At 42.1% G+C, this 288358-nt stretch overlaps 2 protein-coding genes across 13 annotated transcripts; both read right to left on the bottom strand.

Moving 5' to 3' along the window:
- Positions 1-67560: 67560 nt before the first annotated feature.
- Positions 67561-203549, bottom strand: MSRB3 (methionine sulfoxide reductase B3). Of its 7 annotated transcripts, none has more exons than XM_065558379.1 (9): positions 203392-203514; positions 181000-181047; positions 173681-173824; positions 172244-172370; positions 151392-151500; positions 149446-149523; positions 129833-129861; positions 77966-78063; positions 67561-68130 (listed from the first exon to the last, which is right to left on the bottom strand). In XM_065558379.1, the coding sequence occupies exons 4-9, from the start codon at positions 172317-172319 to the stop codon at positions 67966-67968; spliced, it is 555 nt and encodes a 184-aa protein (XP_065414451.1). In that variant the 5' UTR covers positions 172320-172370; positions 173681-173824; positions 181000-181047; positions 203392-203514; the 3' UTR covers positions 67561-67965. The 7 variants fall into 7 exon arrangements, with proteins under 7 accessions (XP_065414451.1, XP_065414468.1, XP_042708994.1 ...); XM_065558396.1 differs by lacking the exon at positions 181000-181047 and adding an exon at positions 172951-173284 and having other exon boundaries at positions 203392-203421; XM_042853060.2 differs by lacking the exon at positions 172244-172370 and having other exon boundaries at positions 203392-203517.
- A 2395-nt stretch (positions 203550-205944) lies between these two features.
- On the bottom strand, positions 205945-284824 carry LEMD3 (LEM domain containing 3). Of its 6 annotated transcripts, XM_008171470.4 has the most exons (14): positions 282679-284824; positions 247699-247736; positions 240983-241049; positions 228256-228323; positions 225960-226039; positions 225735-225880; positions 222464-222565; positions 220712-220814; positions 215112-215186; positions 214824-215002; positions 212755-212836; positions 208579-208684; positions 208422-208500; positions 207138-208178 (listed from the first exon to the last, which is right to left on the bottom strand). In XM_008171470.4, the coding sequence occupies exons 1-14, from the start codon at positions 284690-284692 to the stop codon at positions 208015-208017; spliced, it is 3303 nt and encodes a 1100-aa protein (XP_008169692.2). In that variant the 5' UTR covers positions 284693-284824; the 3' UTR covers positions 207138-208014. The 6 variants fall into 6 exon arrangements, 5 of the variants coding, with proteins under 5 accessions (XP_042709185.2, XP_065414424.1, XP_008169692.2 ...); XM_042853251.2 differs by lacking the exon at positions 208422-208500 and having other exon boundaries at positions 205945-208178; XM_005303201.4 differs by lacking the exon at positions 215112-215186.
- Between the last annotated feature and the right edge of the window lie 3534 nt (positions 284825-288358).

Raw genomic sequence — 288358 nt, 5'->3', positions numbered from 1 at the left:
GGTGGGGAGGTGATGTCTCTTCCATGAGTGTGCGGATGCATATGGCTGAGGTTAGCTTTTATACAGATGTTGCTAAGGCAGGGAGACCTATGTACTTGCTCAAGTCTCTCACACACCAAAAGGAATCCCATGTTTGAAAATATAGACTCTGTTACCTGATCCTGGGTAATACCAAATTCCCTTGATTACTGCAACGTTAATCGATGACAATCTCGTCACACTGGCACTTGAAAGAGGACAGGTTTTATTTGTATCAGATAGTTTGAAAGTGAATTGTGAGTGGTTCCAGACACATACAGCAATCAGATAATCCTTTATTTTTGTTTTGTTACTTCAGAGAAGTCAGATACATTTTATTCTGGATAACCAGCAGCTTCTCATAATCGTGGCTGTACGTTGTTCTGAGAACACAGAATACAGAGTAGGGAACCTGATAGTACAGCAGAGCTACTTCACTTTGACATTTAGGTCCTGAGACAGCTCAAACAATCCAAATTACTTACATTATTAAAACTCAGCCCAACTTATAGACTGCTTCCGGATTTTCTCCAGAAACAATAAAAGAGACAGGAATGTTAATGTTTTGATGGGCCATTAGAAGGCACTTTCTACCTCTATAATTTTATTATTGTGGTGTATTAAGACCTACAGCAGCTTCTTCGATGTTGCATGCTAGACATTCTTGAGTATATTTGACTGTAACAAGTTTCAGCACTCAGAACATACTCTGTAGCTATAAATCTCCAGATATAATTTTCAGCATTAAAGGTCTAAACTCATTCATCAAATAGTGCTTTTCAGTTAGTTTAAAATGATCCAGATCTTCTACTTTATAAAGAAACCTCCAACAGAGATGTTTCTCCTCCTTCAAATCTCTCAAAGCTCACTTCTTTTAGGTAGCTTTCTATTTCTGATGTCTACCCCAACCCTCATTAGGCCACCAAGGGCAAAAAACTCTCCCATGTCTAGCCTCTATGGAGCTCAGTCTGTGGGAATGGGGAGCAGGCAGGGTGGGGGTCAAGAAGTGAGTTATGTCTGTTTGATTCTCTGCCCAACCCCTGACCTGGACACAGGTTAGATCAGCATGGGGACTGTTCTACCTTATACCAGCTGTCAATGGTCCCCAAAGGGTTATCTGGCTTTCCAGGGCTGCCAGAATGAACCACCATCTCCTACCAGTAGTATACCCACATATGGGTTTGCATTCAGTCTCCACCCCCTTTCCACCGTCTCAATGAAAAAACTATTATATGAATGTTAATATAGTACATTAATTTTTAAACTCCAAAGAGGAATTAATAAACTGCTTCCACAAGCTTTCGTTGTTGGTTTGATATCCACAGTGTCATAAACCTACTGTAATGAAGAATGATTTCTCAATTGACAATGGCATATCTGAATAGATAATAAAGGCTCAACTTACCTTTCAAATAGCTAATGCAGATCAGTGGCTAGCTAGGTCTAAACTTTTACCCTGCGGACTTGGGGCCAAATTCACTGGTCCAACCCACTGAAGTCAACTGAGTTTTGTCCCTTTACACCAATAGCAAATTTGGCTTAAGTCAAAAGTGAACATAAGTTTTCAAGTCTAATCTACATCTTCTCCTCCTCAACACAAACCTTTACACAATTCAGTACTGATAGCATACCTTGCCCAAGAAGTGGCAAGAATGATAGTAGGGGTTTTCTAGTCAGAATGGAGATGCATTAGCAAAGGCTGTGTGAGGCATGTCCCTCAGCACCTGCCCACACCATTTCTGGCATGAATCCGAGCTTTTCATCCCTCCCCTTTCATAAGTATAAAACACAGGCAACATTTAAATACATAGTTAAGTTAACTTGACATGTTCATGAAATACTTAGTGTTTAGAGAAGAAAAGAGGAATAACTTGCTCTTTAGGTAATATGTTCTTTCTATATGTCAAGTATATAAACCATTATGTTCAACAAAAATTACCTTTTTTTTTTTTTAAAGAAATTGTCTTTCTAACATCAGGAAACAGGAATGTATGTACAATATTACATAATAAGTCATCCAATCAGGGAAGAGCAATTATACTATGTGATGTCTGTAACTGATCTAACAGTGGATTTTGAATTTTACATATTTGCAATGAATTTTTCATGAGTGATCTGAAGACTACAATTACTGAGGAAATTTGGGACTCATTTTGAAGAACAAACAGTTACAAGAAAGTCATGATCTGCTCATGAATAATTCACAAGTAGAAAGATCTCAGCTTCATCCAATAAATTATTCATTGTGAATTGCTCACACAGCTGTACTCTACACCCTAGGGAAGTTCAGGGGTCTAATAATTTTACTTCATGACGATATTTTGTTACATGAGAAAAACAGTAATTCAGGGGATGCTCAATCGTTACATTATTTTGTTAAAAATAAAATAAAAGAAACATTGTTTGCTTTCTAGTTTCTAGCATTCTTGGGAAAGTATACACATTTCCTTTGTACAATGAATTTCCCCAATAGTGAAAATAAAAACAAAACAAAAATACTGCACACATCTTTTAAAAAGTCAGCTTCTACCAACAGTTACACCCCAGCCTTGAGAGAGCACAGTACAGGGAAATGTTCTGTTATCTCAGAGACAACAGTGTATTAACTTTTGGTAAAAATTGCTTTTTTAGAAGCAACCACTGAAACTCCATCTGTTTTAGCTAAAATAACTGTCCAAGTGACCCCAATTTCAACTTTGAGGCTTATATTAATAGGGAATCTGAAGAAAATGAGATGGAGTTTAGCTCATGTCACTACTCACATTTTCAAGCTCTTTATCAAGTATCTCTTAAAAGTGTCCTGTATGCTTGAGATTTGAATGCATGTCTTTAAGTGATGGACTCGTCTGTAAAGGAACAGATCCACTTAATGTGCTCAGCTACAAACATGAGCCTATCGGTGCATATGAACTAACATGTCACTGCGTGATTGATGTTTTCCTATTACTCTGCCAAAGTACATTAAGTTAAGCCTCCTTTTCATCTCCACAAATAGTTGGGACTACAGATGGCCCTCATTTGTAATCCTAAGGAACTGGTGCAACTAAACGTTTGGATAGGGTGCCATTACCTACTGATTGCCTGAAATAGATTAAGAAGGTTTATGCAAGGAATAGAGTTGCATGAATAAAGTAACAAGAGTAATAACCAAAAGGAAGGAGCGCTGATTAGGGCCTACCTGCAATAACAAACAATAAAAGTCCACTTTCTAAGTAGGCTACAATGTTTAGAGATAAATATTTTTCAATAGCATGCATGTCTCAAAGTTCTAGTGTGTTTGTTGAGGTTTATCTTTTATGATATTTGGACAATGTACTCCACATACAGCCATATACATACACTGCATGAAATCTTGGTTCCACTTAAGTGAATGGCAAATCTCCTATTGACTTCAATAGGGTCAGGATTTCATCCCCCCTTGGTAGGAAAGCACACTGAAGACCTGGTTTTCAAAGCACCCAAAGCCTAAGGCTGCATGCAAAACTACCTATGCAACTGCATGACTAACATGTGCATTCAAATATCTGATGTGTATGGACCTCTGTGGTTACTGCATGCTCAAATTATGCACACAACTGCAGATACATTTTTGGTATCCTGTTCTTGGTTTCTGTTTTTTTTATAAGCAGGTAATCAACGAGCCATTTATCTGAAGATACGCTAAGAAGAATTGTTTTCAAGCCTTTTATTGTGTCATGCCCTGATAAGTAATGAATATTTTTTTGCTATATTAGTCTGAATGCACCTGTAATGCAATAGTGCATTTCCAGTGGGCATATAAACTATGTTCAGAAGTAGTAGCTAAGTCATCATCCTTTTTAATATTCTCAGTGAGCTGGTGGCAATTTTGAAGCAAGGACACCAGTACTTTTGACAACTACAGCTTCATGAGGTTACAGCCTAATCCCCACAGGCCTGATTAATACCAGTCTTTTTAGAGCAGTTTTCATCCATTGATCTCAATGTATGTTCACAAAGCATTATTATTCCCATTTCATAGAGAAGGAAACTGAGGCACAGCTGTGAAGTGGCTTACTCGATCTCACACGATAGGTCAAAGTCAGAGCTGAGCACAGAACCCAGTTTGCCTAACTCCCAGCTGTGTTTTACACCTACTGAACAGCCATTTTTAGGGAAACACTATGTGTCGATCTGTGCAGTTATAGCATTCCTATTGCTAGCCACAGTTCTTGAATATGCCAAAGTGCACATGGACCAATTCTGGCCTGTTGAGACTGCCGTGATTCTGGGAGGCACAATGCTCTCTCCCATTGATATTATTGTACCTCTTACCTAAGATTTTTCAACTCTGCAGTTGAAAGGGAACATTCAGTAGCACACTATGGGCTGGTCTACAGTAGAAAGTTAAGTCGGCTTAACGACATTACTCAGAGGTGTGAAAAATCCACAACCCTGAGCAGCATAGTTAACCCGACCTAAATCCTGTGAAGACTGTGTAGACAGTGCTAGGTTGAAAGAAGAATTCTTCTGTTAGCCTCCTCTTAGGCCATGTCTACACCAACACTTATGTCAGCAAAACCTATGTTGCTCAGGGGTGTGAAAAAATGCCCCCAAGCATCATAGTTTCATTGGCATAAGTGGTAGTGTGCACAGCACTATGTCAGCAGGAGCGCTTCTGCTGACATTGCTACCGCTGCTTGTTGAGGTTGTTTTATTATGTTGACGGGAGAGCTCTCTCCCATCAACATAGAGCAGTTACATGAGCAATCTTACAGCAGCGCAGCTGCATCAGTACTCCTCGCTAGTGTAGACATGGCCTTAGGGAGGTGGATTACCTGCGCTGTCAGGAGAACCCCTCCCATCAGCGTAGGTAGTGTCTACACTGAAGCACTACAATGGTGCAGTTGCAGCAGTGCAGTTGTTGCGTTTCAAGTGTAGACAAGCCCATCAACGTGCTCTACCCTTGCGTATTTTAAGTGTGAATTTATTTGACTACATTATCTCCCCCCCCCCCCCACACACACACACACATTTCTGTGGGAGTTCAGCAATGCTGTGTCCTGTAACCACTGTTCAATATCAGTGTTTATTGCTTGATGGATAAGATGGAGGAGAAAATTGCCAGTGGGGTCAAGCTGACCACGATTTTGCTTCAATATCTCAAATACCCCCATGACATTATCCTGTTGGCTCAGTCTGGTGAATCACTGCAGGTGATGAGCGATGTGGTCAGGCAAGAAACAGCACACATTGGTCTGGTTATTAATCTAGACAAAACTAAGTCCTTGGCAATTACCATCAAGCATTCTCCAAGTCTGCATTACAATCCACTTGGTATTAACCTATCCAGATGGGGCACCAAACAGATGGCAACTGTCAAATACTTGGAAAGTGTCATAGATAGTGTTGGAGGATGCTCAAAAGATGTTGATGTTTGTATAGTAGCAGCTGCCACCACATTCTGGGCCCTTCAGTGGCCTCTGTAGACACATGGTGACAACAGGTTTACCCTGAAGCTGAAGATCTGGGCAATGAGGAAGATGAAGAGCAGTGGGATTCATGTTTTCAATTCTTGTCATCTTCATCAGCTGCTCCATATTAAGTGGCAGGACAAGATCAGCTATGAGGATAGTTGTAGCTGAGCCCAGCAGCCACCTTCACCAGTGCTAGTCCTGTTTCAGCAGTTTTCTTGGTACAGTACAGTATTAGAATGGAAGACCAACAAATTATAGAGTGTTTACACCAAGAAATGCTGCTATGCAACCTATGATCACATGGGTACCAAAAGCTTCTGTGGCTTGATAAGATGGACATAGATGAATACCCAGCTAGACCACATTAATGACCTAGGTAGAGATTGATCCAGGTTGTGCTGGATTGGCAAGAAGGTTGCTTCCCACTGGGATTTGCTTGATTCCCCCCCACCCCCCCACCCCCAAGTTATATTGTAATGAAGGCAAGGGTGACTGTAGCTTTGGCAAGAATGCATGTATTTTCTCTTATCAAACGTGCCCTTACCATATGACACAGGGGGTCTTTCCAGACGGTAGTGTGGGGTTTCACATGGATGAGTCGGCCTTCTGTATCCCAATGCCTTAGTCAGCTTCTGGATCATCTGCTATGCTGCAACATATTCAGCTGTTCATTGAGTTTCATAACATTCCACAACCTCAGTGGAGTGAGCGAAGGCTTTTATTTCATTGCTGTTTTCCCCCCAATATCCTGCCAATGAATGACTGCACTCATATTCCCACAAAGAATGAGATGTATTGTATACCATGGACATCCTGGCAGTTAGTGAACTGATGCAGGAAATATTGTCAATCAAGTGTTAGTGATGTATCCCAGCTCTTCTCAAGACTCATATCTGTAAGGTTTTTGATTCAGGCATTTGGTGACCATGTAGTTAACTAGTAAATCAATATATTTTTAGCATGTTTCTAACTAAAGTTGTTGTATTTACTTTTAGGGTAAGGCACAGATAAGCCATTTATTGACTCTTAAATGATGCTTACCTTGAATACCAAAGCTATACCCAGTTGATGCCTCTCCTCCCCCTGCCATGTGATGTTGGGGGAAAACTGCAGGGAGGAGCCAGCCAGAGACTCCAGCTGTTCGGAGTAGAAGCAGCAAAGTCGGAACCTCTGGACATTCAGAGAAGTTCCTACAGTTTGATGGGACTGTCTCTATCCTGTGCTGATTGGCTGTTTGCTCCACCAACCCTCCCACTCCCTCACCTCAGCTTCACACCTTACCCTCTTCTCTCCTGTCCTGTCCCCCTCAGCCTTCTCCCCTTCCCTTTTCTTTCTATTTAGCTGATCTCCTCCTAACCAAACCCATCAAATAAATACATAAAATAAAAGTATAGAACTCACATGACATTCCCTGCCCTCACATTGTTCACTCTGTTTGTGTATTCTACCCCTTCCCTTACCCTCTCTTGACTATTTAGATGGTAAGCTCTTCAGGGCAGGTACTGGCTGCTATTCTGTGTTTGTACAGTGCCTGGAACAATGGAGCTCCGCTCTGGGTTGATCCTTACTGAATATTAGTAAGTTACAGTCGTTTTAATACTTGTGTCTTTGGGAAAACAACTCTTTAGAAACACACTACACAGTAATCCATGAATCAGGACCAATGGAAAGATCAAAAGAGAAAGCAAATAGTAGCAATGTTTCTGGAATATTGTTATAGTGAACTACAATATAGTTATGCCAGCCAAAGATCACCAGATCAGAGCTCAACAGCACTCTGGCCGTGACTCCTCCCTAGCCATCCCAATGTATGTGCATGGGTGTGTTTGTGTATTGTTATTATTTGTATTATTCTAGTGCCAGTGATAGACCAGGACCCTAGTGCTATACAAAGAGAACAATCCCTGCATATGTACACTATTTTTATATACATTCACACATACACCAATATTAAAATCATACACTTTATAGTTCTCTTTGAAGTCTGTCACTTTTTAAAAGTTATTTGATTAAGTTTGGTAATCTTATAATTGTGGAGAGGGGTTTAATAGAAATAAAATACTCTGTTTATCCTTCAGAGAATGAAGCCAATCTATGAATACAAAAACACACTTCACATATTCTGGCACAAACAGAAACCACTTCAGGGTGCCTGGAGAGATCTTTCTTGCTGATTCGTGGTAAAGCCAACCTAAAACCTGTTTCTATGGCTTCCTTTCTTGTGAATTATCAGAACTTTTTTCATCACCAGTAAGAGAAAACAAATGATCAAGAGATGAACCACCCTTAGTTCCTCTGCATATTGTCTTCTTGATATGGCAAGAGACTACAGCAAGGCAAAGTAAGCTAATTATTTTTGTCTAATCAATCAACCATTGTTAATGAAGTGTGACAAGCTTTATCTATCACTGCTGTTAAGATAAGGCCTGAGTTGTTTAACTGCAGCTGGTTTTACTGCCAGTTTACTAGCCAAAGTCACCCCCCCCCCCCCAAAATGCAACTGTTGACCAGTTGGGCATCATTAAGACACTAGAAAGAGAAGCAGGAACACTCTTCATGATAATCCTACTGGTTAGGAAAGCAGGACTGCATGTTCCATGTGGCCAAAAGAACCAGCTGGAGAAAAGCATGAGCATATTTTTTTTCCACTTCACAGACAGAATAAATAAAAAGGAAATAATAAGCACTCTTAAAAGATCTTAGCATTTCTTGCAAGCCAGTTTTGACTCCTTTGATCAGCACATAACATTGTAAGCTCTTATATACTGGAATTGCTCATTGGGCCATTTAGTCTAGTATCCTATCTGCAGGGCCGGCTCCAGGGTTTTTGCCGCCCCAAGCGGAAAGAAAAAAAAAAAAAGCCATGATCGCGATCTGCAGCGGCAATTCAGCAGGAGGTCCTTCGCTCCGAGCGGGAGTGAAGGACCATCCGCTGAATGGCCGCCGAATAGCTGGACGTGCCGCCCCTCTCTGGAGTGGCCACCCCAAGCACCTGCTTGGCAAGCTGGTGCCTGGAGCCAGCCCTGCCTATCTGCAGCGGTGACCAGTGTCCTATACTTCTGAAGAAAGTTTAGTCCTTTCTTAGTCCTTTCTTAATGTATGTACAGTAACTCCTCACTTAAAGTCGTCCCGGTTAATGTTGTTTCGTTGTTATGTTGCAGATCAATTAGGGAACATGCTCAGTTAAAGTTGTGCAATGCTCCCTTCTAACCGTTTGGCAGCTGCCTGTTTTGTCCACTGCTTGCAGGAAGAGCAGCAGCTGGTGGGGGCTTGTAACTAGGGTGGACCGGCAGCCCCCCCATCAGTTCCCCACTCCCTTAAGTTCCCTATGCTGCAGCCGCCCAGCAGGCTATCAATCGGCAGTTCAGCTGTCCCTCCCCCCACCACCATGTGCTGCTCCTGCCCTCTGCCTTGGAGCTGCTCCCAGAGACTCCTGCTTGCTATGCAGGGGGAGAAAGGGGGGGAGCTAATGTCAGGGTGTCCCCCTCCCCCCTGCTCCTGCACCCCACTTACCCCTTCTCCATAAAGAGCAGGGAGGGGACACAGATGGACACAGAGAGAGCTTGGGGCAGCAGCTGCTGTCTCAACTTCCTGATCCACTTAAAAAGACAATGCATTTAAGAGTGGGGTCAGCTTACTTAAAGAGGTAGTGTGCATCTCTCTCTCTCTCTCCCACACACAAGGTGTGTGTCTGTCTGCTATGCTGTCTCCCCTCCCTCGTGTTCATGCTGCCTTGTGTGAGTGGCTACATTAACAACAATGTGTTAACCCTTGAGGGCTCAGCCGAGTGCTAGTTCATCATTTAGCAGCAAGGCTTTCCTTGGGAAATATCCCACCCTCTGACTTCACCACCTCAACCAAGCTTCACAATCATCATAGCTGTGAACAGTAGTAAATTGTTTGTTTAAAACGTATACTGTGTGTATATCTATATAATATATAGTTTTTTGTCTGGTGAAAAATATTTCCCTGGAACCTAACCCCCCACCCCCATTTACATTAATTCTTATGGGGAAATTGGATTAGCTTAACATCGTTTGGCTTAAAGTCACATTTTTCAGGAACATAACTACAATGTTAAGCGAGGAGTTACTGTAATTTTCTGACCCCAACTGATGTCCCGAAGTATAAAACTGATAATCATTGAAAGCCAAATCCTTAAAAGCCATCTCTAAATTGGCAGCCACAATCTTGCATGCCCTAAACCCTGCATTTTCATAAGCAAAAGGTATTTGCATGTACATACCAAGAGCCTGAGTCATCACTGTGTTACTCCAATTTTACACCCGTGTAACCCAATCTATTTCAAAGGAGTTACGTATGTAAAGCTGGAGTAATGTATGGATGCATCAAGCCCTGTTCGGATGTCAAACTACCAATTTGTATATGCAAATACTGTATACACAAATACAAATTTTTAATCTGCAAAATAAAATCATGGGTGCAAATTTAAGGGCTGAGTTGAGACTCTATTGAAAATTTGGCCCAAACATTTTATCCTAGCTAATGTAGCTGCTCCTGTTCGCTTAAAAGTAGGGGAAGAAAGACCTGGATAGCGTAGGGATTGGTAATGGGATAAAATATCTAGACACAAATGTTAGGCTTGTGATCAAGGTACTGGACCGGAACTCAGTCAGTCTGGGTTCAGTTCCTAGCTTTGCCACAGATTTCCTGTGTGACTTTTGGCAAGTTACTTAATATCTCAGTCATTCTGTTCCCCATCTGTAAAATGGGGATAAGTAATAGATCCATTCTTCCACACTTTGTCTGTCTTGTCTATGTAGATTGTAAACTTTTTGGGGCAGAGAGTATTTTACTGGTTTAAATCCCAGCAAGCAGTGACTGACAGTTACTAAAAATCTAATGGCTCTTTGGTTGTTTAAGTCCAGTTTCTAGTGAGCTGGCATCCACATCTCTCTCACACACACACACACACACACACACACACACACACACACACACACACACACACACCAAACTGCATCTTTGATTGCAGCCTCAAACAAAGGGGGGGGAAGATCAATGGGCATTTGGAATGAGCTACCCTCTCCCTCTGGATGTGATGTCTGCAGTTCAGGGTAGAGGCACATCGGCAGGTCTAAATGAGGAAGTTTGCACTGCCATTAACTAATACTATAATCTAGTCTATGGAGAGATTGAAGGCAGCCCAATTCCAGGAGAACTAAAGTCACATGTTTTTAAAGAGGCAGTATATACGAGCTCTGGTGTGACTTGTTCACCAGAATTCCAACAGGCAAGTACTATGGGTAGCTATTACTTTCTATTTACACATACAGTACCTAGATCTGAGAAAATTCACAAATTGCAGAGCAGTGGTTAAAGGTAGGAGAACTGCTAGAGTCCTATATTTCCTAGCAGTAAGGAAATTGGACAATAATTCATGTATGGAAAGAATTATGCCTTACTACCGTCCATTGTTCTGCATTATTACCTGGAAACAGGGTTAATACCAGACCAGGTTTTTTTTTATTTTCACCCTGGAAAAAGAAAGATACATTTTTAAAACAAAGCGTATTTAAGAAAAAAAGGAAAATCCAGAGCTGAGGCTAACTTGCTACTATATGTATTCACAAACAAAGAAAAAATGTTTTCAGTAACATGATTGTTATGACACAAGCCAACCAAAGCCAAGAAAAACCAAAGTGAGGGCAGATAGTGTGTTCTTAACTCACACTATGCTAATATATTAAATTCTTTTAAAAACAACTCTGCTTTGTTCGTTTGTTGATAAGAGATTTACAGTAGGTAACACTAAGCACTAACATTCTTTCTCACTGTTATGATCCTCATCTAGCCATATTATCCACCCCACGTTTTGTTTATGGTCTATATTGGGTCCAATTCTGCCACTCTTACAACATTGGCTCACATGAGTAAGAACTGTAGGATTGGGCTCTAGCCTCTATTGAACATTTACTTGCCAATGTTTTTTGTCTGTAGAATACCATCTACATACCCTAGAATAGTGATTCTCAACTAGGGGTACATGTACCCCTGGGGGTATGTAGAGGTCTTCCAAGAGGTACATCAACTCATCTAGATATTTGCCTAGTTTTACAACAGGCTACATAAAAAGCACTAGTGAAGTCAGTACAAACTAAAATTTCATATAGACAATGACTTGTTTATACTGCTCTATATACTATACACTGAAATGTAAGTCAATATTTATATTCCAGTTGATTTATTTTATGATGATATGGTAAAAATGAGAAAGTGAGTAATTTTTCAGTAATAGTGTGCTGTGACACTTTTGTATTTTTATATCTGATTCTGTAAGCAAGTAGTTTTTAAGTGAGGTGAAATTTGAGGTACGCAAGACAAATCGCTCTTGAAAGGTTGAGAGCCACTACTCTAGAAATAATACACTGACACTGAGAATGGGAGTGGGTGGGTAGCACAGTGCTGTGAGTTGGAGACAGTCTCTCTGCCCTTACTCTGAAAGGAATCAGAACTTGAGCTGATCAGGAACAGAAATTTTCATTCTGCAGGAAACACCAACATTTTAAAATAATTCATTCTGAATCAGAACACAAGTCTACAATTGTCCATGACATGAAATTTCCAAAAAAATTGTGTTTGGGATCCTCAAAATGTGTCATTTCAATCAAGTCAAAATGAAACATTTTTACCTTATTTGTATTTATTTTGTTTAGACTTTTCTATTAAAAATATACATATATTAAAATTAATTTGAATAGAAAAGCCTAAAATCAAAATGATAGAGTCTAAATGAAATCTTTTTACCTTACCAAACGATACATTTCAATTTTATTGAAACAAGAGTCAAAACAATTCACTTATAAATTTTCCTGTCAAAAAGGTAATCTAAATTGACAGGCTTGGGAAATGTTTTGTTTTTGACAAAACTGCAGTTTTTGACACAAAACTCTTGTGTTGAAAAATGTTCAGTGACCTCTCATCGGGACCTTCATTTTGTGGGCGGGTTTTGTTTTTGTTTTTTTTAAAAACACGGGTTACAGAGAGAGACTCCTGCTGTTCACTGAAAAGATAGAAAGCATGGACAAAACTTTGCCCTCCTGGAGGTGGTGGTGCTAAGTGCAGGAGCAGTAGATGGAGCAGAAGGAACCGAAATCATCCAGCCCGTGCACAGAGAAGGGTAGATTTGTGGGGTGTGATAACAAGCTCAGCTGCACTTCTTACTGCTGCTCCAAAAAGGAGCAATATGAACTCTGCCTTATATCCCACAGGGCTTCCCTCCTACTGTCTTTGACCAATCCCCTCCCATAAGCGCACGTACCCAGAGCTTGGCAACATGCCCCAAGCTGGCTAGCCAAACTGATTAGAATAAAGAAACACTTCCAGGTTTGTTAATCTGGTTCCCAGTATCACAGTTCAGGGTGACTGCACCAGTATTTCCCCTCAGTGCTCCAGCCAGGGCACCTACTCTCAGACTTCCAGCTCTCCAACTGTTGCCTTTCTTGGGGGTGGGGGTGGGGAGACCCACATCTCACTCCTTTCTGACTGGGGAATTTCCAGGCTGCACAGTCCCCTGCCTTCACTGTGTTATCCCAGTAGAGACAGGCTGTTCAAGCATACTTGCCTTCTCTTCAGAGACTGCCTATGCTTATAGATGCAACACAGCTCTTTTTTATGCAAGTCTATTTTATTCTTAAGGTAAAAACACTACAGAGAAAACATATTAACAATAAAACCTTACACCATGGTAATAAGCTTACCAGACCCCACCCCAACTCTAATATGAGCTCTGGCAGGAGCAATCCTTCCAAGCCCCAACCTCTTTGGGTCACAAGTTCATCACAACTTCAGCTCAGAAGAAGCATCCAGTGTTATGGGCCTCAGTAGGCCCAGTCCTTCCAACCCTTCTCTAAAGATTGGGGCCCTCCATGGACCAGGTTCCTGTCCATTTGCTGGGAGAAATTACATTAGCATCCCCAACCACCACCACCAGAGAAGGCACATACAATGCATGTACAGTTGCATTTTTAATATAATCAACCCCAAAGGTATAAACAGGGCCGGCTCCAGGCACCAGCTGAGCAAGCAGGTGCTTGGGGTGGCCAAGGGGAAGGGGTGGCATGTTGGGCTCTTCGGCAGCAATTCAGCGGAGGGTCCCTCGGTCCCTCTCGGAGGGAAGGACCTGCCGCCAAATTGCCGCCGAAGAAGAAAGTGGCGCGGTGGAGCTGCCGCGGATCGCGGCTTTTTTTTCTTTTTTTCGCCGCTTGGGGCGGCAAAAACCCTGGAGCTGGCCCTGGGTATAAACCTAATCCAATAAGGTTTAATTTAATTCAATTCAGTTTATCTTAATTCCATAAGGTTTGTCCAGGATATTGTCAGCCTATCATATCCAGTCTTGTGCACAAGGAAGTGCTAGGTCCATATCCTTCCCTGTGGGGAGACACTCCTTCCCACCTAGCACACTTAGGAACAGGAGTAGAAGGGACTTCATGGGTCATTGAGACCAGTCCCCAGCTACAGCAGGCAACCGCATAACTTGCACAAGACAGTCAAATTCCCGCCCCCGCACGCACACTTTTTTCTGGTAGTTATTTTCTCTTGCTACCCCTGCTGCCGCCCAATTCTCCATGACACTGAATAGCTATTTTTTGTGTTGAATTAGATACATTTAAATATGCTCTTTGATCCCACTGTAGAAGTGATAGCCCAACACATTAGGCTGTTGGCAGGCTGTGGGGCCTAACTGTATTGGCCTGTACTGTAAATATCTTTTGTTTGTGTATGGGAACCCAGCTGTGCTAGCTCATTGTGCCATAGCGCATGCTGTATCTGAGTGGTGACAATAACAACCAAAAACACAAGACCGTTTGAAGGCCCTGTAATTGAAATCAAAGAGGAAAAGACTGGGCTTTGAGCCCATACAAATCATTGCCAAGCAGTGCAGTCTGCAAAAAACTTCCTTGTAACTGGTGGCATTTACAGACTTTCTAATTGGTTTGCAGAGCTGACAGCTGTTACTCATGCAGAATTTGAAATCAGAGCCGTGCTGTGCTGACTGAATGGTTTTGAACTGACTTTGCCTTGATCCAGGTGGCAGAAGAGATATGCCCTTCAAGTGGTGCTAAGGGAGACAGCCAATGATTCACAGGCTATTCAGCAAAATGCCATTCCAAATTCATATTCTGCCCTGGTTTTTGTTTTGAAGTAAATTGGATCAATGTTTCTCTGGGTGTAATAGTGGTCTCATTATACACATATGCACCGCAGGGTAAGGAAGTTTACATACATGCCTTTCCCCCCCCCCCCCTTTAGAAAAGAGTTTAGTATTGATTAAAGGTGCCAGGCAAATAGCCTTGGAAATTAACATCTTCTGGGACATTCTTGATTAGATCTCCTTTGAGCAGAATTATTTGTTAATGGAACTTGGAGGTGTTTAAAATGCTGGCAGCAGCAAGACTGTCATTTACATTGTGGCTCCCACCGTTGCCAACATGGACCAGTGGGAAATCTCTGAATAACTTCCCTAGTGTAGACAATGCCTTTATACCCACACAAGATGGTGTAAAAACAAACCAACTAACAAACCTGTGGCACTGCATCAGTTTGCCTTAATCCTGACTTCGAATGACCACCTTGAGGAGTGAGAGGATAATTCAGGCTGTATATCCACTCAGTTTTTTGCCTAGCTGTCAAGACAGCCAGTGAAGTGAATCAGTTTGCACTAACTCAGCACAGCATAGTTAAAGAAAAAAAAAAATCAAATGTGGGCCCTGGATTTAGTATCATAATGTACACAAGACACTATTTGGCTTACTTTTCTTTGTTAAAAAGCTGTAAGTAAGCCATATATATTCATTGGAACCTCTTTCTCACTGTCTTATACCCCTTCCAAACCACATTTTCCTTACATGATTTTAGCGATGATTTAACATGATTTCCTTACATGATTTAACAATGAGTTTCTTTATACAGACGTACTCTGATGTCTGACCCGTCAGACAAGCCTGGCTCCATAGGTGAAATTTGAGCAGGGATCATCTTTTCGTCATACATTTGTATTGTACCAAGTATAATGGGGCCAGGCCTCTACATGCTACCAAAACACAAGTACATGAGATAATGAATAACAACTAATAAAATAGTTGGCTATGCTTGGAAGGCATAACACTCAACTCAATGGCAATTCTCTGATGGGATGTAGTGCAGTGTCATTTGAACCCCACATCCAATCAGCTCCAAAATTTTTAGGGAATGACACTCCCAAAGGAAACCAAAGAGAAAGAAAGAAGGAGAATAAAAATGCTTGGGAGGAATGGAGAGAAAGGGGAATGGAAGCACACTGCCCTTTTCGTAAGGGGCAGGGTAGACACCAGAGTCCCTGGCATGGGGGCAGCGTCATAGGGCAGAGTTCCCTCACCATGAACTCCTCTCTGCAAACAGTCCTAACACACCAATGGCAAGTTCAACACCAAGTGCTTTAGTTCCAATGTGTTGTACAAGTCCTTGTCCCCGCACAACGCAAAGCTTTTATCTTCTCCCTAGGCAGGGGTAGGGAAACTCACCTTCCTGAGATCTTGGGCTTCTCTAACCCTTCTTCCTAACCTTCCCCTCATTCTTCCTGCTGTCTCTCTTATCTGTCCTCAGCTAATGAGCTGAATCACCTTGTTAACTGGTTAAACATCCAGTCCTTAACCAATTAGCTCCTCAATTTGTTCCATGCCAAAATCTTGCCAAGTGCACAGACTGGTGAGTCATCCTTAGGTGACTAACACTCTGTCACAGGGAAAAGTGAGGCATGGGGGAAGCAGAGCATTGGGGCACACACAGCCCCAGGCAGGGAGAACGGGGGTACTGGCATAGTGGGAGGAGAAATGGGAGGGCACAAAGAGATCCTGGCATGGGAGGAGAGTGTGTGAGGAGAGAATGGGGGACCACAGTATGGTGGGAGCAGGGGCACACAGAGCCCCTGGTATGGAGGGGAAAATGGGGGACCCTGGCGTGAAGGAGGGGGGAAAATGAGGAGTACACAGAATCCATGGCATGAGGGAGGGGTGTAAGAGGGGATGTAGTGAGTCCCTGAAATAGAGGAGGATGGGAGGGTGGCACACAGGAAGTGTGTGGGAGGGAGAGTGCAGGAATGCAAGGAGCCCATGGTGCGGGCAATGAGCTCAGCATGCAGAAGCAACAAGTGTGCAACCATCTAGGATATAATAACCATAATAATAAAACATAATGGAGAGGACACACACAAGGGCCTATGTATCTTTTAAACCCACTTTATGCTCTAAGGCCATGTCTACACTACAGACCTATAGCGGTATAACTATATGTCGCTCACAAAATCCACACCTCCGAATGACGTAATTATACCGACTTAATCTCCCCCCCCCCATTTGGGCAGCGATATGTCGAAGGGAGAAGCTCTCAAAAATTGTGTAGAAGCATCTTCACGAAAGCACTACAGCAGTGCAGTTGCACTATGAAGCTGCACTGCTCTAGCACTGTATATGAAGACAAGCCCTTTGTTAAGGGTTTCCGTGCTGCATAGGGCCTTGTGTGACCTCTCTGCACTAGAGTGAATTTCACTTCAAAGTTGTAGTGAGTGTTTTCCTCAGGGATTAAAATTATGGGGAAGGGGTGAGACCATTAGGGTGAAGGTGGGCTGTATGGCACCATAGTAAAAACTGAAAAATGTTTAACTCATGTTTTAAAATCATCACACAAATACTCAAGCCTACTATGAAGCATTACATCTACATCCTTCTTGGTTTCTTGTAATTTTGCACAACTCTGTTAATGAACTTCTCGAATGCAGTGCGTTCATCTTTGGTGGCTTCTTGTGTGTCCAGTACTTCCAGTCCTTCATGATAGGCTCATGATCATGCAGAAGGTGACTTCTTTCAGAACACAAAATTCTGTGGCCCTGGGGAGGGGGTCTCCATGCGCTGCCCCCGGCCCGAGCACCAACTCCGACTCTGCAGCTCCCATTGGCCAGGAACTGCGGCCAATGGGAGCTGCGGGGATGGTGCCTGCGGGCAGTAGCACACGGAGACCCCCCTGGGCCTCCTGCCTAGGAGCCACTGCCAGAGGGATGTGCCAGTCGCCTTTGGGAGCTGCCTGAAGTAAGCGCTGACACACTGATCCACTCCTGCACCCCAACCCCCTGCCCCAGCCTAGAGCCCGCACCCAAACTCCCTCCCAGAGCCCCCACCCCACACCCCCTCCCTCACCCAACTCCCCTGCCCCAGCCTAGTGAAAGTGAGTGAGGGTGGGGGAGAGCGAGCGATGGAGGGAGGGAGTCTTCCAGAGAAGTTCGTAGTTCCATCAAATGCACAAGCAGCCATCTCTTTGGGGTTCAATTTACAAGCCTTTAACTTTTCAAAACTGTGGGTTGTCACAGATGAAGCCAATGTGTCTTCTGTAACGGGAATATCTAGAAATGCATCTATTGGCCTATCACTGACATCAAGATAATGTACACAGTGACTTAAGACTTGATGCCCATTTGGATCAGTGCATTCATCAGCCATGTATGCAAATTTTCTGAATGTGGTGAGAGAGTTCTTCACTTTTTCAACTTCTGAATCTTTCACTGTTGCACTGCATGCTTCTAGCCAGTCAGTTGAGTTTCTTGCAGAAAGATAGTGAGCATTTGCCGGTCTTGCTCAGAACCAGTATCCCCGGCTTCCTCTCACCCCGGCTCATCACTAGCTGTCACGGGAGAGCTCATTCAGACCTTGTTTACAGATCATAATTTGAAATTATAAGGTTGGCCAACATCACCGAAACGAATGTGCCAACATTGTCATAAAAAACAACAGCTGTGTGAGAACACAGTCTTTGTCAATACTTTTCAAACCTATTATGCTTTTTCAGATACAAGTATTTTATCATATACTGTATATGCTTTTAAAATATTTATTAATGTTTCCATTTCATTCAAATTTCCAACCAACAACTAAATTGGCAACACTGCATGTAACTAGTTGACTACTAGGGGTGATAGACAAATTCGGGGGGAGGGGTGTACACCCCACAGTGGAAGTGTAGAGAAATCCCTGCATATCTCCATAAGTTCCATAGTCAAATGTAGCTTAGCAAGAGGTTTTACCCGATCTTGTCTTCTGCCTCCCCCGCAAATACTCTACCCTGTCATTCAGGGCCTCTCCCCTGCTTGTGCTACCTAGAAATTTGAAAGCAATTCACCAAGAAGGAGCTCCACTAAGACAGGTCTTTCCAAGCAACTCCATTAGCAAAGACCTTACAGCTACAAAAATCCTCTTACTGTCCCTTTAGTCACATGAAAAATAACACAGAACCAAATGTTCCTGATGAATTTTCCACGCCCTTTTCACATTAGTTTGGGGTCAATGAACTTGTCCGATTCTATTGTTTCCTTTTTAAATGTGTGCTCTATAGTAACAATCTCTGTCCTGACTTGTTTCCTTTCTCATGGAGCCTTTTCTATAATTAACAACAGCATTAAATCAAGAGAACGAGCACTTGTTTAACATTTCAACACATTTTTTACTGAAATGATTCACTCAGCCAGCTTTCCTGGAAAAGGTGCTTTCTGGATCTGTAATCCCCTAGGTATGTGTTTCATCTTCCAATATTGAGCTGGCATCAACACATGCAGAGAAAAATCTTATCTTATAATAAAACCCCTTTTCAGAGAAAACAATGCCTATTTGGCAACCATCTATTAAAGCTTTATGAGTAACTCCTCAATAGATAACAAGAAAAAAAAAATCCCAGGCACAAGAGGTAGGAATCTAAGAACTTGCTTGCCAACACTTTATAACAAGTGCCAAATCTTTATTACTTTCTTGGGTAGTCATTGTAATAACATGAATCATGATGCATTCTTGTGCTATTCATATGGATAATTCGTGTAATCTCACGGGATCCTCTGTTGATCCTACATATTTTGGCTTTTCCCTTCCACTTACAGGTGAGAACCCTGTGAGCAACATGTGGAACATGTATATACAACAATTCCTCATTCACATTTAAGTAGATCCTATAAAAAAATCACTTCTTCATAGATCTATAATCCAGTCATGATGTATTCTCCTTGAGAATTGGTATATGTGGGAGTAATAGCATGGATTCTTAAACAGAGAATGAGTAAACATAGAAGTAAATTTTGGAGGGAAACTATTTAGCGTAGACAAAATTTTCGAATGCACCTAGGGGACTTAGGAACATAAAACTCATTTTCAAAAGGGACTTAGGAGCCTGTGACAGGGTGTACTGGGCTCTGGAGGCTATGTAGTCCTACCACACCCCACTGCAGAAAAGGAGCAGTAAAGGTGGGTCCTCCAAGCCTTCCTAAACAGGCTGCAGAGAAGCAGCCAACCACAGCCCAGCAGGTTCAGTTAAAAGCAGCTGCAGGAGTTAAGTGTGTCAGTTCCTGGCTGGGACCAGAAGGGAAAAGACAGAGAGAGACTTTCCAGGCAAGGAGGTCTGGGGGGACCCTGAGCAAACAGGGAATAAGACAAATAGAACCCATGGACCTGTAACCTCAGGTAATGGATAAAGGTGAAGGGACCGAGTGGGAAGTGGCCCAGGGAATAATAGCAGCAGCGTTTACTACAGGAAGCAGCATGTGACTGCTGTTTATAGGGTCCCACTCTGTGGGTTGGGTCCCCTCACTGGCAGGGTGACCTAAGCCCTGAGAAGGGGATAAGGCTTGTTTAAAGGCCCAAGTGGAGGGAAGGACTTAAAGAGTCTCCAAAAGAGAAAGCCCTGGGGGCACTGCTCTATACCAGGGCAGACACAGACTTAAAGCTAGCCTAGATAGGGCTGAGGACTGAGCCCAGAGAAACGGGGCTAAAGATGGTAACAAGGGCACAGGGACAGGCCCTGTTGAACTTCTAACCCTGAAAGGGGTTCCTTCATGTATTTAGATCAGGGGTTGTCAATCAGCAAACTGCCAAATCTGGACTGCCAGACACTTTTAAGTGGACCACAAAGGTCAAACAGCCTGTAGCTATGTGGAGCCATCCCTGCTCCACAGTGCAGGGCCCCCCCTCAGCAGTGGGTGGATGGCTGGGCCAGGCTGTGGGGTGCAGTTTGTCCCCAGGTGGCTGCACAACCACCAGCTCTGTCCTCAGCTGGCAGCAGCACAGGGATGAGGCAAGTGGGCCATGTGAGCAAATGAGCACATGCTGGTGTCCGGGGTCAGTGAATGGGGCAGCGGGAGCCTCTCTGGGTGGGGAGCTGGTGGGTGATTGGGGGGCTTGGGGAAGCTGGACTGCCTGGCCCCCCCAGGTAAGTGGAGCTGCCAATCACCTCTTGGCCGGGCCACCTGCCCTGCTGTGGGGCTTCAGAGCCCGGCCAGGAAGGGTGACAGGGTCAGGCCTTGGCTCCCCACCCTGGGATGGGAGCCGGGGGGGGGGGGGGGGGGGGGAGAGAAGAGGCCTGCAGGGAGGTGCTAACTGACAGGGTGGCACTGTGTCCCAGGCCTGTGCCAGCTGCCCTGCCACTGTGACAGGGAACAGCACTGCCCTACCTCAAGAGTGAGGCTATAGGTACCCCTCCAGCACCCATCAACTGTACCCTCCCCCAGTACTCCCCTCCTCTGCCCCAGTGGCAGTCTCCTCTTTTGAAATATCCCCCCCAGCTTAGGGTTGCAAGATGACTACAATTTTATTTGACAAAACCAAAGTTAATACTCTTTGTAAAAGCAAATGAAAAACATTTAAGAGTTATCTGAAAGTGTTTTGATGCTAATATTTGCATCTATTTGACATTTTATCTATGTACTTCCTCAAAGTCTCAGATGAAACTTATTACCACTTTCTTGGAGGTTATTTTTAGGTTATACAGTGGTTTGATTATTTTTCATTGAATGCACTAAAAAGAAAAGCATCAGGCCCTAGGTTTATTATACAGAATGGTATGTGTTTGAACAGGGGTATTTGCAGTGTGAAAAATGTTTCTCTGGAGTCTGGACCTTGTCTATACCTTGACCAAGAAATTTGGATCTTGACAAAAAATAAACTACCCTTGGTTTAGACCAGTGGTGGGTAGCCTGCGGGCTGCACATGGCCCATCAGAATAATCTGCTAGCAGGCCACGAGACAGTTTGTTTATATTGACCGTCCACAGGCATGACTGCCTGTAGCTTCGGGTGGCTGCAGAAAGCAGCGTGGGCCACAGGGATGTGCTGGCTGCCACTTCCCGCAGCTCCCATTGGCTGGGAACAGCAAACTGCGGCCACTGGGAGCTGCAGATCGCTGTGCCTGTGGAAGGTCAATGTAAACAAACTGTCTCGCGGCCCACCAGCGGATTACACTGGCTGCAGGTTGCCCACCACTGGTTTAGACAGTGTGACTTAGCTGAAAGTGTAGGTCACTGAAGACCCACCTGAGAAGGTTAACAGCTGATGGGGTGCCGTGAGCAGAGAGAGTGCAGGTTTGCACCCAACCGACAGGAAGTGCTCAAGAGAGATGAAAGGCTCTGTGATGGTGCACCAAGTCTCATTGAAGGTCAAGTGAATAGCATTTAGGCTCCTAAGGGCTAGAGCCGCAAAGGGACTTAGGCATTGCAATGCCCTGCTGCCTAAGCAAATCCATAGTCTCAATAGTCAATGGGATTTATACTCAAAGTGCCTAAATCACTTCAGAAAATGAGGGTTTATTTGTTTTGTTTTTTGACTGTTAAATCAGTTTGGCATTGCAATGCTGAGCGCAGCAATGCCTAAATATCTTTAAAAATCTGGGCCTTAGGCACTTGACTGAAGGTGCCTCCCTCCAGCCCTATCTCTGGGCAGGATTCCTGCCTTTAATCAATCCTTCTCCAGGAGTTAGGCATCTTAGCCAGGTCAGCCCTTTCTCTTGTGTTTAAAATAAAAAAAGGCCCAATTCACCTGGGGTGCAGGAGATCGTGTTCTGTCCCGTCCCTCTTCCCCCCCCCCCCCCGAGGTGGAGCATGGCCTTGAACCTAGCACTCCCATCTCTTGAGTGCCCTAACTGCTGGGCTAGAGAGTCGCTCTCTCTGGCCCACTGAATATTTAATTGGTTATACTAAGTGACACTGCTTCACCAGGAAAGATTAAGAAAGACAGAAGCTAAAATTTTCAGTACGCTATGTTATTTTTAGCTATTCAAACAGTACATTCAATTGGTAGGCCTTGTGAAATTAGGAGTAAAATCCTGGCCCTGTTGAAATCAATGGGAATTTTCTCAGTAAGTTAGAGGCCAAAATTTCACCCTAGATCTTTTGAAGTGCATCCTCCACTGACTGCCTGAGCCACTCTCTTCTATAGTGCTTCACTATCCTGCTGACCAGAGGAATCAGAGCAGGCTTGCTCCTGAGCATGGTCTCCTGCATAACTTAATACTCCCAGGTTTTTATAGTACTCATTGTTAACCACCAAGCCAGCATGTAAGTCCTATTGCACTGTTTTCTCATTCAGTTCTGTTCCAGGCAGGTATCATTCTGCAGGGGTTATTGAATTTTTGTGAAACTTGAACTTTCAAAGCCTTTGTTCTATGTCTGGTGTGTTTTAGAGGGTCAGGCATTATTTTTCTGCACTCACACCCTTTACCTGGAAGGCTTTTCCTAGTTAGTGGGAGTTACACTGCTGTGCTGTCTGGTATTTCTAGCCAGCTGTGGAATTTTCACAGGAAATAAAATGTAAGTATATCTGTTTAAAACAGAATGAAATGTAAATTGTAATAAGCAACATGTGACAAATGTGCAAACAGCAAGAGAAAAGGCCACAAGGGGTGGTTCTTTTTTTTTTTTTTTTTTCCAGAGCAATTCAAGGCTGTGAGCTATACCTCTTCCAATAATATTTGATGGAAGAGATGAGTCAAAATCTGTCTTGCCCATTCTGAAAGAAGTAGGGTTACCCTAGCCCTTGTTGTTCAACCTGGGGACAGACCTGGCAGGGATGGCCTAGGCCTCTTGGTCCTGCCTCAGTGTGACGGGAGGGACTAGGTGATCTCACCAAGGTCCCTTCCAGCTCTACAGTGACTTACACTGGTGTAAAGTGGGAGCAAAATGCTAACTAACCAGAGTGGCAGCATTTTGTACCCACTGGGCGCAGATGTAAATGGCTGCACAAGGTGCAGAGCAGTGAAGAATTGGGCTTTTTGGTCTCTCTGGAGGAGGAATGGAAAAGAATTAGGGATGACTGGGGGTTGTGTGGCTTTTGTGTGTATGACACAGACTTATTTGAGGAGTTAAGATTTCTTGGTATTATTGAAAACCACCACATAGCACAGTGAAGAGGATAAAAAGGCGTATTGTAAAAGCCGTAACGGATTACACGATCTTGTTTTATTCACACACTAAATCCTTTCTCCTTGAATACTTCTCAGGCATCTTAGTGCCCTGTCTATCAAGATGTGAAGAGCCCTCAATTTGTGTTGACTTCAGGGGAAGATGAGGATGTCCCGCACTTCACAGGATCAGGCTCTTGAATAATTAAGGGCTCAATCCTACACCCTTTGAAGTCCATGAGAGTGTTGCCATTTGTCATAGATGGAGGGCCTGATCCTGCACCCTCTTTCTTCAAAATGATGTAGTAGTTCCTTTTCTGAGGCGATAATATTTTTGGTGGACTGTTACCACAACTAGAGACTGCGACAATCATGTATATGAACCCAAATAAATCAAATATACTGGATAGCCACTGAGGTGTCAACATATTTATTTCTTCTTGACTCAGCAAATAAGGTATTAAAATGAAAGAGGTTCATTTTGCTTACTAGTCAGTGGTTGAAAAATAGTAGCACATCTATAAGAACTCATTCAACGGGCCTGAATTCCCAGCCTCCCAATACTTGCAACTGAGCAATTCTGCTTGCACTAAAAGTAATCTCCCACGAGGACTAAGAACTTAAAATAAATGCTGTTTTATTTGCACTCATTAGGGCTGTATCTGGATTCCTTTATTGAGCATTTAGGATTTCAAATCTTTTGAACAGCATTCCTTTACAATTAAATAGGGAAAGGATTTGAGCAGCAGTCTGGCAGACAGACTGGAAGAACACACTGATTTTTAACATACCATGCAACCTAATAGAAATATACAACATTTTGGATGTATTTGGCCCAGACTAGGATGTACACATTTTCAGACCGGGACTCCAGAGACTTTTGTAGTAGATATGGCCTTAGCACTTCATTAAACTAAACAATGTAGTTGTCCCAGAATATGCAAATGCAGAAATATGTAACCACATACGATAGATCAGAAACTGCAGCATCTTCTGGTCTAAAGGAAACCAACCTTCTTAGTAGCTACCAGTGAGGGGTATGTTAAATAAACATTTGTTTGTTGGACTATAGTTTAGTGACTTGGCTCCAGAATGCTAGATTTGTGACTGGGAAAGGAAACTTATACATGTTTCCTAGTAGGCCAAGATTTTTAAAATGCATTATTTGCCAAGGTTGTTATCTCACATCGTTGCTATCTTGAGAGGTCATTATGGTGGGGGAGTTTCTGTACTAAACATTATTATTAGAATTAATTTTTACATAAGAATGGCCATACTGGGTCAGACCAATTGTCCATATAGCCCAGTATCCTGTCTTCTGACAGTGGTCAAGGGCAGGTGCTTCAGAGGGAATGAACAGAACAGGCAATCAAGTGATCCATCCCCTGTCGCCCATTCCCAGCTTCTGGTAAACAGGCTAGGGCAACTCAGAGCATGGTGTTGCATCCCTCCCCATCCTGGCTAATAGCCACCGATGGACCTATTCTCCAGAAACTTATCTAGTTCTTTTTTTAATCCTGTTATAGTTTTGGTCTTCACAGCATCCCTTGGCAAAGAGTTCCATGGGTTGACTTTGTGTTGTGTGAAGTACTTCCTTTTGTTTGTTCTTTGTTTTTTAAACCTGATGCCTATTAATTTCATTAGGTGACTACTAGTTCTTGTGTTATGTGAAGGATTAAATAACATTTTATTCACTTTCTTCACACCCATCAAGATTTTATAGACCTTTATCATATTCCCCCCTTAGTTGTCTCTTTTCTAAGCTGAAAAGTCCCAGTCATTTTAATCTCTCCTCCTGTTTAATACCCCTAATCATTTTAGTTGCCCATCTCTGTATCTCTTCCAATTCCAATATATCTTTTTTGGGATGGGGTGACCAGAACTGCTCACAGTATTCAAGGTGTGCGCATACCATGGATTTATATAGAGGCACTATGATATTTTCTGTCTTATTATCTATCCCTTTCTTAATGATTCCCAACATTCTGTTTGCTTTTTTTGACTGACGCTGCACATTGAGTGGATATTTTCAGAGAACCATCCACAATGATTCCAAGATCTCTTTCTTGAGTGTTAACAGATAATTTAGACCCCATCATTTTATATGTATAGTGAGATTTTCTAATGTGCATTACTTTGCATTTATCAACATTGAATTTCATCTGCCATTTTGTTGCCCAGTCACCCAGTTTTGTGAGATCCTTTTGTAACTTTTCACAGTCTGCTTTGGACTTAACTATCTTGAATAGTTTTGTATCATCTGCAAATTTTGCCACCTCACTGTTTACCTGTTTTTCCAGATCATTTATGAATATGTTGAACAATAATGGTCCCAGTACCGACCCCTCACTATTTATCTCTCTCCATTCTGAAAACTGATAATTTAGTCCTATCCTCTGTTTCCCATCTTTTAACCAGTTACTGATCCATGAGAGGACTTCCCTCGTATCCCATGATGGCTTTGACTTTTAAAAAGTCAATTTAATTTTTTTTAAAAACAAATTATTTGTTTTAGAAATCTAGAACTGTTATGTGTTTTGGTGTAATTTGCATTATCCTTGTGCAAAATTTGCATTATCCTAACACAACATTTAATTTATTCATATCTTTTATGTGTTGTAGGTCAAAGTGAAAATGAAAAGACAAAACAATGCAACAATTTTTCCACTCAGAAACAGCCAAGGTGAAGAACACATCAAGAACCAAGAATATATCAATATGCATCTGAAGGTTCAAGTGGTGTACCTACATCCGACCATCCCAAAGCACAAATACAGCTACCTACTGAAGAAACAGTGTCTCCAAAACCTAAAGGCAGTTCCCGATGTTTTTCGGTTAAAGTGTTCCCATTTATTGAAGTGACAAAAGATGGCTACTGGTGCACTTCTCACAAAAAAACTTAAGGAAAGCTTCCCAGTGCTATAATTGGTAAAAGTGGAGGAGTTTGGTTTGTCAGACCGATCAGCAAAGCCAAAGCCACACTGTGAAAAGGCTGCAAAACACCATGCCTCTGGAGTGCATCAAGATGCAGAAAGCCTTATAAACCCACTTTCAAAGCCAATTTTAGAAGTACTTAATGAGGCTGTTAAGAATGCTGGAGACACAACACAGTCCATGCAAACAAACATGGCTGTGGCATCATACTTTCTGTTTAAGCAAGAGATACCACACAGTAAAAACTGGAGGCCAATGTTAAGTGCACTGTCACTTGTTCATCCTGAAGTTGAACACTGGTTCCGAACAAGACCAGCAAATGCTCACTATCTTTCTGCAAGAAACTCAACTGACTGGCTAGAAGCATGTGGTACAACAGTGAAAGACTCAACAGTTGAAAAGTGAAGAACTCTCTCACCATATTCAAAAAATTTGCATATATGGCTGAATGCACCGATGCAAAGGGGCATCAAGTATTAAGTCATTGTGTACGTTATCTTGATGTCAGTAGAAGGCTTGTAGATGCATTTCTAGATCTTCAAGTTATAGAAGACACATTGGCTGCATCTGTGACAACCCACATCTTAGAGTTAAATCCTTGTCAATTGGACCCCAAACAGATGGCTGCTTGTGCATTTGATGGAGCTGCAAACTTCTCTGGAAGACATGGCGGAGTACAGGCTTTGCTCAGAGAAAAGTGTAACCCTAATCTCTCCTATACACACTGCAGAGGCTATCTACTCCAACTAGCGCTAGTACAAGCTGCAGACTCTTCAAAAGACATTTAAAAAAAAGCTATAAATTTAATGTCTTCATTATATTCTTTTTTCAGCAAGAGTCCAAAAAGACTATCTTGGAAAATATAGAAGATACACTGGGACTGAAATTCAAATTAATCCAACATGGGAAAACCCACTGGCTTTCTTATGAGCAATCCTTGGCTGTTGTCTTATAATTACTCCTGCCGTTATTACTGGCTTTGGAAAGCATCTACCAAGATGGGATGGATCTAAGTAGTGAGCAGGGCCGGCTCCAGGCACCAGCGCAGCAAGCAGGTGCTTGGGGCGGCCAATGGAAAGGGGTGGCACGTCCGGCTCTTTGGCGGCAATTCAGCAGCGGGTCCCTCAGTCCCTCTCGGAGGGAAGGACCTGCCACCAAATTGCCGCCGATCACAAATGCGGGTTGTTGTTTTTTTTGCCTTTTTTTTTTTTTCCACCGCTTGGGGTGGCAAAAATGCTGGAGCCGGCCCTGGTAGTGAGGCTAGTGGATTACTTTTGCTACTATGTCTGGAGAAGACTATTGCTATTCTCTCTTGTAAGTCTCCTGTTGAAACCACTTGGGTCATTAAACAATGCCATCCAGGCATCTGCTTCAACAGTAGTAGATCTATGTCCAGCAATAGAAGCTACATTTGGATCAGAGAGCTATCCATTGAAAAAGTACTGGAAGAAGCAAAGACTTCAGTCCAGAAGTTGACTAATGAAGGCATTTATATTGATTGTTAAGTGAAGAGGACAAGCAGTGTTTGTTAACACAATTGAAAATGTACACAGACTTGATTCTTAAAAGTCTACAACAGCAACTTCTAGATTCTACTCAACCTCTACATAGCTTTTACAGATCCCTGTCCTATAAAACACCAACAGTTGAGTGGAGTGAGGCACTACCAGCAATGGGGCTGCCATGTGCTCAGGACAGAACAGAAAATTTGAACACAGAGTGGAATATCATACGACGAATGAATTAAGATTTGACTTCAACTTCTTTATCACTAGTAGCTCGACCCGATATTCGTGCTATGTTTCCTGGGATGAAAGAACTCTGAATTCATCTCTTGCTACTCCCAGTCACAACAGCTACAGTTGAGCATTCTTTTTCATCATTGAATAGAATTGTGTTCTGAAAGAAGACACCTTCTGCCTGATCATGTGAATGAACTAATGAGCATGTCAATTGAAGGAAGGGAAGTACTGGACACATAAGAAGCCACCAAAGATGAACGCACTGCATTCAAGAAGTTCATTAACAGAGTTGTGCAAAATTATAACAAGAAACCAAGAACGATGTAGTGCTTCATAGAAGGCTTGAGTAGCCAACTTTAATTTGTGTGATGATTTTAAAACAGGAGTTAAATCTAATAAAATGGTCATGAAACATTTTTCAGTTTTTACTGTGGTGCTATACAGCCCACCTTCACCCTCTCAGTCTCACCCCTCATCAACCCTGACCCACGCCCCTGTAAATTCAAACACCCCCGCCCCCTAATTTTAATTCCAGGGGAAAACACTGGTAGCTACACAACACTGCATAGCAGCAAAAACTAATACATACCCTACAGAAGCTGTTCCTACTGGCAGCTTGATATGCAATAATTAGAAAAATGCCCTTTACACCTTTTATAAACGAGTGCCACAACAACTATGCTGTCTCAATGAGAGAAGTGAACTCTCTTGCTGGTTGTACCAATTTTATTAAGAGATTTGGCCTCCCTTTGTTGAACATGTAACATCTTCACTACCCTGTTTGGCTAGCAAAGATCTATAGTCATACCGTTGTGACTCCTTTCTCTTCTGTGTGCACTAGGCATTTTAAACTGTTAGATTAATATATTAAACTGCTGTTAAGTGTTTTAACCTTCACCTTTTTGGTTGCTCTGATTTCCTTCTGAATGTGAACTGAAGGAGTGCTGCCTTCCTGAGTTTGCAGACAGGCAGGTAAAAGAAACTAGGGAGTGTTCCACACCAAAAGAGAATGGTGTACTGATTGGGGGAGTCAAAGGTGGCAAATAAGCAGGAGGGGTGTGATTGAATGAGGTAGGAGAAGAAGTACTTGTGCAGAAAGATGGGCGATTAAAAGGAGGGGAGTGACTAATGCATGTAGTCACTGGATCTTTCCCAGAGACAAACTCTAGCCTTGACTTTGCCATCAGCTAGATTTACATGTTTTTATAGGCTGTGCAGAATCTTCCAGCAAGAAGAGTATTATGGTGTTTTTTCATTTTCTCCCTCTCCAATGGTTCCTGCTGCTCATACCCCAAACCTACCTACCTTTCTGTTTTTATTTATTTATTTAAAGCTCCAAGCATAAAGCACCAAAAGACAAATTAAGTCTAATCCGCTGGAAGCATTTTCGCATCCATGAGCTCATGAATAATTCTTAGATTTCCACATTTAAAAAATAAAGGTCTACAAAACACCAAAAGCTAAGTGACAGTTCACATGGGAAATAAATAGTCTCTTTCCTCTTGCCCTCATTGATGGCTACATTGTCCATGTGTGTGTGACATCATACTTATCGTCACAGATGGTTGGAACATCTGAATTACCACCATTCCAACCAGATCCCAGGCATAGTATGAGTAACGTGCTTCTAACAGCCGCTCTCTGCCACCTTGATGTGCTCCAGAGGTAGTGGGGTTGACAGGTCAGCTGCTCCCTGTTTGTTCATCCTCTAATATTGATAGACAATTTTTATAGGGTTCATATGGATACACCCCTATGAATGAATCTTAAGCATGTTTCTTTTTGCATTGAACATCCCCTTCCTTAGACATGTGCCTTTTGAAATGTGCTACCTCTGAGAATATTTCTGTATCTCTGCTAACAGGAGTCAGGAAGAGGAAGGCTGATACAGTGACTAACCTTGAGCAATGTGCTAAAGGGTACATTTAGTTACCTTATAAGTTTGGGGTATGGAATGAAGCAAATATGCCTTCACTTAGTTTGATGGGCCCAATTCTGCCCCACTGAACTTGATGGGAAATTTGTCATTAAGCAAGGAGTGTAATATAAGGCCACTTATACTACACAAGTGTAGTATGGGACACTTCAGAGCATGGTTTTGCATCCCTTCCCATCCTAGCTAATAGCCATTGATGGACCTATCCTTCACGAATTTATCTAGTTGTTTTGTTCTTACTGGGCCAACTTCAACTGAAGTGAATGAAGACTCTCACTGGCTTCCGTGGACGAGGGATTGGGCCTACTATTTGTGTAAAGTAATTTGAAAGGGTTAGAAAAGAAACAACTGCATTAAGAAGCTTAATTCAAAGTACACAGCTAGAAGAGAAGCGGTGTTCTCTTAGCTGATGAGAGCAGTTCAACCCAGTTCTCACAAACTCTCCACCTATACAAACTAGCAAGGATAATAAAGTGTGGCTTTATGCTGAAGAGTGACTGAATAGGACATTGTGGGGTTCCATATGTCTCAGTGATTTCCATCTACTCATTTTAGAAGTAAAAAAAAGTGGAATCTAATTCTGATCTCACTGAAATCAGTTTTCCCTGAGGTAACTGCACTGACTTCAGTGGCTTTATTGCTGATTTACACCAGTGTAATAGATCAGAGTCAGGTGCTCTGTTTTTAACTGCCAGAGCTGCAAATTCCACTTGGAATCTGAAGGCTTTGCTGGGCTTTTTTCTACAGTAGCTCACATATCACCAGCAGTAAAGATTCTGCAACTAGCTTTTGGAAATTAGCTATTGAATGCAAGAAACCAGAACAGAATCTCTCTCATTCTCCCATAGCTCTGTTGGCTCTAATGGGCTAACAGGAATACAAAGGACTAAATTTAAGGGCCTGATTTTTAGATGTGCTGCAGCTTCTAGTAAATTTAACTGGAGCTTTGGGTGCATATAATCTCTGAAAAGCAGGCCATGATTTGAGTCACTAACAGCAGCAGATAACATTGAATGTAACCCTGCTGTGCTGTTGAGTAAGAAGGTGCCATTTTTTACAATGTCACCTTTTCAGAGCGTAACATCATTGTAAATTACAACCATTATCTCATTGGTTGGTGGTCTTGAGAGCAGGACACTATTGCCAATCAACTTTGCAAAGATTCTGTTTACAGATTAACTCCATTCATAGGATATGTATGTCACAGCTGTAGGCCTCAAAGAGCATAAGGCTCCAACATTTCTATGGGAGGTTAGCATTTGGGTTGGCTTTTTTGGTATTGTCGTTGGTAGCTTTCTGTATGGTGAGCACAGAGCCCCTTCCTGATACCTACAGTAGCAGTAGGGAAGCTAAAATTTATTTTGTTCCTAAACTTAGAGAACATAATTTTATATACAATATTTAAAAAATAAAAATCAGTATCAAGCTGAGATAAATCCATCTTTCCAGATGATGGATAAAACTACACAGAGGATGGCTTTTCTGGCATAATTCAAGGATGGGAAAAAGCCTTCTAAGCCTTTCACTTCCCAGGCAGGTTAACAGGCCTTAGCCCAGCAGGCTCTGACCATCAGTGAACTAACTTTTTCCTCAGACCTAGTCTCCCTGCTGGGCAGGAATTCAATACACAATCAGAGGTCAATGTGAATGTCATCGTGCTAAAGGCAGCCAGCACTCATTCACAAAACAAGCCACTTAAACAGCTGCAGCAAGAAAAGGAAGTAGCACAGAAGAAAAATGTGTGAAGATTTCTTATTAGGTCAGAGCTGATCTACAGCATAAAAATAGTTGCAAAAGGGCTGGATTGAATATTGGCATAATATAGTCTTAAAGCAGTTACTTAAGTGTGAACCAAGAAATGAAGGAAGATATTTTTGCCTGTTTCTAAGCTTAATGACAAACTTACACAAATAAGATGAGAAACTACAGCTGCAAAGAACACCGGTGCTGCTGCAATGGTTGCCTATTGCAGTTTAAAGAATAAACATTTGGGATCTATCTGGCTAATCATGATATACTTTTCATGTAATCATCTGTTTATGCTTCTTTGGTTTATGTTTCTAATAACTGGGCTTTATGCCAAGGGGCTGGGGTGTGGAATCCACAAACACACACCCAACCCCATGGGATTGCAGGGGAGAGCCTCTCTGCAGCTGCTGCTCAACTGGAGTAGAGGCTACAGTTCTTCATGTCCCCTACACCAAGTTCTTTGTATTCAGCAGCACATCCCCGCTCACCCAAATGTTGTATATTTCTGTCAGGTTACATGGTATGTTAAAATGTTTTGCATGTATCTGGCCCAGACTAGAATGTACACATTTTCAGGTGACTTTTGTAGTAGATATGGCCATCTTTCCTAAAATGTGATGCCCAAAACTGGACACAACATTCTAGCTGAGTTCTCATCATAGCTCAGTAGAGTGGAAAAAGTATGTCCTATGTCTTACATACACCACTTCTTTTAATACACCCCAGAATGACACGAGTCTTTTTTGCAAAATTTATAAGTATACGCTCCATTCCATTATTCAAGTCACTAGTGAAAATACTGAATAGTATCAGCCCAACAACAAACCGCTGTGGGATCCCATCTAGATATGTTCCCCCAGTTTGACAGTGAACTATTGATAACTACTCTTTGAGCACCGTTTTTCAACCAGTTGTGCACTCACTTTATAGTAATTTTGTCTAGACCACATTTCCTAGTTTTCTTATGAGACTGTCACGTGGGACTGTATCAAAAGTCTTAGTAAAATCAAGATAAATCACAGATACCACTTTCCTCCTATCCACTAGGCCAGTAATCCTGTCAAAGGAGGAAATTAGGTGGGTTTGACATGATTTGTTCTTGACAAAACCAATGTTGGCTATTACTTATCACCTTATTAGCTTACAAATAGATTGTTTAATAATTTGTTCCAGTATCTTTCCAAGTATGGAAGTTAGGCTGACTGGTCTACAATTCCCTGAATCCTCTTTGTTCCCCTTTTTAAAGGTAGGTACTTTGTTTGCCCTTTTCCAGTCTTCTGGGACCTCGCCTGTCCTCCATGAGTTCTCAAAGATAATCACTAAAAGGCAGCTAGTTCCTTAAGTATCCAATTTAGGGTGAATTTTTTAAGGCCTTGCTGATCCGAATACATCTAATTTTACCTAAATATGCTTTAACCTGTTTTTTCCCCTATTTGGGCTTATGTTCTTTTCCCATTGCTATTAATATATATTGTGTTAAGCATCCAGTCACAATTAATTTTTTTTTTTAAAAGGATGAAGCACAATAGACATTAAACCTCAGCCTTCTTGGTGTCATCTGTTAGCCCTTCTTCCCCTCTAAGTAGCGGACCTACACTTTCCTTCCTCTTTCTCTTGCTCCTAATTATTTATTGAACTTTTATTGCCTTTTATGTCCCTTACTATGTCTAAATCATTCTGTGCCTTAGCCTCTCTGATTTTATCCCTACATGCTCGTACTATTCTTTTGTACTCATCCTTAGCAATTTGTCCGTGTTTCCACTTTTAGTAGCTTTCTTTTTTGATTTTTTGGGTCATTAAAGAGCTCCTGAAGCAACCATATCGGCCTCTTCCTATTCTTCCTGTCTTTCCTTGCATCAGAAGAATTTGATGTTGTGCCTTCAACACTGTTTCTTTGTGAAACTGCCAGCTCTTCTGAACTCCTTTCTGTTAGATTTTCTTCACATGGGACCCTGACTTACCAGGTCTCTGAGTTTGTTAAAGTCTAGTGTTTTAAAGTTCATTGTCCTTATTCTGTTGCTCTCATTTCTCTCTTTCCTTAGAATCATGACATCATTTCATGATCACCCAAGTTGCCTTCCACTTTTAGATTTACAGCTACGCTAACTCCTCTCTGTTAGCCAGAATCAAGTCTAAAATGGCTGCCACTTTGGTTACTTCCTCTACCATCTAAAACAAGAAGTTCTCCCCAACACATTCCAACAACTTATTGGACTTTTTGTGTTTTGCCATATTTTTCCAACAGATATCTAGGCAGTTAAAGTCCCCCCATTCTACCAGGTCTTGTGGTTTGGATATTTGTTATTCTAGAAATGCCTCATCCACCTCTGCCTCCTGATTTGGTGGTCTGTAGTAGACCCCATTCTATGGCATCACCCCTTTTTATCTTCACCAGAAGACTTTCAACTGGTCTCTCACCTCCTTCTGGACCTCAGAATAAGTGTATACAACCTTGATGTTCTGTGCGACACCTACTATTTTTTTCCTTGCCTGTGCTTCCAGAACAAGCTATACCTCTCTCTAGCAATATTCCAGTCATGAAATTTATCCCACCAAGTCTCTGTGATTGCAGTTGCATTATAATTTTGCTTGTGTACTAAGACTTCCATTTCTTCCAGTTTAATCCCCATACTCCTTGCATTTGTGCACAGATCCCCCCGCTGTTTTCCTTCTTGTTGTTCCTATCAACTTAAATATTGTAATTTTCCATTCCCTCCCTCATCGGCTTTCTGCTCTCTCTCAAGTTCACCTGTTTTTATATTTGGGTGACAAAAGCCTACAGGTATCTCCTTTGAACCTAATTTAAAGTCCTTCTCACTATGTTGGTGAGTTGGGTCTGAAGAAGCTCTTCCCTATCTTCATCATCTGGACCCCATCTCTTCCTGGGAGTTATCATTCATGAAGCAGCATCCCATGGTTGAGGAAGCCAAAGCCCTCCTGTTGACACCATCTGCACAGTCATGCTTCTGTCCCTGCGTGGGCCCTTACCTTCAAATGGCAGGATGGATGAGACCACCACCTGTGTCCCTGGCCCCTTCACCCTCACTCTCGAGCTCTGCAGTCAAAGTATCTTTGCTTACCTTGAATTTTGGTACCTTAGCAAGGTCTTGAGCACAGTATGCTGCTTAGTTCTCTGTTCTATTAAGGGGGGTCACTAGTAACTGTCACAGGTGAAATTCACTCAAATTCTGAAGGCTCATGCAAGGCCTTCCTCATCACTTAAACCTCACATTGTTCCTCTAAAAGAGGGTAAGTGTAGATGACTGTGTGACGTAGGGGGCATCCGGATGCCTCCTCTTTTTTGAGCCCATACTAGTTGTTCTTGGGCATATGGAACCGCAAATGCCCTTTTATTTGGGAGACGAAGGGAAAAACAAACAAAGAAGCACAATCAACAATGTATATTTACATATGATAAAGTAAGCAAAACCCAATCAGTGCATTGGGAGTATGGCCAACAACACAGAGCCAAGTATTAATTGCCTGGTTTGTTGAGGTTCAGAGCTCTTAGTCACAAACCAATCCTCACCCACATGTACAATTATACTCTGGAATGTCGGGGTTGGCTCTCCTCTGCCTGTTTGCTGCAGTTCTGTGAAGGCCAGAGCCACAGGTGTGACGGGTTGGATCACAGAAACCCGCTTGGGAGCTGCCACCCGATGTGCAAAGACTACCCTTGCTTCTGTTTTCCCTGCCAGCTCAGGACTCCAGCACCCTGTCTTGCTGAGCCAGACACTCCCATCTGGCTCCAGACACAGACCCAGGGTCTGAATCACTTGTCGCAAAGCTGCAAGTTTACCTGAAAACAGCTCACAGTAGTGTGCTTGTCTTTAGCACTCAGATGCCCAACTCCCAATGGGGTCTAAACCCAGATAAATCCATTTTACCCTACATAAAGCTTATGCAGGGCAAACTCATAAATTGTTCGCCCTCTATAACACTGATAGAGAGATATGCACAGTTGTTTGCTCCCCCAGGTATTAATACATACTCTGAGTAAATTACTAAATAAAAAGTGATTTTATTAAATACAGACAGTAGGATTTAAGTGGTTCCAAGTAGTAACAGACAGAACAAAGTAAGTCACGAAGCAAAATAAAATAAAATGCGCAAATCTATGCCTAATCAAACTGAATACAGATAATCTCACCCTCAGAGATGCTTTGGTAAGTTTTCTCTCAGACTGGACACCTTCCAGGCCTGGGCACAATTATTTCCCCTGGTACAGCTCTTGTTGTAGCTCAGGTGATAGCTAGGGGATTCTTCATGATGGCTCCTCTCTCCCCTTGTTCTCTTCCACCCCTTTATATATCTTTTGCATAAGGCGGGAACCCTTTGTCCCTCTGGGTTTCCACCCCCCTCACTGGAAAAGCACCAGGTTAAAGATGGATTCCAGTTCAGATGACATGATCACATGTCACTGCAAGACTTCATTACTCACTTGCCAGCACACACATACAGGAAGACTTACAGGTAAATACAGCCATCTGCAGACAATGGGAGTCATCAAGATTCCAAATGATCCTTAATGGCCCACACTTTACATAATTACAATAGGCCCTCAGAGTTATGTTTTATATTTAGATACAAGAGCGGTACATTTCTACAAATAGGATGATCACACTCAGATTATGAGCTTTGTAATGATACCTTACAAGAGACCTTTTGCATGAAGCATATCCCAGTTACGTTATGTTCACTTTTTACCATATTTTTCTAAAACTATCCCAGTTACATTATATTCAATTATCATGTTTTTATAAAACCAGATAGACGGCACAACATCACAACAGGTTCTACTCTAATTTGCAGCTACCTATTCCAGTTACATGGCTGGTTCAACTGGCCCTCACTGTGAGTTCAGCTCTGCTCCACCATTGTCACTGATCTGGTCCATTCCAGTCCTGCAAAATCACTCCATATAGCATTCAGAATCTAAAAGCGGGGCACCCAGAGCAAGTTAGGAGCCTTGGACAGAGGTCCTGTTCCCTGGGATAGCACAGCTGGTCTCTAGAACAGGGACCTCTTTTGTTGAGCCTGAATCCCATTCCCAAACCAGAGTCCATTGCTTGTAAACTCAGGGTGACCCACTTTCTCCAGGGTATATCTTGCATAACTCCTATGCCCTCTCATGAGTACAGTCACAGTAGCAATCCCTTTATACAATCACAACACAGACAAACACCAAATAAAGCAGCAAAACAGCTGTGGAACTGTAAGTAAGCAATATTATAATTCATGCAAAGAGGCTGGCCAGAGCTGGCCTGCCTCCATTTCCCCTATAGCAGAAGCAGAGTTCCTCTAAGCCTTCTAGCTCTGGGATTTACAAGTGAAGAGAAGTAGACTTATTTCCCAAAGTACGTAATAAAAGTTAGAAAAACAAGGTTATGTATAAGTCATCAATGCACTAAAGAGCATGTTATGGTAGAAGATTTATATAGTTTGTTAAGCTAGGCACTAGTAAGCATTTTAGCTTTATTTTTCTTGTAACCATTTCTGACTTTTATGCCTCATTATTTATACTTATTTAAAATCTCTCTTTGTAGTTAATAAACTTGTTTGATCTAATCTAGTGTGTTTAAATTGAAGTGTCTGGGTAACTATTTAAGAAAATAAGCTGCTATATTATTCCCTTAAGGAATCACAGACTTGAAATATTTGTACTGTCCAGGAGAGGGCTGGGTAGTACAGGACATACATTTCTGGGGGAAGATCCAGGACTCGGAGTGTGTTAGGGGTTATGCTGCAGTATAACCAAGGCTGATGAGAGACAGGGTGTAGCTGGCAGGCTGCAGTTACACACAGACACTCAGGATGTGGCTTGCAAGCTGAAAGGCTGTTTGAGAGTGGCTCAGGTGGGAGCTACTACAGCAAGGTATTGTAAAGGGCACCCAAGGTTGCAGGGCGCGGGTGACACAGTCTCCAACTACTCTGCCTTGTGCCCCAGTATGTCACATTAGTAGTAGACGAGTATGAAGTAGTGCCTTCTTACTTTTTTCTTTACATAAATTTCAGTTTTAAGATACACATTTTTGTCAGCAAGTTGCTGTAATAGTAACCTTCCCTAATGACAATGTTGCTTTGCTATCTACCTTGAAAGATCAGCTTGTAAAATTACTTTGAAACAATCATGGGTGAGAAGTCACAGTAATGAATCTGAATTCATCTAAGAATGGTAAAAAAGGTGTATTCCAGGAGACTAGAAACCAAGAAAGAGTGGGATGGGAAGCCTGTGTATCTAATAAGGGAGGGAGTAGCTAAATATCCGGGGGATGACAGTAATTCACCACTAAAATGACTTAATTTATGGTAAATCATTGGTACTTCAGGAATCTTGGAATCGGACATTTCCATCAGCTAAAGCTCTTGGCTTGAAAATTAATGCAGCAAGTTCCGTTTCAGAAAGAACATCATACAAAAGTGAATCACAAACTAAGAGCCTGATCCAAGGTCGCTGAAGCCAATGAAAAGACTCCTAATTACTTCAATGGGCATTTGGAGCAGGCCTAAGATAGGCAGTAGCATTAAACAGGGATAAAATTCCCTTAACTAGTTAGATGGATTAGATAGACTATGAAGGCACAGCACATGGTGCACCCTCCTTTTTAATAGTTTCAGTTTGCAGCCAGACCATCTCAAGGCATTATCTCATTAGACCTAATCTTCTTCTTACTGGAGCCAATTCGATCTAATAAAAGTGCTTCTCTTATTAGAGCACATTGGGTTCGCTACTTGGGTAAGTGATCTCTAGGGAAAACATAGGTGCTGCATGACATCGTGATGACGATTCAGTAGATATCAAGGTCCTCTCTGAGTGACCACTGATCCAGTGCCCCAGGCTGGTGTTAGGGGTCAGTGTGCTGCTGGAGGTTCCATCTCTCAAATGAAACTTAAAATTAAGATCCTGCTGACTTGTAGTCATTTAAAATACCCTGGCACTTTTTATAACAGTAGGTGTGTGACCCTCAGTGTCCTTGCACATTCTAACTTGGGCAGTTGCATTCCACCTATTTGCAAAGCACTTTGAGATCCATTTAGATGAAAGTTACATGTAGATTGAAGCCAGAAGGGACCACTATGATCATCTAGTCTGACCTGCAGCATGTAGGCCATAGACTTTCACCAAATGGTTCCTGCATCAAGACCATCACTTTTGGTTGAGCTAAAAACCTATCTTTTAGAAAGGCATCCTATCTTGCTATGTAAGATCATGATAGTCTAGTGAGCAATGTGCTCTTATTTTTAATGCACAGAAGTTAACAAGCTAATTCCTCAAAAATGAATATGAGGTAAGTGCAGAAAAACTTTGCAAAGCTGTCAGCCAAACTGCTTGTGGAGCTCAACAAGGTGCTAAAGAACAATGGTGGAAGCAGGGCTGTCATACAAAAAGAAGCTATGGTAAGGCTGGTTCAAAAGGGCAAGTGAGTCCTCCTCCATGCTCTCTCTGCTGTTCTCTTATCCTTATGCTCCATCTCTATTCCCTTCCCCTCCATTTCCTGCATTTCACACCACTAATGCACTATGTATGAATTAGCAGGTAAGCTAAAGTGTCTAGAATCTCAGTCTCTGAAGCAGTCTGGGCCAGTACTTCCACAATCCTACAATTTAATAAAATGTTGCTTTGCTGCTAGGGGGAGAGCAGAGAATAACATGGGAAGTAGACAGACGAGTGGAGTATAGAGTGTTTGTCTGGTTGCTAGGTCAAGGAAGGAATTTCAGGGTGGAACAAGCTCTCCATTCCTTAAGTCCCAATGGCATAATCTTTTGGTCTGGAAGAATATTGTGCATACCTAGTATCTGTACATTGTGGTAGCATTAGCAATGCAAACTCAACCATACTGCAACCATCTGTGACCATAATTACTGGTATGTGTGACCCCATTACTACACATTGTGGCCAAGAAGTACGATGAGGACATAAGCTGACAAGTTGAATATTGACAGCCTCACAGGATGGGCTTTCCCAGCTCATAAGCCATTGTAAGAACATTGTTTTAATTATGTTTACAGCTGGTTACACAGTATGAACACTCTCCCTTTAGTGACGCTAATGCACAAGCCCTTCCCTAAAAGTACAGAGCCCTGGTCTCCATTTTGGAACTTCTGAGTCCAGTGAATGGTGAGTTATGGTCGAATGCAAGTAAATCAGACTGCTGGAGATCAACCTGCTCGCTAGAGCTGGTGATCAACAATAATTTCCAACAACCCCAGCAGAGGTACCCACCATTGTTAGGTACTTTGCTATGACCTGCCTGTGGTGGGGCTTACTCACCCTTACAGTGCCCCCTTGCATTGGTGCAGCATGTTGCCACTATCTTCAGATCCAGCAGCTGCTGTAGGCCACCTACCTCTGGTGCCAGACCATGTGGGGCTCTGCCCTTCAGCCAAGTCACTTAAGTTCAGACCCCAGCCAGGGCATCATAAATAAGTCCAAATGAAATTGAACAATTCTTCTGCTCCCTTAGGCTACAAAGGCTTCTCTTACAAACTATCTCAGGGCTTCCCTTGCAGGTGCTGACATTGTCCTGCAGTGCACTATCCCCATTGTCTCTTTTACTCTAGGCCTAGGCTTCTCTCAGTCACAGAGACCTAGTTCCTCTCCAGTCTACTTATTATGGCTTAGCTCCATCCCCTGGCCAAGAGCCAATTAGCTACTCACCTCCCCAGATGCAAAGCATGACTAATTAGATGCATTCACTAGCTTTGCAGGTGATGGAGGTTAAAGCCCAGCAGTGCTCTTAGCATGAGGAAGCCTTATCTGTACCTTTCAGGGGCAACATAAGCTTCCTCCCACATGGGGCTCTGCTGTCCCTCATACATGCTAGTGACAGGACTCTAACCTCCAAGCAGCGACCTGGAGAGTTCAGCTCCGTATCCATTGGATACTCACAGAATTACCAGACCTGCTGTTCCTAAAGGAATTGTACACCACAGCTTGCTAGTTACACCTTAGCCCCCCAGCTCCGCTTAACATACAGCACTTAGATGTGTTTGTAATAAAAATGAAAATAAGTTTGTTAACCAAAGAAGAGAGATTAAAATGCTAGCAAACAGAAATGTTGGGAACAAAGGGCTCAATATAAAATAAAACCATAACACACATGCTAGAGCTTAAACTTGACTAACAAGATGCCCTCTTGTATAATATGGTTCTATTTACCCACAGTCCTTCTCACAGCATTTTTCAGCCACGATGGCTGGGAGTAGGACCCGCCTTTTATGAGAGCAAGCCCACAGGCAGCTTGTCTGCCTCAGAAGAAGGATGCCAGGGCATCCTTCTGCACCCCTAGCTATATTAAAGCAGTCCTTTTTTCTTTACCTGTAAACAGGGCTCCCTCCCCCCGCTGTTCACCTCTTCCTGTTAATTTCTTCTCTGGAAGCACCCTGCAATCTCTTCATTAGCATTTGACTCAGTATGCAAATTGACTTCCAGTGTATGACATACAATACACAATAGTCAGCTAGGAAGGTAAGTGTCTCCTGCCTCCTGCCTAGTGGGACCTGCCTTAAGGCACACTACCACTGGGTGACCTATCTTTAACAAAATGGCCTTAGGCACGTAATTTCCAATATATATCCAAATCTCTTCCCATATTATCCACACACTTTTCTCAAAGATTATGATGACAAGTGTGACACAGGCGTTCAGTAGAAACCTTCCATGACACACTTTGGTGAACTAGACCACATGCAGGGGACCCCAATAGCCCTTACACAGCCCAGTGCCCTCTGCCAGTTGGCATCAAGAAGTCCTTGGGTCACATAGATCAAACAACTCCCAGAGGCTGGTGGTCCATCAATATTTCCCAACAGTCATTAATTATAGGGCCAAGACATTTCTGCTCTTTTAAAACCCAGTTGTAGTGCACAAATACAGGCATACTGTTGCTTCATATTTGGGCTGTACAAGGCAATTCAGGGACCTAAAGTGGAAAATATTTCTAAAAATCCTCTTTATCTCTCCTGTGGAGGTTCATTTCTTTCTCGCCCATTTAAATAACACTGTGGAATATAGTGCAGCCCTTGCATGTCTGAAGGATGCACAGGAGGGTTGGGATACATGGGGATTTTTTCCCCCGAGAACGATTTTTCCTCAATCAATAGCTACTTTTTCTTCTTTTTTTTATTCCCTTTGTTTTCAGATTCAGGAAGCTCTACATTCTTCAGCTCAGGATCTGTCTAAACCAGCATTGAAAGTAGAGACTGTGGCCCTTGTGATTAGAACAACATCAGTCTTTCACTTGAAAGAAACAGTTACTGGGAAAATCCAAGCAACAGTTGGGAGCAGGCTTTGGTGGATTTGTCTTTAATGTGTGGGGAAAGGCATGGTCTCATTTATAGAATGGTAACTGGTATTAGCTGATGTCTGGAAATGTCAAACCTATTAACATGAAATACTAAACTCATGTGAAATCAGCACTATAATGGCCCATCTAGTTAACTTCTTGAATATGTTTTGGACCATATTTGCATGCAAGGATTTAAACAAAACAAAACAAAAAGTGCTTGGTACTCAACAATAGTGCCCGCTTTACAGCTGACCCTTGTGCGTTTTCCAAAGTCCTTAAGCCTGCAGTTTTCAGAGTCACTGTCTCCATGGATTTATGAGGTGTTTCCAATATTACTACTTTCCCACCACCCCCTCCTTTTCCGTACCCCTTTCCCCTATATCAGAGGTACTTTAAAGGCACATATTTACACATCTGGGTAATGGAAACAAGACCCACATGACTTCTGGACTCAAAGAATGTATCGTAACAATCTCCCTATGTATCGTGACAATCTCCCTATGGACTTAGTACTCAAGTGGCCTCCTAATGTGCCCTGGAGACAGTTGATGTCAAATGGGTAAGGCAGGCAGGCAATGCAAAGGGAGGGAAACAGTCCAAGGAAAGGTTACAGACAACAAGGTGTAAAGACATCCCTCACCATGTTTTGGTTATGACTGAGTGCTGAGCTTTCAATACATTTTGATAAGAAACAGGGCCTTTTCGTTCCAAGAGGGACTGGCTGGGAGCTGCAGTAGACAAAGCAGGAATTTAAACGCTGTTAACCCACAGCCTGTGATATACTGGTAGCAATGATACTTGATAGCCCCCTCCCTGCAGCCCTTGTTAATTTAAGCCACCCACAGTGAATGCATTCACATAAAAAAAAAAAACCCAAACCCTATAGATTTCTTGTCACTAAATACCTTTGTTAATTGTAAAAGCTGTCTGGCGATGATGGTGCCCTTCAGGAAACATTCCATCTAGCCCTTCACAGAAAGGGCAGCTGCACAACGTACCCTTTGGATTGTTCTCATTTGCTTGGTTTCTGAAACACCACTAAACAGGCAGGCAAAACAAACCAGCCAGCCAAAAAGCACAGGAGAGATGATGACTAAGGACACAGTGCCGCAGACATTTAAGGCCTTAACTTTATTCCCATGAATAATCCCACGGAATGTAGGGGTAACATTACTTCTTATGTGTTTGCAGGACCGGGCCCAAAGAGATCACATTTTATTCATTTATGATCTAGCATATGTAACATTTTTATAAATAGCCTTTATGATGTCACAGAGTGACTGAAATCCTGAAGGGTGATTATTATATGGCACACCTGAATAGGCATGTTGTGGAGCTACTCTGGTGATCAGAGCAAAGAGCGGGGAGTCAGGGATTCTGGATTCTTTTTTCATTGATTGACTGTTTAACTGACCTTGGGGATATAAAATTGTATCTGTGCAGGGCTCTAACCTCAAGTTAAGTAATAAAGACTGTGATCTTACTCCCATTGAAAATAATGGCAAAACTCCCACTGACTTCATTGAGTCATAGATTCCACGGCCAGAAGGGAGCATTGTGATCATCTAGTCTGACCTCCTGCATAACACAGGCTATAAAACTTCCCCACATAATTCCGAGAGCATAAGTCCCAAAATTTGGGGGGTGGAGGAAGAGGGCACAGAGGAACATTCAGGGGAGCGCAATGGGCCAGGCCAGGTCCCCAGTGGCGTGGGGAGAGAGCGCCACCCAGCCCTGCTCCACTCTCAGCTCTGCTCCAGCCCTGGCTCCCAGCTCCATGCCTGACCCTGTCCCCAGCCTTGGCACGGCTCCGCACCTGGCTGGGGGGCCAGCGGTAGCCCCTGCTGTGGCTTGGCTGCGACTCCACCCCCGGCTGCACCCCAGCCTCAGCCCCTGGCCACAGCTCCAGACCCAGACCCAAACCCCACCCCGAGATGAGGCCCCCTTACCTCGTCCGTGCCTCCTCCCCAGGAGCTGCAGCCCCACTCTTTGCTCTGGCTCTGGGAGAGCAGGGTGCAGACAAGGGGAAGGGGAGATGTGACCCCTCAAAAGTTTGGGGACCACTGTCCTAGAGCATCTCTTTTAGAACATCCAATCTTGATCTTAAATGGTCAGTGCTGGAAAATCTACCACACCTGTTGGTAAATAGTTCCAACAGTTAATTACCCTCACTGTTAAAAATTTACACCTTATTTCCAGTCTGAATTTGTCTAACTTCAGCTTCCAGCCATTGGATTGTGTTATACCTTTCTCTCCTAGACTGAAGAGCCCACTATCAAATATTTGTTCTCCACGTAGATATTTTTAGACTGTAATCAAGTCTCACCTTACACTTCTCTTTATTAAGCTAAATACGTAGAGCACCTTGAGTCTATCATTATAAGACTAAACAGTCTCATGGCTCTTCTCTCAATCCGCTCCAATTTATCAACATCCTTCTTGAATTGTGGGCACCAGAACCGGACTCAGTATTCCAGGAGTGGTCATCCCAGTGCCAAATACAGATGTAAAATAACCTTTCTACTCCTAATCAAGATTCCCCTTTATGCATCCAAGGATTCCTTTCGCCCTGTTCGCCACAGCACCACATTAGGAGCTCATATTCAGCTGATTATCCAGGGAAGCAGTGTCCCAGAAAAAGATTTGGAGGTCATGGCAGATAGAGTCCTCCACCATGTAAGCATGGCCTACACTCGTTGTTCATAGATATATCCTTTACATTTAGCTGTATTAAAATGCATATTGTTTGCTTGTGCCCAGTTTACCAAGATATCCAGCTGGCTCCCTGAAAGTGACCTGTCTTGTTCATTATTTACCACTCCCTCAATTTTTGTGTCATTTGCAAATGTTATCCGTGGTGGTTTTATGTTTTCTTCCAGGTCATTTGTAAAAATGTTTAATAGTGTAGGGCTAAGAATTGATCCCTGCAAGACCCCAGTAGAAACACACCCACTCAATGATGATTCCTTGTCTACAGTTACAGTTGGAGACTTATTAGTTAATAAGCTTTTAATTCATTTAATGTGTACCATGTTAATTTTATAGCGTTCTAGTTTTTTCAATGAAAATGTCATGTTAAATGCCTTATGGAAGTCTAAGCATCTTGCATCAACACCATTACCTTTATCAACCAAAGTTGTAATCTCATCAAAAAAGTTATCAAGGTCGTGTGACAGGATCAATTTCCAAAAACTCATGTTGATTGATATTAATTATATTACCATCCTTTAATTCTTTATTTAATTGAGTCCCATATTATCCTCTCCATTATTTGGCCCATGATTGATGTCAGGCCTATAATTATCTGGGTCATCCCATTTACCCTTTTAAAATATTGGCACAACATTAGCTTTCTTCCAGTCTTCTGGAACCAGTATTCTAAGACTTATTGAAAATAAACATTACTGGTCCAGCCGGCTCCTCAGCCAGCTCTTTTAAAACTCTTGGATGCAAGTTATCTGAATCTGCTGATTTAAAAATGTCTAATTTTAGTTGCTGCTGTTTATCATCTTCCTGAGACACTAATGGCATGGAAAGAGTGCTGTCACCATATGAGACTATAGCGTCTGTTTTTTCCCCCAAATACAGAAGTATTTATTGAACATGTCTGCCTTTTCTGCATTATTATTGATAGCTCTACTTCAGTGCTGCTGGCTAGGGCCCTCATACACCTTTGCAAGGTATTGTACAGTTGGATTAGCTTAAACATCTGCCATCTGGAATAAATATATTAACTGATAAAAACAGTTCCAACACAGTGCAATGTGTTTTGGTTCTTTGATTCTCAAGCACAAGCCAGCTATTACTTAAAAAAAAAAAAATGAAGCCCAGATTCCAGAGCTGTAAAGTGACTACAGTGCTGGCATTGGTATGACATTTGGTGATTAATAGTCTTGCTTAGAAAAGTTTACAAAAGTATAGTAGAGTTCTATGCAGCTAGGCCTGCATAAATCTGATCTCAAAACGAGCTTAACAGGAGTCAGAGGGAGCCAAGGGTGCACAGCATCCCAAAAGTGGTTCTCAGCGTCTTGCAGGATCAGGCGCAGAAAAAACCTATGCCACCATACTTCTCAGGTCCCACCCCAGAACCGTGAAAGAACATCTGCATCTATATAATCTCTTGAAATCCTTGGGCCCAATTCACCATTGCCCTGCTGCATTTTGTATAGTCATTTACAAAGTGAATGTAAAAAGATGTCTGTGCTGAGTTTGTACCATTCCTATTTGGTAACATTTTCCACTCACTTTGCACTGCATAAGGTGAAAGGCAATGGTGAATCAGGCTCTTTAGCTGTTTCTTAGGGTATGTCTCCACTACGAAATTAGGTCGAATTTATAGAAGCCAGTTTTATAGATATCGGTTTTATACAGTCGGTTGTGTGTGACCCCACATAAAATGCTCTAAGTGCATGAAGTCGGCGGACCGCATCCACAGTACCGAGGCTAGCATTGACTTCCAAAGCGTTGCACTGTGGGTAGCTATCCCACAGTTCCCGCAGTCTCTGCCGCCCATTGGAATTCTGGGTTGAGATCCCAATGCCTGACGATGCAAAATAGTGTCGTGGGGGGTTCTGGGTACATGTCATCAGGCCCCTCCCCCTCTGTCAGAGCAACGGCAGACAATCAATTTGCACCTTTTTACCTGGGCTACCTGAGCAGACAACATACCACGGCAAGCATGGAGCCCGCTCAGCTCAGCTCAGCTCACCATCACCATATGTCATCTGGGTGCCGGCAGACATGGTACTGCATTGCTACACAGCAGCAGCTAATTGCCTTTTGGCAGTAGATGGTGTATTACGACTGGTATCCGTCATCGTCGTATTCCAGTTCAATCAGAGGCACCTGGGCAGACTTGCTTTGTCTCCTGGAGACTCAGTCCTGCCGGCAGTCCTATTGAACCGTCTTGACGATGATGGCTAGCAGTCGTAGTACAGCATCTTCTGCCAAGCACCCAGAAGATGCCGAGGGCTATCAGTCATGCTGCACCGTCTGCTGACAGCTTAAGATGTAAAAAATAGATGTATTCATTTGCTTCCCCCTCCCTCTGTGAAATCAACGGCCTGCTAAACTCAGGGTTTTGAGTTCAATCTTTGGGGGGGCCATTCTGTGTGACAGTTGTTTGTGTTTCTCCCTGATGCACAGCCACATCTGTTGATTTTAATTCCTTGTACCTGTACGCCATGTCATCAGTCGCCCCTCCCTCCCTCCGTCAGTTTCGCGCCTTTTTTCAGACCAGACGCCATAGCACCGGGATCATGGAGCCCGCTCAGATCACCGCGGCAATTATGAGCACTATGAACACCACGCGCATTGTCCTGGAGTATATGCAGAGCCAGGACATGCCAAAGCAAAACCAGGACCAGCCGAGGAGGCGATTGCAGCGCGGCGACGAGAGTGATGAGGAAATTGACATGGACATAAACCTCTCACAAAGTACGGGCCCCAGCAATGTGCAAATCATGGTGTTACTGGCGCAGGTTCATGGCGTGGAACACCAATTCTGGGCCCGGGAAACAAGCACAGACTGGTGGGACCGCATTGTGTTGCAGGTGTGGGACGATTCCCAGTGGCTGCGAAACTTTCGCATGCGTAAGGGCACTTTCATGGAACTTTGTGACTTGCTTTCCCCTGCCCTGAAGCGCCAGAATACCAGGATGAGCGCAGCCCTCACAGTTGAGAAGCGAGTGGCGATAGCCCTGTGGAAGCTTGCAACGCCAGACAGCTACCGGTCAGTCGGAATCAATTTGGAGTGGGCAACTTTATTTCTCGTCTGACTTCTAAAGTTGTAGTATTGTGATCCATTAACTCTGATTAGCTTAAAAAATGGGTGTAAATTCAGTGGGACAAATTTTCAAAGACCTTTGCTCAGACACGAAGCAGAATAGAACAGGAGTACTTGTGGCACCTTAGAGACTAACAAATTTCTTTGAGCATAAGCTTTCCTGGGCTACAGCCCACTTCTTCGGATGCATGCATCCAAAGAAGTGGGCTGTAGCCCACGAAAGCTTATGCTCAAACAAATTTGTTAGTCGCTAAGGTGCCACAAGTAGTCCTGTTCTTTTTGCGGATACAGACTAACACGGCTGCTACTCTGAAACCCATCATGAAGCAGAATGTTACTTTCCTACAAGTACAAGATTGATTGGGAGCGAGGTGAGGGGAGTCCTATATTCAAAGAGTTATGTGTGCATCTAGGCTGGAAGAAAGTTAGGCCAGCAGAGGAGTCAGCAATGGTATGGCTGACAATACAGCTGTTGATTTGCATGCAGTTGCACACCAATGGGATTTTGAAAGACGACTTTTTGCATCATTCAGCTCTACCGCGGTCTCCAGCTTTCAGGGTGGTGCCCCTCATCCCCTCCTTTTGTTGCTAATGTACTTAGAGCTGCAATGTTTGTTGGACACACACTTTACCATTTGGGTACAAGCGGTTGAAGCTAGATAAATATCAAAAACAGTTTCTACCCCTGTTGATTATTACAAATTTGGGGCAGACCCCGCTTGGCTGAGCATATATCCAGCAGGCACATATCTTTTCTGCCAGATCGTGAAAGGGAAACTGTATCTTGGACTCGACACCATATGTTGGAAGAAAGACAGGACGAAAGATGCCAAAAAGCTCTGCCTTCTACAAGCTGGACAGGAACGCATCCTTGCTATCCGTATTGGTGGCTGGGTCATACAAAATGCATTTCTGATGTAAATTAGCCTCAATCCTTTGGCTACTCTTTAAGTTTCACTGTCCCTTCGCAATTTAGGGCCAAATCCTACTACTAAACATAGGCCTTTTTGCCATGAGTAACCAGTGACTTCAGTGGTGCTCTTCTCTGGAGTAGGTGTTATACTCTGTAGTAAAGCGCCCTCTCTGCGAACCTTAGGCAATAAAAAGGGATCCTTCTTCCAAATGAAGTTGCCCACTTAGCAACACATGTGCTATTCAGTATTATTAATACAAATGGATAAGACTTCAGCTAAGAACCTATTCCTATAAATCATCAGCTGGTGGGAACCTTTACAGTGAAGTATCTCCACAGAAGCTCCCAGCTGCCCTAAGATAAGGAAATCAAACGTAGGGCTAGTCCACACTACCACTTAAGTCAATGTAGTGGAGTGACACAAGTTACATCCACCTAAGCACTTTCCAGACCAGCGCTATGTTGCCGGGCGACACTCTCTTGCTGACATAGCTGCTGCCTCTCACGGAGGTTAAGTAATTTAGCTGACAGGAGAGTGCTTTCACCTCAGCATAGCGCATCTTCATCAGACGTGCTACAGCTGCATCGGTGCAGCTGCCCCGATGTAGTGCGGTCGTGTAGACTTGCCCTTAGATACTACATAGCGGACACTGTTTAATTGTCCACATGCAGGGTAGTCTGAATGGAACTCTTTGAATCACAAACTTTCATATCTTTGGCAAATGGAAAAGCAGGCATTCAGGATATGACGAACGTAGTGTGAATTGTATTATAACTGGAAATAAGTTGTCTATTGCCCTGTACTGGGTGAAATAACAGGATTAGAATAGCTGTGCTGAAAAAGCTCACACCCCGCTTGCATAATTTTCCTAACATTTTAAACTCATGCCACAGAATCAGCAATATTCTGCTAATAGAAGTTTGCCTATAATAAATTCAAAGAGCCATTAATAAGAATATAAAAGAACAAAACCAAAACTTTTTTTTTTGAGTAGCACTTTGTTAAGAACTAAACAATAAATAAAAAAGAAATGCATGACAAACACCAGCTGTACTATTTCAATTACCTAGGCCTATATGGGTATGTCTACACAGCAGTTAAACACCTGTTGACTTGGGCTCAGGCTGTGGGACTGTAAAATTGCTGTGTAGATGTTCGGGATCAGACTGGAGCCCAGGCTTTGGGACCCTCCTCAGGCCACCAGTTCCAGTACCATCCTGAATGTCTACACAGCAATTGTACAGCCCCGCAGCCCAAGTCAGCTGATCCAGGCTGGCCACAGATGTTTAATTGCTGTGTAGAAAGAATCCCAAGAAATCATGGCAGTGAAGCCAACATTCATATGAAGATGGGCCTCAGAAGTCCCTATTTACCTTTCAGCCTCTCAAATATAGAGTAGATGTGTAGTGGTAGGCTACAGAGAGAATTTAGCACTAAAGACAAATTAGCAAATAGCAGCATGCTGCAATTAGATAATTAGAGTAACATTTACAAAGCTGGTGATTTGGAGAAAAAAATATTGATGTGGCCCAGGCTAGATCCATCTGAAGGGATAATTTTCCAAATCTGGGTGTTAGTAAGCAGATCCTTTACTAATGGGCCTGTTTGTCCTGAGTCCCCTCCAAAGCAAGAGTTTGTAATTATATGCACAATCAAAGCCTCTGTATCATATTACGAGTAGTATTACTGTCAGACTATGGCCTCTTTTAAAAAACACTATTTTTCCAGAAATGTTTATTTTAAATTTAGAGTTGTTATTGTTATTTCTGCTTGGTGGGTTAAGAAGGATTTTCTTTCCTCTGCACTGAGGTTGAAAATTCCTGGAAAGCCATGACAATATTCGGCATTCATGATTACGCAGACAGACATATTTCATGAAAATTGCATAGGCTTTTAATACAGAATTATGAATGAGCTCTAATGTTGAAATTAGATTGCTTTTCAGAACATATTTAACATATTTCCATATGGCAACCTTGGGGTGTCTTTTCAATAACAGCGATTACAAAGGATAGGCTATTTTTTTTTTTATGAAAACATTTGTTCAGAGTGGACAAGACTTTCTGAAAAATGTTGTACATCTTTATGGCTGACATTGCAGTTGTTTTGAATTAGCTTCCCAACCCCACCATGTTTCACCATATAAGTTGTCATGTGTATCTTCAAACAAACCTAGAGATTTTCCTCAGAAGTTTCTGCACTGTAACGTAAACTCAGATGTGAAAATAATTTGTGAGTTGGGAAGTAAATATATAGCCCAAGTTATCCCGTTACTCAGAAAGTATAAATATTCTTAGCTAATGTCAAGCATTTTTTAAGACAGCGATTTTCTTAGCTGATTCCAAGGGGCTCTGTAAGTATTACCTTGTGAACAATCCCAAATTTACTCTTTTCCCGGCCTCATACAGCTGACTGCTTGGTCCACTGACCCTGATAAGAACAAGCTGTTTGATTCCTGGATTGAGTGGAATAGAGTTCAGATTTACCTTTGCATAATGCTAAACACATTGTGATTATACATTACCCAGTATACACAGGGCACTATGTGCATTTGGTAAGCAAATGTCTGAGACTTACCTTTGGGCTTTGCCTGAAACAGCAGCTTGGGGGGGGGAAGGGGGAGGGGAGGAGTACATTTACGTGAGATTCCCTCAGATGGACGGTTTAGTTCTACCACTCCATGGTTTATCCCTTATTTCTGGGGTCCTATTCTCAAACAAGAGGCCAGGTTTTATATTTCTTTTTCAGAAATGGCTATGTAAAGTTTTTGTTAATTCATTTAGAAATGTATCCAGTATGCTAGCGATCAAGATGGCTGAGCAGCAGTTTTGCAGACTATATGGTGCTTTCAGTTGCTGACATTGCCTTTTGTTCATGTTGACGGGAAGCCACTTGCACCACTTGGAATGATGCACTTTGTTGAAGGTGGGCTTCTACTCTCACTCACATGGGTGCAAATCAGAAGTAAGGCCATAGAAATCAAGTGGGTTATGTCAGTATAAAAGTAATGTAAATGAGAAATGGATGAGTCCCTTAACTGCATAGTAAGAAAGTTTGATAGTTTTAACATAATTTCATCACCTGGACAAAAAAAATATATTTATTTGATGCACTGTTGATATAAATATATATTTTCAAATATAAACCAATAGTCCACTAGTAGTGTGTATCACTTACCCCTACTGAATAGTAACAGAACTGCTCACCCTATGAGTCACAGGCCAAGCTGATTAGCTAAGAAAGGATTGGGTCACCTAAAACCATTTTGCATGACTGCACTGGTCATAAACATTTATCAGCTGATTCTTCTTTTTCTTTCATATGACAAGAGAGGTGATGAGCATTGTGGATCTCCTTGCCTGAGGAGGTTGTGAAGGCGAGGACTATAACAGGGTTTAAAAGAGAATTGGATAAATTCATGGCGGTTAAGTCCATTAATGGCTATTAGCCAGGATGGGTAAGGAATGGTGTCCCTCGCCTCTGTTTGTCATAGGGTGCTGATGGACAGCAGGAGAGAGATCACTTGATCATTACCTGTTAGGTTCACTCCCTCTGGGGCGCCTGGCATTGGCCACTGTCAGTAGACAGGATACTGGGCTGGATGGACCTTTGGTCTGACCCAGTGTGGCCGTTCTTATGAGCAATGTTCAAATATCCAGGCTCCGTTTAGTGAGGCGTAATCTGCTAATTAAATAGCAATAGAGGACAAATACTTTTATTGTCGTCATCTATGGCTATTTTGGCTTCTGGACTGAAGACATGGAGGAATAAAAACACAGAAAGTCACACACAGCTTTTTACTGCATTAATACTCACACCTGCGGATGGAATTAGCTAGAGATGTATGCTCGGCAACTCTGCATCAAGAAGTGGCATAGGCATCGGTACCGGAGCCTGTCCTTCCTACTCTAGCAGTGTTCCATTATGGCAATTCCTGACTCAGCCAGTTGGTAACCCAGAACCAATGCCATGTGACTCACCTGACTAACCTCAATCTGGCAACCTGGCTCGAAACATGAAATAAGAATGAAAACCTTTGTGTGAAAGTGCCCCGGTCATCTAATAGTGATGGTCATGATATAGCAACATTTTAACAATTTGCTTCTTCAGCGGCACAACAAAATTCACAACCGAGAAAGAAAGCCATTTTGAAAAAAATCTTTGCATTTTATTTCACCCATGTCTAGGGTGTAACAAAACCTACTGGTTAGTTTTGAGTTTTAGGTGGAGGGAAAAAGATGGCCCCTTTGTGACCAATATGCTTTCAGACACAGGCATTGTATCCCACTACTGGGCACGGCTTCACCCTTTGGAATCTCTTTCCACTGAAATGTCAGCTGTAGTCAATACATAATATTTACCCAACTCACTTGAGGATAACTCCTGCAGGACCCTGCATGGATTGAAGTATTTGATGTTCATGGAGGGAGAATACCAAATATTATTCCCCTTGGACGGACGTCATTCAGCTGTTGGACTCGCTCCCTTCATGTCACGGTGTCACTAGGGATGAATGAAGCCGCCCTTTGGCCAGGTCAGTGTTCGGTTTAGAATGTTAGGTTTGGTGTAGCAATTCAGGCACCTCCCACCACCTTTGCCCCCATTTTTCAATGCAAACAGGCGCCGGCGTCTTGTGACCTAAACAGCCACAAGAGTCTGCCCTTGAAAAACACAAACACTGTTATTTTAAACGAAAGGGCTCTCTGCTTCGACCTGCATCTTCTGGGGAATGACTGCCCTCCCCCTGCAGGACGCAAGCATTGTCCACCCACTTCAGTGGAAGCTACTCAGACCCTGGGGCTCTAAAGGGGAGAATAGGACCTTTGGTGCCTTCCCACCACCCACTAATCTTAGCTATCTTGGGGGGGCAATTGTGCTCCCACTGGGGTCAATGGCAAAACTCCCACTGATTTCAAACTGCAGCAGGATGAGTCTCTCAGTCAGTAAATTCTCAGCTATCCTTTGTGACTCATTCTGTTGGGTGATATTTACTATGTATGGACAGACCTGTTCTTGCACATACACTCCAAGTAACAATTTATTGAACAATGGCTTTGAACTGGCAAAACCCCAAAAGGACACAATGGCAGAGAAAAACTAGCTGATGAACAGAGAGGACACTGAATTCATTCTGCAACTTGTGACCACTCAGGTCACTGCTAGCCCACAAAACTATATTCAATGACCTGGAGACAGATGAGTAGAAATTCCTTAGATTTGAGTCCTGTGCAACATTTGAGTCTGCAAAACATGTGGGAACCTACTGTAACTGTGAAAGCCTGTACTGACATACAAAGGGGCACGCGTGTGCAAATGGGGTAACAGTACCTGCAAAAAGACTGCTCAGGCAGTTTTTTGCTTAGAAAAATTCAGGATTTCATGAATAAAGAGGGATGCATGCATTTTGTATGGCACAAGAATTTGTTAAGAACTTGGTCCACTATTTTTAGAATGGCTATGCCCCATAGCTCATACACTGGCTAGATCTCTGAGGTGCTGGGCACATATGCTATGGGTGGGATTTTCAAAAGCAATTAAGGCAGCCAACTCCCATTGAAAGTTTTCAATGAACATTCAAAAGATTTTCTCTTAGGTGCTTTTGAAAATCTCAATCAATGGGCCTGACTCTCCATTCTATTGTACCAGGTTTACAGGAGCTTAACTTCCTGGCATAAAACTGATGCAATGGAGTGGAAAAACCAAGACTTGTATTTTTGTAAATTATTTCAGAGGCTTATATTGTTTTATGTTTGAGTGATTTTAGAGCTCATAGTAGCAGCCAGGTTGGAAATCCTTTTAGAGTGTAAGGCCTTTCTTTAGCCACAAAACAGGTACAGGTTGAACAGTGCGAATGCAAATTTCCCCTCTCTGCTACACCTGCCCCTGAACACAAAAGAACCACTGCTAGAGCAAAGGAGGTTGTTCCGTCTCTGTGCTCATTCAGTTCTTGGATTATTGGCTGAGGCTGCCAATAAGCGGGGTTATTGGGGTGGTGGATTTGTAAAGTGGTGCCAAGACCAACTCATTTCACAAAGGCCAATGAACAGCTATGAAATCATTGTGGATTTTGGCTATTACAGACACAGGCCAAAATTGAAGTGGTGTTCTAGAGGCGAAAGTGTCTCTATCCAATACATACCTTCTCAATTATCCAGCCCCCAGGGGCATACTTTCATGGAAAGCAAAACTTGTTTCAGATAATTACAGATATTTTCCACACTGCCCAAGAGTTACACCTGACGATGTTCTCCAGATGTTCATGTATGTACAAAATGTACAATAATGAAGTTGTTAACTGGATGAGAATGCCCAGACTACAAGAAGAGGGCTACATGAAAAACAGCCTGGAAAAAACATTCTAAAAATGTACTAGCCCAGGCACAAAATCTACTTGTCCACTTTTACAGTAATAATGAAAGACATCTCTCACTTGTTTGTCATGACAGCTACTTGCTCTAGGCAAGTGGGTCTGTAAAATCTGGAATTGCTCTTTTAGGAACATTTAAGACAGACAGGGTACAATATTTTGATCACTTATATTTTTGGGAACAGGTATTTTTCCTCACCTGGGCAGGCAGGATGTGTGTAGTTCTGTCCGTGGGATGTAACATGAAACCACAGTTTTCAAAGGATTGCCAATTTCGGTTGGATGTATACCTGGAGGTATCATCGCATGACATAATCTTTAATTAAAGATTAATCTTTAATGCCTTGAGACTCCAGTACAATCCTGGAGGGTTGGCAACTCTAGTTTTCATACTTAAGTGAGAGAGAAAAATCCTTCACATTGGAGCTGCATTGACTTAAATGCTATCAGTCCAAAACCAACCAAACAAACAAAAAAAAAGGAAAGAAAGAAAAAAAAAACCATGCCAGTAGCTGAAAATGGAAGTAGAAGAAAACAGATCTGTTGTATTACCCAAGCAATTCTTTTTGGCTGAAGACAAGAGATTAGATTGCTAGTGTCATTCTCAGTGAAGCATTAAAAAAAACACCAAATCCAAAAGCCATGTCTGAGATATCTTCAGACTGAAATTTTTCCAAGTGTTTGAAAGCTGTCCAAGAAGAATAGAAACAAGGACTTTTGAAACTAGAAGGCTTTTTTTTTTTTTCATTTGTGGAACAACTTTTCTTTTACTATTGGCCTGTGTTGGTTAAGCAAAAGAAAGTCTGAAAAGTTTGAACCAGAAATGCTAGAAATTCTGTGGATTTTCCACAGAAAAATTCAGGTTTGCAATTAGCCACACCCGAATATATTATTTCTGCTCAATTTGAACGGTTGGGTCCTGAGCCTGAAAACACATACACAAGTGTAAGCCTTCACATGATGGGGGCCTTATTGCTTAGGGAGTTCAATACTTTTTACTGGATTGGTTGCCGCTATAAGGACTACAGAAAGACTTAAGTCTGCACTGTCTGTAAGTTTTCTGTCTTTCACAATTTCATTGACAGTGAAACATCTTGGGTAGAAATATTACTTTCATTTATTTTAAAAATGTATTATGAAAATAATACCATAGTCACTTATTACCAGATACTTGATCGGACAAGACTTACTGAACATGCCTATAGATCTATTTTATTATAACAGGGGAAAACAAGGTCAAAATGTAACACACATCATTCCCACTCAGCGACACAAAATGCTGAGTCAGATATTTTGCAGGTTTATTGTGAGCTCTGTAGAAGACATCATTTTAATAGTAAATAAACTTAACAAATATTAATTCAACTTCCCCACTGACCTAAGCAGCATTTCAACCTTGTTGTAGTGCATTGGGAAGCCTGTGCATTCGCTCATGGTGCCAATCTTATCACACAATGATCTGGATCATATTGACGTTGTTTTTGAAGAAACGGATACTAGCTTTATTTTCATTCTTATGTTTATGGAAAACATTGCTTTAGAATGGGATGTGAGAGGGCACTATTTCATTATCTTTATTAGCTAAAGGAGACTAGAATTGATTTTTAACTTTTATTGCAGGCATTTTATTACAAATTGGAAAAATAAAATGAATGTAAAGAACATTTATGTTACACAAGGAAAGGGCAGCTGGGACCTGAGCTCATGGCTGCTCTGCATGCCAAAGTCTTGTTGAAGCCAATGGGTGCACCAAGAGTGGAAGCTCTATAGAACTAGATCCAGTGAATTAAGAAAGAGGCTCTATCATACAGTAAGTAAATAACTATTAAGCAGTGTGAAGGGGTGTACTGAACTCTGGTGAATGCCTCCTATTGGCTGGGAGTGGTGCTGCAATTTTCTTTTTCTCCTGGCACCCCCTGTAGGGTGTTGACCTCATCAGGTGGGTCTTCAATGGCTCACTCCTCCAGCTAAGTCACAGAGGCCACAATGGGTGAACCCCTTCCCGGGTAACATAGGGTTGGCCCTCTTCAAGGTCTTCAGCGCCATCTCCGGGCCTGTTTAAATTCCAGCCCCTTTCTCAGGCTTTTAGTATAGAGTTTTATCCCCTTCTCAGGGCGTAGGTCACTTCCCCAGTGGTTGGTGGGTGGACCTGGGCCCACTCATTAGTCCAGATCCCAATCCATGGACCCTATAAACAGCAGCCACCTGCTCCTTCCCTTTAATAGTTGCTGCTGCTGCTGCATTCCCGGGGTGCTTCCCACTTGGTCCCATCACCTTCAGACGTTACCTAAGGGTTACAGTCCCTGGGTTCTCCCAGTCTGTTCCCTGTTTGAGCAGGATCTCTCCCAAGTCTCCTTGACTGGTGAGTTTCTCTATCCTACCCCTGCTTGACCAGGGTCTCCCCCCAGCCTCTTTGCCTGGAGAGTTTCACCATCTTCCAGCCCTTCCTGGTCCCAGCCAGCAACTGCTCTACTCAGCCCCTGCAGCTCTTTTTATGCTGTGCTCTAACTGGCTGCTTCCTTGCAGCCTTTCTAGGCAAGTCTGGAGGATCCACCTTCACTGCTCCTTTCCTGGGGTGGAGTGTGGTACAACCGCGAGGCCTCCAGCAGTCACAAGGAGATATAGCATCAGCATCCACATTTATGTTTGTACAGCACATGGGCATAGGCTGCCCCCCAAACTGCAAGCTTCAGGCAGCTGCAGAATTTGCTCCCCCTCCCCAATACAGAAGTCAGACTATGTCTATGGTACAGCACTTAGCATAACAGGCGTATCCTTCAGGTGCTACTGCAATATACATGTTAAAAATTTATGCAGCAAAAAACCATCATTTGGTGAAAAGAGAGACAGATGCTTGCTGGTGCCATGGGATAGCAAGCTAGACTTTTAGCTATAGTTTGAGATGGGCATTATATTCCTCACTCCCTGTCCTAAAGCAGCAAGGAATCTTGTTGGACCTTATCAAATAGCTTCCCCAAGTCACCTGACTGGTGGCTGCATTTCAGGTGCAGATAAAGTGAATCTTATTATTATTATCATGGTATTATATTAAGTCAATGGGAGTAGGGCCTTACTTTTATATATTGCCCTTTATCCTGATGGATCACAAAGCTTCTATGAAAACATCACTAACAGATCATTTTACATATGCAGCTGCAAGTTCAGTTTATTCACCCGCATCACCTCACTCTCTCTTTCTTTTAAATATCAGAGGGGTAGCCGTGTTAGTCTGAATCTGTAAAAAGCAACAGAGGGTCCTGTGGCACCTTTGAGACTAACAGAAGTATTGGGAGCATAAGCTTTCTTGGGTAAGAACCTCACTTCTTGCATCTGAAGAAGTGAGGTTCTTACCCACGAAAGCTTATGCTCCCAATACTTCTGTTAGTCTCAAAGGTGCCCCAGGACCCTCTGTTGCTTTCTTTTAAATGACTCTGCTATGGAAATATAGATAACAATGCTACATCTACTGAATAGTTTCTTGAATGCATAGTTTACTTGCTATATTAAGGCCCCCCATTGTAAGTGATTTCTCACACACTTTACGCATCTGATCCTACATTTTAAATAATATATATAAATATAAAATAAAATCAGATTCTCATATTTGAAAAGAGCTTTGGGAGTCATGAAAGTCATAAATGTGAGATCAATGACTCCCTTTCCCCACTACAAAAACGGAGCTAACCTCTATATTGAAACCTGGCAGCTAACAGTTCAGGAATACCATTTTTGAACAGGGAGTAAAGAATACTACATCTCACTGAAACTAGAGATAAAAGTCTAGCTCACTAACCCAGAGCACCACTTAGCCCTTCGTTATGTAATATCTGTTAATAGCATGTGGAGTTTTCTGGGTGGAAGGCACTATTACAACCTCAGGTTAATGGTCAATAGAAAACTCTCGTAGACTGCAGTGGGAACAGAAGCACATCCATTAGCAATATCTCTGGAGATCTGGGTCCAGTTCTAGTAAAAAAATTAATGTGAGTCTCGTTCCCTTCCCTTGTGGATAATTTTTGTTATTACAAAACTATGACACAATTGGGCATAGTTTGATAGCTGACGCATGAGAGGCCAAGGACCAGAACAACAGGAATATTGCAGGTCCTGACTGATGTTTATTGGCAGAGTTACAAGGGGAAGTTTGCGCCAAGCCTGCCCATGTTATCAGTCACAACCTCATCTACAACCAAACTGCAAACAGTGCAACCTTGTGACTGGGGGTGCAAGGGGACTCAAGATCATCTCTACCCTCCATGGGTCCAGCATGTGGGGTCCATCCCTCTGGGTCAAGTTAGAGCAGTCTAATGGCCCCCAAGGAGCCAAAACTGTAGCTAGGGATTGATATGAAATGCTGGTGTACCCTCGTCATTCCCCCTTTCCTCTGCTATGCCATCAGCAGGGAAGGGTGTAAGAGTCTCTACACCAGCTCTAAGCCACTAGACTAGAGGATCTTCCTTGCACTGACTGGGATACACTGGTGTTAGGGTCAGATTATAGCAGCAGTGCAGTACAAAACAATCAGAACATGAGAGAGAAGCTGGCCCCATGTCACATTTTAGTCAGTATTATCAGTCCCAGAAGCATCAAATGATCTCAGTTATGAAAGGAGACAGAATGGGGAGGGGATAGAGTATACTAATGTGGCAAAATGAGTCCTCAGAATGTCACCTGACATTCTAATTGATTGTCACACAGATTGTCCTTAGATGCCCTGCAATACTTGAGAACAATTAACAACTGAATTACTGCACCAATACCACTTAGGTTCCCAGGAATGTAAACATGAAAGCAGGACTGAAAACAACATGAAAGCTTTTCTCTCCCCCCCCCCGCCCATTTTTGTAAAACTTTTTGTAGAGTTGATTTATCAAACTGAGTTAATCTGTGAACAATGAGGCATTCCAAACCTGTTTCCCTAGAGACGAATCCTTAACAAAATGCAAGTTTTCAGCCAAATTGTTCAGCTGCAGTCTATGCACTGGCATGGTATAACTCTTATAATTTGCAAAGTGCTATCCGCATAGAACTCCCCACAGTCCGACACTACACATGAAAACATATGAAAGTGGCTGAAGATTTTTGCTAAGGTGAAGATTGAGCACTTATGTAAATGTTTCTCTCCCCTCAATTATATCTGGATCTCTCAAATACTTTCCCAGGGACTGTTGCATGAAGGGAATCAGAGTACACTATACTGCCTAGGCCCCTACTACAGAAAGCTGCTTGTGATAAAAAGTTGGATATATATAGAATACACAAAATACAGACTGTCAGTAAGGGGACCGGGATAAAGGAAGCACCTTAGGATTGGCTGCAGTTGAGAGCAGATGAACCCATGGTAAAAACAGACACACTTAGGAAAGAAAACAGAACAGTGTTTATTCAGAAAGTAATTTTATTGTATATTCATATATGATAAATATATGAAAAGACATTTTCATTGAAAAATGTATATATGATTTCTTAAAAGTATTGAATTGTTCTGAGAAAAGGTTTTAGTTATTAAAAGGTACCGATGGGTGAAATGATCATTGGATATCTATAATATGTATGCGTACCTTTTACGTAACTTTAAAAAAGTTATTCTATTCAAACATCCAAGTTGCAATATAGAGAGGATATTATAAAAGATAGCTTTCTATTTCAGCATCATTTGCTTTCAGTACATATAAGCATCGAGACAGTGCAAAGCTTAACCAGATAGAAATGCTCACTTGTTACATTAGACATTGTGCTCAACTCCCAAGATCCTTTTGTCATGACCACAGACAGACTGACCTAAATTTGGATTTTTTAATACCAGCCAATGCTGGCATCTTCTAATAGCACTTACGTTGCACTGTGCTGTGGTGCAGAGAGAGAACAATGAATTTCCTATGTTAAACGGTGTAATTCCCACAGATCACATACACCTCACCATATTGATTCAGTTCATTGCATTCCATATCCTGCAAAAATAAATCTACTGTAGGACAGCTGACATTATTGCTCACTGAAGATTTAGTAATATATTTCTCTAACATAAGACAGAAATACACTGAAATTTGATAACAAATCCAACAGCAATCTGAAATTAAACCACATGTATGCACCACATTTTTATAGATGTTGCATTTTTTACGTTTATGTCAGAAAATGTGGTAGGAGAAAACTTACTTCTCTTCAAACGAAGGTAAGGAATAAAAACAGCCCTTCTGTAAGAAATTGTTAAAGAATAATGGGACCCCGGAAAGCTTGACTGCCTTTATACACTAAGGCCTAGCCTGTGTAACCTTTCCCTACTTCAGTGAGTAATTGTTTACACTACATCAGTGGGACTACTCTCGAGTAGCGGCTCGGTAATGTTAGGATTGAACAATCTAACCCTAAATATTTAGCATCTTTATTTGTACACCTCTACCCCGATATAACGCGATCCGATAGAACACGAATTCGGATAGAACGCGGTAAAGCAGTGCTCTCGGGGGGCAGGCCTAGCACTCCAGTGGATCAAAGCAAGTTCAATATAACACGGTTTCACCTATAACGCGGTAAGATTTTTTGGCTCCTGAGGACAGCGTTATATCGAGGTATAGGTGTATTAATTTTACTTTAAAGCATTTTATGCTGCCTCCCTACTTTTGTAGTAGAGCTATCAGGGCAATTCTCATCTTTTCATACGCTTTTACAGAGGCTGCTTTTAAAATAAAGGGCGACTGTGTCTACACTTCAAGCTGGGGGTGTGATTCCCATTGGTATTGAGCTAGCATGCTAAAAATAGAGCGCAGCCACTGCAATGCAAGCCCTGAGTATGAACCCGGACGAGGCGCTAAGTCTCTTTTTAGCAAGCAAACAGAGCTATTGCGTGTACGTCTCATGGAGCTGGGAGCCACCCAAGCTCAAAGTGCAGCCATCCTCTACATTTCAGGTGGTATGTTCGGTTTTACTGATATAATAGGCTCAATCGTGCTTCCACTAAAATCAAGGGGAATTTTGTTCCCAGTGGGAATAGGATTGGACCCAATGTCAATCATAACAGGATACTCACAAAGGGATTACTTGATCTGATTGGTCACTGAACATTTCAAGGCAAAGTGATATTAGATAATACTGTATCACTAAAGCTTAGAAAACCTTATTACTCGCAATTATATCCATATGCTACTAAACTAAATGCTAAGAGCAGTTGTGGAAAACTTCTTGCCAGGTGAAACCAGCAACTTTTCTCAATAAGTGAATAGTCTGGCTTTTTGCCAGGCTTTTTCATGCTCATTTGTTACATCCACCTCCCCACCCACATCCCTCACCATAGCTACTGTGACAAAGTTCCTCCTCTATCTTGGTAGGTCCTGCACTTATTGGCGGATTTTCTTGCCTCAGAGATTCATCATGTGGGTTGGGGAACAGTCCAAATCAATTGGAAGGTTTGGGGGGAACCCGGGCCTGCCCTCTACTCCGGGTTCCAGCCCAGGGCCCTGTGGACTGCAGCTGTCTATAGTGCCTCCTGTAACAGCTGCATGACAGCTACAACTCCCTGGGCTACTTCCCCATGGCCTCCTCCAAACACCTTCCTTATTCTCACCACAGGACCTTCCTCCTGGTGTCTGATAACGCTTGTGCTCTTCAGTCCTCCAGCAGCACACCCTCTCACTCTCAGCTCCTTGCGCCTCTCAGACCACTGACTGGGATTCTTCAATGATCCCCAACTCCAGCATTTTTTTTACTTCTGCTTTTATTTCCTCCCTTTTTGCTGCTGGCACCCAATAGGGCCTCATTGTTACTCTGGCCCCAGGGTTCATGACAATGTGGTGATATGTCTCGGTTGTTCAACCCGGTTTTGTCGAGAACACATCTTGGTTCCGGTCTGGTGTTAAATCAGGAGACACTCTCACCTGTTTGGAAGGCTTGTTTTCCTGGGTTAGGTCTTTTTGGACTGTTGCGCATGCCTCTTGTGCATGCCAGGGTTTCAGAAGGTTAACGTGATAAATCTGTTCTTGTTTTCTGCGTCCTGGCTGCCGCATCTTGTAGGTTACTTCCCCCACGGGTTCAACCACCTCATAGGGCCCCTGCCATTGGGCCAGAAGCTTGCTTTCTGCCGTGTGTACCAACACCATAACCCGATCCCCTGGTTGGAACTGTCGCACTTTTGCCTGGCGATTGTAATGGGTTCGCTGGGCCTCCTGTGCCTTCTCCAAATGTTCCCGTACAATAGGGGTAACCCGGGCTATCCGGTCTCGCATTTGCATTACATGCTCTATTATATTTCTCCCCTCAATGGGTTCCTCTTCCCAGATCTCTTTGGCGATATCTAGTATGCCACAGGGGTGACGCCCATATAATAACTCGAAGGGGGAAAACCCAGTTGAGGCCTGTGGTACCTCTCGGATAGCGAACATAAGGTACGGTAGTAGGGTGTCCCAATCCTTCCCATCCTGACTTACCATCTTCCTTATCATAGCCTTGAGGGTTCAGTTAAACCTTTCTACCAACCCATCAGTGTGCGGAAGTTCTCAGGGTATGTATATGGAGCAGCGTACCGAGGTCCTTCATTAGCTTCAACATAAATGGGGTTCCTTGGTCAGTTAATATCTCCTTCAGTAGCCACATTCGGGCAAAGATCCCCACCAGCTCTTTGACTATAGTTTCAGAGGCCATGTTCCGCAGGGGGGCGGCTTCTGGGTAGCGAGTAGCATAGTCCAAAACAACAAGTATATATTGGTGGCCCCGAGCCATCTTCTCCAGGGGTCCCACTAGGTCCATGGCTATTTGCTCGAAGGGGACCTCTATGATAGGAAGGGGTACTAAAGGTGCCCTCAAGTGGGGGCGGGGACTGTGCAGCTGACACTCCGGGCAGGAAGCACAGTAGCTCCGCAATTCTTCATGTACTCCGGGCCAGAAGCACCGTCGTAGGAATCGTGCCAGGGTCTTCTCTAGCCCCAAATGCCCCCCCAAAAAGATGACTATAAGCAAGACTTAATACAGCGTTCTGGTGTTTTTGAGGTACTAGGATCTACTGTACCTTCTGCCCCTGTTCTGGTGCAACCCGGTATAAGAGATCCTTCTTCATTATGAAGTAGGGTCCTGGTCCCTGGGTTTTTCCTTCCACGGGGACCCCCATCTATTTCAGTCACCGCTTTCCTAATGTTGTCATACCTTGGGTATTCTGCCTGGTCCCGTCCAAAATTTCCTCTCCCGGGGCTAATTTGCCCAAGATCTAGGGGCCCAGTCTCTGTTGCCTCTACTGGTTCAGAAGCATTAGGGTGGGGATCAGACTCAGGTGCTTCTCCCTCCTGCGTGGCCTCCTTTTCAGCTGCGTGGGTCCGGCTACCTACAAGAGCGACCCTCTGGCTTTGGGTCAGTATTCGGGTTCCCAAGGCCTTAGCTGCCCTTCTTTCCCTTTTTATCTTTCTACCCTGTCTGGGAGTGGAGAACAAATCTGGGGATATTTCAGAGACGATTGGGGGTTGACAGTCTGCTGTGGATGCCTCACCAATTTTAGGGTCCCCATCTTTCTCCAATCCCCCTACTGGGAGTAAGTTTCCAAACCCTGGGAAGTCCCTCCCTATGAGCACCGGGTATGGGAGTTTAGGGACTACACCTGCTGCTACCTCAATAGTGTTCCCTTGGATCTCGATTTTTACTGGGATGGTGGGGTAGTAACTAACTGTCCCATGGACACATGTTATCCCCGTACGTTTAGTCTGCAGCAGCTGACTACGCTTCACGAACTTCCCTGAGATAAGCATGATAGCACTCCCCGAATCAAGCAGTGCCGTGGTCCCTACCCCATTTAGTTTCACTGGTCTGGTATACATATGTGGGGATAGTGAGACCCGCACAAGGTGGATTAGGGAGCATGGATCTGCCCAGTTCCCCAGGTTACACTGCATAGGCTCCTCAGCATTGGGACACTGTGCAGCTACGTGTCCCCACTCCCCGCAGTCATAACATCTGTATGGAGCCCTAGGCGTTCCCCGGTCTCTTGGTTTGGGCAGTCTAACATCACAATCCTCTTCTCCCTCAGTGCTCCGACTCTTTGTGGCCTCTGATGGGCCTTCAGCCTCTCTCTTTTTCCACCTGGGCCCTCCTGGTGGCCCAGTCACCCGAACTTTAGGGCTTGGTGTTGCTAGTTTAACCCGGGGTGCCTCTTCCTTAACTGGTTGGGTCAGCTCCCTCGCTGTCCTTCGCCTCTCTACCAGGGCGACAACCTAGTCATAGGTGGAGGGTTTGTTCTGGCTTACCCAGGCACGAAGGTCTGGTGGTAGTCTCCTCATGTATCGGTCGATGACCAGAACCGCTAGTATCTCTTCCGGACTCCGGGACTCTGCAACCACTTTCGTGCGAGATGGATGAGGTCATACAATTGGGACCGCGGGGTTTTGTCTTCCTGGTACCTCCAACCGTGATACTGCTGGGCCCGCACTGCTGTCGTTACCCCAGATCTGGCCAGGATCTCTGCTTTCAGCTGGGGGTAGTCTGCCGCAGCCTCTTCAGGCAGATCATGGTAGGCCTTCTGGGCCTCCCCATACAGGAATGGGGCAAGGATGCCAGATCACTGATCTCGAGGCCAGGCCTCCCGTAGGGCTGTCCTCTTAAAGGCCAGAAGATATGCCTCTACATCATCCTCCCGTGTCATTTTCTGCAGCCAATGGCTGGCCCGTATGAGCCGCGTCCCATCCTGGCCGCGATTCAGCTCTGTAAGGGACTTTACCTGCTTTACCGGTTCCCGCAGCATAGCTCAGTCTTGAGCAGCCTGGTCCATCAGCAGGCGATTAGTCTCTTGCTGCAGCCGCACTGCCTCCTGTTGGGAGGCTGCCTGGACACGGGTAGCCTCCTGCTGGGCCGCCGTAGCTTGTATCAGTGCCCGCACTACGTCATCCATTGTTGGGAAAAAAATAAACCTTTTTATTAGTTTGTTTGTTTTTTAAATCACCTTCTTCCCTCTCCTGACACCAGTGTGACAAAGTTCCTCCTCTATCTTGGTGGGTCCTGCGCTTATTGGCGGATTTTCTTGCCTCAGAGATTCACCATGTGGGTTGGGGAACAGCCCAGAGACCTTCCCCTCTGGAAGAACCCACAGTCCAGGTCAGTTGGGAGGTTTGGGGGGAACCCGGGCCCGCCCTCTACTCCGGGTTCCAGCCCAGGGCCCTGTGGACTGCAGCTGTCTATAGTGCCTTCTGTAACAGTTGCATGACAGCTACAACTCCCTGGGCTACTTCCCCATGGCCTCCTCCAAACACCTTCCTTATTCTCACCACAGGACCTTCCTCCTGGTGTCTGATAACACTTGTGCTCCTCGGTCCTCCAGCAGCACACCCTCTCACTCTCAGCTCCTTGCGCCTCTTGCTCCCAGCTCCTCACACTCGCACGACAAACTGAAGTGAGCTCCTTTTAAAACCCAGGTGCCCTGATTAGCCTGCCTTAATTGATTCTAGCAGCTTCTTCTTAATTGGCTCCAGGTGTCCTAATTAGCCTGCCTGCCTTAACTGGTTCTAGCAGGTTCCTGATTACTCTAGTGCAGCCCCTGCTCTGGTCACTCAGGGAACAGAAAACTACTTATCTAGTGACCAGTATATTTGCCCTCTACCAGACTCCTGTACCCCATTGGTCTGGGTCTGTCACACTACATATAATAAAAGACCTGGCCCTTCAAAGCTATATGGGCCCAGGCCAGCTTAAATTAAAAATGGAGTATTTCAGAAGGGCATTACTTTTCATTATGCAGTGCCACGGTTCCTCAGAGCCTGCTGATGCCTTGTAGTGATTGCTTGCCTTGGGTAGGGCAAACAGCCCACCTATGTCAACCCACATCCACTTCAATTCTCTACAAGTTCTACCTGTTCCTGCCCAAATAAATAATCCCCTTTAATAGTTGTAGCTGCAGAAGACAGGGCCTCACGAAAAAGCAAAGGATATTCAGTGAACCTTGAACAAGTGAAGCTCAATGGTTTTGAGCTTGATTTAATACTCCATTCCAACATCCAACAAGGGGAAAAATTGATTATAATGCAACATATATGTCCCTGCAACTACACCCTTTGTATTTTGGCAATAATTTAGCCAAAGGAAGGGCTTTACATCTCATCCATCACTTTTAGTTGGAAGGGAATTGCCTAAATCCAAGTTTTTGCAGGGTGTGGTTGATACAGTGAGATGGTTGAATACACATGACCAAAGGCCACATGCCTCACAAATCAAAACAACCACAGATGTGCTGGGTCTCAAGAATTTTATTACACTCAAGAGTTTTCTGTTGTCTGAAGATAACCACAATCCCCTTTTCTTCACACACACAAAAAAAGAAAAAGAAAAATATTCAAATCTATAGTAACAAAGCAAGAAGAAGAAATTAATAACTAATGGGGCTAAAGTCTCTTGTTTTAAGGCTTCCCCAAAGCAATCTCCAAAAACAAAACCAGGAGAGTCAGTCCACAAATATTTAGAACCTATTATATAGTAAAATACATTGGCAGGCAAGGCCTCAATTTCAACAAAGAAAAAAAAAAACTAATGGTGCAGAATGCCTTTATACATTTAAAAATATGATATAATATAGCAGGCAAGTTAGAAAAAACATTCTTCATACGCCGTGAGTTTTCTGCAGACCGCCCTTTGTCCTACAGCTCTGTTTTGTCTGTTTGGGCAGGACTGGTGCTACTGCTGCCTTCTCCAGCATTGTTCTTATCTACAGGCTCGAACGATAATGAAGCAGAGTTTATGCAATATCTTTTGCCAGTTGGACGAGGCCCATCGTCAAAGATATGCCCCAGGTGAGCACCACACTGAAATAAAACAACAGAGTATCATTGTATTTCTATACAACTACATGGCACGGCAATGCTATTAATACTAATGTCTTAAGGTTACTCTATAGTGGGACAATGTTTACAACAGGAAACGAGATTGAACAATATCTTAGATACCTTTCATTAGCCTAACCCCTAGTCGATGTCTTTGTGGGCTGTACTGTGCATATGAGGGAACACAGAATAGCAGAACTGTACATATCCGAAATCATTCAGAAACAATCATATTTCAGATATGTTCAGATTTTGGCTAAATAATTGAAGCCAGGAATAATTTATAAATTGGATTGATGCTTACTTGCAAGGAATTTGTTACTTGCAAGGAATGTGAAAGTATATGTGCTGTCACCACAGAGAGAAGTATTGTTTTGGATGAGTGGATTTCAGATATGTATGATTGCATGGTAAAAGCCATGTTGCTGACTATAACAGAGGTAACATTCACTTTCCTTGACATAGAGAACATAACATTTGAAGAAGCTGATCCATTGAGCCATTACTGAAGAACTAGGACTGCTGTAGAGGCGCATGATGGGAGGAGAATTAGGTTAACAAACATCTTGAAACCAACAGCATGCTGTAATTAGCCACTCTGATTCTTTCTTATTTCTCTAGCATGTCATGAGGAATAAAAAATAAAACCCTGAACTGTAGAAATATTCACTTTCAATGGGGAGTCATGCTGCTTTGCTAGGGCCCAATGCATCTCCCATTAAAGTAAATGGTTGATTCCAACATGAGTTGAAATCAGTGGAGTTACAGCGGTGTCACAGTTCAGAATCTATCCCTTAGTGGGCTAGCAGTCTGACAGACAGTCACCTAGCCAGACATCCAGATAACAGAAATTAAGGCAAAGAATTATTCTTTACACTTAATTCATTTCTAGCACAGTATCCAAAGCACATACCAGCAATACTGAGTATTCCTCACTGTGAATATTTATTCATGTTGGCTAAGTTCCTAGCAGCTCAGCATAATGGGGATAATTTTTTTCTCTCTTTGGTCCATTTTATTGCAGTGTCCTCCTCATGTTATAGTCCTTGATTCACCAAAGCACTTAAGCATGCACTTGGGCGTCGGTAAGAGCAGGCAGAGATCACTGCTGCAGGTTATACTCTCTTCATGCTTTCAAGGGGTATTTCACAATCGTGAGAGCTAGAAAAAACTCCCCCTCCCCCCAAAAAAACAAAAACTGAAATTCTTACTAGAGCTGGGCAGGAAACTGCTTTCCCATCCACCCCTTAAATATTTTCCAGATTTTGAAAAAAAAAAAAAATTAGCACCTCAAATTGGGACAAAAAGTCCAAATCTCAAACATATTCACAAACATGTTTGACAAAAAAGTTTTATTGAAAAATTCCCCAGCTGCTCGAATTCTGATCAACACAAGACTATAGGAGCAGGGGTCCTATGCATGTGCATAACCCAGTGCTGGATAAAGACAGTCCTTACCATGAAGAGTTTAAAGTTTAAGACTCCAATCCTGCAATCAGATCTGTGTGGGTGGATCGCTGAGAGTGGCAGGCTCCAGCTGTGGTATTGGGGATGGCACCATTAAGGTCCCAGACAGTTTTGGAAGGGCTCTGTGAAACTCTTGTTGTTATGTACAGCCAGTTGGAATCAACCACAGAAAAATGCAGAGCTCTTGCAAACACGCATTGAGCAATCACTGAAAACCACACCAGGTTCATGAGGGCAGCTACATGATAAAGCCCTTCTGCCCTGGAAAGACAGCGGAAATGGCAGTGGTAGCTCAGTGGAAACACACCATTAGCCAATGAGACTGCTTCCACCCTGTGACATCATCAGGAAGTGCTCTCAGTAGCTGCTATTATGCAAATGAGTGTTGGGAAAGCGCAGGAATGACTTTTGGGTAGGTGGTTAAGGAAGTGGTTAACAGCATTGGTAAGGCTGGGGACAATACAACTACCTACAATTTTTTTTCAGGAGGGGGAAAAACAAAGGAGGTAATGAGGGTTAAATGAAAAAATAAAAGCATAATATAAACAAAGATGATGCTTTAAAATAATACAACTAACAAGTCTGATGTCATTCATGACTGATCACTTGCTTGTATCCCTCTTTCCTAGCCCTGATCCCTTTTGTCCTTTGAGTTTGTAAGTTTTTTGAAGCAGGGATTGTCCTCATCTTATTGTTTATTACAGCATGTGGGCTAGCATAATGAGGATCTTGTTCTGATTGGGGCCATTGGACATTACCATAATACAAAGAATAAATCATCATAATTTAGTTTCCCAAAGTATTTGTACAAATCCAAAATATGGCAATTAATCTTCTTGACTGAGAAAGTTTTCAAACCTCATGGCTCAATAGCAAAGTCTTTTCCACATTAACATTTACCAAAAGATTATTTATAAATCACTCATTCTCCAATGTAAAGGAACAGAGGAAGAGAAATTACACAGAGGAGCAGATTTCAGGAAACACTGGCACACAAATTTATGGACTACCAAGTCAACCGATCACAACAGAACTCCTTGGCAAGGAATTCTAAAGCCTCAACATGGTTAGAGGCGGTTTCATTATATTTTTCTGTGGTAGCAGAGTCACACCAGGATTGGATTACTGAGAAATCTGTTATATTTTGTGACATTGTCTCTCCCTAAAATTTACATATAGATTCCATGTACACATGTGCTAATACTCATGTGCAATGAAAATAACTCAAATTCAATTGTTTGCACCAGAAAGGAATTGTTCTGGTTGTCATTTGAGAGTATGAAAGACGTGCTGTCCCTACACGACATACAACATTTCACCCATCAAGGGTGCGGACTATTTTTCTTTGGTGACTGTTGAAGTTGGTAAAGCCTCTCCATGAAAATCATCCTATGCTGGTTCATATATTGGGCAGAACGTGGCAAGATGATAGAATACCAAGTGTAACTCATGTCTTTGGCAGATTGGGACCATAGCTGACCACAGCCAAGTGTCAGCATGGTTGGGTCTCTCTGGGCTCCTGGTTCTCATTGGTTGCCATGATCTGAAGAAAGCCCTGTGCAATCGGCTGCTAATGATTTATTCAGAGCATATCAATGTGCAACCAATCTTTCTGAGATTAAAGAATTTTATTGGTTTTTACAGGTACAACATAATAGCTAGAGAGACCCTAGGGGGAAGGACCCCCTGCACAGGAAAGGAAAAGAAAGGAGACAGAATGTGCAACCAATTTAATATTATTCCCTAAATGGGCCTGCAATTAACGTTTACCTGTCACAAGTATCTGACATTATACGTATTTCCAGGATGAAGTGTTTCTAACAGAACTGTAAAAATTGTTTCTCAGATAATCCCAGGGATGCTTTTGTTTTATATTAAGCTGACCCTACCCCCCCCCCCCCCCCCGCAGTGTTTGATCTCTAAATTGAAGAACATTTTAAAGAGAGAGGCTTTTACACAGGAGCAAACAGATGGAGGGACATTTACAGAAAAATCAACTTACTTTTTCATCTGCAAGAGATTAATACAGTTTGGAGCATGGGGGATGGGGAGTGTTTACCAAGAACTGCACTGCAGTAAAATTGTGGTCTTTTTTGCTGCTGGAAACATGATTCACATTCTTAGGATCCAGGGGAGGGGAGGAAATGGCTGCGTTATGGGTACACTATATGGGGGTGTTAATTGTCCCTTAGAGCGGCTGCAAATTGTTCCCCACCCCCAGGCTATCATCCTGTGTGATCTGCCCCACCTGCTGGGCCAAGAACACGGGTTCCACTGGTGGGAAGCCACTGATGGGAAGCTGCCGTTGGACTTTGCTGTGGGGTTTAGCCTCATATTTTCCTACACTATTTATTCGGGTTTTGGTGTGTTTTAAATTGGTGTGTGCCTTGCTAATGCCATTCTGTGAAGTCTGCTAGTTCTAGTTTCTCTGAAGCCAGGTAAACAATGTTCTCAGATTCCTCCACCCCAACCACACACTGAATTCATCTGAATGGAGCCCAAAGCAAAAACTTTGGGTTCTCTGGAAGGGAGTTGTCATACTCCAACCCATATGTTGGCCACAGGCTTCATTTGACAGTGCTCACATCCTGCCAGCTGGTACTGAGTAAGCTGCATTTTCAAGTAATCACTGAATAAAGGAGAGATTCCCAAATTCTGGTCCCACAGAGACCTTGCTAGTGGCTCACAGAGAGCTGCCTGCTCAGATGACGCTGGCTTTCCTCCTCATTTTCTGCTAAGAGAAACAGAACAGATGGAACGATGATACAAAGGAAGATTTTTGTAGATCCAGAAGAGGGCAATTAGATCTCTAGGAGGGACACAGGTGAGTTATGCATCACGTGAAAGTATTTTATTTGATCCTGCTTTCAATTTGCAGCCCTGTGTTTGTATTATGAGAGAAGTAGACATTACTCTCTTTACTATTCATTATTTGACATATCTCCACTATGTCACCTCTTATTTTTTCTCTATACTAATACAAGTAAGCTCTGATAAGATGAAGATCTCAGAGGAATGCTTGAAAAAGAACAGTTACTATTTTGATATGAACATTAGATACATGGCCAGATATGAATTTCAGATAACAAAGATATTCAGATATTAGGGGCTGGTAAACACAACCCTAATAATTTTTAGTGTCTCCTCATCTGGAAATTTTTCCATGCCTTTAATTTAATTTCATTGCTTTTCCATGGATTTTTTCTATTTGTACTACATCCTTTTCGAGACAGCATGACCCAACATGAACAGTGTTCTATGTGAGGCCATATCTGTGATTTATAGAATGGCATTATAATGTTTGCAGTATTATTCTTTATACCTGAATACTCTCTAACATCTCGGTTGCTTTTCTAACCACCAAAATCCATTGATCAAATCTTTTCACTGAGCTGTCCACAATAAAGTCCACGTCTTTTTCCTGAGTGGTTTCAGTTAATTTAGAACCCATGAATGTGTATGAGTAGGGACTTGTCTACATGGCGCCAGCAAAGCTCCCTAGAGAGTTGTGATTTGTACAGTGTTCTAACATGTTATGCACTAACTGCCCCTGTAGACCCAGCTGGGACACTCTTTCAGGTACCTGGTTCGCGTTGATATAGTCCTGTTTCAGACTTTTAGAACAAGGTATACACAGGGCAGTTGGAGAGCATGTTATTGCACTTTACAAATTGCAACCCTCTGGCATGCTTTGCTCTGCCGTGTAGACAAGCCTTGTTAAAATCGTTCCTTCCAAAGCACACGTTAATATTCAACTGAAAAAATGTGAGGTATCTGCCATTGTATTATGGAACTGTTAAATCATTGTTAAATAGCACCAGTTACCAGCTGGACAGGGTCCTAAGCACAGATTGTGACACAAAGTATTCTCAATACTTCTAGTACTTCAAAGAGCAGCACTGTCCTAAACTCTGCCAGGGAAGAACTAGTCCTTGTTCCCTCCACACATTGCCCAGCATGCATGGAAGGGGAGATTACTTACCTGTAACTGGAGGTTCTTCAAGATGTGTGGTCCCTATCTATATTCCACTAAGGGTGATGAGCATGTGCCCTGCGCCCAGAGCTGGAACTTTTCAAAGTAGAAATGTCCGGCGGGCCATGCATGCACCCTTGCACTGCCTTATGGTTTTTCCCGAGGCAATGAAGGATGGGGTGGACTGACCACGTCTTCGGATCTTTTCTACCACGAATCTACCAGATCTGCAGCAGAGGGGAAGGAGTGTGGGATTGGAACACAGCCAGGGACCACACATCTCGAAGAACCTCCAGTTACAGGTAAGTAACCTCCCCTTCTTCTTCGAGTGATAGTCCCTATTGTATTCAACTGAAGGTGAGTAACAAGCAGTACCTAGCTAGGTGCGAGGAAGATGCTGGAACTGGGAACGAAGGACCACTGCAACAAACAAGGTGTCCCTTGCAGAACCATGCACTAGAGCATAATGAGAAGAAAAGGCGTGTACCAAACTCCATGTGGCTGCCTTACATATGTCCACAAGTGGTACGTTGTGGAGTGCGGCGGAATTTGATGCTTGCGCTCTCTTGGAATGGGCCCGTATCCCACTTGGTGGGGACCATCTCAATAACTGATAGCAGAGCATAATGCACCCTCAGACCCACTTCGAGATTCTCAGGGTGGAAATGGCCTGCCCTTTTTCTCTGCTAAAACAACAAATAATCTGGGAGACTTCCAGAATGGCTTCATTCTTTGTAGATAAAATGCCAGGGCCCTACGTACATTGAGGGAGTGAAGCTGACATTTCTCAGTTGATATGGTGGTGTGCAGTTTGGGAAAGAAAGTGGGCAAATGTAGGGTTGGAAGAGGTGGAAGCGAGAAACCACTTTTGGTAGAAATTTGGGATGCAGGTGCAGTGAAACTTTGTCCTTATGGAATGCGGTGAAACGAAGGTTTGCCTTCATGGCCCCCAGTTTGCCAACCCTCCTTGCAGATGTAATAGTAACCAGGAAAGCGACCTTCATGGAAAGAAGAGAAAGGGAGCAGAAGGCCAGAGGTTCAAAGGGAGAGTTCATTAATGACATAAGCACTAGATTGAGGTCCCATTGGGGAGAGTTAGGCTGAATGGGCAGGTATTTATTTACAAGGCTCTTCCAGAATTGGGTAGTCAAAGGAGGGGTAAAAACTGAATGCTCCTCAACGGGAGGGTGGAAAGCGCTAATAGCCACTGCGTGCACCCGGATGGAGTTGAGAGCAAGACCTGAGGCCTTCAGATAGAGGAAATAGTCTAAGAGCTTTGGGATGTCCACAGCTTTGGGGGAAAGACCTTGCTCTTGGGCCCAGGAAGCGAAATGCACCCATTTGGCTTGGTAGGATCATCTTGTGGAGTCCTTACTGCTACTGGAAAGGACATCCTCTACTGCCAACAAACACTCCCATGCTAGCGGAGGTGTCCATCCAAAAACCAAGCTCTCAGGTGAAGCATCTGTGGATCAGGGTGCCTGAGTCTGCCATTGTGTTGTGTGAACAGTTCCAGAAACATCAGGAGCAGGAGTGGAGGATGCTTTGATATGCAGAGAAAAATAGGAAACCAGAACTAGCGAGGCCAGAATGGAGCAATCAGGATGACAATCACCATCTCCCATTGGAGTCTGTGAAGGATGCACAGCAAGAGTGGGGAGGAAAGGAGTGGTTGATCTGGTCCAACCAGTCGATGACTCATTCACAGGGAAATGAGTGCTCCCCTTGAGCAGTACTGAATGTACTTGATGTTGGCATGAGATGCAAAGAGGTCCCTGATCAGAATTCCCCAGTGCCCAAAAATGTCCACGATTACCATGTCATGCAACTCCCATTTATGGTCAGCTGCAAAGTTCCTGCTGAGAGCATCGGCAATCACATTCTGGGTTCCTGGCAGGCAGGCTGCCGACAAATGGATACGATGTGCAATGCAACATTTCCGAAAGTATACTGCTTGCGCACGCAGCACTGGGGACTTTGTACCTCCTTGCTTGTGTATGATGTTGTCCGACATGACAAGAATGGATAGCTGGTAAAAACGCGTGGCATGCCTTGCATACTGCCCGAAGTTCCAGGATAGCAATATGAATCCTGACTTCCTGAGAGGTCCAAGTGCCTTGGGTCACATGATCTCCCACGTGGGCACCCCAGCCATTGAGCGATGTGTCTGTTATGATTGTCTTGCACGGCGAGGACAGAAGAAAGGGCATTCTGGAGCAAACTTGGAACAGTTCATGAGGCCAAGGAGCAATTCCGAGTCTCCCCAGAGTCAATAGCCGGCAGTCTATGGATGGAACTGGGGCTCGTAAGGGGAGTTGTCTCATGACCCACGAATCACGAGATGTCAGCTGGGCCAATGCAGGAGGAGCATGTGGTGCTGGAACCGGGACCGGCAGATTCGATGAGCGATCCAACTTCTTGTCGCTCTTGTGGGCCTTGGAAGGCGGCATTCCTCTGTGGCCGGAACTCATGGATGGTGTGACATCTTTCTTGGATCTAAAGGAAGACTTACTGCCATGCTTATGTGCATGCTTCCGAGACTCATGGCTAGGCCCCAGCATGGGGTCTATAGCACTGGTACTGGCAGAGCCGGACTGAGGCTCCGAGGTAGGAGGCACTCTTGGATTGTGGGGGGGGGAATGGGGGTTACCCAGCCAGGATCTGACTGAGGCCCCCTGGCAATGTCCACGAGCTGCTTCTTAAGACAGAGGGCTTGGTCTTCCCATGTATGGGCAAGGAAGTTAGAGGCAGATACTTCACCTGGATGCGGCACAGGCTTCCCCCAAGCAGTACAGACAGCACTGGTGCTTGTCGCTGAGCGAAAACGAGCAAGGGCAGGAAGCCAAATTTTGAATCCTGGCATATTTGGCACAATCCAGTACCCCACATGGGTTTTAAAATACAAATTGTCAACATCACATTTCAAAATATGCAAACTAAATATCCTTAAATCAAACTCTAAGTTCTCATGCACACTTTTTCCCCCCACTTTGGCTATCTGTAAATTTCAATTATTGATGGAAATATTTTTTCATTGCTTTGTGTGTATAGAAGGAAATCAACTTTTACCAACATTTACTGATAAAAAATAAAATCCTTCCAAGTCTATTTATATTTATCATTTAGTTCCACAAAGCAATTCAGTAAAGTGAAGATTATAAGCTCATAAGGTTCCTCAGTTTATTATGAAATAAAAACAACACAGCCCGAGTTCCTTTAATATTGAGCAATATCTTTTTATGCAGTAAATTTTCCTGCAAGGTGTTAAAATTCTTTTGTAATCAGAGGTCATAGTAGAGCTTCTGAGATTCCTAAAACACGTACAGCACAGCTACCAAAAATGTGTTAAATGGTTTTCTTGCAGCATGTTACCTAGATAAGAATAATACCATTTCTCCAATTATATTAGTAGATATTTCCCTTCAGACTGATTCAGGCACTGGCATGTTGGGCCCCATACTGCACACACTGAAGTTAACTGAAATTTTGCCATTGACTTCAGTGGGAGCAGAAATGGCCCCAGAAGAACACAACACCATTTCAGAGAGCCTCTTTCTTAACATGCTCTAAGCATTCCTGTATGAGCACAGAATAATCAGGATATATTTCAGCAATGCTGAAATCGGTTATCCCAGCCTTGGTCCTGTCTGGAAACAAAAAGGCAGATTTATACAGCATGGATGAAGCTGTTGCAGTCTCACCAGAAGGAATTTGAGGATTTAGAACTGGATGGTTGAGAGTTGCTGGGTGTTTTTGTAACATGTCAAGTCAGCAGTTCCCCTCCCTTCTAGATAATGATTATGCCATTCACTTCACAGAAAGCTGGGCATCATAATGGATGAAAGCAAGTAGAACAAGACAGATAATGGAAAGTTGGGAGCATCTGGCATTATTATTGAGTTCATTATTATGGCAGATGGGATTACTTGATTTGGTCATTAAGACTGACCTGGGAATGGGGCTTGGATTTCAGTTAGTGCTGCTCTTCAGTAATGCACAGTGATGGTATCAGCACACAAATAGTCGCTACAACGCTTCCAATCTCTATCAAAACCATTCACACATGGAGGTAGAAAAGCGGGGCTCAGGGATGAGCATTGAAGGGATTCCTTTCAACAAGACAATTTCTGTATACTTGGCACCACTGATTCAAGCCATTTATGTATGCTCTGTTAAACAGTGCTTAAGAACACTCTCATTAGCACTTTGTACTTTCACTCGGACCATTTGTCTGTCACTTGCAATCCACCATGCGATATTAAGATTATTAGTATTTAATGAACGAAAAGCTTTGTAAATCACAGTGAGAGGGTAAGGTGCTGTAACAATATTTGCAGCCTTTACAATCAGAATGGTCTGGGTGTGCTGTACACTGACCTGACTGCAGCCTGTTTCAATCCTGTGCATCCCATAAGAGAAGTCATCGGTGAACATAATTGCATCAGGACTGATCACATCATAGAATGAAGGCCAACCTGGAAAAGAGGAATAAGAGAAATCAAGAGTTGCAGTATCTTTGTGTCAGATCTCGTTACCAACAAATTATAGACTATGGGGAACGCTGTCAAAAGCACCTACGTGACTTAGGAGCCTAAGTCCCATTTTCAAAAACACCATGTACAATTATAATAAATTATTCACATTTAGGCCCTCTCAGAGAACAAGCTGCCAGCAGCTGCCTTTCTTCTGCATCTGCAGAGCTCCCTGGCATGCACCGCCACTGACAGCAACTGCGGCAGTCTAGCCCAGGTAAAGAGATGGGTGCTCTGGTAACCCAGACACAGATTCCAACCATGTAAGGCTTTGAAGATCAGTAAAAAAATACTTTGAGTTCCACCCACCTACCAAAGGCAACCACACTAGCTCATGGGATGCACGTGTTACGTGCTCCCAGTGGAAAGCCCCACTTACTAAAGGGCTCCGGAATTCTGGAATAGCTCAGCTTCCGCATGGTCTCAGGTGCAGCCTCAAGTAGAAAGCATTAAGGTGGTGTAATCTCAGAGCGACAAAGGCATGGATAAGCATAAGGCCTGCATCCAAAACAAAAGACCTCACTTCACTTTGCCATGCACCGATGGAAACACGTGCTCTTCAACACAGCTGCTATCCGAGCCTTCCATAGCAGCCTCAGGTACAATATATTGTGACCCTTATTTACAATCCATGGCTGCACATCACCATCTGAAGAATAACTATTCGCTCCCTAGTCTCCCCCTATCTACCAACACAGGGACTGGAGAACCCAAGCCCCTGCAACTACAGCGTCCCAGCAGATTCCCCTCACACAGCCTGATTAGTTCACCTAAAAAGCAATCGAAGGGCTGTATTGCCTACAGCTTGGCTTCCACATGAGAATCTACTTGAAAGATTTTAAAGGTCACTTAAAAATCCATTCCATACCCACCTCATCACCACCAGATACCTGCCCCTCTCCTGCAATCCCCTAAAGTCACTCACCCACACACACACACACACACACACACACACACACACACACACACACACACACACACACACTCTGTATATATGCTCACACATACCAGAGTTCCTTGTTCTTTCTCCTAATATCTGTTAAACATTTGTTACTAATGGTTTCATAAAATGCCTTGCAGTAAGTCATTAAAGAATGTAGGCTGCAACTACAAATCACTTCGCACAGATGAATACAGGATGTACAGAATTTCCCACAAGATTTTTAGTAAAGGGAGGTGTGGAAGCTATCAAATGGCCTCAATATGTTCAGAGAAAGCATGTCAATACGGAACAATAGTGCACAGCTTTAGTTACACCTTACACAGTTAAATGTGGAGGAAAACTTTTGAGGAAGAAACCATGTAAGAGTGAAATTAAAGGGGAAAAACAGCCCCTCCCCAAGATGGTTCATTTCTCACCCTTTGGGGAAAACGTGGATAAATACCGTATCATCTTAATTAAAGCCCCAATCCTGCAATGAGTTCCAAGTAGGAGCCCACCAGGACCCCCAATGAAGTCCATGGGGCCTACCCCCACAAAGTTCATTGTGGGATCAGTGTCTAAAAGTGTTGTCCAAGTGTGACCGACAGGAAAAAATGGACAGCAGTAAAGCTGAAGATCAAATACCCCGAACAAGGCAAACACTCTGCAAGAGAGAAACCCACCTCTGAATCCCTTTAGTAATGTCAATCTTTAAAAAGAATTGTTACGAAGTAACAAACGTCTTTATAAATTACTCCATACTGTAAACCATCCCTGCCAAACAATGCACATAGCTTCACACAAAAAAACAAACAAAGAAGCAGCCTATTACAAAGTTCTGCAGAATGGGAACCCTTCAAAAATTCTTATCTTCCAGTTGGTGGATCCTCTCCAGCAATGCAAATTATCTCCTGAGTTGGAACTCCACCTAATGATGAGTGAGGTCTTAAGCAGACCTGGCTGAATAATTTTCAACAGAACGTTTTCTGTCAAAAATGAAATGTTTTGCGAAGCAGAATTCTTGTTTTCTGGCCAGCCCTAAGTCTTAACGAAGAGAAGCCCCAAAGAAGAGAGCATTTTCCTCATAATGTGAAAGTATTTGAAGGAGGAACTCTTCACTGCTGTAGAAATCCTCAAAGGGAACCCTCCCTCCCCCTACACACAACAATAAGGAGAAAGCTTCAAAGGCTGCTATGCAGAGATTGAAGCAATCTGTGTCTTGCTGAGAAAATTATCTTGTGCAAAGGGGTTGGGGGGATATGTTTATGTCAGTTTTGACATTAAAGGAAGATCATCCATCCTCCTCTCTCCAGACTTTTCCTTTTGGTCTTCCCATCTAGCACAAAAAATTATTTGTTTTGGATGCATTCCATGCACTTTTTAAAAGTGAAGTCAGCTGAAAACCTGTACAAACAGAGTTGAGCTCCCTTAAAGCAGCCTTTGTACCCAACTGGAGTGACTAGAATTTAGTTTATTAATTTCCAGTGCACACACTTTTTTCAGAATGTCCCTTGTTCTATAGATTCTGCCAGTGAGGCATCTGCGCCCCCAAAGTAGTGACTACAACACAGTTAGAAAATCCAAGCGATGGTTCCTAAGATTTTCAACCACTTAATGCTAAATTGTTGCATTTCCACCTCAATGACATCTCCTCCATCTGGTCGCCTCTTTGTGTCTCTTACAGTATTACTGTGATGAACTAATAACATTAAGAGGGTTGACAGTACAGCTGTGTGAAACCTGCAGGGTACAGTTCATGAAGGGCACCATCATGTGGTTGGCCTGGAGATGGAACCAAACTAACTGCTGCATGTTTGGTGGAAAGTTTGAATTCATTGGGCAAACTTACAAGGTGACCCAGTACCCTTCACCCTCACCTCTCTCACTCCCTCTTGTGGGAAATGTAGCATATAGGAATAGAAGGGTATCCTTTGGATAGTTTGTGAGCCTTCTAGTAGTGCTCATTGTGTACTATGTTTCAAAAGCAGCCAGAAACCAGTCAGAGCTGCATGTAACTAGCTAGACCTGGCATGTTTGTGTATATTTAATAAACACACTTATCTGGCACCCAGTCGTACCCATATGGCTTCTTTATATTGTCTGTATTGTGTAACTAGAAAAAGACACAATAGGGTCTTCTTGTTTCTCCTTCTTTCCCAGGAACCTCCAGAAGATCTCTTCTTGCTTTAGGGTACATCTACACTACAACTTAAGGTGTAACTGTAGCTCAAGTAGGCTACGTGTGCTAGTTTTAATCTAGCTAGCACAGGGAACAATAGGAGTCAAGATGTGTCAGCATAGGCTTCATTGCAGGCTAGCTGCCACAGTAAATGTCTGTCTGGGATGCTGTTTATTGGATATGTACTCTGGTTGCAAGCCCATGCTGCCATGTCTTCATTACCATTGTTACCCACACTAGCTAGAATAAAGCTAGGATGGGTACACCTACTCTTCCTTTGCTGCGTGGATATACCCTTAGACTTGTCTTCACCACGGGGGTAAGTCGACCTAAGTTACGCTACTCCAGCTATGTGAATAACGTAGCTGGAGTCAATGTAGCTTAGGTCGACTTAGGTGTTTTCACTGCACTGCGTTGATGGGAGACGCTCTCCAACTTCCCTTACTCGTCTCAGAGAGCTGGAGTACTGGGGTCGACCAGAGAGTGCTCTGCTGTCAATTTAGCGGATCTTCACTAGACCCACTAAATCGACCCCTGCTGCATCGATTGCAGCAGTGTGGATATCCTCGTAGTGAAGATCAGCCCTCAGATGTTGTAATCTCCCACCACTTCTCCCCCCTCCAGCGACCTAAGCCCTGCCACCTCCTCCTCCCTCCCAAGGTCCGTAAGTGGTGCAGAGTGGCTGCTGTAGCATGGTTTTCAGGTGGCTGCAAGCTACTGACTCATGCTTCATTCAGTTTTTCAAATGGCATTTTGGGGTTGGATACTTCCAAAAGGGAAATAGAAATGGGGGAGAAAAAGCCCTCCCACTTCTGCTCTCAGCTGGTTCTACTGAGTTGGAGCTGAGAGGAACTGTAATCCTTTGCATGGTAAGGACTGTCCCCGGGAAGAGACACCTCATTAATGTTCATGCGTGGTTTCTTTAGAAGGGTAGCACACTAATGATTATTGGACGTTTATCAGCTTGAGCTCAGCAGATCGAGCTGGCAGCAATAGCAGGAGTGTTTTCCCTTGAAGAACAGTAAGCTTGGTGGGTAGAACAGGACAGCAGCTGTGGGGAGGGGAAGAAGGGTAATTGCAGGAGACAAGCTGGGGACAGGGAGTTTTGGATTTCCCAGCTAAGTGAACAACTTCAACCAAAGTTTGCAAATTTTTGTGAATAGGGGCCAAGGTTTGTGAATACATTGATCCCTGAACTCAAGATTCAGTTTTGAGAGGGACTGGTGCAAATGTTACACACAGCCTTGTTTGTTAGCAATTTGTATTGGATTATAGACATTTAAAATGGGTCTAATTCTTATCTTCACTTTGGCCATTTTACACCACTCTGACAGTGGAAAGGTGCTTTAAAACAGGAATATATTATACATATGCACCCACTAAAAGGCCCTGAGGCCTTAGAGTAAATGAGAATCAGGCCCATTTATCCTTGGTTCTGTGGGTTTCTGATATATTACATGCCAGATTTAATTATTTAGATATAGTGAACATCCTTTCTGAGCCAAAAATGCAAACATACAAAACAATGGAACGTTATTCTATCCATTACCTCACTAAAAACTGTGTATAAACGGTACATTAGAGACAGGTAATTTCCACGTGGCCCTGAACAACAAAGACTCTTAAACCAGTAGATTTAACATATTTAATCAGTCATTTGCTACACTTCTCTCCACCTCCTCCATCTGAGATTTCTCCCAAATATTTTGTAAAAGCTGCATGGCTTTTGCCCTAAAATTGGGATAATTTGTTTTTACTGCTGACCCTTAATTTGCTGAAGAGAAGATGAAGGCTCATACTCCTTCATCAGAGAATGCTTTCTCCAGAACAGAGAACACCTGATGACTGCCCTGGGCAGCCAGGTTAAGAGCAGGAAGGAATAAAAATGTTTCTGCTCATACAGTATGTCTGATGTTGTTTGTGCAACCCACAAAATCTACTCATAGTCTTGTGTGTGAGAGACAGAGAAATCAAAACTTGTTCCAGCAAGGGTTGCAGTGTACGGCATATGATCTCTATCACATTAAGGTTAAAAGACAGAAGGAAGCTTATTCTCCATGAAGATGACAATTCTAGAAAACCTTTGGCATATGCACTCCCAGGGCATATTTTCATAAGGTGATACTGACCTCTGAGAAGAGTCCTATAGAGTACACAACATATTTCCTACTTAAGCCATCAAATTACAGCATAACTGTAACACATGATAAATATTTTCAAAACAGTCTACCCCTGGATTTTGTTATTTATCTTTCAAGGAAAGTCTCAATCCTGCTTCCAATTTTGTGAGTTGGGGCACATTTTGTATCACTTAGACATCTAACTGCCTGCGTCCACGAATTAGGAAGTTAGAGGTTTAACTGCTAAAATGTGAGCCTATAATTATTTGCAGAAGCAAAACTGCAGGCTGCTTTAGAAAAATCAGGCCCAGTTAGCATTTTTTTTCCAGAATATTCCTTTTGATAATGTCCTGAACAGCGCAATTGCAATCACAAACCATTTTATGTTTTTGCATTAGTGCCCCCCTCATATACCCGTGAATTGGAGATCTCCTCTCTGTCTTCAATAGCAGTGATTTTTACAGTTATGTTTTCCATTTTAGATTCCAGAGACAGTAAAGGGTAGGCTGCACTTCATCATTTTTTTGCTAAATTATTCCAAGCATTTCCTTCAGAAAGCTGTTTGCAGGTGGAAAGGTAGGGAGTGATGGCATATGCTAGGGCTGCAAAATGGCACCAGCTGGTGGGAGGCAGGGCAGGAGGGAAAAGGGCCTTGACCTGAAAAATGCCTGGTTTCTCTGATGGGTTGGGTTTTGGAACTCATATGCTTTTTAAACACAATTTTTGTTATTGAAAACCGCAGTATTTAATGTGGAGTCTCATAGTTTGTCTTATTCCACTGAGAAACTACATCTTTGTAAAAACACGAAGCATACAAGGTTTAAATACAGTAATAAATCTTCCACTTTAAAACAGTTGTAGGTCTTTAAGTTACTTCACTCACTCTCTCTCTCTCCCCCCCATACATATTTATACTAAGACTGAGTCTGACAGATCCATATACCAGCCTCTATCTTCACACACACAACCTAGATGTAAAAACTGTACAATTGCTGTAATTTTGTTATATATAATATAATGCCTTTGCAAATACAAGATGTGCTTTGGGTAATTTGGCTAGCTTTACACATTTATTTTCACAGCATTTTCTGGATGATGAATATGCAGCGAACAGTTACAGGAAATAAGAAATATTTCTTACAATATATCTTGCTTACGCTTCAGTAAAGAAGTGGTACCAGATTTGAAATACTGTCCTTGATTCAAAATACTACTTGCTAGGATGGTATTGGATAGAGTAGGCCTGATTATGGTTTCATTTATGCACATTTTACAGTGAAGGAAAATTAATTTCAATGGCGTTACTCCCAATTTACACTAGCATATCTATAAGCAGAATCAAGCACAGAAATCTTGTGAGCCTCCAGGATTATAATCAAGTGTTATATACATCCCACTGGAAAGGAAACAATCCCAATTGTCCCATTCCTAAGGCATAAGGCTTTCAGCAGGACCATGAGACCATATTGTTAGGAAGGGACAGGTAGGGAGCTGGGCTGGGAGCAAGGCTCTTAATGTGAGGGAGCATAAGGAAAAAGTAGGGCCTGGAGTTTGGAAAGAGAAGTGGGTGAGCTCTAACAAACTCTCTGATCAGCAGAGTTGCGCCACTACAACAAGGAAATATCACCCTTAGGAATTGTGTCTGAAGGAAATTTTACAAAATAATTGTTGATATGAGAGGATCATCATCTTGCTATTCTGTCTCTCATTTGGGAAGTAAAGGATTGGAAGTCATAAATAAAGACTGATTTTTTTTCTTTCTATCGCTGCTCTCTGAATGTCAAAACAGGTCTTTACAAAACAATGTATCCAATCTGGATTTATTTCTTTTGCTTAGTTTTAGCATGATAAATCTGTTTAAAATGATTGTTGAGAGAAGTCTGAAACTTCACATCTACAATCTTGTTTGACATTTGAATAACTCAGAACAATTGTATTGACAAGAGCAACCCAGATATTCCTGGGTCAATGAAAACATACTGCATCTGTTCGCTTTAGAAAATAATAACAATATTAGCATACAACTATTGCTATGCCTGCTTCATTAACCCTTCCGCAATATTCTAAAAAATATCATATATATATATAGGAAGAGAGAGAGGTGTTTTAGAATAGTGCGGAAGGGTTAGTGAATATACATACTGGGAATGGGCTGCATTTCCTCTAAACTACATCAGACATCTCCAACCTTGGACTTTACTAAAATGCAACAGGTAGGCAGGAGCACTGATCTTTCCCCCAGTTTTCTTACATAGATTCAGCTACAAATGATTTCTTTTTGGTTGAGCTTCAATAAAACTACTGAACCTAACGCACTTCATCCAAAAGTTTTTTTCCTCCCCTCATCTGAACAGTGTCTCTTGTTACTTTAAATCATGGTTAATGTTTTTAAATATATATCTTACACATAAGTCAGTTGTAGATCTGCAGCAGCAAAGGATCTGAATAATATCATGTGTAGCAGTGTAACTATAATTTTAAAATGTCATTAAGAAATGTCTCAAATCGTTTTTAAAATTTACTGTTGACCTGGTAACCTCAATCCAAAAGCATTCAGTTTTGGATAATGGATTTATTTTCCTTATAAGAGCCCGAACAGTAAAGCAAATGTACGTCTTGCAAGAGGCTTGTGATTTGCATAATTATGTATTAGCACCATAATTCACTAAATCAATCACAATTTTCATCTAGTATAAATAAGTCAGTATTAAATTGTGACTGCAAGTTGTATAGTTATTTAAGTGAGTTAGCCTTGACAGCAACCTGATATATTAATGGGGAGAATCAAATAAATAAATACAGCCCAGTTATCAACATAATCCGACTAGAAATGAAACTATTATTTATGTTGTGGTAGCACGTAGGATCCCTAATCAGAGACCAGGACCCTAACTGTGTTAGGTGCTGTACAAACTCAGACCAAAAAGATAGGATCTAAGCTCTTTGGGGCAAGATCTTTCTTTTATACAGCCCAGTCCTTCAAGATTTACTCAAGAAAAGCTCCCACTAAAATCACGAAGATTTTTCCTGAGTAGTATTAATATTTTACCACCACCACCACCACCTAGCTCTTATATATCACTTTTCATCTACAGATCTCAAAGCAATCGACAAAGGTAGGCAAGTATCTTTCACCTCTTATCTTCCTGGCCATCATATTAAAACAAAATTTAAAAAAAAAATCCATTTATAAGAGACATTGCAAAATGCCACATCAATTGGGCAATATTTCATAATTTGTTACTGCGTTTAAAAAGCATTTTGCATGAGGTGGCAAGGGAAAAATAATTTGAGGGTTTCCAAACTTCATGGGCCTGATTCTCTCCTCGTTTACACCAATTTGGTACAACATATCAATCTTAGGGTACGTCTTCACTACCTGCCGTATCGGCGGGTAGCAATCGATTTATCCGGGATCGATATATCGCGTCTCATTAACTCGCGCTCACCGTCGACTCCGGAACTCCACCAGAGCGAGCGGCGGTAGTGCAGTCGACGGGGGAGCCACGGCCGTCGATCCCGCGCTGTGTGGACCCCAGGTAATTCGATCTTAGATACTTCGACTTCAGCTACGCTATTCGCCTAGCTGATGTTGCGTATCTTAGATCGATCCTCCCCCACCCCCTGAGTGTAGACCAGCCCTTAGGTACTTAGATGACCCCATTACCATATAGTATCTGAACACCTCACAATTTTTCATATATTTATTCTCACAATATCCCTGCACTATTATCCCCATTTTACAGATGGGAAATGGAGGCACGGGTAGACAGTGACTTGCCCAAAGTCACTCAGGGCACCTGTGTCTGAACGGGGACTTGAACCCAGGTCTCCTGAGTTCCAAGCTAGCACCTGTACTACAGAACCAAGTATCAAACAGCACAATTCATCAGACGCAATTATTGATGAGCTTGTATAACAAAGTCCCTTTTTACCAGCGGCAATCAAGTATGTAATCCTCTGATTTCTATGTTTACTCAAACATAACTGTGCACAGAGCCTACTTCATCGGAATTCAAGCATGTTTTCATCCTTTGAGAGGCCTGAGTTTGCGGCAACTTTGCTTTGGAGTATTTCAAGAACAGAATATCTATAATTGTTCTTTTTAAAATAAATTCCGTAGATCTACAGAATATTACAAGCCAAAATATTTTAACACTTTTTTTTAAAAAAATCACAGTTCGGTTAGAGAGAAAAACTAGAATCATGGTGATGGAATTCTGATAAGAAAATTGTTTTGACCCCCTAGTAGTTGGTAGGATATCACCAGATTAGAGACACTCAATCAAAATGTGCCTTGTTACTGAGCAACATGTCATCCACACAAACATACTCCCACCTACAGTTGAACAAACATGGATCTCAGTACGAAGACAAGGTTATTAAACAAGGGAAAGAGTTATGCGTAATGATAAAAAAGTAAGGCTCCCTTCCTTCTGTTTACTTTAGCTATTAAATGTGATGTCTTTGAAAGAGAATTTATGTGATACTTACATCACAATTAATTTAAAAGGAACAAAATATTCTTACTCATCAAGGACATTTTTTCATGATTTGGGACAAAACTTAGGAAGTCAACTGATGACAATTTCCACCCACGATCTACCAAGAAAACTGCACTCCTCTGGGACAAATAAATTCACAAAGCCCAAGAGGATATGAGTGAAAAATGAGGAGCCATTGCTCTGAGGATCCCATAATCCAAAGTAGTCACAGCAGAAGGAAAACCACCTACCCTGTGGAATTTGGCTAAAGAATGAATGAATATTAACATGGCTGTTCCACAGATCTCTCCAGAACAAGTTCCATTTCCTTGCTCAGGGGGCACTCTCTCTCTTATATGCTTGAGAGAACTAGAAGTTGCCGGCTTAGCAGGCCTCTGAGGTGCTAAACACCCACCAGTTCTAAGAGGTTATGGATCCATTTTAACTTGCTCACACCAAAACAAGAAGGTAGTCCGATTCTGAAAGGAACGTATCAAGCAGCACAAACACCTCTTTCATTCTCTATCAAGAAAAAAAGGTGAACAACATGTTCATCTAAATTAAAATGAAGTGATATGCCATTATTTGGGCAGAGGGGGGAGAATTCAAAGGAAGGAAAAAACAAAGGAAAGGCAACTGCCCTCAAGACCACTCCTCTTGAGGGAGAAAAGTGCATGTTAACATCTAGAGTGAAGATCTCACGTAGCTTTCTTTCTTTCTTTCTGAGTGGAGCTGAGACTGTTGCCCTCAGCTCTGAAAAGTCCTTTTTAAATATTTAACCAACTCCAGGTCACAGTTCTGGAGTGAATGAATTGTGGTAGGGTCTAGGCAGCAAGTTATAATACTTCTTCCAGATTTCCATAATCAGAAGACAAATGAATAGTTGGCACGAACAATCTGGAAGCTGCCTGGTGCACTGCCTTCAAAAGTCTCTTATTGCAAGGGGTATTTGTCTCTACACAATCTGGATTAAACATTCTCAGCACGCTGAGTCATACAAGCACATCTTCCACAGTGACAGGAACGAAGAGTCGCCTTCCCTGGCCTTTTCAACCACTGAACATGAGGCAAGCATAGGGAATTGTTGCCCCTTAATAAGATCCTAGCTGTTCCCCCTCTTTAAACAGTGAAGGAGAAGAACAAAGAAAGCAGTATCTGCTGAGTTGCCAACTTGACATGTGAGGATGCTATTTGAGAATGACCTGCAATGCTACACCCAGGCCTATTGAGCTTTCACAGTGTAGAACCAGAAGCTGAAGGGGCTCACCTAAAATTGGACACTACTAGCAACATGAACAAGATTGTCTAGAATAGGTCAGAAGCCTGACTCACTTAAGAAAATCACTAAATAGCACAGAGCTGCTTCCCCCTGGTGGTGACAGTAAACAACTGGTGAATGAGATCCAGCAAGCATGCTACAGAAAGAGTGACATCTAATGTTTTGTTCCTGTCTCCACCTGCTGATAGGGAAAGTAAACCCACTTGCCCAGGCTAATACAGGACTTGTAGAAAGGCATACATAGAAATGTAAGATGATTGTTCTAAAATTGTGTTTGTTAAAGCACATATATAGCTAATCGTACAGTTCTAACACCAAAATTTGGAGGTGGCGGGGGGGAATGAGTGGATTGTGACAATGGCATAAATTATAAATGAATGTTTTCTTAACTGTTTTTTTCACTAATCTTCCTTAAGACAAGAATAATTTTACCCTAAAACTTTCCCAGTTTCTAACATTTTAACATATGGATATAGATTATGCAATGCTAGCATATGTGCTATATTCAGCCATTTAAAATTGTTGTATACATGTATATGGCAATTCATTTATACATTTGGTTTTCAAAGTAAATATCACAAAAAAGTATTTGCTACATAGCTGCTGATTCTGTGGGTACTCCAGGGCTGGAGCACCCACGGGAAAAAAAATGGTGGGTGCTCAGCACCCCCCCGGCAGCTCCCCCCCCCCCCATCAGCTTCCCCCCTCAGCGCCTCCTGCCCATTGGTAGGACCCGCCAATCAGTGCCTCCCCCTGCCTCCCACTCGCTATGGATCAGCTGTTTAGTGGTGTGCAGGATGCGCTGGGGAGGAGGAAGAGAAGGGGGAGGAGCAACGGTGGGGCATGCTCGGAGTAGGGGGAGGGAAGAGGCTGGGGGGCCGGGAAGAGGAGGCGTAGGTTGGGGGCAGGGCCTGGGGTGGAGTGGGAGCCGAGCACCCCGGAGGAAAGGACAAAGTCAGCGCCTGTGATTTGCTATATCAATTTTTAATTTCAGAAATTTTGGTCCTTTATTTAATTTGATGCTGATTAAAACTGTTCTGCTATATTACTGATTTTTAACTACTATAAACAAATGTGAAACTAGATTCTCCATTGGTACAACAGAGTAACAATTTATACTGCAGTAAAACTGCTGTAAGAGTGGAGGATTAAGACCATACAATTTGATAAATAAAATTGTACTGTTAATATATTTGTGACTTTTTAAAAATGAAATAATTACACAAGCAATGAGTCTGTTCTTAGAGAGTTTTTGTTTATAGCTACAGTCTTCACTAAACCAAGAATTACTGTCACAAATTTATATCCGGGTCTAAACAGTTACACGCATAATATTTAGCTCAGAAATTTGCTGATTGTCTCAAAAGACCACTTTCTTTGCTGTTTTGAAACATGTTATGCTATATGTATCTTCCAAAGTACAAGGATCTAAGGATCCTTTACAACTGTCATCTTGACAAATGAAATTGAATTCATTTCTAAATAGCATCCAGGCTTACACTTCAGTTTTCTCAGCTTAAGGACATTCAAATATATCCCATAACTCTAACAACAAATGGCAGCTAAGCATTGTCATTTTACACGTAGAAACACACAGATGAAACTCCTTGTATAAGTAGGACTCGCTCACACTACAATCACTCTAAACATTTCTGGAACTCACATGTCAAAAAGTATCATCTTCAATACACTGAACCTTTCAAAACAAGAACACACAAGGTTTCTGGTATTCCAACCTAACCTGACTTTCACCCCCTTCAAAAGAAGTAAAAGACTAAAACAAGAAGGAAAAAGGACATACACAGGCATTTCTCATCAATTGCTAAATGGTCCAATATACTCGTAACTCTCCTTTACATCATGTGAGTGATGAAAACCTGATGGGAAAGGCCGGCAAGCTACATACTAACATTAAATCACTGGGGTGCATGCTCAGAATTAGACACAAATATTCATAAGCAGACATGGGGAAACTGCAGAGGCAGCAAGTGAAAAACATTGTTGTCATGAAAGGAAGATGCCAAAAAGATTTTAAACATTTCTGAATAAAATGACTACAGGTAAGGCACTGAAGGGGATCAATTTTCTTGAAAAACAGGAGTCAGTCTGTGACCTGCCTCTCCAGGTATTACATGGAGATCTGAAGCACAGTGTAATTTAGAAAGTAACTGCTTCAAGGAGCCCAGCTAAACCTACAGACATGAAATTCCAGTCAGACACAGGAAATTCTTTAGGAAATAAAAGAATTTTATGAGTCAGAAGATGAAAATCCCCGTGAATACCCAACCCAACTAATCTAATGAAGTACTGTCACCAGAAAAGGGGTTTGATAAAAGTGTGTGTAGTGCACCACAAATGTAAACAAATCAGGAAACCTGAACCTGTTTTCCTTCTTGCATTCCCCTTTCCCCCACACCTCCCTCCCCCCACACACACCTTGTTTGTTTGGTTTTGGTTTTTAAAGGTGCAAAAACAAATTGCCCCAGACTCTCCTCTGTCATGGGATTGTTTCATTTGAGATAAAAGCACAATTCAAAACTACTCAAATATTTGGCAAGATCTCCCCTCTGTGGCCATGGGGAAGTCATTTATTTATATTACTGTAGGGCCCGGAGGCCCCAATCAGGTCAAAACCCCATCCTGTTAAGCACTGTGTAGAAATATAATAAAAGACAGTCCCTGACCCAAAGAGCTTATCATCTAAAATGTAATCTTTGCCTCAGTTTCCCCATCCCTAGCATGTGTTCCTAATATCTTCTTCACACAGCTACTGTGAGGACAGACACTCTAAGTACTTTGAATACAAAGAATGCTATGTGGGCTTGATCCTGAATGGTGCTGAGCACTCTGGTCTCACTCAGCATAGCAGTTGGGCACATACTTACCTTTACGCATATGAGCAGTCCCATTGACTTCCACAGAACTACTCACATGCTGAAAGTGAAGACTTAAAGTTAAGCATATGCATAAGTGCTTTGCTGAATCAGGCTATAATGCTCAGCATTTTGCAGGATTGAGCCTTAAATTTATTTAATAGTATTATCAGTATTCTACTTGGATTCAGAAATGCAACAAATCAAGCCCTAGACTCAATAGCTGGCAACATGGTTATCTGGGGATACACAGCATGACTGGCCACTTCATTTCATCATCACTTACAGCATTTAAAATAAGGAGCTGGAGGGTTATTCGTGTCCCATTTTGGATTCCTCTATATGGGGCAAGGAGAGTTTTCAATGACTTCTTTGATGAGTTCTTAGTACAATTTCATTACTTCACATAAGCAATGTTTAGTTGTTTGAATGAGCAGAATGCATTTTAGGACACAAACTATGAAAATATTTTTTTTAATTATGCTTGCCCAGAATTCTTGCAAGTTTCAGTAGTTTGAAATCTCTTCTATTCACAAACAGAACAAAAACAAAAATAAAAAATGAAATTATCCATGAATCCAAACTGAAAAAAATTGTGTTTTGGGTCGATCTAAACCTTACATTCCGATTTAGATTTTTTTTTTTCATTTTATTTTATATTTAAACTACTTTTACATTCATTTAGTCTACTGCTTAGTTTAATCTCTGAACTGTCGGTCTGCATCCTTCTATTTTGGTTTGATTATGGACTCCACTTAAAATAGTAATTGTTTACATTAACTGGACAAAAGAATGCATGATGTATTTTAACTGTCAAAAGTGTTGTGAACAGCAGCAGCTGGAAGAAGAATGTCTAATTCACTCACAGCCTTGTAGATTCAAGCCTCAAGCCTTCTATATTCCCTATATCAGCAGCTACATTTTTATTCTTGCATGCAAAAAATCCTTTTCTGGTGCAAAGGATTAGCACAGCAAAATAAAACAGTAATATGGACTCCATAGGTGCTGCCACACTGGGTCAGAATGGTAGTCTATTTAATCGAGTATTTTATCTACCGCACGGGCCAATACCAGACCCTTCAGAGGTGTAGAAATGTCCATTATGTTTCTTCCTAATTCTTGTCAATGGTTGGTTGGTTTATGTCAGAGATGTGATACAGTTTCCCCTCCTTGGTAAATGTTATAAACTTTGACTCATACCTTTACACTTGTCAATTGTGGAATTTAATTCTAATCTCTTTAAAAAGATGTCTGTCATAACAGGATAATTTAATCACCAAGGGCTGAATCCTAGCCCCAGTGAAGTCAACAGGAGTTTTACCATTGTCTTCAATGGAGTTTCTCCTCTGATGTCCCTTTCATGGCCTACATGTTGATTTATATTTGTTTAAAAGGATTTATGCATAATAATTTGGTGATTCAGTTCATTTCCTAGTGATCAGCTATCCACATGACAAAAGACATCCTCATTCTTGGCAGTCCCATCTGTGATCTCTGGAGAGAGAATAAATGGTTGAATGGTGATCAACACTACTCTGTCACCTCTGAAGGAGATCCGTCTCGATCAAAGGAACGACATATTGGCAGAACAGTGTAAGCAACCCTCCACCACTGCCTGTGCAGGATAAACAGAGAACAATAAATAGATGTCAAATTGACCCAATGGAATTTGTGTTGTATTTGTATTAATAATACAAAAACAGAAGTTACAAAAATTGTGATGGATCCAAGGATTCATATTTATGGTTCAGCTGGGCAGATGTTTGTACATAATGTCCTAGTTTATGTATTCATCACTCTTGAAACAAAGATTAAAATACTATTTATAATATTGCTCTTGTACGGTTATCTATGTGACCAGTACCTACATCCTATGTAGACTGGCACTTTATAAATGCCTAAAATAAACAGATTTTACATTAAATATATAGATTATATATTATACAAACATATTCGTCTGATGTCACAAGTAATATACACAATGTTAATTTAAACAACATTTATGTTAATATCCACTTTTCTGCTGCCACCTATTAATTTAAATTTACTTTTTAATTGTTGAGAAATTCGTATTACTGGTTTAGTTTACTTTCTTATAAATGAAAAAATCTAACAATAAACCAGGCTACACAAGAGCACCAGATACAAGACGACATAACTCAGCTTCTGGGAGATGAAAGTCAAGCTATAATTATTATTTTTTTCTTTTTCAGGCATTACCACCAGTACCTAAAGTTACTGCAGGCCAAATTATGCCTCACTTTTGCCTTTGCAACCCCATAGTCTTCACTAACCTTGAGTTCAGCGGTTTAAGGTAACCATTTTTATTGTGGTTTATTTACTTGTTTATGTGGGTTTATGTGGTTTATTTACTTGTTTATGAAGATGGGGGGGGCGGAGGGGGTCTATTGTAGAAATGTAAGTGAATTTTAAAATATCAAAACAAAGGGTAGCCATTTTTATTTAAGAGATTTATTAAAATTCAAGCCTCAATTAACTAATAATGGGGAAGTCTGTTTGAGCATTTCATAAAAACTATTCTTCCTTGAGGTATTCTGAATATAATAGGTTTCAGATGTACAAGAGGTTGTTTTAGTGGCTGAGACAGAGTAATAGTTTTACTCAACTACAAAATAAACAGATTCAAAAACTTGTGCAAACAGTCATAGCACTGGTCCTTTTGGCAAATGTCACCATTAAAAATGGATACATTTATTTAGCATGTTCAACCGGGGAACACCTCTTTTTGTTCATTCCATTTCGTCTTTTACCTGTACAATTACCACTTATGTACTAGTACAAAAAATAGACTTAATGAAGTGTAAAATCATGCACTGCATTCAAAGACAGTGCTGTACTTCATTTCACTTTAGTATTTATTTTAAAGTAAACTCTGCTGACACGCTACATAAACAGTGCCTAGTGCATTTGTGAAGTGTTTGGAAATCACTGAAACAAAATTAATTCATATATTAGACATTACTATGACTTGTCTGGTACCTCACTGGCAAAAATTCTGACAAAAAACTCTCTGAGAGAAGCAACTGGGAATATGATTCCACTATACGTTTGATTGGAAGAAGAGTCAACAGCAAGATAAACTTTGCCAACAGAATCATGCCTTTGCCAACCATCAATAATTAAGAAAGCTAAGGTTTATGGTGGCACGAGATAGAGAATTTTTTGACACCTCAAGTCATTAGAGGTCTTTTTAATCTTCAGTCACTCCCCTTATTTCCCCCTCTTCTTCTTTCCTTCCTCTACCGGCAGCCTTGTTCTTCTTCCATTTTATTCAATGAGGTAAGGAACTTGTCTTCTGAGTGGCCAGCTTTCTCCTACTGCAGTCTGTGCTTCAGACTGGGAAGCACAGAGCCGAAGGTACAGGATTTCCCAGTAAATCACTGGGAATTCTTTAGCATTGGGGGTGAGTTCCATGGCTCATTCTGTGAGGGGACAATAACCTCTAGCCCTGCCCCAATGGAAGGAAGGAATGCTGCAAGGAGATCCTCACAGAGACATACACCAAAGGAGACAATCCAGCCCAATGACTATAATTGATTCCAATATTGGGGTTACATATAAAATACTGGCTAACTGAACTACAGAAATATTAGGCTAAAATCTCCACCTGATATTCAGAATCCTCACAAATATCTTGAAAGCTATGAAATAGCAGGTAGAGATTTTTCTGCACTCACAAACACATGCTCAAAAAGAACAGGAGTACTTGTGGCACCTTAGAGACTAACATGCTCATGAAGATTGGGCTGATTAAGCTGGTACAGGATTGAATTATTTTCCTCTTATAGCACTGCAAGCAACTGGAGGTTAGCTTTTACATCAGTGGTATAATATTGGCAGTATTATTCTGCTGGAGTTGTCCCAAGTGACTCTCTGGAACCATTTTGGAAGGTGCAGTAGATTCTTGAAATTACTTACAATCCATTTTACAGGGTCACAACTGTCAGGGTTTCCAGTCAGCTAAGCCAAAAGCAACTCAGCTGCCATTTAAACGTCTCTTCCCTTTTAGGTCAGCCTCAAAGATGCAGCAACTAGGCAATTGGCTCAAATGGAGATCTAACTTGACATACCTGGATATAATTGAGAAATTAGGATAAGGCAGGCCTTCTGCTCCCAGCAACTCTGCTGCTGAGTCTCTGAAGTTGTAACATATTTCAGTGATGGAAGCTAACCATGTGGAGAATGTGTTCAGCTAAAATATTGCTGTCGGCCAGTGTCATTGTAATTTACTTCTTGATTCATCAGAATTGATAACTAAAGATGATCCCAAACTGGAGCCTCATATCCAAACCTTCTGGATTTTGGGAGCCTTCAGATTCAGATCCTTGTATCTAAACACAACCTGATAGTTTGGTTCTGGGTTTGACCATAAGGAACCTGTGTTCTGGTTCTGCGGTTCCATGTTTCACCCATGTTAAAAGGCTCTCACCATCCCAACACCATAAAAAGGAAAAGAACCTGAGTCTAGAATTTCAAAAATCAAAGGGTATGTCCACAGTGCAATAAAAAAACCTGCAACACCAAGTCTCAGGTCAACTGACTCGGGCTCGTGGCACTCAGGCTGTGGGGCTAAAAATTGCGCTGTAGATGTCCGAGCTCAGGCTGGAGCCTGGGCTTTGAGATCCTCCCCTCTTGTGAGGTTTCAGAGCCCGGGCTCCAGCCCAAGCCTGAACATCTACTCTGCAGTTTTTAGCCCCACAGCCCAATCGCCACCATCCTGAGTCAGCTGACCTGGTGCAGCCACTGCCATGCCGTGGGTCTTTTATTGCAGGGTAGACATATCCTACGTTACCACCCACCACTGGGCCTAATCTTCTGTCTGTGAGCAGTTTCTAGAGTGTAAGGTTCTCAAGACAAAGACTATGACAAGACTGCAAATCACTGAGCATATTTTGGGTCCCTAGGAAATAATAAAAACACACAACAGCCAATTCTAAACTCTGCCTCCGATTCTACCTCAAACCTCAACCCCTAGCACTAGCCTACACTTAACCTGGATTCATTTATATATATATATATATATATAAAATCACACTCTTAAATGCTACATGGCTATTTGTATATCAAATGTAAGATGTAACTATATAAGGTATCTGCCGGCAAAGTTTTTGCTACCAAAATACGGATCATCTCCCAGAGCATTTTCAGTTAATAGGATTACATGAGTTTGGAAATTTCACACAGTGAAAAAATATTTATTTACTTACGTAGTGATAATTAATTTACCCTTTCTGTGCATCAGGAATATAAAAACTTGTGCCAAAGCCACAGACTCTTTCAGCTACCTGTGTCAAAGAAAGAAGCGTTTCTTGTGGATGAGAGGTGCACCCCTAAATACAGGTCTACCTACTCTCTCATGCCGGATTCCACTTCTGACTCAATTCCACTTGAGACAATTTCCCCTTTTTGTAACCTTTGCACCATCCTTCATCCTGACCTTCCCCTCTCTCCTGGATCTGCCTGTCTGCAAGTCTTCACCCTGTTGGGAATAATGCCTGTGTACCTTACTGCTTTGGCTTGCCTCTCCCAAAATCCTCATCCATGCCCACATTTCTTACAGCTCCCTTCTCTGCAACATCCCCAAGTCCAAGTTGCTCAGACTCTCGCACAAGCCGAACATTGCTATCCACATTCCCAGGCACGCTGTACAAAGAAGTGTGACCACGTCACCACCCCTGTCCTCAAACAGCTCTGCTGACTCTCTGTTCATTTCAGGGTCCAATTAAAAAGGTCTCTCCTTCGTTAAAAAGAACAGGAGTACTTGTGGCACCTTAGAGACTAACAAATTTATTAGAGCATAAGCTTTCGTGGGCTACAACCCACTTCTTCGGATGCATCCGAAGAAGTGGGTTGTAGCCCACGAAAGCTTATGCTCTAATAAATTTGTTAGTCTCTAAGGTGCCACAAGTACTCCGAAGAAGTGGGTTGTAGCCCACGAAAGCTTATGCTCTAATAAATTTATTAGTCTCTAAGGTGCCACAAGTACTCCTGTTCTTTTTGAGGATACAGTCTAACACGGCTGCTACTCTGAAACCTCTCCTTCGTTAGAATACTCTGCAGGCTCGCTCAGGCTTTTTCAGAGCTCTTGTCTCTCTGCATCCCCCTCCTGACTCCCTTTGCTCACTTAGCACCATCCTGCTGTTTCTTACCACAGTCTCACGATGGGGGTGCAGTAGCATTCTTCACTGCCGTGGAAGCAGGCTGTGTGTGGAGAGCCCAGCTGCTCTTCAGGGGCTTTAGCAACAACCACTTTGCGGGTGTGGCATGGCGATGGCCAATAGGTCAGTGACTACACACATTCCCACAGCAGAAGTGGACACCACTAAAGGAGGGGCAGTAGCAATGGTGGAGCTTTGGCTAGAGCACTCTGTCTCCACCCCACAGCACCCCTACCCCACCCCAAGTCCATTGCTTTATGTGTGGGAATAGAGGATTTGGACCCATTGCAGTAACGGAGGTAATGTTGATGGGCAGGCCCAGAATGCAAGAATTCACTGACTAAGAGTTACCCCTTCTCATCAGGTTACCTCCCACATTGGCAGGCAAAAATGTGCTTTATGGCTGCAGTCAACTCTGATCCCCTATGGAGAGGGTCTGCTTTTCTTAAGCTCAAAACTCTGCAGAAATCTAAAGGGTGGCTATTGCCCCTGAGATGTTTGCTGTCAACCCTGAAATATTTGCAGCCCTCTGAAAAGCTTGAACATACCAACAGCTTTGCACACACCCCTGCTGTAATTGTATAGCACTCCGGGTGTTCTCAGTAGGGTTCCTTCCTATACAACCACTAAAGAATAAACTGCAGTCTAAATCTCTGCAGGAAAAAAGCGAACCACTAGGACAATCAGTTTCAGAGAGCTGACTTGGTTCCCACACCACAGGCAGTAGCATACAAAGTACCTCACAGAAGGTGCTCAAACACCTTGCAGGATCCAGTTTAAAGGCAAGGATCAAAAAGTTCTGAGGACCCCAAATCATGCAGCTCTATTTCTGTCCTTTGAAAACACACAAGGGTCTTGCAAGCTCTGTTAATCCAGGCAACATTTAGCCTTAGGGCAAGAACCCCAGATGCAGCCCCCTTGTGCTAAGCAGCATACAAACACAAAAACAGTGAGACCCTGGAGATTTGGCATTCTAATACCAACATACTCAAATGCAGGTGCCTACAGTTAAGCATCGAATTAAAAATGCCCTGATTTTTGAGCTGTGGGTATCACGCTCTCTGAAAAGTCAAGGCATTTATTTAACCTTAGCCATCTCCATTTGAACATTTTATATGCTTTTATAAAGAAAAGTTACAATCATGGCAAATAACCTAATTTAAATATTTGGACTGGTTAACAAGATAAATTATGTCATTTACACATTCTTCTTCTTTCTGCTCTTGCTTTGGCCAACCATCTATTTTACTCTGTCCATCTTACAACATTATTTCCCTTATCTTGGCTTTGCATTTTCTTCATTAATCTTTATTAGGGCCTGATCCAAAGCCAGCTGAAGTCAAAGGAAAGACTTACACTTACTGAGGACTGCATCAGCTCATTAGCGCCAGTCCTTTTGTTGTCTCCACTCACTTTCTGAAGGCTTTTAAAAATGAGTGCTATCATTTCTCTAGTCTCCCATTGTCCATTAGTTTTACAATAGGCTTACATAAATAAACCGTAATACTGAAATAATGTGCTAAGGGCAAAAAGTTTCTGTAAACATCATCCATATTTGGCAGCGGCAGCTATCTCTTAATACAAGGATGATGTCTGCCAGGGGAAAAGTCATTGATGAGACTTAAGATGGCTGAGGAGTCCAATCTGTGCTCTACAGGTTTTTCCACATATGTGACAGGTGGTTGCGTGGAGACAGCACAACTGCAAGCCGGGATGCTGTACACTTTCCTTCCTCCTCCGCCATTTTTCAGCCTCTTTAGCAAGGTGATTCTCTTCAAAATGGGTTCCAGCTTGATGTATGATGCAATGCCATTGTAGTCTATTGCCAATCAGCTCTTCCTAATTCATGGGGTCAATGCCTCCCTTCTTAAGATATACTATCAGGGAGTCTTTGTAGTGTCCCCCACTGGTCCTCTTACCATGATTAAGTTGAGAAAAGAGGACTTACTTGTCTTCCAAAGCATCAGCCATCCACACACAATGACAAGCCCAGTGAAGTTGATGTTTCATAATCTTCACCTCAACATTGGTGATGTTAGCTGCAGATAGAACACTGACATTGGTGTGACAGTCTTCCCCTCTGATACAGAGAATCTTCCTAAGGCAGTGCTGTTGGTACCACTCCAGACGCTTAAGATGGCTTTGGTATGCTACCCATGTCTCGCACCCAGAAAGGAGAAGGGGGATGACTACTACATTATAGACCAGGATCTTAATTTCCATTTGCAGATCTCTGTCAAAGACATGACGAGCAACTTTCTGAAGGATGCGTTGGCACAACAGATCCTATGTTCAATCTCCACATCAAGATTGGCTGTCTAGTAGAGGTGGCTATCAAGATAAGGGAAATACTCAACGTTTTCCAGGCGTTCACCACTGATGACAATTCGTGGGAGAATGGGGGCAACTTGTACTAGGGCAGGCTGATGGAGCACCTTAGGTCTTCCCAATGTTGAGGGAAAGTCCCAGGCTATGATAGGCGCCTGAGAAAAGATGTAGGATGGATTGCAAGTCAGCCTCAGTGTGTGTGAGAATAGCATGGTCATCAACATGCTGAAGATCAGTAATAACCATCCTGATGACCTTAGTTTTAGAATGAAGACACTGCAGGTTGAAGAGCTGGCCATCCATGCAGCACTCACAATCCCAATTCCAGAAGAAAGGTGGTCATGAATAAGAATCAAAATCACAGCAAGATAGATGGGAAAAAGGGTTGGGGCAATAACACAATAACTGTTTGATACCAGTACGGATGGCGAACGGGTCCATCTCCAGCCCGTTACAGAGGACAGTGGCAATCATCCCATCATGATGTAGCCTGAGAATGCAAATGAAAGTCAATAGACAACCGAACCTAGACAGCATATTTCCATCAATCATGAAGCGTTATGGATCAAAGGCCTTAGTTAGGTCAATAAATGCTACAAACAATGGCTGGTGTTGTTCTCTACATTTCTCTTGGGTCTGTTGTGCAACAAAAATCATGTCGACGGTGCCCTGAGATGGTCTGAAACCACATTGGGATTCTGGAAGGACGTCTTCAGCAAGAGGGCGGAGATAGTTCAAAAAGATGCGAGCAAGGATCTTCACAGCAATGGAGAGGAGGGCAATACCTCGATAATTCTCCCACATTGACTTGTCCCTTTTCTTAAAAATGGTCAGTATACTGGCATTCTTTAGGTCGGGTGGAATTTCCTCATTAATCCAAATTCTAACAAAAAGTTGATGAAGTTTTTGCATGAGTGCTATTACACCAGCTTTGATGACCTCCATGGGAATGCCATCTAGGCCTGGTGCCTTGTTGTTCTTAGCCTGATGATGGCACTCAACTTCCTCAGAAGATGGGGGGGGGGTCAGCAAGAGGTTCTATTAATGAATGCTGAGGAATGAACTTGATGGTGGCAGCTGAGACTTCAGATTCATGGTTCAATACTCTCAAAATGTTCCTTCCAATGCTGCTTGAGGGGTACATTGTCCTTAAGAAGGGTGAAGCTGTCCTGGGATTGCATAAGGGTTGTGCCGTTTGAATTTGGCTTGTAGATGGCTTTTGTTACTTGAAAAAAAGTTTCTTATGTCATGTTGATCAGTGAAGCTCTGGATTTTCATGGGCCTTTGCTTGCTTGCCACCACTGATTTTTAATGTCACACAGCCTCCTTTGAACTACAGCTTTAAGCTAATGTAAGTCTCTTGTTTTTGCTGCTTAGCGGGTTCATTCTGCCAAGTGCAAAATGTGCTTCTCAGTTGACATTAGTAAAGACATTCATATTAAGCTTTGTGAACTTTGTTTTCAAAGTAAAACCCTGGTATTATTCCATAAGGTTCCTTACCGCTTTGTTAATTTTACAAAATGTCAGAAAATGGGTAAGGAGACATATATATTAAAAAGAACAGTATTGCAGATTGTAGGATTGTTTGATTAAAAACTTCACTGATACACCTTTGGATGTTACTACTCATGTCAATTTGTGAATAAGCCCTGAAATGACCAGTATAAATCATGAAAAAGTTGAGAAGTGTGTGTACACACACACACACACACACACACACACACACACTCCATTAGCCAAAGGGCCAAGGAAACACATTAACATCACTAATACAGGAAGCTAGCAACTGATTTCAGCACTGAATTGTTGATGCCATTTGTAGCTGAACACACAATTCTATGAGCTAAATTCTCCTTTTTCCAGGATTTTTCCTGCACAGGATAAAGATAATTCTATGCATTTCAACTTCCGGGGTTTCCTGGGAATTCCCTCCATTTGGGAAGTGTGGGAAAGGGGTTATTCTCACTGCAAAACAAGCCACAGGTTTTGCCCCCTTTGCTGATCTTGGGGAACCCACTGAAAGCAAGTAGCATTTGAATGGAAGCCACTGACCTCCTCACTACCTCCTACATATGGGCCCAGAAGAGTCATTTGCCAGGAGTTCCTCTGACTGTGGCTGCGCATGGATTCCAAACTACAGAGGATCAAGCTCTTTATGAAACTCAACATGCTGTACACAAGGCACTTACTTAACACACAGGCTACCCCTATGGGTTGGGAGGAGGGCGGAACCCAGCTAACATTATACACCCACTTCCCTTCTCCCTCCCAGCTGAAATGGCTCAGAAAAAGCGGGGGTGGGAAACATGCTGTAAAAAGACACTCCCCATTGTTCCATGTTTCCTGGCCTAGACTCTTGGGCACAAATTCACCATTGTGTGAGGAAGCATCAGGGAGCACAAGAGCTTATGTTAACATAGCATTAAAGCAACATTTAGAGACTACAGCAAGAAATTATGAGTTAAGATTAAAATTCCATTCTCAATGCATTCTGTGGTAGCTATTTTTCAAGGTCTTTAATAGTGGGATATCTTTCATACCACATGTATTCTAATACCTGGACTCAACAGAGCAAAAGCGGCTAGATCCATTGGTTTCCACAGCACACTATTCTTTAGAATACTAAAAATACAGCCCACTCAGGAGCATTTATGAAGGGATAAAGATCAAGGTCCATTGGAAACATGCTACAATTGTGAGGCAAGAGAAGAATCTAAAAGATGCAAAAAGTTAAGAAAATAGGAACATGTTTAAAGAAGAGACTTCCTATAATTCTCCCCTCCATGGACCCAGTTAACTGTGTGAGCAATGGCCAATGTAACTTCAATTTGCTACTGACAATTTAAACTGACGTTCCAAGGCTTGATTTAAAATCTAAGTCCCTCGATCCTGTTTCAGTCTAAGATCATCGCCGAGCCTTTAAAAATTGGTGTGTGTAATTTTAGGAAACCCTATACTTCCCTCCGCCACATTTAAACTTGTTTTTAGTACCCTCAATCCAATGTTTTATTCAGCAGGCTACATTATTCATTACGATATTTCTTCCATCATTCTTGGAAATCAGTTTTCAGAAACTGTATCAGAGCTGATCATTGGCATTCCAAGTTCCAGTCTAGTGCGAATTAAAATGACTGGGTCACTTTTTAAACCTCTTAGAAACAGGGCACAAAACAAACAACAATTGACTCAATAGGAGACAATAATACAGAAGCTGTTAGATGAGCCGTTTACAAAAAACAGGATTATTAGTGGGAAATAAAAAAATGTATCTGAACTATTAAGACAGGGGGTTCTGTTCCCTTGACCACCGCTTTGAAATCCTTATAAAACAAATAGAACATTTCAAATAATATTTTAAATACACCTTTTTTTTTAAAAAAAAGTCTTTGTGTCCCATGACTATAGCTCAGTTACCATGATTAACATATACTAAGTGTTTGTAACAATTCTAAAGTGTTAATGAATAGCAATGTAAATGCAGCAAAATCCCTGTCTAAAGATTAAGAATATTTGGCAATTTCCCCACAAATTCTGAAGACTTGACAAAGACCAGCCTATTGTTTGGGGGTTGACAAAAGCTAATTTTTGTACATTTACAGCACATTTTAGTTTCATTCTCATAACTTCTATTCCATCTCCACCTCCCCCTTCCCTCCCCATCCTCATCCAAACACAAACAGACAATTTCCCTCCAGCCCCAGAGTGGATGCTTATCGGTGAGTAATGTGTTTGCTCAGGTTGAATGGTATCATTAGGTAAAATGGACTTTCTGGACTTTACCACATTTGACAATATTTACTAATAATTCCAAGGGAGAAAAAAGAGGGTTGTAACATGAGTCGCTTTGGGAGTAGAGAATGACTGGGAGTGGATAAACAGAATTTCCTCTTAAAATTAAAAAAATATATAAGTTATTAGCACAGGATATAATTGTTACTATTACATTCATTACTCGTACACATGCACAGCACACAATGGGCCAAGTTCTTCCTGCCTATGTATACAAATGCATGGCAGAAAACCCAGCCAGCAGAAGAATTGAGAAGTTTATCAAACTTCACAGAGGTAGTGTTCTAACCATCCTCCTCAACAGGAGCCATGGAAAGGTGTAATGCAATATGGGGACTACACCCACTGATCACCTGTACCTGCATATACACTCCCTGACCCAGCAATGACCTCTATGGAAGCTCCCACTTATTCACTGTCTCAACAGGAATAGAATGTGTGAAGAGGCCAGGCATAGGGCTAACTGGAGAATGACCCAAATAATCAAAGCACTTAGATAACACAGTGATAGAAAAAAGCTAAAATAGATGGTAGGTGAGACAGATAGAATGTTTATTCTGATTAGTCATACATTCAGAATATTAATACTGCAGTTTTCATGTAAACCTTGTTCAGAGAAGGGGATGGATAATATGCATCTATCCAGGAGCCTGCCAGAGTTTTATGACTGTTTCAGAAGTGGACATCCTTTTCTAAGCCCTGCTCAGCCAGACACCCGTAAGCATGAGGAGTTACTGATGAAAAAAGACTGGGACTGCTTAATTTGAAGACGAGACCAGTAAAGGGGAGATGATAGAGGTATACAAAATAATGAGGCAATAATACCCAGACACAGGGTGGGAAATGAGATTTATGGTCTAATGTGATATTCTTGCCTTGCAGAGCAGAATGATTTGGAAAAATGTAGGTTACATGGCAGTGCTTCTGACCATTTTAATTAACTCATTGTCATCTTGTTTCCAGCCTGATCATATAGTCATTACTCAGGTAAAATTCAGTGCAAGTTTTGTCTGACAACAGCCTTCAGGATTAGACCTTAATGAAATTGTGACATCTGCCTTTCACCCAAGCAGATGTGGGTGTCTGGATATGTTTATTTGCCAATCCCACAGTGGCAGTCACAATGCTATGATACAAACCTGTCTAAGATTAATGCTTAAACTCTGTGGTTTTGCCATTAAATTAATTCAGCAAAAGGAAAACTGTAATGTTCATTACTTCGTATATGGATCAACATAATAAATTACTTGCAAATAGTTATTGTAGAGATTTTAAGGGTGACCACTGAACACTGCAGTTTAATTAAAAGCAGGCTGCATTTTTCTTCTTACTCTTGCTTCTATAAAAACTAAGTTCAGTTTGTTAATTAAGACTATTATTTGAAGAGGATTAAAAGATGACAGATCTCGCCTATAATTTCTTATTAGTCATAAATTTACAGCACTAATTCAAGATGGTCATTAAAATGAAATGAAAATATTTTAATCTAATTTTGCCATTAATCATTACATTTTTACCAGACTGTACAGCTGAGTTATATGAAACAGATTAATATTCTTTACAACAGCATAACTTTCCCATTTCTGCTCATTCTGCATATCATCCTCATCTTCTTGCTCAGAGAAGATTTTATAACTCAATTCCTCTTCTCTCTCTCTCTCTTTTTTTTTTTTTAACCAGATGGCCAAAGCTCTTACCCTTTTGTTATTCAGATCTATGACCTCACAGACCACGCTAGTTGAAATAGAAGACATGAAGGTTTGGACAACATCCTCTTGGAAAACAAGCTCATGTGTCAATTAAAATCAAAAGAGGAAAAAATGCATATTATGTAGCAAGAAATTGATGAGAGAAGAGTGAACATTCAGATCCTCCCACCTAGCTGAGTTCAGCATGAGACTGAAGAGGACAGGGCAAAGTTGCCTTTAAGACACCTTAATACTCCCCAGATCCTGGTGTTTGGCTGGGGACCAGTCCATTCTTTCGCATATGTTAGAGAAGCTCAACTGGCCATTGGCAACCAGAGATTGCTGGGGCTTAGGGATGCTATGGCTTTGCCCCATTCCCCTTGGCCACACCCCTGTGCCAGAAGCCGGGTGGGCTGGTGGCGTAGTAGAGGCCACAATGGCTTTACAGCGTGCAAGTTTTCCCCTAGGCAGGGGAAATCTTTCTAGGGCCAGATCCTCTGCCTTTATACGGCCTCTTTGTGCCACGATAGCAGCACAAAGCTGCCTCAGCATGGGTAGGATCAGACCATGGTTATTTTGTGGCCCTTGCCTCAAAATGCAGGTTCTTCACAACATGGAGCTCAAGTGAAGCAACTGGCATGTTCAGTGAGTATTGTGTGTGAGAAGCAGTACCAGTCTGGACTGCTAGGCTATTGGCCATTTTTGCCTGGCGGTGCCTATAATCAGACCACTCCAAATACCAACATATATGTACTGAATAAGCTAATTGGGTGCTTAGAGCTGCTACCTGTTAAAATAGGTGGCAAGATCTCAGGCTGAGCAGGATCTGAACAGTACCAACTGCTGGCCAACAGTGCCATGTCATAAGTCAGGGCCACAAGCCAGCATGCCACCCTGTTCTAACAGCTCAATCTTTCCTTTCCTCCAGCCCAGGCTGCCTGGCATCATGAGAAACACGAGGACACAAAGGGAACATAAGGAATATGGGGTCACCCCTCCTCAGGATGGTCCTGTAACCGGTGATCCAGCCCCGGAGGCCTGGGAGATTGGGGAAGGAGCCATTGCTAACCTCTGCTGTGCCTGATGTCCCAGTGTAACCTATTGGTGAGCATGTGTTACAAGGTCCCCTCTCTAATGATCACAGAGGATATGAGTTATTACAGCCCCCAGTTACACAGCCCTTGCCCCTTTAGCTCAAGCCATAGGAGCTCTTGCTTTTAGTTTGCAAAACCTATGCTTTCTACTGCACTCAATGTATGCTATTGATAACATAGATTGGCATAAAATGGGCAGGTAACGTCAATGCAATAATGAAATATTAGATGAGATCAGAATTAGAAGATCAGCTTTCTTGAACAAGTATGACTAATGGGGAGGTTTGCTTAGCCACGTCAAGTTGACTATTAAGTGTTTAAGATTTACCAGTATTGCTACTCTGAGCGTCTAAGCCTTGAGTCTAACTTTATAATATGCAATGACTACTTGAACTACATCTAAGACCAGATGTAATTATGCATTATATTTGTACACATTCATGAATGAATCCAGGCCCTTAGTCCATAGCCTCAGAGGACCCTTTGACAACAGAAAAGGTATGACTCCTCTGTGAGATGGTTGCTCGATCTAGGGAAGAGCTGCCATGCATTGATTGCACACCCTTGACATAGCACAGAGATCCACTCCACACCAGCTTGCTACATGGAAGGGACTGGGTAGGGCAGACCTGAAAACTGTTCATTCAGTTATTTCATTTACTAATCTAATAAAAGAAGCTGTCTTCTATACCACATTTCAAAGACTTTCTACCAAAACTACATTTGCTCAATCTAATCTAAGATGAAATTCAATAAGGACAAATGCAAAGTACTCCACTTAAGAAGGAACAATCAGTTGCACAAATACAAAATGGGAAATGACTGCCTAGGAAGGAGTACTACAGAAAGGGATCTGGGGGCCATATAGGACCACAAGCTAAATATGAGTCAACAGTGAAGCACTGTTGCAAAAAATGCAAACATCATTCTGGAGTGTAGTAGCAGGAGTGTTGTAAGCAAGACACAAGAAATAATTCTTCCATTCTACTCTGCGATGATTAGGCCTCAGCTAGAGTATTGTGTCCAGTTCTGGACGCCACATTGCAGGAAAAATGTGGACAAATTGGATAAAGTCCAGAGAAGAGCAACAAAAATGACTAAAGGTCTAGAAACGATGACCTGTGAGGGAAGATTGAAAAAATTAGGTTTGTTTAGTCTGGAGAAGAGAAGACAGAGGGGACATGATAACAGTTTTCAAGTACATAAAAGGTTCTTACAAAGAGGAGGGAGAAAAATTAACCTCTGACGATTGGACAAGAAGCAATGGCCTTAAATTGCAGCAAGGGCAGTTTAGGTTGGACACTAGGAAAAACTTCCTAACTGTCAGGGTGCTTAAGCACTGGAATAAATTGTCCAGGAAGGTTGTGGAATCTCCACCACTGGAGATTTTTAAGAGCAGGTTAGACAAATACCTGTCATGGATGGTCTAGATAATATTTAGTCCTGCCATGAGTTCAGTGGACTGGACTAGATGCCCTCTTGAAGTCACATCCAATCCTACGATTCTATGATTCTATAAACTAATGTACTTCAGAAAGGCAACCCATCAATTGTTATTCTTCATTATTTGTTACCATTATTGGCATTATGGTAGTGCCTAGAGGCCCCAACTGAGATCAGAGTCTCCTCATGCTAGAGGTAGACACAGAACATACATATAATAAGAGGCAGTCAGTCCCTGCCCTGAAAAACTTCCTGTATGGACAAGTCAGACAATGGTCAGGAGGGGAAATGGAGACACAGAAAAGGGCAAGAGCTTGTGCGTGGTCACACAGCAGGTCAGTGTGGCAAAGCTGGGATCCAATCTGTTGTGTCTTTGATCTCTACCCTCATTAACATTATGAGGAAACCACACAAACACAGTAAGGTTCCAAATAACTGTGTTCACTAACTATGACACAAAAGTGCGACCCACAACCCCTAACTACATACAGACACTGCTGCTCACGTAGATTCTGGTGGCTTTGGCCTCCCTTCATAAGCTCTACTCCATAAAAACATGTATGAAAGTTACTCAGGGAACTGTATGGTAATATTCCACTTCGGAATGAAGAAGAAGTTACTCACCTTGTGCAATAACAATGATTCTTCAAGATGTGTGTATGGGGTGCCGCCTGGAACTGGGGTACCAGTGAGCCTGCCTGACCCACCAGCTTGGGCTCCCTCTCGCTCTATGCTGCAGTGATAAGGTTCTTTAACCAGCCCCTGCATGGGAAGGGACAGCTCAGGCACCTCCCAGTTGCTAAGACACACACCACCCCCTTTGGAGGATAAACCCGAAAGGCTGATTGTGGGTGTTTTCAACCTCACAACATGTTTCAGTAACACATACATAACCAAACTTCATAACTTCACATATGAGGATAGCACATACCATCCAATGAGATATTAATGTCTAGCAGATCAAGATTTTAGAAAGATACCTCACAAGGCATACTTTGTACAAAACATATCCTAACTACATGACAGTGGTGAATATTGGAGTACTAGGGTGTCACGGTGTGTTCCTTTGGGTGCTCTACTGTAGGTGTGCCTACGTCCTTGCACTGCCGATTGGAGAACTTTGATAGCAGTGTCTGTTCGGCCCTCACATGTGCTGTTCCCTCTTCATTCCCCGCCAAAAGGCTAAGCAGCGTGTGTAGGCAAACCGCCCTCAGTTCCTTTTCTACCACAGAGTCCTTGACAAGATCTCTGAAGTAGATGGGAGGAGGGTGGTTGTGGAGCACTGTAGCAGGGTGGTTACCCCGCTCCTGCCTGAGGGGTTTAAAAGAGCCCTGGCAGAGGGCTGGGGCAAAGGGAAAAGCTACTGGGCTGATTGGGGAAGTAGCCACAGCTGGGCCACACCCCAATCAGGCCCCAGCTGGCCTGTATAAGAAGGCTGGGAGCCAAGAGCTCAGTAGTCTCTCTCTGCCTTCAGAGAGAGAAGGGCCTGGCTGCAGGGAGCTAGACACAGAGTACCTGGGTGGAGCAGGGCTGGGGAAAGGCTGGCAAGCTCCGGCTTGGAAAGCCCCAGGCTGCGGCCTAAGAGAAGGCTAATGGGTACTGGGGGTTGTAGAGGGCAGCCCAGGGCTAGGCCAAGGCAGCAGGTCCAAACCCCATCTTACCTGTGATGAGTGGCCTATACTGCAGTCTGCCCCAGGGAGCGGGGGCTAGTTGGTGACTGGCAGTGGCCTTATTCTGAGGTAAGGTGGGGATAGTGGGTGGGGGTTCCCCAGGGAGGGGAGACCTAGCATGTGGGTTCTGCCAGGGGGCAGCACCCAGAGCAAAGGGCACTGGGGTCCTGGGAGGGACATGGGAGCTGAGAAGGAGAGAATGAGTTGGATCACTGGCCTGCAGAGGGCGCTCCAGAGGCTAGTGAGCTAATTCCCTGGACAACCAGCAGGAGGCGCCGCAGGGGTGAGTCTGCTCCTCTTACAAGCACCCATAGGAACACGCATCCCTAAGAACCATTGTTACTGCACAAGGTGAGTAACTTCCCTTCTTCTTCGAGTAGTGTCCCTATGGGTGCTACACTGTAGGTGACTCTCGAGCAGTATCCCCACTGCAGGGCTAGGCTTCAGAGTCGAGTCCATTATAGATGAAAATACCATGGAGCCAAAGATGGCATAAGAAGTGGAGTCCCTGGTAATCGTATAACGTTCGGCAAAGGTATGCACAGACGTCCAGGTTGCCACTCTACAGATTTCTGAGATAGGGACATTTTTGAGGAAGGCGACGGTGGATGAAACCGACCTCCTGCAGGGAGTGCACACTCCGGATGGAGGTGTTGTGTTACGAATCTGGCGGTCCTGTTTGAGACCCATTTGGAGAATCTCTGGGCTGATATCTCCGTGCTCTTAGACCACTCTGCAATGGAAAGGAAAAGCTTAGGAGACTTCCTAAAAGCCTTCATCCTAGCCAGGTAAAAGGCCAGAGCTCTCCTAACATCTAGCATATGCAATATAGCCTCCATTATCATGGCGAGGCTTGGGGTAAAAGGTCGGGAGGTGAATCAGTCGGTCTATGTGAAAAGGGGAGGTCACTTCGGGGGCAGTCTGAGAGTGAGCTTGTCCTGAGAGAATATTGTATAGAGGGGGTGTGCCATCAGTGCTGCTGCTTCCCCTATTCTCCTCGCCATGGTGATTGCCTCCAGGAAGGCGGTCTTCAGCGACAGGTATGCGAGCAAAAAAGTAGCCATGGGTTCAAAGGGAGGTCTAGTCAGGCTTTTTAGTACCAGGTTTAGATCCCATGTTGGGGTGGGATGTCTGGATTGGGGGAAAAGGTTTACTATTCTCCTGAGAAACTGTTTTGTGGTTGGGTGTGAGAACACGGAGTATCCCTCTACTTGTTGATGGAAGGCTGCTAGGTGAATTCTGAATGAACTGAGGGATAGCCCTGATTTTTTGAGAGTCAGTATATAGTCTAGGACTATTGGGAGAGTAGGAGATGACAGGAAAATTTGTCTAGAATTACACCAAACCTGAAACCTGGACAACTTTTGCAATTAAGTATGACGTGCGGTAGATTTTCTACTGCGTAGTAACACTTCCTGTACCTCCTCAGAGCAAGATCTTTCTATGTGCTGGAACCATGAAGGAGCCAGGCTTGAGGTGGAGTATCCGCAAGTTAGGAGGGAGAGTGTTCTTCATTCTGCGATAGATGTGGAGTGGGTTGGAGAGAGATTGGAGGGCACATCGCCAGTTGTGACAGGTAAGGGTACCAGGTCTTGCTCGACGAGGTGGGAGCAATCCATATGACGTTTGCTCTTTCTCTTTTTATCTTTAATAGGGCTTTTGATGGGGGAAAGGCATAGAGAAGGTCCCTGTCCCATGGAAAAAGGAGATCATCCCCCCAAGGAGTGTTGCTCTATCCCTGCCCTGGACCAGTAGAGCGGACATTTCTTGTTCAGGTAAATGGCGAACAGGTCTGTGGTTGGTGTCCCTCACCACCTGAATAGGTCATGAAGTATTGCTGGTCTTATCTCCCATTCATGGTCATGAGGGAACTTGCGACTGAGACTGTCCATTATAGAGTTTTATACTCCTGGAAAGTAGGCTGCTGCTAACACGATGTGGGACATGCACCAGTTCCATAACTTTAGTGCTTCTGAACAGAGGGAGGGCGATCTGGCACCTCCCTGTCAATGTATGTAGTACATGCATGCTATGTTGCCTGTTAAGATTCTTGTGTGTACACCCTTGATTAGTGGGAGGAAATGGACACAGGCATTCCTGACCACCCTGAGTTCAAAGAGGTTGATGTGAAGAGACATCTCAGTGGATGACCATTTGCCCTGCATCATAAGGTCGTTCAGATGTGAGCTACGCCCTCTGAGGGATACATCAGTAGTGAGAAGTAATAACGGAAGTTGGTGAGAAAAGGATCCCTGTGCAGAGATCTGCTGGATTTTTCCACCAATCCGCGGAGCATTTGACCCTGGTGGGTAGTGACAGGGGTTTGTCTAATCTGTCTGTTTGTTCTGTAGACTGAGTTGAACTACATTGGGAGGCAACACATGTAAAGTCTGGCATGAGGTATCACAGATGCGCCTGCCACCATATGCCCCAGAAGTTGGAGGCAGTGTCTGACTGATATTTGAGGGCTGTTTTGTACTGTCTCTATGAGCATAGCCAAGGTGTGGAACCTGTGTTGCAGCAGGAGCACCTTCACCTGTAACAAGTCAAGGCAGGCACCTATGAACTCTAGGTGCTGTACGGGGTGAAGGTTGATTTTTGAACGTTGATCTGTTGACCCAACTCCGTGAACAAGTCTACTGAGGTTTGGGTGACCCAGCAGGCCTCACTGAAGGAGCAGGCTCTGAGGAGACAATTGTCCAGATAGGGAAGTAGATCATGATCCCCTCAGAACATAGGTAAGTCACCACTGTGAAGATGAGAGGCCAAAGGGGAGTACTCTGTATTGGTAATGATGCTGGTCCAGGATAAATCTGAGGAATCATCTGTGGGAATAGAATCATAGAAGATTAGGGTTGGAAGGGACCTCAGGAGGTCATCTTGTCCAACCCCCTGCTCAAATAGGACCAACCCCAACTAAATCATCCCAGCCAGGGCTTTGTCAACTGGGCCTTAAAAACTCCTAAGGAAGGAGATTCCACCTCCTCCCTAGGTTACCCATTCCAGTGCTTCACCACTCTCCTAATGAAATAGTTTTTCCTAATATCCAACCTAGACCTCCCCCACTGCAACTTGAGACCATTGCTCCTTGTTCTGTCATCTGCCAACACTGCAAACAGCCTAGCTCCATCCTCTTTGGAACCCCCCTTCAGGTAGTAGAAGGCTGCTATCAAATCCCCCCTCACTCTTCTCTTCTGCAGACTAAATAAGCCCAGTTGCTTCAGCCTCTCCTCATAAGTCATGTGCCCCAGCCCCCTAATCATTTTCATTGCCCTCCGCTGGACTCTCTCCAGTTTGTCAACATCCTTACTGTAGTGGGAGGCCCAAAACTGGACACAATACTCAAGATGTGGCCTCATCAGTGCCGAATAGAGGGGAATAATCACCTCCCTCGATCTGCTGGCAATGCTCCTACTAATGCAGCCCAATATGTCGTTAGCCTTCTTGGCAACAAGGGCACACTGTTGACTCTCATCCAGCTTCTCATCCACTGTAATCCCCTTTTCTGCAGAACTGCCCCTTAGCCAGTCGGTCCCCAACCTGTAGCAGTGCATGGGATTCTTCAGTCCTAAGTGCAGGACTCTGCACTTGTCCTTGTTGAACCTCATCAGATTTCTTTTGGCCCAATCCTCCAATTTGTCTAGGTCACTCTGGACCCTATTCCTACCTTCCAGCATATCTACCTCTCTCACAGCTTAGTGTCAGAGATTCATAGATTCATAGATTCTAGGACTGGAAGGGACCTCGAGAGGTCATCGAGTCCAGTCCCCTGCCCACATGGCAGGACCAAATACTGTCTAGACCATCCCTGATAGACATGTATCTAACCTACTCTTAAATATCTCCAGAGATGGAGATTCCACAACCTCCCTAGGCAATTTATTCTAGTGTTTAACCACCCTGACAGTTAGGAACTTTTTCCTAATGTCCAACCTAGACCTCCCTTGCTGCAGTTTAAGCCCATTGCTTCTTGTTCTATCCTTAGAGGCTAAGGTGAACAAGTTTTCTCCCTCCTCCTTATGACACCCTTTTATATACCTGAAAACTGCTATCATGTCCCCTCTCAGTCTTCTCTTTTCCAAACTAAACAAACCCAATTCTTTCAGCCTTCCTTCATAGGTCATGTTCTCAAGACCTTTAATCATTCTGGTTGCTCTTCTCTGGACCCTTTACAATTTCTCCACATCTTTCTTGAAATGCGGTGCCCAGAACTGGACACAATACAGGTTGACTGCAGTTGGTGTTGAGGGGAGTGGTCTGTCAACACCTCGACCACCACATAAAAATTGATGTTTTGAGGTAGATGGTTGTGATACAGAAGGCTGTAGCCCAAGTTTAGAAAACCTGGATTTTTTTTTCTCTGAGGCTCACAGAAACTTTGGGTTGGAAAATGCAAAGTGCAGGATTTATGTTGAGATTGTGGATTAAACTTTCTTTTTTGTCCACGAGTATAATCCCTAATGAGCAGAGAGTGGCCCTGAAGTCTTTAAGCGTATGGAGGACTAGTCAGTCTTCTCAGAAAACAATTTGATGCCTTCAAAGGGAAGATCTTCTACAGTAGTCTGCACCTGTCTGACTTCCCTAAGGAAGCACAATCAGGATGCTTGCCACAGACCAACACCACTGTAGAGATGGACTACGCTTCTGTGTCGGCTGCACCAAGTGCTGACTGGAGCGCTGTCTTAGCCACTAGTTGCCCCTCATTGACAATATATGGAGATATACCTATCTTATAGAACTGGAAGGGACCTTGAAAGGTCATAGAGTCCAGCCCCCTGCCTTCACTAGCAGGACCAAGTACTGATTTTTGCTCCAGATCCCTAAGTGGCCCCCTCAAGGATTGAACTCACAACCCTGGGTTTAGCAGGCCAATGCTTGAACCACTGAGCTATCCCTCCCCATAATGGCCAATGGCCTGGAAATGATCATGATGCGAATCTGGGAGCTGATCAATAAAAGTGTTGAGCTTTGTGTAGCTGTTGTAGTCATACTTTGCTGTTAAAGTTTGATAGTTTGCAATTCTAAACAGCTATGTGGCAGAGGAACAGGCCCTTCTCCCGAAGTGGTCGAGGCGTTTCCACTCCCCATCATCAGAAGTGGATCTCACTTGGTGTTGGCAGTCCCGGATGTTTATGGCATCCACAACAACAGAATGGGTTGCATGGGGGGGTGGGGAAGGGAATGAGAAAAAAAATCCATATCTCTACCTGGGACATAATATTTTTTTATTGGCACATAACAGGTGGGCGTGACCAATGCCGGGGTTTGCTATATAATCCTGGGCACATCCAAAAGGGCATTGTTGATGGAGAAGGCTATTCTGGAGTATGAGGAAGAGTGCAAGATAATCAGGAGCTTATGATGGGTATCTGCAGCGTGTCTGCTACCCTTTTAGCCAAGTCCTGAAATAGCCTGAAATCATCAGCTAAGGATGGTGGAGGTGGCATTACTGCCTTGTCTGGGGAGGAGGAAGAGATGTTGGTCCTTGGTGTGACTTCCTCCTCGAATCCGCCCTCCTGTTCCTCCATGATCTCCTCTGGAGGTTTGGAGGTTTTGGATGCCTTGGCTGAGGGAGAGTGTCTCAAGGGCTTACGGTGATTCATGCTGGATGCCTGAGAGGTGTGAAGTCTATATACTGCCCAGGGACCCCCAGTAGGGCCACTGGGGTGGTGGGATAGTGCCTGGTGGTGGTGTCCATGGCTGGCCATATCATGGCGGCTAAGGAGCAGGCAGAGGGTATGACTGGGAAGCCCCAGGTTGACAGTAGGCACCATAAGGAGCCTGGGAGAAGTGGTGAGAGACTACCTCCTCTGGCTCACTATCTGAATCACCACTAGAGGGTGAAGGTGTGTGATACGGTGCCAGTGAAGATTCCCACATCCAGAGAAGATTCATTACCAGTGCCCCGCTACTGAGCAAGGGAGACTCTGGTATATCAGATACCGTCAGTTCTCTTGAGTGCTGGAAGTCTTGTGGTGCCAATAGTGGTTCTCAGGGGATCGGTGCGAAAGGAATCAGGAATCTTGGCTGTGAAGAGCGCTCTGAGGCAGAGTGGCTCACTGTTGATGGTGCTCATACCAGCAGCATCTTCTTAGTGGTGGTATGGTCTCTTTGTCCTTGTCCTTATCTACTGGTACCATTGGCTCGGTGCCTATGCCCATAAAGTCTTTAGGAGCATCAATGGTACCTGCTGCTCCTGACCCTTGTGAGCTACAGGTATCATGTTTGGACTGTCTCAGTACCGATGATACCGAGTGTGCCGGCGATCTTTTTTCGGCTGGCTCAGGGCTCACAGCTCTCTTTTTAGAAGCCTTAAGTGAGGGGTCCACGGCTGTTTTCTTAGACCCTTAGTCCCTAGATGTCGAGGGCTGTGGGGAAGATTTGTGCTGTCCGAGTGACTCCTGGCTCAGATCCAGGGAAGGCTGAAGAGCTGCCTCTGTAGGGATAAGTTTTTATCTCAGCTCCCTATCCTTCCAAGACTTGGGCTTGAGTTGTTGGCAGAGACCACACTTGTGAGGAATGTGGCTTTCCCAGAGGCAGCAGATACAGCAAGAATGTTTATCTGCTACAGGGAGGGCCTCCTTACATGAGAGGCACTCCTTGAATGCTCTGCATGGGGGTGGGGGGCAGACAAAGGGGAACACAGTCTTTTTTTTTTTTTTTTTTGGAGGAAAGAGTAAAGAGAATTTACAACTAAGAGAAAATGGGGAATAATTAGCTATTGAAATGCTAAAGGAGAGAGAGTCAGAAAGAGATAACAGTCCACAAATGGACTGCTAATGGCTCTATCCCTAGCCAGGGGTGGTTGAGAAGGAACGGAGGGGGCGTCACCCCTGTGCGCTGGTTAGCCTCATGGTGGGGCACGAGGCTAACCACCATGTGCAGGCCGAACGGACATCAAAAGTTCTCTGATCAACAGCACAGGGACGGAGGCAAACCTACAGTGGAGCGCCCCTAGGGACACTACTCGAAGAACCATAGTTCGGTTTCCAAATAAAACAAACAGAATGGCAATTTTATTGTACTTCCCATTTTGAATTTTTAGTGAGTATAGTACTGAAGAAAGTGATGGATTAATAATACTGACTTGAGCTATGTAGGTGGGTGTTCTGAAAGCCTATTCATACAACTTGGCCACTGCACCTATCCCATTCCTGAGGCTTCTCTTGAGCATATTCCATTCTTGAGGCTTTTCTTGCTAAATAAACTGAACTGTGCCAAGCTTAGATAATGTATTCGCGCTGTAGGCACCAGGATGAGACAACCAGACTCATTCTCACTAGTAAAGCAAGAAATAAAACGTTTCTGTACTCTAACAAGGTTGTTAAATACACAATATTTCAGGAGCATAAGCAAAAGTCTCTTCTGATTTGCTCACTGAACAAGACTGCAGCAAGACTAGCTTTTGCAGAATATTTAGGGTGCTTCACTCAATATAAAATTGCACAATGAGTTTCAGTCCCAAGCAGTCTATCACAGCTTTTTCTGTTTTTAAGAAATACAGCACTCAAGATGTTATGCTGATGAATGATGCTTACTTGAAAGAGCAACTTAATGTCTGACAAAGTAATTTCCTCACAGGCCAAGCTATCTGAATTTAATTACATTTCTGACCAAAAAAAAAAAAAAAGGCAAAACCCTGAGCCAACCTACATTTTGCAGTTTATATTGTAATCTAATTGAGCACCCTGATCTCCAAGTCCACGTGTCACAAAAACTCATAACTTATGTGTTTGTGTGTGTGAGTGTGTCTGTGTGGATTTAGTTCACCTCTTCTAAACCAACATTTACCTACCAAACTGTTTCTAATGGCAACCTTTTTTATTTGTGTAAAATGAACACAAAAATTTAAAAAGTAAAAAAAGGAAAGAAGGGGGCCTCCAATAATAGCTAGAACAGTACAAATTATGCTTCCAGATACAGTTGACGGATGTGCTTACATTAATACTATTACATTGGAAAAGCTATATCTTGAAATATTTCCATTACAAGACCAACTTAAATATATCTGAAAGCTACTGTCTCTAAGTAAGACAGGTGATTTGTAGAAGGAGGAGTGATTTTTGAAATAAGTGGAAGAGAGTAAAATAATAAATAATCCTTGCTGACATTAAATTTTTAGCTCCTCGAGCAAAACCCTTTAATACACACACATTTTTTAAATGCCACAACAAAGTGCTTTTTAATTGCTTAGAACAAAAGTGGCTAATGCAGTGAGTTTTCTAGTTCATTGAGATGGTGAGATCCTTGGTAACTTTGGAGTTAGACTACTAAACACATGCAATGGGCAGAAAGAAGGGAATGTCTTGAGACTTTGAGAATATAATCCAGAGCTAAATTCCCTCTAAGCTGCGCGGCCGCACAGCAGGCTATACAGGGCTGCGCAGCAGCAGTCTGGAGAGAAGAGAGGTAGTGGGTGGGCGGGGACTGGGGACAGGAGCAATTTAGTTGGGGCGTGCAGGGCTGCCATAGGCCCCAACCCTGGAACTTGCTGCTGCCAGCAGGGGGAGAGCAGGGCCCCTCCCCAGAGCTCACTGCTAGTGGCGACGGGAGGGCTGGGGGGAAGTCCTCTGGCCCCAAGCCTGCCGGCACACCCCCAGCTGGAGCACTCACCTCCCCAACCCAACCCTCTACCCCAGCCCTGAGCTCCTCATCCCTGGCCCCACCCCAGAGCCTGCACACCCCAAGCCGGAGTGCTCACCTCCCCCCCGAACCCCAACCCTCTACTCCAGCCCTGAGCTCCTCATCCCTGGCCCCACCCCAGAGCCTGCACCCCCAGCTGAAGCCCTCAAACACCTCCCCGCCACACCAACCCTCTGCCCTAGCCCTGAACCCGCTCTTGCACCCTGAACCCCTCATCACCAGTCCCACCCCAGAGCCATCACCCCCCCACACTCCAACACTCTGCCCTAGCCCTGAGTCCCCTCCCACACTCCGAACCCCTCGCCCCCCCCCCATTAATTTTTTTATTTGCACCAATATGGAGGTGATTTGTCACATATCACCTCCATACTGGTGCACATAACAAAATTCATTCCTCACATGAGTGGGAAAAATTAGAGGAAACACTGATCCAGAGTAGCGTTATTTATCCACATTAGATAAAATACAAAAGAGATCACTCCATATTGGTGTAGATAATTGCAATAAGGTCATAAATCCGTTCAAGGCTGCTGTACTCTAGATCCTATATCCAAGGTTCTAGCTGATGCCAGTTGATAGGTATCCTATTATAAACACCAAGAAAGCCAAGGAGAGGAATGCAAGTGGTAGCAGGCAATAATATACCTAGCCAAGGTCCATTATAAATATGTGACTTTATTGACATGAACTGTGACCATATAGATCATTGTTGCAACCAGGGTCCTCTGGTTGCACCAGGTCTTGTACAGAGGGGGTCAAGTGGGGGCATCTATGGAAAGGTTGTAGTTTGCTGGTTATGATTATGCTGTCTGTATGTGTGTATCATTTCTGTATTTGAAGTTATGAATATTGGCAATGTATTTGTATCTCAATGTGTTTGATTCTAAGTAGCCTCAGTGAAACATTTGGTCAGCTTCTTGAGAAAGGACTATTCTCAGGAAGTGTCCAATCAAGAAACACTTAACTGATAATGGACTTTGGGAGATGCCAATCCACATCTGAGATTTCCTGGGAACATTCAAACTAACATGTAAACAATGGCGTCGGCCTGCAAAAAGCTGAATCATTTATGGACGTGTGACTTGCCTAGGTGGCTACAAACTCCATCTAGTTGTTGTGACTTTGCACAGAAGAACAAAGGAGTTTCCGCCCACAAGAGAGAGAATATAAAAGGCCCTGGAAAGCTCTCCATTTTGTCTTCAGCTGGCTCAAGAGATGGCCTCGCCACCCCCAAGAGATGCCTGAAAGAAACTGGAACAAAGAACAGTAACTGTGGGGGTGTAAGTGATTGCTGTACCCAGACTAGGAAGGAGTCCAGTCTGTGAAAGAAGCTTATTGGAACATCTCTAGGGGTGAGATTTCATCTGTAATCAGTTTCTTAGTGTATTGGGCTTAGACTTGCGTGTTTTGTTTTATTTTGCTTGGTAACTTACTTTGTTCTGTCTGTTATTACTTGGAACCACTTAAATCCTACTTTTTATATTTAATAAAATCACTTTTGCTTATTAATTGACCCAGAGTAAGTAAATAATACCTGGGGGAGTAAACAGCTGTGCATCTCTCTCTATCAGTGTTATAGAGGGTGGACAATTTATGAGTTTACCCTGTATAAGCTTTATACAGAGTAAAACAGATTTATTTGGGGTTTGGATCTCATTGGGAGCTGGGTGTCTGGGTGCTGGAGATAAGGTAACCTGCTAGGTGGTTTTCAGTTAAGTCTGCAGTGTTGGGGCACGTGGTTCAGACCCTGGGTCTGTGTTGGAGCAGACTGGCATGTCTGGCTCAACAAGGCAGGGTTCTGGAGGCCCAAACTGGTAAAGAAAATGGGCTCAGAGTAGTCTCAGCACATCAGGTGACAGTCCCAAAGGGGTCTCTATGACCAACCCGTCACAGAATAGTATGAGCAGAATAAAGATGGTAAACTCAGAGACTTCCTGTAATGGCAGACCCAACAACAGAATGAACCTGGAGAGAAATGGAGCTTTCTAATGCAGCTAATTTACCTCTTTAAAAATTCTAAACAAATGAGAAGGTCTGAAAGCCTGTGCTAAAAGACTAAGGCCTGGTCTACACTACAGAGTTAGGTCGAAGGAAGCTGCCTTAAGTCATACTATGTGATATCAGATTAATGTATGTGGCTACACTACCGGGTCCTTTACGCCGACCAGAGTCACCTCTAATGTCGATTTCTGTAATCCACGTCTGCGAGAGGTGCAGCACTTCATTCAATTTTCATGGCTCGACTGTGAGGTAGTGCAGATGCAGAGTTGTGTAATTAGACTTAATTGGCCTCCAGGTGGTATCCCACAATACTCATCTATGACTGCTCTGGAGATCATTCTCAATTCCGCTGCACAGCAGTCAGGTACACAAGAAACAGCCCCTCCCCTGCTAAAGCCCCAGGAATTTTTGATTTCCCATTTCCTGTTTGATAAGCATTGGGAGCGTGCCAGCTTGAACACAGCTGATCATGAAGACTACATGCCCCAAACACGCTCCAGTCTGGTCTGCACAGGAGGTGGTGGATCTCATTGCTGTGTGGGGAGAAGAGTCTCTGCAGGCAGACCTCCGATCCAGCAGAAGAAATTCTGACATCTATGCAAAGATCGCTTGTGTAATGGGGGAGAAGGGCTACATGAGGGACGCACAGCAGTGTTGGGTGAAAATAAAAACTTCGCCAAGCATACCAGAAGGCAAGGGAGGCGAACAGTCATTCTGGTGCTGAACCCCACACATGCCGATTCTACAACGAGCTACATGCGATTCTCGGGTGGTGACCCTACCAGCACCCCCACAAGCAACGTGGACACCTCACAGGTGTCTGAGTCTAGGGACAACAGGGAGGACGATATGGTGGATGAGGAAGAGGAAGAAGAGGAGAATGGGAGACAGACGAGCAGTGGATCCATTCTCCCTGAGAGCCAGGAAATATTTTAACCCTGGAGCCCCGTTGGTCACAGGACATCACAGTAGCCGACCATGATGCCGAGGAAGGCACCTCTGGTGAGTATATAGTTACAATCAAAATCCAGTTAAACTTTGGCAGGCACGCACATTCGGTGGTATTGCATGTTTACTGTGAAGAAAAAGCGAGGTGCTATAGTTCTCTGTTTACAAGAGGCTGCTCCAGCTATGCAGAGGGTGGCCCCCGGAAAAGACTGTTTATGTGGACTGGGGTATCTCTAGGAAACTTTCATGGAGGTACTCTGCAATCCTTTGCAGGTTTCTGGGCGGGCAGTCTTATTTCTTCCACCAGGGTAGGACACTTTTCCACACAACTCCTGAATTAATTCTGCTGTCATCATTGTGGTACACGGCATACCAGCATAAGGACCAGGTCTATACCCAGATGCTTGCAGCATCTCCTTCCTTTCTGCCTCTGTTACCCTCAGAAGACTGATATCACATAGGGTTGCCTCGGGGAAATGGGGGAAGTTCTCATTAAAAGTGCTCTTACAAGAGAAAAAAAAAAAGAGCATGTAGCCCCTCCCCCCCCCCATTCCAGATCATCAAACCACGTGGCCGCTAATGTGCCTTTACTGTGCTCGGCATGGGTCGGCAAGTAGTTTAAACAGCTGATAGGGGACTGGGGCCCCACATGTGAGATTCTGTAATTTGGCAGTGAAAACATTCCCTCCTTCCCCCGTGGTGCTATGGGGAGGGGCGACTGTTTGACTAGCTACCTCTGCTCCTGACATGCGCCTGCCATAAGCTTCATTAAAAATTCGGTTTCCCATGGGAGTGCTACTCACCATCGCTGGAACAGCAAAATGGCACAGTGAACCGTTACAGATTCTGATTATGTTATGGCTTGCACCTAGTGTAATAAGTTTTTTTTGTTTGTTTGTTTGTTTTAATGAAAATGGCCTTGCTATGGAAACATTTTATGCATGGTCCCTTTCTTTCTTCCTCATGACTGACAGCTGTAAATGTCTCCTTCGGCGTGTCACCACACCAAAAAGCAGACTTTCACCGATTAGAAGGGGATTAGAAAGAGAACACCTGAGGACATGTTCACCAAGATAATGAACGCCTGTGGGACAGCTGACACAGAGCTGAGAGCATGAGTGTGCAGCGCAGGATGAGATGTACAGCAGACCCTACTTCAGCTCTGGAAATACTGCAGGAGAAGGCACGAGGTGTTTGAGATGCTCACAGCAAGAGTGCACAACTGAGTAGGCTCCATGCTTCTGGGGTTATGGCAGATTAAATCGCACGGCCGATTTAAGCGCAAAAACCACTGGGTTGTTTGCCATTGATATGAGTGCGGGAGGACAGTGCATCATGGGATGCTGACGCAATGTTCCCATTCTCCCCTGCAACAATGTTTTGGTCCCATGAGGCATTGCACAAACTTCCCAAAACACACTATGGCAAGTTGCACTTTGGGATAGCTACCCATGATGCACTGCTTTGTGCATCGATACAGGCTCTGCTAGTGAGGACACACTCTATCGAGACAATGAGCATGGTGTGGCCACGCACAATCGACTTAATTCGGAGGCTTAAGGTCGAATTAGATCAAGTCGACTTAACTTTGTAGTATAGACAAGCCCTAAGGAGCTACCATAAATCCAGATACTGCACTGTATGTTGAACGATCTGACCAACTTTTCTACTCCTCTGTAGCAATGAGAAAATAGACCAGGCTGCTGATCAATTTTAGTTATCACAAGTCAGGGCAATATTTAGCTCTTCATTCCTTTATGAATTAGATGTGTCAAAATGTTTTGTCCTGGTTCATGAGCATTCCTCAGTATATTATAGATATTAATCTGAGTTTACTATACCCTCCAGAGGATCCCTTTCCTGTCTTTAAATGAGGTCTAAATCTATTAAACATTCCTAAAAATTTTTTAGTAGGCATTGATAAAATGTTTGATTGTTTGGTCCACATTTGAATCTTAGGCTTTTGGGGGAGGAAGGGTCCAATGAAGACTGATGTTTGGTTTTCGCTTGGGACATTCTTTAGTTGGAGGATGAGTTTTGTTGGTGACTGTTGTAGGTTAGCTGCAGACTTTAACGGGATTGTTTTTCAAAATAACTGTCAAGGGAGTGATAGATTAATAAAGGCACTGTATATTTTGCATTTCTAAACAGATACATAAATAAAGAAGTGAGACAGGAGAGAAACTGTCTCTGAAGATGTTGCACTTGCTCAAGAGAAGCACTTTCATTTTTAGAGGAACAAACATCATATCAAGTCAGGTTAACTTGCATCAGCAAATGCAACAAAATTAAATGCAACACAGTGTGCATCCTTGCGTGCATTTGTGTATTCAACTGCTGCAAATGTCTGTTTCAGATGCACAGCATTTGCACTTTTCTCATTTTATAAGGTTTCCACATTCTTAACTTCATCCATTCTCTGGTCTGAGTGAGGAAAATGTTTACTTGACATTATACCACTGGAGTACAAATGAAGTTATACACTTTTTTTTTTAATTCCTTCCTTTTTTCCCCATTACCCCCTTCTTTCACCTTCACTATCATCTGTGTCTTACACAGTGTCCCTGAGCAGTGACATACTGCATCTTCTAAATTTTGTAAAGTTTCCTTTCAAAGCTCCATCCCTGAACATAAGCCCTGTGGTCCAAACCTACCGCAGTTTCCCCAACATAAATTCAGAAGTTGGTGAACAGGGGAAAGAGTGGCCAAAACCTGTTTCTGAAGCTGTTTACTCAGGACTCCAGACAGAAGCTCCATAGGAGAAGAGCTCTCTGTCAACATCTGCTGGTGAACAGGGGGGAGTATGGCTACAGAGATAGCTCATTTGCATAAGCTTTTTACCCAGAAATCCTCCAAAGACACCTTGAAGAATGAACAGAAATGTGCACAAACTCTGAACTGGTAGGGTGGTGGGAATGAACAGAGAAAGAAGGAGAGATAAGGTGCTCCTACATTGTGGCAGGGACTCTGCTATATGGTCCTACATCCAATGTCCCACCCGGAAGACTTTGCAAAGAGATGACACAGAGGTGACTCCACAGTGAGAGTCAACAGGCACAGAGATGGATTTGTGGCAAGAAGAACCAAGGTGGCTCTTTGCTGAAGCTGCAGAAGGCAGCAACAGCCCTGAGCGAACTCCATTGTAGGCCTCCTGTAAAGCTGAAATCACTATACATGTGTTGGGTGTTGGAGACTCAAGGCAGACCAGGCAGCACTCCCCCTAGAAGCTGGAGACAGGCCTGCCTGAATGCACTCCCAGACTCCGGGGATGTGTCTATCCAATTAAAGGACTACTGCCAGAGATACCGCGAGCTGGGTGTTTTACTTTATTATTAGTGTTTATATAGGTTATAGCTGCATTTTCCCAAGTTAATGCCGTGTCCCCTTAAATCCTTGATTTATATACAAACTCCGTGCTTGTAAGTGGGGATGTATTGCCTGTTAAGGGTGTCCAGAGAAGCTCTAGCATTTTTCTCAGGTTTCTGGGTGGGGGCTCTAGCAGGTGGTGTTTGTTAGTTTTAGGGTTACCATACGTCCGGATTTTCCCGGACATGTCCGGCTTTTGGGGGCTCAAATCCCCGTCCGGGGGGAAATCCCCAAAAGCCGGGCATGTCCGGGAAAATCGGGAGGTCAGCCGGGCCGGCGGGGAGCCGGGTCAGCCGGGCCGGCGGGGAGCCGGATCAGCCGGGCCCGCGGGGACCCCGGCCGGCGGGGAGCCGGGTCAGCCGGACCGGCAGGGAGCCGGGCCCGCGGGGCCGGGGGGTGCGCCGAGCCGCCGGGGGCCGGCACCTCAGGGCCCGAGCTGACCCAGGCTGGAAACGCCGGGGGGCCAGCCTGGGCCGCGCCTCCTCCCCCCACACCCCCCTTACCTGCTTCAGGCTTCCCGCGAATCAAATATTCGCGGGAAGCAGGGGAGGGGGCGGAGACTTTGGGGAGGGGGCGGGGTTGGGTGGGGTGTGGGCGGGGCTGGGGGCGGGGCCGGGGGCCGTGGAGTGTCCTCCATTTGGAGGCACAAAATATGGTAACCCTAGTTAGTTTTATCATTTGAACCCAGCCCTTGTTGCTGCCAATGACACGTGGCAGAAGGGTTACATGAACAAGAGACGAAAGTGCTCACTGACATTTTGCGTCAGCAATTCCGCCTCTTTTGTAATTAAATTAGGGAAGTTCCTGCTAATGTGACACTTGAATTTTGAGTTGCAGTTCCAGGGGAACATATGGAGGAGGCAAGTTCCCTGATGGGGGGAAAAAGAAAAATCAACAGAAAAACAACCAGAGGAACAACTAAGTGGTAGCTAAAGGTTCTACAAGAGAAGTTCTCTTCAGTGATACCATCACACTAGGGTTGTTTTTTGGGTACTTTACTACTACCACCAACAAAGTGTGTGCAATCACCTGAAATATATACATTATCCAGAGTGAAAAAGGACCATGTACACAATTCTTATATTTTACGATCAATTCCATACAGCACATTAAAACTCCCCATATACCAGCAGACACGCATTCCTGTCTTTCTTTTCCGTTAATCACCTGTTCACTCACAATCCAATTTATATGCAATAGACTCATTGTAAAGCAATGATGCCTGATGCCCTAAGTGAAGAAACGATTGGCCCCTCCTACAAACACATGAATGCACTTCTGCCTTTTACTCCCACTCAGTTCAGCCGGCCCCCCAATCACCTATGAGTTCTCATCGAGGAAGGTTGCCTGCTTTCTGCTCACTTGTGCTCAGGGACAAAGGAGAACCAGGTGGGTAAAAACGCCACAAGCAGAATGAAGTGGTTAAGGATTGGCCAGTTGATCAAGAAAAATGAAATTCCCAGTTGTATATGTGGCATTTCCTTAAGTTTAGAGCACTAGACAATTTGTAAGCTCCTGGGGAGACAGACTACTTTTATGTTTCTGCAATGGGTACCTAGTGCAATGGGTCGCTGGCCATGATCAGGATATCTGAGCACTTCCCTAATAATCAGGGCCAGCTCTAGCTTTTTTGCTGCCCCAAGCAGCAAAAAAAAAAAAAAAGCGCCGCCCCCGAGCCCCCCCGCCGAGCGCCACGCCGTCCCCCGCCGAGCACCGGAGCCTGCCCCCCCCGCGCCGATCGCCGCCGAACCCCCCCCCGAGCGCCAAGCCCCGCGCCGCCCCCCCCCAGCGCCGCACCGTGTTCAAGTTCAAATTAATCTTCCTTTGACAATGTCTGCCTAATATTTCAGTGTTGTATAGTGTTTCCAAAGTCTGAATTTATAGTGAATCTATTAGACTTTTTTTTAAAGCTACATTCCAGACTTTGTGCCAGCTTCAGAAAAAAAAATAGTCATGTCTTTTTTTATTTTTCAATATTTTCACACATGTTGCTAGAAAAGAAACAGAAGGAAATTCTCCCCCTCTTGCCCTAGAGCAGATTTTTGTGCTTCAAGAATAGTTTCCATTCTTCCCGTCCCACCAAATACATACAGAGAGTGACCACTAAGGGCTTGTCTACCCTTTAAAGTTAATTCGGATTAAGGTAGGTGTGAATTTATAAAGTGCAATAGCTATTCCTGAATAACTCGATGCATGAACATTCTTATTCTGGAATAAAAGCTTAATCCATTTTCAAAGCTGAAAAGGAACAAGGCATTATTTTGCCATCATAACATTGTCTATACATGGAGTATTTGGGAATAACAAAGTCCTAGCTGTACAGCTTTCTGTTTTGAAATGGAGATGTGCAGAAAGACAGATGGAACAGGGCAGCCAGAGCAATATTCCTACAATTCATACATCCTGCCTGTTGGTAAAGGATGTTAATAAATCAGAGAGAGCTCAAAGAAGAGCCACAAGAATGATTAAAGGATCAGAAAACCTGCCTTATAGTGATAGACTCAAGGAGCTCAATCTATTTAGTTTAACAAACAGAAGGTTAATGGATGACTTGATTAGTCTATAAATACCTACCTAGGAAACAAATATTTAATAATGGGCTCTTCAATCTAGCAGAGAAAGGTATAAACACAATCCAATGCCTGGAAGTTGAAGCTCGACAAATTCAGACTGGAAATAAGGTGTACATTTTTAACAGGGAGAATAATTAACCATTGGAACAATTTACCAAGGGTCATGGTGGATTCTCTATCACTGACCAGCAACATACCAACTTTACACAACTTTTCATCAGAAGGATGAAGCCACATACATCACGGTGTTAAAGGTGGGTGCTACCATATCTGTCCATGTTAAAGACACATTCATACCAGAGATAGGGGATTTCCCAAGCATGGTGACTGACAGAATGTTCAAAGCAGCTCTCTGGCATGACTACGAGGTGGCCTCAGTATCCACTAAGCTTTCTATGCCTCTACCCTCTTTCTATTCCCAGTGTAGTCACTCTAAAGAAAAAGCCTGGCAAATATTGCCCATCAGGAGAGGAAGAAGAAAACCATACAGAATACTAGAGTCCTTGTTCACACTTTAAACATATTCACTGCAAAGGGGAATTCTTTAAAGAGCATTTTCATTCCAATTAGGCAACAAGGAAGAGCAACAGTTGGTAGTTCTGTTCCATGCCATCTTTAGAGTAGTTTTATAAAAAATACATCAGAAAACATTTAAAACTACCTTGCCTTTCCATTACATATTCACAAGCCATGGGCATCAAAATAAGCATTTACCTTACTTGAGCAATACCTGCAACTAGGAACCCCAAACACAACAATTAAAACCACAACAATATCACTCAATTATATACGTATCATGAATTGGATCTCATAAGTCCTTCACTCTGCAGATTTCACACTCTATACTGGCTGCTGCAAAGATACAGTCCAGTGTAAAAAAAAGGGAAAAATAGTACAGGTACCTCAAAATTCAAATTGAGATCACTGCTGTAAATGGGAAGAAAGGAAATACACCGCTACCTCGATATAACACAACCTGATGTGACACGAATTCAAATATAACGCAGTAAAGCAGTGCTCGGGGAGGGGGGCGGGGCTGCGCACTCCAGTGGATCAAAGCAAGTTCAATATAACGTGGTTTCACCTATAACGCAGTAAAAAATTTTGGCTCCCGAGGACAGTGTTATAGCGAGGTAGAGGTGTATGTCATTTCCGAGAGACTTCTAGGTCACTAACATTGTAGAATTTTTAGAAGTATAACAATTTAAAACCCTGCATTAAATAAATTTATGGGGTAACATTAACTTAATTACAAGACTGCTCTGAACTTATATTAATATTGTTTTTCTATTTAAAATAAAATTTTCCCTCTTAACTAAGATATGTATTTTTGAGCAACTGTTTCATATAATAGACATCTCAGCTGCTCTCAGTGTAAGAAATTATTTTACAATTTAAGGGCATACTATTTTATAACTTCAACAAAAACCCGGGTATAAGTAGCTTAACAAGTGGCAGTCTGCTTTCACCATCCTCATTTGGAGAAAACAGTTCTGTTTGCTGCTTTGTGTGTTTTGTCTTGTTAGATACACATTAATCCGTTATACTGACCTTCGCTTTTTTCCCCTGTAACACATTAAAATTCTTTAAAAAGGTAAGTTGAGAGATATTGCCTTTTGGTAAACCTACTAGAAAGAAGTCTGCAGACTGGTCTGGCATGCATTGTGTACATGCATCTGTCATGAAAATTTCATGACAAATCACTTGCTTCTTGACATACAGGCTGCACAGAATTCAAATTCCCATAAAATTTCTTTGTCCACAAGGAAGAAAAATATTCATTTTGAAAAGGTAATGATAATTAACAAGCTCTACCTCTCCTCTATTTGCTTTACTTTTTATTATTATGATTTTTTTTAAAGATGGATCAGTTAAAACTTACGGCAAAACAATGGCTTCCTGGTGATCATCTCAAGGTAAAAAGAAGAAAGTAAAAAGATATGAACCAATGAAGAGAATGAATTAAAGGCATCAGCAATAACAGTGCTATTCTTAGGTGGTGAGAAAACTCAGATCCTTTTCAAGATTGGCCTGCCTCAGTTTCATTAAAATTGAAGATGAACTGATAAATTAGTCTGATGAGTAGAACATGAATACAGTGTATTCAGCATGACATTGTAAATCTAAACATACCTGAATTGGAGTCAAACTTTGTTTCTGACCTGCAAAGGGAAACAGAAAGAACTTACATTATAAGAACTGCTTTTAATCTTGGAAACTAGTTGACAAGAGGAAAAAAAACGACTGTTTTTAAGAAGTAGGCATACCTCTGTGTTTTAATAATTCATGCATGCAAATTGATTTTAATCCCAAATGCTGCTTTTCATGTTTAATACTTTTATTGGATTTGCACAATGTACAGTTAAAAAGAAGAGAAATTTTAAAAGAAAGAAAAAACACACAAGGGAAACCAAACACAGGATATAAATATAAAACCAGGATTAAGTTATGTAACTATGTATTACAGCACATACTTGTAGTTATGAAATACATATTGTTCTCATTCATTTTAGTTTTCAAAAAGTAATTAACAGGATTCCATATATTCATGAACGTTTCTAATCTATTTTTGAACCAGATACTTTTCATTAATATCATATGTATTGTATACAATGATCAGTAGTTGGGCAACATCTTATGAGGGTTTTGTGTGTGTCTTTAATTTCCTCACTCTGCAAATAGAAAAAAAATAGCTCTGTTCTCTTTAAACACAAGTTGAACTGATTTTGATGTCTTAGCAAAGATAATGATGTGTGCTAGATGCACAATTATCCTCCTTCTTACGTACTACAGATTTTCACTCTCTAACAAGGAGTATTGTCCTCTAAGAGCTTAGCACATAGCAAATGAACCTGATAACCTGTACATTTAATAAGAAGGAGAAAAAGTCTAGCCCTTGTGGGAACATTATGTTTCAGATATAGGTTAATAATAGTTGTAAATTCAGAAGCCTTTGAAGCTCTCAGTTCAGCTGTGGGAAAACTTAAGTTGGGTAATTATTCTCAAGATGCGGCTGATGTGCTGTCAAGCAGAATTAACCCTACCACTGGGCCTATCTGCACAAGCGGCTATAAGACAGCATTGTCTATATCTAGTTCTCAAACCAATTAGCGGGCATGCTCCAGTCAGATGTATATCGCTCAATCAGTTGTATATATGTTCACAGCTGCCATAGCAAGATACAAGAACTGACCAGCAGGAGTTCTGTTAGAGGAAGGTAACTGGCAAAGACTTTTTGGGGGAACACATTTAACCAAGAGGGAAATAAAACGTTTGGTTCTTTTGATCTATGATAGGATGCTGGGGTGGTTTTGGAAGTTACAAGCTTGCTTTATGAAAAAAGTACAGGAACAAAATAGATAGATATTCTTTAGTTTTATTATATATATATATATATATAGACTTTGACATGTCTAAAAACAATGTCAAGATAATCATAAAGTGAGAATCTAGAAGAGCAAATTAATGTCAATCCTCTACGTTCAATAAAATTGGACAAATGTACACAATGAATATTAATGGAAGAATAGGGGGAAAACAAGAGAAAGGGAGGGGGTGAGTTAAACAATCAAAAAGGAAACTAGAAATGTACCTGCCTCCCTTTTCCCTTCCCACCTCTCCCCATTTTCCCCCTCTTGAACAGTTTAAATGAAAACCTCACTTTGGTCAAAGGATGGAGTGGAGAAGAAAATACAGTGATATTTTCAGCAGAAACACATTCTAATTTATTTTTTACCAAGAGCTAACAGAAGCATTAAACAAAGAAAACATGATAGCTCAGTGGTTTGAGCATTGGCCTGCTAAACCCAGGGTTGTGATGTAATTCATATACATTCAAAATCAACATGATGGGAAAAGCTGCACAGTTACCACTCCATTTTAGTTCCTTTTTTATACTGGAGTGCAAGGGCCCGATTTTGCAAACATTTATGAATGTGACTTACAATGGGTATTCCCACAGAATTCATACCAAAAAATACAGAGCTATTCCAAACAAAGAGATTCAGTTTATTTTGCTTAACATACTCTCACCAAGTTGTACTGTATCTATTTATGCAGTTCAATCATACCCATCACCATGTTATCTGAACACCTCAGATGCCTGGACTTACTGAGCATCAATACAATTAATATGAATATGGGATCCAAGATAATAGCAAGGCTTTTCTATGGCTGACAGGGACTAGAATCACTGTGTGCCCCCTACATTGCATATTTTCCAAATAGAGTTGACAGGGCAACTTCTCTTCTTAAAGAGGACCAGGATCCCAAAATGCCATAGGGGGACAGCTTCACTGAAGTTCTCTGGTTTCCCACCAGTTTAATTTTGGTAAATTTTGTAGACAGAGGAAATGAGTTCCAAAACCCTTGTTATCAAAAACAGACAATCACTTTTCACTCTCATTAACAACACCTAGATGCAATATAGATCTCATCTCTCTTTAGCTCTATTCAGCGGTTAATTTTGTGGCAATAAACATGCTACTTCATCTGTATTTGTTCTTCCCTCGTGATTGGGCTGCTTCAGGCTTTACTTTTTTCCTTTTGTGAAACAGCTTTTACTGCATGACATTACACAGCATGGCCACTCCAGTGCTATCTTGATATGTAGTGTCATATGCTGGAAACAGGACTAGGCTTTTTGATTGGGCTGGAGACCTGTCATTCACCTTGTCATGTGAAGTGTAACACACTGTGAGTTGCTGCAACACCCACCAAGCCAGAAAGTAGTGGGGGGAGGGGGTTGCCAGGGGTCACTGGGCAATGTAATGAGTACTAAAGCTCTAAATAGTCATAAATTACAGGACAGAAAACCAGGAAACCGATCTGGGGTAAGAAATGAATAGAACTTAATGTCTAGCAGTTGCTATGAAAGCAAACAGAACACTAGGATGTTGCCATAGAAATCATTTAATAAGAGAACATTATACCACTGTAGAAAGGGCTACAGAGACCAAATCTTGGAGTACTGGGCAAAATTTAGGACACAGTATTACAGAAATGATATTGATTGAAGAATTGAAAAAGGGAAAAAAGGCCAAGGACAATGAAGTGTCTCTGACACTAAAACTAAGCAATGACTTAGAGGAACGAATGAAAGAGCAATCCTCCAGGAATTGAAGGATTCAAACGTCAAGGAGGAAGATGTTTAAGAAGATGTTTTTGTTTCAAGTCGTTGAAGGAGTTACGGCTAGAATTTAGGGGTAAAATGCTGGTCCCATTGAAGGCAATAGCAAAGCTTCCACTGCCTTAAATGGAACCTAGACCTCATTCATCCTAGACCTCAAGGTCATTATATTTCTCCCCTTACAATATAGCAGATTAATGTATCAGAAACTAGGTTCATATGGCCATTAAAACTGTGAATAAGGAAACGCCAATATCAGAGACCGTATCAAACAAATTCCTGGAAGTAAGTTCCAAGGACAACTTGTTCTATTAAAAATAAAAATATTCCCTATGACTTTATTATGTTACCATTTCTAAATTACATTAACTAGCAGGAAGGACTTGTGGTTCTGTTATTTGCTCCAATCTGAGTATCCTGCAAAGCAAGATCTATGACATGGGACCACATACTCACTTTGTAAACTACTTTTAATATTGTTTCCATTGTTTGTTTTTTCTTGAGTGTAATAAGTCTATTGCTTAACTAAAACTCTCGTGATTCTCATTCTTCATCTTTTATCCCTCCTGTATATTCCCTTCTCCTTTGCCCCATGGGAGTGTTCTGAAAGTAACAGCAGCATTCAGACACACAGGGAGCAGAAAAATGTACTGTTGTACACAGGGCCATCCCTAGGGCGGTGTAGGGCCCAGGGTAGAAGTGACGAATCCGTCACTTCCAGGACTGACACATCACTTACGGGACCGACCACGCTAGCCAATTGCACCAGCCCGCCAGGCCCCCCAAAGCGCAGGGCCCGGAGCTGTTGCCCTGATTCACCGTAACCATAGGGTGACCAGATGAAGGGAAGAAAATATCGGGACACATGGGGGTGCCCACCGGCAGAGCCGAGTCCTGACCTGGAGCAAAAAAACAAAAACAAAAACAAAACACTGTGCTGCCAGCCACAGTCATCCTACATACCCAAGGGACGGCTCCGGTTGTACATTTATAAATTGCCTTTCATCACAAAGTGCTTTACAATCCATAAACATATAGCATGACGCTGGAATACGGGGCAAGCAAACAAAACTACCAACACAGAAAAACAAAATATAATGAAACTGGAGCACTGGGAAATTTTAGCGAAGGACATTCAGACAGACCCTTACTGCCATGAGATCTATACATATCCACAGGGATAGAGAAAGTCTCTCTTTTGAAGGTCAAACACAATAAATTGCACGTTAGTCAACTTATCTACTTTGGAAAGATGAATCAACCTTGAGAGGAATTGAACCTGTGGTTCCAGGATGCCTAGGTGTTTTAAACCTGATGTTTTGACCCTGTAGCCTCTCTCCCAACAAAGGGAGAGAGAAAAACTGAGCAGTGAGAACCACAAAATGATTCTGAAGAAGAGCTTTCTGGAGCTCAAAACCAAGTCTCTCTCACCAACTAAAGTTGGTCCAATAAAAGATATTATCTCATCCACCTCATCTCTCTCAAAATGTTTCTATGCTGTTGACTTTGTCATATATTCTTCCAGTATATAACTGAAATGTAACAACTGGCCTGTGGCACATATTGCAGATGGACTAGTAGTGGCACAAATACAACTGTGCATATCTGGCATTTGATTTTCCATTTGTCAGTGGGGCAGGTTTTTTTTTGCAGGGTGGGGAGGAAGTTGCCTGCAGTTGTTTAATAGAGAATTCCACTAATCTTCTGCAGCAGCTCAACATTAGCACCGTTACTCATTTTTCTTCCTCTGTCCTTCCCTGTCTGAGTCTCTATCAGATTCTTTAGCCTTCTTCACAACTGAGTGGAAGATTTGTTTTTGTTGAAATTAAATGAACACAGGGAACAGATACTGTAAAGCTCTCTGCCTCCTTGAATAGCATCTGCTGCAGCGTCATTAGTTCCTATCTTTACAACAGCTCTTGTCCTTATAATAGTTACAAGAGGGAGGGAGGGAGAGAGCATTGGCCCCTTTCAGTTTGTCAGTACTTTCCCCTCAGACTCATATTTTATATGGATACCATGCTATCTTTTTGCTTTCCCCAATGATACCAGGCATAGCTTTGACAGGGTAAATATTAGCAATTTCATACCCCTCAAAACAGAGCTTTCGTTGATCAAGAATCTGTTGGAGTTGGAAAAATAAATGGTAACTATGGGCCAACTTTCTTCATTTATTACTTTCTACTTTTCCATAGGGTTGTGTGAATAAACTTTGCTCCAGACTGTCTATGGCCGTGGGCTGGGGAGAGACAGATGTAGAACTTGCATACAAGCGGTCTGACCAATTGCAATCAAACTGATGTTCTGATCACTGCTGGCAGAATGAAATAAAAATCTCTAATCATTCTTCCCAATTTTTCCTCAATACAGATAATTCTAAGATAAGAAGCATTATCAGCATCTTCCTCCCCTTTCCAAGCATAGGCAGTGCCTCAACCGAAAATGCTCACAAATCCTATTTATGCACCAAGCCCCAACCAACAAGACAACTTTCCAAAAAGAAAGAAAGAGAAAAAACATCATGGATTGAAAACTAATACCTGGTGTAATTATCCATCCAGGGATTTATACGACCCCATTAGTGTGGTATCTGAGCACCTTCCAAGTATTTAAAAAAGAAAAATCTCTCCCCTTCCCAGCCTGTAAGAGAAACAACTTCGTTAACTGTAGGTTGTTATTGTGTGTTTGTGTTCAACCTACTGACCTGAAAAGAACAGTTTTAACTCAACTGTGGTCAACAGAGTGACTCCAGAATGATTTCCCCCAATGTTTATATTAATGTTATTGTAGACAACATATGTGAATTTTCTGCAGCTTGTTATGTAGTTCAATACCTATTCACTGTGCCCAATGTATCTGTCAGGCTAGATACAGTAAATATGACTAAACTTAACATAGAATAACCAGGACTGACTGAAGAGTCTAGTTCTTCCCATCAAGGCTGATGTGTAGTCAGTCCAAGATGGCATGCGTTTTAAAACACAGGAAACAGGATACAAACTTGACATTTCTAAACAACATGTAAAGCTAAATTTTGCCCTCAGGCACACATGAAACTCCCACTAAGTCCATGGGTACTACACATGGGTAACTCGGGACAGAATGTGGTCATTAGTATCCATAGAAACCTTGGCATTTATGACACCTTACCCTTAAACATTTTAAATAGGGGCTTGCACCTCAGTAGCGATTGATAACGGTGAAACGAAACAATTTCAGAAGTTTGCTTGGATGAGTTCTGAAATGTTCATCAACTAGTATGGGGGAGGAGAGGAGTGTCTCGCTTCTCTTACTTTGCCCTTTATGGTGCTTCGCATTCTTCTGCCACCCTCTTCCAACTCCAGGCATATCCTTCCCCTTCTGGAAGTCCTACCCTCTTCAACTTCCTCTACCCAACAAACTATGCCATCCCCCAACTCTCTGTACCCTCCCCAGAAAATACTCTACTTACTATTGGTGATGTTGCATCAAGGGGGAAGTCTCAGCTTTAGTGCTCTCCTAGATTGTGGGTGACATTCTAATATGTACTCCTGGACTAGCAGAGGATGTCTTAGCATCCATGAAATTTATAGGCAGCAGCCAGTCTGGTAGAGTTTGTCAGAGTTACAGAAAAACCATGACCAACTTTAACAAATGTATATGGCTTGCCAGGAATCAGAGAAAAGTGGACATCTACTGTTAGTTTTCTAAACTGGTTCGCCCATCCTTAAGACAGATATGAAAATGTTACAGGAATTAGATGTTTGCATGTCTATTAGCAAACATGAATATACTTGTTCAAATTTTAAAGGTATCTAAACTAATACTTACGAGGTTTGTCAAGAGGCTGGCAAATCAAGAATTTAAAAAGTTACCCATGCACTTACTACAAATTGTAAATAATGTATTTACTCTAGTTACTGCAGCTCCTATAAGCCACACTTGTCAAACAAAAACAGTGAATCAAGTCTTTCCCCACTAGCTCTGTAGCTACATCCAAGGGAGACAGTACTCACATGCTAGAGATCCTGGTTGGGAACAGGGGGGGCTGAAGCAGCTGCAGGCATCACTAAGATCTGCTCAGCCTGTTCACTAATCAGTAAAGTTGTGTAATTCTTTCATTAAGGAGCTATTGAGGACTTGTAGGATAAACTGCTCTTCCAACTTGCCACAAAGGACATAGATGGCATGTGAAAACTCCAGAAATAGCAGAGTGTGCAGCTGCTCACTGACTCCTGTAAGCTGGGTAAAGCGCAGGCTTGTGGCAAAGGGTTCATCTGTTGGTGAACTGAGTCACAGCACCAGCTGCGTGACTGTATTTCAACTGTAACTTTCTTGCACAAATATTCCCATTTGGTACATTTCCTAGAAGCCTCCTGTGCAATGCTACTCTATGCTACCAGAAAATTCAGGGCATTCGTCATCTCTTTCGGAACTAAACTCAGTCACTGATGGAATTCACATTTAGTACCACATAGAAAATTTACTTAACACTAATTTCCAAGTTCACACTAAATCCACTAACTAGCAATAAAGGTTTTTGGAGTTGGAAAAAAATTCAAATTTAGTTTCTTTTCTTCTCTTTTTTCTGGTCCACACTGTCCTTGCTCCCATTACTTTTACCTAGAAGCCCATTCAGGGACCGCACAATTCCTGCTAATAAAAGCACAATTGATTCCACCTGTAGGCTTCTCTGTAACTGAACTACAACAAGCGGCACAAAATTCCAAAACAGCTTTCTTGGCATTTAGAAAACCTCCTTTAAAAGCTTGTGATGGTTTTAGAGTTCTTCCCTTTCCTTTCCCAATAAGGTTACACTATCAAATCAAGAAATCTTTATAATTTATTGTGGGGTAAATAACTCATTACTTTGTGAAGACCAAGACAGTGGCAATCCTGGCTAGTGTCTTTGATGACTCACTAAGACCATTTTCTTTTCTCCAGCAGTCCCTTCATATATTGGCCTCTTTAGGATTCTTTTATCTTGCTGATAGGGAACATTTTCTTGCACTGTACCTTTTTGTTGCGTTGCTCTACTATACTGGGTATCAACGCTGCCAGAATGAGAAACAGGCTGAAGAAAGCACAATGGTCAGGGAAGCTCCTAGACCAATATATGTCTTCTGACTTGTCTTTGGTTGTGAGGGAAGTGGGAAACTGGAGGTGCTTCCAGTGGAGAGCTATTCCATTGACAGCTGCTCCATCTCCCCTCTGGATCAGCACAGGATTTCATGGCTGCCATGAAAAACCTGGTCTGAGGTGATTCTGGTTTAACACACATAGCTGGTCACATTATGGATCTAGTATTGAGTATGGGACTGGAGATGGAGGAAGTGGAAATTATGCCCATAGACTGATCGCCACCTCTGGCAACCAGTGGTTGCATTGCTCCTTTCCTGCAGGGACATAAGACTTGTGTTATGGTTTTCAACCCTCAGGAGCTTATTGAATCGGAGTTTCCAGATGTCTCTCTGGAAGAATACTGTTCAGCCAAAAGACCACTCTTTGCAGAGTTTGGCTGAAATACACAACATCTTGTATCAACTCCATTGATACAACAGCTCCAAAAGACATTCTTGGCTGGCTTCACCTTCACAGGTCACCATTGTTTAAAGATGACCTGCAACTTACGATGCAAAAGGCAATCATTGACTGATGCTGACAGTTCTTATGTTCATAGCAGAAATTAGATAAAAACATAAGTTGATAAATTAGATAAAAACATAAGTTGCTGGAAGGTTGCAACATAATACTACTTTATATCTTAGAATTCAGAACAATAGCACACAAGAACCCAAAAACAGAGAGAAACCACAGACTGCTCCTAAGACAGCAAGACACAACTCACCTACCTTGTTTGGAGCTGGCTCTTTCCAGACTGATTCTGATTGCAATGCTTTACTACAGAGTCCCCTAACCTGCAAGCAGTATATGGAACCGCCCGTATTCCCCACTCGTAATGCGATAGCTTGCAATTCCAACATAGTACTCAATACAACACAACAATCTTTCAAACTATCAACCTGATCTTCCTTTTTTGGGAAAGGTCATTGATCAGATTGGGGCAGATCAACTCTGGCAATTTCTGGCATCCTCAGATTCCCTTGAGTCTCACCGCTCATGTTATAGAGCTGGGTTTGGAGTGGAAACCACATTGGTAACAGTGGCTGCTGATTTTCTCCTAGCAATGGAGAAGGCTAATTTATGTGAGCTGATTTTATTAGATCTGGCAGCTACCTTTGATACAGTCTATGAAGATGATTTGTTGGGATACTGTCACTTCATGGGAATGGATGGGGTTGCTAAGTGGTTCTGGTTTACTTCTATCTATTTTGGGGCAATTGCTTGTCCACTCCAAGAGCTCTCTCAGACAGTGTTACTACTGGAGTTGGTTTTATCACTCCCTCCTGTTCAGAGAGCATATGAGACCATTACGAAACTTGGTGAGGAAATATAACCCATCTGCTAATGATAGCTCTATTTCCATCACATCAGACCTGACTGGAAAGTGGAACAAATAATTTAGTACCTTTCCAAAAGCACTAGGAGTGAGCTGGGTGAGGGTTAATCTAGGTAAGACCATTATAAAGTTAGTGCATTGGGAGAAGTAAGCAGAAGGGTTGTGCTTTCCAAGTCTGGATATGTTAACCTTCTGGATGCTTTGCAGAGCACACCTTTCTTTGTAAGCAATTAGGGAGATTAGGCACTTATAGATGGCATGATGGAAATTAGGTGATTAAGAGCTAATTTAGATGGGTCTTGTGCTATGGATATGGCTAGGTGGAGTTCTATGGGATTTTTGTGAAAGACTCCGCTAAATGACTTGAAATACTGCATTAATGCCTTTAGCTTTTCTAATGGTTTGCTTTGAAAATGTCGAGAAGCGCCAGAAGCATAGATAAAAGTTGCAGAGTAGCAGCCGTGTTAGTCTGTATCCGCAAAAAGAAGAACAGGAGTACTTGTGGCACCTTAGAGACTAACAAATTTATTAGAGCATAAGCTTTCGTGGACTACAGCCCACTTCTTTGGATGCATATATGCCGAAGAAGTGGGCTGTAGTCCACGAAAGCTTATGCTCTAATAAATTTGTTAGTCTCTAAGGTGCCACAAGTACTCCTGTTCTTCTTTTTATAGATAAAAGTGCGACACAAGTCAAGTAAATATATAAAATGAATAAATAAATACATTACTATTTCTTTCACCACATGGGAGGGGATTAACTGACACCCTTACCAAAGAGAATTCCTTTCAGAAGCCAGCAAAGGTAGCAGTGAAGGAGTGGCTAATTTATTAAGACTTGGTGACTTTTCTTGCACCTCAGAACTGGAAGTTTAGACAACAATAATATTAAAGGAAAAAAACTAGTCAATTCCTTGGGCCTCCCAGTGCATCTTGTGTGTACTATGTCTCTCTTGCATAGGCTGTCTATTCTTTTACTTGTTGTATCAAGCACAATGCTGATGTTTAATAAATAATTCATTATAGATTTTCTTCTGCGGAAGTGACTTCAGAGTGCAAATTCCAGTTGTGTGTCTTTGAGGAAAGACACCGATCATTCTAAACTCCTTCTGCCATGGTTGCTGAGAAAAAGCTATTTTTGCATGGTAAAAGGGAAATTCCTTGAAAAATCAAGCTAAGAGTAAAACCCTTAAAATTCTTGGTCTTTAGAAAACAAACAGCAGATTAGATTTGTCATTCATCATTTCTAGAGTCATTTAATGGTACAGGCGTTCTAGTTTTCTGTGAACTGCCATGAAGTGACAGATCCCAAAGATCCTGCAAACTAAATAGGCATGGCACAGCAAAAGATTACAGTAAGCAAGTGTGGCCCAGAAGATATTAAAGGCAGAGGTTTACAAAAGTGAGCTCCTGAGACTTGTTCATTGTGTGTCTAACACATCACTTTCTTTAGCTATATTCCAATGTGGGAGAATGTGTGGAGTGAAGCTACAGTGAAGTTCAGTGATGGAACAATTGAATTTAAAGGAATGATATTGTTTAAGTTTGAGTCACCTTCTGACTATGGAAAAAGTTAAAGCACATTCTCCATAAACCCGTTGTGGTACCAGCAGTTTAAATGAAGAGAGATGTTGAGTTTTAATTGTTTCTTTTTATCTCTTCTACTGATAAAGATAGAATTCTATCTTAAGCATGTAGCAAAAAATAGGTCTTTCATCTGGAGCATAAAATTCATGTGTTCCCTGACCTTGCGTGTCACATGGTAATGAAACAGCGTAAATCAGACATGTTAAAAGTTGAAGCTTGTTAATATTAGTACTGAATCTTCAGTCTCCTTCCTGGCTAAACTAACGGGTCCATAGTTCAAACATATATATTTACAGATTACAATGATGCAAAGGAAAAATTAATGGGCACCCAGCAGGAGCCAAATGGAAACATGTGGGTTTCAGATGAAGATCTGGAAAAAAAAATTCCTATTTGCTTAAATTTTCAGTTAGCATTATGGAGTTTTTTCTTTTCACTAGTGCTTCTCTTCTAAGAGACTATATTGGTGATTTAGCCTTTGTATGGGGACATTTATTGAATAGCATAGATTTTGTATTCTCCTAGCTATATACTTTTGCTACCGTTGCTACCTATTTTCAACTTTTGGGGCTGAAACACTCTCTCAATATCTTTTCCTAGTCATCTATTTTAATTCATTCAACATATAGTATATCTTCTAATCGAGGAACTCACTATTCCTTGCTATTTTGCCTCTGAAACTAATGATTACAACAGATAAGTTGCTGAGTTATGCTGTAAAATATTTGCTTTTGTATTCCTCAGCATGACGACACTGATGTCTACATAGGTTTTTATACCTGCCCATCACTTATCTGAGCACCTTTCAAGTGCAAATTGATATTGATGATAGGCAAGAATAATCCCATTTTTGTGTGTTTACTTTTTAACATCACTTCAAATGTTATAAATAAATATTTTAAAACATACCCTGCACAATCACTCTTTGGTATGCCAGCCATCCAGATACCCAGCTGCTATAAACGAGCATAGCTCCATTGAAGTCAATGGCATTACAGTGATTTGCACTAGCTGAGGATCTGGCCTGAGAAGCTTGAATACTAATCATGGCAGGCACACCAAAGATCATTTTGGTGGCGCTCAAAGAGATAGGCACACCAGGGTTTTTGCAGCTGCGGGCAGGGGGTGCCCACTCCTCCTTCTCCCCCTCCTTGGCCAAGCATTGCCTCTTCCTCTTCTTCAGTGCCACCCAGTGGATTTGACTCTGTGTATGTGGAAGGACTGCTTGAGGACCTGGACAGAAGTCTTATAATGGTGGAGGGAAGGGCACAGTGTCATCATGTAAAACATAATACTTTATAAGACCAGCCCTGAGGCACATTTAGCAAGCTTCTGTAATTGAATGGGGTTTACATAAAGTGGGATAAAATCACCCCTTTTCATAAAACCAACAGAGATTCTAGAAGAGGCTTTGAAAACAGGGTCATTCCCATTTTCAGGGATACATGGTTGCCCTAACCATGAAATGCAAAATATTGATGCAGAACATGGATTGCATGAATATCTTCAACACCGCCCCTGGCAATACAGCATGTAAACATACAATGGACACAATGACCTAATTTGCAGAAATACTGTGGGCTTGTAACATGGTACAAAGTATAGCCAAACTTACACATGGCTACAGAAACTGAATTCAACTTATTATCTTTACTTCAACTAAAAATACCAAGGCAGTGCCATAAGAGCAGATTTAGTCAACACTTCTCATCTGAGAAAGTCACAAGTAAGTCTTAAAGTGGAATTTGTTCTATCCTGTTTCCTGAAAACTTCCCCCATAAGTGACAGTCTGAACATGGGGTTTGCAAGAGTGCACATACACCCTTCCAAACAATTTTGCTTACTACTGATCTTAGGACACTTTCAAATGCCATTCTTCCTATTTTTTGCTCTTACTTCCTTCTTGACCCTGCCCCCAACACTTTAAAATAGGTTTTAGGGATGTCTCATGCATATATCATTCTATTGATCTCCTTTCCCCAACCTAGTCAGAGATAAGAGCCTGTCCTGACCTGCTGTCTTCCATATGCTCTACAGAGTGAGAATGTAAAAGCAGATGTTGCTGTTTAAGGAAAAGACCAGGTTAGACTTAAGACAAAACAGGGCAGGAGAAGAAGTCAGAGTGAAGAAATTATAGTCAAAAAGGAAAGTGCCTAAACAAAAGTGAAAAATATTTAAAGAAAAAGAGTAATTGACACCATTTAATCAGTTATGCTTCTAGTGCCCCATTTTGTAGGATATTTTCCCCTACTACATTTAAAAGAGGCTTAGTTTTAAATTAGCAGCCTGCTTTTGAAAAATCTTGGCCAAAATGTCTAATTCAGCTCTTCATATGGAATAATAAATATGAAAATTCAGTGAGCATATATAATTTCCCCTTGAATAAGAAAACCAACTATTTTGTTTCTCTGTGAACTACTTGGGTAACCTTTTGGGAAAGGAGGAGCCTATACAGGAAGGATGGGCTCCACCTAAAATCAAAACAGAACCAGACTGCTGGCATGTGAAATTTAAAAGGACGGAGGAGTTTTTTAAGCCAATAAGTTCAGAGAAACACACGATTTGGACAGAGACAGTCCTCTGGGGAAGTTTTATTAAAGGGGACACTCCATATCCTAGTAAAGAGGAGAGGATAGAAATTGGTAAATACAGGTAGGAACTGAAGAGAAACAATCAAATGAAAAAAAGTCCCATTCAATCACATCACATGAAGGCAGGCAACGAAATATTAACTAATTTTATAAGTACGTGTATACAAATGCTAGAAGTCTAAGTACTAGGATGGGTGAACTTGAGTGTCTGGTATTAAATGAGGATGTTGATATAATAGCCATTGCAGAAACTAGGTGGAACAATGATAATGAGACACAGTAATATCAGGGTACAAAATATACAGGAATGACAGAGTGGGTCATGATGGTGAGGGAGTGGCACAATATGAGAAAGAAAGCAGAGAGTCAAATATAGCAAAAATCTTGAATTAAAAAAAATACAAAACCAAAAAACTTAAATGTACCAATAGAAATTCCATGCTTGAATAATAAGAGTATAGAAATAGGAATGTACTACCAATCACCTGACCAGGATGGTGATAGGGAGTGTGAAATATTCAGGGAGATTAGAGAGGCTACAAAAACAGAAAGCCCAATAATAATGGGGGATTTCAGCTATCCCCATATCGACGGGCTACATGTTACCTCAGGACAGGATGCAGAGACAACATTTCTAGACACCATTAATGACTAATTCTTGGAGCAGCTAGTCCTAGAACCCACCAGGGAAGCGGCAATTCTTGTTTTAGTGCTAAGTGGAGCACAGGATCTGGTCCAAAAGGTGAATATAGCTGAACCGTTTGGTAAAAGCGACCATAATGTAATTAAATTTAACCTCCTTGAAGGGAGGGAAATACCAAAAAATCCCTCCACAGTAGCATTTAACTTCAAAAAGGGGAACGACACAAAAAATGAGGAAGCTAGTTAAATGGAAATTAAAATGAGTAGTCACGAGTGAAATGCCTGCAAGCAGCATGGACATTTAAAAAAAAAAACCCACAATAATAGAGGCTCAAACTAAGCCTATACCTCCAATTAAAAAAAAGTAAGAGGACCAAAAAAATGCCACCATGGCTAAACAACACAGTAAAAAAGAGGCTGTTAGAAACAAAAAGACATATTTTAAAATTTTGAAGTCAGATCTACTGAGGAAAACAGAAAGAAGCACAAACTCTGGCAAGTCAAGTGTAAAACTTAATTAGACAGGCCAAAAAAGAATCTGAAGAGAAATTAGCAACAGACACAAAAACTAATGGCAAAATTTTTTTGTAAGTACATCGGAAGCCAGAAGCCTGACAAGCAATCAGTGGGGCCACTGAATGATTAAGGTGCTAAAGGAGCACTCAATGAAGACATAAAGCCATTGCAGAGAAGCTAAATGGATTCTTTTCATCGTTCTTCTCTGCAGAGGATCTGAGGGAGACTCCCACACCGGAGCCATTCTTTTTAAATGGGAAATCTGAGGAACTATTCCAGATTGAGGTGTCAGTAGAGGTGGTTTTGGAACAAATTAAATAGTAATAAGTCACAAGGAACAGATGGTATTCACCGAAGAGTCCTGAAGGAACTCAAATATGAAATTATAGAACTATTAACTGTAGTATATAATCTATCACTTAAATCAATCTCTGCACCATATGACTGGAAGATAGCCACTGGTCTACAATTTTGGGGAAGTCGTCTGCTTCAGAGATAAAATGTGCTATTTTGATGTGCTAAATTCAAATATGACAATTAAAACAACTGATTGGCTACTGTTTCTAAGATATTTAAGTTTTTACATTTTATGTCTATGTATATTCTGTAGATAGAGTTTTAATCATACATTGTAAACCTAGGTCTTTTCATGTGTTTATGGTTGCTTTACATGATAATATTTCACCTGTCCTGTTTATGTAACACTTTAAAAATCAGCAAAAGGGTTATATAAATAAAATGTATTATGAAACAAAAGGCAAAAAACTATTATGTACATAGTTTAGTCCTATTCAGTGTCTACTCGGCGCTTCTTGGCTTGTTTCTTGTATTCATTAAATGGAGCATCTCTTGTCACTGTCCAGCAATCGTCTGCAAGCATTGATGGGCTCCATTTGCCCTGATAGCGTTTCTCCATTGTTGCAATGTCCTGGTGAAATCGCTTGCCGTGCTCGTCGCTCACTGCTCCGCAGTTCGGTGGAAAAAAATCTAGATGAGAGTGCAAAAAATGTATCTTTAGTGACATGTAGCAACCAAGGCTTTTGTATGCCTTGAGGAGGTTTTCCACCAACAACCTGTAGTCTGCCTTGTTGTTTCGGAGAAAATTTATTGCCACTAACTGGAAGGCTTTCCATGCAGTCTTTTCCTTGCCACGCAGTGCATGGTCAAATGCATCATCTCGAAGAAGTTCACGAATCTGAGGACCAACAAAGACACCTTCCTTTATCTTAGCTTCACTTAACCTTGGAAATTTTCCACGAAGGTACTTGAAAGCTGCTTGTGTTTTGTCAATGGCCTTGACAAAGTTCTTCATCAGACCCAGCTTGATGTGTAAGAGTGGTAACAAAATCTTCCTTGATTCAACAAGTGGTGGATGCTGAACACTTTTCCTCCCAGGCTCCAATGACTGTCGGAGTGGCCAATCTTTCTTGATGTAGTGGGAATCTCTTGCACGACTATCCCATTTGCAGAGAAAACAGCAGTACTTTGTGTATCCAGTCTGCAGACCAAGCAAGAGAGCAACAACCTTCAAATCGCCACAAAGCTGCCACTGATGTTGGTCAGTGTTTATGCACCTCAAAAGTTGTTTCATGTTGTCATAGATTTCCTTCATATGGACTGCATGACCAACTGGAATTGATGGCAAAACATTGCCATTATGCAACGTAAAACAGCTTTAAGACTTGTCTTCGATGAATCAGTAAACAGTCTCCACTCATCTGGATCGTGAACGATGTTGAGGGCTGCCATCACACCATCGATGTTGTTGCAGGCTACAAGATCACCTTCCATGAAGAAGAATGGGACAAGATCCTTTTGACGGTCGCGGAACATCCAAACCCTAACATCACCTGCCAGGAGATTCCACTGCTGTAGTCTGGAGCCCAACAGCTCTGCCTTACTCTTGGGTAGTTCCAAATCCCTGACAAGGTCATTCAGTTCACCTTGTGTTATGAGGTGTGGTTCAGAGGAGGAGGATGGGAGAAAATGTGGGTCCTGTGACATTGATGGTTCAGGACCAGAAGTTTCATCCTCTTCCTTGTCTGACTCAAGTGAGAATGATTCTGGTGCATCAGGAACTGGCAGTCCTTCTCCCTGGGGTACTGGGCGTATAGCTGATGGAATGTTTGGATAATGCACAGTCCACTTTTTCTTCTTTGACACACCTTTCCCAACTGGAGACACCATGCAGAAGTAACAATTGCTGGTATGATCTGTTGGCTCTCTCCAAATCATTGGCACTGCAAAAGGCATAGATTTCCTTTTCCTGTTCAACCACTGGCGAAGATTTGTTGCACAAATGTTGCAGCATATGTGTGGGGCCCACCTCTTGTCCTGATCTCCACTTTTGCAGCCAAAATAAAGGTGATAGGCTTTCTTAACCATAGTGGTTATACTGTGCTTTTGTGATGCAAAAGTCACTTCACCACAAACATAGCAGAAGTTATCTGCACTGTTCACACAAGTACGAGGCATCTCTGCTCACTTTGGCTAAACAGAAATGTGTCCCTTTGCAAAATCAAACACTGACAAATAAGAGAGCACGACACTATATGATTTCTAGAGCTGATATAGGGCAATTTGTTCAGCAGAGTGATGTAAGCTTCGTTATGATTGCATCATCCATGACTTCTAGGAATAACATGATGTAATTCATATCATGTATGATACAATACCAGCTTCAGATTGCATCATTCATTGTTTTGTCTAAAAAGCAAGTACTATCCAAACCCAGTCATAGATTTATTCATAGATCCAGTCAAAGATGTATTTTAGTCATTTCTGGTTTAAATTGAGATCCCTTCCCTTTATAACTCACTTATCCTCCGCCATTCCCCAGTCAAGGGTCGTATATACTGATCCAATAGCATATCTTGAAAACTAGAGCCAATCAACAATTTTAAGCATCATTTTCATTCTCAGTGACCCAGAATTAGTAAAGTTTGACTACATTTATTTCAGAAGCATTTTGGCTGTAGAGCAGTGTAGCCAATATAATGCTAATTTTTTTAAAGGCTCTAAACACTGGCAATTACACACCAGTAAACCTAACTTCAGTACCGGGCAAACTGGTTGAAACTATAGTAAAGAACAGAATTATCAGACACATAGAAGAATACAATATGTTGGGGAAAAGACAACGTGGCTTTTGTAAAGGAAAATCACGCCTCACCAATCTATTAGACTTTTTTGAGTGGGGTCAACAAGCATATGGACAAGGGCGATGCACTGTATAGGGTGTACTTGGATTTTCAGAAAACCTTTGACAAGGTCTCTCACTAAAGTCTCTTAAGCAAAGTAGGCAGTCAGGAGATCAGAAGAAAAGTCCTGTTATGTATCAGTAACCAGTTAAAAGACAGGAAACAAAGGGTAGGAATAAATAGTCCATTTTCACAATGGAAAGACGTAAAGATCAGGGTCCCCCAAGGATCTGCAATTGGGACCAGTGCTGTTCAAAATATTCATAAATGATCTGGAAAAAGGAGTAAACAGTTAGGTAGCATCTTTGCGGAAGATACAAAATTACTCAAGATAGTTAAGTCCAAAGCAGACTGCAAAGAGTTACAAAGGGATTTCACAAAACTGGGGAACTGCGCAACAAAATGGTCAATGAAATTAAATGTTCATAAATGCAAAGTAATGCACATTGGAGAGCATAATCCCAGCTATACATACAGAACTATGGGGTGTAAATTAGCCATTGCCACTCAAGAAAGAGATCTTAGAGTCATCGTGGTTAGTCTTCTAAAAACATATGCTCATATGTGCAGCAGCTGTCAAAAAAAGCTAACAGAATGTTAGGAAACATGAAAGAAATTGATAAGAAGACAGAAAATATAATGGCATGTTGAATACTGCATACAATTCTGGTCACCCCATCTCAAAAATGATATATTAGAATTGAAAAATGTACAGAGAAAGGCAACAAAAATGATTAGAGGATATGGAACAGTTTCTGTATGAGGAGAGATTAAAAGGATTGGGACTATTCAATTTAGAAAAGAGACAACTAAGGGGGACATGACAGAGGTCTATAAAATCATGAATGATAGAAAGTGAATAAGGAACTGTTATTTACCCCGTCACAAGAACCAGGGATCACCCAATGAAATTCATAGGCAGCAGATTTAAAACAACATAAGGAAGTACTTCTTCGACCAACACAGTAAAACCTGTGGAACTCATTGCCAGGGGATGTCGTGAAGGCCAAAAGTAGAACTGGGTTAAAAAAGGAATTAGATAAATTCATGGAGGAGAGATCCATCAATGGCTATTAGCCAAGATTGTCAGGAATGCAACACCACACTCTGGGTGCCCCTAAATTGCTAGAAGCTGGGACTGGACCACTCGATAATTGCCCTGTTCTGTTCACTCCCTCTGAAGCTTCTGGCACTGGCCACTATCAAAAGATGGACCATTGTTCTTACCCAGCATGGATGTTCTTATGTTCTTAAAGGTCTAACCATCTGACTGGAGTATGGATAGACTACCTCCATCGGGCCTACATGAGCCTGCAGAATGGGGATCACTGGTTTACACCCACATCTGAATCTCCAATGCTGAAATAAAGAACTCAAATAACTCTAAAGTTACCTCACCAGCTAAGTCCATGGTTTTGTATTATAAAACTCATTTCCCAGTCAAGTTACTTATACTACAAGACTCCCAGTTTACTGTATTATGCTATTTAATTTTTTTTATACTATCTTTTGGTTTGAATGAAAGTTATTTTTTAATTTTTCTTACAAAGCAACTGTAAAGCCTGGAACATGAGAGATTACGGTGGATCATAACATAATATCTAATACAGAAAAAAGTCTTGAAATTATATTTAATATACTCACTTGAATAAAGGAGTTCCACAGACAACACATTTGTATATCCCATGAGCTTTATGATGTGTGTATTCTCCTTCAAAGGCGCTGGGAAAAACAAGAACGCTATTTTAAAAATCAGTAAAGGAATAGTGTTTTTTAAATTTTATATTAGAGTGCAAAAAGCGGAACTCAAGAGTTAGCTATTGTTATTCTTTATCAAATGAAAAAATGAATATCTTCATAAATTTGCCTTAACAGTTACATACTATTCAGGAGGAAGCAAAACCTCACACACATCAAAGGTAAGAGCACAAAAACCAATTGCTGTTTAAAACTGTTTGGCAACTTCCTAAAATTAGTAATTTTTAAAACAAAGATTGTTTAAAATTCAATTAATCTTGAGCATTTCTCTAGCTTTACATAATGACAGGTTTCAGAGTAGCAGCCGTGTTAGTCTGTATCCGCAAAAAGAACAGGAGTACTTGTGGCACCTTAGAGACTAACAAATTTATTAGAGCATTTGTTAGTCTCTAAGGTGCCACAAGTACTCCTGTTCTCTAGCTTTAGTCTTCAAACAATCTTTTAACAATGATCTCAAATGCTCAGCAACAAATAAAGCTCTAGGAGTAGTGGATAAATGACACTGTTGGTTTGTTAGCATAGGATGGGCTGCCCGTGTGTTAGAGTATCATTCGTATCTTAACAGAAAATGAAACAACTCGTCCATCATTTCAAGCTGCGTGAGCCTTATATTTTTAGTCGAAAAGGAATATTACAGTTTTAAGGGAATATTTTTCTAAGTTAACAAACGTAAGGGCTAGGAGGTCATTCATCTAATACAAATCAGCTGCGCTAGTCCAACAAAAAGCCTATGTGCTCGGCAGCTTGTTTTTATTATCCTTTCACCCTTTTTATGAGGTCCAATTTTTTTTTTATAAACAGGATTTTTAAGAATGACCTACTCTCCAATTGTTTGCGTGCATTAAATCATTTTGCTAATCATATACACAACAGTAAGTGATTAGGGTGGAAGAAGGTCTCATGAGTGGAGGCTCAGGTCCCACTGCCAGCTCATTTGTGGGGGGTTTTGTGCCAGTGATTCTCATTCATTACATTCAGCAAATAGTATACTCTGATAGGAAGAGTGTTGCCTATTAACTAGGACCCCCATGTGTGGTAAAGAGCCCTTTCAGGTCATGAATGAAAACAAGCAGTTACATCATTAATACATTTGGATCAGAGGTAAGCTAGGGCCTTATGCCAAGCTCCATGGTATAAATTAGACAACAAAATGGTTAGACTTTGGCAAGTTGCCTTCATGCTGGAATCAGCTGAGAGAGACTATTCACTACGAACAGTTTGGAAGTGAGCACTTTTTTTTCCATCCAGGATTTAGGGCTAGCTTCCAGGGACTAAAGCCATGTGAGGGCAGTTATTGAAAATTTTTGACATTCCTACCACAAATGAGCCAATAAATACCTTCTCCACATGCGCTTCAAAAAGAAATTGGAGTGGGGTGGAAAGGAACTAAATTATGCTACCTTCTTTTTGCAGCCAAAATGTCTATACTTACAATGGCCACCTTCAAAATTTCAGCCTCCTGGCACAGAGCCATTTTCCTCTTGGTTCTGCTCACTGTGATGTCTTCCAAAAAATGTACCTAAACCGCTATTACTTCCACACATTTTGTAGTAAACTAAAAACAGACCCTAAACATAAGCTCTGTGACTTTATAAGACACTTAGTGTTCATTTAATACACACACACACACACACACACACACACACACACACACACTATTGCCTTGACCACCACACGGCAGATGCCTGTCTTTTCAGTGGTGTTAATTTGTAGGGGTTAGTAAACAAGTGGAGAATTCTTGAAAGCGGTTGGAGGGGAAACAGCAGCTAAGGGGAGGAAAGAAGGAAAGATGCCTATTTCTTCATGAATGTGCTTCCTTCAGCCGGCCATACCTTTCAGTCCCTTTCTCCTGAGTGACATGGTACTGCAAAGGCGTCAGCCGCTTCCTCAGGTCCTGCTGGGAAAAGACCACCTTGCAGTTCTTTTTATCCCTACATGACCCTGAAAAAGGGAGAGGATATGAGAGAAGGAGTCTTTTTAGCTTAAATCTTGAATAATTGCTTTGGCTGACGGCCACAGCATAGCTTCTGCATTCACTTGTCAATGACCAGACCAGTCCCTAATGCAATAGAACGGCTCAGCTGAACTGCAGCTGATTATTTCTTCAAATCCAAGTTTTAAAAGAATGTTGCTCAAAAGCCAGGTGATTCCACTGGAGCAGTGACAATGTGCTACAGCCAAAGCCTTCTGTGCGCCCTCCTAAATCTTTACAGTCATTCATGAGAAGGTAACATTTTCCTACCACTTAAAAAAAAAAAAAAAAAAAAGTCTGCAAAAAATAACTGAAACTCAATGCTCTTTTCAAGACATCTATATTGTAGACATAAGGTAATGGGCATATGATGTTTAGCCACAATTCAGCATCTAATGATTTCACAACCTTTCAAAGAAGTTTTAAATATTATAAATTGTTATACTTCCAATATGGTTGATTTCTCCACCATCCTTACATTTATTTTAACTTTGTTTCAAAAGGTGTATTTTTGTCACAATTGAATTATTCGTACGGACTATGTCTCATAACGCAGATCAAAATATCAGCCCTAATAGAAAAGTCATTTCACTATTCTAAAAACTGTGCAGTCCTCAAAAATAAAGTTGTCTTAAAAATTATAGCTGGGATGTATTAATTAATTTGTTAATTAATTAAAATCAAAAGCTGGCTCATACTCCCTTGAAAATCCCAACCTAGACTATGCCTAGTTCTACACACAAAAAGAAAATCTAAATGGTCTCAAGGCATTATTGTAAAAACATCATTCTTATAATGCAAAATCTGTAATTACTCTAGAAAAGAATTAAAAAAAAAAATTTTTTTTTTGAGGAAGCCAATCTGAGATTTATACTTTTCAGGACCCAATACTGGTTGCTCTGGTGAATGAAAACAAAAAAATTACACTAGTATAAGTGTGCTGAATGTGGAAATAGCTTTACTAACCATATGTAATACTTCATGTAAAATAACTTAATTATTCAAGTAATTATAATATGCACAATTAGAAATAAACAGTCCTGACAAAAATATTTTTGTCAGCAATATATACACTCATAAAAAGTCCAATTGTGTTCCCAAAGTAGAGGGAACAGAGCTACCCATCTGTATGTCATTTAGTACAAGAGAAGCAATGGCAGGTTTAAATTACGTGGTATTGGATTGCAATTTCCTAACATTGGATGCTTTTCTGCTTTTTTACCTTGAGTCATTACTAAGAGTGTTCATAAAAAGTAGCTTAAAGCACAGATGCTTGCAAATCATTTAGGCAAAGATGTTTCTCCCCCTCCCCCACCTCCACCCTTCTTTCTCTCTCTCTTGTTTTTTGCTTTGGAAGAATAAAATTGTTGGTCACTACTGACTAACCTTGTCAAGTAGGTCCAAGGAGAAAAAGTAAAATTGAGAACATCTGATTGAAATAAATAATGCAAACATAAAAAGCTTGGCTACTGAATGAAAGGTATTGAAAAGCAACTTCATTTCATAGATTGGAAATTACTTTTGATCTAAACATTCTTAAAAACAGATTGTTTTCTGAAACATCTCATTAACTGTGCTGCAGAACCCTCCTGTTAATGGCAAGCTTTGAAAGAGCGCTGCTATACTCCTTTGTTAGTTTCAATCTTATTTGGGAGGGGGATAAAGATTTCATTCCAGGTTTCTTTGTTTGTCTTTCAAGAACCACTAAAGAAGTATTCAGACAACTTTTGCAGGAATGTGCCCTGTGCCATGGCTTACAAATTATTTGGTTTTGGTGCACTTAAAGGTCACCTTCCAAATTAGCAAAATTTTCCTACATCCTGGCTTTTCAACCTTAAATGTAAATATTGTTTCCTAACTGTAAGTGAGGTTTGTTCTTTATAACATTTGGTTGCTTATTTAAAGATGTCAAACTTTGGAGATTTTTATTCTCAGGGTGTGCTGTCTTCTTGCACTAATAAGTCTTTCAAAGGATAACTAACAGCAAAAAGAAGTATATGCATTACATAAATAACTCAATGTTGCATTATGCAGCTCAATAAGAAATTGTCTGAGAATTATTAATCCTAAATCTTATATTTTAATATTAAAAAGCAGCCCAAATTGGTCCGATGAGTTTTATAGACAAACAGCCCTTTATTTTTTTTTAAACTCACTCAAAATTATTTCTGCTTCCAAAACTTCATCTCATTCCTTAACATTAAAAAAAAATAACTAAGCATATCTCAACTTTGAAAAATCATGGAAAAGCTGAGTGTTTTAAAAGAAAATCTCATTTTAAACTCTTACAATAATTCCTTAAGTGGGTACCCTGATTTTATCGTTTTAGAATCATAGCATTCTTTACGGGGTATAGTCACTACTATACAGAAGGAAATTTCCATTTCACTGTATATCATTTAATCCATGACCTTGCAATCAGAAGTAGGAAGCATGTTATAAGAGATTTTTACCTATTGTTTTTATAGTTACCTGAATGTTTTACAAGACAGACAAGTATTTACGTGTACAGTGAAATCTTGTTACTCTGCACTGGATTACACTGCAGACCTACACTGGAAAGAGATTTTCAAGGTTTGCAGAGCACTGGCCAGCAAAATTCTAATGCTGTGCTGCATCCCACTTGGATGAACCTCGTGTCATCGTGTGGCCCAACCCTCAGATCTCAGGAACATCCTTAAACAGAGCTTTGACACTTATGGTTTAAATGTTCATGGCAAACTGATAGACCAGTAAATTAACCAAGCCTGTTTCACATTGCTCTTGAATGTCAGAGACAAGGGGTAACATGCTGTATATCTACTGGCTACCCCCACCACTTGCTAGTTTGCAATGGGTCTCCCTGTTAGGGTGAATTAGTAAGGTTCTAGTGTTTTAAGTTCTTTACTTAGGCTCCAGTTCAGAATAGCATTCCTATACAAGGGAGTACTTAAAACTTTAAGCATGTGCTTAAGTATTTTCCTGAATTGGAGCCTTATTTTGTAATACTATGTCCTGCCAGATTAGCCATCCCCATGCAAAACATGCACAGATGCAACATCTTTAGCTTGTGGTTTATAGCGATGCTATCACCACCATTGGTTTAAATATGATGAGGAAGAAGCAGCAAACTAGAGATGGGAAAACGCTCACTTTGCACTAAAATAATGCCTGTACTCCACACTGCAAAGCTTATATGATAGTTTCTAAAGACAATTGTTAAAAAAAAAAAAAACAAAAAAAACCACCTTTTTGGGGGGGGGGGAGGAAATCAGTGGGAAATACAAGATGAAATATAGGGAGTATGGGAAAACAATTATGGATGGATCATTTCTTCTATGGTGATTATGCAATAAATAGCAACTAATAATGCAACCAATATGGTATCCAGACCAATTATGAAAAAATATCAACAGTACAGAGCAAGAGCCCAATCAAATCACCTTACTGTTCATAAAGAACACAGAATGAACCTGTCCATCAGCCCATGCTTATCTTCCTTGTGTTAGTTCTTTCAACAAGGGGTCAATAATGGGTTGAAACAGGATTCCCATGAAAGTCTCTAAAACTTTAGAAGGCTTCTTAATTTCCTGGCAAATCAGATCTAAATTTGTGTGCTGCTTATTCATAAACTTTGCAGGCCAATGTGAAAGAAAAATAATCTGCAGTTTTAAAATTAGCATGGCATCCACTTTGGATCAGTCATTTCATGGGACCATGAGGAGGGCGGAAATCTTAAATTTTCACTCCAATTTTTGCCTCCTTGAAGTAAAAAACAGGAGAAATTTTAAACGTATCTTCAAGATAGTAAGTGTGCATCTGAACATCCTGTTTTGGTTTGTTATACCTGCCCCTGCTTTTGCAGTGAGCTCCTTACATGGAGCTCCAGTGAAGTCTGTGGCAGGGGCTACCTGCATGGAACTCAGAGATCTGGGCCCCAGTTGAATATTTACTGTTTATCCTTCCCTCTTCATTCTCATTACTGTTCATTATAAAGGCATTTTGCATACAGCTGTACTTCAAGATCCTTTATGCTGCCAAAAACGGCAGCAGTGCTAACCAAAGTGAAACGTGGCTTTCAAGGCTTCAAAACAAGGTAGAGGCTTTTTCAGATGAAACTAATAATAAAACAGGAATGTCTATTTTTAGGCTAACAAATATGCATAAAATATCGTTTTTGGATGTTTTATTGATTTCTGCATCTCAAAAATGGCCTTTTTGAGGGAAAAAAATGCAAAGCACATTGGAAATAATTACCATCCTCACCATCACTTCCCCTTGTTTTACAGCTTGTTCCCTCAACTTGGAGCCCAGCACTATAAAACAGAAGTGAGCTGCAAGCATTTTCTGGTGTTGACCTGAGCACCTCACCTTGTTTCTAAATTCCTATTCTTGTGAAACTTTCCAATTCTGGGATTCATAATGAAGACAAACACCAACATATACACAATTTCCTTTGATTTAATTAATAACAATAACATAATAATAATACTGTAATACAAAAAAGCAGTAAGGTTTCTTCAGATAGAGTGACAAAAGCTACTACTTATTGTTTTCCTTCTTTAATACGCTTTTGAACTGTTACAATTGTATCTTTTGTTTTGTTGCTTCCTTTCTCTTACTGCATTGAAAATAACTCACATTTCAAATTTCATGTAAAGCACTGTGTATATTCTCCTCTTTGTGCACGTGCATAAGTCCCTTTCGCACTAATGGCCACAATAGGCATGCAATGAGTACATACTATTAAGACTTCCTGAATTAAATACAGCGAGACAGTTATTATATCACTGTTTAATAAATTAGATTATATTATATCACTGTATAATAAATCAGGCTTCCAATTTTCAATACTATTATTAAACTTTTTACGCATGTGTCAGTGAGGTTTAATCATATTTTTTTATACAGCACCACAGGTCTCAATTCTGCCATTTGACCAGTATAGACAGCCCCCTGAGACTATGCAGAGCCCCACTGATTTCAAAGAGATTCTGTGTGGACAGAAGGGTCTACTCATGCGGATCAGACTGCAAGATCTATGTCTAAGCATACATCTCCTTGCTTCTCCAAATCACATGCCCCCATCTATGGGGTGTACCTTCCTCCCTAATAGCGAGTTACCTAGTACTGATGTAAAAGGAATGCTGCCAGACTAAGAGTTATATTTTTTTTAAAAAATCAAATATCCTTACCCATACGACCAAACTTCTATTTAATTAAAAATTGAAATATCTTAATTTAGTTTCCACCATTTATGCTATTAGTTGACACTTTGCATTTCCCTCATCTTGAAAGAATGAAAATAGGCAGGTCACTTTCATTTTTGTTTTGTCTGTTTCCCTTTATGCTTATTTAGCCTTAGCAGAATGCTCCAGCATAGGAGAATGTTGGTTTGTTTTTGTTTTTAAAAAAACACTATAGAAGAAACTTTTCATTGGAATTACAAAACAATTGATGGAAACATTTATGTTGGTTGAGTTTGAAAACATTTACAATACCTAACTTTTGGTTCTAGTTTGACCTGCCAGCATTTTCTTAAGATGATAACTAAACATGCACTGTCAGGAACAGTAACAATGGGAAACAAATGAAATCAGATTCTTACTCAATGTAAACCTGTTCTCCCGTTCTCCAGGCAAACCATCACAAAAATGTAGGGCTGTTGATCAATCGCAGTTAAGTCATGCAATTAACTCAAAAAAATTAATCATGATTAATCGCTGTTTTAATCGCACTGCTAAACAATAGAATACCAATTGAAATTTATTATTAAATTTTTGGATGCTTTTCTACATTTTCAGACATATTGATTTCAATTAAAAACACAGAAAACAGTGTACAGTGCTCACTTTATATTTTTATTACAGATATTTGTACTGTAAAAATGATAAAAGAAATAGTATTTTTCAATTCACCTCATATAAGTGCTATAGTGCAATCTCTATCATGAAGGTGCAACTTACAAATGTAGATTTTTTTTTGTTACATAACTGCACTCAAAAACAAAACAATATTAAACTTTATAGCCTACAATTCCACTCAGTCCTACTTCTTGTTCAGCTAAGACAAACAAGTTTGTTTACATTTATAGGAGATAATGCTGCCAGCTTCTTATTTACAATGTCACCTGAAAGTGAGAACAGACATTCGCATGGCACTTTTCTGGCTGGCATTGCAAGGCATTTATGTGCCAGATATGGTAAATATTCGTATGCCCCTTCATGCTTCAGCCACCATTCCAGAGGATGTGCTTCCATGCTGATGATGCTCGTTAAGAAAATAATGCATTAATTAAATTTGTGACTGAACTCCTTGGGGGAGAATTGTAGGTCTTCTGTTTGGTTTTATCTGCATTCTGCCATATATTTCACATTACAGCAGACTTGGATGATGACCCAGCACATGTTGTTCATTTTAAGAACACTTTCACTGCAGATTTGACAAAACGCAAAGAAGGTACCAATGTGAGATTTCTAAAGATAGCTACAGCACTCGAACCAAAATTTAAGAATCTTAAGTGCCTTCCAAAATCTGAGACGTACGAGGTGTGGTGCATGCTTTCAGAAGTCTTGAAAGAGCAACACTCTCCAATGCAGAAACTACAGAACCCAAACCACCAAAAAAGAAAATCAACCTTCTGCTGGTGGCATCTGACTCAGATGATGAAAATGAACATGCCTCGGTCCGCACTTCTTTGGATCATTATCGAGCAGAACCCATCATTAGCATGGACGCAGGTCTTCTGGAATGGTGGTCAAAGCATGAAGGGACATATGAATCTTTAGCGCAAGTGGCACATTAATATCTTGCGATACCAGAAACAACAGTGCCATGTGAATGCCTGCTGTCACTTTCATTGTAAACAAGAAGTGGGCAACGGTATCTCTTATTTTTTTTGCACATAATTCTACATTTGTAAGTTCAATTTTCATGATAAAGAGATTGCTCTACAGTACTTGTATTAGGTGAACTGAAAAATATGATTTCTTGTTTTTACAGTGCAAATATTTGTAATAAAAATAAATATACAGTGAGCACTGTACACTTTGTATTGTGTGCTGTAATTGAAATCAATATATTTGAAAATGTAGAAAACAGTCAAAAATATTTAAATAAAGGTATTCTATTAACAACAGCACGATTAATCGTGCAATTAATTTTTTTAATCTCTTGACAGCCCTACTAAAATTACATATTAGAAGTCTTATGTTAAATTCTAATTTAACTTTCTAGATTTTCCCCCTTTAATCCACAACTTTTGTTTAACTCCATCTTTTGGTTCATTGTTTCTGTTCTAAGTTTCCTCATAGCTGAATTCAATCAAAGACCATCTTTGAGTTATTTAAAGTGTTGTTCAGAAGATTCTCTTCAACTAGCAAGACAAAGACTTATTATTTTGAATATCTGCAAAGCTAACTTTAAATAAAATACAAATCTCGGTCTTAAAATTACTGTTTCATATATTGGGGGGGGGAGGGGGAAATAGCTCTGTATTTCTTCGTGGAATGGCTCCTTCGTTTCCTTGCTTCAGGTGACTATATCCCACCTACATCCCATACCATTTGCAGTTTCAAACAAGCAGTAGCAATGGAGAAAGAGACCATTTTCGCAGCACTGTGTGTTGAAAATTTGAGTGCTGGAGAGGATATTTTGGGTCAGGTGCCAATTAAATAAATATAACCCCGCTCTTTTATTTTAACACTCAGGAGGGATAGAAGGAAGAGTTGACACAGTAAAGGGGAAAGCTGGTTCTTTTGAAGTGTATTTTATTGCATGGGAAACTTACAATGGAGTTGCATCTCTGGAGTTGTCTAATTTGTTTTTAATCTGAATGGATCATCGACAAACCATGGCCATGATGTTTTGTTGATGATCTACATATATAGGCCATCTCTCTCTCCAGATATTTTCAGCTCTATCATAAGTTTCTCGTGCAAAAATCAAACTTCCAAAGATTTTAATGACTGATAGCAGTGTAAACAAAACAAAACAGAACAAAAATCCCTTTTTTTGTACACTCTCCTTTTAAGCTAGATATTGGTATTGGAACCAATTGTTTTCTTTTTATCATCTCACGCTTTAGTGCTAGAGTCACTGGGAGATGTGGGTGCCTGGTTCATCTCATGTCTAGCATTTTCCCCTTTAGTTCCATAAAACTGCCAGTGGAACAATGGTGGCTATGTTGCTGAGACAGAGCCTGTGAGAAACGACTCATCCCATGGAGAAGAAATACAGAGCTGTTTTTGAAATGTAAAAAACATTTTTTTTAAAGTGTTGTTCATATGGGAAAAATAGCTCTGTATATCATCTCCAGGGGATGCCCCTTTACTTCCTTATTGGAGGCAATTGTGTCCTGTGCACTGCTGAAATATCACCACTAGTCACTTAAGCTTGGTTTTACATCCTTTCAAAATCATGATCACAGATTTATACATAGACTGGGCAAACCACTCAAGCAACTATCTTGCACAGGCTGGCTGGTGACTATAACTACCTTATAGGGCTTCTCCGTCTATTCTTTTTAGGATTACTATGATTAAGGTGGCGTAGTGCTTTGTAAATGGAAGCACCTTCAGTAAAACTGAGCAATCCTGGTACTTAGAAAATTTGGAGATATTATAGATCAGCCTCTTTCAAGGATATATGTATATGAGGTCACTGTCCTTGCATTACAGATAAACTCCAAAAGGTCCTAGAAAAAATGTTGCCATATTGTATATAGGGCTGGCAAATGATTAAAAAATTACTCGCGATTAATCGCATGATTAATCACACTGTTAAACAATAATAGAACACCATTTATATAAATATTTTGGAAGTTTTCTACATTTTCAAATATATTATTTATATATATAAATATATACAACAGAACAAAGTGTACAGTGCTCACTTTATATTTATTTTTATTACAAATATCTGTGCTATAAAATACAAAAGAAATAGTATTTTCAATTCACCTCATACAAGTACTGTAATACAATCTCTATCACGAAAGTTGAACTTACAAATGTAGAATTATGTACAAAATAATAACTGCATTCAAAAATAAAACAATTTAAAACTTTGGAGCCTGCAAGTCCATTCAGATTTCTTGTTTAGTCACTCATCCGGACAAACGAGTTTGTTTACATTTGCAGGAGATAATGCTGCCCGCTTCTTGTTTACAATGTCACCTGAAAGTGAGAACAGGTGTTCTCATGGCACTATTGTAGCTGGCGTCGCAAGATATTTACGTACCAGATGCATTAAAGATTCATATGTCCCATCATTCTTCAACCACCATTCTAGAGGACATGCGTCCATGCTAATGATGGGTTCTGCGCGATAAAGATCCAAAGCAGTTCGGACTGATGCACGTTCATTTTCATCATCAGAGTTAAATGCCACCAGCAGGTTGATTTTCTTTTTTGGTGGTTCAGGTTCTGTAGTTTCTACATTGGAATGCTGCTCTTTTAAGACTTCTGAAAGCATGCTCCACACCTCATCCCTCTCAGATTATGGAAGGCACTTCAGATTCTTAAACCTTGGTTCCAGTGCTTTAGCTATCTTTAGAAATATCACATTGATACCTTCTTTGTGTTTTGTCAAATCTGCAGTGAAAGTGTTCTTAAAATGAACAACATGTGCTGGGTCATCATCCAAGACTGCTATAACGTGAAATATATGGCAGAATGTGGGTAAAACAGAGCAGGAGACATACAAAAAATTCTCCCCCAAGGAGTTCAGTCACAAATTTAATTAATGCATTATTTTCTTAATGAGCACCGTCAGCATGGAAGCACGTCCTATGGAATGGTGGCCGAAGCATGAAGGGGCATACGAATATTTACCATATCTGGCACATAAATGCCTTGCAATGCCAGCCAGAAAAGTGCAATGTGAACACCTGCTCTCACTTTCAGGTGACATTGTAAATAAGAAGCTGGAAGCATTATCTCCCGCAAATGTAAACAAGCGTGTGTCTTAGAGATTGGCTGAATAAGAAGTAGTACTGAGTGGACTTATAGGCTCTAAAGTTTTACATTGTTTTGAGTTTGAGTGCAGTTATGTAACAACAAAAAAATCTACATTTGTAAGTTGCTCTTTCATAATAAAGAGATTACATTACGGTATTGTATGAGATGAATTGAAAAATACTATTTCTTTTGTTTATCATTTTTACAGTGCAAATATTTGTAATAATATAAAGTGAGCACTGTACACTTCGTATTCTGTGTTGTAACTGAAATCAATATATTTGAAAATGTAGAAAAACATTAAAAAATATTTAATACATTTCAATTGATATTCCATTGTTTAACAGTGCAATTAAAACTGTGATTAATCACAATTTGTTTTAGTTTAATCGCATGAGCTAGCTGCGATTAATCAACAGCCCTAATTATATACCTTCATGAAGGAAAAAAAAAAACAATATGACACTAAACCTCTAAATTAATGACAAACTGGAAACAGGGTAGCTATGGGGGGGTGGTAATAGGACATGAAGCTTTTTATCTTTAAGTTCTGAGTCTAAATTGGGTTATAATTGTTCAGTGGCCTATGTGATATGAATTGATACTCTCAGCATAGCTCCCAACAGTAACATCCACGTAAAAGAAACCATCCTCAACGTCGTAACTGGCACCTCCGCTGGCAGTCTCATCAGAAAGGCTATGAACTGAGTAAGCATGGAGACTGACTTATTCTCTTCATCCTTACAAGTGAACCACACAAGCCAAGATTGAGATAGGTTGGCAGAGCGGGGAGAAACTTATACTACGCTATCTTTCTTCTCCCCAGAAAGGAGACTTCTGATTCCAATGCTGTCATTTTGACACCTTTCACCAGGCACTACATAAAAATGAACACATAACATATGGAAATATTTTATTAACATAAGAATTAAGCTAAATTTAAAAATAGCAAATTGCGCTGTCTTTTCAGCTATCTTGTGCGTTTAAAAATATTTCAGTAAGCCATCAAAATATGTATATTCCCACAACTTTAATAAAGGTCTAACCTGCAGTAGAAACAATTAAAAAGTCAGCATTTGCCAGCAGTTACCACAGTGGTGTGCAACCTATAGTTATTCAGGCTGTTGCTAAATCCTCCTGGTAACTTCCTTGGCAATAGCGATGTGCCACCTTTTCAGCCTGCGGACAGAACACAGTATTTCAAAAGGCCAAGGTGCCACAATCGATATTTTGGGGCATATTCTCTGCCCTGTTTGTGTCCTTCTGCGCTGCTTAGAGCTGAAACTACCTGCAAGTCCCCTAGTGTTTAAGAGTTCCTAGCAGGCACAGCTGGCTCCTACGCCTACGACCATCGGCACAGAGAGATGTATTGAGGACAAGAGGACATGGCTGGAGCATACTGTGCTCCAGCTATCCCCAGCATAGAGTTGGTGCCTAGGGGGACTATTGCCAGCTGGCAGGAGTTAGCCCCCAAAATGCTCTAACCTGCACCAGGGCTAAGGCTGAAAAACAAGGATCCATAAGTGGTTGTTGGTTCTCAGCTTCTCTTTTCCCTTTCCCCTACACAGCTATGTGGAGGAGGGAGCCCATCCTTCGCTAGCTATTCCCACAGGCTTAGGAAGACCCAGCTGAGCTCCTATCCTGCTGTGCTCTCCTTGGTGCTCCCACAGTTCAGCAGGATACTTGGCAATGGAGTAGCCAGAGCTACTCGGTCTTTCTTGCCTGTAACACAGCAGGTAGCCAGAGGCGAACTATTGAGTAAATGCAGCAGGAAAAGAACAACAGCTGCTCAGAGCACACCTTGGTCAAACCAGAGCTGCTCCTGAGGCTGCAGGAGAGGCGATGCCCAGATACTTCCTTCCCATAATGATGGACTCAATTCTAACACTTCCTTTTTTACATCCCAAGGCATGGCAGACAGAGCACATTTTCAATTTGTAATCAAAAGCAAATTTTCTGTTTAAGGTGCTTTAACAGTCTCCCGAGAGGGCCGCACGTTAGACAACACTTCTCTACCATACATCTCTTCCTCTCAGTTCTTAGTGCCAAAATCTCCGTCCACGCCTTGGTAATGCCACACTTATGCTAAGGCAACATTCCCCTTTCTTGCTTATCCGACTCGCACTTTGTACCACTGCAGGTCTATTCAAAAGGCTGCCATCAAACTCATGGCAGACACCCTTCCCCTTTGGAAGTCCCTTCAGTGTATCCAGAACACCACCTACATCAACTCCAAATGCATTACCACCACCTTCAGTGTCTATGCAACTCTTGCCCAGCTAACATCTCCTCTCTTTTCTCTCACTCTGCTAATTCTGTATATCCTTCCCCCACAACACATCTGGGCGTTATCCCATGCTGCTCACTACCCTGATTCTGTATGTAATGCAACCTCTGCCAAATGCCTCCTCAAAACCTACTGCTCACCACATCCTCTCCAACAGTCTCCTGTTTCCCCTGGTCAACCTAATAATATCTAGATTTTTTTTTTTTAAAGGGGGAAATTTGAAGGAACAAGCAACCTTATTTTGTGTAAGCCTCCCTTCTTCTTGCCCAATGTCATCTCCCTCTGCATCATATCCAGGGGCGGCTCTAGGCACCAGCAAAGCAAGCACGTGCTTGGGGCAGCCCATTTGCAGGGGCGGCAGGGAGCTGAGAACCAACAGAGGACCCTGGGAGCTGTAGTTCCTTGGTTAGCTCCCTGCCTATAGAGCCAGCCCAGGAGCAGGGAAAGAACTACATTTCCCAGCATTCCCTTGGCCACTACCAACAGGAAGGAGGGGGAGGGAGTGAGGAAGCTGAAACCTCACTCTGCAGCCTGCTTTGAATAGAGAGCTGCACTGTGAAGGGTAGGGATACCATACTTTAACATTCAAAAAATAGGACACTCCATGGGGTGGGAGGGTAGCCCCCACCCTGCCACCATCCACTCCCTCCGACTGCCCCCCACAGAAACCCTAACCCATCCAACCCCCTTGCTCCCTGTCCCCTGATCATCCCCTCCCGGGACCCCTGCCCCAGCTGCCCCCCAGGACTCCATCCCCTATCTAAGCCCCACTGATCCTTGTCCCCTGATTGCCCCCTCCTGAGACCCCACCCCCTATCTAAGCCTCCCTTCTCCTTGTCCCCAACTGCCCCCTCCTGAGACCCCGCCAGACACGCTGCCGCATACATGCTGCCGTGCTACCCTGCGGAGCCACAGCCCCTCCCCCCCAGCACCTGCCTTCCAGATTTGAACACCTCAAAATTCAGGAGTGCTCAAGCCCAGTTTGGGCAGCTGTTACTTCATTTTTCCCAAATCAAATATACTGATCCACTGTAACTTGCTGTAGAAAAAGTAGGATAAAATTGAGCAAGAAATGCTTCCCAGAGATTATTAGGACTGGAATTGCTATTTTCAACAGCCATTGCCTTTTGTTTATTTAAAAGGAAGACAGTGATATTGCATTGGCAAATTCCCCATAGAAAGAGTGGAACAAAAGAATAATAAAGGCACCTCAACTTTTCCTCATTTATGGAGGACAGTCTTATAATATGCATCCAGATATCCTCCAATCACACAAGCTGAAAATTGTTCCACTTTACTGTAGTTCTGTAACCATATGGGAACCAATCCTGTCTGTGTTCTGTGCACATCCAAAATTCCTGCTGAATGACCCGCCCTGGGAGCGAGTTACCAGTGACCCAGGGCTGCGGCGGCAGGAGGGTGCAGTGGGGGGTGGGGGAGAACCCAGGGCTGGGGCGGCAGGAGGTGTGTGTGGGGTCAATGATGGGGCGGCAGGGTGTGTGTGTGTGGGGGGGGGGGGAGAACCCAGGGCTGGGTGGCTCGGGGGGGGGGGGGGGGGGAAGCCCAGGGTTGGGGCAGCAGGGAGGTGCGGGAGAGCCCAGGGTTGGGGCAGCAGGGAGGTGCGGTGAGGAGCCCAGGGCTGGGACGGGGGGCAGCCAAAAATTTTTTTGCTTGGGGCGGCAAAAAACATAGAGCCGGCCCTGATCATATCCTCTCTAACCTGGATTACAAACTCATTAGACCAGGGAGAGTTTCTTTGTTGCCCTTGAGGAATTCTCAAGCCTATGGGGCTATTTATATACAAAAGTTAAACAAGAACATGATAATTGCTGGCAAAATATTCATTTTTCCTGCCCACAACTGTATAGTCTCTAAAACAACAAAACCCTGAGTTAAAGCTGAAAATCCATCTTTAAATTATCCTAGCGTTTCCCAAGCTCAGAGGAAGGGGCAAGCTACCTCAGTCAGGGTGGTGTGGAGCATGGAAGTGGAACAATGTGGGCTAAGAAAGTTCTGAGATCCCAAAACTACCCCATGCTTGCTCTGCAAACATGCTACTGCAGCAGTTCCCAAACTATGGGGTTGCAGCAGTCCCTAATGTGCAGAGGATGTCATTTTGCTCCGCACAGTGTAATCTAGCACGTATGGTGATCATGCACCATGTCCTTGCACGCAGGATGACATTTTGTAGAGCAAAATGGCATCCTCTGCAGAGTGACCTTATACACACCATCACATTGTGTGGAGAACACCATTTTAAAGAGCAAAATGGCATCCTCTGTGCAGCATGGTCTCACACGTACGGCGTGTGCAAGGTCACGTTGTGCAGAGGATGTCATTTTGCTCTTCTGGAATCCCAGCAGAAAATACTTCATTAAAATGGGATTGCGCCAGTAAAAAGTTTGGGAACCCCATGTGATTGGGTGGGTTCTTAAAAGTCATCATTGCATTGCCACTCTGCTCCCACTGGGATCTCTAATGCAACAGAATGTGGAAGTGGCTCTTTGTTTGCAAGGATGGGAGCACAGGTCCCTGCCCATCATCCCAAGCAGCTTCTCTTCTCTCACAGCACGGTGCTCAGCCACTAAGCACGGGCCACTCAGTACCACCAAGGGACTTCCCACCAGATGAAGCATGTAACAGAGCCTTCTAGTCAGTCACAGAATGAGGAGAAGACAAAAACCCAAGAAAACAAATGCAGAAAAAGAATGCAAAGGAAAAGGAACAGAGACAAAGAAAGAGATATAAGAGATGAATACACAGAAAATGAGAGGCCCTGGCAACAATGCCTGGACATAGCATTTGAGGAATCAAGACTGCCTGTCCAACAATTTCTTGCAGAGGTCCAACTGAAAAAAAGAGGGGTGGACACGAATGACTTAACATGATATGCCTATATTGTGTAGCTCATGTGGAAAGCATTCCCTGTTGGTTACTGCTCTAATATGGGGCAGAGAAGAGGATGCTAAGGAAGGAATTTCAGCCTTTTATACACATTCCTGATTTTTGCAAGTATAAGGTATAATATGAATGTTACTCAAACCAACCAATTTTATGAATACATTTCATTCCCTCTTTGATACTAAAGAATGAACAAATAATATTGAACAAAACCTTTTACATTGCATATATACAAATGTACAATATTTAAACAATTATGGATTTAAATACATTATTTTCCTAAGTGACCAAAATATCTGAGTAAATTTCCATTCAGGCACCTTTACAAAGGTGATTTTTTTACCTAAAATCGTGTGTCTTCCTCCTTTAGAGCCATCACATAGATATGACAACAACATACCGTGTCAGGTTATAACAGGGTGGTATTATGATGTCGCTAGGATATACACAATAAACATCTTGAAGAAAGGTACCGAGTCTTTATAAGTGACAACTGTAAGCACCATTTTCATGTTAAGTATATATACATACATTAACATACTATTTACTATGGCGCTTACATAGTACTTTTCCATCCTCAACACTCTATGCAAGCATTAGCTGAGTAATTCTCTACATCCTGGCAAACTAATGAACTAGCAACATGAAAAATTGTATTTCAGATAAAAACAGTATTCTGATTATAGACGCATAAAATTTCATTTCTTTAAATCTTCAAAAAACAGTGAATTTGCTTTTCTCGCTCTCTCTCTTTTTTAAAATACTGTCTGGAGAGGGGACAAAAGCACATGTATCTGAGACCTTGTATGACAAATTTAAGCTCAGAGTAAGTAAGTTATAAATCCCACAAAACAGGGATTTATAATGAAAACACTGACAGGCACTTAACCATAGGAGTATTAGTGGGTGTTGCTAGAATTAGTATATATTATCTTTCTCATCAATATTTTTTTTTCAAACCACATGAAGAGACATCTGCTATATTACATCCTTGGTAACATACTAAGAGAAACTATGGAAAAGTTACAGCATATATGAAAATAATATGTACACATATACACACACAACATAAATACATTTAGGAATATTTAAGTTACACAATATATACACAATCTGTATAAAATCTAATCGTGATTACAATTTTGGTGGATGCGTAGGCAGGAGAGGGGGGACATGGTTGACTCAAGTTTTCAGAAATTCTGTTGTAAAAGCCAGATTTTGCAAAAACTATGTGTGAGAGTTAATTTAACTGACATGAGTAGTCACAGAGTTCACGTGGTTTATACACGTGAATTACTCATGTTTGCAAGAGCTGCCCCTACATGTAATCCTTTACGTTAATTGATTACTGCAAACAGTCCAATTTTGAATTTTGATATTGTAACTATTCATTATATATTCAGTATATTTTACTTATATTTCCAATTTAAAATTAATTGAGATTTAATAAAAGGTGTTATGAAAAAAACTTACTACATATATTTGTTTAATAAAAGAGACTTACACCATATGCCCAGCACCCTTTCATATAGATGTATTGTAATACAACAACCATATCCTAGAAAAATGGTTTGCCAGTACTCTTAATCATTCTAGTAATTAAACACTGCACAACAATTTAATCATCATTTAAGTCTTTATTATTTCATATACCTATTAGAAAATGTGCACGTAAGCATACCCAAACTCTCTAGACTTTTGTATCATTAGTTTTACTTAATTTTTACAAATACTGTAATCTTTCTTGATCTACAATAGCAGAAAAACAGATTTCTATCTCATGCAAAAAAATGTGATGCAAGCAGCACAACATTCAAAGTGTTAAAAAAAGAAAGGACACTTTTAAAAAGGAATGAGAGCCCATAATAATTCAAAGACACAGCAAAGCAAAGTAAGGTTTTTCTTTATAACTTGGTGGTCTGCTACAGAAAACATATGTATATGGAATATGCATAATTGCTGTTTGTATCCATTACTTGCTGGTATGCATTAAAGTAGCAAAGGAAAATTTGTTCTTATCTTAAAAGATTTCAAAACAGATCTATTTCATTATGAACCCAATCCTGAGAGATGCTGACTACCTCCTACATTTCAATGGACATGGAGTGCACTGGATCAGGGCCAAACAGGGTCAGTTTATTCTAAATCATGTGAAAGTATAATAGAGTTGCAATTGTTACTGGAAATGAGGAAACCTCTAACATTATATGAATAAAGTTTGTGTATAAGCCCAAACTTGTGTGATTTTTCATAATGCTCATGCTTTTCTTATGATAGTTTATACACACTTTAAACTAAATTCTCAGAATGTACTATGTATGAATGATTTCTAAAGTGGAAGCTTTTCATTCTGCTCTATTTAGGCAAAAGAATATATGATTAGTGCCATCTACTGGAAATTTGGAGTACTGGGGTACATTGTAGCAAATTCTTCCCTGCTCACCACTATATGTTCGATTAAAAAATACATTGAAATGTTTAATCCTATTATTTTGTATAGTTAGAAGGATGCATTTATACCTCAGGCATTAATATGTGGATTATAAAAATGCAAACAAACAAACCTTCCACCAAATTAAGAATAATAATGATATGAAAGGTATAGCGTTTATAACATAACTCAGTGTGTATCCATAAGACAAGAGCTACAATATACTGAAGATTTTGGGATTGGAAAGAATTACTCGAAATAAAAAGCAGATAGTTCTGAAAATTAACGCATGTACTATTCTGAAATGAAATTGAATGTATTTGTTTTGAAAAGCAAAAAAGCTTTCATTTGGTCCTAATCTATAAATGACAGTATATATGCACTCCATTTTATAGCACAAGCAAAGCTTAGGGGCAGTATATAGATGACATATTTGGACTGAAGCACTTATTCATAAAAGGCAACAGCTGATTCTGGGTATCATCCAGAAAATTAAAATGGCTATAAAAATTATATTATTGTGCCCAATCCAGCAAATATTATAAGTGTGGTACTTTACTGATGTGAATAATCCCAGTTTACCAATTATAAGATAGTTTAACCACCACAACTGACTACAGCCTTGGTTTTATGCCTCATTTGAAAGATGGAACCTCTGTCAGCACACTGCTCCCTAAAATCATTTGGTGGCATTGGTTCATTAAGTGACTCGTGAAATTATACCTCCTAAACCACTTCTTGTACCACCTGGATTTTCTTTGAAAGTTTCTATCCAACTAAAAGTAGACCTAATCCTGCTTATCTTGAGACCGGATGTGCTCACAGCACAAAGGGATACAGTAGTACATTATACATTTTGTGCAGAATATGATGGGGGGAGGGCAAAAAAATAATTTTCATAAAATGCTTGTACTTCCAAAGAAAACAGGGCACTTCTCTGTCTCTGAAGGTAAACTCAAGATCCAGTTGGACTGTGGCATTTATGCAAATGTTGCTTCTAGGACTTATTCTTGCATTTATATGATGCATCCTTCACCATTTAGTTCTGTTCCCCACCTCTACTACACATAAACAAATTGAATACAAAATTAGTCAACATTAATTTATAAGTGTCTAGGAAATTTAGTTTCCTCTTAGAACACATGAAATATGCAGTTATACATTATTCTGCTATCAGTGGATGAATTTTGTTTTATAATATACATCTATAAAGTAAAAAGAAGAACAGGAGTACTTGTGGCACCTTGCAGATACAGATTAACACAGCTGCTACTCTGAAATCTATAAAGTAGTCAGTGTAACTGATCTGTTAAAGTTTTGGTAGCTATGGATCATACAAACAGAAATAAATTGCAGAGCTATAAAAGTTATAATAAAACATGTGATATTGATTATGTCAGTGACACAGGTGACAAAATGGTTAATGCGATGCTTCATGAGCAGGTATGCACTAGAAATACTTCTGTCAGATTCTGTTCCTAACAGACCAGCTTTGAGATCTGCTTGTTAGAATAGGCACAAAATGAACAGGAAAGCTGTAAATGCCTCATTTTAAGGCAGGTCTCACCAGTGTGAGCTCACATCAAAGGTGCATAATAAGTTAGGAAATTTGCTTGTCCTCTGTTTTTAGGATTTGAAGCCTGGGTCAGCAGCACATATAATTGGAAGCAAAGATCGGGCTGACACAATGGGGTTTGTCGTCTCCTTATCAAGGTTCACTTGTAACTCCTGTTTAAGTTAATAGGAGTTATGGAAAGGAAAATAGACCCCTATGCCACAAAACTGGGGCTCAGTTTTGATAGTTCAAATGAAATTATAATCAGCTCTAGAAAAATCAATTAAACTTAAATGTTGTGTCCTATCACGAAAGCGTTTATGACACTCCTTCCATATATCAGAGGGGTAGCCGTGTTAGTCTGGATCTGTAAAAAGCAACAAAGAGTCCTGTGGCACCTTATAGACTAACCGATGTATTGGAGCATGAGCTTTCGTGGGTGAATGCCCACTTCGTCAGGCACATCATGTCATGCTAGTTAGTCTATAAGGTGCCACAGGACTCTTTGTTGCTCCTTCCATATACTATATGCTGATCTGAAATGATATTAGCAAACCGCAATGATGCTTTAATTGTTGTATTTTGTGCCTATATCCAGTGGCGATGGGTGCATAACAAATGCCCAAATTGGAACGTTACTTGGGGTTTCAATCAGTGATTATTTACAGTTGCATCTTAGTTTTTATTTTGACTTCTTAAAAAAATAATTCCGGATAGCCTTTGAATTCTAAAAATTAATCCACTAAAGTTGTCATTTCCTGTCAAATAGTCAGATCTGGTATCTTATAAAGATATTACATATGTTACTGTTTAAATGCCGATATTAAACATTTAGAATAAGGTCCTGCAGTCAGATTCACATGGATGGGCCCTTATGCCCCAATGGCCGCCTTTGCAAATCCAAATTCAGGAGTGGGGCATTACACATGAAGTGTGGTTATTCCTCTCTGCATTTTTTTAAAGGTGTATGTTTTTTCTAAAAAAGAGCAGTCGTGATGGAGCATTTTTGTTTGATTGAACTATAGTATCACATAAATAAAGTACACATTGTGAGGGGAAGAAAATTACATTACAGCTCACATCACTTCCTGCATGAACCTTTGTGTGCACTATTAATAAAAGTAAATTTACAATAAAAATTTCACACACACAAAGGAATAAATGCTGAAAAAGATTTAAATGCACTTGAACAGTATTTTGAAAACATTTTCCTAAGACACTTATTAAATAATAATATTTCATATATTAAATGCTGCTAAGCAATTTCTTATTAAAACCGTGTGCAATATGTAATACAACTGTGATTTTCAGGCTAACTGCATAGTCTGTGTCAGGGGACAGGAAGATGCTATCAAATTTGAGATATGATATCATATTGGGCAAGGAAGCTGGACAATGTTTCCAAAGCATTCTAAAATCTGGGCTATGAATACACTAAAAGCAAAGCAGTGATTTATCACAAACTTCCGGCTTCAACAGAGAACTCTAATAAATTACAACTAAATTTAGTAAACCATAGTGTATCATTTCCTGCAGCAGAGACACCCATTCCTAAAAGGGCCCTCAATATGCATGACACAACAAGCAGCACCCATTCAACCTGAGGGAAGCCCACAGGCTCGCAGGGCCACTGGCTGGCTCTTTGTCACCAAATGCAGCAGGTTGAATGCAGACATCACTGTGATATCCTCACCAACAAAACCAGAGGCAAAGAACAGGGGCAAGAGCTGAGTAGGGGAAAAAAAAAAGATGAAAACATCAAAAATGTTAGATACATTCATAGCAAAACTGATGGTTATGATTCTATCTGAAAAGAAAACACAAGACTAAGAAATTCTGAATGCACATTTATTAGCTGGTTTAGCCCCTTTTTGCCTTCTGCTTTAAGCTTGTTTACATTTGTTAATTAGAATACATAGCATACAATGCTGCAGCTCTTTATGTTACCAGGCAGGGGGGAAATCTTAATGTCGTGCAATGCAGGGCAACCCAAATTTGCAATTAAAAATTTACTGAAAACACATGTCTATGTGGTGAACGCTGCAAACCAACCATTATGAAAAACTGTTCAGTTGGCTGGTTGGTTAAACAAAGCCAAACTTTATTTTAACAAAAAACTTTCCAGTTATCAGGAAAAATAATGGGAAAATCATTTCTTTAAATAAAGATAATTTATATCTTAAATTCTCCAAGGGATACATTTAAGCAATTTTCCAGCTGGCACTAATATAGAAGAGAGGGATATGGCAGTGGGGATTTTTTATTTTGTAAGATGCAACATGTGTCTATGGTGATGGTTTTGTTTACCTCACAATAGGAAGGATGAAATGCAGCTGCCTCATAGGATAGTCATTCATAGCTGCAGTCTGCTTCAGAAGATTATTGCAGTAACTGACACTGGGGACTCAAACCTACCCCCACTGAAGTCAATCGTGAAGTTCTCATTGATTTCAGTGGGAGCAGGATTAGGCCCCACAGGGTTAATGATTTGAATAACAATGCATCCCTCTCAACCTCTTCCAAGACACGTTTTTTTAAAATGGTTACAGAATGGAAATGCCCAGAAATGTACTCAGGAATGATTTTCTCTTGTACATTTCCTGAACCAGAAGAGAAGTCTGTGCATGGTCTCTTCTGACCCCTGAAGAACAAACACATAACAAACAGTAATATATATTATCACATCACTCTGGAGTGTATCTGACAGAAATCTGCTTGTATTAACATGCCTGAACTCTGACTTCTCCAAACTAAACTCACTACAAAACCAAAACATTTTTATGTTACTAAATGGAGACAAAAGAGAGAAGGAAGGTAAGTGCCACACAACGAACAGCTCGAAAGAACCATTAAACATAAATAAACATGTCATTTTCACGAGTGACTGCAGAACTGGTTAAAAAAAAATCCTCCAGAGCAGACTACTGACTAATAAAAGATCAAAGATCTATACATAATAAACAGTACAAATAAAAATGTATTTTTTTCTAGTGACCTTCACTGTGAGAAGTAAAGTGTGCAGTGAAAATGTAATTACCTAGCAAAGCTGCAGTCTTATTGTGCTCCCGCAACTGATCATAAAACGTCTTCCTATTCTGTTTCATCAACTGCAGTACCAGGCAGCCTGTGCGCCTACCAATCGCAGCCATCTGGCTTGTGTCAAAGCCTGTGAGTCAGGCAGCTACAGTGCAACAGGAAGAAAGGCAGTGATGTCACTCTGCAGGTCAGGCAAAGAACAAAGATGTATTCTACAATTAAAAAGCTGGGTGCCCCAAGAGTAGGGGTCTCCAACATGCTCTTACTGGATAACTTATAGTTAATACTGTTTTTACTATTATCTAAATAGGAGAGCACCATCTAGTGGTTATGGTTGCAAAAGGCTCTTTTAGGAAAAAATCATTCAGTTAGCAAAGACATAGCTGTGTTGCTAAGGTTAGATAATGGACTCTGAAAGTGTTAAAAAGAACTTTATACAGCAAGATGGACAAAGGGTATGGCTTGCTTTCAGTCAGTGATCTTATGCCCCTATACAGCAATTGTATCTATTACATGACACAGTCACACAAGTAAGGTGAAATGTTTAATATTTGCCAAGTTTTAGTGCTAAGGCTGAAATACTTCCTTGGACTCTCATGAATGAATTTGGAAGTAGGAGGGAGGGAGTGAAAAGGAGAACACCATCTCTGTAGTGATTTCAAGTGTAAATTAATCAGAATTTTGTTACTTCTGAGAGATCACTGGTCTTCCCAGGCCACACCCTCACAGATGTGGTCAGTGGAGACACAAGAGCTGAAGCCCCCATTAGTATAAAGGGGGCAGTTGGCAGAGCATTCTCCATTTGATCACTGATTGGTTTCTCATTAGAATAATGTATATTGCAAATGTACACCAATTTAACAGATGCACTCCTTTGGGCCATAAGATACCATTGATTTGCATGCAGAATTTGTCAATGAAGTCAACTGGCTTCTGTAAAAACCGATTGCATAATATCGCCTTTCAGTTTTGTAAACTCCTCAGGGCAGAGACTGTGTCCACCTGCGTGGATGTGAACAGCATCTAGCAAACTGTGGGTGCTACCACAATACAAACTGTAATTCAAAGAATAAGACTAGTATCTAGTTCCTAATGTCTGCATTTACATCATTCAAATCCCAGTCCTGTGCTCATTTCTCAAGCAAAACTGCCACTAGCCTCAATGGGAACTTTGTTTCCTGTAGATATTATTTTACGTAGGCTTGGCTCATAAGAAATTCACAACATAGTACTCCTAATTTATTAAAAGTAATCTGCTGAGAAAATTCTCAGCTATTTTGGAGACCTTGGCATCAGTCAGCAATTTCTGTAGGCCAAGGTGTGATAGAAGCTACCTATACCGTGTCTGATATGTAGTTTACCAAAGATCTTCCATTGCAGCCACTTAGAAATACAACATTCTCTAATATTGTTGCACCGGGAAATAGATGATAGAAAAATAAAAATACTCAATTTCACACTTTCTAAAAGAGCATCATTTGTGTTTTTTTACTTTTTACACTCTGTTCACTATTCTTTAGATGGATACGTCCCATTGGATGACAGAGGAGCTGGCACATTTGTTTGTGAGGGGAAAGGAGGGAGAAATGTTAGTCTCCACTCCTTATATTTTCCTCATGTTTCATTTTTCCTGTTGTGCCTTCCCTCTGCTTGCTTCATAAATTTGTTTCTTAACAACCTAAGGCTGTTTACCGCTGCAGCACAAACTATTTTTTCCTCTTTTGTTACACATAAACAGGACTGCAACTCCCCAAAGCGTAAGCTGTTGAAAAGCTATTTAAAAACCCCAAAGATTTCAAACTAGACAGACCCTGATCACCTGAAAAAGCCAGTGTTCACCAAATTGTTGCTATTGGTCCCAGGTATCGATAAAGGATGTAAAGCTATAACTCTACAAAACCCAATAAAACTAAACTAGCATTCATTAAAAAAATACTACAGCAGAAGGCTTTCTTCTCTCTTTTGAAGTTTAAGCGCTATTTCTATTACTTGTATTGCAGCAGTTCCTAGAAGCCTAAAGCAGCACCAGGGCCCCCCTGAGCTAGGTGTTGTGCAGAAACACACAAAGCCATAATCCCTGCCACACAGAATTTACAATCTAAACTGACAAATGACGTGCAAAGGGGGATGGAGGGAAGAAGAATACAGTCAAAAGATATATAATTTTTAGCATAAGCTAATGCAAGATAAATGTGCCTAAGAAGCTGCTGTACATCCCTGCCCTGTTATTTCCAAGCAAGAGTAAGAGAGCGTGTAGTTGGAAGGAGAACAGTAGTCAGTGGCGGATTAGTCACTGGCCCAACAGGGCCTGTCCCCAGCCAATTGAAGGGCCCTGGAAAAATAGGCACCCGCGTACCCTGACCCCCCTCCCTGGCATGTTTCGGCTCAGGGGGAGCAGAACTGAACAGTTTTCCCCCTGCACTCTGGAGCCTGCCTCAGCAGCTGGACACTGCCTCCTGGGTCCTAGTGCCCTCCTGTTTCCTCTACAACCCTGATGCCTGCAGGGAGGAGAGGGGACAGAGCAGAGGTGGTGGGGGGAGAAGAAGGGGAGAAGAAAGGGAGGAGAAGAAAAGAAGATACGGGAATGGGCGGTGGGGAGCAGGAACCCAGCATGTGGCGTTCCCTGGGCAGCAGCAGCCCCAGCAGGGAGGCAACCACTGCAGCACCAGAGCAAGGACATCTCTGCAGCAGCCGATGCCAGAGTGGTTCCAGCAGCAGCTGGGGCTCCCCCGTTATGCCATCCTGTCTCCTCCCTCCCTCTTCCCTCCCCCAGCACTGGCAGCCCAGGTATTGCTGTAGATGGGAGGAGAGAGATCCAGTGAACCAAGGGGACTGGCTTCAGTGTGCACGCATGTGTGGGCACACTTTGTCCCCCCAAACATAGCAGTCAAACTACACTTATGGCCCCGGGACTGGAGGAGCTCTGGCTCCCTCCTGTGGCCTCAGGGCTGGGGAAGCTCTCACTGCCCGCTGTGGCCCAGGGCCATGGTGGGGGAGGGGCAGAGCTTTCTCCGGTGTTGGGGCTGCAGTGGGGGAGTGGGGGCAGAAAGGAGCAAGGTTGCAGAGCAGCAATGGGGGGGCAGAATGGGGCTGACTGTGCGTGAAATGGGGCAGGGCAGCGGGGGAAGGGGCAGAATGGGGTGAGGCCATGGGCAGGGCTGCAGACGGAAGGGGCAGAACGGGGGGCGGGACTGCAGGCAGAAGGGGTGGGGAGGGGCTCCCCACTTGCTCTGGCCCAGGGCCCCACGAAACCTTAATCCATCTCTGATAGTGGTAACATAACTGGATATCAGTTAAATCTCTTGATCCTGTTTCTACTTTGCCATAGACTTCAACAGGTTCAGAATCAGACCTGCAACTTGGATTTCTAAAATAAGAAGTCAGGCCACTACAAGGAACTTAGGAGGAAACCACTGTTCCAGTATCTTCAATGCCAATTACCATTCTTGGGGAGAGATTTTACGCTGTGCCTCTAGACCAGTGGCTCTCAACCTTTCCAGACTACTGTACTCCTTTCAGGAGTATGATTTGTCTTGCATAACCCAAGTTTCACCTCACTTAAAAACTACTTGCTTACAAAAGCAGACATAAAAATACAAAAGTGTCACAGCATGCTCTTACTGAAAAACTGCTCACTCTCTCATTTTGTCTGTATGAAATTTTAGTTTGTACTGACTTCACCAGTGCTTTTTATGTAGCCTGTTGTAAAACTAGGCAAATATCTAGATGAGTTGATGTACCCCCTGGAAGACGTCTGTATATCCCCAGGGGTATGCGTATCCGCCACTTCTCTAAGGGGTGCACAGAATGTTTAGCCCAGGGAGAGGGTAGGTAAAATGGTTTTCAGCCACCTTTGCACTCTCCCAGTCCTGGACTGTTCTGCGGCCTGAAGAGACCCCCAGCATAATACAGGCAGCTCAGGGGGGCCTGTTTAAGTTATAGCAGCCTCCCAGGGCTTCCCTATGGACTGCAGCACTGTGAAGAATCTCTGCAGTGCTGTGTGCTACAGCTGTACCCCTGACACACCCCTCCCACCCTATGCACTGAACACATCCCTTACACCAAGGCTTCTCTCCCAACTGGAACCAGGGTTTTAGGTAGGGTTGCCAACTTTCTACTCGCACAAAACTGAACACCCTTGCCCTGACCCACCCCTCCTCCGAGGCCACTACCCTGCCCTGTCCCTTCTCCGAGGCCCCACCTCCGATCACTCCATCCCCCCCTCCCTCTGTGGCTCACTCTCCCCCACCCTCATTCAGTCGCTCATTTTCACCGGGCTGGCTCAGGGGGTTGGGGTGCGGCAGGTAGTGAGGGCTCCAGCTGGGGGTGCAGGCTCTGGTGTGGAGCTGGGGATGAGGGATTTGGGGTGCAGGAAGGTGCTCCAGGCCGGGACTGAGGGGTTTGGAGGACGGGAAGGGATCAGAGATGGGGCAAGGGGTTGGAGCGCAGGAGGGGATCAGGGATGCAGGTTCCGGGCGGCGCTTACCTCAGGCGGCTCCCAGAAGCAGCGGCATGTCCCCCCTCCAGCTCCTACGTGGAGGAGGTGCCAGGCAGCTCTGCACACTGCCCCATCCACTGGCGCAACCCCCACAGCTCCCATTGGCCAGGGTTCCTGTCCAATGGGAGTTGTAGAGTGGCGCTTGTGGCGGGGACAGCACACAGAGCTCCCTGGCTGCCCCTATGCCTAGGAGCCAGAGGCGGTATATGCCACTGCTTTCGGGAGCCGCGCGGAGCCGCTGGGAGCCTGACTTAGCCCCGCTGCGCCGCCAACTGGACTTTTAATGGCCCGGTCAGCGGTGCTGACCAGTGCCGCCAGGATAGCTTTTCAACTGGGTGTTCCGGTCGAAAACCAGATACCTATCAATCCTAGTTTTAGGGCCCCTTTCACCTGGAGCAAAGGGGCATAAGCAGGGGTGTGGATCTCCCTCTTGGTGTTTGAGCAGTCTTGTTAGATTGGCTCTCATCTCCAAACACAGTGCCCATGTTCTATCTTGTTAACCATCTAAATACAGTAAATCACAAATTCCACTAGCTCCTGCATTGTCTTACTAAATCATTAGATGGGATCTGGAAACCTTTTGTTTGTATTATTAACCCAAACAATAGCTTCAGGAAAACCTTACTTTTCCGATTTTGAAATGAAAAGTTGACACTGCAGTGCTGTCAACTCTCACTACTTCAGTATGGTCAATTCTAAATGTTCAAAAATCATGAGTCAAGTCCCCAGAATCATGAGTATGGCTTAAAAATCATGAGACCTGTTAAAAAAAATGCAGGGGTTCTGTTTTAATTTGCCTTCTAGATTTTGAGTCTTCTGGGTACAGCTGGGTAATATTTTTACAAGGTGTTAGCTCTACAACTATGAAGGCTAGAAACATATGTTTTTAAAAAAATGAGAGCTGAGACTCTCATATTATCATATGGTTCTGACAGCTGGCGCTATAGGTAAAATATCAAGAATCTCGAGACTTACAACAAAATCACATGAGTTGTCAATATTATAATTATCTTGTGACTCCTGCAATGTTAGGTGTTTTTCTGAAAGCCACAGCTCCTAGAATCCTGTTATTATGCAAGTATAACTCTTATTAAAAAAAAAAATTTCTAGCCCTCACGACTGCAGGCAGTTCCTCTCTTTCTTCTACCTTTTCATTTTAAACTTTATTCTTTAGCTGTACAAAGATTACATTGTAAACTCTTGGGGAAGGTGTGTGTGTATGTGTGTGTGTGTACAGTGCCAAGCATAATGAAGTCCAAATCCTTGAGCGGGTCCCTATATCACTTCTCCTGGCCCTTCCCCCTGGTTCAGTCACCTACTCAGCTACCTACGCATGAAGCCTGTTAGAACTTAGCACCTCATAGTATATGAGCTATATGAAGGCAGCAGCTCCTCCTCCATGTTCCAGTTTTTGCAACTCACCCTTTACCTTTCCTTCCCTGTGTTCTGTGTCCCCCTTCACCCGCCTCCACCAAGCTCCAAAGAGGCCTGATTTATGTCCATGTATATTAAATTAACTGGTATTGTACAGTATGAATATGTCAGGGGCCTTCTAAGACATTGCAACAATTCCAGCGGAACAAGAAGGTTCTCATGTGGGAGAAACCCAAATAACTAGAAACATTAAGATGGTACACAAATCAATGAGTTGAAAGTGTTATGGTAGAAGCTTAACTGAGCTCAGGGAATCACAGAAGTTAGAGATGGAAAAGAGATTTTTTTTGGAAGGTCATCCACTCCACCTCACTGCCAATGCATGACTGTTCCTTACAGGACATTTACTAGTGCCTGGGCATTTCCAATTTTAAATGTCCCAAACAATGAGGTTTTCACCTCTTTCTTAGGTATCTCAAGCAATGTGGCTTCTATCTATTTCCTAGACTTTGAGTTTGTAGGCTGTTCCCATAAAGTTGAATTTCAAAAGCGTTCTGACAAATTTAAGCCCAAAAACTATTTCAGAGTTTTTGTTTTGCTTCGTTTTCTAATTAAGTGCCTTAACAACTCTGTACCAAATGCTCGATGACATGATTGAGAGTGGTATTTAACGTATACAATTATTCCAGCCCTCCCTCGTGAATAATTTAAAAAGACTTTTTAGCTATTGCACAGTCCTCCCCAGTCACTCCCAATCACTCAAGGGCTTACGTATGTAGAACTCTGACATGCCACAACTATCAGAAATTTGGAGGGAGCATTGGAAATTGTCTATGGAAATTCAGGTAAGTGGAAATTTTTAAGTGCGTCACATAATTTTTGAATTTTTAAATAATTATTTTGTACTTTTGGTATAAAAATGGTACTTTTAGACTAAAGTATGTTTCAGCTCTTACTCCTACCATACTTGAGGCATTCAGAACATAATTGTAAAGTTACATTTCAAAAACCTTTGAAATTCACCTTTATGAGAGGTCTTAGGCACTAGATTTTCATGTAAAAGCAGCAAAGAGTCCTGTGGCACCTTATAGACTAACAGACGTATTGGAGCATGAGCTTTCGTGAGTGAATACCCACTTCGTCGGATGCATGTCTAGATTTTCATGTGTTTGTAAAATATATCAATTGATAATGTAAATTGCACATGTTCCAGATTTTCTATTAAAATCCCTGGCAAGAACTGCTGCATGATAGGAGTAAGGTATTCCAAATCATTAATAGTTAACAGCATGCACCCATATATCACTTGTAAGGTTGGTGTTCATAAAATCAAGGGTCTGCTGTACAATACATTTCAGAAACTTACATAGTCTAACATAATGGTCTTTACAGTTAAGCAAGTCCTTTAAATTATTAAATACAGGCCAGATTCTAAAACTTTTACTCACATTGAGTAGTTCCTTACTTCTTGTGTAATTCTACTGATTTCAATGGCTCTGGTAAAGTAAGAAAATATTCACTGTAATCAAAGGTGTCAGACTCCAGTTCTGTGAGGTATCTGTACATTTCCTTTCTAGATATCAGGATAACAATTCTAGTTTTGATGTAAGTGATTTCTCTGTATAATAGGAAAATTACATTTGATTTGAGGAAGTCATAAAGTGACAAAATTTGTACTTAGTTACTGAATTCAGTTAAAGCTTCTTTCTGGTAACAGCTGTAAGAGATGTGGAGTTCATGACCCTTTGCCATCTGATTCTGATATTCTTGTTTGCTAAGTTGTTCACTTTAACATCTGTCTGTGTATTCCAAAGGTCAGCTTTCTGAATTGTTGGTATGACAAAAGAAATATAAATATACCCCAGGAACAAATAAAAAATGATGTGGGAAGGGTAAGAGGAAGTTCAAAATAAACTGACTCTTTTGGATTCTAGACCACTAATAAAAATGGAAAATAAAAGCACATTATCATTCCTCTTTTACAACTACTCCTGCTTCCTACCTTCAGGGAGATGCCACAGCATTGATTCCTCATTATTTTGTTACCTAACTTTGGTATACAGCACCCAGGGGCGGCACCAGGCACCAGTGCACTAAGAACGTGCCTGGGGCGGCAAGCCACAGGGAGAGGCCTGCCGGTCGCCATGAGGGCGGCAGTCAGGCTGCCTTCGGCGGCATGCCTGCGGGAGGTCCGCTGGTCCCGTGGTTTCAGCGGCAATTCGGCGGCAGGGATGCTGAAGGCGCAGGACCGGTGGACCTCCCACAGGCACGTCGCCGAATCCGCGTTACCAGCGGACCTCCCGCAGGCATGCCGCCGAATCTGCATTACCAGCGGACCTCCCGCAGGCATGCCGCCGAAGGCTGCCTGACTGCCGTGCTTGGGGTAGCAAAATACATAGAGCCGCCCCTGACAGCACCATAGCTAAGACGCTGCACTTCTCTAAAGAATTTTACAGGCTAAATTGCCAGTTCCCAAACTGTGGATCACATATCACTTGCTAGTGGTTCAAGGAGGGCTTAGATGATATATAAGGCATGGCCAAACCACAGCCTGTGAGCTGCATGCAGCTCTTTTACAGCTACGTTGTGGCTCACGGAGGCTCCCCCCCCCCCCCCCAACATGTTCCTTCCCATTCTCCACCAGAATGGGGGCTAGGGGGCTTTAGGCTTCCGCCCTGAAGCCAAGTGATGGGGCGAGGGGCTTCTGCCCTGTAGGGAGGGAGGTCTCAGGGCTTTAGTCCCGTATCCCAGGAGGCACTGCCCTGCGAGGCAGGTTGTGCGTGTCTTGCGGCTCTTGAACTTCTGTAGATTATTGTATGCGGCTCAGAGGGTCAGTAAGTTTGGCCACCCCTGCTATATATGTTGGGCTGCCTTCTCCTCCTTGTTTTAACCTATAGTGAAGGCTCTTGCCTGAAGGCCTGAAAAAAGGATGGAAACAAGAAGCAGGAGCTAATCTAGTTGCTTCTAGTAGAGGCCACTGCTAAAAGAGGAGAGGAAACAGAGCACTGCACTCTGCAACCAGAGTCAATTGTTGGGGACTGGAACTGGAACCAGCAACAGAGAGTTATCCAGGGGAGGTCTACTCACCCTAGCCCAGGGGTGAAAGTAACTTAAAGGACTTACCGGTATGCCAGAGTCCTGGGCAGAGGCATGGCTTCAACTGGAAGAGGTGGGGCCTTTCAAGATTTAAAGGCCCTGGTGCTGTGGCTGGGAGCCCCAGGGCCTTTAAATCATCCCGGAGCTACCAGCTGCAGAGGCGGCTGGGAGCCCCGGGGCTCAGGGGCAAATTAAAGGGCCCGGGACTCCGGCCGCCGCAGAGCTTCAGGCCCTTTAAATCACCGCAGGAGCCCTGCCACTGCAGGGAGCCCCGGGCCCTTTAAAGCGCTGCCAGAGCCCTGCCGCCACTGCCCCGGGGTAGCGGCGGCAGGGCTCTGGTGGGGATTTAAAGGGCCTGGGGTTCCCTGCAGTGGCAGGAGCACCGGGCCCTTTAAATCCCCCCAAGCCCGGCTGCAGGAGCCCCGGGGCTCTGGCAGTGATTTAAAGGGCCAGAGGTTCTGGCCGCTGCGGGGAGCCCTGGGCCCTTTAAAGCGCCACCGGAGCTCCAGCAGCGGGGCTCGGGCAGCGCTTTAAAGGGCCCGGGGCTCCCCACAGGGGCCGGAGCTCTGGGCCCTTTAAATACCTGCCCGAGCCTGGCTGCCGGAGCTCCGGCTGGAGCCCTGGGCCTTTTAAATCACCGCTGGAGAAGCCGGTCCAGTCCGGCACAGCGTACCGGCTCTTGCCGGTATGCCGTACCGGACTGGACCGGTTTACTTTCACCTCTGCCCCAGCCCCAGCCAGAGCTCTTAACTGCAACAGCTTGAGTGTAATATGGGATGAGTTCAGAAGCTGGGAGCAACACAGCCTTTGGGGCTGGGAGTTTGTTTATAACAGAGGCAGGTGATAAGGATAACAAAAGGTTTGTCATTAAAGTAAATTAAGGATCCTTAGATGATCCTGAAAGCACTGCCAGGGACTTCAGTTAAAAGACAGGAAACAAAGGGTAGGAATAAAAGGTGAGAGTGGAGACAGGTAAACAGTGATGTCCATCAGGGGTCTGTACTGGGACCAGTCCTATTCAGCTCCTATAGAGCTCGGTTATATTTTTGTTTTCCCGAACTTGGCAGCGTACCAACATATAGCACATTCCTTTTATGGCAGTAAGTTTATAACTGCAACAGACTTAAATAGACTTTTTTTTAAAGTTACAATCCTTTCAACATCTTGAGAAATATCCCTAATCTTTTCCATTCCAGGACTGACCTTCATAGTGCACCAGCGAAGATTAAATGGCTTCTGGTGCTCAGAGGACATGATGCATGTATTCTGAAAGCACACTTTTAATTTAATAATTCCTACTGGCTAGCTTGCTAGCCTGCCATTTTGTTCACTGATTAAGGATGGAATTTCTATCCTGCTCTTCAGAAATGACTTCATATTTTATCTTCTGAGAAAACAGACCAGTTCTGAAGTTTCACCCCGTGAGTGAAGATTAAACAGATGTATTTATTTTTTGAGACTCTATTGTGGTATATGTTGTTTGTCTAAAGAGTGGTACACGGTATGTATGTAAAATGGTGATGTGTGTCAAGTGAAACATGTTGTATAATAAACCACAGTAAAGAACGATATGTAATAAAATTCTCATACTTTAATTACCACTCAAAAAAATGTTTTAAAATGACCTGGTTAGAAGACCAGTGAGGCCCCATTCTTGTCAATTCTCCCATTGTGACAAGGACTGCCATAAGGTTTGACACAATCCTGTGAAGTAGCATTTTTGTCCCCATTTTACAAGTGGGCAAACAGCCCAGCACAGTGACATCAAGTGATTTGCCAAAACAGCGGCAGAGCTGAAATTAAAACTCAAGAGTTCATTGTTCCCAGTCCTAAACTCTGTGTACAAGATTACGGCACTGCTGCCTTCTGCTGTACTCCGTGTACTCTGGAAAAAGTACTAAACTCTTTAACAGGTTAATTAAGCATTATATCTCATTTGGAGCACTTTGACAGCTCCAAAAGGCCCCAGTTGGGATCTCAGCCACATTGTGCTAGGCATTATGTGAGTGAGGAATTATTTTCATTAATGACTAGCACTAGGATTTGCAAAGGAGCCTAAGGAAGTAGGCCAACTTTTACCCAACATCACTGGGACCTAAATGGGACTTTTAAGTTCAAGTCTGGAGGAAGTACACTGCTTTGAAAGAATACTCTTCCATGTTTGTGTTGCTTTTGTCTAAAATAAATGAGTATGTGACGGCTTACTATGGAAGCTAATTTACAGCTTGCTGAACGTGCGCAGATATCCCAAGGTGGCTGAGCAATATGCAGAGCTGCCCATGCAGATGCTTTATTTTAATAAAATATGCATCAATAAGGCAGTCAGTCACTTTTCATGACCCCCTTTGTGATGCACTGCAGGACAACCAAGAGAAGACAAAATTGAAAGAAGAAACACAGAAGGAAGAAAAAATTAATACTTTGATAGGACCAGCTCCCCAAATGCATCAAAGCGTTCCTCAGCCAGGCTGAGAACACAGATGGATTCACACCACCTTTCCACCCTCAGATCCTGAGGGCTGCTCGAGCCAAACTTGTGCCCAGGACTAGCATCTCCCAAAGAGCCCCAGCCCCAGCCTAGATTGTCCCAACACACCACAGAACATCCTCTATGCAGAATCAGTTACCACTGCTATATCATGGTGCCTTTGGGAAACTTCTAACAAATAATCATTAGGTATATAGCCAGAAGAGACTTGGGATATATTTTTATTAATACTTTATAAATTAAAATAATTGATTTTAAACAAAATGTGATACATCTTAATACATTAAATGATCATGCCCTCCAATGGAGAAGCTGATTTTCCTAGATACACCATGACACACATCTATATATCAGAAATCAGTCCTATGTAATTTCATTCGGTACCTGATTCTTTAACATAATCACTATTTTCTTTTAGCTTCATATTATCTCCTTGTTCTTCTGCAGTTTGCTACTTTTTTAAAATTTAGAATAGATAACAAGTATATTTAAAATTCTCAGTCACAACCATGAACCAGTGTGACCCAAGCACCCTGCATTCACACCACACACACTACTACAATGATACTTGAATAAAATATGCCCTGTGAAGTACCATATGAAAGCTAATAGCATGCTGGTTATTAATGCATGTGTTAATGTTTGATATGAAGTTATGATTTCCCTGTTTATGATGTTACTAAAACATGTTTAAGACCACAAAGACTAACCTACATATAGGCAATAAGCAGGTCTGTCCTAGACAAAGGAATGTGGGCTTCCCTCAATTTACACATGAGCCATAAACAAAACTGTCGAGCTAAACCAGCAAGGGTTATCCTGAGCCTGAACTCAAGAGACAGAAAATTAACATGGCTCCTTTTCCCCAGAGACACACGGGAGACTGAATCCCCAGGATGCCTTCCTGACTTGTAAGACTAAGACATCCCTTTGGGGATACAAGGACATAGGTGATGGAACTAGGGGTGCTGAGGAGGCTGCCACACCCCCTGACTTGAAGTAGTAATAACAACCCAAATACATGGTTTCCGCCTGCAGCACCCCCACTGTAAAAAATTGTTCCACTCCCACTGTATAAGGAACAAGAGACTCCATCTTTATCTTTCACCTAAGGAGACAAAGAAACCATCCAATTTGATCTCTTTGATGCGTGCTGGCCAGCAAAAAGCTGAAAAGGAGACTAGGGGTGAGAGTAACCATTTTGAACAAACACTGTAACTTGCTAAACTAAGTTTAGATATGTGTTTTCACTTTTATTTGCTTATAACCATCTCTACCTTTATTTCTTTTACTTGGTATCACTTCATCCATGCTCTTTTGTTAATAAACTTGTTTTAGTTTTACTATAAACAAATCCAGTGCTGTTTTTGAGGGGGAAGGATGTATTTACCCCAATTAAACTAACAAACCGTGATGTACTGACTCCTTAACAGAGCAACAAACAATATCTTCTGTGAATGCACAGTGGTAGGGGCTGTGCATTGAAGAGAAACATCTCTGAGGAACTCAGGGGCTGGAGTTTACTGGCTGTTACCTGCTAGGTGAGGTTTGGGCTCGAGAACCTTGAGGAATTTGCTGGTGAGAAGACAGACTGGTGTGGCAGGAAGCCGTCACACAGTCTGCCAGCAAAACACATGCTTGCTGAGGCAGAGGGGTAACACAGCAGCTCACAGCTCAGGTTCCCCTGCAGCATGTTATAACCAGAAATCAGTACCATTTCAAATTTAGCAAAAAAGCTTATTATTTGAATATAGTTTTTGGTAAAATACTGTAATGACTTCTCCATTAATTCATTGATTACTTTAGTACAGGGTATCATTTGAGAATCATTAGATTCCTTTTTTAAATACCTCAGCTATTCCAAAGCATTTCAGGTTAAAAGATCATAATCACCAGATTCTTTCTCAGGCACTCTCCTTACATGGAAATTTTCTACCAGGTTTTTTTTTTTTTTAAACTATCAATACTACTTATTGCCACAACCTTTTAGTAAAGTTATGTAATTAATAGTGTTCTGACTTATCTTTAAAACAATATTTAAAAATGTTAAGCACACAAGAAAAGCCTGTGCATCCAGCCACTGAAGCAAAATATTTCTTTAAAAATGCAACGATTACCATGCTATTGCGCTGTGCCTGCACCTAAAGTAACCTTGTGAGTGTGCAAGTTAAATGCTGGCATAAAAAAAAAAAAAGATAATTAGTTTTTGTAATAGTCTAAAGAAGATATACCAAACACTGCACCCACAACCTGAAAAGTACTGTTAATGTGCCATAACGCAGTGTATGCATTGTAACAAAGCTATTAAGCCACTGATACATCTTTATATACAGAACAGAATATAGAAAATTCTATAAAGTGCAACATAAGTTAATTGGTGTCATTTGATTTACAGATTTTTTTTCCCCCTTTTAAATAAGCAAACTTTTGAAAACATACTAAAATGTCTGGTAATATATAAAACTGGGTTAATTCTCAATGTTCACACCTCCTTTGAAGCTATATTTGTTAGAGTGTTCATACTGAATGCTAGTGACTGAATAATATGAGAGCGGGAAAAAACCTAGTTCAAATACTATAAACTTGAATGATTACCAACTAAATAGTGTGAAACTACCATCACTAAATGAGAGTTTTTCAAAACTGAAGCTTTCCAAATCTTAGACATATTCAAGAGAATGATTTATGAAGAACCATAATCTTAGAACATATGCCAATACAGTGAAACCTCAGAGTTACAAACTCCTAGGGAATGGAGGTTGTTCATAACTCTGAACAAAACATTATGGTTGTTCTTTCAAAAGTTTACAACTGAACATTGACTTAAATACAGCTTTGAAACTTAACTATGCAGAAAAAAAAATGCTGCTTTTAACCATCTTAATTTAAATGAAACAAGCACACAGTTTCCTTACCTTGTCAAATCTTTTTTTTTTTTTTAAACTGTCCATTTTTTTTTTAGTAGTTTACATTTAGCACAGTACTGTACTGTATTTGCTTCCCCCCCTCCGCCCCTCCCTGCTGCTGCCTGACTGCGTACTTCCAGTTCCAAATGAGGCGTGTAGTTGAACGGTCAGTTCATAAATCTGGTGTTCGTAACTCTGAGGTTCTACTGTATACAGTATTATGAGTAAAAAGCATATGCAATCAGGAGACAATGTATTCAAGTTAGATTGCAAATTTTAAAAAAAAGTAAGTCTCATCTTTCTCCTCCTTAAAATATGCTACCCTTTAAAAAAAAGTGTAGGTAAAATTAATGCTCATGAAAGCATTAATGATTTTTTAGCAGCATTGGCTAAAGCTAAGTACCACTAGTATGTAGTAAGCAAGCAGTTTTGACAATGTATCTCAAACCTGATGTGTAACAGGCCGTCAATCATAGAAAACCTGTTTTGTTTTGCTGGCTTTGGTGAGTAGCAACTTTTTGCTTTTGGGGTCAGCAGGGAGTTACAAAGCGGTTTTCAAGTGTACATAGAACAAAGTTTAATATAATTTATAAATATAAATTGGCTTTCTGCTGACTTCAAGCTGTGCTAATACAGCCAGTAGACATTGATCCAGAAGTGGTGGACCATGGACAGGATGCGTAGGAGGCCAGAGGGGAAAGGACCAGGAGGGTCACCGGAGGCATGAACACTGAACCAAGGGCAGAAGGGAAGGGGTCTGGGAGGGACATGGAAGGGTACCATGGGGCCACAATTCCTGGTCTCAAAGCCAGTAGAAGAGTCAGAAAGAGGAGTTGCATGGACTGGGGCAGGAGATTGGCATGGTACAGAGGTGAGGAATGACTTTTCAATATAGGTGGTAGTGGTGTTCTGGGTGGGGGAGGTTGTTTATTTTTTAAACATGTAGAATTTTTTTAAAGAAAGCAATTTTGGGGGTGCTATTCAGAGTCAACTGAAACACACTTTCAGCCTTAGCTTTTTTTTTTTAAACTAAGATTTTTCTTTGTGTATCTATATTCATACAGAGTATATATATTATATACATACTGCAAATGAGGAAAAATCGAAACAGAAGCCAGTCAGAAGGATAACAGTGTTTATTCATGCTCTGTAGCCATGACAATCACGTTTCAGCATGCGGAGTTCTTGTATGATTTCTGATATCCACAGCTTAGACAACGCAACTCTGCAACACAGATTTAGAGTCCTTTAAAACAGAGGTTCTCAACCTTTCCGGATTACTGTATCCCTTTCAGAGGCTGATTTGTCTCTTGCATACCCCAAGTGTTACCTCACTTTAAAACTACTTGCTTACAAAATCAGACATAAAAATACAAGCCTCACAGCACACTATTACTGAGAAATTTCTCACTTTCTCATTTTTAACCTACAATTATAAAATAAATCAATTTGAATATAAATATTGTACTTTATTTCAGCATATAGACCAGTATAAAACAAGCCATCGTCTGTATGAAATTAGTACTGACTTTGCTAGTGCTTTTTATGTAGCCTGTTGTAAAACTAGGCAAATAGCTAGATGAGTTGATGTACCCCCTGGAGCAGGGGTTCTCAACCCTTTTCTTTCTGAGCCCCCCCCCACACACACTCAACATGCTATAAAAACTCCACACCCTACCTGTGCCACAACAATTGGTTTTCTGCATATAAAACCCAGGGCCGGTGTTAGCAGTAACATAGCTGGGGGGAGCAGGGGGAGCGGCCGCTCCCCCACTGAGCACAAGTGGCGCCTTTTGAATTTTTTGGTGCCTTTTGAATTTTTACTCTGAACAGGGGGCGGACATAAAAAAAGGCGCCACCCGCTGCGGCACTTGTACTCACCGGGCGGCGCTCCGGGTGTTCGGCGGCGGGTCCTTCAATGCCGCCGAAGACATTGTGTGAAGGACCGGCCGAAGTGCCCGCTGAAGACCTGGAGCGCTGCCCGGTGAGTACAAGCACTGCAGCAGGTGGCACCTTTTTTTTATGTCCGCCCAGCCCGTTTGCTCCACCTGGCTACGCCACTGGGTGTTAGGGGTCAGCAAGCAGGGCAATTGCTCAGGGCCCCATGCCACAGAGGCTCCCATGAAGCTAAGCTGCTCATGCTTTGGGTTCAGCAGCTTCAGTCCCAGGTGATGGAGCTCAGAGCCTTGGGCTTCAGCTTTCTGACGAGGGCCACAGCAAGTCTAATGCTGGCCCTGCTTGGCAGACCCCCTGAAACCTGTTCATGGCCCCCCAGGGGCCCTGGGCTCCTGGTTGAGAACCACTGCCCTGGAAGACCCCTGCGTACCCCCAGTTGAGAACCACTGCAAAAGATCTACATCAACGGAGTAACTATCCTCTCTAGAGCTACAGAGTCCATATAATCAGCAGTCTGCTAGTAGGGCAAACATGCTAGCACTCTTAGACAATGACACCAGCTATTAAATGTGTAAGCAGGGTCTGAATGAATTCTCCCGACAGCTAGCTGGGAGGGAGAGAGACTTCAGGAGCAAACTGTATTTACATGAACACACTGACTCTGCTTAGATATCCAGCAGATAGAGCAGCGTTACTCAAAGTAATCAACTATGGCTGGTGTTGGGTTACAAATTGCTTTGGTACTCAATGCAGGGGTAGTGAACTGCTGTTACCAATGTTGTCATTATTGTATGAATAAAGGGGAGCAGAACTGTGCTTAACCTGTCCCAAATGAGGGGGTCATCCTCAGCTGAAAGGACCTCATTAAGCCAGGAGCTCAAATGCCAGAGCCCTGTGAAAGTAAGAGGGGTGGGGACAGGTGTTCCAGCCAGGAGGTGTGGACTCTCCCCAAGGGTCTCCAGTCTGGTTTAACCTGTCCCCCACTCCTGTTCAAAGAAAAAGCTAAATAGGATTCATTAGGAGCCTCTTTGTTATATTAAAGTACTCAAATGAGAGCTGACATTACCTGAGATGGGGGCAATGTTTCTGCCCAGCCTGCAACGAGCTGAAAATTACTACGAAACTGATGTGCAGAGGTCACAGCAGAGAGGCAGGTGGCAGCAGAAGGTGACTGACAGCCAGTGAATAAGTGGCTGGCGAGGCAGTGAGCAGGACCAGCCAGCCAAAGCAAGTACTCAGCTGGTGCAGCAAGCAAGGTGCCTTCTTCCCAGGGTGGGAGGTGAACTCACACAGATGCGCCTCTGAACCCTGGGTCCTCACTGACCAAGGACAACCACTGAGAGTGGGGTATGGTGAGGGAGCACAGAGGGGCACAGAAAAGGAACTTTTGGTTGTAGAAGGCAAGAACATGAGGCAGAAGGCACTGCCCCACGCACTCTGGGATGTGTGTTGTGGTCAGTTTTATAATTATGAATCCTGCTTGTGGCATTTTCCCTAAATAATGTTGGGTGACTTCCCTCCTTTCATTAAAAGTTTATTTTCTACACTCAGACTCTGTGCTAGCAAGTGGGGAAGTATTGTAATTTTCCCACGTTACTGGGTGGGGGCTCAATCTGGTTCTGTGTTGTATTGTTGAAAAGGAACCTCTAGATACTGAGCCTGGCCCTGGTTGCTACCGGCTCCAGCTGGCAGAAGAGTTACAAATATATTTTTCCTTTGGGACTCATTGAGAATGCAAGTAAAACAGGCATATTTGATAGACAAGATGGGTTAGGTAATATCTTTGATAGGACTAACTTCTGTTAGTGAAAAAGACAAGTTTTTGAGCTACACAGAGATCTTCTGATGTACTCCAACTCTGCTAACCTGTTGCTGAGCAGAAGTAGCTTTCAGGGCTGCTTAGGTCAGTTTCCCACTTGGAGCAAAACTAACACAGAATTGGGTATTTTCTTAATGTAATACATTTATTTACAAAATGCACATGAGTCCTGTTTCCTTGAACAGGGGTAGCAACAGACTGCCCTTAGGCAACTCTTTCTTACAGAAACAGAAACCTAATGTAAGGCACCTCTGCCCTGTCCCAAGATGAAAAGCAACTGCCTTGGACTCTTAGACTTGCACTCCAATTTCAAACCAATCCAACAATTTAAACATATCTGAGCCCCATTTCTTCCCTCACTCCCTTCACTTTACACCCAGGAAACCCCTAGTCCAAGGCTGGGTCTACACTACCCGCCTGAATCGGCGGGTAGAAATCGACCTCTCGGGGATCGATTTATCGCGTCCCGTTGGGACGCGACAATCGATCCCCGAATCGACGCTCTTACTCCACCAGCGGAGGTGGGAGTAAGCGCCGTCGACGGGGAGCCGCGGAGGTCGATTTTGCCGCCGTCCTCATAGCGGGGTAAGTCGGCTGCGATACGTCGAATTCAGCTACGCTATTCACGTAGCTGATTTTGCGTATCTTAAATCGACTCCCCCCTGTAGTGTAGATGTAGCCCAAGAATCTACTGGGACTAACTGACTTCTGTAAAGGTAGCTGGGCCATTCATCTTCCTTTTGTGCCATTGCTCTGCAACAGAAAGGAAGCTCAGAGAAGTCTAAAGGCCCAAACAGAGAGGAGTTTTTTAACTCACAAAATACCTTTAACAATGTTCTGGATGTGACTACTGCAGGGCATCTTTCATGTCTTCTATGGAGAGTTTCATACTGAGTGGGGTGCTTATGCCTCAATAACCCCTAATGCGCAAGCCATCTGCACCTTCTGCCATAACAGTATAGAGGATTAATAATTAACAGTGTTTACTCCCTTCCATGTTCAGTCTTTTTTAAAAATACACTTTTTGTTTTTATTATTTATTATTTGTATTACTGTAGCATGTACGAGCCCCAGTCATGGGCCAGCACTCCATTACTTTAGGCATTGTATAAACAGAACAAAAACAGTCCCTGCCCCAAGGAGCTTACAAGCAAAGCCTAAGACAAGAGACAACAGCTGGACACAGACAGATGGGGAATATTAGGAAACAATGAGGCGAAGGTGGTCAGCATGCTAGGTAATGGTCTCAGTACATTAACAGCCTAATTTTTGTCAATTTTTTCTGTATGCATCAATGCAAAGGAGAGTTTAAGGAGGGATCTGAAGGTAAATAATGAGACAGCTCTGCAGATATTTATGGGGGGCTCCTTCCAAGCATGAGGGGCAGCATGGGAGAAAGAACGGAAGTGCTTGTTTGAAAATGTAACAAATGGGCAGGGGAAACTGATATCACAGGTCGATCAGAGGTGAGCTTCGACATTCGGTAGTGATGATGGGTAGGGTGGGGACTGACTGTGAAGAGCTCTGAAAGTAAATACAAACAGCTTATGTTTGATGCGATACAGAAGGGAGAACCAGTGGAGGATTCAAAAAGAGGCTATCCTGCATGCATATTTATACATTTTTCCAATGTTGATGTGAATATATTTAGAGATTCAGACTGAAGCAGATATGACCTATCATTTAGACACTTACGCATTTTTAAGCAGCTGGTTGAATAAACAAAGACGACAATGACTGGATAAACCATATAGATGGATGACTATGAAGTCAGTTTGCAGATCTTGACGTTTGTGAATTTTAAAAGATGTACACAGTAGACTGTTTGGAATTAGGCACTACCCACCAGATTTGCTATCTATATAATCTGACATGTTGTCAGTACATATTCTGGGGCTTTTAAAAGAAAATGCTGAGAAAATTGTCCCAAGAAACAGTAATGGCTAATTCTAAACTGTTCAACATCTACTGAGTAGACAGATCTGTCTTTGGTCACAAATCATAAGCACAGTAGAGCATGACAGTCACTTAGAACGGCAATGAACTATCGTTTGAATGAAACTGCTGAAGTTGCATATTATGGACCAACAGTCTATACACTTTCCATTGAAAGAAAACATGGAGTACTCATAAAAGTTCTACAAGCCCCAAAATTGCCTGGAATCACAAACTTTAAAAAAAAATTATGTATTATATACGAAGTGGTGGGTTATGGAAGCATGCAAATAAAAACTCATTTTTTGGCTAAGACTTTTCTAACAACTATCAGCCCTGGTCTAGTTTTTTATTAATAAATTTTATACACCTCTGATCTGGTCTCTTTCTATGTTTCCCACCCTCAGTGCTCTGCCAACAGAAGGTTTAATAAGGGTGGCACTTTCTCCGACATGTCTCCCTGCCTTTTTCCATGCTGTCTCAGCGTTTGGAATGCCTTAATGAAATCTACCCATCAAGCTTCCATGGTCACTCTCCATATCACTCCTAAGAACTCACTTCTGTAGCATTAATTACCTACAATGTGAGAGAATCCACATTTTAAATGAAATACAACCACCCTGAACCATCTACACTTCTGTATGCCTAAACTGAGAAACCTCAATTATATTTCTGTAACCCGTGTCCTTGCTTACCCCTCTTCCCTGACATGTTATTTCTCCACTTTTCCCTCAATTCCATCATTCAGATTTTAAGCACTTCGGCCCAGAAACCTGGACATCTCACCACCCCTGTTCTACTGAATGAAGCCAATTCCTGGGACAAACCGCTAGACCTTTTCACACTTTCTAAACATTGATTTTCTCTCTTACCTGGTTTCTAGCAGGAATTTCAGGAAGCCTGGACTTAAAATAAATTAGCTTCCTTATTGTTCCCTTTTGATTTTTCTCACCTAGTTGTGCTCTTCAATAGCTTCTTAGCTTCCTCCACAGTTCTCATCTGTTCTTCCTTCCCTGACAGAAAACAGCTTGCTGAACATGGCTAGACAGGTGACAAGCTGTGCCTCTCTCTCTTTCCCTATTTCCTTCCTTCCACCCTCTAGACCCAATTATAAAAAAGGAGAGAACTCCAATACCTGTCATTGACAAAGTAGCATCGCTTCTTCACTAAACTCATTTTCTTATAGTATTGTATCCACATCCTCTACTCCACATCCTTCATCTATTTGTTTTTTTCAGGACAGGGATTATTTCTTTTCTGTATTTGTACAGAAACAAGAACAATGGGGCCCTACAACATCATAATATAAATATTTACTACTACTACTACTACTACTACCAACAACAACAACAAAGCTCTCTTCTAGGTGTCCCCTGTGAAGCATCTAACATATTTGTTCTAAGTGCTTGAAACAATATATAAAATAAAAACAAAAACAAAGGGCAGCTCCAGAAATAGTACAGGGATGACACTTGCAATCAAATTAAACTTGCAGTTTTTCAGACAAAAACCCCTGCAGTTCTTAGCTGGAACAGTAATCAATATAGAATCAGTTTTGCAGGATTTCAAAAGAACGCACTGGACTATAAAATGGATTATAAGAGTATAAGACCTCTATTTATAACAAAGAAGTCTACTACAAAGGATCTTGTCACCCACTGCTATAGGATTTTAGTTCTTCAACTTCATTAATGCTAATGAGAGTTTAGTGTGAAACATCCTGGTATAGGGACAGCAAAATAGATCCTTTTCCAACTGTTTCTCCAACTCTAGTGTAACTGACCTACTACAAACTGAGGCCTCCCCCCCCCACCCCCCGCCCACACACACAGAGTACCAATTTTAGTTAAACTGGTTTAGAACAGTGGTTCTCAACCCACGGCCTAATCAGCACACAGCTGCAGCCTATGTGACATCCTCAGGGCCAAACCGATAGTACATATATTGTGTGGATGTGACCCACACAACACAGAGAGCTGCATATGCAGCCCATAACGGTAAACAGGTTGAGACCCATTGGTTTAGAAATTGATTGGTGCAACCCCTGTCTAAACACCCTTAATTGGTTTAAGCATGTCTACACATGCACTGATGTAACTGGATCAGTTTCTCAAATGATTTAATTTAATTGGTACAAATTGTGTTTAGACAAGCCCTGAGTTAATAGGTGGATTTTACATTTACACAACATTATGTTTATACAGAAGCTCCCTGGGTTACGCAAGCGTTCTGTTCTGGAATGCCTTGCGTAAGTCGAATTTTGCATAAGTCAGGAACGTATCTCCGACAATTACACCAAAAAAAAAGCTTATGGAACTTACGGAACTTTTCCCGTAAGTCCGGATTTCCGTAAGTCGGGTTTGCGTAACCTGAGGAGAGTCTGAACATCCATTTGTTATAGCAGGTATGCAATACCAATGAAAACACCTTTTGAAAATTCTACTGCTCAATAAGCTCCCTGCATGGTCACACCATGACAAGACACAACAGGTAGTATATTTGATATTTGAAAAATGGCAGTTTTATTGCATCTGCTAAAAATATGGAGAAGGTTTAAACTCCTGGCAAAGGATGATTGGAACTATAGGACCTGGTATATCCTGACTATGGATAAACTGATCAGTAACTGTTTAAAGGACAGGAAAAAAGAGTAGGAATAAATGGCCAGTTTTCACAGAGAGATAAATAGTGGTGTCCACCAGGGATCTGTGCTGTTCAACATATTCATAAATGATCTGGAAAAAAAGGATCAACGCTGAGGTGGCAAAATTTGCAGATAACTATCTTGAATAATTTTGTATTAAGTCCAAAGAAGACAGCGAAGAGTTACAAAGGGATCTCAAAAAATTAGGGGACTGGGCAACAAAATGGCAGATGAAATTCAATGCTGATAAATGCAAAGTAATGTACACTGGAAAACATAACCCCAACTATACATATAAAATGATGGGATTTAAATTAGCTGTTACCACTCAAGAAAGATCTTGGAATCATTGTAGATAATTCTCTGAAAACATCTGCTCAATGTGCAGTGTCAGTCAAAAAAGCTAACAGAACGTTAGGAACCATTAGGAAAGAGATAGATAAGGTGACAGAAAATATCATAATGCCACTAGATAAATCCATGGTATGCCCTCAGTTTGAATACTGCATGCAGTTCTGGTCACCCCATCTCAAAAAAGATATATTAGAATTGGGAAAAGTACAGAGAAGAGCAACAAAAATTATTAAGGGTATGGAACAGCTTCCCTATGAGGAGAGATTAAAAAGAATTGCACTTTCTTGGAAAAGAGATAGCTAAGAGGAGATATGATGTAGGAGCTGGATTTTATAATGTACTATAAGAATTAATGTATGATTTGATTTCATCCTGTCATCCACCCTTTTTGAATAGCAGAAAGGAATGACAGACCAGAACAATCCTTATGACTGATTATGGTCACCTTTTTGTTTTAGGATAAGTTATAATGTCTACTATGGTTTCCTATACGTATTACAAATTAGGCACTCTAGTTATATATACATTTTTTTGTTTTAAGGTTTTAGTAAGTAAGAGACAGGATTCTCTATTGTGTCTATGTTAAGTAGACTAGAGGAACATTGAAGGCCTGGGTCTCAATGTAAATTGTCTTGGTTATTGATTGTAAAACTTAACAAAGTTTAATTTGCAATGCCTTTTTGCTCCATATAAAATACTACTGTTTGTCTTCTCAATCTGTTTGTGTGAATGAGGAATGCATGCATCAGGAAAAGATACAGCGTGAAGGCCATTGTTATAGCCAAATGGTCAAGGAAGAAGGAGTGAAGAGACTTAAAGGACATCAAAGAACCATCAACGCACATCTATGATGAAGGGCAGATTGATGACCCTGAGGTGAAGGCTGGCACCCCTAAGGACAATTGATTAAATCGGAACAAAGGACAGGATGACCCTCCCGTAGGTGTATTGGAATGTTTACACCAATGAAGAAGTAACCGATCACAAACTGACACAGCAAAATCCATAGACTTCAACAGAGAAAAAACCTATAAGAATAGGGTGCTTGGCCATGGGACTTTGGGTTAGTCTTGCCACACTCCAGGAGCCGCGGATTGCGACCGACAAGAGCCCAGCTCCACACTCGTGCTCAATCTAACTGGCCATTAGATTGACTCGAGCTACAACAGACTGGTAACTATGAACATCACTGGCAGGAGTGAGTGAGTGTGAGAGAGTGTGTGTGAGAGAGAGAGACCGAAAAGCATATGCTAACTGTTGTATTTTCAATAAATGCTGCGTATTTGCCTTCCTCTATAAATATCCCGTGTGCTTTGTATGAGCATAACAATGACAGAGGTCTATAAAATTGTGAATAGTGTGGAAAAAGTGAACAAGAAACTGTTGTTTACTCCTTTACATAACACAAGAACCAAGGGTCACCCAACCAACTAGGCCTCACATTCAATACCAAGAAAACTAAAGTGCTCCACCAGCAGGCTCTGAACCTTCAGGATCCTGCAATCAAGATCAACACAAGGACCCTGAGGGACGCTGAGCACTTCCCCTACCTCGGCAGTTATATGTTGCAGAAAGCCGACATTGATGAGGAGATTCAAGACTACCTCCTATTTGCCACTGCAGTTATCGGCAGTACAGGACATACATTTCTGGGGGGAAATCTGGGGCTGGGAGTTGTTGGGGTCATCCTGTGGAAATCTTAAGGCTGGTAAGAGCCAAAGTGTGGCTGGCTGGCTGGCTGTAGCACACACATACATAGCTGGGAGTGACTTACATGCTGAAGGCTGTTTTGTGAGCAGTCCAGGCTGAAGGCTACAGCAGTAAGGCATTGTAAAGGACACCCCAGATTACAGGGCAGGGGTGACACAGGTACTAATTAGTCTGGATTGTACCCTGGTATGTCACACCATCCCATGCTTAAATTTTATTCTGGAGTCTCTTTTGGCTACTGGTATGATTATAACTAGTACACCAATAGCCAAAAGATTCAAATATAGAATTTTCACTCTAAAATTAAGATTTTTTTATTTTCTCTCTGTACCTTCTTTCTCCTTTCCCAATTTTTTTTTAATTAATTTCTCTCCTAGTCTAGAAATCTTTTGGGCCCCTTTCGCATCCTGGGATTTTTAGTCAACATTCCCTCCCTACTTTGGGGGTAGTTGTTTTTCTTATCTTGGTATTTTTGGGGCACCTTATCCTTCTGGTTGGTTTGAGGCAGGGGGATTCATGCATTTCACCTCTCCTTAAAATTCCTTCTGGATTTTTTTGGGGTCATGCTCCCACTGTGGTCCCTTCATAGAGTGTGCTTCTTCTCACTTACTCCATTCCCCAAACTCACAGGAGGGTGCTGCCAACACCCCTAGAATGAAACTGATGAAAGCCTAGCCATTTTCACCCTCAGGAGCTAAAAAGACCACTGTAAATTCAACCCCAGATAAATCACTTTCACTCTTCCCCTGCACTGTTGCTTACAGTGCTGTAAGTGAAACGGCCTAGACTGCCTGAACTACCCTGGGTTTCATTCCTGCACAGCAGTAGCAGCTGTATCCTTGCCTGTACACTGGCCTAATATGGATTTTTCAAGATGCGTAGGAAAAGGGGCATAGGAAAACCTTTCAGTCAAAACTGAACATTTGCTGGGATAGTCTCTTTTGGCTACAACTGGCACAGATCGCTTACTCATGAAGTTTTTAGATTTCTTACATTGAAGATTTCTTTTTCATTGTGCAGTTTGAGTGAAGTTAATGGTATTTAGCACTCAGTCTTCATCTGTTTTATTGTCATTTTCTGGTACTAGTGAGGTGTGTTCTGTCAGGTGAATCTTAGGCCTTGGCTACACTCGCGGATTCACAGCGCTGCCGCGGCAGCGCTGTGAAGCACAAGTGTAGTCGCGCCGCCCGCGCGCGTACTCCACCTCTCCGAGGGGAATAGTACTCCACCTCTCCGAGGGGAATAGCTTGCAGCACTGCGAGGGAGTGTGCAGCGCTGCAGGCGCTGATTACACTGGCGCTTTACAGCGCTGCACTCGCTGCGCTCAGGGGGGGTGTTTTTTCACACCCCTGAGCGCAGCAAGTGCAGCGCTGTGAATTGCCAGTGTAGCCAAGGCCTTACAGTCATTTACTCTCCCTAGAAGAACAGTGAAACAGAGATTCCTTCAAGAGAAACTTCCAGACTCAATGTGTGAAGTTACTCATTTATCCTCTGGATGGGGTGGCACTTCCTAACAATGCAATTACATTATTACCATGTATATATTTTGCTAAACTGCTACTTAGGGTTTAAAAGAGATCACTATCTACTATTGACAATACAAATTAAGTTTTTGGGATAGTCAAGTGGGAAACTGCGTAATAGTTAAGCTTGTCTTGCCTATACTACAGTCACAAGTTGAATCATGTTTAAACACAGAACTTAAATGAGAAGGCCATTTCCCCTGTCCAGTGTGAACAAGGATGAACCATGCCATTTAGCATATTACAACATTTTGCAATACTAGGACTTAAGTCTACACAGATATGGAAACTATTAGCAACTTGCTAATAAGAACTGTCTTTGAACATGTTTCTGGCTAATATGGTTCCAATTTTCAGGCCTTAAACTGTATAATGGAGAAAAAGATGCTTTTCTCCTAATAACAGTTCCAAAATTGTGTGGTTTTGTTTTAAATAAAAAACAAAAGGCTGAAGTCAAATAGGTTAAATTATAATTTACAGTTAGGTTATTATTAGGTAGCCCTAAGGATTCGTGTACCCTACTTTCACCCACAGCATAAGGATCACCAGTTTTCCAGACAGAGAACACGATTCCCTTTAAATCCATCAATGACATTCCAAATCTGCCAGCAGGATCTTTAAATGGTGGGATGCACTTTCCCCCTTTCCTTCATCCTTGCTCAAGTGGCCAACTGCAAATTATTACCCTTTTAAACTCTGCTAGTCTGCTATGCATTTACATATTCCAGAAGAGAAGGATATTAATCCTTAACTCCATATTTTTATTTTAGCTAATCTATATGAAAATCTTTTCCTGAGCACTATGGTTATCTTCCAGGCTGATACACAGCATTAAAGATTGGCCTGGATCCAAAGCAACAAGATGTCCATTTTTTGTTACTTGACTGTATACAAAAAAAAAAGTCTGACAGGCTGGTTTTGTTTTGTTTGCTTGCTTGTTTTTTAAACCTTAGAAATATCAAGAATTCCAAAACTCATCTTCCCTGTTTTTACTAGAACTCCTCAGCTGTAGATTGGCAGTCTTCTCACCCCTCAGTCGCAGTTGTGAGGGATACTGAATCCTTAACAGAAAGATCTTTTCTTCCAAGTATTTTTTTAACTAAATAAAACAAGTTTTAAACCATCTCCAAAAAATCAGTTCCCGCCTCAATTTATCAAGCTTCACTTCCTTGGAGTTTCTGCTATAACACGCCTACTAACTCTCCAGTCACTTAGAGAGTCCTGTAGAATAGATAAAACCCCAAGCAGAAAAAAAAAAATCTATTCAGGCCTTCATTATGCATCAAGGGAAAAAAGGGCACAAATAACTTTCCCCCCAACCCCATGTGCAAGTTACCTTTAATGACACAGGATTTCAAGAAGAATTTTTGGGGTAGGTGAAAACAAGTAAATCTATAATAAGTGAATTCCTGTAAGAGACTGTTAACATCACTATTTGGATACAAGAAGGGTCATTCAGTCAAGGGGTGTTATTTTTTGTCTAGAGTCAACTAATTTATGTGATTTTGTAGCCAAATCAAAAAATCTAAGCCAATATGGTTGACAAAATGTGACATGTTTAAAGCTGATGGCTTGCTCTTTTTGCAGAGAAATATGTGATTACACTTTTCTTCCTACAGTCCATCTGAGGTGACTTCTGAAGAACCAAAGAAATATTAAGAGAAAGGAATGTAAACCAAGAAGCCAAATTCCAGATTGATTTATACATAGTCTGACTCCATTGACTTAACTGACTTTGTGAAAGTCACTGCAGAATTTTACACAGAGATCTCTCTCTTAAGCGGACACATTATTTTCTGTAAGTTACAATGTGTGGATGACAGTGAATAAAGGCTCCACCTATAACAAAGATTTTTTTTTTTCCAATCCCAAAGCAGAGATTCTCTGTTTAATTTATCTAATATTTCTTTTTCTGTAACCCAGATTTTTGCTAGGACAGACACTTACCTTCCTGGGTTATTTAGCAATGTGATTAGTTGTTCACCATATTTAATTCCCTATACAGAATAAATATATTTTTGTAGTGTGTTAAATACTGTTTTTCTAGAGTGAGACATCTCTAAAATAGTGTGGACCATTATCTTAAAAACTAGGAACAAATGCCTGATTAGAATTAAAAGCCACATGAAATGTATGTCCTAAATCAAACCTCAAAAAGCAATGCAACTAACAAGACTTGCCAGACAAGTAGCCCAAACACCATGACAAAACTGCAAAGACATGCAGTAGGGAAATCAAAAGGAAGAAAGAAATAATCAAAAAATGAGACTAAGCACTAGTAACAAGTCAGCAAGGACAAAAATATAAACAAGAAAGATTCTTAGCATTAAACACTGGATTCAAAGTAACTGGCATTATGCCACAGTGTGGGTGGATTCCAAGTTACCATTTATGGACTGCAAGCCACCAACAGAGCTCCATATCACTAAGGCAAACCATCTGTATACTGTAGATATTTTGCTTGGGTATCTTTCAAAACAGTGTACTTTTAGAACCATCTTGATTATAAAAAAGGGGAAGTTTAAGGGAACTGACAAACCATGACATATGCAATATAAGGCTCAGGCTGTTCCTAAAGTAAGGGCATAGGCAGCTCAGCAGTCTCTTAAAATATATTGTATGTCCATCTGAAGTCTAACACTTATTTTAAAGAGGCACCAATTCTAAAATGCAACATTCCTTTATAGTTATTGTGCCTTGTTATTAACTTTCAGTAAATATGGTAAATGTTGACTAGAGCATCCCACTATTATTATAGGATGCCAATCTGTGTGCTAGGCTCTCAGCTCCAAAGGGCTCTGCAGTCAGCAGGAACAGAGCCTTACCTATTAAAGGATGAGTGACTGGATTCACTCTCAGTTTCTCATATTGTGTGTGTTTACATTTGGAAAACTCAGTTAGTTTGCTGTACTACAAAGAAAGGCAGCAAAGACAATCTCCCTCTTTCCTCCAAGAAAGGATGTGGGCCTGATGCAAACCCTGCAGAGACCTGCACCTCAGGTTGAGCTGACGCTAGGCCTAGCCTCAACTTCCAGAGGGTCCCACCTTTCTGGTGCTGCTCCTGTCATTCCCCCCCCCCCGCTACCAGGTCCCATTCTGCTCAATATGAACAGCTTCTCCAAGCCACTTGGGGCTATTTGTTTCCCCGTCCCGCACTGCAGGTGTTGCTTTTGCATCCCTCCCCCCACCCTAAAGACCTCCTACCCCATCACCCCCCCCCACCCGGGGCTGCTTCTGCCGCCCCTCTCCCCACCAAACCCCAGGCCTGCACCACCCCCACGCTCTCAGCCCTCAGTCTCCTGCCCCTCGGGGTCTTCCCCTCACCCGGGCGCAGAGGCATCACCTCCTGCGCACCGCGCTGGGTAGCAGAAGCCTAAGCGCCGCGGGGCGGGGTCGGGCCAGCTCTGGAAACGAGGCGGGCAGGTGGCTCCCCGCCCCGGGGGCTCGGGCAGGGCCCCAGGCCTCTTACCTGCTGCTACCACAGCGGCCGCCAGGCAGAGCGAGAGGAGCGGCAGGGGCGGCCCCAGCAGCACCTCCCTTCCCACCCCCGGGAGCAGAATGACGGGCCCGGCCGCCCCGGGAGGCATGACGGGAAATTCCTGGCCAGCGGCAGCTAATGCCAAATATGAGCATGGAACAGAGGAGAGAGTACAGGGGCCAGCTCCGTCCTGCCCCCAACGCGCCCCGCCCCGCCCCGCCCCGCCGGGCACCAACCCAGCCGCAGGGCCGGGCTGCCGGGTGTGGTGCTGCTCCCCCTAGAGCAAACGGCACCCCAAGTGTTATTTGGGGGGGAGACTCCCACCATAAGCGGAGCCCTTGCCAGCTTGCGTCAGGCGAGGAGCTGGCACGGAGCGTCTCTCTCCCTAGGGTGGGGAATTACTGCGTGGGCTTTAGCACAGGCCTGAGAGTCGGACACTGTTGCAGCCCAGCAATCATTTCAGCCCTATCTCACTGGGGAAGGATGGTCCGACGAAAATGGAGCAGGCCGTCTCTGTTAATACAGGCTTCGCCACCGACCCCACTGCTGCTCCCTTGCAGGCTGTAGGGAGACTGCAAACTGATAATTTCAATAATAGTTTTTGTAATTTGAACCCATTACCTAGGGTGACCAGACAGCAAGTGTGAAAAATCAGGACAGAGGGTGGGGTAATAGGAGCCTATATAAGAAAAAGCCACCAAAATCAGGACTGTCCTTATAAAATAGGGACAGCTGGTCACCCTGCCATTACCAAGAAAAAAGAAAAACCACCTCCTCCAACTCCTGTAAAGGGTAAATAGCAGCCCGTGAAAGTGACTTTCACGCCCAAGGCGGGGTTCAAATCACTAATCTAGAAATACGACTATTGTTAGCATCTCTCAATTTATTAATTTCCCCTTTTAGCATTGAAGCAAGTCCAGATTATATATTGGAAAATGCTTAATACAAACAGGAAAGGATGTGGTAGAGTGACCAGCTTCATTAATGTATTTGCTGTAAAAACTATGGTGTTGGCTCCCTAATCTGAAAGAGACCACCACTCAGCTATAATGGCTTTTTAGTCAAGAGAGTGCATAAGGGAGATATGGTCTTTATTTCTCTTCTTGCTGTAGTAAGATTAAACCTACATTAAATGGTGCAACTGGTCTCAGAGAGCATAGACCTCTGAGGGAGAGGAGAGGGAAGGTGGGTATTATTTAGTTAGGTAGTTTACTGGTTTAACCACTATAGTGCCAAGTGTCTTAAAAGCCTTGAGTACAGCTTTATGAATATCTGAAGATTAGTAACCCCTGTGTGCTAGCTTTAACACACCCAGAGAAAAAGTGGTGGCTATTTAAGAATTTTATCACAAAGGAAAGTGGTGTCATTACCCAGCATAGCAATAAGAAAGGGTTAATCATGGTCTTTTACATGTCAAGTATTGCATACAATTGCTGTCAGACAGCAGATGTGCTTCTATAATTAACTTTTCTTTACTGTTCTCCACAGACCATAAAGATAGCATTGCAAAAGAAGCAAATACAACTGGCTAAACGTAGAAACCAGAATTACAACACAGCTATAGAAACTGTTCTGGAAAGCCAGAGGATTTAACGAAAGATAGATGTTTCAAAAACAGAAAAAAAAACCTTAATAGCAGCATAGAAGAAACCAGGAAATATTAAAAGTATTTCCAACTTTGAACTGTTTTTAAGAAGTTTTCTGATTGGGCTGTTTGTCATCTTCCCCTACCCATACTCACTCTTGTATTTTAATTCAAAATCTATAGGGATTTTCTTCATTGCACTAGTGCGCTCACCTTTTGATATTTCAAAATATGCAGGTTACAATTTCCCTAGTACAGTAACATAGCTTTTAGACTTTCAGGCACCTATAAAACATTCTAGTCTCCAGGAATAGGCATTTATTGCGGTCTAACTTTTGGGGAAATACAATACCTTAATCAAATAAATGATTAAAAGGTGACTTAGTCACAATCCACAAGTAATGGCAGGGGAAAAAGATTTGTCATAGTAGCTATCTACCAGAAAAAATATGAGATCCAATGGTTGGAAGCTGAAGCTAGACAAATTCACACTAGAAATAAGGTGTAGTGCATGATAATCAATCATGGACGTCTACCTAGAGATATGATGGGAGTCTACAAATTTGTTATAGCTCAAACAGAAGTTATGAGCTTGATGCTGCTGACATTTGTGGATGAGATTCTTGGACCAGTGTTATGCAGGTCAGATTAGGTAATCATAATGTTCCCTTCTGGCCTTAAAATATATTACAAAAATAAAATACACACTCACTGGAACTCCCACATACTCCCGTGCTCAATGTCAGTGATCTCTCAGCTCAAGATTGGTCTTCAGTGGAGTTAAAGTATGTATTAAATCAGCTCTACAGCATAGTCTAAACTTGTGTCTTGTGAACATGAGTTTTTGTTAAAACTTTAAATAGTTGTAGTACGAAGCTCTTCTCTCACCCATTCACCAAATGCAGACAAACATACAAATCAAAGAGAGACTTCTGAAGATGGAAAAGTTGAGACACATATAAAAACCCCTAATAAACCTTTAATTAGAGTTTTGTTTTTGTTTGTTTGTTTTTACAGGACAGGTGACAAATTACATCAAATATCTGATTTTTCTCAAATGTCCAGATATTATACACATTCCCCTCTGTCTTGCAGGGAGGGATATTGGTCAACTTAACAGTTTTAGGTAAAATAAGCTGCATAATAGTCCATATTACAATAATAAAATGTACAGTGTTTACAAGAAATATATTTTAGAAGCAAGAAAATGATGCATCTGCATCAAAAGGTGACCTTTTAAAATGCCACAACTATTTTTACATTCACTCTTGCAACAGGTCACAAGATGGGGTCACTAAGATCAGGTCAACAAATCACTATGATGCACATCAAATACAGCAAAATCGGTTTATATACATATATAATACATATACATGTATATTATACATATACATATATGTATATATAGTAAAACTCATGAAAATCTACCAGACCTGACATAAAATCTACTCACTCATCAAAAATATGTACTTGTCCCTCATGAGTAGAAATTTGCATGGCAGATTATATATATATTATATATACTCATTCATTAGCATCTGAGACGTAAAACTGAGAATTAAAAAAATTTTCAGATAACAAACCCTCCAATAATAAACATGGTGCCCACAAAAGCACAAGGTAAGGCACAGTAAGATTTTCTGTTGCAGAATAGTGTGCATCATGTTTAATGAACCATAAGAAAAACATGCATTATTTGTGCAAGTTCATGCTGCAAATCCATCATATCTACAAAAGAAAGTGAGTTTTACTAAATTTATTTTAACTGGTACACTTTCAGTCTCACCACCTATGCAATATTTAGCTGGATAATTATAGACAAAATTATATTGTATAAACAAGGGATCAGTGCAGCCAATAGTCTTAGATTTGCAATGAAACTTCTCAGCAACAATTCTGTAGTTACTAAGAGTGAATAAATGTTAATACATAAATTTAACATTGAAATAAAGTAACTCACTTGTACATTTATATTTCTAGCTCTCATGAACCAAAATTTTGTTGCAAAAAATATGCACCCTTGTTAATTTTACAGGTAACTGGTTAATTAAAACTTATTTAAAGTTATAAATATATTAGGAAAGTTACTTAATCCCAATAGTACTTTGTCACAGTCCTGGTATTTGTAATAAATACAGCTTTTCACAAAATATGTTTTCAGTATCTGCCAATTGCTTCTTTATTGCTCACATAAATTTGAATCCACCACAATTGGTATCAGACCTTTCACACAAAATCATAGTCAGATATTTCAATATAAAAACTATAAAAGATATTTAACTTGTATCTAATACTTTAAGGTGTTCGGCCGTTTGACTTTTATGTGATGGTACAGCCAACACTATAAAAAACATTAGGTTATGAATAAAATAGGAAGCTTATTCACTGCTTTAATGCAGACATCCTCACAGAACACGACTACTTTTGCCACCACCAGCATTTACACTTATGTACAAAAACCAGTATATCTGCATTCAGTTTCTGTTTCCCTCATTTATATGCAACCACTACAGCCAAATTAATTTTCCCATACCCCAGCTGCAGCAAATGAATCCTTTACAGCAACAGAAACCTAAGATTAGACTGAAAAATTAACATTTTTTACTTATTCGCCATCAGGAACTGTAGGTGTTTGTTACAAAATATCCACAAGATTATTTCAAAGGAAACTATGGAAATACAGGAAGCCTTTTTTTCTCCATGCTTTTGGATTATTATCAAAACACTTCTTGGTGCAAAAAAATACAGCCGCCACATCTGAAAATGTTTAATAAATTCAGTGTTCTTCATGCAAAAATTAAATGCATTGTTTATTCAAGCTCCAAAAACTTCCTGAAGCAACTGTTTTTGTCCACTTAGTATTACTGCCTCATTGCTAAGTCCCTTTGGAAACAAGATTTCTGGAACGTTCAGACTTTTATTTAATCAATGAAAATATTACATACAAAAAGCACTAAAAAAGGAAGACGGCAGCCAAACAGGAATTTTCCTGCTGCAAGTAACAGTCCTACAAGTTGTAGAAAGTCTTCTCAGGAGCTTCCCTGAGAGTTAGTTGTGCCTGTTCGTAGACGAAGATGTGACATTGAGTTCATGTGTTTGTTTGATGGCTTCAAGGGTGTGTTGCAAGTAAGAGCCTGGGGAAAGCGATGATGATATCGATCTAGCCGCAGGTATTTTACCGTTACCAGCTTTCCTGTAGTAAAATACAACCAATTACTAGTTTGAGTATGTAATAAGACCATTACATTTAGTTTAACAGATAAATACTTCAGTGCACTGATGTAATCAACAAATTGCCAGACAATTCATACCTACGAAAAATGTCAAAATGTATTTTGTTATTGCTTAATATTTTAGTTAGAAGCCATCTTACAATGCTAGCTAAAAATGACAGTAGCTGCATTTTTCCCCAGTTTATAACCCCCAAACTTCTTACCATCAAACCAAGAGCCATGTAATGCTTTAAAAGCCTTTCCAGCATATTCCGGAGACAGACACTTGACATATACACAACCCTGCGGTGAGAAAAAAAAATTTAAGTTTAAGACCAACAAGCCAAAAAAATATAAAGGGAATACCGGAAATGCCTTTACCTCACGTGAATTTTTGTCCACAGCAATATGAACAATTCCATCATTATCGCTGCATTTTTCCAAGATTGCTTCTTGAATTGCCAAATGCCAGTGGTCACCAATTTCCCTAAGTAAAACAATTAAGAGAAGATATAATGAAAGTCTACATGAACACTTTTTTACATTTCTATTATGAAGTCTGATTCTGATTTTTTTTTTAAACAAAGCAATGTTTAAAGGAACATGCAAAGTATGTTAATTAGATATTAATATGTAGTAACATTAACCCTTGGGATGTGCACCCTTGGATGGCCAATTAAAGTAGCTAATAAAATGTTACGGTCCCAACGTGGCAATGCATCCTTTTCCAGGGGGAAAGAGTAAAACAATCCCTTTTAAAAATCTAGAAAACAAATCAGATTTTTAAAAACTGATAAAAGCAGTAAAGAGTCCTGTGGCACCTTATAGATTAACAGACGTATTGGAGCATGAGCTTTCATGGGTGAATACCCACTTCATCGGATGCATGTCACCCACGAAAGCTCATGCTCCAATATGTCTGTTAGTCTATAAGGGGCCACAGGACTCTTTGCTGCTTTTACAGATCCAGACTAACACGGCTACCCCTCTGATACTTAAAAATGGATGTTTCCTGAACTGGAGGGAAAACTGCCAAGATTGCTACCAAGTAAACTCTCAGGGAGCTTAGAGAAAGGCCCAAAGATCTGAGGTGTAACAGGTACTCCAAAATGTCTTGAATCCTAGTTTCTGATAGAAGTATGCCCTGGAGAGTGGACCAGATTGAAAGCTGCTTCCACTTGTCTAAATAAGCAACTGTAATGGATTGCTTTCTGCTATTAAGCAATACCTCCTGAATTGCCACTGAGCAGTCCTCCACCTGAATTAACCTTTACACCATAAGGTGCAGACTGTTCATATCTGCATGCAATATCTGCCTGTGCTGCTGGGACAATAGGTCTGAAGAAGAGGCAGAGAGCTGATGGAGGTTGAATCAAGAGGCTGTGAAGGTCTAAGAACCAGCATTGTCTCAACCATGCTGGAGCTTTAAGAATTATCTGGCATGGTCTCCTGTCAACTTGAGGATCACCTGTGGGATGAACAGAATGCAGGGGACTGAGAGGAAGAATCTGTACAGGAGACTCCTACACTGTAGGAGAGAAGTGTCAGTAAATGAGCCTGGACTGTCACCCACTTGCGAGTTCTGAGCACACTGTTCTTCAGAGACCATTCGTGATTTTTGGGAAGTTTCCTGCTGAGATGACTGGCCAACAGATTCTGGGAACAATGTGTCCCTTTTCATGCAAAAGTCTGTTTCAATTCTTTTGACAAAGCTGATTGGATAGTATCTAGACCAACAAGCCCTTGATGTGAGGGAGAAAAGTGCAGCAAGCCTTGAAAATTGTTTGAGGATATTGATAATGAAGGGCCAAATCATATTCTGTCTGTAATGATTGGGTTCACAAACCTTCTAGCTAAGCACCCCATCCTATCAGGGATGCATTGTAATGAATGTCTTGGATGAAAAGGGATGAGAAAATGGCACACCCCTGCATATGTTGTTCTGATCCACTCGCTGGTCTAAAGACACTAGGAACATAGGAGGTACATGGACCTACTTGTCTAAGGGATTTCTGTTTCGTCGATAGTTTTACTGTAGCCCACCGGGAGAACGTTTGATCACATAAGTTCATGAGGCCATGTAGTAAGCTCAGACGGTGGTGGTGGGGCATGACATGAGACACTTACACAGCTGGACAACAGTCTGAAATCTCTCCTGAGAGAGAAAAGCAGTCAACTTCGTAGATGCAAGTAGGGTCCCAATGAACTTGATTTTTTTATGTTGGAACTAATGCAGATATTCCCTTGTTCAGCATAAGTCTCAGACTGCCGAAGAAATGAAGGATGAAATGGATGTCGTGGAGAACATCATGTTCAGATCTGCTCTGAAGTAACCAATCATACAGGTAAGAGAAGACATGAATTCCTTTCCTCCTTAGGTAGGACACCACCACACTCTTGCTGAATACTTGTGGCACCAATGACAGACTAAAGGGGAGTAACGTATTCTGATAAAGTTGTTTAGCTATCACAGAATTTAAGAAGTTTCCTGTGATTCGGCAAGACTGCCACATGGAAGCAAGCTTCCTTGAGATGAAGGGCAGCAAACAGCGCTGCAATCTTGGGAAAAAATAATCGATGTTAGGGAGGCCAAGGGAACTCTTACGTACTTGATGGACTTGCTGAGATTTCAAAGAACTAGAATGGGTCTCAGACAACCCCCCTCCACGGACTTGGGAATCAAAGTATTGTAAATAATACCCCTTTCCCCAATGTTGAAAGAGAACTTCTCCTATGGCTCCTAGAATGAAGTGTCTGAACTTTTTGAATGAGCACTGATTTGTGAGATGGGTCTCTGAGAAAAGATGGGGTAGCTAGGTGGAGAAGGAGGTCGACAGAAACTAGAAAGAATACCCCAGTCTCTCAGTGCTTGTCTGTCATTATAGATTCCCAAGCACTGAGGAAATGTGATCATCTGTTTCCAAACTGGGGTGGGAGGAAGGAGGACTGGCTGTTGCTAGCAACTGTAGAGCTGTCCTCAAAGGAGGAATCAAATGGCATGCCTCCCGACAATCGCTGAGGATGAGGTGCTTGTGTTGTGCTACAGTTAAAGGTCTGTACAGGCACCTCTTGGGGGCTGGAGTATCAAACACTAATAAGCAAAGTGTTGCTTGAGAGTCTTTAAAAGAATGCAAGGTCGCATCAGTTTTATCTGAAAACAAAGACAAAACTGCCAAATGGAATGTCTTCAATCATTTGTTGACAGTTCATAGCTATTCCCGAGTTCTGTACCCAGGAAGCTCTCCTCACAGTTGCTTCTTCTAGAGTGAGTGCCTCTGTAGTATCAGCCACATGAAGTACAGACTGGAATGACATCTTAGTCACCATGCAATCTTCTGCAAAGAAAGTCTTAAATTCCTCCTTTGCATCCTCTGGTAGTTTCTCAGAAAACATGGACATTGCACCTCAGTTTACAGTCATGTTTAGCTAACAGTGCCTTCTAATTTACTATATACATCTTGAAAGAGGAGGTAGAATAACAAATTTTCTCCCATTTAAGTCAAGTTTTTGGGGCTCTTTTTCTTTGGGAATTTATTTAAGTCTCCCCGATGTGATCTCTCATTGGTAGCGGTCACTGCAAAAGAGTTCAGTGTGGCATGGGAATAAAAACACTTGAATGTTTGTCTGTGTGCTTAGCTGTAGGGGCTAAGGAGGCTGGCATATGCCATAAGGTCTTTACTGGTTCTAGAAGAGCCTTGTTAATAGGGAGGGGCTATCCTCTCAGGGGCAGAAGAGCATGTCCAAAAGCTTGTGATGTTTTCTTGTACAAGCTCAGCTTTTATGTCCAAAGCTGCAACCGTTCTTCTCAGAAGTTCCTAATGAGACAATCATCTGCAACTGAAGAGGAAGTATCCAGGATCATGAAGTCATTAAGCGAGGAGGAAAAGAGGTTAACAGGAGCAGACGGATCCTCCTGTGTTAAAAACTGTGCAAAGATTTCTCCTGAAGCACTAGGTGCTCTGTGGGAACAGCATTTTGTACTTCCAACCAAGGTGGCTGTGTCATCATATGCTCTGGTGAGCTTCCCCCATGACTGGGCTGGTGATCAAGACCCAAGGGAATGGAAAACACCCCAATGTTTAACATTCTAAATCCAAACTGTGCAACTTTAAGACTGTATTCTTAATTTTACAGCCAATGCGGTCTGTTGCATGTAAGCCATAGAAGAGCCAGTGTCTCTTTTGGTGCTTCAGAAAAACAAACATTTTTACAGCCAAACAGGGGACAGCCAGAGTGACAGTGTATTTGGACAGCAGATGACTGACTACACACTATTGTTGAGGAAGTGGTCTGCAGAATGCTAACACCGAAAAGCAAGATGAAAGGGAGGATAAGGTAAGTAAAAAGAGTCTCTAGTCACTTTGGCTGGTAATGCATGGTAACACATCCTGAATGTTAATTTTTTGCTTATATACCACTATTTCTCTGACCGAAGTACTGGGGTTGAAGTCTTTGCGATGTGGTGCATTTTCAGGAGGGATTTGAAGAATGAAAGTTTTCCACGCTGTCCTAAGGCACATTGAAAATAGCACTTGGAGTATGACCACATTTACTTACATGACGGGATCAAACATATTGCGAATCTTTAGACATGGTGTCAAACTGTTTGGTGGCGAATTTCTTCTATCTAGATGAAATGCTACAAGGAAAAAAATGAATTTAATAGTTTAGTAAGTGATTAATACAATACTATCTAGTTTACAAGCATCTCATCTTTATATTTAATCCTTTTGTTGCCTTGAACTTAAGAGTAAGAATACCTTCCTTCCACAATATGAAAGGAAAAAACATTTCAACAAATTACAATGTTCCCATAAAGACACTAATAATACTGAGAAAAACACCACACTTATTTTTTCAGATCCATAATTGCTAGCTTTAAAAATATTAGTTTTGATATTCTGGCCAGTACACTAGATGGTAAACAAATTCCAGATAGCTAAAAAGTTGTATGCTATAACTAATGCATAAATTGCATGCACTATCTGTAAGTGAAAACAGAAATGTAAGTTTTTGCTAACTAGTTTAAATTTGACAAGTATGTATGCAGTAAATTATTCAGTTTTAATTATGACTTACCAATATGTTTATAAGGATGTAATTTTATGGTGAACTTTTCATTTATACTATCCTTTGGGTATTCTATAATTAATCAGAATCTACTAAGAAATAGGGACGGATGTTTCAATACAAAAATATTTCCATTTCCATTATTCTTTATATTGGAGTGACATATGAAGGCCCACAATCAGGATGGGGACACTAGTATTAGGAACTGCACGTACACACTAGTAGAAATGATCCTTGAGCCAAAGAACTTACAATCTAATTTTAAAAACAAAAACCACACCAAGTTTACAAAGAAGAGAAGGATGAGAAGAGTGAAAATAAGGATGTGGTTACATAGATTAGCAACTGCACAACTTGATGGTACTATATCTGAAAGGGTTTCTGAAGAAAGACAAACTATCCCATTTCTGCACAATCTGTCAGTGGTTAACACTTTCTTGAAGGTGTTACAGTCAAAGTGTTTTAAGTAGAAATCTGAAGGAGTTGTTAGTAGCCTCACAAATTAATTTGAGGAGGGCATTCCATTTAGGGTTGCCAGGTATCTGGTTTTCGACCAAAAAGTCTGGTCGAAAAAGGAACCTGGTAGTGTGCCCTGCTAACCGGACTTTAATTACCTGCAGTAATCGGCCTCCACCACCAGGAGGCGGAAAGAGCAGCAGCTGGAGCCTGCAGAAGGATTCAGGAAAGGCTCCAGCGGAGAGAGGTACTGGCAGCTCCCCCTTCCCCCACCCTGCCCCAGTTACCCCCCACCATCCCCGGAGCGCAGATCCCCCTTCCCCACTCATGTAAGGTGTGTCTGAAGTGACATTCCCATCAAGTTTAAGGGAAACAAAACCATGGGAAGTTTAATTTCTGACTTCCCTTTCTAAATTAAAGCAAACTGTTGGTTGTGCCAGACAGAAATAGGAGACGTGTGGCAAAAACATCCTATATATTTTTTAAGAAGAGCGGTTCCACTCTGAAATGCTACAAATATTTTATCATGGATACATATTTTGGGTCAGTGACTTCCCCACTATAGAGTTTATTTATTATTTGAATGCCACTCTTTCATGCTCCACCTGAAACGGAAGTCATGCTTTTTTTCCTGACACAATGACAGAAATAAATGTTCTGGAGGCCCAACCCTGCCCTTACACCTGTACATGACTGTTTCCAACGAGTTAGCACAAGGATAATGAAAGTCAGACTCTGACCCTGTAAATGAAGCGCAGTTATTTTTGTTGATAATACATGAGCCAGAAAATAGCTCACTTTCTGTCTGACTACTCTGAGGGCTCTGCTGTATGGCCATTGCAGCACTAACAGAAAAGCTTCTACCTGGTACTGAAGTAAGCAGATGAGATGCTAAGTACAGAGGAGCTAGTCTATTCAGTAGGAAAGTGCTATTTTTATATTGTCACTTTTTCAGACAATAACTGCAATTTACATTTAAGTAGATTAGAAAAAGCAAATTCTTCCTTTTCAAATGACAGATTAGCCTCATTAGGAGATGCAAGAATAAATGTTAAGTGTAGAATGCAAGATACAAATTACATTTAATAATATAACTATACCTTGGCCTTGCCATACTTTAGATGGTATAACTAAAATTTTGTCACATGCTGCAGATGGCTGTATCCATCTCCAAACCAAGAAGTCAGTGCCACCTATTCGTCGTGTCTCTGTGCGAACTCTAGATTCATTTGCAGCAAGAAAGTCAACTGCTCTATTCCAGACCTTCTTCATTTTTTTCCTTCAATTTAGAGCAAGAACAAGAATTATAATTTTAATATTCAAACAAAATACATTGTGCATCCAAATACTTGTAATTTTTAATTAAAAGAAATATGGAAGTTACTTACCCGTAACTGGAGGTTCTTTGAGATGTGTGATCCCTATCTGTATTCCACACGTGGATAAGCATGTGCACCAGGCACCTGTAATCAAAAGATTTCTAGCAAGTAGTGTCCGTTGGCCCACCATGCACATTTCTTCTCATGCTCTGAGCAGCAGGTATAAGGGCGGTGTGGACCGATGCCTCCCCAGTTCCTTCTTACTGAGAATCCAGTGATGATCTGCAGCAGGAGGGGAAGGAGGGCAGGCAGTGGAATACAGATAGGAACACAACTCTCGAGGAACCTCCAGTAACAGGTAAGTAATCTCCATTTCTTCTTTGAGTGCTGGTCCCTATATGTATTCCACAAATATGTGATTGGTAAGCAATTAAACAGCGGTGGAGGGAGTGCAAGGATGCAGTTGTTATAGATGTCTGAATAGTGCTGTCCCCACAGCTGCATCTGCAGATGTCTGGACCAATGCCTGTTTCACGAAAGTATGGAGAGAGCTCTTGCCTTACATATGTCCAGTATAAATAGGGCTTGAAGAGATGCTGTAGAAGTCACTTGTGTTCTAGTGGATAGGGCACTAACCGCTCTGGGGAGGCATATACGCCAGTTGATAATGAATGATGCAGCAAGAGATCCATTCAGTCTCTGAGCAAATAATGCTTGTCCTTTTAATCACTCTGCTAAAGGAACAAGCTATCTAGGCATTTTCCTAATTGATTTTGTTCTCCAATGTCAGAACACTAAAGCCCATCGTACATCAAGAGTGAAATCTTCTCTCCTCATCAGAAGCATGAGGTTTTGGAAAAAAATACCAGTAAGTGAGTAGGCTGATACGTGTGAAACTCAGAAATTACTTTAGGGATAAATTTTGGGTGAAGGCAAAGGGAAACCTCTTTATGCAAACCAGTATACTGCCATAAGCACTCCCAGTTCACTTGCCCTTCTTGTTGAAATGATGGTGACTAGGAAGACTATCTTCATAGAGAGGTAGGACATGGAGCAGGTAACAAAATGATTAAAAGGGAAGTTCTGAAATAACAAGATTAAGATCCAATTGCAGGGATGGTTTTACCACCAGTGAAAAAGTCCTAATGAGGCCTTTCAGGAACCTAATTGTAGTTAGATGAGTGAGTGTGAAAACAGAATAGCTCTCAACTGGAGGATGAAAAGCAATGATTGCTGCAAGGTAGACCCACAGCAAACTAACAAAGTCCCAAAGCCCATGAGTAGGTAGTCTAGAGTAACAGCAATTCTCATGATTTCTGTGGATAATTGGCTCTGTTGTGTCCAGGTGAAGAAACATCTCCATGGGTCAGACAGCATTTTCTGGTGCAATCCTTTCTGCTTTGATTGAGAATAGATTGAACAGTCTCCAAACATGAATGTTCTATGTCTGATGCCCATCCAAATACGAGGCTGTGAAATGAGGAGGGCCTGGGTTGGGATATCTGGCCTCATTGTTCTCGAGGCAGTAGATCTGGAAAGGGTCGGATATTGATGAGAGGTCAGGTTGATGTTTTCAGAAGTTATCTGAGCCAGTTGGACACAATGAGAATAACCTGAGCTTTGTCATGGTGAATCTTCTGTAGAATTTGTAGTGTCATTGGGATGGAAGGAAAAGGCATACCTGAGGTGGTTCATCCATGGTAGATGAAAGACATCGCTCTGGCGGCCTTGGCCCAGAGCTGTTGCCTCCATCACTTACGAGGGATGTGTCCATGAGAATGGTCACACACGGCGGATGGATAAGGAAAAGACTCCCGCACATACTTGTTCTGGGTTTGTCCAACAAGACAAGCTATGGCCTTGGCAGGAATTATACTCTAGTATTTGTCTTGTATCTGTATGGTTAGTAAGACCACAGCCAGGCCAGGACTTTTCTATATTGACAGATTTCCCAAGGAAGATATCAGACAATGGAGGAATAGGGACAGACTGAACATCCATTCTAGACCTGCCAGTCAAGAGCCAGTCATCTACATATGGAAAGATGGCGTAGTCATCCAGGCCACCATCACTGAGAAGACCTTTGTGAAGACCCTGGGTGCTGTAGCTAGGCCGAACGGGAGCACTTTGAATCGGTAGTGCTGTTGGCTTACTAGGAAACTGAGGAACCTTCTGTGGGACAGGCAAATGTCCACATAAAAGTAGACATCTTTCACATCAAGAGCCACGATCCATGCGCCCTCTTTAGCAGAGGGGATTATCAACGCTAATGTGACCATGCAAAATTTTGATTTTTGAATAAAGACATTCAGTTGGCGTACACTGAGAATTGGTCTCCAAACTCCTTTTTCCTTGGGCGGGAAGAAATATGGGGAGTAGAACACTTTCCCTTGATGCTGAGGTGGCACGTGCTCTATAGCTTCTCACTGAAGAAGAGTCCACCTCCTGATGTAGGATCTCCTTGTGAGAGTGGTCCCTGAAAAGGAGTCAGGAAGGGGTTTCTGATGGTGAGGTGACAAACTTGATTGCAAAGCCAGACTGAATCCTCTCCATCACCCACTTGCACACTCTTGTTGCCCTCCAGTTGTGAGTGAAATGAACAAGGCAGACACCAAAAGTTTGCGGCGGGGGGAGGGGCATGAAGGATGGCATCAATAGAGGAACGCGGTTCTCATGTATCCTGTCAAAAGTAAACTATGGATGGTGAGTGGGGTTGAGTGGTGGAAACTGAGGTGGAAAAAGCCACAAATTTGAGTTTTTGTACCCTCTGGCACTTATGTGTCAGTTTGTAAGAGCACTGGTTATAAAAGGACTGAGGGAAAAGGTCCAAGCTTATAAACCTGCTTATGGTGCTCTCTCTTTGGGGCTAGGATGTAAATGATCAGAGAGCGTTAGGTTGTTTTTGAGTCCTTAAGTGAGTGAAGCAACTCATCTCTTTTCAATGAAGACATTAGACTCAAAGGGGAGGTCCTCAGGGGTATTCTGGACCTCCCTGGGGAACCCTGAAGCATGAAGTCAGGACTCTTGCCTCATGATTATAGTGTGGCAATAGCTAGAGCCCTGTGTAGATACAAAATTTGTATCCGTATCCAATCCAAAATAGTGGATATTTGCAGATTTGCAGGACTCTAGCAGTAGCTCTGGACACGGTGTCAGCTGTATCCATTGCTGTTTGGAGCAGTCTTAGCCACCAATTTGCTTCATTGATGAAGGCTTAGAACTGAGTACTGTCCTCCTGGGGAAGTTTGTCCTGAATTCCACACATTTGGAATAATTTGTGAAATCATATTTTGCTAACAGAGCCTGGTAAGTTAGCAGTTCTGAACTGAAGGCTGGGTAATGAAAATACCTTCTTCTCCAAAAGATCAAGGCATTTAGTGACCTTGTATCAGAGTTGCCCTGAGGTGATGCAGCCTGGATCTTCCTGTGGCTCCCTGCATGACCAAGCAACTGGGCACTGGGTGGGTAAACAAAACTCTGCTCCTTCAGCTGGTACAAAGTAACAATTTTCAGCCCTTTCTGGTGAGGGGGCACAGAAGGCTGGGATGTGTCATACTGCCCCGGCAGGTACTATAATGGCCTCGTTTACTGAGAGGACCACCCTGCTAGGGCCAGAGGGGTGTAGAATATCCAGGAGGCTACACTGCATGTCACTGATCTCCTCAAGACAGATCTTGAGCTCAGTTGCCACTCTCTGCAAGAGCTTCTGGTATTGCCTGTGGTCATCAGGCAGAGATAAGGATGATGTAGAGACTGCCTCATCTACTCAGGAGGATGACATGCCCAATGGAACTGTCAGCACCAGCAAATCCAGCTCAATGTCCTCCTCTGCATACTCTGATGGAGCCAGGTGGCACTGGCCGGGGGAAGAGGGCCAAATGTAATTCTTGTCCAGATCTGGGATGTCTAGTGTACAGACCCCAGAGACTCCAGTAGGGCCAGTATGAAGGCTGATTGAATGGGGAGTGCTCCAAGGCACTGGGTATCAACAAGTCCTCTGGGTGGTAATATCTGGGAGGGTGGTGGCTCCAAGACCTTGAAGAAGTTCTGTGTAGACTGGTCTCCCTCAGAGGGAGCGAAGGTTCATCCAGAACAGCAGACTCATCTGATGAAAAGGTAGGTTCAAGTTCTGCCTGTCATGCTGTTGGTATATTCCAGCTTGTGGACAGGGTATGGAAAAGACTCTTTCTCCTCAAGGTGGTTTCTTCTGGTATTGAAATATCCTGTGGAGGATGGGACAAGAAAGAGAAGAGAAGATTGTGGGTGGGATAAGTCAAGCATATCCTCCAGTGACAAAGATCTCAGTCCATTCTGGAGTTCAGAGTCCTGGAGGCCAGACTGACAGATCCAGTGCAACTAAGGAGATGGGCTCGGCAGATCCTTCCTGGAGTATGTTGAACCAGAATCCAACATGCAATTTCTAGTTGAAGCTGACAGGTGCTGATCTTTTGACCTTTGAGAATTGGAGCCGGAACCAGAGCTAGAAGCAATGGATCATTCCTCCATCGCGCCTTCCCTTCTTGATTGGAAGATTTAAGCAGGCTTAATTCTTTAAGACTCACGCATGAGCACTCAACCAATTTGGACAGGGACAGAGAGGTGTCCTGTCTCTCAGCGGCAGATCTGGATAGAGATACGTCCTTATGCTTATGTTCGTATCCCATATTCTTATGAGAGGCTTAATGGTTTTGGCTCTGCTCCAGAACTCATGCTCAGAGGGCTGCTACTCACCTTCTGAAGCCACAGCAGTGGGGGATCTCCCCAGTCTGGGTCAGACTGAGGTCTCATGGCTTCTCCCTGAGATGTTTCCACAAACAGCTCTCATCCCTCACGGGTTCAGGTAGGGAAAGAGCAACCAATGTTGCACTTCGCGATGATATGAGCCTCCCCAAGGCAGTAAAGGCAGTGCAGGGATTCACCACTGATGGAGAAAAAGAACTGCATTTCCTGCCCCTGCTCTAACCCTGGGATGCTGGGCATACTGCTTTTCTGTGGGAAGGAACTCCTTGAGATGGAGAGAATTAAACTAACTATAAAGTCTAAAAATTCTAAGAATACTAAACTATATACACCTCTACCTCGATATAACGCTGTCCTCAGGAGCCAAAAAAATCTTACCGTGTTATAGGTGAAACCACATTATATTGAACTGGCTTTGATCCACCGGAGTGCGCAGCCCTGCCCACCCCCCGGAGCATTGCTTTACCGCATTATATCCAAATTAGTGTTATATCAGGTCGCGTTACATCGAGGTAGCGTTGTACATATTTACAAATTAGAAGTCAAAGATAGTTTTGGACATAGAGGATTCTGACTCTGGCCATGCAGTGGTAAGAAGGAATTGAAGAGGCATTGATTTGCACCACCCCTTATGCCCTCGCTTCAGAGCACAATGAAAACAATTGAGATGTACAGACCACTGGACACTACTTGCTAGAAATCTCTGTTCTCAGGTGCATGATGTGCACGAGTATCCATGTGTAAAATACACATGGGGACCAGCACTTGAACTACGATTTTTCATCTCTTATGCCTGCAACATAATCTAGAGGGATTCATTTACTCATTTGAAATATTCAGTAGCTTAGTTTATTGACTAAGGCATTTATGTATGTGTAAGCTCAACATACTTCCCTTTAAAGCAATTCAACAGAATAATCTGAACGTACCTGTCCTGAGGTGGTATTAAGGAATCACACACATGAGGAATAGGCATATATGGCTGCAAGTCCTTGTTCTCCTGACATGCCTCATTGTGACTTCTTAGAGCATCTGAGAACACCACAACCAACAATTAGCTACACTGTTACAAGTCAACTTCAAATTTAGTCACCTTTTTAAAAAAATAAAGAATTAGAAGCAGTTCTGGGTACAAACAGCTGCTTCAAGTCCCCTGCCAATATCAGTAGTTTTACAATCAGCTTTGCCTTTTTGGTTTTTAAAAAGCTCTATGGAAGACACATCAGGGAAACTGATCAGGAAAACAGCAGAACTGACTATATACAAAGTGCTGTCAAATGTAAAAAATAAGCCTGGAATAAAGGGGGGAAAATTCTCTATAAATCAGTTTTGAGTTTTAATAATATTGAATGTTATTTTTGACTATATGTAAAAAAAAATTTAGACAGAAGTGTTCTTTTAAAAAAATGAATAGAATGTTACTCTATTCCCGCTCCAATAAAATTATTTTTAAACAAATGTTTGTGGCAGAGTTATATGGAGATTAATAGTGTACGTGTGTGTGTGTGTGTGTGTACACGTGTGTGTGTGTGTGTACACGTGTGTGTGTGTACACGTGTGTGTGTGTGTACACGTGTGTGTGTACACGTGTGTGTGTGTACACGTGTGTGTGTACACACGCGCGAGCTGATCAGTGGCACTCACACTGCCCGGGTCCTGGCCACTGGTCAGGGGGACTCTGCATTTTAATTTAATTTTAAATGAAGCTTCTTAAAGATTTTAAAAACCTTATTTACTTTACATACAACTATAGTTTAGTTATATAGTATAGACTTTAGAAAGAGACCTTCTAAAAACGTTAAAATGTATTACTGGCATGCAAAACCTTAAAATTAGAGTGAATAAATGAAGACTCGGCACATCACTTCTGAAAGGTTGCCGACCTCTCATATACACAGATGTTTGCCCTTCCACCCCTGTTTGGATTTGGATTGATCACTGTAGTTAACAGCAAGTCCTAAATCAAGACAGTTTTAAAGTGAAGCTACTGTCCTAAACAAGCAATAACACTGCATGTATATAATGTCACTCAAAAGTAGTAAATTAATATTTAGGGGTTAATCTGGATATTCAATTTCACTAAAATAAAATTTGGTCCAGTTTTGGAATGATCTATTCAAAGGCTTCTTTCACTGGTATACAGTCACTGAAGATTACTTTAGTACTGAATTTATCAGTTTTAAAAGGAAAGTTGGCCAGATCTAGTTTAATTACAAGGATAAATTGGATGTGGAGAGCATTGTGTCACTGCTATATAACCCATCCACTACCCTTCTCCATTTCCATTTTTAAGAATAGGTTGTTCAGTTAGCATAACTTTGACTATGCTATATTCAAGGTAATGCCACAAATCTTCAGGATTGCAATAATGTATAGTATTCATAAATCAAACACCTTATGCCAATGGTTTACTTGGGTTTAGCACAGGTTAAAGTGGTTTAGCACTTCTGGATACAGAATAGGTATTATGCCTAAAATACTGAGCTAATGATGAAATGTGGGAGGGAAATGCACTCAGAACAGAACACTCACTACATAGCAACAGAAGAGGTGGGAGGGAGTGAACACAAAACCAGAAGATGGGCATTTGACTTGCCAATTGATACAGAAAGGATCAATATTTTGAAAATTTGTACAGGTTTTCTAAACCAATGTTTGTTGTATATTTTAAAAATTCATACCTATAATCTTTACAACCATATCATACATCTGCCTGGTCTCCTCTTCCTCTTTTGTCCAGCGATATTTCATGTAGTGCAAAACTCCCCAAACCATCCCTATACCTGCATTAAAATTCATAATATTCATTTAGATATACTTAGAACTTTAGCTATTCTTAAATGTGCACCGCATACTTCTGCAAATTGGTTAACTAGCTGGTGTGTTAAATTCAGCAAAATCCTTGATGTATCAGAAGTACATACTACACATTACTGTTAATGATTTGCATTTTTGCAACAAAGCAGCACACAAGCTAGTTTGGGGGCTGAATAGGAAATAGGTTATTAGATTTTTTTTAAAACACTTCACTGATATCACTAAAATGACAGTTTCCCTCTGCTGAGCATCACATTTTGCTATTATTATTGGTAAACTAAAGACCATTTAATTTTCCCTGAGATGAAGTACAATACAATTTGGATTATCTTGACAGAGAAAATAGTAAGGTTTCACATAAACTGAAGGTTTAGAGAGGATATTGGCTTGACAGCCTGTGGAACTTTAAAAAGCATATGCTTTGCAGCTTTTGGACTCTATCTATTGGCTACAGGCAAGCGTTTGGGAGTAGAGGCAAGATGTTTGTAAATGGGAATGTCTCATTTCTCATAAAACGTGGACAGCTTCAACTCAGTAATGTTTCTTGCTGTGAAGTATTGTATGTATTTCTACAGATGAAAATCATTCTGATCCTAACTAGACTATCTCCATAGAGGTGACAAATCTTTAGGCTTGACAGTAGTGCAGCCTCCACAGTTTGTGCCTATATGGATCAGGTGTCACTGGTACTGCAGCAGAGCAGGGAGCGCTCCATAGCCCCACTGTCACAAACCACCTCCCTCACTCCCATGACAGCAGAGCTGCAGTGGGCCGGTAACAGCCTATCCCTGCAGGCGCAAAGTGTGGGGAAGGCGGAGGGCCTGATGGGGCAGAGCAGAGACACCTGGCCAGGATGACGAGTTCCAGGCAGCAAGGGAGGCCATCTCACTGCTGAATGGCTCCATCCCCAGGCACGAGCCATTCAGCTGTGGGGTGGCCTCCCCTGCAGCTGGAGCTCATCCTCCTCCTCCTCACAATCCTGGCCAGTGGTCTGTTCTGCCATCCCAGGACCACAGCCTTGCCCATACCTTACACTTTCAGGGAATAGGCATCACTGGCTCTGCAGCTATGCTGGCAGCCTTCTGTAGCTCTGCTGTCACGGCCCTGCTAACTCACTCACTCACTAGGCCAGCAGTGTGGGAGCCATCCCCAGACAAGGAACTGTTCAGCAACATCTGGCCATCAAGGTATCCTCCTTGCGGTCCCAGTCAGGGGTGTCTGCTCCACCAGGACAATAGCCTCCCTCGCACCTTGTGCTCTGGTGTCTTGGGACCCTCAGTTATTCAAGGAATCCCCTGCAGTCCTGCTGCCATTGCTGGGAGACCCCTGAAGCCCCACTTCCAGCACTGCCCTACACTTAACCCCAACCCTACTACCCCCTTTATTTCCAAAAACTATAAAAATAAAAATAATTAAAAATAAACAAACATCGATAAATATTAAAACTAGGGGAAAATATCAAATTCTGCCAAGCCTACAAATCCTTCCCTGCTTCAGTTCCAGACAGAAATGTCTGGTATTCTAGTTATCATACATAACATGCTCAACTCAGAATTTGACCCAGGTTTTTCCCCACTGGACATCTCACCTGCCAGGAAATTAAGCTTACTGTTCATTAACAATCTTGTCAAACATTCCAATGCGCATAAAGGAGCTGGGGGTAGGAGAGAAAAAGGAAAACAAGGTGCCACACTATTCTCAATGATGAAACTGTGAATTCTCTGCTCAAGAAGTCATCTCTTGAAGCGGACAATCTTATTACTGATCTGTATCAAATTTTGGGGGGAAATGTTTAGTGAGAAAGTCATGGATGGAAATTTCTGATGGTTACTGGAGTTCTGATTCCTCTTCCCCTTTACCCTAGTATGGGACAGGCATTGCACTGGTCGATGATCTCTTAGCAATGAAGAAACAGTGTTGAAGGAAATTCTTTTGGTTCTTCCAGCCATTTTTGATACACTGACCATGAGATCTTTTTTGATTCATGTGCAGTCCACACAGGAACAAGTCAGTGGCTCTTGAGTGGTTCCATCCCTTTTAAGCAAAGGATCTGAGAGGCTATTTATTATTAGCAATACCATCCGAAGTTCAATCCAGTCAAGTCAGAGCATGTATGGGGCTGCTCATTCAGCAGGATTTCTCAGTAAGAATGTTAAAATTGTGGCTAGTAGTCTGCATCCGAGTTCAAGGCTCTGATTTTGGCTTATTAAATCATAAATAGTTTGGGATTCAGTTACTTAAGAAAATCTCTTTTCCATGCAAAATTACAGTGACAATTGAGCAAGAGCCCTGTCAGTTTAAAGAGGAGAGCATCAGAGTGGCATTTTCTATTAATGATTCATTACACTAACCCATGTTCTGCCTCAGTCTGTCATAGCCCAGATTTATTGATAAGGAGCATGCAATGGGTTGATAAGCGAACTCTCAGTTATTCTATTGTGGGATAAATTTTAGTTAGGATGGCCTTGACTAGGCAGTGAATTTGTTTGTACAGTGAATTGTATTATTTTTGCATTAATCATTGCATCGCACCTTGAGTCAGTGACTGGTGCTCCATACAGAAAAATAAATGTTAAAGACCTAGTTTTCTACCCTTAAGTCAAACCTGGTTGCGATTGGGGTGTTGATTGAAGAATATCTGATCTACAGGTAACAGCTTTAATTAATCAAGCTTCACACAAGTGCTACTGTACAGGAAAGTTTTTATTTTCAGTGCTTTCTACAGAAATAATATGCAGGTACTCTGGAATTTCTCCATGTAGAAAGTCTCATCTCCCCTCCTCTGTCAACCCCTACATAGAATGTTTTTTAAGGTTATATTATTTTTGTTAGTTTTCATTACTACTGTCTATAAAAGTTTAAACAAATCAGTGCCCCCACAATAACAAAAAATAAAATTTCTCCTTTCTATAAATGTTTGTAAAACTAATTGTATACGATTTATACCAAAAATTTCAGATATTACAATCAAGTCATATCAATTTATTACTTCAATTAAACCGTGAGCCAACTCACTCCATACAAAGGAACACGACATTTGACAGAATTAGAAGGCAAACATTGCTAGACCCTGTCCCCACCCACACACTTAAATGCAAATTATAACCATTAATAGGCTGAATTTAAATAACTTACCCAAAAGCAATATTGATAATCTGTGAGTTACAGTAATAAATGCACGGCGAAAACGACATCTGAAAGACATCTGTGGTCTAGTAGATTCCAGGTATTTCACATCAGTTACATTATTTAATTCCTCATTGGGGTCATTACCAATACACCTATTTAAAAACATTTAACAATGTTAGGGCTAAATTCACTTATTGTGAAAATAAAAGCCTACGAAATAAAATCACTTACTTTATGCCAACATCTTCTCCCCTACTCATAATCCATTGTAGCGCTGTGTTAAGTACTTTTTCATACTCTGGACCTAAACTCTGTCAAAAACAAGTCATAGGAGTGAAAAGTTTCTTTAACATACCAGAATAAATCATGTAACACTAATACATAAGTTTATGTAATACCATATAAGAAGGATTAGTAGCCAATACGGATTATTTTTTATATAAAGTTTCAACAATGCACACAAAAGGACACCAAATATATGCAGATTATATGCAACTTTGGGACTAAAAATTAATCCCTTGAATTGAGAGAGATTTGAGAGGTGTACCGTTCTCAATTTTAAGGAGTTATGAATCGCAACATTCAGCAATACTCTACCATTTAGTCACTAGGGGGAGCTCAGCATTCTGTAAAATTAAAACCAAAACGAGATATGAACCTAGATATAGAATTTATCCTAGAAGATAAATTGCAACAAAATTTAAATGCATAATATACTATCAAAATTTTAATTAATCCTTCCTTTCCTAGCATACTAATGTTTCTACTGTAAATTATTTCACATCATCTGTTGTAGGATAAAGCCTTCATTACTTTTTGGCAGGTAAGCTCCACAATTCACCTTTAAATATCCTTTGCACAACCAGACTGAAGCTGAAACACAGTTTAAGGACTACTTCCCGGAAAAATGTAAATTGAAAAAAGATTTTACAGTAAGTCTTATTTTATCACCTAAGGATCAAACTGATATAAATTGTCCTAAAATTAGAGGACAAAAGTTAATGTGTGAACTTATTTTCGCACCAAGAATGAAAGCACTGAGTAGATTCTAATGTGCCGAATGTGTTGCATTGCTTTAAAATTCTGTCACTGCACACAATTAGTGAAGTGCTGCACATCAGATGTTATATTTATATTCCAGTTACAGGAAGGGAGAGTTTCAAGAGTAAATGAAACTTGTATTTAAAAATGACAAATCTGTATACCAATTTACAGCCTCTCACATTTACAGATTTGAAATCTCATCACCATAACAAATGCCTTTACTTTCCCTCTGCTAAAATCCTCTACTATGCATTTCATCTCTCACCTTTACTATTAACACCTTTTTCTACCGCCCCCTCAAAAGGCTAAGCCCAGCTCTGCATACCAATAGATGCAGAATGTTGCTATCCATCTTCGCCCATCATTCAGAAGTGCAACCAGCACCACCTCCACTCCTTCCCATTAATTTTTGGGATCCTGTTCAAATTGTCCCTTTGTTCACAGTTTAAGTAATTTTTGCCAAGTAGTTAATATTTTGTTTAGCTGTTAAAATGAGAATACAAGATTCTTCAAATACAACATTCTTTGGTTAAAAAAAAAAGATTAAAATGAGTAGCAACTTAATAGTATTTTTGTTCCAATTGGGAGCAAGAGGAAGAGTGAAACAAAGTTCTCCTTTCAGAAGGTTCCAAATGCATCACTTTGATTTGAACTCTCTCTCTCTCTCTCTCTCTCTCATGGAGGTGGTTGAAAAATACAGACTTGACACTTCAAAAAAAAGAGTTGGATTTTTTTGTGAAAATGTTCAGAAAAACCTTACTCCATTTTTCAACCAGCTCTACTGTTATGATCTTCCCCTTATCTATTAGGAAAGGCATATATAGGTGGGGTTTCCTAAGAGACTATTGCCTCTAGGTCCTGTCAAAGAGCCTCATGCTGTTACTGCTGTTGGCTAGTACATATCCGGTAAACTTAGAGACCATTCTCTTCTCACTGAAAAAAGGAGGATCACTCTTGCTTCTTCTTTGCTCCAGGCAACTGAAAACAGAATGAAGACACCGAATAGCAAAATGCTACTGTCTATTGAATTATGACCTGTCCTTTTACACTTTTGTAATTCAGAAGATTACAGCAAAATTTGTGCTTATAAAGCAACGTCTCCAATTTTAAAATCTACGTTCTCTTAAGATTTTATATACGACATCTAGGGTGTTCTGGCTCATTTCATGAAACAGGAAAAGGTTAAAGCATGTAACAAGCACCTTTACTTTCTACATTTACACTCACATTCACAGAAGAAATTCTGTAGTTTAATGAAATCGTCTTTTCCCTTTCCCCCAAAAATAAAAACCATAAGGGCTTTGTGTGAAAGGTATGTTCATTTCCTGTGAAATACAAAAAGTGATGTGCAATAAGTAGTTAAATTTTGATTATACTGCTACACTGAATGTGAAACCAGCTTTTTAAAAACAAATGATAATGTTAGTTTGTGCATACCTTAAAAGATAAAAATAATGAAAAAATACCTTTTCCAATTGCTTACTTTTAAATATGCAGCTGTCTCCTGGACGGAAAGATTTCGCTGTATAGAGTTGCCACAGTCATGATCTCCTAGTAAAATTAATTTTTTATTTATTTTGATCTATTACTTTATTATATAAACTAAAAAGCCTGCAAGTACAAACATACACACTTAACGCAATCTACACAAGCAGAGAATAGTTGGAGGCACTAAGTATTTAAAATAAGAATGTTGAAGAGAGACTTCTGGGTGCTTTTCTCCCCAAACATCTGATTGCCACAACTATGAACTGTGATGCTACAAATATGATTAGAACTTCAGGTACTAAACAAAAAGAAAGAGCAGAAGCATGTTTTTAAAAACATTTAAAAACGAAGTGAAATAAAAGGTAGTTTACAGAACTTTATTAAAAGAAAAATTAAGATTTGGAGGCAAAACAGAAGAATTGCTGATTCTGTTAAGGATGAACACTTGGTCCTCTTCAATACCCTACCGCAAAAGGGCACCTTAAATAACGGATAATCCTCCATTTTGTGCCTAATTACTTAAAAACTTCTTGCACATATGAAATAATTTTTCCTGACTTTTTCTTTCAAAATTGTGAGAGTCATGAGTTTCTATAAATTTCCTTTTCTAAAGTGAATCTAGTACATGAAGTAAATTCAATGCACTGAAAAAGGCTCGAAAGTATACATATACATACCATACAGTTTTGTATTTTAAGATAAAAAATGGTTACTCTACATGCAAACCAATGTAAAGTAAAAGCAGATTTCCAATTTACTCTGAACACATTTTTGTGTAATAACTTATTAGCACATTCGTCTTGCAAATTTCTTATATAAAGCTCACCTTAAAAAAATTACAGTGAATAGAAGTATCTAGAACCAACAAACACAGAGTGCGTTTTACACACATGCCCCTCTGTCATCATAAAATGAATGCGAGTCAACCTTAAGAAAAAAAAATCAATGTGTGAAGGCACACTAGCTTCTTGAACAGTCCAAATTATATCTGGAACTTTCTATTTTATGTCTTTATAATAAACATGTGCAAACAGAAATCGTAAGACCTTGCATACTCGAGTCAGTCTGGAAAACTTCAAGAATTACATCACCATCATTCTATTAGTAGGCTTGACCAGGACTAGACTTCTAGATTAAATGCACCTCTTTAATCATCCAGAGAAACTGTAGTTTATAGACACACACATACCAGTGTGGGAAGAGAAGAAAAGACTATCCCTGACCTCCATCTGTCCTTGAATTGATCTGCTGGGCAGTTGCAACCCCATGAAAGCTTTTTTCCCCCCTTCACCTTACCTAATAAAATTATTTTTTTCTACTAGTATCCATGTCTGCAATTTTACTCTCTCCAGATAGGGAAGCCAAACCAGAACACTCACTGACCCAAGACCAGACTCCACCTCCTAAAATCCTTTCCAGAATGGAAAACCCCAAAGCAGTAACAAGGCTAAGAAATGTTAGTTATTTAATTTTCTTACACACACACACAGACACACACCATTTAAGGTAAAACTAGAACTTAAATTTAAATGGAGTAGCTGAATATAACTGTTTGAACGAATAGTGCTCAAACAATTTCTCAGTGGATCAGGTTAGCAGTCAAATATTACAAGCAAATAATTCCGGAAAGGCATAGCACCATGTCTGCCAACCCTGTTGCGGGTTTTAAACAGCTGTGATGTCCCAGAGCACAACCATGTTTTGAATAAGAAATATTTATGTAAAGCAAGATTTTTTACAGACTGATGAAGCCAATGATTTGGTTGAATACACTTTTTATAGATTTAGAAATTGCATCTCTGATTTTGTACGCCTTTGCAATTTGTGTTTTAAGCACAAAGCTATCAATGTCTTACAGGCTTCTTCTCTTTTGACTGGTGGCTGGCAGAGAACAAGTGGGGATATGGTTTTTAAGAAAGATACTTCTTGTATAAGTGTTTGATCCCATGCCACCTGAAATCAAGTGGAGTTTTTCAATCTAGTTGAACTGAAGCAGGATGAAGCTCCTGAAGTTTTGATTCAATATTCTTGACCAATGAACAATGGGATGTGCAGGACCTGTACAGAAAGATGGTAGTTAACCTATAAGGTAGATGATTTACACTATGATAAAAGAGAGGTTTCTCACCCTGTGCAGTAACTATAGTTCTTCGAGATGTGTGACTCTATGGGAGCTCCACTTGAGGTGCATGTGCATCTCACGCACCTTTGATCAGAGATTTTCATTAGCACTTTGAGCTCAGCCTGCGTATGCGCTGCTGACATCTGTGTGTCCCGCACCAAGGCTATATCAGGCTCTGTAGGTGAATCACCCTCAGTTTCTTCTCCAAAGCCACGGAGAAGGAGGGTGGGTATTGAAGCACCCATAGAGACAGACATCTTGAAGAACTACCATTACTGCACAGGGTGAATAACTTCTTTCTTCTTCAAATAGTGTCCCTAAAGGTGCTTCACTTTAGGTGACTCCCCCCTCCTTATGGGGATACTGCTTGGGAGCTTCAAAAACAAATCTGGCACACAGGAAAGAACTGCATTGCCAATTGCCACATCAGATCTAGAGGCATCGACTAAGGCATAGTGCCTGGAGAAGGTATGTACCAAAGACCATGTAGCAGCTCTGCAGATCTCAGATAACAGGACAGTTTTAAGTAGAGCCACAGATGTAGACTGATCTAATCGAGTGAGCTGACATGCCAGCAGGAGGTGCATTGCTGGCAGTACTGTAACAAGCTACAACACACCCCAAAATCTATTTTGATAGTCTTTGGGTAGAAACAGCAGAACCTTTAGATCTCTCTGCAAACAAAATGAGTCATCTATGAGATTTACAAAACGATTTAGTCCTATTTAGATAGAAGGCTAGCACCCTTCCGACATCTAGAGCATGGCAGGTGGTCTCCAGGTTGGAATTATGTAGTTTGGGAAAGAAAGCTGGTAGGTAAATGACCTCATTCAGATGAAATTCAGAAGATACTTTAGGAAGAAACCTGGGATGTGGTCATAAGGGAACTCTGTCCTTGTAGGATACTGTGAAAGGGGGTATGACACTATGCCCCATATTCTTCATATGGACAGATGCTGATATTTATGATATGATTATGGCATAACTAAGATGTATTTTATGCAAGATAGGTCATGTGAGATATCATTGGAAAGGTTATGATTTATTGAATATGATTATAATATTTGTATGCATGCATGCATCATTTTTGTATCTGAAGTTAGGAATATTGTCTATGCACCCATTACAAATGTGTTTACACCTGGGGAATGCCCACTAGACAGAATGCAATCCGTCTAGATTGCTGACTGGAAAAGGTCATTAGGAAAAACAATAGGTTTTTGAAGATGCTAATCTCCCACCTTCCTGGAAAGCCTTCCTGTGGACACTGCAAACAGACTGAGTTGTGCCTGCAGTGTCATGTGATCAAGTCACCGGATACTGGACTCCATAATAAAATTAGTACTTTTCCACTGACCGGGGGTGGGAATCACACTGGAAGACAAAGGATTCCCACCATATGTAAAACCTATTTAAGGCAGAGGAGGCAGGCAGGCATCGTGGTTGGTTCTTCACTGAATCTCTGCCCAGGATGACTGCTGAAAATGTCTAAGAAACAAAGATAAGGAAGGGAGAAGGACTGAGACCAGGCTGGAAGGTTGTCTAGCCTGTGAATGAAATATCTGAAGTTTTAAGCTGCAGGCAAGTGCAGAGGGTCTTCAAAAATCTCTGCAATCTGCCTAAAAACATTAGGGTGAGAGTGTGCTACTTATAGCCAGTTTCTTTAATATCTTAAGCTTAGATTGCGTGTGTTTTATTTGCTAAGTAATCTGCTTTCATGTTTGCTATCCCTTATAATCACTTAAAATCTATCTTTTGTAGTTAATAAACTTGCTTTTTTCTTCTCTAAAACCAGTTTGTGGAATTCATAACCGGGAGTGGGGGTTGGGAGGGTGGGGAAGCTGTGCAATCTTCCTCCACATTGACGGAGGGGGCAAATTTTAATGAACTTACTCTGTATAGTTCTCTGTGCAGAGCAAGACGATACAATTATGGATTTACATTCCAGAGGGGGTGTGCATTCGAGTGCTGGGCAATTCCTTAGCTGAGCTTTCCCATGCAGAGCTGATCTCATCATCCGTGTGAAACTGCAGCTGGGCGCGTCCCTACCTGTGTGTGTGCTAGTAAAGTGCAGTCTGAAGCCTGAGGGAGGGCTTGGCTGGCTTGCCTCAACAGTACAATGTAAAAGGAACCCAGGCTGGTGGGACAGGCAGGCTCAGTGATACCCCAGTTCCAAGTGCCACCCCAGGATGGGGGGAACCCATCACAGGAGGGTCTGCCATTAAAGCTCCAATCTCTCAGATTCTGCTGGCTAATTCAATAGCCACTAAGAAGGCTGTTTTCATGGACAAATTCAGTAAGGTGCAGTTTGCCATTGTTCAAAAGGTGATTTCATGAGACTTAAGAACCAAATCAAGGTCCCAAACAGGGGTGACCAGTGGACGAGATTACCCAGACCTTTTGTGAACCTTACAGTTGTAGGGTGAGCAAACAGCAAGAACCCCTCAATAGTGCTATGAAAAGCTGTTAAGGCAGCCAGATGAACCTTGAAAGAACTGATAGTCCCATTTTCTTTAATTGAAGCAGATATTCCAGAACAAGCAGAATCAAGGAAGATCTGGGGACAGCATTCGGGAATTCACACCAGTGACTAAAAGTTTCTCCACTTTTGAAGGTATTTCCAGAAGAATCTTTCCTACTATTTAATAATACTTATTGTTCTTCTGCAGAAGAGACTGACTACCCCACGAACCATCAAGGGGCCTGGAGGTGGAGAATGCTGTGATGCAGCAGTCGACCAGTGCTCTGAGAGGGCACCTGAGGAGTGATTGGAAGATTTACTGATGGACAAAAAGAGCTAGGTGAAACAGGTAAGGAAACCATGCCTACCTTGATAATGTTGGGGCTACTAGAATAACTCTGGTCTTGTCCTGTCTGATTTTGTTCACCACTTTGAGAATCAGCAGCACCAGGGAAATGCATAAAACAGCTTTTTCATCCAAGTGAGAAGGAACTGCGAACTAAATCCCCCACCTTGAACACAACAGATGGCATTTTTTATTCATAGCTGTGGTGAAGAGGTCCACTTCTGGAAATCCCCATGTCTGAAATATGCTGACAAGGATCTAGAAATCCAACACCCATTTGTAGTCTTGGGAATACAAAACAACAAGGAGTGGATAACTTGATGAAGTGCCCTGTTCTATTCACTCTCCCTGAAGCATTTGGCACCGGCTACTATCGAAAGACAGTACACTGGGCAAGATGGACCATTGGTTTGACCCAGGATGGCTGTCCTTATGTTCTTATGAAAATCACCTGCTAAAAGCGACAGCTGTTATATTTTGCCTGCCCAGGAGACATATTGCGGAAATCCACCTGTAATCCCCTCTGCCCATGCTCCTACCGTGGAAATGGGGTTGGGGAATGGGGGAATGCCCTGCCCGTCTGCCTGGCGTTCCTGCTGGGGATCGGGGTTGGGGTGTGGTGGCTTCCCTCACTCCCCGGCAGGCGCGCCGGGCAGGCAGGGTGGGTCTGGGCACGGGGACACCCATTTTTCCCGGAGTCCCCCAATTGGCATGGCCCCAGCTACAGACCCCCTGGCTAATCCGCCACTGGTTGTGCTGCAACAGGTCACTTGTAAAAGAGCTTTAAAAAGACAAGGTGGCAAGCCAGAAGTTGAGCATATGTAATTCACTAATCTCATCATAATACCCATTTTTTCAAGTCCCCAGACAACTTACCACAGAGGACAGTCTTGGGAATGATGTTGTGAAGCGTGTTTAATGAAGGGCACATCACTACCAAACGTGAAGCAATGCCCTTCTGTTTCCCTGTCATGTTCTCAGGCTGTAACAAGCAAGTTTACTTTCTGCCGATCTAAACCATTTTTTTCAAATGAGCCTTTTACCTTTTCAGAAATGATCGCTCATGTGGTGTAGCTTTCTAATGGTATTAAACACAAAAAATCTTCCTTGAAAATTTCACCATCATAAAAGCTAACAAACAGCAATAGTTGGGCAGTGTCACTTAAATCGCTTGATTAGTCCCTGCCCTGCAGAGAAAAAGAACACGTGGCACTTCTTGTTCTGTCTGGACGTGAACAAGTCCACCAAGGGAGTCCGCAACCTGCAGAAGATCAGGCTGACCAAACCCAGATGGAGAGACCATTCGTGGCAAGACTAGAAGGTTCTGCTGAGGTGATCTGCCAGGACATTCTTGGCTCCAGGCAGGTGGGCGGCTAGCAGATGAATGGCATGCCACGCACGAAAGTCCGAGAGGCTGAGCGCTTCCTGACAAAGGGCCGAAGACCTAGATTCACCCTGCTTGTTGATATAGTATATCACGGCTGTATTGTCCATCAGGACCTGTCCTTCAGGTGGGGCAAGAATGCCTGGCAGGTCAGGCGAACAGCTTTGAGCTCCCCGACATTAATATGAAGGCCCAGATCGCTGTGAAACCAGAAGCCCTGGTTGTTGAGCTCACTCAAATGGGCTCCCCAGCCCAGGTCCTACACATCCAAAACCAGGGTAAGCGACGGAGACGGGGTCACAAAAGGAACCCCATGCAGCGCCGACTCTGGATCCAGCCACCAGTCTGAGGACAAAAGGATGCGGCTCAGCACCGTGTCCACTCAGTCCAGGGCATGCCTCCTGGGAATATAGACCGAGGCCAGCCATGCCTGCAGAGGTCGTAGATGAAAACGGGTATGGCGGACCACGTACGTGCATGCAGCCCATCAGTCACAGGCTCGTGTGGGCTGTGGTAAGCAGATGCTCTTTACGTAGGCAATCAAGTCCAACATGGCCTGGAAGCATGCCTCCGGAAGAAAGGCCCTGGCTGGCATGGAGTCAAGAACTGTTCCGATAACGCTGGTCCAATGCATAGAGTTTAACATGGACTTTTCTGTGTTTATTAACAGGCCCAGATCATTGCAGATGGATTGCACCAGGTCGAGGCTCTGTTGGACCTGCCCCGGAGACCTGCCCTTGAAGCTCTAGTCGAGATACGGGAAGATCTGGACACCCTGACATCTCAGGTAAGCCACTACTGGCGCCATGCATTTTGTGAACACCCTGGAAGTGACGCCCGGCCACTATGAAGCGCAGGAAGCACCTGTAGCCTGGGAATACGGAGGCATGAAAGTAAGCGTCTTAAGTCGAGAGTGGCATACCAGTCCCCCAGATCCAGGGAAGGAATGATGGAGGCCAGGGAGACCACGTGGAACTTCAACTTCTTGAGAGACTTGTTGAGGCCATGCAGGCCCCCTTTGGCCTTCAGGATTAAGAAGTAGCGGGAGTGCAAATCCGGCACCGCTCTTTAACGTCCGACTCCCCCAGGCACTTAAGGCAGCTGCTGTGGGGGGGTCGCTCACAGGCATAGGCCTGCTGCAGTCTGAACAGGGCTTGAACCCGAGAGACCCGCCTGGGGCAAAGTCCAACTGGGACCCTAACTACTAACCAACTCACACTTAACTACTTAAGAACTCCTTAAGACTATCAAAGCGAACTATATACAATGGCTTTTAGGCACGAAGTTTAAAATGATAGACAACCGCTAGCTCTTGCCAAGCAACAGAGGTGCTCCAACTGATCGCCACAGGCGGTAAAAAGGAACTGAGGGCGTAGGGCTGGCGGCATAGGTGCTGGAACTAGCAGTGTGGGAGGTGCTGCAGCACCCCCAGGCTTGAACTGGTTTCCATTATATACACGATTTACAGTTTGGTTCAATGGCTCTCAGCACCTCCACTGTAAAAACTGTTCCAGCACCCCTGGCCGGCAGTACCTAATATACCACGCCATGAGCACGGCATTCCAGAGGGCACCACAGCCAGCCCTACGGGTACCGCTAAGGCAAAAATCTCCGATAGCTGCACACGTGGGCGTGCGCACACCTAGAATGGAATCAACATGAGCAAGCACTCAAAGAAGAATGATCCTGCCCTATGACAAAAACACAGGAACCTTTTGTGCATCAGGTGTATTGCTATATGGAAGTACATGCTTGAAGGTCAAGGGCTGAAAAACAATCCCCTGAATTTAGAAAAGGAACTATAGCTGCCAGAGTCACTATCTTGAACTTTTGAGACCTCACAAATTTGTTTAGGAGTTTTAGATCTAAGATTGGTCTCCACCTTCCACTCTTCTTTGGAATGAGAAAGTACCTCATGTAGAAGCCCCATCCCCTGTGCTCAGCAGGGACCAGCTCTGTTGTTCCTAAACCCTCTTCTTCGTTTATTTCCTGTCTTTGGAACTTTTGAGATGGGTTCCTAAAGAGGAACAGCGACAGGGAATTAGAAGGGAGGGAGGTAAAATGGATTATAGCCCAATAGTATTATATCCAGCACCCATTTGTCTGAGGTGATAGGCTCCCCATGCTTGTTCGAATTGGGAGAGTTTGTCCCCAAATGGGGGAAGGAGGTAGGCAAATCATTGCAGCTGACAGACTAAAGACAAGGGAGTGGCTACTATATCTTGTGATAGGCTACTATATCTTGTTAAAATTCAAGATCAAGAACTAGCAGCACGTTGAGGTGAATAAAGAGGAATCGAGATTACTCAGTCCTTCACTAGAGAGGAAAAAAAGAGTAATCTTGATTCTAGAGAATTGCATCAGGTAGAAACTTTGAACTGTTTGCGATCTACAGAATTTTCTTTTGTTTGCAGGAGTGTAGATGCCTAACAAATGTAATGTTGCCCTAGAGTCTTTAAGAACATGCAACAACTCATCAATATTCTCTGTGAACAACTTTGGACAATTAAATGGGAGATCCTCTACCATAGCCTGGACTTCTCTGGGGGAACTAGACAACCATAGCGAGGATGCCCTGCACATCACCACTGCTATGGAAATGGAATGGGCTGCAGTATCAAGTGCCACCTAAAGAGATGTCCTGACCAATAACTGTCCCTCAGAAATGGTAGCCTGAAATTGTTCCCTTTGGTCTGAAGGAAGATGTTGAATAAAGGAGCCAAATTTTGCATGATTTGTAAAGTTGTATTTGGCCATCAGCGCCTGATAATTTGCAGTACAGAACTGTAGGGTTGACGATGAGTAAGATTTCCCCCCCAGAAAGTCCAAGCATTTCTGGTCTACAGGAGGAATCAAGATTACTCTATCCTTCACTAGAGAGGAAAGAAGATAAACCAAGTTAAATTTGCTTTTCAGCACTGTCTAAACATTTGAAATTGCTATTGACTCTTCTGGCTTTTATTTAGCCATTGCTCATTAATCTCAAAGCTTGCTTAAAGCACCAAAAGTAAAGGAGAATAAAATGAATCCTGCAAGGAAAATGCTTAGGGTTTGGGGGTGGGGTTGTTTTTTTCTGTCTCTTGGTTTTCATATCTGTTCTCTTTCAGTTGTTCACCAAGTTAAAGTGTCAAGTATATTTCTCTCCCTCTCCTCCATCAGGGGATGGTAAATGGATTGTTCCATCATATCTCAAAATCTTCAGTAGGGACACAATCACATACTTCATCATCAACTTTATAGATAAGGTTCAGAAAGTTCTCCTTACTTAAATGAAGAGCTGATCCATTTTCTTTTAAAAAAATAAATTTGGTAACTGTTTTCTGATTACTAGTAGAGCTTTATGTACAAGGCCTTTGGTTCTCTCTATTTAATATCAGGGCCTTAAGCATAGTCCTCTGTTAAAGTAAAGGCTGAAGGCCTGTGCTTCAGTTTTATTTTTGGTTTCTTATTTGTATTAAGATAAACTTAATTTAATATTTAAATAGAGCTTTATCTGAACAAGTTCTACCTACAAGGCTCAAATGCTCATCCAAATCTTTGAGGAAAATTTGGAATTTGTGACCAACTGCTGATTCACATCTGGGTGTGATGTAGTGACCCAATGCAATAAGGCAATGACATTAATAGGCACCAATAAGCTTAAATAGATCTCATGCTTACAAGGTGCACCAAATAGGGCAGTAGAGTGGGCAGCTGTTCCATATCCTGTATTTTGGAGAGGGGAAGTTAAGGGAACAGGAAAGGATATCTCCAATAGCATAAACTCTTCTTGATTCGCCACAGAAAAGTTCAGCAGTTTAACACATGGAATGGTTTATAACGGATCTATCAATCACACAAAAGCTATTCTAGTCAGAGCGATCAAGTAATCCTTGAGATGTGGCTCCTGTCAGAGGATAGTCTAATAAAAAGAAGGGCTGTGTAGAGAAAAATTATGTTTTCAGAAAGCAGGTCTCAGAAAATAACTGGGGTGCGGGATGACTAAATAGGGATAAGGTAGGTCTTTTGGGGTTCTACATAAGGAGAGAAGATCTGCTGGGAGATTATTTATGACTCAAGTCCTTCCCATACATGGAGAGATAAACATGCAAACCTTCTACTACTGTCTATTAAATAGCTGAAAATGGAATCTTTTGTTTTGTTTTAAAAAGAATGTAGGAAACTTAGGAAACACTATTAAAAACTAAAGAGATAGAGGACGTTGTAGCATGAAGCATTCAGTTCAGGAAATGACAAATTTAAGGCTGTGCATTAATGTATGCATTATGATAGAGTAATATCTAATAACACTTGCTTCATTATGTTGATAAAAGAATTATGCAAACTGATTAGTGAATTGTTCTAGTAGTATCCAGTCACTGGCAATGTTCTACGTGTACAGTGAGCAAGACAGGACCTGCTGCAAGAGGAAGAATGCTCTTGTGAGGAAAGCACTGGACTGGAATCAAACGGAACTTGGTTCTTTTGCTGCCTCGGTCACAGATTTTTCATGTGACCTTGTGCAAATCATGCTGTTTTTCAGTCTCATCTATAATACTCAGCTATCTGCAAAGTTTGTTTTTTAATGTTTGTGAGGCACTTATGCTATGTTGGGTGTCACAGATGTGTCAACAAAAAATTCTGCATTCGTTTTAGTGTTTGGATGGTATGCAGTAAAGGCTTGGGGCCACAAAATGAATAATGAGGATAAAAAAAATATTCAACAGCAACCTCTTTCACTACGCACCATCCAGTTTATGCACTGAAACAGGCAAGAGTCCTATGGAGAAAACAGTATATAATCAATCAATATGATACTATATTTTAATGCATTCTCACAAGATGTCAGTTGTTCAGACAACTTAACCTTCTCCATTTTCTGATTTTTTTTTTTTTTTATTTTTTTTTTAAAAGAGTTTCACTGTGTAACTTTAAGCTTCTTCCACACTGCACTGGACAAAACACACACATTGTTTCTTAATGCGTCATTATGGTTAACTATTTTAACAGTAATTGTAATAATTGTTCCTTTATAATTTGTCACAAACTATGTATATATAGGGTTTACATTAACACATAGCATTCTTAATGCAGACTTCTTGTTAATGAACTTGTCTATTTTGTGCAACAACACAAAATATTGGGGGGAGGGATAGCTCAGTAGTTTGAGCATTGGCCTGCTAAATCCAGGGTTGTGAGTTCAATCCTTTAGGGGGCCATTTAGGGATCTTGGGCAAAATCAGTACTTGGTCCTGCTAGTGAAGGCAGGGGGCTGGACTCTATGACCTTTCAAGGTCCCTTCCAGGTCTATGAAATAGGTATATCTCCATATGTAACTGTTGTTCATTTCTTTATGTACATAACGAATAATGCTAACAGTGTTATTTGTTTCTAAACATCAGTATGAAAAATACACCTCTACCTCGATAGAATGCTGTCCTCGGGAGCCAAAAAATTCTTACCATGTTATAGGTGACACCGCGTTATATTGAACTTGCTTTGATCCACCAGCGTGCACAGCCCCGCCCCCTGGAGCACTGCTTTACCGCGTTATATCCGAATTCGTGTTATATCGGGTTGCGTTATATCAAGGTAGAGGTGTATAGCACAATGTACCAGATAAAACAGGTAATTTCTTTTCCAAATACAGTCGAATATGTTTAGCTTTTAACAAATATGCCATCTTCCCTACATTACAGTATATTTAAGCCTTGAAATAGAACTTGATTGTTTTATTTAAGCAAGGGCCAGTAGATGGAACAGTTCCAGAGCTCTTAAGTGTTTAACTTTTTTGTATTGGCTGTCATACGAGAAGATTAAGGGGTGATTTGATTACCATCTATATGTATCTACATGGGGAACAAATATTAGATAATGGGCTCTTCAATCTAGCAGAGAAATGTATAACACAATCCAATGGCTAGAAGTTGAAACTAGACAAATTCAGACCAGAAATAAGGTGTACATTTCTAACAGCAAGAGAGTAATTAATCATTGGGGGGGGAAAAAAATCTACAAAGAATTCTCCATCACTGACTATTTTTAAATCAAGATTGGATATTTTTTCTGAAAGATATGGTCTATGAATTAGTTTGGGGAAAGTTCTACAGCCTATGCTATCTATGCCAGAGTTAAGACTAGATGATCCCAATGGTCCCTTCTGCCCTTAGAATCTTTGAATCCTGCTGAACTAAACCTTAGAGACTGTCAAGATAAAAAAAGGTTACATACTTGAAAAGACAGCTTGTGATTTAGAACTGGGACTCGTGACCTCCCAGTGATTTCAACAGAGGTAAGTAATTTGCATCTTGCAGCCAAGAATTTGAGCCCTGGGATTTTATCTATTGCCACAAACACTGCCTGCATATATATTTATTTGCATTGATAAACTATTATTCTCTTATAGTCAATATTAATTTTAAAAACATACCTGCTACTTGTGCCAATCTATCATGAAGTTTATATAAGCTGTTCATCATGAGACTTTTTTCATTTGCCTGGAATTAAAAAAGCTGGTTAACATTAAGACAATTTACAACTTCACAAGAGAAATTAATTTTTCATCTATGCAGAACCTAAAGCTATTTACAGTAAAACACTTTTATTTACAGAATTAGATAAGATAGCCAAATAGTGTTTTGTGCATCAAAAAGACAGTATACGCAACTGATTTTGCATTTATCTGTATCCATTCAAGGTGTAATCTTTTTTTTTGAGCTAGTTGAAGCTAGTTCTTGGCGTTAGAGAGGAAAATTATAGGAAACAGATTGACAATTTAGGTGGTTGCACTGTTCTCTCTAATGTAGTACTAAAACAATGCCCTGGAATGGTCTTAATAGGTATTAAATAATTGGAGGTGCGAATCTTAAAAAAAATAAAAATAAACAAAGCCCCTGGATATTTGTTCTTATTAAAGGTCCTATGACACTTTAGGCAAAACAAGGTACGTTAACCATCCTAGCTGAATTTCTATTCAACTATGTTCTATCCATGGGAAATTCAGGCCAAAATTAGACTTCTGGAAAGGCCAAAACAAAAACTCATTACACTATCGACCCTCAAACTTGACTGACTCATTTTGCATGAAAGAAAAGCTGTGGCATCTAAAGTGTAAAGGTGGGAGAAAGACAATTCTATAGAGGCAGAATGATCTTGTGGACAAAACAGAAGAATAGGAGTCAGGAATAGAGAATGATGCAAATTGAGCAGTGAATTATTCTAATATCTCCAGTTACTGCAGGTATGCCCAATTCGTGTGTGACCTTAGGCTAATCACTTAACATCTGACTCAATTTTTCTACCTGTACAATCGTGTTAATACCTCCTTTGCAGGAATTTTATAAGGTTTAGTTATTATTAGTGCTTGTAAAGTGCTTTGCAATTCTCAGATGGAAGGCACTCTTTAAAGTGCAAAATGTTTAAGTGTATGTGGTAACTAAACACTTTTCAAAAACATTCTTCAAGAATATGATTTGTATTATCTACTTCACCACCACAATATTTTCAATTTAACAATTAGCTCAGGCATATGAGGTTTAGAGTAGAATCTCATTTTTGTATATTGCTTGCAACAGGAAGACTAGTTTTTGTATTCTTCATTCTCAGTTTCTCAAATCTGAATTAGTTTAATGAAGGAAAAATACATTCAGGAATATAAGTATCTTTCTCCTACTTCAGCCCCAAAGCTCTGCACCTAGGTGATTAGACAGATACTTCCACCAATTCAAAAGATTTAAATGATTTAAAAAAAAAAAAAAGAGCCAGTAGCGCACAGACACACCCACACATTTTGAAAAGTTTCAATCTCACCCCTAAAATAGATGAACTGATAGATCCTTCATGTCAGACCAGTAGTTACCATCTCTCCACTAATAAAGTTTTGCAAGAGTAGTAGTGTTTACCCTTGAGTCCAGGCCAGATTCCAGCATGGAATATATGCAGAAAGTCTACTTAAGTTCCTGCTGTTTACAGTGAAATCATCATTTGCATCCAAAATGGGGAAAGAGTACGTAATTTTCTGGAATTTTGCCACAGAAGTGGCTGCACTTCAACAGTTTGTGTTGTGTAGCATCTCACCACAGAAATGGATGAATTTGAGCAGTTTGGACTACATAGCCTTTTGATCCCTCAGGATTAAAGATGTTCTATTAGGATGATTTACTTGTCAGTAGTTGCATATATTATGTCTGTACATCTCTATTTGTAAGATGTAAACTGTGCTATTAGCTCTGAACTATTTAGGGGGAAAAAAGCATCTATTAGGGTCAACCAAGCTCTCCTGTGTGGTCTGAACTCTCAGAACCAGCTAAATGAAAGGGATCCAAAGCCCCCAAGCAGTTGCATTTCACTATGATAAAATAAAAGATACAGAAGACTCCAAAGACATAAGGAAGAAGTAGAGTATATTGCTTCCATAAAACTAAACAGCTATCAATAAGTAACTTTTCTTTCTTCTACAATGGTTACCTCAGAGAGGAAACCACCTCTCTTCTTATGACATACAGCTGCAGTTGCAATCCATGAAGGCCCCTGAGCTGAAGCTCCTTTGGCATGAGGGGGGGACAAGAGGGGGTGTAATGGCTGGCATAGCGCTCTGTTATGGCCCCAGAAATTTCCTTCCCCAGATATGTAACAGTCCAAGTTTTAAGACTGGAGATTGTCAAACTTCCTAGAGAATATTTTCTGGAAAACCAATTTTGTAAGTCTTCAGGGCATGCCGCAATGCACACCTCTTCATGGATCATGAAGACACGGGCATTGTTGGGTAGGGCAGGGTGTAGGGCTCTGGAGATTGTGCATGTGGTTAATTTCAGTTACATTTATGTTGTTGCTATAAGTGAACATGATGGATTTATTTTAATTTATTTGTTAAAAAACTGTTAAGTGCACCCAGAATAATGGATTGGGGTTCTTTTATTACACTCTGTATACATCTAAATAATCTCATGAACATTTTATCAGTAGGCCCCTAGGAGAACAAGTGAAGAGTAATTAAACAAAGACTGAAGACCTATTTCCCTAAATATGCATGACAGTGAGATGCCAAATAAGACATGGAAGGCCTAGCATTGTCAGTTGTAATGGAGATTTTGTTCAGTATCTTGTTAAAGAAGTCCATTTTCACTGCAGCATGCATTAAGAAGCACTGTGTCAAAGAAAGTTTATCAATGCTTGAAGTAACGAAGGTATGAACAGAAAGGTTGAGAATTTCAATGTTACTGGAGCTCTTAAATGTAGTTGCAGTGAAAGATTCCTATAGACAGCAGCATCAGATGTCTGAACTAAAAATCACATTCTTAGTTCAGAAAAGAGAAGACTGATTAGTTTTACATAATCTGCAATGGTTGAATGACTTGTTGGCTTTATTCAACAACCACAAACTAAATGTAAAACTTCAAGGGTCAAGGAATGATTGCTATCAAACATAGTGGTTACTAAGATTATGAAGAGAAAGTGGAACTATTCAAGACGACTGATATTGGAAAGTTAAAATACTTCTCTTCATTGACTAAACATCTGAACAATTCAGCATTCATGGGCCATGCTGACAACATAATAATGCACTAGACATTCAGATGTAACTGGGATCTTACCGGGAGTTTAGGATCTGACAGCTAGAAAACATGTAATGATCCAAGAGCCAAACAGGATCAAATACCAGATTTCAAAAAGTTCTCTCTCAACAACCGGTAAATGGAGATTGTCAACTTCCTAGAGAATATTTTATGGAAAAGCAAGTTTGTTTATTTCATTTCCCAGATGGAAAATAGCGAACACAAAACAAAAATCAACTTACTAGCAAAGTTTGGCAAAGCTTAGAACACACTGTTCAATTCTTTTGTTTCTAGGGGGAAAAGAAGCCACCCATAGCTTTGTAGATGACCTCTTGCTCAAGAAGGTACTTGTGAGAACTGTTTTCATGAATCAACTTAATGTCTGACAATAATAAATTGACAAATGATGTGGATTAGAAGGCAGTATGGAGGGGAACTGGAGAGCCTAACCCTTCTGGCCAATGAACAATCCATAGCAATTCTACTCCATACTAGAAGGAAACTGACAAGATTCCCAGAAGGAAAGGGAAAACTGAAAACAGGTTCTTGGGTTGACTGTTAAATCTGGTGCCCAAGAGACTATAATGTCAAAAGAATCATCTCTCTTCCTCCAGTGCTTATGAGCCTTTCTCCTGGACTCCTTGTAAGAAGGCATTCTGAGTTGAAACACAGTATCCTGCAACATCAGGCCTGTATTTCCAAGAAGATTGCATCAGGTCAGAGACCTGGTTGCCAACTTCATGTTACAACATACAGACACCTCAGAGTGAGTCCACCTCAGAAATTGTTGCCCCAATTCTCTAGCTGATAAGTCAGTATCATGATGGAAGAAAAACAACGTGGAATAGAGGACACAAGGAAGAAAGGAGAGCAGCAGAATACGGAGCCTGGACTTCAGACAGGCAGACTGATTCCCTCAGGGAACGGATGGGCAGGATCCCCTGGGAGAATAACATGAGAGGGAAAGGAGTCCAGGAGAGCTGGCTGTATTTAAAAGAATCCTTATTGAGGTTGCAGGAACAAACCATCCCGATGTATAGAAAGAATAGTAAATATGGCAGGCGACCAGCTTGGCTTAACAGGGAAATCCCTGCTGATCTTAAACCAAAAAAGAAGCTTACAAGAAGTGGAAGATTGGACAAATGACCAGGGAGGAGTATAAAAATATTGCTCAGGCATGCAGGAGTGAAATCAGGAATGCCAAATCACACTTGGAGTTGCAGCTAGAAAGGGATGTTAAGAATAAGAAGGGTTTCTTCAGGCAACCTAGTGATAGAGGATGTGGAAAAAGCTAATGTACTCAATGCTTTTTTTGCCTCTGTCTTCACAAACAAGGTCAGCTCCCAGACTACTGCACTGGGCAGCACAGTATGGGGAGGAGGTGGTGACCAGCCCCCTGTGTAGAAAGAAGTGGTTCAGGACTATTTAGAAAAGCTGGACGAGCACAAGTCCATGGGGCCAGATGCGCTGCATCTGAAGGTGCTAAAGGAATTGGCAGATGTGATTGCAGAGCCATTGGCCATTATCTTTGAAAACTCATGGCGATCCGGGGAGGTCCCGGATGACTGGAAAAAGGCTAATGTAGTGCCCATCTTTAAAAAAGGGAAGGAGGAGGATCCGGGGAACTACAGGCCAGTCAGCCTCACCTCAGTCCCTGGAAAAATCATGGTGTAGGTCCTCAAGGAATCAATTTTGAAGCACTTACAGGAGAGGAAAGTGATCAGGAACAGTCAGCATGGATTCAACAAGGGCAAGTCATGCCTGACTAATCTAATTGCCTTCTGTGAGGAGATAACTGGCTCTGTGGATGAGGGGAAAGCAGTGGATGTGTTATTCCTTGACTTTAGCAAAGCTTTTGATACAGTCTCCCTCAGCATTCTTGCCGGCAAGTTAAAGTAGTATGGGCTGGATGAATGGACTATAAGGTGGATAGAAAGCTGGCTAGATCTTCGGGCTCAACAGGTAGTGATCAATGGCTCCATGTCTAGTTGGCAGCTGGTATCAAGCGGAGTGCCCCAAGGGTCGGTCCTGGGGCCGGTTTTGTTCAATATCTTCATTAATGATCTGGAAGATGGTGTGGACTGCACCCTCAGCAAGTTTGCAGATGACACTAAACTGGGGGGAGTGGTAGATACTCTGGAGGGTAGAGATAGCATACAGAGGGACCTAGACAAATTAGAGGATTGGGCCAAAAGAAATCCGAGATTCAACAAGGACAAGTGCAGAGTCCTGCACTTAGGATGGAAGAATCCCATGCACTGCTACAGACTAGGGACCAAATGGCTAGGCAGCAGTTCTGCAGAAAAGGACCTAGGGGTTACAGTGGATGAGAAGCTGGATATGAGTCAACATTGTTCCCTTGTTGCCAAGAAGACTAACAGCATTTTGGGCTGTATAAATAGGGGCACTGCCAGCAGAGGACGTGATCATTCCCCTCTATTCGACATTGGTGAGGCTTCCTTCATCTGGAGTGCTGTGTCCAGTTTTGGGTCCCATACTACAAGAAGAATGTGGAAAAATTGGAAAGAGTCCAGCGGAGGGCAACAAAAATGATTAGGAGGCTGGAGCACATGACTTATGAGGAGAGGCTGAGGGAACTGGGCTTGTTTAGTCTGCAGAAGAGAAGAATGAGGGAGGATTTGATAGCTGCTTTCAACTACCTGAAAGGGGGTTCCAAAGAGGATTGATCTGGACTGTTCTCAGTGGTAGCAGATGACAGAACAAGGAGTAATGGTCTCAAGTTGCAGTGGGGGAGGTTTAGGTTGGATATTAGGAAAAAACTTTTTCACTAGGAGGGTGGTGAAGCACTGGAATGGTGGTGAAACCTCCTTCCTTAGAGGTTTTTAAGGTCAGGCTTGACAAAGCCCTGGCTGGGATGATTTAGCTAGGGATTGGTCCTGCTTTGAGCAGGGGGTTGGACTAGATGACCTCCTGAGGTCCCTTCCAACCCTGATATTCTAGGATTCTATGACAAATTCTCTTCAGTGAAATCCACCTTCTGAAACCCTTCCTCATGAACCAAGATCAAGCAGTTTCTTCAGAAGTAGGAGGAGTTTATTCTCCTGATATTTCATATAGAGTATTTCTTTCTAACTTTAAAACACTATCCAAGTCAGATTTGGGTTTTGTAGAATTAAGCTTAAAAACCTGAAGACTAATACAATTCTTTCCAGGATTTTACAACACAAACACTGCAGGATTGTTCTACGTTAAAGCAATCTGACTGTAAGACAAGGTTGAAATCTATAAATCAAGTTTTACTGCTCAAGATTTTTAAAAATTAAGACAGCAAAGGGAAGAGTACATTAATTTTTTTACATTCTTTCAATCGTATTTGTCTTCGGTATAACATAACTAGCATTTTTAAGCTAATAATTGTTGTAGTGCCTAGGTCTTGCAGTAGCCATTTGTAACATAACAGTAGCTTACTTAATTTTCTCACTGTCCTGTATGACACAGTGACCTCTGCTAGAAGCATGACATACATTCCAAAATTTCATATACCTTAATAGTTATTGGTGTTTGCACTGACTTCATACAAATATCTAACAAACAACATAAAGCACAATGTACTGTAATCATATTTACTTACTTTTATTTCTTCAAGCTGCTCACTGAAGGGATTTTTAACTATTAAGGGTAAAAAAAGAATGTCATTAGTTCACTCATTGTCTGGCTTGTAGATGGTAATAAAATATATCAATATTATAGTCTCTTAGCACATAAAATTTCATAGTGTATAAAGGTAATTACACAGATATTTTTAGGGAAAAATCATGTATCTATAAATTTAGGCTAAATGAGAATCAGACAGCTACAGCAGCAGTTTATTGGACTAAGATGCAAATTCTGTGTTATCCCAGCAGTTCGAAGCTATAATTAGCCATATAGCTATTTAAGTAGTTTTTAACAACCACCTCAATATGAATATAGAGTAGTTTAGCAAACCCCAAAAAAACTTCAAAAGTGATTCAACTATTACACTTAAATAACGTAATTTTGAGGAGCTAGACATTTTCATAGTATATAGTGTAGTCAATGCAAGCGTATTTCAACATACATTCTTATTCAATGAAAACTCCTGCATGACAACATCATACCCCTCAAAAGCATTTCTTTAAGAGAGACTACTTTGAGTGATTCTCAAATGAACAGGGAAATACAGGTCTGCTTACAATAGCAAGTAACGTATTTTTGACAGAACAATTTCCACAGTTCATTTAAGCTACAGTTAATCTGTTTTCCCTGGCTACTGTGAATGCCTTTGGAGCCAGAAGAAACTGATTTTAGACAAATTATAACCGGAAATAAAGTGTGACATTTTAATATGGAACTTTCAAGGGATGTGGTGGATTTCCCATCACTTGAAATCTTTAAGAGTCCAAAGTATAAAACAGGATAACTTAGGTGTGTAAACTACAACATTTGTGCTTTTTTAAAATGCAACATCACTTTGCTTCAAAATCTAAATTTTCATTTAAAAGAAAGTGAAATCTCTAGACCTTCTGTTTGCAAAGAACTTTAGAAACATTAGCCAAACATTAATTGATGCAACCCTTTCCACCCACATCTATAGACACCTTGAACCTTTTCTGGGAACTGCCCCCATTCATACCTGAAGACCAATGGTAATTTCAAATGTGAAAGTTAGCTATTTCACTACTGATCATTTTGGTAAAAACAGAGTGTTAATGTTCTCTGTCACTGTTTGATGATGTGGCAAATATTTAGAGTATAGTGGGGCATCTAGCTCCAGTCAAGGGTTTCTGGACCAAGGAACAAGAAATTCAAACCCCTTATGACTGAAACTTAAAGTGACTGCTGCTGCTGCCCAAGAGAGGAAGGATGGGTGAATGAAAAAAAGAGAGAATGCATCACAATATAAAACTGAACTTAATATTAAAGTAAACACAACCAAAGAATATTTTAGTGATTGACCTAGGGTTTGGGTCAATGGGGGGGGGGGGGGGGGGGACAAGTGCTACATAATTTTATGCACTTCCCATCATTTAGGCCCAATTTGCTAGATGGGACATGTCAACAGAGTCAATTTATCAACCAAACTCGTAATCTCATAAAAAGTGAACTGAAGTTTGGCTGACAAGACCTATTTTCCACATAGCCTTGTTGATTGGCGTTAGTTACACTACCTTCCCTTTAATTCTTTACTGATTAAAACCCAAATCAGCCTTTTCATGATTTTGCGCAGGATCTACATCAGGATAATTGACCTACAGTCAGTCGTGTCATTCAGTTTACCGTTTTTAAAACAATTGAACAACATTAGCTTTGTCCCAGTCCTCTGAACTTTCCCAGTGTTCCAATAACTATTAAAAATTAACATTAGTGGTTCAAAGAGCTTCTTGGTGCTTTTTTTTTTTTTTTTTTTTAAGATTCTGGAGTGCAAGTTATCTTGTCCTGATTACTTTAATAAGTTTAAGCTTATAATTACTGCTAATCATCCTCCTAGTTACTAATGGAATAGAAATTATTTCCTTATCACTCCAAAATAGGAATACATCATCCTGTTTCTCTCCAGATTCAGAACAGAAATATTTAATACTTCTGTATCCCCTTAATCTCTGTACAAACTTCCCAGAGAGATCGGTATGGATCTGTTGTGGACTGAAGAAAGTATGAAGTCCTTAATTTATATCCTGACCATAAACATAGTATCTGCCCTCTTCTCTCAAGGAATTTGACACCTCTTCTCTAGACCTATCCATTGGAGCAGGGATTGTCCAATCTTTCGCCACACTAAGTTTACTGTTGGTGCTTAATTATCAGTTTGTGCAGAATTACAAGCTTCCATTTTAAGTAAGTTTCTAATCTCACAGCTATGGAGATAACTTTACAGGGTATGAACGCAATGGAAATTGCTGCATCATCTTCCTAAGTCAGCTGACAGACCCAATGCCTCTGATTATGACAGCTATACCCAACTGCAGCAGAGAAAGGTATCTAGACAGTTTCACTGTTGTTTGGAACCCTATGGGTACTACTGAAACTGATCAGAATCATTTCAATTTTATTCTGCTACTGGGGAAAGCAATCACCTGAAGCAGACAGATTATACAGAAGGTACCTGTGTGTGAGGAACTCCGAGACACAGACTGGGGAAAAGGATGAAGTAGCACAGTTTGCCCCAATACACATAGTATTAGCCAGCAGGTTCTGGGCAAAGGGGAAGAGGAGGGAAGGAGGAAAAGCTCTCTCCTTCCTAGCAGCCAGGGGATGGGGCCTACAGATATAGCAAACATTCAGCCACATAAATGAAAAAAAGTCTCTGAACAGATCCAGGGACAACATTCTCATAGGAAATTCTATTTAGGATTGCAGGGTCACTGCCCCAAAACTTTACTGGAGTCACCACACACGTGCACTCTTTAGTTTATTTCTCTAACTAGTAGGTATCTAGTCAGCCTTGGCTGGGAATCCAAGAAGGAACTGGGAGGCAGGACCAGCCAACAGACCACTGGTAAAGTTTTCAAAAAAGCAACTTAAGCACTTTTGAAAATTTTACCCAATGGCAATTAATGTAAAGGAGGAAGATGAGATGGGGGGGGGAGGGAGGGAGAGGGAAGGGAAAGAGAACAGGCCTGTAAAAGAGAGACTAGTCTAGACAGCTGTTATCAGAGGAATACAGCACAATAAGAATGTCAAGAATCCTTACATCAGAGAATTTGCATGCATTATTGGAGAAATAGGCTGAAAACATGAATTGCATTTCACTAGAAGTCCCTAAAAGGTTTAGGACCTAAGAGTTACCTAAGAGAGACTGCCTCACTACCTGTGGAGCTGAGATCAGCAGAGGCACCTGGCCTGGAGCCCCCTTGATATAAAGGAAGTGGCTGATAAGGAATTCTCTCTGAGGGATTCTCAATTTTGGAACTAATACCCCAAGTCAGTATCAACCCAGAAACGTTAACCAAACAAGCATACTAAAAAGCCCATTAAAAAAATTAAAAAAATCAATCTACCAAAGAGGAATATGGGCTAAGAGCTAGATGGAGATTTAATGAATATCTATAAGCAATCTGTGTGTGTGTTTTTAACTTATGGGATATATATCTAAAGCCTAAAATAATCATAAAAAATATAAGTGCCTAATAAAAAGATGAAACTGTAGGCAAATTGCAGATGTTTATGAACATGAAACACAAGTCATAACTTTTCAGGTGATAAACCTCAATTATGGAACTCACTCCTGCCAGACACACATTACAGGTCCTTCCACATTCAGACAAAAAGCAAAACTCATCTCTGATTTGGCTTTTTCACCCAAGATCTTCAGACACATGCACACAAACAAAATTTTCTGAAAGGATATATTGAATGAGTGCTCCATAGAGTACATTTTCTTCCTCTCTGCACAGTAGTAAGAACACTGTTGATGCTCCAATAAAGATGTTTTCTTATCAGAAACACCCTTATCACCAGCCTGGCACTAGAATCACGAGGTTTAGATAACGTAACCTATCCTTGAATTTGAAGACAACAGAAAGAGAACTGGCTCTCTTATGGCAATTTGCACCAGATCCTGCAAACCAAACTAAGGTGAGCATTACTGGCTAGGCAGACAATATTATAACCCTGCTAAATTCCTCACCTACAGTAAGCACTCATTTAAAGATTTAAAAAAAAAAATCAAAATCTGTCATGGTAAATGGCAGGCAAATTTTCAGAATAGTTTTGCAGAGCAATTCCTGCAGCTGTGGAACTGTAAGTTAAACTTATCCCAAGAATCTGAAAATTCTGTCTTTGGGCCCAGAATACACTGAATTAGACACAAATTTTCCTCTGCATTTCCCAGCTATTTCTCAAAAGTGAACACGTGAGAGCAGAGCCTCCATTTCCATGCATGAAGTCTTGACCTGCCAAAATTATCTGCTAAACAATTACTTCCTCCTACCGAACTGCTGTAATGTAAGCAAATTTATTTCTGTCCATGATAAAAGTATGAGCTTCTCTCACAAAGATTCTGGCTGTTCAGAGACGACACTATAAATTACTATTAGATTTTCACTGTTGCATATTGTGACATTAAGTACAGCTCAAGTGCAGAAGGCAAGTGGCACCCTCATAACAACTAATGAATTTCAGATGGCTTAACCAGTTCTACTTTATCCCAATCCTTTAATGCCATGAAATGTATCTGACAAGTGTCATGCAAGGTATCAATGAAAAGCTCATTACTCACTGGTTATTAATAGAATCATATAATGTAGATGCAAGCAACTGATGCAAAGAGCTTGATGTAAACTGAAATTAAAATTCTTAAAATATCTTTGCCAGCCAAGCAGGAGACAATGACAAGACAATAAGAATGAGAAGGCATTTACATATTGCATAAACATCAAGCTAACAAGGGATGGAGGCAAACTTAACACTATTACAGAGGGGGAGGGGACTGACAATCACATGTCTAACATTCATTTAGTTGCATGAAGGGACAGGAACTAAATAATTCGCATTTTAGCAGACAATCCCAGTGGAAGCAGCAGCAGGAGCAGTAGAAGTAGGGTTACCATCCATCCGGGTTTCCCCGGACATGTCCGGCTTTTTTAGCTTTAAATGGCCGTCCGAGGGGGATTTCTAATAAGGTAGAAATGTCCGGGATTTCCCCCTTCCCCTCATGCAGAGTGCGGCGCGGCTGATTGGACGGCTAGGCCTGATTGAAAGCTGCTCGCAGCCACTGGGGCCTCTAGCAGCCAGAGTCCCTCCCCCTCTCCCTCCTCCCCTGCAGAGCAGCGCCTTATTTGTTTGGCTGCAAGGGGAGCCCGCAGCTCTCCCTCGGCCTGGTGGGGGGGGAGGCAGGCAAGGGATAGGGAATAGGGGTTAGATTGGTTGGGGGTTCTGGGGGAGGGCTGTCAGGAGAAGGGGGTGTAGAGAGCGGTTGGGGCAGTCGGGACAGGGAGCAGGGAGACTTAGATAGGGGTTGGGGTCCTGGGGGCAGTGGGGGGGGGGGGGGGAGGAGACAGGTAGAGGGATTCTGAGGGGGGCGGGAAGTGGGAGGAGCGGGGCTGGGCCGGGGCTAGGGCAGCGCCCTGTGTCCTCTTTTTTGATTGTTGAAATATGGTAACTCTAGTAGAAGCTCCCTAAGTGGGGTGGCCACCAGCGCTGGAACCATGGCTCCGCCCCCTGCGCCACTCCTTCCCCCAAATCGCCACCCCTGCCCTCCCCACGTTTTTCAAAGTGATGGGGCCATAGCCCTCCTGTTCCAGCACCCCTGAGCAGCAGCAGGACACGTCCTTCAAAACAAAGTCCATGTAGCATACCTCACAGTTGGAAACAGATTTATTATCTGAAGATATCCTTCAGAAGAATCCATTTCAAAGATTCAATGTAAAAAGAGTGGTACAGAATCCTAAATTATCTATCTTTCACCTAAGACTACAAAAGGGACCAGCCCTTTGACTTTCGGGTATAAGTCCTGACCCAGCAGTTCCATCAGCCATCTTGATAGAAACATCTGGTGAGGATTTTACTTTGACCCAAGTCTAGTTTGTTAAGTTTTAGATACTAGACAGCATTTTATCTTTTTTCTCTTGTAACCATTTCTGGCTTTAATCCTTATACTAGTACTCACTTAACACCTAATTTATTTCATTTTTAATCTAAACCAATCCAGTACTGTGTTTGAACTGAACTGTTTGGTAACTCCAGTAAAGTAACAAAACTGTTGGATACAGACTCTTTAAAGGAGCAATGAACTTTAAAACATTCCTCTAATTGTTCCAGGGCAGGGCTGGACATTTCAGAACACATTTTGGGGGGAATTAAGGGCTGGGGAGAGCAGAGTGTCACTTTGCCAGTGACTAGTGAAAACAGCGGAAATCTGTGGTATTGCAGGCTCTCAAAAACAAAATGTAAAACTTTAGAACCTACAAATCTACTCAGTCCTACTTCTTATTCAGCCAATCACTAAGACAAACAAGTTAGTTTACATTTACAAGAAATAATGCTGCTTGCTTCTTATTTACAATGTCACCTGGAAGTGAGAATAGGCGTTCGCATGGCACTTTTGTAGCCGGTATTGCAAAGTATTTACATGCCAGATATGCTAAACATTTGTATGCCCCTTCATACTTTGGCCACCATTCCAGAGGACATGCTTCCACACTGATGACGTTCATTAAAAAATAATACGTTAATTGAATTTGTGACTGAACTCCGTGGGGGAGAGAATTGTATGCCTCGTCCTCTCTTTAACCCGCATTCTGCCATATATTTCATGTTATAGCACTCTCGGATGATGACCCAGCACGTTGTTCATTTTAAGAACACTTTCACTGCAGATCTGTAAAAATGCAAAGAAGGTACCAATGTGAGATTTCTAAAGACAGCTACAGCACTGGACCCATGGTTTAAAAATCTGAAATGCCTTCCAAAATCTGAGAGGGATGAGGTGTGGAGTATGCTTTCATAAGTCTTAAAAGAGCAACACTCCGATGCCGAAACTACAGAACCCAAACCACCAAAAAAGTAAATCAATCTTCTGCTAGTGGCATCTCACTCATATGATGAAAATGAACATGCATCAATCCAAACTGCTTTGGATCGTTATCGAGTAGAACAGAGATTGGTAACGTTTGGCACGTGGGCCGCCAGGGTAAGCCCCCTAGCGGGCCAGGACAGTTTGTTTACTTGCCGCGTCCGCAGGTTCGGCTGATTGCAGCTCCCACTGGTCGGGGTTCACCGCTCCAGGCCAATGGGGACTGCAGGAAGCAGCGCAGTATGAGGGATGTGCTAGCCACGTCTTCCCACAGCTCCCATTGGCCTGCAGCGGCGAACCGTGGCCAGCGGGAGCTGCGATCGGCCGAACCTGCGGATGTGGCAGGTAAACAAACCGGCCCAGTCCGCCTGGGGGCTTACCTTGGCGGGCCATGTGCCAAACGTTGCTGATCCCTGGAGTAGAACCAGTCATCAGCATGGGTGCATGTCCTCTGGAATGGTGGTCAAAGCATGAAGGGACATATGAATCTTGTGACATGGGCTACAACAGTCCAGGTGAATGCTTGTTCTCATTTTCATGTGACATTGTAAAACAGGAAGCCGGCAGCATTATCTCTTGCAAATGTAAACAAACTTGTTTGTCTGGGTGACTGGCTGAACAAGAAGTAGGTCTGAATGGACATGTAGGACTAAAGTATTGGTTCTCAAACGGGGGGGCGGCGGGGGCGCCCGCCTGGGGAGGCGTGAAGAAATTCCAAGGGAGGCACGAGGCTGCCCAGCCCTTGAGCTCCTAGCCGGGGAGGCTAGCCTCTGGCCCCTCCCCTCTTGTTGGGCGCTGGGCTACTTGAGGAATTGACTCTGCTGCTGGTTTGCCTGCTGTAACTGGTTCTCAAGGAACTCCATCTCTAGTCCCCTTTTCTACACCTGTTTTTTCCCTCCTCCTCCCCCCCACTTCCTTTTTTGGGAGCAGAGGGGGTCTATTATCAGGCTTTGGATTCTATGATACCCACATTCTCCATCAAGTGTAATAGTTTGTTCAGGAGGCAGAATGGCCTAGTGGTTAGCAAACCTGGTTTCCAGTCTCACCCCAATAAGGGGGTGTAGAGATGCCTATCTCTGCCCCTAAGCTGGAGGCATCTTGGGCCTAGCTCTCAAGTTGAAATGGTAGGGGGACCCTGGCCCTCCACTCCACCAGGTCCCAACTTAAGACCCTGTGGGAAGTAACACCAGACAAATCCTCTACTCAGAGGATCTAAGTCTGCCGCACTGGGACACTTCCTACCTCTACTCTTCTTCAGATGTAGTCCCCAACAGTCCAAACGAACAGAGCCCCTCAGTGCCTGCTGGTTGCTAGAAAACAGGGGACGTGGGGTGTTCTAGAAGGCACTGCTTGTGAGCCTCACCCGAACTGTAATCCCATCCCAAGTTCAATCTTCTATGTGGCTCTTCAGGCGAAGGGCCTGTCTTCCCTCCAACCTGTTTGCATTCCCTGCCTTTCCTAGGATTCTGAGCTTGTTTTACTTATCCCTTCAGCCAGAGCATGCTCTGCAGGTCCCACACGACTACCTGGGCCCAGTGATTGCCCTTTAACCACTTCAGGCCCACTATGGGGTTTGTATACCCCATTGCACACAAACATACTATAATAAACCTCAAAAAAAGGGACAAAGTTTAAATTTGGCATAGAATCACATGAATGAGGACAGAAAAATATGAAAAGAGGAGAAAAGGGAGAGATTAGCACAAAAACAATTTACGTCTACACAATGAGTTTCATCACATTATTAAAAAGCAGCATTACTAGTTATCACCATCATATTAGAAGGCCCTATTATAAACACAGAAGAGCCTTTACCATTTTATAACAAATTGGTTTTACCCATGTAGACAGAACCCAGCCATAATACAAAACTGTGCCACAGCCTTCCACTGTATAACAGTCTCTGCATTGTTGCAATCACCCCTAGAGAATTAGGTGGAGGGTGCACGGGAAAGAAAAAATGCTTCATATGGAATTTGATAAAAGTTATCTGACTTTTTTGCAACTGGCTGACAAGAAGGTAGGGCAGGGGTAGACAAGCTATGGCACGCGTGCCGAAGGCAGCACATGGGCTGATTTTCAGTGGCACTCACACTGCCCGGGTCCTGGCAAAGGGGGCTCTGCATTTCAATTTAATTTTAAATGAAGCTTCTTAAACATTTTTAAAACCTTATTTACTTTACATACAACAATGGTTTAGTTATATATTGTAGACTTATAGAAAAAGACCTTCTAAAAACGTTAAAATGTATTACTGGCATGCAAAACCTTAAAATTAGAGTGAATAAAAGAAGACTCAGCGCACACCACTTCTGAAAGGTTGCCGACCCCTGAGCCACGGTATTCAATGTTGATTTTACTTGTTATCACAGACCCTCCAAAAGGGACAGAGAAACCTTTTTTACAGACATATTTCAAAGTGTGTCAAAAACAGGGTGTGACATTTCCTCCAACAGAACAGAGGGTAATTTCAACATAGAAATCATTCTGCTGATGAATTCTTGGAACTGAATGGCATCCCCCAGCAGTGAAGCAGCTGAGTCTACTCCAACATTTTCATCTGGAGAAAATTCACCTGTAGGCTCCTGGTCATGATGCAAAATATTTGTCTCTAGAGGAATTTCAATTTCCTCTTCCTTATCATGCAAGATATCTTGAATTAAAGTGAGACACTTGTTTCCCATTACTGGATATGAGAACCCCAGATGCGAGTGTTCTGTAGAGACTGGGTGTCTCCAATCCATACAACTTGAATCCAAATGTCACAAACCCACCATAATATCTCCAGTTCAGTGCTGGACAGGAGGGATGGTTCTGGAGGGAAGTTGGTATGGAAAGCCTGAAGCTGACCAATAAGGCCAAGGAATCCAGGGAGGCACTTACCAGTCTGCCAATTTGGCCATTGCTGTATGATGTTAGAATCAAAGGGATACCTATGCCTATAATTCTGAACTTGCAGTCCCAGACCCATCATTGGATCCAGCTGTTTCTCTGAATAAGGATCCGAGACTGGATCAAACAACAAGACAATCAGCGATACTACTAATGTCAATAAGCGCAACATTGACATAGGAGATATCACTGTCCCAGGAGAGCCAGAAGGCATTCTGGGAGGTGGAGGCAACATTATTAAGGGGTCATCTGAATCCTCTGTGAGGAGGAGAGCATAAAGACAGTCCCATAAAAGTTCCAGGTATAGGTCATTTATCTTCCAAGCCTGTTTTCTTTGACACCGGTTCCTTCTTCAGAGCCGGCCCAGCGGATTTTGTTACTGGTTGCTCTTTGGAACCAGAGCTCAGTGCTGAGGCAAGTGATCTCACTAGGAAAGATTTCTTGGAACCAGAATGGCTCAGAGCTGATCTATACCTCTTGCTTTCATCATTCAGAGCCTTAGAAACCTCGGATACGGCGTTCTTAATTGATAAGATTTCTTGTAGAGGAGCAGTTGGAGTCTGTTCTGCCTCTCTTGCTCACAGTGTGAAAGCTCTTTAGGCAGTGAGCATAGGAATCTGATTTAGGAAAAACATGCCAGACAGGACGCACATCTCTTAACCCCATGCTTCCTGATCTTTGGAGCCACCATAACAGGCACTAACTTATTTAAAAACAACAAACACGGCACTATTAACCATCTAACTAAAGGATCTTGAATCCATACAAGGCTTCACATCCATCCATGTCAGCAGCGGGAAGGAACTGAGGTGGTAACTGCTGTCTTTTATAGCCATGCACTCAGAATGTGCTCAGACAGAGTGGGGAGGCACAGAAGCAATTGCTTAGACACTGCTAGTAGAATGCAGCACCGTTCAACAGCACCAATTGGGAAATATATCCCAGGAGCAAGAATATACAGAGGAAATTATATTCTATTAAAATAATGTAAATTCAATAGAAAAATATTAAGCAATACGTTTGTAGCCAAGTTTTAAAGAAAGTTAGATCACTGAACTGGAGGAAGCCGCTGGCTAAGTATATGGAACCGGAATTTGTTGAAACGATAAAGCACTTGTGGACAGCAGTAGCCTCTTCTGCAGCTGCAGAGGGAATATTTTCAGTTTATTCAACTAGCTCAGTTCAATAAATACTTGATTCAAAGTTGAGAAACCGACTGGCAGTTGTCTTCCTCTTCCAATCTATGAATAAAAACTAGGTACCCACGGATGAAATATACTAGTTCTAAAATCTTGAAGCACATGGTAACTGGAAACATTCCATTAAATTTGCTAACTACAAATCATACCTCCTTTATTAATAAATCAGTTTTAAATGTAAAACAGGTGCTGATAAACTTCTTACCATATGTATCCACCACATTTAAAGTAGTTTTATTTAATACAAAATTAAGTGATGCTTTTGTGCTTTTAAGCTGAGCTTCCATTCATATCACACATAAAAATTAATCTAATACATAAATGTTTCATTCACCATTTTCTTAAAAAAAAAAAAAATCGGAATAAATGTAAGATAAGCTATATAACTGCTTAAATAAATGTCATATAGAGCATCCTGGTTAGCAAAAAGCAGCACCAGATTAAGCACAAAAGCTACATTTGGTTGCAAATCAACATGTTTTAATGGTTTCCAACCAATGAGACTCAACTTTTAGGAAAGTAACTACAGAGTTCAAATGCAACACACAAAGTCTATTTAAAAATCAAGATTTCCTGGTTGCAGATTTAAATAATGATTTATATCAGCAATTTAAGTAGCAATGAGGTACACTGATTTAAATCAAAGCATCCAGAGTGCAAACCTCAGATGATATCAGTTTGAACCCCAAGTGTCTTCAAAAAAATTTTTTTCAAGAGGCCTTTGCACATTCCCACTCTTGAGATGTGCCAACACTGCAGCTTGAGGAAGCCCTCTAGTAGCAGTACATATCAGAATGCTCATATGGCCCCTCCTCTTCCCTCCAACAGTTTGGAGGACAAAGCTATTAACTGTGTGGCATACTGACTACTGTTCCTTTCAACCATGATACAAAACGGACCAGAAACTATACAGTGACTTTGGACCCAGATTAGTTGGAAAAGATACCCAGTGCCACCCTCTTAAGTTAGTTCTTTATTTTTCTTTTATTTTCTTGTTTTTCCACTAAACACAGGCACAAGGCCTTGATTGATTCTGATATGCTAGAATTAAAGACAAAAAAACAGGGATCAAGAGGCATGCCTATTGCCCTAACCTTTTCCCTGCTTCGGGTGCACACATGCATTGTTTGGTCTGCTTGGGAGAAGGCATTTGTCCTCTCATTCCTCTAAGTGCAGCTTAGGACCAGAAAGAACGGGTCAGAATTGCCTCCGACTATGCTATTACAGGAAGCATTATTGGCTAAACCTTCCTGTGCTGAAGCACAGGGATCCATAAGTGCTGGGAGACCAGCCTAAGTTTGACCCTTAAAGGGGTTAAAAGACCAGCAAAGTTCTAGCACAGACTACTGCCTCCTTGACTGGAGCCAAATCTAAGGTGCTGGTTAAGATAACTGTACAGCAACTGGATTCAACTAAGTATAAACAGTTGGCCTCACAGGTGTCTGCTGAAAAAGCCAATCCTCAAGAACACACCACTAAGGACCCACTACTTCTGGTTCTGCGCACAGAAGTGCAAAAGCATATTAGTTATGCTCCGGTCTCAGACGTGTAAGCCAAAGCAAAGGCTGATACTGAGGACCAAACCATATTACAGAAAGGAGCATAAATTCTGGCAAGTGTAAAAGTATAATTAGGTAGGCCAAAAAAGAATTTGAAGAGGAACTAGCAAAAGACAAAAATTAACAGCAAAAAAATGTTTTAAGTATATCGGAAACAGGAAGCCTGTCAAAATCAGTGGGGCCACTGGACAACTGAGCACTCAAGGAAGACAAGGCCGTTGCAAAGATTTCATTTAATTTCTCTGCATCTGTCTTCACTGCAGAGGATGTGAGGGAGATTCCTACGACTGAGCCATTCTTTTTAGGTGACAAATCTGAGGAACTGTACCAGATTGAGGTGTCAGTAGAGATTGTTTTGGAGCAAACTGATAAATGCAACAGTAATAAGTCATCAGGACCAGAAATCCTTGAGACACTTCATATTGTTGTCTCAGCTCACCACAGCTTAAATCAAACAAAAGACTATTTATCTATATTATAGTAAAGAGATCCCTGAAGGAGATAATGAATGTCTATCCTCCAGTTACAGTGCCCACACCTCTATGGGATCTCAATCTAATACAGTCAGCTCATGAAACCTTCTTTGTACCCATGGGAGAACGTTCCCGGTTTCATCACTCAGTTAAGACTGCCTTTACATGCCCCCTTCTATAACTTCATCCTCCAAATGTCAGGAACCAAATGAGGGAGGGAGCCAGGGGCACAAGAGTGCTCCAACAGGAACTGCTATTAAAAAAGGTTCCAGGGAATATGCAGAAGTCATCCTGAAGAACTCTGTTTTCAGGTGACTAACCTAAATTTACTGACAAGTCCCTTTTTCCCCCATGGCCCTGCCTTGGCAACCTCTTGATCAAATGATTCAAAATCCGTACCACTATTCCTGTCCCAAACCCTGATAAGATACAACCAATTTTCCACAACAATGTGAATATGCGTATGGATTTTAGAGTACCAAGGAAAAAAGTCGCCTTTTCAACAGTAGCTTCTCTCGACCGTAACTATGGTGGATCTAGAGCAGTGGTTTCCAAACTTTCTTCTGGCGACCCAGTTGAAGAAAATTGTTGATGCCCACGACCCAACAGAGCTGGGGATGAAACAGACCAACATGAATTTCACGATTCTGCACTAAATTTAAGTCCCTGGAAATGCTCAGTATCTCCTCATAGAAATACCAGTATGTATACAACTATCCCTCTATGCTGCACGCATATATATTTACACACACACACAAGAAAAATATGCTGACATTACACACAAAGTAGAATAGCAATAAGAATACTACTAAAGTCTATGCCGAGTCATTATTCTTTCATACTTCTGTCTCATTTCTATAATGCTTTGCATAAGGAACAGATCCTTTGAAAAAATTTGCTTTCAGATATGGTAGCATCCTTAATTCCACCCTCCAGGCCAGGAATCAGAATCTCAGCTTATTCTGTCGAGAACAGAATGTACATTGAACACAATTGAGCACGCAATTCAGAAAAGACAAATGGAAGATGAGACCATGGGAAACATGGAGGAAGAATACGACTGAGGAAGAGGACAAAGAAGGCTGACAGATGACAGAATGGAAGCTCCCCACCTCAGGGATTAGGAGAGGCCCTTCCAAGCCACCAACACAGAAGTTGTGAAACCTGCCTGTAATGTTTTATTATATGTTCCATTTGTTTGTTTTGTGTTTACCACAGAATTATAAAGGGATCATTCAAGCAGGCATTACTTGCACTTATGCAGGAAAGGGGCAATAGCATCAGATAACCCTACCCATTTACCAGTACTTAAAGAACAATGCAGGTGTCAAAGAACTTTGGAGTGGATAAAAAGAGGAGAGAGAGAGAGAGACTTCTGGGGAGCAGACTAAACCCCAATCCTCAGATGTTGGGGTGTATGGGAAAACTAGCCCTTAGGTAAACATACGTGTATAGATCTTTTATTGTGTTAAAAACCTCCCTCTTGATATACTTGTTCCCACTGTTGAGATTAAACACTATGGGCTGACAAGGTTGTTTTGTGTCACTGTATTCACCACTGATCACAGCTGCCTTCGGAAAGAACTGCAGGTAACTGAACTCAGTCAGATCTGCTGAGCAATGATGGTTGGTAAACAGGCACTATAGCCTTGGACCCAGTCAGAGTGGGAGAATCATGAGATTCCACAGAGAAGTGAACACCTGAAGGGGAGCATTCAGAGACCAGAAGAGGATCAAAGGCACAGCTAGTCCTACGAACCATGGCAGAGGCTCATTGTGCATTTTAAGTTAAGTTGTAATAATCATACTAGGAAGCAGCCCACCCCCTATTTGCGTAACAGCTCAAAAGTCAGAAGCCCTACAAAAGTGAGGGGTTTTTTTGTTTTTTAATCTCATGATTTGGGGAGGTCTGATACATGATTTTTGAATGTTTGCATTTGGCAATACTGCTTCTATTGCCCTCTCATTCCCCAAACACAATCCTTAATTTTCTTTTCTCCCCTCTATCCCAGCTCCTAAAAGGCTGCAGGAGAAGGGAAACTAGCACGCATACTCCCCAAACAAGCAAAACTCCAAACTCCCGTTGGCCTGGTCTACACGGGGGAGAGGGGGAAGAAATCGATCTAAGTTACGCAACTTCAGCTATGTGAATAACGTACTTAGAACTACTTATCACGGTGTTTTCACTGCGGTAAGTCAATGGCTGACGCTCCCCCGTCGCCTGCGCCTCTCGCCTGGGTGGAGTACCGGAGTAGACGGGAGAGCGCTCTGCAGTCGATTTATCACATCTAGACTAGATGCGATAAATCGACCCCCGCTGGATCGATCGCTGCCCGTCGATCTAGCTGGTAATGTAGACAAGCCCATAGTGAATAAGCCTCAGTCTGACAAACTTCCCATGGCTCACCACCACAAAGGTCCCCCTGAGGAAAACCCTGGGAAGTTCACTGACCCAAGACTGCCACCAACCACCATTCTAAAGTTGGGGGAACCAGGAAGAGAAGCAGAGATTGTGAGAATTTGTATGTGAGGGTGACATCTAATGCTTAAACATTAGGAGTGGAGTTTTCAACCATTCATTGGCTTCACTGGGCACACTTAGGTCCACATCAGTGCTGCTGAAAAATTCCACCCTGTAATCTTGTTAGGAAATTAATACACAGAAAACTGATTTATGAAACAATTAAAGTTCATACATAACATTTTTGCAATATCAAGGAAATGAAGAGTTAAGACCCCCCAACAGCATAATTGCTCTATTCCTCTCCCAGGCACACATCTTGCCACTATCACAACTACCATCCATCACAGGCACTCAATCTAATTTTGCTCTCCTCCCCCAAATCAGGGATGTCATATTTCCACAACCCTCTGTCTTCTTGCGAACTCCCTTTTACTAAACTATCTCCCTATACAACCAAGTGTTGGGGAAAAAATAATCTACTGAAGAGATATGTGCAGAAGAGTGAAATAAGGAATTTGGGGGGACGTGATGGAGTTAAAAGACACTACTGGACACAGGAAGCCCCGCCCCTCCAGCCCTACAGTGGAGCACTACACTCCAAGTGGAGAAAGGGTAGAAAGGGGAACAACTCAGCTCAGAAAGGAGAGGAGAACAAACCTACCTGGCTCCTGACAAGGGTACCAGAGAAGCCTCCCCAAGGAACTAAGACTGTACGCCAACGATACTCAAGAGGCGGCCCGTGGGCCAAATATGGCCCACCAAGTCTTCCTCTGTGGCTTGCCAGCTCTCCTTAAAAAAATTTATAATTACATTCACAAACACTGATGCGCTGCCTATCATTTGCCTATGACTTCTTTAGTAAGTAACCTACTGGCAATGCTCAATTTGTAACGAAAGAGGTGCTATAGCTCAAACCCTGGCATAAATTAATCAGTGACTGGTCGACTGGAGAGTGGTGACTGCTAGCCAGACACCCAGCTCTGAAGGTGGCACTGCTGCCAGCAGCAGTGCAGAACTAAAGGTGGCAATACTATACCACTCTTACTTCTGCACTGCTGCTGGCAGTGGCGCTGCCTTGAGAGCTGGGTGACTGGAGAACGTTGGCTGTTGGCCAGGAGCCCAGAGATGCCGGGCCTATAAACTGCCAAACGCTTCAAATGTCATTCTCAACAGCTGCTTCTCTTCGGATAATGTTGATATTAGCTAAAAAGAAAAAGCCTTTCCTGGATGCCGAGCTTTTGAAGAAGTACATTTTGGAAATGCTGGAGGAGCTATTTGCTAGAGATAAAAACAAAGATGACATTGTGAACAGTGTGAAGCAATGTCCCCTGTCTTATTCCACATCAGTGTGAAGACTGGAGGTAATTTACGAGGATTGTTTGTCAGCACTGCTTTCCGATTTTAAAAAATGCCATAGACATCTTTCTTGTAGTGGATAAATCAAGTGATTTAAGTGACATTGCCTAGCTATTGCTGTTTCTTAGATTTTATGATGACATTTTCAAGGAAGAATTTTTGTGCTTAATGCCATTAGAAACCTACACCACTTGAGAGATCATTTCTGAAAAGGTAAAAGTCTCTGGGGAAAAAAAGGCTTAGATCTGCAGAAAGTAAACTTGTTTGTTACAGATGGAGGTACCTCCATGACAGGGAAAGAGAAGGGCATTGCTTCATATTTGGCAGCGATACACCATTCATTAAACACACTTCACTGCACTATTCACCAGACTGTCTTCTGCAGTAAGTTGTCTGGGGACTTGAAAAAAAAGAATGGGTATTACGATGAGATTAGTGAACTACATATGCTCAACTTCTAGCTTGCAACATTGTCTTTTTAAAGCTTTTACAAGACGTTTCAGCTGAATACAGTGACCTGTTGCAGCACAATGACCTTCGCTTGTTAATAGGAGGCATGTGTTAGTGTGTGCTTCAAAAAGAAATAGAATTTCTTTCAAACCACAAGACCAATCAGGCTTGCGAGTTCCTGGAATTTATTAATAATGTCCCCTTTGTCACAGATAGCTTTTCTGTGCAATATTACTGGTCATTTGAATTCCCTCAACTTGCAGCTCCAAGGCCTTGTGAGCAGCGTTGGGGATCTGCTTGAAAAAGTGTGCGCCTTTTAGAGTAGAGTAATCCTGAAATCTTTCAGACGGACTTAATAGCGGAGATGTTGCACTTTCCCCACATCGACCCGTTGCTGCTACAGATGAAACCTCGATGAAAATAATGCAAGAATTCCTAAACAGTCTGATCGAAAATTTGAAAATGTGATTTAAAAGCAAATCCTTTGGAATTTTCATTTGTTCGTGATCTTGTGGACCTTGCCCTTCTGAAGCAAAGAACATTCTTGATTCAACTGATGACAGTTCCTTTCAATTAGAAATTGTAAGGCTCCAGAGAAGTGGGACTTTGTGATTTCTAGACTCAACATGCTGACCAGTTTTGGAATAGGCAGAATCTAGCCATCTATCTTTTAAATGATGTTCGGATCAACATACCTCTGCAAATCTGGGTTTTCTACCAGGAACATTATAAACCAACATGGCAATCGCCAGACAGATGAGCATCTTCACCAGTGCATGCACCTTACCCTGACCTACAAACCACTCTTCACAAAGCTTCCCAGAGCTCGTCAGTGTCACCTCTCCCATTAAGGATTGCCAGGAACACAGATAATGATGATTTATAAACTTTGTTAAAAGATAGAAACACTGATACTTCCATTGCAATCAAGGTCTTTATTTATTGGCAGCTGAAGGGGTTGGTTTTTTTATTTTGTCAGCCTTCTGCACAAATGGCCCGCCTCTTATCATAAAATCCTCAGACCAATCCACGGATAGATCCAATTAGTATCATTACTGTACATCGAGCCTAGTTGGGGCTGACTGGTTGGTATACTTTACCTTCTTTTCGCACTGGACTGGAAGGTAGGGAAGAACAGCAGAGAGTAGGAAGAGACCCAGGGAAAGTAACTCAGAGGGCACCTTTGGGGGTCAGACACTGTTGACCCTTTTAAGGCCTGGGTCAAAGCCAGACAGAGTGAGCCAACCCAGGCTCCCCTACCACTGCCCACCTCTATTTAAAAGAGGGCCTGGACTGCAAGTCAGGGAGGTGGCATTAAGTGCGCTGACCACTAGGGCACCTAACCCACCGAGGACTCCAGTGAGCAAAATTACAATGTATGGTCTGATGTATGATAGGTGTAGTAATGACAAGATGTTTGCCTGTGGATAAAGATTTGTTAGGTGGATTAACTTTTTACTTTCCTGGTTTTTGTGAGTTTGTGTTAACTATAGTATGTGCGCAACCACATTAACTACTTCACAATGAAGTTTCTTGCATATTAAATTTCATGGAATATTTTAAAACATAAACAAGGGAGAAACTGGGAGAGAGGGGAAGACCACCAAGGACAGAGGTACAGATTTGCTAAAAGATTTTATGTGCACCCATCCCCAAACAGGCTTGCATACAGAGAACAAACTTTAAAATATAACACATTAATTTTTGGCAATTATTCATAAATCAATCTGCCTAACAGTTTTTGTGTAGACAGTTTAATAGAAAGTCAAAAAGAGAAGTAGGAATGCCAAGAAAAATTAAACCAAAGCCTAATTTCAAACACTTCCTATTAAAAATTGAAAGAAACCAAATAAGAGCTACCTCGTAAATTAAAATGGCATAAAAACCAACATTGACATTTTAGATCAACTGACCCCTCTTTAGAGGAAAAACAGGAATTCATGCCTGACTTATAACTTGAACCCTACCAAATTCATGGTCCATTTTGGTCAATTTCACAGTCACAAAGAATTTAAAAATTGTAAATTATATGATTTCAGCTATTTAAATCTGAAATTTCACAGTGTTGTAATTGTAGGGGTCCTGACCCAAAAAGGAGTTGGGGGGAGTAGGGAGGTGTCACAAGGTTATTGTAGGTGGTGTTGCGGTACTGCTACCCTTACTTCTGCACTGATGCTGGCAGTGGCACTGCCTTCAGAGCTCTCCCCAGCAGCAGCATAGAATTAAGGATGGCATGGTATGATATTGCCACCCTTACTTCTGCACTGCTGCTGGTGAGACGCTGCCTTCAGAGTTGGGCCATCCAGCTCTGAAGGCAGCGCAGAAGTAAGGGTAGCAATACCATGACCCCCTCCCTAAAATAAGCTTGCGACCCCCTGAAGCTCCCTCGCTCGTCTCCCCCATTAAATCTGTATAGTAGAGGGTAAACACACAAAAGACCAGATTTCACAGGGGGAGATCAGATTTCGTGGTTCATGACACATTTTTCATGGCCGTGAATTTGGAAGGGCCCTACTTACAATCCATTTTAAAATGCAATTCTAACTATGGACTCACTACAAGGCACATAACCATAATTCTTTGGAAGATGCAAATAATTTATCTCTACCAAGTGATCTGAAAAGGAAATAAAAAATTAAGAAGAAAATAATGATAGTTTTAGAACAGAGGTTCAACTTATCCTAACAGAGCACATCACTGCCTGTTTCTTTGACAACAGCTCAAGTGATTCTCCAATATTTACTCATGTGGCTGCAAAATCAATTGGCAAATACTATGTTCCGGAATTTATTCACAGGTACAGCTGGTCTCTGTTATTTTAAGGTGCTGACATTAAATCTTAAGAGATTTTGAAGGATATTTTCAGAAGTTCAGAGGACACCCAACTCTTTAGGACTTAAAATGGAGGGATAATCCTAAAAAATAGGCTGTGTAAGTGATTTAAGTCAAATTTATTTTTTCTCTGTCCCAATGAGTTAGCCAGGTAAAGTCATATTTTTAAAAATATTTTGGAACCTAAAGAAGCAAATGAAAAATCTCACTAGGAGCCTATCTGCATCTTCAGCCACCTAAATACCTTTCAAAATAATCTGGTCCAAAGTGACTGAGTAGATGTCTGACCCAGTTTATAAAGTTAAGTTATTTAAGCACTAGCCAGAATGTTAGCTGTCTCCCTAGCACATGAACATATGCAGCCAAAGTTAATTTAGAAACAGCATGAAGAATAAGAAATTATTTTAAGACGACAGGAATTTGTCACTCACGTTGCACCTTCTGATCAGCTTTCTTGGTTTACTATTTAGTTTTTTATCCATACCATTTTCACCTCACCCAAGTCTCAAACCTCCTTTAATACTACTCTTTTCAGATCTCTTCCATTGTCAGGTATCTTAACTAGACTGTTTATACCAATATTTGAAAAGGGATATTCAGTGTCAGAAATCCCAAAAGCTGGGACATACCAATCTCCAGGCATATCACTATGCCACATGCCATGCTTAGACTACAGCAGGGAACCTTATTTTCTGTATACCGGAACTGTCCAACATTCTGTTTTCTTTGACAAACAGGACGGTAGCTAAAACATGTTAACCTAGAAGCACAGCAATTTGGTTTGCATGGTTACTGATGTATGTATAAAGAATTCCCACCCAACCCACCCCGTCCAAAGTACTTAAAATCTATCAGAAGTCAAAATTAAGATACTACAATATACTGCACACGCCTACACGCGACATCTAATTCTTGCTGCTTTTTCCTGCACAACTTCTGAGATATAGAAAAGAGGTGTCCACACAACTAGAACTCTTGTCCAGGCCCCCCCATCTCGTTTCTTGACTTCTGCAGCCTCCTCCTCCCTTCTAGTCTTGAAGAATGCCGTTTGGCCCACTTAATTCAATTCAACATGTTGCTGCAAATATTTCCTTGGCAAGTCATTCCAACCAGGTGCATCATTTCAAAAAAACTTGGGGGGAGAGGGGGAGAAAGGAACCAATGCATGGGGGCAATTGCCCACCTTGCCCCATAGCAAGCAAAACCTCTGATTCCAACCACATCATCCCCTTTCGTCACACTCCTCTGACTACCCTTTTTCCATTGCAAAAACAAAAGCTACCAGACTTCATTTTTAAAGCCCTTCATAGCTCAGTTTTCCCTGTATTTTAGGTCACACATTTTCAGACCTTCAATCCCAATGCCTCTACTCCACCAAGGCTGCCACCCTTAATTGCCTTTTAGTCCTGTTCTGCCCCTCAATACCTTCACATGCACCTTATAGAAGGTATAGAGGGCACTGAAGGAGCTCCACCAAAATAATTCCACAAAGCCCCTACACTGTCATTCTTCAAATACCTCCTTAAAATTCACCTCCGTTGTAATACCTACAAACACTTGAAAGCAGTTAAACAACTAGCGTGCTGTGACCACTGCCCATTGCTATCAGTGTAATGAGTTTACCATTACATTGTGCTCCTCTAGTCTAAGTTGTACCATCCTTTTCCTCTCATCCCAGACCCCATTGTATTCTTGTCATAGCTAAGCTGTATGCTTTGGGGCAGGAGCTGTCTTAATATTGCATGTACAGTGCTTAGAACAATGGAGCCCCATTGTTCTTACTACCCACCCCTAGGCACACCACAGTACAAATAATAAGTGTGGCAATAACTTCTGTTTTTTTCCTTTTCAAAAAAGCATTTCAATGGGTTGTTGGAATGGACTTGTTAAATTAGGGAAAAAGACATCTCAGCATTTGTGATTACGCTTACAGCAAGCCAGCATGCTTATAACTGAAGAACACAGGTGAAGGACTAGGGTTGGTATTTGACATTATTTATTATTTAAAGATTGATCATATATTTACGAGCACTAATTTATTAGCTGCAACAAAAGTAACAAAAAAGTAAGACTTTATGGTCTGCAGTAGGCATAGCCTTAGATATATACTTATGCCTAATTTAAAAAAATTACTTATTTTTAACTCAGAATAATGCAGAAGTTAAATGAAGTTCTAAAATATGAAAGAATTACCTTTCTAAAAGTGTTATGTTAGCATTTAAGTGTGAATATTCTTCAAGATTGAACGGTTACAAAAAAGAAATGAAATTAAACAGAAATAGAAAACACTGCAACTATAAAAAGTCTTTTTAAATGAAAATATGCAGGCCAACTCTTCGGTCAGCTTGATTGTGTGCATCTTTTCTCCGTATGTTGGAGGAGGTTTCATGTCAGAACCTTCCTCTCCCTCCCCTATCCCTTCTGACAGGTTTCAGAGTAGCAGCTGTGTTAGTCTTTATCCGCAAAAAGAATAGGAGTACTTGTGGCACCTTAGACTAACAAATTTATTTGAGCATAAGCTTTTGTGGGCTACAGCATGCTTCATCGGATGCATGTAGTGGAAAATACAGTAGGAAGAGATAGATAGATATACACACACACATATACATACACACACAACACAGAGAGAACATGAAACAATGGGTGTTACTATACACACTATAAGGAGAGTGATCAGTTAAGGTGAGCTTTTATCAGCAGGAGAGTAAAAAAAACTGTTTGTAGTGGTAATGAAAATGGCCCATTTCCAGCTGTTGACAAAGATATGAGGAACTGTAAGGGGGGGGGGGGGCGTGGCGGAATAAGCATGGGGAAATAGTTTGTGTAATGGCCCATTCACTCCCAGTCTTTGTTCAAGCCTAATTTAATGGTGTCCAATTTGCAAATTAATTCCAATTCAGCAGTCTCTCGGAGTCTGGTTTTGAAGTTTTTTTGTTGTAATATTGCGACTTAGGTCTGTAATCGAGTGGCCAAGGAGATTGAAGTTTTCAACTGGTTTTTGAATGTTATAATTCTTGACATCTGATTGTGTCCATTTATTTTTTTACTTAGAGACTGTCCGGTTTGGCCAATGTACATGGCAGAGGGGCACTGCTGGCACATGATGGCATATATCACATTGGTAGATGTGCAAGTGAACGAGTCTCTGATAGTGTGGCCGATGTGATTAGGTCCTATGATGGTATCCCCTGAATAGATATGTGGACAGAGTTGGCAACGGGCTTTGTTGCAAGGATAGGTTCCTGGGTTAGCGTTTTTGTTATGTGGTCGCTGGTGTGAAATAGTTATGGGTGAGTACAAAGTTACGAATTTCAGCCACCAGGTTTGCCATGACATTATCGGGGATACTGTTCCTGACGGCTTGTAGTCCATCTTTGTGTGGAATGTTTGTGTTCAGGGCTTCTACATCCATAGCGGCTAGGATGGTGTTTTCAGGAAGATCACTAATGGTCAGACAAAGATGGACTACAAGCCGATAATGTCATGGCAAATCTGGTGGCTGAACTTTGTAACTTTGTCCTCACCCATAACTATTTCACATTTGGCGACAATGTGTACCTTCAAATCAGCAGCACTGCTATAGGTACCCGCATGGCCCCACAATATGCCAACATTTTTATGGCTGACTTAGAACAACGCTTCCTCAGCTCTCGTCCCCTAATGCCCCTATCTACTTGCGCTACACTGATGACATCTTCATCATCTGGACCCGTGGAAAAGAAGCCCTTTAGGAATTCCATCATGATTTCAACAATTTCCACCCCACCATCAACCTCAGCCTGGACCAGTCCACACAAGAGATCCACTTCCTGGAAACTACAGTACTAATAAACGATGGCCACATAAACACCACCCTATACCGGAAACCTACTGACTGCTATACTTACCTACATGCCTCCAGCTTTCATCCAGACCACACCACTCGATCCATTGTATCATAGAGCTTGGCTGTAGACAATCGCATTTGCTCCAACCCCTCAGACAGAGAGAAACACCTACAAGATCTCTATCAAGAGATCTTACAACTACAATATCCACCTGCTGAAGTGAAAAAACAGATTGACAGAGCCAGACGAGTACCCAGAAGTCACCTACTACAGGACAGGCCCAACAAAGAAAGTAACAGAATGCCACTAGCCATCACCTTCAGCCCCCAACTAAAACATCTCCAGCTCATCATCAAGGATCTAAAACCTATCCTGAAGGACGATCCATCACTCTCACAGATCTTGGGAGACAGGCCAGTCCTTGCTTACAGACAGCCCCCAAACCTGAAGCAAATACTCACCAGCAACCACAAACCACACACCAAAAACACTAACCCAGGAACCTATCCTTGCAACAAAGCCCGTTGCCAACTCTGTCCACATATCTATTCAGGGGACACCATCATAAGACCTAATTACATCAGCCACACTATCAGAGGCTCGTTCACCTGCACATCTACCAATGTGATATGTGCTATCATGTGCCAACAATGCCCCTCTGCCACGTACATTGGCCAAAACGGACAGTCTCTACGTAAAAGAATAAATGGACACAAATCAGACGTCAAGAATTATAACATTCAAAAACCAGTTGGAGAACACTTCAATCTCCCTGGCCACTCGATTACAGACCTAAAAGTCGCAATATTATAACAACAAAAACTTCAAAAAACAGCCTCCAATGAGAGACTGCTGAATTGGAATTAATTTGCAAATTGGACACCATTAAATTAGGCTTGAACAAAGACTGGAAGTGGATGGGCCATTACACAAAGTAAAACTATTTTCCCATGCTTATTCCGCCGCCCGCCCCCCCCCTTACAGTTCCTCATATCTCCTTGTCAACAGCTGGAAATGGGCCATTTTCATTACCACTACAAACAGGTTTTTTTCCTCTCCTGCTGATAAAAGCTCACCTTAACTGATCACTCTCCTTATAGGCTAGGTCTCCACTACCCGCCTGAATCGGCATGTAGAAATCGATCTCTCGGGGATCGAATTATCGCGTCTCGTTGGGACGCTACAATCGATCCCCGAATCGACGCTCCTACTCCACCAGCGGAGGTGGGAGTAAGCGCCGTCGACGGGGAGCCGCTGAGGTCAATTTTGCCGCCGTCCTCACAGCGGGGTAAGTTGCCTCCAATAGGTCGAATTCAGCTACGCTGTTCGCGTAGCTGAATTTGCATATCTTAAATCGACACACACCCCCGTAGCGAAGACCTGCCCATAGTGTGTATAGTAACACCCATTGTTTCATGTTGTGTGTGTGTGTGTGTACACACACACACCCCTACTGTATTTTTCACTACATGCATCCGATGAAGTAGGCTGTAGCTCACAAAAGCTTATGCTCTAAATGTGTTAGTCTCTAAGGTGCCACAAGTACTCCTATCCCTTCTGAGTTCATTATGTATGTTTGTGTAGTCAGTTTAGACTGTAGGCTCTTCAGAGCAGGGAGGAAGTCTTTAAAACTTGATTAATGTGCTTTGTGAACCGTCAGGTCTATTGATGGCCTGGTATTCAAATAAAGATATACATACATTTGTTCTAGAAGAGTCCCAACCAATCAAGATGCTCAACTCTCAAGCAGTACATGTTTCTCCCCCCCCAAAAAAAAGTTTGCTGCATGCTAATACCAAGTGAGTGATCAAGACATTTAAGTGGGCTTGATAATACATGGCATCATGATTCAATAAAAAACCTGCCGACTACATCAAAGCATTTTCACTGGAATATTTGACAATACCTGCCCATGGACAAATAGGCAGTCAATTGAACAGCTTGCAAAGCCAAGAAGAAACTTGTCAGAATCTTCTAAGGTTTTTTAGGAGAGTTACTCATTTGTGCATTATGAATAATAGGACACTATCCTTTCAGTTCCTCTTAATTTCCATCTGCCACCAGGTTTTTGGTTAAAAGGGAACTTGCAACTGAAGTGTAAAGAAGAATGCCCTAGATTTTGCTGAACAAACTAAATAATCAGTGTAAAAGAAAGCATTCAGTAATTAAAGGAATACACTTTTCTTAAAGTGTTCAGTTTATTAAAGAAAAAACCCCTCGCCTCTATCCCACTTATTAGGCAATTTTCACACAACTGAAGTATCATAAGCAGTATTTTAAAATTGGTAGCACCTTCTAAAAGCATGGTATTTTGCACCTGCATTCTTTGTGCTTACACAAGAATGCAGGTGCAAAATACCCTGACAAAGATAGAAGACTGCCATGATAGATTCACCGCCAGTTCCCCTATTTCTTAAATTTGTAAGTACACCCATAGGAACATCCCTGAATAACCTCATTACTTTTACAACTTGAAGAATGATAGAATATCATCTTTTAGAAGAAAGTGGTCTCTTCTTACTCCATCAGAGCATAAAACAGATTCTTTGTATTCCGAGCAAAACTTCCTCAAACTGGTACAGCCTCTTAACTCTGCATCTCATTCAGAACAGCTTGTCTAATTTTTCTAAAAATATTTTTAAAGCTTTTTCTTTTACATTTTAGATTTCAGGGCCAGAAGGGACCATTGTGATCATTAGTCTGATCTCCTGTAAAACAGGCCAAATAATATTCCCAAAATAATTCCAAGAACATATCTTTTTTTTTTTAAATCTTGATTTAAAAATGGTCACCATGAACCATGGTAAATTGTTCAAATGGTTAATTACACTCCCGGTCAAAAATGTATGCTTTATTGCCAGTCTGAATTTGTTTAGCTTCAACTTCTAACCACTGGATAGTGTTATACCTTTCTTTGTTAGACGGAGAAGCCCAAATATCTCATAATGTTCCCCAGATAGATACTTATAGACTGTAATCAAGTCACCCCTTAACCTTTTCTCTGTTAAGCTAAACACATTAAGTCCTTGAATCAATCACTGTAAGACCATAAGGCATGTTTCTAATTCTTTAATCATTCTCAGGGCTCTTCTCTGAACCCTCTCCAATTTATCAACATCCTTTCTAAATCAGACATCAGAAGTTGACACAGCCCTGGTCTACATTACAGAATTAGGTTGACATAAGTCAACTTACGTCGACCCAACTTTGTAAGCCTCTTCACTAAAAGGTAGCTTGCACCAATGTATCTCACCCCCTACACCGATTTAACTCCACCACTGCAAGAGGCATAGCGCTTAGGTCAATGTAATTAGGTAGATACAGTGTCAGTGTAGACACTGCCTTGCTTACATCCATTCGTGGGCGGCTGGAATAAGAGGCTTGGGGAGGTTAAACCTTCCCAAATGGGCAAGAAATGCCAGATGCAGTGCACCTCCCTTTGGAGGAATGCTGGCCCGCCACCTCTGAAGCGCTGCCGCTAGAAGCTCCCAAGAAGTGGGGGAGCCACCAGCACGCAGACAGTGGCCACTCCCTGGGGCCCCACCTATACTCCATTTCTTCCCCACAAGGCCCTGCCCCCACTCTACCTCTTCCCCCCCACCCACACCTCTCCGGGGGAGGGGGTGGAGAAGTGCAAGCGGGGGACCCTCAGATATGGGGCAGGGCCTTGGGATGGAGCGAAGTCAGAGCCTCAGGGGAAGTAAGGCATGGGGCCACGGTCCCGGCACTGGTGCCTCACCTATACTTCTAGGGAGCTTCCAGCACTCACATACAGCCACCCCACCTATGCATCCACTGTTGCTGCCTTTCAGAAACTGTCCCACAATGCCCCACACTGACAGTTAAATCGGTCCAAGTGTTTCTGGTGTGGATGCGCACCTCCAATGCAAGGAGTGTAGTATGGCCATGCAAAAGCTATTTAATTACTGTGGTGGCTATACGTCGACATAACTTAGGTTGACTTAATTTTGTAGTGTAGACTTGCCCACCGTATTCCAACAGCGGACACACCAGTGCCAAATACAGAGGTAAAATAACCTCTCTATTTCTACTTAAGATTTTCCTGTTTATGCATTCCAGGATTGCATTAGCTATTTTGGCCACAGAGTCGCACCATGACCCCCAAATCTTTTTCAAAGTCATTGCTTCCTAGGATAGTGTCCCCCACCTTGCAAGTATAGCCTACGTTTTGTTCCCAGATGTATACGTTTAGCCATATTAAAACGCATATTGTTTGCTAGTGCCCAGCTTACCAAGCAATCCAGATTGCTCGGAATTGGTCACCTGTTGAGCTGTTCTCTTCATTATTTACTGGGGTCAAGTGCAATCAGTGATGATTTTTCTTCCAGGTCACTGATAAGTGTTAAATAGCATAGGGGGTCAAGAGAATTTCATCCTCTTTAGGCCTATGTGTTCATTTTCTGATTCAATATTGGATCTTTGTTTGCTTACACCACACACATTTTGTTAACCAACAACAATTAATTTTTACTACTGTAAGCACTGCACTCAGACCCGAAGAGCAAAGCGATTTATTTTTTGATCAGCTTCACAAATCAGATAAAATCGCCAGGTAACTCCAGTTTCAAAATTATCTCATGGTAGAAAGTAGTCATGTACAAAGCGAAAGATAATAGCATTATTTTCAGAGAACAAATTAAGCTTATAGATGGTGATTTTAATAGATAGTGAAAGGAATTTACTGTAACCAAGTTCCTTCACAGCCCTGTTCTCCACCAATAAGTAGCACTGCACTCTACCCCTTATAAATCCAGTTTGCTCCCAAGAGCTCCAAAATGTGCGCAAACCTGAAGTGTTTAAATCAAGGATTTAGGTTCCTGGCCAACTAACCCAAAACATGGCCCCAATATGAAGACATTCATTCTTGGCTCTGCTTTCCAATTCTTTGATTCAGAACTTTAGTCTACCTCTAAACAAGTCAATGACCCCAACAAGGAACTAGACCACTGAGTCTCCACATCACATATCTTCTACTCTGCCATTTATGAAACAAACTACACAGTACTGATTGCATAAAAAATGTATATAGTGTTGTAGCTGTGTTGGTCCCAAGATATTATAGAGACAAGGGGGTGTTGTAGTATATTTTATTGAACCAACTTCTTTCGGTAAGAAACAAGCTTTTGAGTTTATACAGAGCTCTTCTTCGGGACAAGAATAGCGGCGTTTAAGCTCAAATGTTTGTCTCTCAATAACAGAAGTTGAGCGCACCGTGTCTCTCTTACATACAACCTACCATATAAAGTCTCCAAACATATACTACTTTTCTTTTAATGTCTCGTGTCCTCACTGCTTTTAGAGTGATGTGCCAGAGACGTTATTTCCCAGCATGTATTGAACTAGTTTAACAATTTCACTTTGCACTATACAATACTCTCCTTTTTCTTATTTTGCCAACAAAAACCTTACTATGCACTCAAGACTTATTTGCTGGAGGAGAGGTTACATCTCTAGAATCCTTATTTGAATTTCCCATTCTTTTACTGTGAAAAAACACAAGAAGAACTCAATTCAATTGTCTTGTTAGACTGACCTCACACTTAGTAAGGGAACTCACATCTTTTCATGTACACCTCTACCCCGATATAATGCTGCCCTTGGGAGCCAAAAAATCTTACCGCGTTATAGGTGAAACTGAGTTATATCGAACTTGCTTTGATCCACTGGAGTGCGCAGGCCCGTCCCCCTGGAGCGCTGCTTTACCGCGTTATATCCGAATTCGTGTTATATCGGGTCGCGTTATATCGGAATAGAGGTGTATTTATACCTACTCCTGTATTTTACACTCCATGCATCTGACAAAGTGGGTTCTAACTCACGAAAGCATATGTCCAAATAAATCTGTTAGTCTCATAGGTGCCACAAGGACTCCTCGTTGTGTTTGCTGATACAGACTAACACGCCTACCACTCTGAAACCTGTCAAGATGAGCAGTCACTTGAAGTGCTTGGCAGTTCATGCAGAGACACTTAACAGCTATATGTATTCACAGTATCACAGCTGGATCACTAACATCCCACTAAAAAGCAACAGAGAGTCCTGTGGCACCTTTAAGACTAACAGAAGTATTGGGAGCATAAGCTTTCGTGGGTAAGAACCTCACTTCTTCACATCACACTGGCTCCAAAGAGTAAACTCAGTCATGAGCTAAAAGTTTTATACAGTTCAGCAAAAAATGGATTTCACCGTTACTGGCTTACACATTTTGGAGTGAGCTAGACCTTACTGAGGCTCAGAAACAAAAACTTACATGAAAGTGAAAGATGTGTATGCATTGTAAAAAGTAAATTTTTGTGTTTGTAGGTATAAATCACACAGCACTTTACTCATTCCTTGAGGATTCCCAGTTGTGGGAAAACAACCGAATACAAGCCAAAAAAAAAAAAAAAAGTTATGCCAAAAATGCTCCAGTCTGAAATTAAACTCTTTCATTGCTGTGCTTCGCAACAGGAGTGTTTCTTGACACAATGACAGTGAACTATGAGAAGAGATAGGGCCAGTTTCGAGGGAGAGCTCAAAAATAATATTTAAAATAGCTTGTTTCTTTAAGATGTAATTCTGGTGCAAAGTGACAGACATAGCTGAAATGTAATCTAAAAGTTTATGGAATATTCCAACTATGCAGTTTTTTTTGTTTGTTTGTTTTTTAAATAGTTTGGGGGTAGGAATAGAAAGATGCTAAGGCTTTTTGAGAAAATGAGAACTGAAAGATGACAGTCAGTTTTTGAAGTTCAACCACTCAATGCCCAGTCATATACTAGAGACTAATTTAATGTGCACACCACTTACACAGGACACAAGAACTTATGCACTGATGTTTACAAGTCATTACTTCATGAAAGAGTTAGTGCTTGCCACTTTTCTAATCAAAGTGTTGAACAGGGTTTTAAAAAAAAAAGGGGGGGGGGGGCTTTAACTACCTTTTACCATGTCTTACACTCAACAGAAAAAGCACTCTCTCAGTACCTGGATTGTTATGCGAAGAAAGTTATACCCAGCAAATTGTTTTCCTAAAACTTAGTTCCATTTCACTGGGGGGGAAGAGGGAGGAGAGAGAGAGAGAGAGACACTATCTGACTGATGTTTTGAGAGGCTTTTGTTCCAACTCCAAGTTATTTCCATAAAAAAGTGTGAAATACAATTCAGTAAAGTCCAAAGCAATTATACAGGAAAAGTGTTTTCTATAATAGAACATAGGACTAGTTACTCTGAAACAGTGATGTCCAACTTGTGGCCTTTAAGAGGTGACAAGAAAATAGGTATTTGATTATTAATTCTAGTATGTTGCCTGAGACATACTGTACTATTTTAAAAAGAAAATGTTGAATCGACCCTGTCACTATGGGGAGGAATGTAGGTGACATCCCACAGAACTATAGGAGCCACCAGGCTCCTGCAGGAGAGAGCTAGGCTGGCTTTATCTGAGCCTAAGAAGCACCTGACACAGCCACCCAAGACAGCAGGAGAGAGAGAAAAAGAGAAGCTGAGAACAAATAACCAGTTACAGGTTCCGCAATTCTCTGCCCAAGTCAAGATTGGAGTAGCCTGGAGGCTGCTGGCACTACGTGGCAATAGTTACCCAGGGACCATACACTAGCTGGAAGTAGCCAAAGCATGTTACGCTCCAATCAGATGCCTTTCCTGCCCTCAACTTGCGCCCTATGCCAGAGGCTGTGGAGAAAGACATGCAGGATTGGCTTTATAGTTAGAACCCTGCAAATCCGCAGATATCCACGGACCATTTTTGCCGAACGCAGATAGATGGGACCTAAATTTTATATCTAAAGCCCTGCAAATTTGCAGATATCCGCAAAAATGATCTGCGAATCAGATGCACACCGCCTCTATTTATAGTCCTCTAGGGGCCTCCCTTCATCAGAGGGGTCTCCGGCAGGGAACGTACAGGTGGTTTCCACTGCCTTTCTACCACCTAGACAATGCAAAGGAAGCAGAATAGGACCAAGCATTGATTGTGACCCCTTTACCTTTTTTGACATATTTGCTCAGTGTGAGGGCTGAACATATATCCTGCAGGATAGGTCCATCAATGGCTATTAGTCAGGACAGGCAGGGATAGTGTCCCTAGCCTCTGTTTGCCAGAAGCTGGAAATGAGCAACAGGGAATGGATCACTTGATGATTACCTGTCTGTTCATTCCCTCTGGGGCACCTGACATTGGCCACTGTCGGAAGACAGGATACTGGATGGACTAGATGGACCTTTGGTCTGACCCAGTATGGCCGTTCTTATGACACCACTGCTCTAAACTCTGATTCAAAAGAGAAGTAGCTTTCTTCCAAATACAAAAAGGTCAAGATACGTTTACATACAATGTACTTTTAGTATAGTGACTGAGAAATCCAGCTTATGGTATAGCCACACTCCGGAGACTACACAGGCATAGCTAGGTCACCAGACTGTGCCAGCATAACTCTAATGTAGAGCCTACACTGATGAAAAGGTTGTTGTTACCCCCTTCTCCCCATTCACTTAGGAACACCACCCTCCCAAGCAACAGTAGCTACATCTATGAAACTTTCTTTGAACCTAGCAGCATCTACACTGGGGGTTAGGTTGGCACAGCTATGGCACAACCCTGACCAATGTAGCTATGTCAACCTAACTTTGTAAACTAGACCTCAGTCTTCAGGAGGCTTCTGTAAAATCCATTTGACTGTTCACCAGTGGGAAACTTGCCCATCAAAATCTTCAGGATTTAATACTTTTGTCTTTAAGACTTCACTGGGAGTTGTGGTGCTCAGCACCACTTAATAAAAAGAGGAAAGTTTCTAGCCCTTATGGTTATACATTACAGGGATATCTTCCTGAGTATTCAGTCTATTCCAGTGTGTTGCCTTATGTTCACAGCTTTCCCAAACAGCAGAAGACTGCCCAATTTCACTGCAGCTCTTCTGAGCCATGTGGGAAGCAATAAAACTGACAAGCATACCTATTACTCTGTTGCTGCTTGAGAAGGCTACTGTCAGCAGTAGACCATAAAAATGGCAGCGCAACTGCTACATCCCTTTCCACAGCCAAAAGATGGGGGGGGGGCGCCTTTCCCATTCCAGAATAGCAGAGGGATTCAAAATGTATCAGACAACGATTTGCTGTTGCAAGAGCCCCAGTAGGTTCCAGGGATAAATTAATAGTTTGTATTGCAGTAGCACCTAGAGGCCTCAATCAGGGATTAGGGCCCCATTGTGCTAGGGCACTGCGCGCACACACACAATATTCTAATATATTCATCTCCCTACATCTATTTTATTTCTGTCTTGAATTAGTTTGTCTATCTAGTCTGCAAGCAGTTAATGGCACGGATTACACCTCCATCTGTTTCTTTTGCATGTTACACACCTACTTTAACTAAGGAAGTATGCAGCCTTTCATCTCAGTCACTGTTCCAAGACCAGCATAAATCACTAATGACTACACATTACCATCTAACTGTTGCTCACTCTCCTTAAGACAAGATTCTGTCATCTTTTTAATTTCTAATGAACAGCTGTCCGGATAAAGAAAATACCACTACAGTTAATAGACAGTTTTGATGCCCATTTCAGGGAGGCCAAGAGTTGAATTAGCATGATTCACCACCCTGAGATGATACATTTCCATTTTTGTACCTGTTTTATGGTTACAGAACGGCAATTTCTAAATTTTAGTCATTTTTAAAAGTTACTTCCACATATTTAAGAAGTCCAAATAGGTATTATGTGAAGATTTAAAAGACTGCTATGATGCTCAAACTAAGGCCTCAACCTGTATTTTATACAGGATAGTCAATCTTAAATTTAGAACAAGATCTCTGCTAGAAAGCACTACATCACATCAACCTAGAGCAGTGGTTCTCAAACTTATTTGATCAGGACCCCTCTGGAGTTGTTTATGCCCCCCCACACACACACACACACATCGCCATTCAGCTCTGAAGGCAAAGCAGAGAGCAGTGGCTGCTGGCCAGGCACCCAGCTCTGAAAGCAGCAGCAGGCCAGCAGCAGCACAAAAATAAGGGTAGTAATGTGGGAAAAAAAATATATTAATCAATATCGCTTTTCACAGAAGACTTAGCGCCCCATTGCCACCCTTACTTCTGCGCTGCTGCTGCCACCCCAGGGCTAACAGCTGGAGCCCACCACCTCGGGTGAGGACTGGCAGCAGGCGGGCGGGGGGAGGGGGAAGAGATGAGATCCCAAGCCACCTCCTGGTGAGGGCAGGGGAAGGAGGAATCTGAGCCTGCGTGGCAGTGCTGCAGCTGTCAGCCCCAGGGCAGTGGAGCTCTGGCTGCACCCTTTGTCCCCACCTCCCGGGTGTGCATGGCCCTTCTGCACCAGCCCCAGCATCCTGAGGCCAACAGCCAGAGCTCTTCAAAAAAGCATACAGCTCATGCCTCCCTTGACACATTCCTGCACCTCCCTTGAGAGGCCTGCCCCATAATCTGAGAACCACTGAACTAGAGCAAAAACCAAACCTTTTGCAGTATAACCTCATTTGTGAAAATATCATCCAAACCTGGGTTATGCTTCATTTGACTACACAGCTTCACTTATGTATTAAAACTGAATCTGCTTTACTATTTGGATCAAAGACATCCGAATGCAGATGAATCTTACTGAGATCATACCAATATAAGGCCTTACCACCTAATTTTTCTATTGACCTTTCATAAGCTGAGTTGTCATAAAACAAATATGAAAGTGCTTAGTGAAACAGAAAAGTCATACTAGATAGACAGATGTCAACAGGTTAGAGCAGGAGACTGAGTCAGGTTCTACACACAGTTGTCAAATAGACTCAATGGTCACCTTGAGCAAGTCATAATCCTTCTGTGCCTCAATTTATACATCAGTAAGTGGGAACACTATTTACCTATACTAGAAATGCATTGGAAAGATTATGCTGTCAAGACCCTGAAGTGAAAAGTGTTAGAGCACAAAATAGCACTGGGTAAGTGTATGCCCCATTACAATAAGAGACCCCTCTTACCCTTGACCTCATACTTACTGTTGACTTCCCCATGCTCAGCTACTCCCGATCCTCTCATTCTCACGTACATGAGTCCCAGTATCAGAAAAAACAAGCATGCAGCAGTTAAGAGAAACATGGACAAGTAATGTGCACTGAAGCCTCCGGTGGTGGATATCTCCTCTCTCTTGAACTGTTGGAGAAGCTCCTCCTCAGGCTCAGAAAGCTTTTGCTTATAGGTGTTTTTCAGGTAGGTGTGATTAGCGCCCGTGTGGTTGGAGTGATTGATTCTAAGGGAAGAGGGGGTGGCAGCACCCAGGGGGAGGCTGTTGGTAGCTGAATAAATCCTAGGTTCAATATTAAAGCCACCAGCAGCGCCGCTGAGAACATGATTATTGGCTGCTTTCCTAACAGTGCCCAGAGGGTCACTGATTTTGCTGCTGTCCATGTCTGTGGGCTGCGGCAGTACCAAGAGTGGAGGGGAATTCTTGGAGGAGGTGCTGCGGTATCTGGGGGTGGAAGGGCTGGTGTCCAAGTTTTCACAGTCTCCCCCACTCGTCACCGCTGCCTCCTCCTCATTTCTGCCCCTGTCTAGACTTCCAGCAGCAGCCGCCTCCGCCCTGTCATTCATTGCGATTACACCAGCACCGCCGCCTCCTCCAGCCCTTTGCTGGCCCGTCTCCATCATGCCAGGGCCGGCTGCAGCACATTTGCTGGCCGTGAATGGGCCAGCAGATTTGCTCAGGCTCCGTCTGCCCCGGTGCTGGCGGGCTGCAGTCTCCTCCTTCAATACCTGCTGCTTGGCTCTCTCCCCCTCCTCCTCCGAGTCTGAATACTCGGCCCTGCCGCCAAGGGAGGGGTGCCTATTACCATTCACAGTCCGGTTCTTCCACTGCCGCTCCTCCTCCTCGTCGTCCTCCCCCCCTTCCCCAGGCTCCCGCATGTCCTGAGTCTGAGCCCCCGCCGTGGCCGTCGGTCTCCTGGCCACCGCCCCCCACCAGGCACTGGGCTTCCTCCTGGCCGCCTCAGGGGGGAAACTGTTCCTCTCGCTGCAGGCTCCATGGGAGGCTGCGGGCCTCAAGCCGCGGACTGGGGGCGACGCCCGCTCCCTCCGGCTGCTGTTGCTGCCGCCCCCGGCGCCGGCCTGGCTCCTGGGACTGGCCTCCACATCCGACTCGTCCGAGCTGAAACCCAGCAGCACTTTGCCGCCCCCGGCAGGGGGTGCTGCGCGGCTCCGGCTGCCCCCGCCTGCGCCGCCCGGCAAGTAGGGCTGGTCGGGGCTGGCCAGCCTGGCCCCCATGCCCGGGGCCGCTCTGCCGCCGCCGCCTTCGCCCGGCGCTGCCCCGGCCCCCGTGTTATTGTTGTTGCTGTTCCGGGTCTTGTTGGCGCTGCCGCGGGCTCCGGCCCGCTCATCCTCCCGCAGTTTCTTCAGCTTCTTCAGGTAGACGGGCCGGGTGCTCTCGGTGACCGGCCCCGGGGAGAGGCCGAAGCGCCTAAGCTCCGAGAACAGCTCCTCATCCGTGAGCTGCGCGGCCGCCGCCATGTTTCTCTGCCCCGCCGCCGCGGCGTTTCCTACCCACGCGCCGCGCCGCTCTCCCGTCCCCGCCGGAACTGACGCGTGCGCACTAGACTGTGGCCTAGACCCGTCTGTCACCCTGGAAGCACCGCCCCCCCGCCGGAGACGCCAGCCAGACGGGAGGGGGAGGGGGACGCTTCCCCTGCGCTGCGCTCCACTCCACGGCCTTACGCTGGTGCTGGGCCCCGGGGTGAATGACACGCACGTGCGCGCCCGTCTGCGAGCAGCGCGGCCCTCCCCTGCGAGAAGAACGCGTTGCAATGCGCCAAGCGGGGCGACGCCGGAGGGTACGGAGCCGTGAGAGCTACTCCGTAGTGGAGGCTGCACTGGTTGCTGCCATTCTCTGACGTCCCAGGGAGGCGGCTGTTGGGCCGGAGGAGGGAATGGTGTAGAAGGCTGGGCTCCACCCAGCAAAGTTGTGTCCCCATCCTGCAGGCAAAAATCTGGGTGAAGTGGCATGGGGTAAATGGTGGACATATAACGTAATCCCCCCCTGCCACACACATGAAAATGGAGCCATGGATACAAGAATGAGGCAAGCTTAGATTTAGTACCAATTGCTCCATTAAAGCTGTAGCTGAACAGGTCTGAAATAGGTGTGGATAAAATATCCTGTCAAGATGGGAGTGGGGTTTCAGTCAATGTAGGTAATCTGCTTCCACAAGTCTTTCGTTGACCTAGTCATGTCTACACAGCAGGCTTGGCTGCTTTAATTATGGTCCAGACCTCAAGGGTATGAATTTTTCACACCCTCAGTGATGTATCTAGGTTGATCTAAATTTTGTGTTTAGACCAGGGCTGAGAGGCAGAGGGCATGGCAATAGGGAGCTGTCCTCAGCATCTGTACCCACCCCTCTAGGCTCATTTCAACACAGAAAACAATTAGCTCTGAGGCTGTTCAACTTATGCTGGAGACAGGGCCAGACTATCCAGGTGCTTAGAAGGTTTGAAGTCCTTTTATAATGGTGAGGATGATTAATCAGAAAATCAGCCCTATTGCTCTTTCAGGAGGAGCCCTTTCAAATAGCTCTTCTACGACTGAAAAGCACTGTGTAAATGTTTGGCCTTGGCTACACTTGCAGATGTACAGCGCTGTGAGTTAAACCTGACTTCGTGCAGCTGAGTAGGGAAAGCGCTGCAATCTGTCCACACTGACAGCTGCCCAGCGCACTGTCGTGGCCACATTTGCGGCAATTGCAGCGCTATTGGGAGTGGTGCATTATGGGCAGCTATCCCACAGAGCACCTCTTCCCATTCTGGCGTCGTGGGTTGTGGGAAGGGGGCGTAGGTGCGGGGCATTCTGGGTCCTGTCCCAACGCTCCGTGATGCATCGCTTCGCATCCCAGAAATCCCTTTGTTTCTCTCCACCTTTGGCGCCATCTTTCAACGGTTTCTGTGCAGCGCGATCTGTCTGCGGGAAATGGAGTCTGAACTGCTGAGGCGTATGCTGATGAGTCTCGCCAGCACGTCACGTTTGGCTGTCGAACTATTCCTTAAGATCCAAAGTGAGAGTGAGGGTGAGGAGTCCGACGATGCTATCGAGCCGCGTAACGCATATGAAACGAAATTGCTTATGGCATTCACGGACATGCTCAGCACTAGAACGCCGCTTTTGGGCTCGGGAAACAAGCACTGAGTGGTGGGATCACATCGTCATGGAAGTCTGGGATGACGAGCAGTGGCTGCAGAACTTTCGGATGAGAAAAGCCACTTTCATGGGACTGTGTGAGGAGCTTGCCCCCACCCTGCAGCACAAGGACACGAGATTGAGAGCTGCCCTGCCAGTGGAGAAGTGGGTGGCTATTGCAATCTGGAAGCTGGCAACTCCAGACAGCTACCAATCGATCGCAAACCAGTTTGGAGTGGGAAAGTCGACCGTTGGAATCGTGTTGATGCAAGTTTGCAAGGCCATTAATCGCATCCTACTCAGAAGAACCGTGACTCTGGGTAACGTGCAGGAAATAGTGGATGGCTTTGCACAAATGGGGTTCCCTAACTGTGGAGGGGCGATAGATGGGATGCACATTCCTATTCTGGCACCACCCCACCTAGGATCCGAGTACATTAATCGGAAGGGGTATTTCTCTATGGTTCTCCAGGCGCTCGTGGATCACCGTTGGCATTTCACTGACATTAACACAGGCTGGCCTGGAAAGGTGCATGATGCATGCATCTTTTGGAACACTTGGCTGTTCAGGAAGATGCCGGCCGGGACTTTTTTCCCAGAGCGGAAGATCACGGTAGAGGAAGTTGAAATGCCCATTGTGATCCTTGGAGATCCCGCTTACCCGTTAATGCCATGGCTCATGAAACCCTACACAGGGAGCCTTGACAGCAGCAAGGAACGGTTCAACTACAGGCTGAGCCGGTGCCGAATGACTGTGGAGTGTGCCTTTGGCCGTTTAAAGGCCCGCTGGCAATCTCTGTATGGGAAGCTGGACTTTCCCAAACACAGCATCCCCGCGGTTATATCCGCGTGCTGTGCCCTCCATAATATTTGTGAAGGGAAGGGTGAAAGCTTCACTCAGGCATGGACCTCTGAGGTTCAACACCTGGAGGCTGAATTTGCATAGCCAGAGAGCAGGGCTATTACAGGGGCCCAGCGCGGGGCTGCAAGGATTAGGGATGCCTTGACGGAGCAATTCGAGGCTGAAAACCAGCAGTGATATCTGGTGCCCTGCACAGGAGTGAAGTGCAGTAGTTCCAATCTTTAGGAATCAGTGTTTGCTAAGCAGACTTTCAGTGCCTGTTATTTCCTGGGCTAAGGAGTCTTTTACTTTATGCAATAATAAAGAATGTTTTCAAAGCCAAAAAATCCATTTATTGAAAAGAAAAAAAATTATTTATTGAAAAGAAACAAAGGGGTGGAGTGGGGAACGGCACAATCACAGATTCGCGTATGTCCTGTCTGATGTGCTGTGCTGTGCAGTGAGTGCTGCACTTCAGGATAGCTATACTGCATGGTGATGTTGAGTTGAGTGCAGAGGGAAAGGGTCGTGGTTTTCAGGGTTGGGTGGTGAAGATACTGGTGTTGGAGGCAGCGGGTGGCGTGAAGAACACGGAAGTTGGGGAAAGTGGGTTGGAGGTGACAGTGGGGCACAATGGAAAGAGTTTTGGGACAAGGGCTGTGGGGGGGTGGCGTTTGCGGTACTGCTCCTCTTTCTGCATGGCTACCAGCTCCTGGATAGCGTCTGCTTGGCGCTCCAGGATGCTTATGAGCCGATCCATGCTTTGCCGCCGGTGCGCTGCGTTTTCCTGGCGGATCCTGCTTTCTCTCTCCCTCCAGTTCTGTGCTTTCTCATTTTCTTTAATAGATTGCCGCATCACTTCTTGCAGCATGTCTTCTTTGCTTTTTCGCGGTCTCTTCCTGAGTCTTTGCAGTCTCTGAGCAGGCGATAAGAGGGACGGCTGAGGTCTCAAGGTTGATGCAGCTGTATAGGCAAAATGCAACATTTAACAGAGGCAGCATTGTTTATACCAGACAGAGTAATGATTCTCCCCGCACTTAAGGAGTAGAAAACACACAGGGTCTACACAATAGCATAATTTTCCCGTCCAAAACAGAACGCACATATCCCACAGGAGCCTCAAAATGGTGAGTAAGGGGGCACTGATTGTTTCAGGGCTGCACTGTCCCCTGGGTTTCTGTGCCTTGGGGAGAGCCAACAGCTTCAGGGGGCACCTACACTGAACACTGTCCCAACATTTTCCACAGGAGTTCGTCCTGGACGATATCTCGCTGCTGAGGGTGACCTGGGAAGCAAGGGATGGTCTTCTACTGCAATGCGGCTTCTGCCCTGGCCCATATGCAGCTTGCCTGTGTGCAGCAATGGTCCCCCCCGCCCCCCTCCGGCACAGTGGCGCGGACACATTAGCCTGGCTGGGACAAGGACCACGGTGGCTCTCCCGATAAACCTGCGCAAGCGCATTGCACACGTTCTGCATGAGACATTCGAGGAGATTACCGAGGCCGATTACCGCGATGTGATAAACCACATCAATGCACTATTCTGCATCTAGGCATGCATGCCTAACCCTCCTCTCCCAAAGAGCCCACACCGAAAAAATTCCTTCCCCCCCCCAAAAAAAAAACTGCTTACCGGGAACCTGCTCTTCTGTTTGTCCTCCACCAAGTACCGGCCG

Source organism: Chrysemys picta, chromosome 1 (assembly GCF_011386835.1).
Source record: "Chrysemys picta bellii isolate R12L10 chromosome 1, ASM1138683v2, whole genome shotgun sequence".
NCBI classification, from domain to species: domain Eukaryota; kingdom Metazoa; phylum Chordata; order Testudines; family Emydidae; genus Chrysemys; species Chrysemys picta.
This window is presented reverse-complemented; position numbering and strand designations above follow the sequence as displayed.

Coding starts and splice junctions, on each gene's coding strand:
- MSRB3 (XM_042853041.2), bottom strand. CDS start 203,509: ATGCCTCCCGGGGCGGCCGGGCCCGTCATTCTGCTCCCGGGGGTGGGA. Junction 78,064..129,832: donor AAAGTTTGACTCCAATTCAG/GTATGTTTAGAT, acceptor CCTCTTTTCCAG/GTTGGCCTTCATTCTATGAT. Junction 68,131..77,965: donor TTGAAACAGGCTGCAGTCAG/GTCAGTGTACAG, acceptor GTTTTATTTCAG/TGTGGTGCTCACCTGGGGCA.
- LEMD3 (XM_008171470.4), bottom strand. CDS start 284,692: ATGTCCACCATTTACCCCATGCCACTTCACCCAGATTTTTGCCTGCAG. Junction 225,881..225,959: donor GGAGAAGATGTTGGCATAAA/GTAAGTGATTTT, acceptor GTTTTTAAATAG/GTGTATTGGTAATGACCCCA. Junction 220,815..222,463: donor TATGGTTGTAAAGATTATAG/GTATGAATTTTT, acceptor TGGTGTTCTCAG/ATGCTCTAAGAAGTCACAAT.